The 213,852-nt window shown below is 44.7% G+C and overlaps 8 protein-coding genes and 3 non-coding genes across 15 annotated transcripts in view; 9 read left to right on the top strand and 2 right to left on the bottom strand.

Annotated features, from left to right (window-relative positions):
- Positions 1-27,740: 27,740 nt before the first annotated feature.
- Nicn1 (nicolin 1) lies at positions 27,741-32,905 on the top strand. Of its 2 annotated transcripts, none has more exons than XM_004664237.2 (6): positions 27,741-27,952; positions 30,089-30,265; positions 30,495-30,608; positions 31,026-31,097; positions 31,668-31,772; positions 31,851-32,905. In XM_004664237.2, the coding sequence occupies exons 1-6, from the start codon at positions 27,821-27,823 to the stop codon at positions 31,890-31,892; spliced, it is 642 nt and encodes a 213-aa protein (XP_004664294.2). In that variant the 5' UTR covers positions 27,741-27,820; the 3' UTR covers positions 31,893-32,905. The 2 variants fall into 2 exon arrangements, with proteins under 2 accessions (XP_004664294.2, XP_044992729.1); XM_045136794.1 differs by having other exon boundaries at positions 30,495-30,611.
- Positions 32,906-33,531: 626 nt separating this feature from the next.
- Amt (aminomethyltransferase) lies at positions 33,532-39,202 on the top strand. Its single transcript, XM_004664233.2, has 9 exons — positions 33,532-33,814; positions 33,907-34,074; positions 34,541-34,621; positions 35,569-35,700; positions 36,241-36,319; positions 36,628-36,773; positions 37,631-37,811; positions 38,163-38,318; positions 38,426-39,202. Exons 1-9 carry the CDS (start codon positions 33,725-33,727, stop codon positions 38,602-38,604), a joined length of 1,212 nt encoding a protein of 403 aa, XP_004664290.1. The 5' UTR covers positions 33,532-33,724; the 3' UTR covers positions 38,605-39,202.
- Positions 39,203-40,404: 1,202 nt separating this feature from the next.
- Positions 40,405-44,750, bottom strand: Tcta (T cell leukemia translocation altered). Of its 2 annotated transcripts, XM_045137062.1 has the most exons (4): positions 44,184-44,750; positions 43,817-43,871; positions 42,750-42,920; positions 40,405-41,800 (listed from the first exon to the last, which is right to left on the bottom strand). In XM_045137062.1, exons 1-4 carry the CDS (start codon positions 44,404-44,406, stop codon positions 41,758-41,760), a joined length of 492 nt encoding a protein of 163 aa, XP_044992997.1. In that variant the 5' UTR covers positions 44,407-44,750; the 3' UTR covers positions 40,405-41,757. The 2 variants fall into 2 exon arrangements, with proteins under 2 accessions (XP_044992997.1, XP_004664289.1); XM_004664232.2 differs by lacking the exon at positions 42,750-42,920 and having other exon boundaries at positions 44,184-44,736.
- Positions 44,751-44,884: 134 nt separating this feature from the next.
- Rhoa (ras homolog family member A) lies at positions 44,885-97,899 on the top strand. Its single transcript, XM_045136675.1, has 6 exons — positions 44,885-45,045; positions 55,595-55,670; positions 79,465-79,622; positions 85,552-85,672; positions 95,106-95,236; positions 96,638-97,899. The coding sequence occupies exons 3-6, from the start codon at positions 79,467-79,469 to the stop codon at positions 96,809-96,811; spliced, it is 582 nt and encodes a 193-aa protein (XP_044992610.1). The 5' UTR covers positions 44,885-45,045; positions 55,595-55,670; positions 79,465-79,466; the 3' UTR covers positions 96,812-97,899.
- On the top strand, positions 73,414-73,543 carry LOC123455677. The gene has a single exon (XR_006634060.1). It is a non-coding gene; the product is annotated as a small nucleolar RNA SNORA3/SNORA45 family (small nucleolar RNA).
- Positions 97,900-98,771: 872 nt separating the features above from the next.
- Positions 98,772-99,952, top strand: Gpx1 (glutathione peroxidase 1). The gene is made up of 2 exons (XM_004664231.2): positions 98,772-99,131; positions 99,383-99,952. Exons 1-2 carry the CDS (start codon positions 98,883-98,885, stop codon positions 99,740-99,742), a joined length of 609 nt encoding a protein of 202 aa, XP_004664288.2. The 5' UTR covers positions 98,772-98,882; the 3' UTR covers positions 99,743-99,952.
- Positions 99,953-119,283: 19,331 nt separating this feature from the next.
- Usp4 (ubiquitin specific peptidase 4) lies at positions 119,284-175,148 on the top strand. Of its 3 annotated transcripts, none has more exons than XM_045136607.1 (22): positions 119,284-119,436; positions 126,071-126,198; positions 130,460-130,590; positions 134,652-134,778; positions 137,668-137,813; positions 137,940-138,001; positions 141,549-141,689; positions 142,467-142,584; positions 145,328-145,501; positions 148,139-148,297; positions 149,419-149,643; positions 153,280-153,363; positions 153,884-153,978; positions 159,824-160,015; positions 161,232-161,320; positions 164,317-164,535; positions 166,766-166,836; positions 167,053-167,171; positions 167,422-167,571; positions 171,249-171,352; positions 173,603-173,691; positions 174,571-175,148. In XM_045136607.1, exons 1-22 carry the CDS (start codon positions 119,336-119,338, stop codon positions 174,715-174,717), a joined length of 2,871 nt encoding a protein of 956 aa, XP_044992542.1. In that variant the 5' UTR covers positions 119,284-119,335; the 3' UTR covers positions 174,718-175,148. The 3 variants fall into 3 exon arrangements, with proteins under 3 accessions (XP_044992542.1, XP_044992541.1, XP_044992543.1); XM_045136606.1 differs by having other exon boundaries at positions 164,314-164,535; XM_045136608.1 differs by lacking the exon at positions 141,549-141,689 and having other exon boundaries at positions 164,314-164,535.
- Positions 121,255-121,388, top strand: LOC123455681. The gene has a single exon (XR_006634064.1). It is a non-coding gene; the product is annotated as a small nucleolar RNA SNORA13 (small nucleolar RNA).
- A 1,758-nt stretch (positions 175,149-176,906) lies between the features above and the next one.
- C17H3orf62 (chromosome 17 C3orf62 homolog) lies at positions 176,907-181,466 on the top strand. The gene is made up of 3 exons (XM_004664230.3): positions 176,907-177,298; positions 180,501-180,592; positions 181,201-181,466. Exons 1-3 carry the CDS (start codon positions 176,916-176,918, stop codon positions 181,464-181,466), a joined length of 741 nt encoding a protein of 246 aa, XP_004664287.1. The 5' UTR covers positions 176,907-176,915.
- A 9,945-nt stretch (positions 181,467-191,411) lies between these two features.
- LOC123455670 lies at positions 191,412-191,536 on the top strand. The gene has a single exon (XR_006634054.1). It is a non-coding gene; the product is annotated as a small nucleolar RNA SNORA63 (small nucleolar RNA).
- A 6,592-nt stretch (positions 191,537-198,128) lies between these two features.
- Iho1 (interactor of HORMAD1 1) overlaps positions 198,129-213,852 on the bottom strand; it is a 19,046-nt gene continuing 3,322 nt past the window's right edge. The window contains exons 2-6 of the mRNA XM_045136983.1: positions 213,196-213,359; positions 211,000-211,048; positions 210,213-210,300; positions 201,091-201,194; positions 198,129-199,247 (exon numbers count right to left, since the gene is read on the bottom strand). Coding sequence (XP_044992918.1) covers positions 198,129-199,247; positions 201,091-201,194; positions 210,213-210,300; positions 211,000-211,048; positions 213,196-213,359 — 1,524 coding nt within the window. The remainder of the gene's footprint in view (positions 199,248-201,090; positions 201,195-210,212; positions 210,301-210,999; positions 211,049-213,195; positions 213,360-213,852) is intronic.

Raw genomic sequence — 213,852 nt, 5'->3', positions numbered from 1 at the left:
CAAACCCCATGCTCTTTCAGGCTTTTTTCAAAGACTGGAAGCCTGGCTGACAGAAGTTAAACCAACCCCGTGGGCCCTTACCAGCCATCACTGAAACCTATACCAAAGTAGAGAGGTAAACAGCTGTTTTCATGATTCTCTAGGTGGGTTAAAGCCTAGTTACTCAGCATTTTATTTTTTGACTATTTTTATTTATTTGCAAGCAGAGAGAGAGAGACAGACAGAAATGAGCATGCTGGGCCTTCAGCCACTGCAAATGAACTCCAGATGCATGAGCCCCTTTGTGTATCTGGCTTTACATGGGTATTAGGGAATTGAACTCAGGTCACCAGGCTTTGCAAGCAAGTGCTTTAACCACTGAGCAATTTCTCCAACCCCTCTTTCTTTCTTTCTTTCTTTCCTTCTTTTCTTTTCTTTTCTTTTTTTTTTTTGTTAAAATATTTTACTTATTTGAGAAAGAGAGAGAGACAATGGGTGTGCCAGGGCCTCTAGCCACTGCAAACAAACTCCAGATGCATGTGCCACCTTGTGCATCTGGTTTACATGGGTACTGGGGAATCAAACCTGGTCCTAAGGCTTTGCAGGCGAGCGCCTTAACCACAAAGCCATCTCTGAAGCCCCCCTTCCCATTTCTTTTTTGTTGTTGTTTTATTTTGCTTTTTCAAAATAGGGTCTCACTTTAGCTCAGGCTGACCTGGAACTCACTCTGTAGTTACAAGCTGGCCTTGAACTCACAACTGTCCTCCTATCTCTGTTTCCACAGTGCTGAGATGAAAGGCAATGTGCCACCATGCCTGGCTTACCCAACATATTTCTGAGAGTAAAGGCATTTCCCCTCCCTGGGAACTGCACAGCTCACTCTGGGACTCAGCCCAAGGTCCCTTGAAACCCCAGCAGGGTCTAGGCCCTTGTGGCTTGGAGCTCACAACCAGGGGGAGGGTACAGAAAAGAGTAAGACCCTGGAGCATGCTCAGAAGCTGCTGCTCAGTGTCCTCAGGACCTGAGAGACTGATGAACAGACTGAGGTTGAGTGTCTTCAAACCTGACAACCTGCCCTCAGGTCGCCTAAACCTTCGGCTCCTGCTTCCTTTCCCTTAGGCTCCTGCTTCCTTTCCCTTAGAAGCACAGCCAGCCTAACAGCTCCAGAAAAACTATTTTGTACGATTTTTCTCTTGTACTTAGGTGTGAGCTCTTGAGCCCTTGACACCAGAGACCAAGTTGCTCGGCCTTACAATGCAACCATCATCTAGTAGCTGGTATACAGTAGACATTCCTAGTGGGGCATGGTGACACATATCTGTAACCCAAACATTTAAGAGGCTAAGGCCATACATAATGATAACTGTCTCCACGGTGGAAAAAAAAGCCCAGGGAAATGGCTCAGGGGTGAAAACTGCTTCCAAAGCCTGCTAACTCAAGTTTGATTCCCCAGTACCCATGTAAAGCCTGATGCACAAAGTGGCACATGTGTCTGGAGTTTGTGGGCAGTGGCAAGAGGTCCTGCAGTTCACATGCGCCACCATGTGCATCTGGCTTACATAGGTACTGGGGAAATCGAACTTGTGTCCTTAGGCTTCACAGGCAAGTGCCTTAACTGCTGAGCCATCTTTCTATCCCAATAAATACTTTTTTTTTTTTTTTTTTTTTTAGCCTGGCAGGCATGGTAGAACACACCTCCCAGTATTTGTGAGGCTGAGGTAGGAAAATTGATGTGTGTTCAAGGCCAGCTTGGACTACAGAGTAAATTCCAGGTCAGCTGGGGGTAGAGTAAGACTCTGCCTTGGGAAAAAAAAAAAAAAAAAAAAGCTGGGCATGGTGATGCACACCTTTAATCCCAGAACTTGGGAGACAGAGATAGGAGGATCCAGAGTTCAAGGCCACCTTGAGAGACTACGTAGTGATTTCTAGGTCAGCCTGGGATAGAATGAGACCCAACCTCAGGGGGGAAAAAAAAGTAGATTCAGTTTACAGTTTTTTATTTGTTTTGGTTTTTAGAGGTAGGGTTTCACTCTAGTCCAGGCTGACGTGGAATTCACTATATAGTCTCAAAGTGGCCTCAAACTCATGGCATTCCTCCTATCTCTGCCTCCCGAGTGCTGGGATTAGAGGTGTGTGCCACCATGCCCAGCTAGTTTTCAGTGTTTTTATTTATTTATTTTTAATTAATTTATTTGATAGAGAAAGAAGGTGAAAAACAGAATGTGCACACCAGGTCCTCCAGCCACTACAAAAAAAAAAAAAAAAAAAGGCCGGGCGTGGTGGCGCACGCCTTTAATCCCAGCACTCGGGAGGCAGAGGTAGGAGGATCGCCATGAGTTCAAGGCCACCCTGAGATGACAGAGTTAATTCCAGGTCAGCCTGGACCAGAGTGAGACCCTACCTCGAAAAACCAAAAAAAAAAAAAAAAAAAAACACTCCAGATGCATGTGCCCCCTTGTGCATCTGGCTTACGTGGGCACCGGGGGATCAAACCTTGGTCCTTTGGCCTTGCAGGCAAGCACCTTGCACCTTAACCACTAAACCATCCCTGCAGACTTAGTTTTCAGTTTTTTGTTTGAAAAGGAAGGAGTTGGGTTTGCTGCTTACCTTACCTCCTGGTTGGCAGGCACTTATTCCCAAAAGTCCAATTGCTGCACAGGGACCAAGTCAAATGTCCCTCTGTTTGCTTAGAACTAAGATTTATTTCTTTGTATATATATTTTTGTTGTTGTTGTTGTTTGTTTGTTTGTTTGTTTTGATTTTTCAAGGTAGGGTCTCGCTGTACTTAAGGCTGACCTAGAATTCACTATGTAGTTTCAGGGTGGCCTCGAACTAACTGCAATCCTCCTACCTCTGCCTCCCCAGTACTGGGATTAAAGGCATGCCCCAAGCACCACACCTGGCTTTATATATATATATTTTTTATTTATTTATTTATTTTTTTTCTTTGAGAGAGAGAGAGAGAGAGAAAGAGAAAGTATATATAGAGAGAATGGGTGTACCATGACCTCTAGCCACTACAAATCCAGAACCATGTACCACCTTGTGCATCTGGTTTATATGAATTCTGGGGATCTAACCTGAGTTCCTTAGGCTTCCCAGGCAAGTGCCTTAACCACTTAACTATCTTTCCAGCCCCTAAGATTTATTTCATCTAAAACCTTGGTTTCTAACTCAGATCGAATCCAGTAAACACTCCACTGGAACAAACATACATTCCTTTGATCTAAAGATTCTTGGGGCAGGGGGAAGAAATTACGATGGTTTGTTGTCTATAATTATGGAAGTTTTCAATAACAAAAATAAATAAATAAAATATTTTTGTGCCTTTTGTTTTGTTTTGTTTTGTTTTGTTTTGAAATAGGGTCTTACTCCAGCCCAGCCTGACCTGGAATTCACTATGTAGTTTCAGAGTGGCCTTGAACTCATGAACTCAAGGCAATCATCCTACCTCTGCCTCCCAAGTGCTGGGATTAAAGATGGATGCCACCACACCTGGCTCAAATAAAATATTTTTAGTTTATTTATTTTTATTTTTTCTAATATTTTATGTATTTGAGAGAGAGAGACAAAGGCAAACAGAGAAAGAGAAAGAGAAAAATAGGCATGCCAGGGCCTCCAGCACTGCAAACTCCAGATGCATGCACCACCTTGTATATCTGGTTTATGTGAATCCTGGGGAGTTGGACCAAAGTCCTTCAGCTTTGCAGGCAAATGCCTTAACTGCAAAATCATCTCTCCAGCCCTTTAATTTATTTTAATTTTAATTTATTTATTAGAGAGAGAGACAGGGAGAATGGGAACACCAGAGCCTCTAGCTGCTGCAAACAAATTCCAGATGCATGCATCCACCACCTTGTGCATCTGGCTTGTGTGGGTTCTAGAGAGTTGAATCTGGGTCCTTAGGCTTCACAAGCAAGTACTTTAAATGCTAAGCAGTCTCATCATGTATATATGTATATATATATATAGTTTGTTTTTTGTTTTTTCCAGGTAGGGTTTTACTCTAGCCCAAGATGACCTAGAATTCACTATGTAGTCTCAGAGTGGCCTCGAACTCATGGCAATCCTCCTGCCTCTGCCTCCCCAGTGCTGGGACTAAAGGTGTGCACACCACACCTGACCCCAATAAAATATTTTTAAAGACAAAACAAACTAACAAGCCGGGCGTGGTAGCACACACCTTTAATTCCAGTACTTGGGAGGCAGAGATAGGAGGATCATCATGAGTTTGAGGCCACCCTGAGACTACATAGTAAATTCCAGGTCAGTTTAGACTAGAATGAAACCCTAACCTGGAAAAAATATATATATTCCAGGACTTTTTGAAGCTAACTGCCAGCAGTCCTTAGCCTCTTCCCAAGAGACGCTTGCTCCTACTGCAGATGCTTCCTTCTACCAGGCCTTTAGAACAGGACACGGCCTGGTAATGGCCAAGGGCAGACTCATGACCCAAATGTCAGGCCTGCAGTGAGCTGGCAAACAGGCCTAGCCAAGTCAAGCAAGGGAAGGGTCCCTTTTGTTTGGATTTCACAGAGGGCACATTGTCTTGCAGCTGTGGCAGAAAGTAAAGGCTAATTAAGTTTATCTGGGAGAAATTACCAGTAGTCATGGTTTAGGGTCACTACCAAATTTCCCTGAAGACCCAGTTCCTTCCTTCTCTTGCAAGAGTTTTCTATTCTAGCAATTCCAATGTCCCCCATCTTTTTATTTTATTTTAATTTATTGGTTTTTCAAGGTAGGGTCTCACTCTAGCCCAGGCTGACCTGGAATTCACTATGTAGTCTCAGGGTGGCCTCGAACTCACGGCAATCCTCCTAGCTCTGCTTCCAGAGTGCTGGGATTAAAGGCGTGCACCAGCACACCCTGCTCCTTTTTTATTTTATTTTTTTTTTGAGAGAGAGTGAGAAAGAGGCAGAAAGAGAGAATGGTCACACCAGGACCTCCAACCACTGCAAACGAACTCCAGCTGCATGAGCCATCTTGAGCATCCAGCTTACATGGGTACTGGGAAATTGAACCTAGGTCCTTATACTTCACAGGCAAGAGCCTTAACTGCTAAGCCATCTCTCCATTCCTTTTTTTTTTTTTGAGACAGGTCTCTATAAACCAGGCTGTCCTGGAACTCTCTGACCTTGAACTTGTGGCAATCCTTCTGCCTCAGCTTCCCAAGTGTATACAGGTGTGAGCCACTAAACCTGGTCACCAGGCTTCTACTAATTGGCTGGCACAAGGCCTTCCTCCAGTGAGCTGAGCCATAGCATCCCACAGCTGTACCTGTAGGAACACAAACTCCTTGTAGAATGGTAACCCAATAGCAAGGGTGAATGTTAGTTGAATGAATAAGATTCATCATGCTGGAGCTGGGGAATAGCTGAGAGATACAGTTCTTGCCTAGCATTCACAAGGCATTAGGTTGTATCCCTAGAATCCTCAAAATAAATCACCATCTCCCACTAGATGACCACACATATCCACTGCCCCCTCCTTCAGTTGCATTCCACTCTCTACTGTCTCCAGGATAAGATAACACCCAAGGCCAACACGGGGTAGCTATAACCAAAATACTGAACCTGTGGCCTTGAACATTGGACTAAACACCAGATGAATTCTAGACTGGCCAGGCAGCCAGTAGAAGCAAACAAAACTGAAGAACCTTACATTGATTCTCTTTATTCACTGACCACTTAGCCCCTAAACTCAGAGTCTTGGGAAACTACATTTATCTCGTTCATCCAGGTTGAAACCTGGGATTAAAGACGTGTGCCACCACACCTGGCATGTTTCTTTTTTTTTTTTATTTCAATTAATTAATTGAGACAGATAAAGAGAAAGGGGCAGAGAATGAGTAATGAGTATGGGTGTGTCACGGCCTCCTGCCATTGCTAACACACTCTAGACACATGTGCCACTTTTGTGCATCTGCCTTTTACATGTGTGTTGGGGTTTTGAACCTGGGCCACCAGACTTTGCAAGCAAGCGCCTTTAAACATCAAACTATCTCTCCAGCCCCCATGTTTATTTAATACCAAAACCTCACCTTGAACCAATCCCTGAGTGACCCAGACAGTAGAAAATACAGAGAAGCCGGGTGTGGTGGCGCAAGCCTTTAATCCCAGCACTTGTTAAGCAGAGGTAGGAGGATCACTGTGAGTTCGAGGCCACCCTGAGACTACATAGTGAATTCCAGGTCAGCCTGAGCTAGAAACCTCCCCCCGCAAAAAAAAAAAAAAAAAAAAAATTAAGGAGAAGTTTGAGCAGAAGGGGGATGTGAAGCCAATCTTGCTCCCTCACAGTGTGGGAGGTGCAGGTGCTGGGTCTGGGTCTGAGACCCAGAATATTCCTTTAGGTTCAATCTCCCCCACTGTCCCAGGTCTTCATCTTTGCATTATACCAACTGCTATATATCCTCAGGTGCCCTGAGGCACGGAAATGATGAAATGCTTCTTTTCACCTTTTCTGGAAAATCCCTCCATCCATCATGAATAGGTCTTTATATATCTCGGGAGACATGTCAACACTTCTGCAGAAAGTTGCCACCATGATGCTTGGAGAAGACATGCCCAGTCCCAGAGCCCTGGTAAGCTGGCATGAAACCCAGCCCCTAGTCCTTCCCATATAGGCCTTCCTCCTCTCTGGGGACCCTTGCCAGGTCTAGTCTAGTGAACCAATCTGATGGAAATACACACTGTTCTGGGAGTCACATGCATTCATAGTGACCCTAGCCAGGACTTTGGTATAGTTTGTGTAGCGGCAGCTGCTTGGAACATTTGACCCTCACTCGCCTAAGCACTGAGCAGGGCAGGAGGAAGATGAGATGGGACAGCTGACTGAGGCCTCATGCCTGCCAGGTGACCCTGCACCTGTCCTGAGGGCCTCCTTAATGTTTGTTTCTGTCAGCAGTTCTGGTGGAGTCAGGAGGTGAGGGTGCCCTGGAACCCATCTTGGGGCAAGACCCCCCACACACATACACTACCCCTCATCCTGTCCCCCGATCTGCTGTTGGCGTTATACACACCCCCAGCTCCATTTGTAAAGGATCTAGCCTGGCAGGATTTCACCTGAAGCCTTTAGTTAACAATACATATCCTCCAGGCCACCAGAGTTCAAGGCCACCCTGAGACTATGTAGTGAATTTCAGGTTAGCCTGGACTAGAGTGAGACCCTACCTCGAAACGCCCCCCCCAAAAAAAAAAAAAACAAAAAAACAGAACATATTAGGAGTTGGCCAAGCCCAGGGGTGCACTAACTCCTATTACAGCGATATCCCTTCCCCCTCAACAGTTCCTCCCCTCCTCACCTCCCCACTCCCCACACACACTGGAAGGAGGAGAGCAACCACTCCACATTCCAGTGAAGGTTGAAGAAGGGAAAGTGAGACCTTTCTTTTCTAAAGGCTTGTTCTGACTTGACTTCTAAAGTGCCTTGTGGCCCGCCTCCATATGACCCCCCATCTTGGCCTCCTCCACCCCCAACTCTCCTGTATTCTCTCACCTGTCTTCCCACCTACGAAGAGAAGGCGGGGCTGAAGAGCTGGAGCCTAGTTGCTGGCCCCTCACCCTGCTGCATTCCTTTCTGGAAGCCTGAGGGCACCTTCCCTCCCCCATGCCCCTTGCTCCGGGATCCTAACCCTTCCATAAAACCCAGCTGCAGCCCTGCTTTCTCATCACCTGTTCTTCCCTTTTTCACTGTGTTCCTTTCACTGCTCAGGCCTTAGTGATTTCTTTTCTTTCTTTTTTTTTTTTTGGTGTGTGTGTGTGTGTGTGTGTGTGTGTGTGTGTGTGTGTGTGTGTGTTTGTTTGGTTTTTCAAGTAGGGTCTCACCCATGCTAACCTGGAATTCACTATGTCATCTTATGTTGGCCTTCAACTCATGGCTATTCTCCTACCTCTGCCTCCTGAGTACTGGGATAAAAGGCGTGCACTACCACGTCTGATATATATTTGTTAATAAATGTATTAATATTAACAATATTAATTAAAATTAATGCATAATAGATAAATAATATTAATAAATATATATTTGAGAGAGGCAAATATATAGAGGGATGGGGAGGGAGAATGGGCATGCTGCCAGGGCCTCAAGCCACTGCAAACAAACTGCAGATGCATGTGCCACCTTGTGCAACTGGCTTTGCATAGGTTCTGGGGAATTGAACCCCAGTCCTTACGCAAGCACCTTAACTGCTGAGCCACCTCTCCAGCCCTAGGTCTTGGTGATAAGGGATCTCAGGTCTGCCCTTTATTGTGGTCATTCCCTAAGTTTGTTTCACTCCTTCCCTAAAAAATTCCAGTGTTCTCCTCTTGCAGGATCTATCTTCAAAGATGGGTCTTCTCAGGCTGGAGAGAGGGATTAGCAGTTAATGCACATGCTTGTGAAGCCTAAGGATCCAGGTTCGGTTTTCCAGTTCCCACGTAAGCCAGATGCCCGTGATGGTGCATGTATCTGGAGTTCATTTACACTGGCTAAGAGGCCCTGATGTGCCCATTCTCAATCGCTCTCTCTCTCTCTCTCTCTCAAATAAATAAATGAATAAAATATTTTTAACATTAGAGAAAAGGGAATTCAGGCTTCTTCACTATACCTACAACCAGTAAGAACCAGTAGAAGAGTGTACAGTAGTATAGGATCTCAGAGCATGGGGCATGGAGGAGGGAAAGGTGCCCTCACTTCAGTGAGTTCCCTAGGAGGCAAACTCTAGAGAAGACCCCCTGCCCACTTGTTCTTAGAGCCATGGGAGGGTGGCAGACTCCGCACCTCAGGTGCCAAAGGCTAAGTATGCATAAGCAGCGGCCTTGGTGCCTGCCTCTGAATAACTGTGGCCTTGAGCAAAAAAACTCTTTCAGCATCCAGACCCTCTTCTTCTCTCACCCTTATGGACCAGAGTTTTTTAAAGGATCTTAGGAATCCTGAGTTCTGTTTGCTTCCCTTCCTGGGAGACGGGTACAGGAGTGGATAATGAACAAAGAAGGATGGGTGAGGGGGAAAACAACCCAACTGTGGGAGGAGGTTCAGGCAGTATCCCCCTCCCCAGAGGGATTCTGGGATGGCATTGCTATCCAAGAGGATGGTCTTTGGGAGACCCCTTGGAAAGGAAAGAAAAATACCTGGCTCCCTTCCTAGGAGCCTGCCTCCTGATCTTAGCTTTTCCCTCCCTAAAGAATTCTAGCTGCATTTGAAAGGAGACTCTGTAGACACCCCCCAGTTACTTATTATTATTATTTATTTATTTATTTGCAAGCAGAGACAGAGAGAGAAGAGAGAGAGAATGGGTGTGCCAGGGCCTTTAGCGACTGCACATGTACTCCAGATGAACATGCTATTTTTGCATCTGGCTTTATGTGGTTACTGCGGAATCAAACCTGGGGTTGTTATACTTTGCAGGCAAGCGCCTTAACCACTGAGCCATCATCTGTAGACTTTTTTTTTTTTTGAGGTAGGATCTCACTCTAGCTCAGGCTGACCTGGAATTCACTATGTAGTCTCAGGATGGCCTTGAACTTGTGGTGATATTCCTACCTCTGCCACTCGAGTGCTGAGATTAAAGGTGTGCATCATCATGCCCAGCTTTTTAAAAAAAATATTTTTTTAATTTATTTATAAGAGAAAGAGACAGAGAGAGAGAGAAAATGGGCACACCAGGGCCCCCTGCCACTGTAAACAAGCTCCAGACACATGCACCCCCTTGTACATCTGGTTTATGTGGGTCCTGGAGACTTGAACCGGGATCCTTTCTTTGTAGGCAAACACCTTAACTGCCAAACCATCTCTCCAGCCCATACCACACCCAGCTTTGTAGACCCTTTTTATTGTTTTTGCAAGTTCTCACTATGTACCCAGTTGTTCTGGAATTCATTCTGTAGGGTTAGAGAGATAGATCAGTGGTTAGTTAAGGCGCTTGCCTGCAAAGTCTAAGGACCCAGGTTTGATTCCCCAGTACATACGTATGGAGTTCATTTGCAGTGGCTAGAGACTCGGGCATGCCCAGTCTCTCTCTACCTGCCTCTCCCTCTCTCTCTTTCAAATAAATAAAATTCATTTTGTAGACCAGGCTGGCCTCTAATTTAGAACAGTTCTCCTGCCTCTGTTTCTTCAGTGCTGGATTACAAGCACAGGCCACAACTGCTGTGTAAATACTTCCATACTTGTTCCTACAAGGCCTCTCCAGATTACCTCCTCCAGCCCTGCTTCTCCTTTCCCACACTCCCCAGCCAGAATGCTCCCTCACCTGCTACTGGCCCCTCCCTTCCCCTTCTGTGCAGCTGTTCCTGGACAGCTGGATCTCGGACGCTGCCCCCGGCTGAACTGCCATGACTTCCTCCTCCCTTGCCTTGATGGCTCTGCTGCCCACCCACAGCCCTGCCTTTTCAGATGTCCTTGGCCTCATATCCTGGAGACCGTGGCACCCATGGGCCACCACAGCTGTGATCTGCCTGTATCCTCGCCAGGAGCAACAGCTGCCACTGTTCCCAGGCTCTTCAAGAGCCAAGATTACCCTGTCTTTTATCAACATGAGAGTAAGGTGCCAGCTCGACCCTCTTGTTTCCTTGGGCCTTAGTCTTTTGAACACCTTCTCACATAGAAGAGCAGTGGATCAAGAACAGAGAGGCAGGCTGGAGAGATGGCTTAGCAGTTAAGGCACTTGCCTGCAAGGCCCAAGGACCCAGGTTTGATTCCCCAGGACCCAAGTAAGCCAGATGCTCAAGGTGGAGCATGCATCTGGAATTTCTTTTCAGCGGCTGGAGGCCCTGGTGTGCCCATTCTCTCTCTCTCTCTCTCCCTCTTTCTCTCTTTCAAATAAATATAAATATTAGAAAGGAGAGGCTACAGAGCCTTCTCTGCTTTAAGTAGCAGCCCCAGTACAGTAGCATCCAACCCCAAATTTCCCTGTGATCCTTCCCTGTTTATGTTCTTACTACCCTTAAACTGCCAGAGGACAAAGATCTCTGACCATCCTCTAGCCTGCTTGGCTGGTCCTGTTCTCTCTACTTTTCCTTAGCACCCCCTTGTACATCTTCCCATACACCTTTACTCTACTCTTTCTTCATTTGACTGAGACAAGGTCTCACTCTAGTCCAGGCTGACCTGGAGCTCACTATATTCCAGGCTAGCCTTGCACTAATGGTGATCCTCTTACTTCAGCTTCCCAAATGCTGGGGTTAAATGTGTGAGCCACCACACCAGGCTCTACTCTATATACTCTACTTATTAGTTTTTTTTATTATAATTATTATTATTATTTTTTGGGGGGGTTTACGAGGTAGAGTTTTGCTCTAGTTCAGGCTGACCTAGAAATCACTATGGAGTCTCAGGGTGGCCTCGAACTCTTGGTGATCCTCCTACCTCAGCCTCCCGAGTGCTGGGATTAAAGGTGTGCGCTACCACGCCCGGCTGCTTTTTATTTATTTTTTTTTTTAAGAGAACAAATTTTATTCTAAAAATAGAACTCAGTAACAATGAAATACCAAAATCTAGTCATTAGAATAGAAAAAAATAAAAGGCTAACAGGACTTTGGGTTTTTTTTTTTGTTTGTTTGTTTTCCCTGAAGATACACAATTATGCACAATATATTTTCACTCTATACACTTTTTTTTATAATGGTTTTTCAAAGTAGGGTCTCATTTAGCTCAGGCTGACCTGGAATTCACTATATAGTCTCAGGGTGGCCTCGAACTCACAGCGATCCTCCTATCTCTGCCTCCCAAGTGCTGGGATTAAAGGCATGTGTCACCATGCCTGGCTAATTCTTTCATTTATTTGTTTGTAAGGAGAAAGAGAAAATGGGCATACCAGGGCCTCTAGCCACTGTAAGCAAACTCCAGATGGATGCACCACTTTGTGCATCTGGCTTTACGTGGGTACTGGGGAATGAAGCCCACGCTGTCAGGCTTTGCAGGCAAGTGCCTTAAATGCGGAGCTATCTCTCCATCCCTTCTCTACTCTTCCACCCTCACCTCTCTACTTCACTTTTCTTTGTACATCACACCAACCACATAGATTCCCAAAGACTCCAGCCACCCAGCCACAAGGAACCTCTTTAAGTTCCTACAAGTATGCCAAGCATCTGCCAGCTTCCAAGCCTTCCCACATGCTGACACTTCTTCCGACAACATTCTTTTCTCACTTGACCTTCTTCACTCCCTGTCTCAGCTCCTGACCCAGACCTGCTGTGTACCAACATTTAGGACACTGTACTACGATATGTAATTTAAGATTTATTTCTAGGATAGATTGGCGACCTTGTGTCTGTTTCCTTCCCACATCCTGGGAATCTCTAGTATCTGAAGCAGGGCCTGTCACTTAAGACACCACAGTAAAAATTCAAATAGGGGAACTGGCTGGATATAGCTCAGTAGTAGAGCAGGTTCTCAGAATGCATGAGGAGGCTCTGGGTTCAATCCCCAGACCAGATAAATAAATAATAAATGAACATTTGGTTGAATGAGGCCTCCCAAAACTTAAGTCTGTCCTGGGGACTTGTGTAAGCTTCTAGAACGATCTCTGTGATTGAGAGGTCTGAATGGCATGTTGGAGCCCAAACCTGATAACCTACAATTGTTCTGTGACTTCTAGCCACCCACAGAATAAATTTAAGCTCTTGCCTCACCCTACCCTGGGCAATAGGGATTTGCCCTAGATCTATCAATACTTATCATTCGAAAAGAGGGAGTGGTGATGGCTCACACCTGTAATGTCAGCACTAGGAAGACAGACACAGGAGGATTACCAAGAGTTTGGCTAGCCAATAGGGCTACATAGCAAGACTTTTCTTCAAAAAGGGGGAAAGGGGACTGGAGAGATGGCTTAGTGGTTAAGCGTTTGCCTGTGAAGCCTAAGGACCCCAGTTCAAAGCTTGATTTCCCAGGACCCACATTAGCCAGATGCACAAGGGAGTGCACACATCTGGAGTTCCTTTGCATTGGCTGGAGGCCCTGGCACGCCCATTCTTTCCCTCTCCCTCTTTCTTTCTCTGTCTGTTGCTCTCAAATAAATAAGAAGGGGGTGAGGCTGGAGGGATGGTTAAGGCACTTGCCTACAAAGCCTAACAATGCAAGTTCGATTCCCCAGTACCTACGTAAAGCCAGATGCACAATGGCACATGCATCTAGAGTTTGTTTCCATCAGCTGGAGGGGCCCTGATGCACCTATTCTGTCTCACTCTGTCTCTCTTTGCCCTATCTCTCTCCACTTGCAAATAAAGAACAATTTTTTTTTTTTTTTTTTTTTTGGTTTTTCGAGGTAAGGTTTCACTCTAGCCCAGGCTAACCTGGAGTTACTATGTAATCTCAGGGTGGCCTCAAGCTCATGGTGATCCTCCCAGAGTGCTGTGATTAAAGGTGTGCACAACCACGCCCGGCTAAGAAAAATATTTCTTATAAAGGGTGGGAAGCCGGCCGTTATGGCACATGCCTTTAATCCCAAGCACTTAGGAGGCAAAGGTAGGAAGATTGCTGTGAGTTCAAGGCCACCCTAAAATTACATAGTGATTTCCATTCCAGGTCAGCCTGGGCTAGAGTGAGACCCTACCTCGAAAAACCAAAAAAAAAAAAAAAAAAAAAAAAAGAAGAGGAGGAAAAAGACTGAAGAAAAAAAGGGTAAGGAACTAGTACAAGGAAGTAGACAAATGAAATCCTAAAATACTTCACTGCCCTTTATTCTCAGACATGCAAGAAGGTCAAAGGCAAAGGAATGAAAACTTCACAGCTAGGAAGCATGTGAGTATGTGTTTGCGCTCCTGGGTAGGGAAACCTAGACCAGAAAACCAGGAGACAGATGAGGCCATCTGGAGGAGAGGTCACTGCAGCTGGGTCTTTGGGGAGAAGACATGTTGAGTTTCCTGCTGGTTTGGTGAATTCCCATGAGGAATTCAACAGAGCAGGACATGTCCAGGCCTGGCCAGATGGACATAATGGGGCAGAGAAGACGGCCGAAGCAGGCCTCAACCAGGCATCCCCAACTTGCTGAAACTTGCTTGGCTAAGAGTGGGAACCAAGAACTGGGGAAGTTCGTGGAAAGGAATAGAACTGGAAAAAAAAAAAAAAAAAAAGATCCCACTGCATCGTCCATCGTCCCACGCTGAAGTCATCTCACTTTAGATTCCTTTTATGAGGGGTTAAAATGTGCGAATCATGACGCTCAGGCAGGGGCTGGTGGGGTGCCATGACTTCAGCGGCAGGACGTGGGTCCCAGGAAAGCCAGGGAAACACACGCATTCTTTTCGCTTCCTGTTCCCAGCAGCTGCAGGAAACTGTTTAAGGCCCTTAGCTCTCCCAGCCGACCCCAACGCCTGGAGAAAATCTTGTTTCCTGTCCTTTCCAATTAGACACACAAGAGTCCAGGACGGGAACAGCTGAGTATTCCATAGCAAGCCCCAGGGAGATGGTGGGGCTGTCGGCCAACATGTAGGAAGGCAGTGCACTGCCTGTTTGGAGACAGAGCCTGGGAGGGGATTTCATGTCTTGGGGCAGTGTCAGCAGACTCCATAATCTGAAAAGATTATTGGTAATTTTCACAGAAACACCGTTTGTACACACTATCTTGCCTACAGGGCTGGCTGACTTGTAGGGACTCCAGTTTAGGAGCTCCTGTAATGTATCGAAGGTCAAGGAAGTTTCTGTTTGGTTCTGCCCCAACTGGATACAGTCATGAACCTCCTCCTGGCCGCCTTGACTTGCGCTATCTTCTAGAGCCTGTGGGGTTGCAGTAGGAGAGCCTCAAGGTGGTCCACATACTTGTCTTACCTCCTTGATGCTACCCTACTTCAAAGAGGAAGGGGTTCTTGGATTTGATCCCTAGCACTGCAAAATATGAATGAATAAATAGACCCGGTTATGGTGGCCCACTCCTTTAATCCCAGCACTTAGGAGACAGAGGTAGGAGGATCACTTTAAGTTCAAGGCCACCCTTGAATGGTGAAGGTTAGCCTGGCCTACAGAAAGACCCTACCTTAAAAAAAAAAAAAGGCTTAGCAGTTAAGGTGTTTGCCTGCAAACCCTAAGGACCCAGGTTTGATTCTTCAGGTCCCATGTAAGCCAGATGCACAAGGTGGTCCATGAGGCTGGAGTTCGTTTGCAGTGGCTGGAGGCCATGGCGCGTGCATTCTCTCTCTCTCTTTCTGTCTGTCTGTCTGCCTCTCTTTCTCTCTCACTGTCAAATAAAAAATAAACCATATATATGTGTGTGTGTGTGTGTGTGTGTGTGTGTGTTTGTGTGTGTCGCTGAGAGTTTAAGGCCACCCTAAGATTATTCTGAGGCCATTCTTTCAGGACTGTTTCCAGAATTCATGACACAAGCTCATTTTTTTCCCCCTTTGGTTTTTTTTGAAGTAGTGTCTCATTCTAGCCCAGGCTGACCTGGTATTCACTCTGTAGTCTGAGGGTAGCCTTGAACTCACAGCACCCCCTCCCCAACTCTGCCTTCTGATCATTGGGATTAAAATGAAAGGCATGTGCCACCACAGCCAGCTTCTTCTTTTTTGTTTGTTTTGTTTTGTTTTTTTCAAGGTATGGTCTTGCTGTAGCCCAGGCTGATCTGGAATTCACTATGTAGTCTCAGGGTAGCCTCAAACTCACAGTAACACTACCTCTGCCTCCCGAGTTCTGGGGTTACAGGCATGCTCCACCACATCCGGCTAATATTTTATTTTTATTGATTAGAGAGAGAAAGCATGCGGCACCAGGATCTCCAGCCACTGCAAATGAACTCCATAAGCATGTGCCACCTTGTGCATGTGGCTTACATGGGTCTTAGGTAATCAAACCTAGTCCTTTGACTTTGCAGGTAAGTGCCTTAACCTCTAAGCCATCCCTCCAGTCCCCGCATTTTGTTGTTGTTGTTTTGTTTTGTTTTTTGAGGCAGGGTCTCACTCTAGCTCAGGCTGACGTGAAATTCACTATGTAGTCTCAGGGTGGCCTCGAACTCATGACAGTCCTCCTACCACTGCCTCCAGAGGGCTAGGATTAAAGGCATGCGCCTCCACCCCCAGCTCCCACATTGTTTTTGATCATTGTTGAGATACTCAGTTGGATGGTTGACTTGGTAATATTAGAAAGTAAAGGCTGAGACAGATCTTTGGGAAACTGAGGATTTAAGGCTCAGGTAAGGAGTATCACTCTAGGTGACCAGAATTGACCTTTTTGCCTAAACCAATTAGATCTTAACAGCCTTGGAGAATGTTTCTCTAAGGTGGGTGACTAACTTTCAACCAGCAGGTGGCACCAACTGTCCAGTTTATGTCTTGAAGATAGAGTGCTAACTCTATTCACAAAAGTTGGGAAATGGAACCAGCCTAGATGTCCCTCAACTGATGAGTGGATAATGAAGACGTGGCACATTTACACAATGGAGTTCTACTCAGCGGTAAAGAAAAATGAAGTTATAAAATTTGCAGGAAAATGGATGGATCTATACTAAGTAAGGTAACCCAGGCCCAGAAAGCCAAATGTTGCATGTTCTCTCTCATATATGAATCCTACCTACAGATGATTGGACTTCCCTGTGAATAGGAAGAAAACAAAATAGCAAAATAGCAAAGGCCAATAAGCTAGAAAAGAGATAAAAAGGGAATAGAAAGGAAGGGAGGGGGTACTTAATAGGATGGTATTGCACATATCTAAGCAGAAGAACAGATTAATGGGGGTGAAAAGGCCTAAGTGAGCTAAAGGGAAGAGATTGACTAAAGGAAAGGTAGAGGGAGGGCTAATCAAAATCTCAGAGGATAAACTGGGTGTGGTGGCACACACCTTTAATCCCAGCACTCAGGAGGCAGAATTAGGAGGATTGCCTTGAGTTTGAGGCCACCCTGAAAATTCATAGTGAATTCCAGGTCAGCCTGAGCCAGAGTGAGACCCTACCTCGGAAAACAAAACAAAAAAACCTGAGAGGATATAAATAAATCATATGAAAACCTACTTTTTTGGACAATGGAACACTCAGGAGCCATAGATTGTTGCTAGAAAATTTTCAGGGCCAGGGATGGGATACCTTCCAGTGAGTTGTTGGCCAGGGAGGTCCCTGATTGATGCCCACAAAACATTATAGGCCATTGCCAAGGCCCTTGGTTTCCCACCAGGAATACATGTAAGACCCTATTGCTGAAGACTCCACATACTTGGGCTGCAAGGCCACTGAGAAATCCTGCTGGAACTGAGCTGATAACCTCCTCCATGATAACCTCTTCCAGCTGACAGAAAGCTTGAAGAAGCCATTCTGCATGCAATTCAATGGGAGAGAGAGAAATCACTAGTGAAGATACTCCACAGTGGACACTACAAGCCTTATATTTTGCCAGCCAGGCCAAATGAGCCAATGGGTGCAATAGTGGCACATCTGTCATGGTGGAAACCAACTGCCCTCTAATTGGACTGAAGGCCCACTCCATGGGAGGGAATACATCCCTGATACTGAAAACCTACAACAGGAGTATATATAAACCCTAGGGGTGTAACGTTTGCTGCTATCTGGCTAAAAGTATATACTGTACTTATCAAACTGCCCAGTGAGCACTTCTCTTAATGTTCATACCCATATATTAATGCTGCTCTCACTTCTGGTAGAGAACCTTCTCTTTTCAGATGGCAGTGACCTTGAGATGATGCAGAAGACACCATGGTGCTGGGAAGAAGTGACTGAGGAGTGCTCAGCACTACAATATCTCTATCACATCTTCCAAGGCTCAGGGCCCATTGCAGAAGAGGTGGTAGAAAGAATTTAAGAGCCAAAGAAAGGGTTGGACTCCTTAAACATGCTCCTCCAGACACAAAATGGCCTGGATATCCATGACCTCACAATGCCTGACACTACCTACACAAGACCATCATAATAGGAGGAAAAGATCATGACATTAAAATAAAAGAGAGACTGATTGAGAGGAGGGAGGGGATATAATGGAGAATGGAGTTTTAATTTTCTTTCTTTTCTTTTCTTTTTTTTTTTTCTTCGAGAATGGAGTTTTAAAGGGGAAAGTGGGCAGAGGGAGGGCATTACGATGGGATATTGTTTAAAATAAAGCAAGTTGTTAATAAAAAAATAAATTTTACAAAAAAGAATAACTGACTTGGAGACTGGAGAGATGGCTTAGAGGTTAAGGCACTTGCCTGCAAAGCCTAAGGACCCAGGTTGGACTCTCCAGGTCACAGGTAAGCCAAATGCACATGGTAGTGCATGCATTTGAAGTTCGTCTGCTGTGGCTAGAGGTCCTGGCATGCTCATATTCTCTGTCTCTCTCCCTCTCTCTGTCTTAAATAAATAAATAAGAAAAAAGATGGAGCACTAAGGGGATGGTTCTTAGTAAGAAAGAGAACCTGTCCCAGCCAATGGCATCAAATGTCACTAGAAACGCAAAGCCACTAGATGGCTATATTGTGCCCATCTTATCCTCTAAATATTTATGTCCATTTATTAGTGCTACTTTCACTTTTTTTTTTTTTTTTTTGAGGTAGGGTCTCATTCTAGCCCAGACTAATCTGGAATTGACTATGTAAGTCTCAGGGTGACCTAGAACTCATGGCAATCCTCCTACCTCTGCCTCATGAGTTCCGGGATTAAAGGTGTGTACCACCATACCTAGCTAAGAAAAATATTTTAAAAAAAATTAAAGCCAGGTGTGGTGGTGGTGAGGTAGGAGGATCACCATGAGTTTGAAGCCAGCCTCAGACTACATAGTGAAATCCAGGTTAATATGTGCTAAAGCAAGACCCTACCTCGAAAAACAAAACAAACAAAAAATATATATATTTAGGGCTGGAGAGATGGCTTAGTGGTTAAGGTGCTTGCCTGTGAAGCCAAAGGACCCACGTTTGATTTCCCAGTACCTACATAGGCCACATGCACAAGAGGGTGCATGCGTCTGGAGTTCATTGACAGTGGCTAGAGTCCCTGGAGTGCCCATTCTCTCTCTCTCTGTCTCCTCTCAGTGTGTCTCTCTTTCTGCTTGCAAAAAGTTTTTTAAAAAGTAAAAATAAATAGGGCTGGAGAGATGGCTTAGCTGTTAAGCGCTTGCCTGTGAAGCCTATGGTTCGAGGCTCAATTCCCCAGGACCCACGTTGGCCAGATACACAAGGGGGCACACGCATCTAGAGTTCGTTTGCAGTGGCTGGAATCCCTGGCGTGCCCATTCTCTGTCTCTCTAACTGGCTCTTTCTCTCTCTGTCATTTTCAAATAAATAAATAAAAATAAACAAAAAAAGTAAAAATAAATAAATAAAATTATTTATTTGCAAACAGTGAGACACACACACAGAGAATGGGCCCACCAAGGTCTCTAGCCCCTGCAAACAAACTCCAGCTCTTGTGCCACTTTGTGCATCTTGCTTTATGAGGGCACTGAGAATTGAATTTAGATGGTTAGGTTTTGCAGGCAAGCACCTTAACCACTGAACCATCTCTCTAGCCCTGCTTTCATTTCTGGTTGGAGAAGCTTCTCTTTTCAGATAGAGGTGGCTTCTATTAAGATTCAAAACTCATCAATGAACTGGGTGTGGTGGGGCACACCTGATTTTTCTTTGTTTTTCGAGGTAGGGTTTCACTCTAGGCCAGGCTGACCTGGAATTCACTATGTTGTCTCAGGGTGGCCTCAAACTCAATTGCCATCCTCCTACCTCTGCCTCCCAAGTGCTGGGATTAAAGGCATGCACCACCATGCCCAGCTATACCTTTGATCACAGCACTTGTGAGGCACATGTAAAAGGATTGCTGGTCTAGTTCGAGACCACCCTGAGATGACATAGTGAATTCCAGATCAACCTGTGCTAGAGTGAGACCCTACCTTGAACCCTCCCCCACCCCTTCCCTGGAAAAAAAAAAAAACAACAAAAAACCAGGAACTCATCAATGGGGCATGGTGGCTCATATATTTAATCTTGGGACTGTGGAGGTAGAGGTATGAGGATTGCCTTGAGTTCAAGGCCACACTAAGACTATATAATGAATTCCAGGTCAGCCTGGGCCAAATTGAGACCCTACCTCGGAAAAAAAAAAAAAAAAAAAAAAAAAAGGCAGTCTGAAAGCCAGGCACACCTTTAATCCCAGCACTTGGAAGGCAAAGGTAGGAGGATTGCGGTGAGTTCGAGGCCAACCTGAGACTCCATAGGGAATTCCAGGTCAGCCTGGGCTAGAGTGAGACCCTACCTGGAAAATCCAACAAAACAAAAACAAAAACAAAAACAAAAAAAAGGCAGTCTGTTAGCCTTGCCTCAAAAAACATTTTTTAAAGCTGAGCATGGTAGTGCACCCCTTTATTCCCAGCACTTGGGAGGCAGAGGTAGGTGGATCACTGTGAGTTTAAGGCTACCCTGAGACTACATAGTGAATTCCAGGTCAGCCTGAGCTAGAGAGTGAGAACCCACCTCCAAAAAACAAAACAAAAAACAAAACAACAACAACAAAAGGGCTGGAGAGATGGCTTAATAGTTAAGCGTTTGCCTATGAAGCCAAAGGTTTGAGGCTCGATTCCCCAGGACCCACGTAAGCCAGATGCACAAGGAGGCACATGCGTCTGGAATTTGTTTGCAGTGGCTGGAAGGCCTGGCGCGCCCATTCTCTCTCTCTGCCTCTTTCCTTCTGTGTCTGTCACTCTCAAATAAATAAATAAAAACAAAACAAATATATTTATGAAAACTGGAGTGATTATATTATAGTATGGCAAAACATTTAAAATGCGTGGTGGTGCACGTCTTTAATCTCAGCACTGGGGAGGCAAAGGTAGGAGGGTTGCTGTGAGTTCAAGGCCACCCTGAGAACACAGAGTGAATTTCAGATCAGCCTGGACTAGAGTGAAAAGCTACCTCGAAAAACCAAAATAAACAGAAACAAACCAAAACAACAAAAAACATAAAATTCTAAGTGTGGTAGCATATGTCTGCAATCTCAGCACTTACAAGGCAGAGGCAAGAGAATCATGAGTTTGAGGCAAGCTTGGCTATATAGAGAAATTCTGTCTCAAAAACAAAACAAAACATAAAATGTGTGTTCCAAGGAGCAAAAGAAGTTGGCGTTATAGACAGAAAAGGATTAAAGAGAGAAGAAATAGAACAAAATAAAAAGCAGATGTGTCATTTCAAAGGTACTTTCCTAAGAGAGTGGTTAGAGGGAAGCAAAACAAAAGAAAAAAATAACTGTTTACTTAATCTCAGGTTACCATTTTTGGGTAAGGATTAAGGCAGATGGAACTTGATTATCATGCCAATTGAAACTGTACTGTTTGGAAACTTTGGCTGCTATTTCTCTAATCCTGACTTCTTGGAAATTCAGATAACTAGCTTAGTTTCAGCTTGGTGATGTGAATTTTTAGTATGAGTGATCCCATTTTTATTTTTAGCTTAGTCTGCTGGGAATTAGTACAGGAATCTAGTCCAAAAACAATCACTTATTGCAATTTTATATAGGTGTGGTTTCGTTTGCATTTACTATGCTGCCATTTCTTTCTTTTCTTTTTTTTTTTTAGGTTTTTATTTATTTATTTGGGAGTGACAGACAAAGAGAGTAAGAGACAGATAGATAATGAGCACTCCAGGGCCTCCAGCCACTGCAAAGGAACTCCAGATGCATATGCCACCTTGTGCATTTGGCTTTCGTGGGTCCTGGGGAATTTGAGACTCAAACCGGGGTCCTTAGGCTTCACAGGCAAGTGCTTAACCACTGAACCATCTCTCCAGCCACCACCACCCCCCCTTTTCAATTAGAGACAGGGAGAAAGAGAGAAAAAAAGAGAGTGAGAATGGGCACACCAGGGCCTCTAGCCACTGAAAACAAACTCCAGATGCATGTGCCACAATATGCATCTGGCTTATGTGGGGCCTGGAGAAGAGTCATCCCTCTAGCCCATACAATGAAATGTTTTTGTTTTGTTTTGTTTTTTTTTGTTTGTTTTTAAGGTAGGGTCTTGCTCTAGCACAGGCTGACCTGGAATTTACTATGTTGTCTCAGGTGGTCTTGAACTCATGGTGAGCCTCCTAATTCTGCCTCCTGAATGCTGGGACCAAAGGCATGCAGCACCATGACCAGCCCATGCTGCCATTTCTTCTTTTATTTATTTTGGTTTTACACTAGCTCAGGCTGACCTGAAATTCACTATGTAGTCTCAGGGTGACCTCAAACTTGTGGCTATCTTCCTACCCCTGCCCTCAAGTGCTGAGATTAAAGGCATGTGCCACCATGCCTTGCCTTCTTTTATTTTTATTCTATTTATTTATTTATTTGATTTTTTTTTTTTTCGAGGTAGGGTTTTACTCTAGTCCAGGATGACCTGGAATTCACTGTGTAGTTTCAGGGTGGCCTTGAACTCATGGCGATCCTCCTATCTCTGCCTCCTGAGTGCTGGGATTAAAGGTGTGCACCACCACACCCCACTTTTTTTAATTAAAAAAAATTTTTTTGTATTTAATTTATTTATTTTTGGTTTTTCAAGGTAGGGTCTCGCTCTAGCCCAGGCTGACATAGAATTCACTATGTAGTCTCAGGGTGGCCTTGAACTCACAGCTATCCTCCTACCTCTGCCTCCCTAGTGCTGGGATTAAAGGCAGGCACCATCACACTCAGCTTTTTTTTTTTTTTTTTAAGAAATATTTAGGGATGGAGAGATAGTTCACTAGGTAAGGCACTTGCCTGAAAAGCTTGTGCCACCATGCCTGGCTCTTATTATTATTATTTTTTTTTTCGAGGTAGAGTCTCACTCTGGCCCAGGCTGACCTAGAATTAACTATGTAATCTCAGGGTGGCCTCAAACTCACAGTGATCCTCCTACCTCTGCCTCTGCAGTGCTGAGATTAGAGGCATGTGCACCACACCTGGCTCTTAAACTTTATTTATTGGCAAGAGAGATGGGGGGGGAGGGGAGAGAAAGAATGGGTGCTCCAGGGCGTACCAGAGTCCTTTATTTATTTTTCCCTTAAAAAATTTGGGGGCTTCCCAAAACATTACAGGCCATTGTCAAGGCCCTTAGTTTCCCACCAGAAATAGATGGCAAGACCCTATTGCTGAAGACTCCACATACTTGGCCTGCAAGGTCAATGAGAAACTCTCCTGGAGCTGAGCTGAAAACCTCCTCCATGTAGACCAAGTGACAGAAAGCTGGAAAAGCTATGCTGCATGCAATTCAATGGGGGAGAGAGAAATCAGTGAAGATACCCAGCAGTGGACACTGCAAGCCTTATATTTGGCCAGCCAGGCCAAATGAGCCAACTGATGCAATAGTTGCACATCTGTCATGGAGGAAATCAACTGCCCTCTAATTTTTATTAATTTTTTTTTGGTTTTTCGAAGTAGGGTCTCACTCTAGCTCAGGCTGACCTGGAATTCACTACAGAGTCTCAGGGTGGCCTCAGACCCACAGTGATCCTATTACCTCTGCCTCCCAAGTGCTGGAATTAAAGGCGTGCACCACCTTGCCCGGCTTTAATTTTTTTTTCTTTTCAATTTTTTTTATTAACAACTTCCATGATTATAAAAAATATTCCATAGTAATGCCTTCCCTCCCCCCACTTTCCCCTTTGAAACTCCATTCTTCATCATATACCCTTCCCCTCTCAATCATTCTGTGTTTTATTTTGATGTCATGATCTTTTTCTCTTATTATGATGGTCTTGTGTAGGTAGTGTCAGGCACTGTAAGGTCATGGATATCCAGGCCATTTTGTGTCTGGGGGTGGGGAGCATGTTGTAAGGAGTCCTACCCTCCCTTTGGCTTTTACAGTCTTTTTTTTTTTTTTTTTGAGGTAGTGTCTCACTTTAGCCCAGACCTGGAATTCACTATGTAGTCTCAGGGTGGCCTCGAACTCGTGGCGATCCTCCTACCTCTGCCTCCCGAGTGCTGGGATTAAAGGTGTGTGCCACCATGCCCAGACTCTTCCATTCTTTTTGCCACCTCTTCTGCAATAGACCCTGAGCCTTGGAATGTGTGATAGAGATATTACAATGCTAACACTCCTCTGTCATTTCTTTCCATCACCATGATGCCTTCTGAGACATCCCAAGGTCACTGCCATCTGAAAAGAGAAGATTCTCTTCTGAAAGTGAGAGTACTATTAATATAAGGATATGAACATTAACAGAAGTGCTAACTGGGCAGTTTGATGAGCATAGTAAATACATTTAGCCAGGCAGCAGCAGACATTACACCCCTACGGCTCATGACTACCCGTTTTAAGTTTTCAGTATCAGGGATGTATTCCCTCCCATGGAGCAGGCCTCCAGTCCAATTAGAGAGCAGTTGGTTTCCACCATGACAGACGTGCCATTATTGCACCCATTGGCTCATTTGGCCTGGCTGGCCAAATATAAGGCTCGCAGTGTCCACTGTTGGGTATCTTCACTGGTGATTTCTTTCTCTCCCATTGAACTGCATGCAGAATGGCTTCTTCCAGCTTTCTGTCAGCTGGTCTACATGGAGGTGGTTTTCAGCTCAGCTCCAGCAGGATTTCTCAGTGGCCTTGAAGCCCAAGTATGTGGAGTCTTCAACAATAGGGTCTTACCACCTATTCCTGGTGGGAAACCAAGGGCCTTGGCAACGGCCTGTAATGTTTTGGGGGCATCAGGGACCTCCCTGACCAACAACTCACTGGAAGGTATCCCATCCCTCTGCCCTCTAATACATCCCTGATACTAAAAGCCTACAACAGGGGTAGTAATGAGCCTAAGGGGTGTAACGTCTCCTGCTGTCTGGCTAAAAGTATATACTATGCTCATTAAACTTCCCAGTGAGCACTTCTCTTAATGCTCATACCCATATATTAATGCTACTCTCACTTTTGGTTAAAGAACCTTCTCTTTTCAGATGGCAGTGTCCTTGGGATGACTCAGGAGGCATCATGGTGCTGAGAAGAAGTGATAGAGGAGTGCTCAGCACTGAAATATCTCAGTCACACCTTCCATGACTCAGAATCCATTGCAGAAGAGGTAGCGGAAAGAATGTAAGAGCCAAAGGAAGGGTAGGACTCCTTAGAATGTGCTCCTCGAGACACAAAATGGCCTGGATATCCATGACCTCACAATGCCTGACACTACCTACAGAAGGCCATCATAATAGGAAGAAAAGATTATGACATCAAAATAAGAGACTGAGCCGGGCGTGGTGGCGCACGCCTTTAATCCCAGCACTTGGGAGGCAGAGATAGGAGGATCGCCATGAGTTCAAGGCTACCCTGAGACTACAGAGTTAATTCCAGGTCAGCCTGGACCAGAGTGAGACCCTATCTCGAAAAACCAAAAAAATAAAAAATAAATAAAAAAAAATAAGAGACTGATTGAGAGGGGGAAGGGATATGATGGAGAGTGGAGTTTCAAAGGGGAAAGTGGGGGAAGGGATGGAATTACCATGGGATATTGTTTACAATTATGGAAGTTGTCAATAAAATAAATCTTAAAAATTGGGGGCTAGAGAGATAGCTTAGCAGTTAAGATGCTTGCTTGCAAGCCTAAGGACCCAGGTTTGATTCACCAGTACCCACATAAACCAGATGCACAAGGTGGCACATGTGTCTGGAGTTCTTTGCAGTGGCTGAAGGCTCTGGCACACCCATTCTATCTACCTCCTCTCTCTCAAATAAATAAAATATATTTAAACAATTTGGAGCTGAAGAGATGGCTTAATGCTTAAGGCACTTGCCTGCAAAGCCAGAGGACCCAGGTTTGATTCCCCAGAACCCACATAAACCGGATGCACATGGTGGCACATATGTCTGGAGTTTGTTCACAGTGGCTAGAGGCCCTGACACAGCTATTCTCTCTTTCTCTCTCCCTATGTCCCTCATTCTCTCTCTCTCAAATAAATAAATAAATAATAAATAAAATATATCCAAAAAAAATTGAGCCAGGCGTGGTGGTGCACACCTTTAATCCCAGCATCAGGAGGCAGAGGTAAGAGGACCACCGTGAATTTGAGACCACCCTGAGACTAAAGAGTGAATTCCAGGTCAGCCTGGGTTAGAGTGAGACCCTACCTTTAAAAAAAAAGGAAAAAAACTTGGCTGGGCATGGTAGTCTACTCCTTTAAACCTACCACTTGGGAGGCAAAGGTTGGAGGATTGCTGTGAGTTTGAGGCCAATCTGAGACTACATAGGGAATTCCAGGTCAGCCTGGTCTAGAGTGAGACTCTACTTTCAAAAACAACGACAAAAAATGTACATATATTTTATTTGCAAATAGGGAGAGATAGAAAGAAGAGAAACAGATAAAGAGAATGGGTACACCATGGTCTCCAGCCACTGCAAAGGTATTCCACATGCATGTACCACTTTGTGCATCTGGCTTTAAGTGGGTACTGAGGAATGGAACTTGGGTAGCTAGGCTTTGCAGGCAAGGGCCTTAACCTCTGAGCTATCTTTCCAGCCTCTTATTTCTCCTTATTTATTTATTTATTTACTTATTTTTGAGGTAGGGTTTCACTCTAGTCCAGGCTGACCTGTAATTGACTATATAGTCTCAAGGTGGCCTTGAACTCATGGCGAGCCTCTTACCTCTGCTCCCAAATGCTGATATTAAAGGCATGTGCCATCACATCCAGCATTTTTTTTTTTTTTTCAGATAGGGTCTCGCTGTAGCCCAGGCTGATATTGAACTCAATCCTTCTACCACTCAATCCCTAGTGCTGGGATTTAAAGTGTGTGCCACCATGCCAAGCGCCACATCTATTAAAAAAAAATTTTTCTTTTAAGGGAGACTCTTGGGTGTGGTGGCACTTGCCTTTAATCCCAGCACAGGTAATAGGACTGCTGTGAGTTCAAGGCCACCCTGAGACTACAGAGTGAATCCCAGGTCAAGCTGGGCTAGAGTGAGAACCTACCGTGGCAAAACAAAAAGAAAGAGAAAGGAAATTGCACCACTAGCCACTGCAATTGAACTCCAGATATGTGAGCCACCTTGTGTGTCTGGGGAATTGAACCTGGGTTCTTAGGCTTCACCAGCAAACGCCTTAACCGCTAAGCAATCTCTCCATCCCCACAATATCTAGTTTATTTATTTATTATTTTTATTTGAGAGCGACAGAGAGAGAAAGAGGGAGAGGGAGAGAGAGAGAGAATGGGCACACTAGGGCTTACTGCAAAGGACCTCCAGACGCACGCGCCCCTTGTGCATCTGGCTAACTTGGGGAATCGAGCCTCGAACCGGGGTCCTTAGGCTTCACAGGCAAGTGCTTAACCGCTCAGCCATCTCTCTAGCCTCACCATATCTATTTTTAAATTTGTATTGTATTTTATTTGTTTGAGAGAAAGAGAGAATGGGTGTGCCAGGGCTTTTAGCCACTAAATGAATTCCAGATGCATGTGCCACCTTGTGCATCTGGCTTACGTAGGTCCTGGGGAAATGAACCTGGGTCCTTTGGCTTCACAGGCCATCTCTCCACCCCCACAATATCTTTTTTTTTGGAGGGGGTGGTTTTGGAGGTAGGGTCTCACTCTAGCCCAGCCTGACCTAGAATTAACTATGTAGTCTCAGGGTGGCCTCGAACTCATGGCAATCCACCTACCTCTGCCTTCCGAGTGCTGGGATTAAAGGCATGTGGTACCACTCCCTGCCAATATCTATGTTTCATTCCTGTTGGCTAGTCACTATGTTCATGGCTTATGCCTCCAGTAACAATCGCTGGATGGCTCAAGACAGCAGCGTTAGGGATCGTTTGACGGTTGCCGGGCGCGGTCCGCAGTCAGCTCTAAAGCGGGTGGTGATTGGCTGAAGAAGAACTTCCGCAGACACTTCCGATAGCCTGGGCATCGATGATTGGCTGGCCCAAGCGAGCGCGAGGGCTCCCGGGTGTTGTAGTTCTTCGGGCTCGGCTGGGGAAGCGAGTGAGGATTAGTGGTGGGAGGTTGCAAGCTGTGATTGCGCTTGTTCGCAGCCGCTGGTGTCATGTCCCGGGTGTTAGTGCCCTGTCATGTGAAAAGCACCGTAGCCCTTCAAGTAGGCGACGTGCGGACCTCCCAGGGTCGGCCCGGCGTGCTGGTCATCGATGTCACCTTCCCCGGCGTCGCGCCTTTCGAGGTGAGAGATTTGAACCCCCCGTGGGCGGGACCAGTGCTCTTGGGCAGGGAAGGTTGGGCACTTGGGCGTTTCCCAGTTTTTTTTTTTTTTTTTTTTTTTTGCTTGTTTGTTTGTTTATTTTTACCCAAAGCTTCTGCTATGCCTCTGGCTCTTGCGATTTAATCATTTGCTTATTTCACCAGAAACCTTGTACAATCCTTGCTAGAGTAGAGCTTCCTGTCTTGTTCTCTTCAACATCGCTTTCCCAAATCCAAGGTATTGCTGAAAATACGATTATGAACCAAGAGGGGCATTTTGTTTCCGGCCATATAGCAGGGTATACTGAAGCCTATATCTTTGCTATTACTATTGGCCTGGCATTCAGGACCAATCTCCCTCTCTGTGCTCCACTTGCCCTACAGGCCAAATGTGTGTGTGTTTTTTTTTTTTTAATTATTTATTTATTTATTTGAGAGCGACAGACACAGAGAGAAAGACAGATAGAGGGAGAGAGAGAGAATGGGCGCGCCAGGGCTTCCAGCCTCTGCAGACGAACTCCAGACGCGTGCGCCCCCTTGTGCATCTGGCTAACGTGGGACCTGGGGAACCAAGCCTCGAACTGGGGTCCTTAGGCTTCAAAGGCAAGCGCTTAACCGCTAAGCCATCTCTCCAGCCCCCAAATGTGTTTTGTGGTACAGTGTGGCTATACAACCGTCCCCCTTCCTCCCTCCCCCAAGTTGTTTCTTAGCATCTGTTGGGAAAGTTAAAGGAATCTACCCTGGAAAACCTGAGTCAGTAGGCTTGAGATAGATCCTTGATATCTGTATTTTATTTTGGGGTGTGGAATGGGGGAAGGGTTCAAGGTAGGGTCTTAGTTTAACCCAGGCTGGCCTCAAACTCATTGTAATACTCCTACTCAGCCTTTCTGAGTGCTGGGATTAAAGGCATGTGCCACCACTCCCAGCTGGCTTTAACTTTTTTTTTTTTTTTTTGAGGCATGTTCTCACTCTGGTCCAGGCTGACCTGGAACTCTCTGTAGTTCCAGGTTGGCCTTGAACTCACAGCACTCCTCCTACTGTTGCCTCCCTAGTGCTGGGATTAAACGTGTACACTACCATTCCTACTACACACTAGACTTTGCATATGCTACTTTTACATTACCTACCTTTGTTGGTCCACTTAAGTGTACTCATCCTCTTTTGGGCTCCATACGTACATATTCTTTCTGCTTCCTCTAGGGTTAGAATTCTGACTTATTTTATATTTTTTTGGGGGGGTTTTGGTTGGTTGGTTTTTCGAGGCAGGCTCTCACTCTAGTCCAGGCTGACCTGGAATTTACTCTGTATTCTCAGGGTGGCCTTGAACTAATGGCGATCCTCCTACCTCTGCCTCCCGAGTGCTGGGATTAAAGGCATGTGCCACCACGCCCGGCTGTTTTAATTTTCAAAAAAATTTTTTGTTTATTTATTTGAGAGCTACAGAGAGAGAGAGAGAAAGAGGGGGAGAGAGAGAGAGAGAGAGAGAGAGGGAAGGAGGGAGAGAATGGGCGCGCCTGGGCTTCCAGCCACTGCAAATGAACTCCAGATGCGTGCGCCCCCTTGTGCATCTGGCTAACATGGTCCTGGGGAATCGAGCCTCGAACCGGGGTCCTTAGGCTTCACAGGCAAGCGCTTAACCGCTAAGCCATCTCTCCATCCCTGTTTTCTAAATTTTTTTATTTACTTATTTGAGAAAGAGAGATAAAGAGAAAGATACACACACACACACAGCAATAGAATAGGGGTGCCAGGGCCTCCTGCCCCTGCAAACAAACTGCAGACACATGGGCCACTTTGTGCATCTGGCTCTATGTGGGTACTGAGGAATTAAGCCCAGGCAATCAGGTTTTACAAGCAAGCACCTTTAACCGCTAATCCATGTCTCCAGCCCAGGAGTGTGACTTCTGATGGCATTTTGGATATGTGGTAAGATCTCCTGTCATGGTTTGTGTGTATGACTTGCTAGACTGTAAGCACCTGTAGGATAGCAAAACTGTGTTTGTGCCTTAGTTGTGCTTATTGAATTGTTTTAGCAGAAACACAGAATTCCCAGTGAAAGGATGAGATGGTATCATTGGGCTTGGGTCTGATTTATCATGGTGGGTTGTGTGTGCTCTAGTTGCAGGAGATCACATTTAAGAATTACTACACAGCCTTTTTAAGCATCCGTGTCCGCCAGCAGTCTTCAATGCTCACACCGGGCAAGTGGGTAACCTGCCTGCGGGACTACTGTCTGATGCCTGATCCACACAGTGAAGAGGGAGCCCAGGAGTATGTATCTCTGTTCAAGCACCAGGTCAGCTGGACCTCCACATAACCAGGTTTGGGGACTGCACCAGAACAGTGGGAGAAGAAGGCAGCAAGCCTGGATCGGGCTGGGGCTTCCAGGCAGGTGCCTTGGAAGGACAGCTGTTGTTTCCTTCTCAAAGGCTTGGGGAGGTAGCATCTTGGGTTAATGCTGGTTGGGAGGTTCTTAGGCAGTGAGTTGGGTCTTTGCTGGGTTCTTGTGCATGTGTCTATGTCAGATGCTGTGTGACATGGCCAGAGTACTGGAGCTGCGCCTGATTCTGAGGCAACCATCACCTCTATGGGTATCTTTCACCTTGGAGGAGCTGCAGATCTACCAGCAGGGACCAAAGGTAATGAGTATCCGAGAGGCAGTGCCTGGTCTTTTCCCTAAGAGGCTTCTGGATGTAGCTGGGAGAGCTGAGGCATTTGGGTGGGTGATGGGTAAAGTTGGTGAGACCCAGAAGGAAGTCTTCCTGGAAGTTAACTGGGTGTGAATGTGGAATTTCATAATTAGAGGTGAGGTTCTGTCTGCTGTCTACCCCGACCTCAAATCACTTTCAGAGATTGAACTTTCAGGTGTTGAGAGACACTTTATTTCTTATGTTCTTGGGTTCTCCTGCTGCATAACAGGAAAACTTAGTAATCTTACTGTCTCCTCGGGCTTGTATGGGCCTGAGCAGGGTTTTCCCATAGTCTAGGTTGAGGGATCTTTTTCTCTGCTCTCAGGTGTCAGGGCTCACTTAGGACATTGTGCCTTTGCTTTGCAGAGCCCTGCTGTGAACTTCCCCAAGTGGCTTTCCCACCCAGTACCCAGTGAACAGCCTGCACCCCTCCATGAGGTAAGCTCTCACCATGGGTAAGAACTACAAATAAGGCTGCATGGTGGCGCACGCCTTTAATCCCAGCACTCGGGAGGTTGAGGTAGGAGGATTGCCATGAGTTCGAGGCCACCCTGAGACTACACAGTGAATTCCAGGTCAGAGCTAGAGTGAAACCCTACCTCAAAAAAAAAAAAAACAAAAAAAAAACTACAAATAAATGGCTGTGATATCCTGCACATGTATACACGTAGACCTTTGTAGGAATTTGGGGCTGCCTGAGGATGCAGCTCAGTGATTGAGCACTTGCCTAGCATACACAAGGCTCTGAATTAATTTCTCAGCACCACAAGAATCTGGGAATAGACCCAGCGCCACTGATTTACTTTGTCTCATTTTCTTGGGTGGTCTGTGGGATTTGGGACATCTCCAGTGTGGGCCGGATTGCTTACTGGACACATGACCTTAACCTCATGTTCCATAAGTTATTCAGTTACTCTTCTCAGATAGAGGGCCTCATAGCCTAGCTTGGCCTCTATAGGTCACTGCTGGGCAAAGACTCATGGCCACTGACCCCTCCTTTTGGAGCAGGGTCTCCCAGACCCCAGCAGAGTATCCTCTGAGGTGCAGCAGATGTGGGCGCTGACAGAGATGATTCGGGCCAGTCACACCTCCACAAGGATCGGCCGCTTTGATGTGAGTGAGTGATTGTGTCCCTCTGTTTGGCTTGCATTGCTTTGAGAAGGTCAGAACTGATGGTCTCTTGTATTGCAGGTGGATGGCTGCTATGACCTGAACTTGCTCTCCTACACTTGAGTGACAGCTATTTCCCGACACATTGGTCTCCTGTGCCCGCCCAGACATGGTTTGGGCCACCAGAGGCTGAAGCTTGTTCCCTGTGCATCCAAGTTCTATGTGGGTCACATTGACAAATTCAGAATTCTTAGGGCTCACCCAGTTGCTTCAGCATGAGTTCCTGGCAGGGGTACGCACTCTTATCTTTCTCTGTCTGCAATGCAAATTCCGTCTCTTAACCTAAAAACACTCTGGTTCTACTTGTTAAGAATCCTTGAGCATCCTCCACCCATTTTGCCAACATGCACACCCACCCCTGTTGGCTACGGGTTCAGTTCCCCTACTAAGTCCTACTGAGTACAGTGGGCTGGAATAAAACTGCTGTATCTAGCCCTGGAAGGCACCTCTGCCCTGTCAAGGTCTTAGCCTGAGGAATATATGCCCCATTCCTTCTGCTTCCCCTAGTGCCCCCCCATACCCCATGTTCTAACCACAAAAAGAAATTTCCTGCTTAAACTCTATGTAACCTGCCTTGGAGACAAAGCTGGAGATTTGAAGACCCTGAGTCTGAGGTCCCTAAACTGGCTCCTGAGTGTGTTTTCTATTGAGTCTGAGAACCAAACCTGTAGACTGTCTGCCATCTGACATAGCCCAGAGCACAGGATGCATGCCCCTCTTCTAGTTGCTTCTTTCTAGTCATGATGAGAGAACAACCTTGCCTTGAGGGAAATGGGGGAACATTCCAAGTGAGGGTCTCACTGGTCCCTTTTGAGAGGCTAAGGTTCTCTGTTACCTTAGGCCAACTACTGAATCATGCAGGCTACCTGCATTTCCTGTGCTAAAATTCTGCTTCCTGATGGGTGCAGTGGAGCACATCTTAAATCCAGCATTTGAGAGGCAGAGGTAGGAGGATCGCTGTGAGTTAGAGGCCACTCTGAGTACATAGTGAATTCCAGGTCAGCCTCAGCTAGAGGGTGACCCTACTGAGAAAACAGAAACCAACCAAAAAAAAAAAAAAAAAAAAAAAAAAATTCTGCTTCCCTCTGGTTCCTGCTTCTGGGAGCTATTATGAAGTAATGTTACAAGGTGCCTCACACCTGGAAAATGAGACATGTGTATGATCAACAGCTCTTTGGAGAAGTTCAGCCACCCCCTGTTTGAAAGTGGGGGCTTCACTTGCAGGATCACTTATTTAGCACCACCCAGTTTCTCCTAGAAGGGTGATGGCCACGGTCTTGGGAACAATGGTCCTAAGTTCATATGACCAAAGAGGGCCCTGGGATAGCAGAGACCATACTTCATTCACAGCTGTGTCCCCCAAGCTTCCAGCACTGGGTCTGATGGGCAAGATCAATAAATACTTGTTGAATGCATAACTAAGAGCTGGCTGCCTGTGTCTGCTTAATGGGAGAGCCGGAAATACTGCATGAGGCCAGACTACAAGGGTACTGTGCCTGTAAATCTGGCTTCACCCTCTTGTGACCTCTTCATCTCCCCCACCCCTATTTGACATGAATGTGTAATTCAGGTCTTTCAGCCATTTGCAGAACTTTGACCTTCTGGAGGCTGGACAGTTCACAGGGAGGGTCTAACACCCAGCTCTGCTTCTGGACAGTCTAACCAGCTCATATCTGCCTTACTTGCTTTGGTTAGCCAGAAGGAAGAGCCTGAGGCTGGAGTGCTTCACAGTACTCCCAGCTTTAAACTCAGCCTGCCCTCTGGGCTTCCCACCCCCCTCTGGTCCCTCTCGCGCTGCAAAGACCTGCCCCGGTGGGGGTTTGGACTACATCTCCCGGCGTGCCTGGCAGAGTGGTGGACTGTGTGTGCGTCGTCTGCACCAGTTGCCAGTGACAATGCAGAGAGCTGTGCGCATGGGGGCCTCTCTGGGCTTTCGCCTGCAGGCACTCCCTTTGGCCCTGGGTCGCTCTTTCAGTTGTTCACAGGTGGGATAAAGGGAACTGCTGACTTTGGAGGGCGGGGGAGGGAGGCTGCTGGGTCCTGGGGACCTGGTGGCATTAAGCCTGGCTGCCCACAGGACGTGCTCCACAGAACTCCACTCTATGACTTCCACTTGGCCCATGGAGGGAAAATGGTGGCCTTTGCGGGGTGGAGTCTGCCTGTGCAGTACCGAGACAGTCACGTTGAGTCGCACATGCATACACGCCGCCACTGCTCGCTCTTTGACGTGTCCCACATGCTGCAGGTGAGCCAGAGAAGTACCAGCTGCTGGATCAGGCCCTAGTCCACTTGCACAATGCTGTGCTAAGGTGTCTTATGCAGAAACTATGAATGTTAAGAAAAGCAGATGGCTGACTAACTCAGAGAGTCTTCAGATCATTTCCTCTAATCTTTCCTCCTTGCTCCCATTGTGTAGTTTTAACAGCCTGGGTTTGCTAGAGCTCACACCTACTGTGCTGGGAACTGGAAATTGGTTCATTATCTCAGTCAGATGCTGCGTCCTATTAAGTTTCCTTGCCCCTTAGTCATACCTAGGCTGGGAGATGTGGAGGGATAAGGGGGTAAGGCCTCTGCCACCTCCAGAACCAAAAGACTAGTCAGTCACTTCTGAGCTTGACTGCTCTGTGGATGGATGGAGGATGCTTCTCTGTTTAGTGGCTTTTCAGGTTGCAGCTGTTGCAGTGACCTAAGGCTTTTGATATCTTCTCCAGACTAAAATATTTGGCTGTGACCGGGTGAAGCTGTTGGAGAGTCTAGTGGTTGGAGACATTGCTGAATTAAGGCCAAATCAGGTGGGCCCTTTTATTTACTTCTGCTCAATGGCTGTTTTGAGTCATGACCCAGGCAAGCAGGTTAAGTATCCACTTCAAGTTTGAGACACACAAAGTTGGGTAAGATGTGTCTTTGCAGGGCTTGCTATCTTGAGGGATGGGGTCATTTCCAGACACCCAGCCAAACTTGGAATGGAGGCCATCCCAGCCTTATTACACCAGGCTATGAAGCCAGAAACCAAGGTTTATGTGCAGTTTTCTGTTCTCTCATGCTGTAAGTCCCCTTGCTATTAAAAGTGTGGCCCCTAAAGTAAGCTCACCACCTTCTAGGAACTTGAATTTTCAGGATCCCCAGGTGATTCGTGTGACTTCTCAGCTGCAGGCTCTTTATTTATTTACTTATCTTTTGTTTTTTTGAGGTAGGGTCTCACTCTAGCCCAGGCTGACCTGGAATTCACTATGGAGTCTCAGGGTAGTCTCGAACTCAGGGCGATCCTCCTACCTCTGCCTCCCGAGTGGTGGGATTAAAGGCGTGCACTGCCACGCCCGGCTTAGGTTCTTTATTTATCAAACGTGGAGGTTATGGCCAGCTTCACAAAATGTTTTGGGAATACTGTGAAAGAATGCCATGGGAGCATATGGGATAGTCTTTGAAGCTTTTAACCTAGGAGTTGAGGGATGGGTGGAGTTATCTGGGTAGGACAAGCAGTGGCTCCTAGGGATCAATTCATGTGTGAGATGAGGATCTCAGTATTGAGTAGGAAAGGATACAGAGGTTCCACTAGACTGGAGAGGCCCTCTAAAGGTGGGGTGGGGTGAAAATTTACTTGGCACATGAGGATCCAAGACTCTGGATTTGAATTTTGCATCTTTTACCCTGCTCATGAGTTTGTGGTAGCTGAGTGGTGTGTCTAGCTCCCCGTTGGTCGCTTGGTTTAAGAGGTAAAGACTCTTTACTTTGATGCTAGGGAACACTGTCACTCTTTACCAACGAAGCTGGAGGTATCTTAGATGACTTGATTGTGACCAATACTTCTGAGGGACACCTATATGTAGTGTCCAACGCTGGCTGCTGGGACAAGGACTTGGCACTCATGCAGGTACGGTTGCTTTTTTTTTTTTTTTCTTTTGGTTTTTCAAGGTTAGGTCTCACTCTAGCCCAGGCTGACCTGAGATTCACTATGTCCTCTCAGGGTGGCCTTGAATTCAAAGTGATCCTCCTCCCTAGTGCTGGGATTAAAGGTGTGTGCCACCATGCCTGCTCAGTTGCTTTTTGTTCTAAGAACTACCTTCCTTGTTCATAAAGCAGCACCCTAAAATAGACCTGGTGTAGCCAAGGGGCTCAGAAAATGGCTGAGTAAATGAGCAGGCCTTCCATAGACCATGCCAGGGTTTGGTGGTGGAGACTAAGGGAGGTGAGGAGATAATGCTGATTCTGTCCCCTAAGTGAGTATCTTCTGGTGAGGGTAAAAAATGTGACAGAGCTGGACTTAGGTCATTCCTATCATCCACTAGCCATGTGACCTTGTAAGCTGGGAACTAGCCCATTCTCATTGCCCACCTCTACATTATCCAGCTAATGGTAGGTGCTCTGTAAGTGACCTCAGACATTGATGTGCTGTTTCTGTCTCTTATTTCAGGACAAGGTCAAGGAGTTTCAGAACAGGGGCAGTGATGTGGGCCTGGAGGTGATAGATAATGCTCTATTAGCCCTGCAAGGTAAGAGGACTGGGCTGAGTCTAGAACTAGCCTGTCTTCCTGGCCTCATTTATGGCTTAGCACGGAGGCCTTGCCATATGAAGATGTGGACATCATCATACTTGTGTGCCGTAATTCTAAAGTTAGGTATCTTTTCTCTCCCCTCACCAACTGTACAAGCTCCATGGGCTAGGGACAAGGACCACTTCTCCTAACTTGGAGAGTAAGACAGGCTCAGGGTGGGTTGTGCTTCCTCAGAGCTATAGTCCTGCTGTGGCTTTGAGGGGTGCTGGGCTCAGGATCCTTGGTTATTGGCTCTTTGGGCCCAGGACCCACTGCAGCCCAAGTACTGCAGGCTGGTGTAGCAGATGACTTGAGGAAACTGCCCTTCATGACCAGTGCTGTGATGGAGGTGTTTGGTGTGTCTGGCTGTCGTGTGACCCGCTGTGGATACACAGGAGAGGATGGTGTGGAGGTATGTATGGTAAGCTGGGTGTGGTGGCGCATGCCTTTAATCCCAGCACTTGGGAGGCAGAAGTAGGATGATCACCATGAGTTCGAGTCAAGGCCACTCTGAGACTACATAGTGAATTCCAGGTCATCTTGAGCTACAGGGAGACCCTACCTTTAAAAAAAACAAGGGGGGAGGGAAGGCGCTAGAAAGATGGATTAATGGCCGGGCGTGGTGGCGCACGCCTTTAATCCCAGCACTCGGGAGGCAGAGGTAGGAGGATCACCGTGAGTTCGAGGCCACCATGAAACTCCATAGTGAATTCCAGGTCAGCCTGGGTTAGAGTGAGACCCTACCTCGAAAAACCAAAAAAAAAAAAAAAAAAAAAAAAAAAAGGATTAATGGTTACGACACTTTCCACTTTCCTGTGAAGCCTAAGGACCTAGGTTCAATTCCCCAGTACCCATGTAAGTCAGATGCACAAAGTGGTGCATGTATCTGGAGTTCTTTAAAAAAAAAGAAACAATGGGGAGCTGGCTGGGCATGGTGGCTCACACCTTTAATTCCAGCACTTGGGACACAAAGGTAGGAGGATTGCCATGACTTTGAGGTCACCCTGAGACTACATAGTGAATTCCAGGTCAGCCTGGATCTAAGTGAGACTCCACCTTGAAAAACCAAAGCAAAATAAAACAGCAACAAAAAATGGAATGGCTGGGATATAACTTAGTGATAACTTAAAGTGGCAGTGTTTGTTTAGCATGAACAGTGTCCTAGGCTCAATCTCCAGCACTTCAAAAAGTACTGGGGGGGGGGGGCAGTGGTTGCAGGACTCAAGACAGAGAGAAACTGCCCACCTTGCTCTCTGGTCCTCTGTACAGATCTCAGTGCCAACTTCTGAGGCAGTCCACCTGGCAACTGCTCTGCTGGAAAACCCTGAGGTGAAGCTGGCAGGGTTGGCAGCCCGGGACAGCCTGCGCCTCGAGGCAGGACTCTGCTTATATGGGAATGACATTGACGAGCACACCACACCCGTGGAGGGCAGCCTTGGCTGGACACTGGGTGAGTTGTGCTAGCATTCAAGGGTTCCTGGAGGTTCAGGTGACCTGTAATGAAACCAGCCTGTCCATCCCTGCGTCTAAATTAGTTATATATGCCGGAGCAAGTGAGTCAGCCTTCTGAGCTTCCATTTCTTTTAAGGTTACCACTATGGGTTTCCCTATTACAAACTGAGGACCCTTAGCATGGCTTCCAAGGATATGAGGTGGTTGGCTAATTGCAGTGCAGGGGAGGAATACAGCCTGAAGGAGCCCAAGTGAAGCTTGATGGATGCCATTTGGGGTCCTTACAGTAAGCACCTCATGGACAGAACTTCTACAGAGTGCAGCGTAGGTCTGTTGTGTTATGTTATAGGAAAGCGCCGCCGAGCTATTATGGACTTCCCAGGAGCCAAAGTCATTGTTCCACAGCTGAAGGGCGAGGTGCAGCGAAGACGTGTAGGGTTGATATGTGAGGGGGCCCCAATGCGGGCACACAGTCCCATCCTGAGCATGGAAGGCACCATGATTGGTAGGTAGATCGTGGGGGTGGGTGGGGGGGAGCCCTTGCCACTTTTCCAAGAGGGTGAGGGCCTGACCTGGAAGGGTGATGTGGACCCATGGCCTATGCCTGGACAGGTACTGTGACCAGTGGCTGCCCTTCGCCCTGCCTGAAGAAGAATGTGGCAATGGGTTATGTGCCATCCAAGTACAGCCGGCCAGGGACACAGCTGCTGGTGGAGGTGCGCAAAAAGCAGCAGATGACTATGGTTAGCAAAATGCCCTTTGTGCCCACAAACTATTATACTCTCAAGTGAGGATGGCCTGTGGCCCCCAGAAGTCTCACCTTTAATGCTGTTCTATAGATTTTAGTCAGAACAGTGAAACAGAACCGGTGATGGAGAGCTAATTGGACCTTTGCACTGAGCTGGTTGAGGGGCCAGCTTGTCTATCCTTTGCCCAACACATTCCAACTTCAGGACCCCACTTCCCAATGACAGATTAGCTTATCCAGTGTGCTGTTTAGTCCACAATCTCACTGACCCACTCTGCTAGGTGCTGGCTTGGAGCAAAGGCTTCATCTTTGTGGGGAAGGTAACAACTGTCCAGGCTATCGTAGCACAGTTTCCCAAAGGGTTGTTACTATGGGCAGGGTGGGCCTAGGCCACCTCCTCTGCTTTGCTCCCCACGAGTTCATACTGTTACCTTTCCCTGGGCAGTTTATTCTTTAACTTGAGGGTGGCTGAGCAGACATGGGTTCACACTTCCACATTCCCCAGCCAATTCAGCCTGTTGCCCAGTAGTGTTGTCCATGGCACACTCACTACCTGGGCTCACCTTTTCTGTTGCTGCCTATAACTGGAATTTACTGACTCCAGAAAAACAATTAAAGGAACTTTTTTCCTTTTCACTTGCCATGGTCTGCTTCATTGTGTTTTGTTCACAGGGGTCCTGAGGTCCAATATGATAATTACTTTCCTGGCCTCCAAGATAGGCTTAGATTCCTTTGAAAAGGGCCAGGTCTATAAGAACCAACAGGGCTGTAGACACCTGAAGTCCCTTCTTGTGGAAGCAGAAGGATGAGGACTTTAAGGCCAGCCTTGGCTACATAGTAATTTGGCTTGGATATATAGTAAGTTGGAGGCCAGCCTGGGCAACACAAAATCCTATCACAAAACAAAACAATAAAAAAGCAGGGTATGGTGGCTCACAGTTTTAATCCTCACATTTAGAAGGCTGAGGTAGGAGGGCTGGAGAGATGGATCAGCAGTTAAAGTGCTTGCCTGCAAAGCCTTAAGGACAGGGGTATGATTCCCCAGTACCCACATAAGGCCACATGCACAGTGGCACATGCACACATGCATTTGGAGTTCACTTGGAGTGGCAAGTGGCCCGGCCATGTCCATTCTCTCTGTCTCTCTTCTATTTCTCTCTGTTTGCAAATAAATAAGTCCCCTATCCCGAGGTAGGGTCTCACTCTAGCTCAGGCTGGCTTGGAATTCACTCTGTAGTCTCAAGATGGCCTCAAATTCACGGCGATCCTTCTACCTCTGCCTTCCAAGTTCTGGGATTAAAGGCGTGTGCCACTCTGCCCAGCTAGGCTATTTTTTTTTTTTTTTTTTTTTTTTTAAGGAAGGCTGAGGTATGAGTATCCTTATGCGTTCATGGCTAGCTTGGGCTACAGAGTACATTCTAAGTCAACCTGGGCTAGTGTGAGACCCTACCATGAAAAAGAAAAAGATAGCCAGGTATGGTGGTTCATGCCTTTAATCCCAGCACTTGAGAGGTAGAGGTAGGAGGATCGCCATGAGTTGGAGGCCAGCCTGAGAATACATAGTGAATTCCAGGTCAGCCTGGGCTAGAGTGAAACCGTACCTGGAAAAACCAAAAAAAAAAAAAAAAACAAAAACAAAAACAAAAAACCCAAAAACAAAACAACTAACTGGGAAGTTACCATCCCCCCTCATCTTGGGTAACCACCACTAGTTCTCCAGGGAGCTGATATAACCTCTGCATTTTGTTCATGCTTGATGCTCCAGACAACAGCCCCAATATGTTCCCTCACCAGTTGCTCCTGTGCATGCACACTTGTCCTGCTTGAATAACCACACAACTGATGCACTTCTGTGTTTAATATGCCACATCTTCAGTTGAGCCTGGGGTGGAATGTGAGACCCTGATTCTATGTAGTGATGTTAAGGGGTGGGCCTGAGGCTGTGAAGAGTATCTTCCTGCTGTCCAGATGACATTGCTGGAGTAGGTACATGTACATGAATTCAGCATAGTCTCATTTACAGTGCACCTGCCACAAAAATCTGTCTAGGCAACAGCTGCCAGATGGCTATGTAATATTTAACAGAAGCAGGCAGTGGGACACTGAGGTAGCTAGTGGCCCAACAGAGACAGGCAGAAGTACAATCATTAGGCAAGGAGGCAAACTGAGGACCACAATACTTTCAAGAGCCATAGTGACCCCAGCAAGTGGTATTCCTATAGAGTCATTTGCCACCCCCGCCTTTGGAACTTCTCCATCATAACCCACTGAGACCCTGGCATGTGGTTCTTTCTTGTTGAGGGTCCCTAGGGTGATGGAATACCAGTGGGTTCTCAGGACAAGGCCCTATTTATGCCAGTTCATTATGAAAAATGATGAGGCTTTGTGACATTATGAAGTCAATGTAGTAACTGCTTAGTGCCTTCTTCTAAGGGTTTTGGCAGACCCAAGACCTTTTGGGCACTTAAACAGTGGAAATGGAAGTCCACCAGAGGGACTCAATTACTGAATCCTGTCTCTCAGGCATCTAGCTTCTTCCCCAAGAATGAGGACAGTTGGGAAATAATTTCCAATGCCTGCCTTAGACCTAGAAAGCTCTAATTGGGACAGGGAGGTTGGTGTTTGGTGCCTCCATCAGGATGGTGCCAAAAAAGACATGTTGCCTTGCTTATACCTGAGTGGCCAGCTTAGTAACCATAGAATAGGAGGCCTGGTGCAGGCCAGAATTACCTGGCTCCCTGCCAACAAAGCAAAACCAAGGAAACTGGAAATTCAGGGGAAAAGATTTTCCTTACAAAACCCAGAACTTGTCAACCTCAGGATTCCTCTCAGAGGGGCAAATCTCTGTAGGGTCACATCCCAAGGGGATAAAAAGGACAGGAAAAAAGCCAAGACAAGGGGCTACTTGCCTCTCTAACCCAAAGGCTTCTCCTGAGCTCTGATCCTTGTGAGAGGTCTTCTCTCCTTAAGGCACCCATACCAGGGTAGAGGCAAGCTCTTCTCTTGCCCAGTACCTGGGGCTGTTTGAGGCAAGGCTGAAGGTAATGAAAGCTTGCCCTAGAAGTACTGGGGTACTCCTGTGCCCCAACCCCATAACCCTTGCAGTCGTTCAAGGGGTCTGGGAAGCAGCAGGATCCAGTGTAGGAGCCAGCAGACCCAGTGATGCCTCTGAAGACCCTTCTGCTGCTGTCTTCCCTTATTCTCGGTGGGTCTTGAGAGATTCATTTGCTGCCATTTCCCTGAAAAAAAAAAAAAATGGCAGAGAGGTTATTTCATGGGTAGCAGAAGAGTCCCTGACACTGGCTCTCCCTAGCCCCTTCCTAGGGGTTAAACTGGCCTTAATGAGGCCACATTCTAGACTTATCTGCTCATTTCCATAGTTCATTTTGGGTCTACCATTTTCCTCTTGCATACCTGTTCTTCCTGGTTCCCTACCTTGTGGTGCTGTCATTTTACCTTGTTCCTAAGACAGAAAACTAGGTAGGGTTAGCCTTTCCTGTATGGTACCTGGTCTCTTTCTCTCTTCATTTTTCAAGGTAGGGTCTCACTCTAGCCCAAGCTGACCTGGAATTCACTATGTAGTCTCAGGGTAGCCTTGAACTCTCAGTCAGCCTCTTACCTCTGCCTCCTGAGTTCTAGGATTACAGGTGTGTGCCACCACACCCAGATTGTTCTCTCTTGGACACATTTATATTTTCAACATTAAACAGAAAATTATAAAGAAAAATTAGATCAATTCATGTCCTTGCTGAGTCAGTTCTTCAATGCCTTCATGTTCATACTCCACCATCACAGCCTAATCTATTCTCCCAATATGTCACCTTTGTCCTTGACTGTGGGCCTTATTCTGTCCATTCTTTTAATTAATTAATTTATTTATTTGAGAGCGACAGACGCAGAGAGAAAGACAGATAGAGGGAGAGAGAGAGAATGGGCGCGCCAGGGCTTCCAGCCTCTGCAAACGAACTCCAGATGCGTGCGCCCCCTTGTGCATCTGGCTAACGTGGGACCTGGGGAACCGAGCCTCGAACTGGGGTCCATAGATTCACAGGCAAGTGCTTAACCGCTAAGCCATCTCTCCAGCCCTGTCCATTCTTGGCCAGAATCCTGTATTGCCCTCTGGCCTTTGCCATCAATTTACGTGCCTTGGGAAAAGCCTTCCCTGACCGCCTTTGTCTTTGTACTCACGTCTCTTGCAAATCTCTTGCTTTCTCTTTGAGCAGAGCCTGGGTTGCCCTTGTTTTCTGGGCCAAGTTTGACCTCTGCCATCTGGTAGAAGTTGAGATAAGCTGAATGCCCTGATTAGTGAGCTCTTGTCTTACAGCAGAGGAGGCTGACCTGATATGATCAGTCAGTGTGCTAAGTGAAGAACAGAGGCTGTCAGTGCTGGGGTTACAACTCAGTAGTATAGTACCTGCCTTCAATAGAGGCCCTTGCTTTCCCAACAGACAGACTTCCCAACTGAGGGTCTTGCTCCCAAGTGACCTGCCACTTCATCTTTCTGAAATTATGACAGTACCACCACTCAAGCAGTTAAGGTGCTTGCCTGCAAAGCCAAAGGACCCAGGTTCAATTCCCCAGGCCCCATATAAGCCAGACATACAAGGTAACACATGTATATGGAGTTCATCTACAGTGGCTGAGTGACCTAGTGCACCCATTCTCTCTCTCTAAATTTTAAAAAATTTAAATTTTTGTTTATTTATTTGAGAGAGAGAAAAGCATAGAGAGAAAGGGGCAGAGAGAGAATGGGCAAGCCAGGGTCTCCAGACACTGCAAATGAACTCCAGACGCATGCGCCCCCTTGTGCGTCTGACTTACGATGGCCCTGGGAATTTGCAGGCAAATGCCTTAACTGCTAAGCCATCTCTCCACCCCAATAAATAATTTTTTCTTTTCAATTTTTTTTATTAACAACTTCCATGATTATAAAAAATATCCCATGGTAATACCCTCCCTCCCCCCACTTTCCCCTTTGAAACTCCATTCTCCATCATATCTCCTCCCCATCTCAATCACTCTCTCTTTTTTAAGTTTTAAAAAAGATTACTAAACTGCATGCTGATGAGGGGGCTCTCCAGGTATTAGTATCCCCCTAACTGGAAGCCTGAGGTCTACCCGCAGACTTGAAGGATGTCTGCAAATGGCCAGTAAGGTGGTGCACGTATATCCTGATAATTCCCTTCCCTACCACCAGCAAAGGAGGGTCCTGTGCATGCAAAGCATAGGGTTGTGGTAGGGACAGATTTACTCACCATGAAGGGAAATGCGTGGAGCCATCAGGTGTGGATCCATTCTGGCCACCCAAACCTGGAAGCAGGAACACAGAGTTGCAGCAGACTGCGGATGGGGATCTGAGCAGGCATCAGCCCAGGTTAGGGGTCACCAGTATTGTTTAATTTAGACTAGGGCTGGGGTGCTAGGGACTGTATTGTCTGGTGAAGGTTCTGAGGAAGTTACAATGACAGTGGATTGGCGGTTCTGGCACTAAACGGAATGGTCGCCTAAGTCTAGGTATAATGAGACTCTTGGGGGGGAGGTGACAGTGGCAGTCTTACTGGGACAGTTAGGCTTGGTGGTAGTGGTAACAGCCACACCACCGAGGTTCGTAGGGCGCCTCACCTGGGCGGTGATACAGCCCGGTCACCGTGTTCCCGTAGAACCCCCACGCCAGCTGGATGCCCAGGAGACTTAACACCAACCACAGCAACAGCAGCTTGAAGAGGGTCACGCGCATGTCCTGTGTCTCCCACTCCCGCAGAAACTCGCTGCCCAGGGCGCCCAGCGCTCCGAGCACTGTAGCGGGCAGAGCCTGCAAGGATTGTCCAGACCACGGCTCCGCCATGACTGGCCGGGGCTCCCCGCCGGGTGTACTGTCACCGTAAATGCCCTCCGCGCAGGCGTCCGGTCTTCCGGGGTCAGGCCCGTCACTACGCACGCGCAGCCACACCAGGCAAAGGAGGACCTACTTGGCTTGCGCGAAAGAGTTGGCAGTACGGAGGGGGTGGGTGGTGGAAGGAGGAGTAATTAAAACGGCGCACGCGCACCCGGCCCCACCCAGCTTACTTAAAAGGCTGAGTGACTCGGGGAGTATAAAATAGCAACTCGGTCTTTTATAGCCCCCGGAGTTTCCCGTGATGCCCCACGCGGCTGCAATGATTGGTTAAGCGTCTTGCTTTTCGGGCGTGGACGCGCTCTTGAGCAATCGTGGCTGAGGCGTCCGTGTGCGCGCGCGCGCGGGGTCGCGACAGGCTCCGGCTCGAGCCCGTTGGGCCGGTCGGGGGCGCGCACGTCGCTCCCCGCCCTCCCGCCACCGCCCGCCCTCGCTCGCTGGCTCGCTGGCTCGCGCTCCCCGCCCGCCGCCCGTCGTCTGTCGGTTCTCTCTCGTTAGTCTACCGTCTCCTCTTGATCTGTCGCTCCTCGTCTCCGAGCTTTGTTCCTGGCGGACAAGCGTCCACGGCGGACTTGGGAGTCGTCGCCCGAGGTGAGCGGGAGCTTTCCCTTCAAGCCACCGTGGTGTGTCCCCCCCCAGCCCCAAATCCTTCCTTCCCTCCACCCCCCCCATCTCCGGGCCCGCCCGTCCGCCCGCCCGCCCGGCACTTTTCCGGCCCACCCGCTCGGTCGCCCTGCCGCGGCCGCCGCCCCACCTGCTGCACTCGGGCTGGCCGGCCGGCCGGCATGCGGGGCATGCAAGCAAGGCAGCCCCCTTGGCCGACCCCTCTCCGGGTTCTGACCCCCTGACTCCCGGCTGGGGCCCCGCGCCTAAGGCGGCGGCCCCGCCCGCGCAGTCCCCGGAAGCGCGCCCCGCCGCCTCCAGTGCCCCTTCCCCCGCCCGGCCCGGCCTGCTTGGAGCCCTAGCCGCCCGCCCGCCCGCCCTCTCGGCGCTTCCTCTCTCTCGGCCGCGCCGTGCTGGGCCGGGCCGGGCCGGGCCGGGCTTGGGCTGGGGCGGGGGTTCTCGACCGGCCCGGGATCGACCGCGTTCTGGGAGAGTCTGCCACCACGAAGCGCGCGTGGCTATCCGAGTTGAAATAAGCTTTAAAAAAAAAAAAGCAAAAAACTCTTCCCAACACCATTTTGCCTCTTTAGCATTTTCACATAAAATATGGATCACCGTTTCAAGACAGTTATGCTTTGGAGAGATTTCCTTTTTTTCTTTTTTTGGGTGTTGCGATATTCTTGAAGGTTGTGTAAGTAAAAAGATTGTTTTGAAATCTTCAAAAGGTTAGGACTGTCTGTATTTTGGAGGGGAGCAGGGGAAGAAAGGTATTTTCTTTTTTTGTACAGTTGAAATTTTGAAAAAGAAAAAAAAAAACAACTTGAGCGGTGTTGCAACAAAATAGATGCGGCTCTAACTCAGTATTACTACCTTAGTTAGGAATCAAACATCTGCCTCCAGTTATTGATTGGATTCAGTTTACATATTTTCATGATATTGCACTATTTGCACCCAGGTCGACTTTATTTTTTTTTAATACCATTTATTAGCTTATGATGGAAAGTTGGTATTTTTTCCCCCCAAAGATTGTACTTGTATTGTGTTGTTTTTTAATAGTCCTCACTAGAAACCTACTTCTGTTGGTGACTGATTTGGTTCGTTTTGCTTTTTGACAGTCCTTTGAAAGAAGCATTTCTTGCAGGTGTGTAATCAGTTTATATTCCTCTGCCAAATATGTAGGGAGGAAAAAAACCCTCATACTTGCTTGAGGTTGTTGCATGTGGTGAGGATTTTCGACCACTTACTGTCGCACACCCAGTTCTGACGGTGTGCTGTGTGAATGACTTCACCTTTCACATGGTTAGTCTGTTGTAGATACTGTTTTGAGCATTTGACACAAATAACATTGTTTGGACTAAGAATACAAGAAGGATCTCTTTGAGAAGTTATTTTGAGGGCTTGTCTACTTATAGAGGTAATGCCTATTAGGGATATAAAATCTACAGAAGTTGGTTTTCCTGGGTGCAGGAATGGAAAACTGGGGTTGGAACAAGCTGAGCTGGACCACTGAGTTACATTCCAGCACTGCCACTTTGCTTTAAGTCAGAAATCTAGTACTAGGGCTGAAGAGATGCCTTAGTGGTTAAGGCACTTGGCTGTGAAGCCTAAGGACCCAGGTTGAGTTCTCCAGTACTTAATGTAAGCCAGAGGTACAAGGTGGTGCACATGTCTGGAGTTCCTTTGCAGTGCCTCGAGGCCCTAACACACCCATTCTCTATCTGCCTCTTTCTCTCTCTCCCTCTCTAAAATAAATAAAATATTTAAAAAAATATCTAGTGCTAGACTTACATAGCCTGTAGCCAATAATCTACTGGAAAGAAGAAAATAGAAGTATATCTAATCAATCAGTTTCTCATAGATGAAGGATTTTAGACTCATAAAGAATTTTCAGGACTAGTAGACCAGCTCTATTTGTAGGTGTGGAAAATAAGTCTTAGAAACTTAATTGTATACATTATTTCTATTAAAAAAAAGTTTATTAAGTACCATGCAGAGAGAGCAGTGGGTATGACCGTAGCACAAAACCACCTGCCTAAGACTTAACCATTAATTTTACTGCTTTTGGCTTAAAAAAATTTTTTTTTTAATCATTTATTTGCAAGCAGAGAGAGATAGAGAGGAAAAATGGACAGAGAGAATGAGCATACTAGGGCCTCCAGCAACTGCAAACGAATTCCAGATCATGTACTACTTTGTGCATCTAGCTTTACATGGGTACTGGGGAATAGAACTCCAGTCTTTAGCATTTGCAGGTAAATGCCTTAACCACTAAGCCATCTCTCCAGCCCTGCTTTTGGCTTAAAAAAAAAAAAAATTGAGAGAGAGAAAGGCAGAGAAAAAGAGAATGGGCATGTCAGGGCCTTCAGCCACTGCAAAGGAACTCCAGATGCATGCGACCCCTTGTGCATCTGGCTTAGATGGGTTCTAGAGAGTGGAACCAGGATCCTTTGGCTTTGCAGGCTAGCACCTTAACTGCTAAGCCATCTCTTCAGCCTGGCTTTTGACTTTTTTGAGGCAGCGTGTGAATCTGTAGCCCTGACTGGCCTGGCATTTGCTATATGAATAATAGGCCAAGTTTGCTTAGATCCTCCTGCCTCTTGTCTCCCAGGTGTTGAGATTACTAGACATCCAACACTATGCCTGGGGTGACTTAACATTTGTAAAGGTCAGCTGGGAAGATTGCTCAGCCTTTAAAGGGGGCCTTCTTTCAAAGCCTGCCAACTTGGGTTTAATTCCCAAGCCACTCATGTAAGTGAGACAGAAAAAGTAGCAGAGGCATCTAGTGTTCCTTTGCAGCAGCAAGAATGCCTTATGTGTTCATATATACACAAGTGCAAATAAAAAATTAACAGTAAACCCCAAGTCACAGTGTCCTGAACACTGATCATAATGCTGCCAGAAACTGTAGGCTCTGCTTCATGGAACCAGAACAGCCTGGTTATGCCTGGGCTCCCACCCTCCAGCCACTCCTGCCTCAAGGAAAACTCATCCTTGGTGACCTATGAGGCCACATTCAGTTATATTACCCAGTAGAATGGACTCCCCAGTGGGGCAGTGGGTTTTGGAAAGAATGACTTTGTTCACATTCTATTTTGGCAAGTTCAAGGTGCTAGATCAGCAGCATCTGTCACAACCCATTGGTGACAGGGACGCAACCATTTTTTTTTTTTTTTTTAATTTTAGAGTGAGAATGACAGAGAAAATAGTAATACAACTTGTGTTCATATATCTAGTTAGAGGACTAAAATGATGTTTTTTCTGTAAGATATTTTCCATGTGCTCCCCCAAACACCTAGGATCAGGTAAAATTCAGGGATTCTAATTTACTCTAGTGTGTGTGTGTTTATTTAATTTATTTATTTTGAGGTTGGGTCTCATTATAGTCCATGCTGACCTACAGCTCACTCTAGTCCCAGGCTGGTGTTGAATTCACAGTGATCCTCTCCTACTTCTGCTTCCCAAGTGCTGGGATTAAAGGTGTGCACCACCACACCTAGCTCATATATATACGTGTGTGCGTGTGTGTGTGTGTCTGTACACACATACACACACGTTTTTATTTTTTGGTTTTTTTTTGAGGTAGTGACCCACTGCAGTCCAGGCTGACCTGGAATTCACTGTGTAGTCTCATGGTGGCCTGGAACTCATGGCGATTCTCCTACCTCTGCCTCCCAAGTGCTGGGATTAAAGGCGTTTGCCACCACGACTGGCTCTATATTTTATTATTCATTTGCAAGCAGAAAGAGAAAGAGAAAGAGAGACAGATGGGCATGCCAGGGCTTCTAGCTGCTGCAAATGCACTCTAGATGCATGCTTCACTTTGTGCATCTGGCTTTATATGAGTACTGGGGAATTGAACCTGGGCCATTAGGCTTTGCAGGCAAATGCCTTAACCGCAGAGCCATTTTCCCAGCCCTTTTTTCAGGTGTTTTTTTTTTTTTTTTTTTGGCTTTTATGATTTTTTTGAGGTAGGGTCTCTGTCTAGCTCAAGCTGACCTGGGATTTACTACGTAGTCTCAGGGTGGCCTTGAACTCAGAGAGATCCTCCTACCTCTGCCTCCTGAGTGCTGGAACTAAAGGCATGTACCACCACACCTGGCTGTTTTCAAATTTTAAAAATACTTTATTTAGAGAACGAGTGTGTGTGCAAGTGAGCATGGGCATGCCAGGGCCTCTTTCCCCTGCAGACAGAGTCCAGACACATGTGCTACTGTGTCTCTAGCTTTATGTCATCACTGGGGAATTGAACCCTGGCTAGTAGGCTTTGCAAGCAAGTACCTTTAACTGCTGACCCACTTCTCCAGCCTAGCTGTACTGTTTTTATACTCGTAAAAATTGAGCATACTTAGGGAAAATATGAAAATTCGTTTTGCCAAACATAGTATTTCAGTTTCTCAGTTTCTGTATCACACTTTGCACCTGGATAGGAAATAGGTGAATGTACATGGTCCTTTGCTGGTTTAGTCCTGCTTGTAGGTGTCTGGATCTTCTTGAGAGCTGTACTTCCAGAGGAAGGCCTAGACTTACCTGCTGCAAAGAAATGAGAATGGCGTGCTAGGCCCTCTAGCCATGACAAACAACTCCAGATGTATATGCCACTTTGTTGGTCTGGCTTTAGATGGCCACTGAGGGAGCAAACTCAGGTCGTCAGGCTTAGCAGGCAAGCATCTTAACCTCTGAGCCAGCTCTCCAGCCGTTTTTCATTTTGAGAGTTTGTTGTGTGGCCTGGTCCTAACTATATGTAGTTCTGGCTGGCCTCACACACGAGACAGTCTTACTGCGTCAATATCCCTAGTGTTACAGGTGTGAACAACCACACCTGGCACAAACGATTCATTTTTAATCTGTGAAACTGTAGTATTAAGTGAAGACCTGTGTACTCATAATTATTATAGTCATATGACTAAAAACCAAATAGGCAGTAAAGCTACTCATTCTGCTTGTTGATTTCAGCTTACTCTACATGATTCTGAGTGTGCTTAAAATTAAAAAAATATTTATGTTTAAATTTTTTTTTTTGAGGTAGGGTCTCACTCTAGCCCAGGTTAATTTTTTTTCCTTTTTCCTCAATTTTTATTAACATTTTCCATGATTATAAAAAATATCACATGGTAATACCCTCTTCCCCCCCCTCCACTTTCCCCTTTGAAATTCTATTCTCCATTATATCCCCTCCCCATCTCAACCAGTCTCTCTCTTATTTTGATGTTGTGGTCTTTTCCTCCTCTTATGATGGTCTTGTGTAGGTAGTGTCAGGCACTGTGAGGTCATGGATATCCAGGCCATTTTGTGTCTGGAGGGAGCATGTTGTAAGGAGTCCTACCCTTCCTTTGGCCCTTACATTCTTTCCACTACCTCATCCGCATTAGACCCTGAGCCTTGGAAGGTGTGATCAAGATGTTACTCAGAAGCTGGGTGTGGCGGCGCATGCCTTTAATCCCAGCACTCGGGAGGCAGAGGTAGGAGGATCACCGTGAGTTCAAGGCCACCCTGAGAATGCAGAGTAAATTCCAGGTCAGCCTGAGCTAGAGTGAGACCCTACCTCAAAAAACCAAAAAAAAAAAAAAAAAAAGATAAATAAATTAAAAAAATAAAATAAAAAATAAAAGATGTTACTCAGTACTCCAGTCACTTCTTTCCAGCACTATGATACCTTCTGAGTCGTCCCAAGGTCACTGTCATTTGAAAAGAGAAGATTCTGTACTCAAAGTGAGAGTAGCAGTAACATAAGGGTATGAATATTAAGAGAAGTACTTACTGGGCAGTTTGATAAGCATAGTATACACATTTATCCAGACATCAGCAGATGTTACACCCCTAGGGCTCATGACTACCCCTGTTTTAAGTTTTCAGTATCAGGGATGTATTCCCTCCCATGAGCAGGCCTCCAGTCCAATTGGAGGACAGTTGGTTTCCACCATGATAGACATGCCATTTTTGCACCTGTTGGCTCATTTGGCCTGGCTGGCCAATTATAAGGCTTACAGTGTCCACTGTTGAGTATCTTCACTGGTTGTATCTCTGTTTCCCATTAAACTACATGTAGAATGGCTTCTTCCAGCTTTCTGTCAGCTGGTCTACATGGAGGAGGTTATCAGCTCAGTTCCAGCAGGATTTCTCATTGGCTTTGCAGCCCAAGTATATGGAGTCTCCAGAAATAGGGTCTTACCATCTCTTCCTGGTGGGAAACCAGGGACCTCCCTGGCCAACAACTCACTGGAAAGTATCCCATCCCTGGCACTGAAAATTTTCTAGCAACGATCTACGGCTCCTGAGTGTTCCATTGTCCAAAACTGGAGGATTCCATATGATTTGTTTATATCCTGTTAGGTTTTGATTAGCCCTCCCTCCACCTTTCCTTTACTCAATCTCTTCCCCTGACCTCACTTTGGGCCTTTTCACCCCCGTTAATCGATTCTACTTACACATAAAGTATTTTTCATTTTTATTTATTTACGGGGGTGGGGGTGAGGAATGGGTGTACTAGAGGCCTCCAGCCTCTGCAGACAAACTCCAGATGCATGTGCCACTTTGTGCATCTGGTTTATGTGGGTCCTGTTGGTCACTTAAAATTTTATTTTTATTCTTCCAATGTGTGTATAAATGTTCATATGTATGTGGCCACACTTATGTGCATGTTTGGAATCCAGATGTGAATATGACTGTTCTTCTATCACTCTCTACCGTACTTACTTATTTATTTTGTATTTTCAAGGTAGAGTCTTGCTCTAGCTCAGGCTGACCTGGAATTCACTATGTAATCTCAGGGTGGCCTTGAACTCAGCGATTCACCTACCTCTGCCTCCCAAGTGCTGGGATTAAAGGCTGTGCTATCTCCCCTGGCTTTCCACCTTATTTATCTCCACAACCTGAACTAGGTGATTTCGGTAGCCAGCTAGCCTCTTGAGTACTGCTTAGAGGTTGACGTCAGGTGTCTTTCTTAATCACTGTCCACCTTTTGTTTTGTTTCGAGACAAGGTTTTTCACTGAACCTGGAGCTCAGTAATTCAGCTAGACTAGCTAGGTAACAAACCTTGGAGATTGCCTCTCCACCTCCCCAGGGCTGGATTACAGGTATGCCAGCCACCATGCCTAGCTTTTATGTCAGTGCTGGGTATCTGAGTTCATATTATCATGTTCACATGCAAGTATGGACTGAACTCTTTATTTAGCCCCATGGACTACAACTACAACTAACATTTTGTTGAAATGTCTGTGTTTAGGAATGCATTTGTCAGGGTCTCTTGTCATAGAAACTAAATGCCCATCCAGCTTTATGTGGGTGGCTGTGGAATTGATCCCTGGTTGACAGGCTTTACAACCATGTGTCTTTAAGCTCTGAGCCATCTCTTCTGCCCAACAATATTAAAAAGTAATAATAAAATGAAATAAAAACTAAACTGAGGGCTGGAGAGATGGCGTAAGCAGTTAAGGCATTTGTCGGCAAAGCCACTGGATAGAGATTCGATTCCCTAGTACTCACATAAAGCCAGATGCACAAGGAGGTGAATGCATCTGGAGTTAGTTTGCAGTGGCTGTAGGCCCTCGTGTGCCCATTCTCCCATCTGCCTCTTTCTCTCTTTCAAATAAATAAGTAAAATTTAAGAAAGAAGAGCTAATCTGAATATGGTGGTACACATAGAACTCAGGAGGATGAGGCAGGAGAGTTGCCACAAATTTGAGGCCAACCTGGGCTACTTACTAATACCTTGTCTCAGAAAATGAACTAGGGACTGGAGAGATGGCTCAGCAGTCAAGGCATTTGCCTGCGAAACCTAAGAACCCAGGTTTGATTCCCTAGTCCCCATATAAACCAGATGCACAAGGTGGCATGTGAGTCTGGAGTTTGTTTGCAGTGGCTGGAGGCCCTGGCACACCCATTTTTTTTTTTCCTGTATGTGCCTCTTTCTCCTCAATAAATAAAATATTTTTAAAAGATTGTAAATTAAAAAAAAAAAAACTCAACTTGGCATGGTGGCCCACGCCTTTAATCCCAGCAGGCAGAGAGAGGTAGGATTGCCCTGAGTTCAAGGCCACCCTGAGACTACAGAGTGAATTCCAGGTCAGCCTGGGCTAGAGTGAAACTCCACCTTGAAAAATAAAACAAACAAAAAAAAACTCAAATGCTTCAAAAATTAAAAAAAAAGTTTTAACTTAAAAAAAAAAAAAAAGAATGGAGCCAGGTGTTAAGCCATTTCTCCAGCCCCATATTTGGGAAATTTTAATATAGCATTCCTTTCAAATTTTGTTGTTGTTGTTTTCTGTTTTTTAGGGGGAGGGGATTGTGGTAGGGTCTCGCTCTAGCCTAGGCTGACCTGGAATTCACTATGGAGTCTTAGGGTGGCCTCGAACTCACGGTGATCCTCCTACCTCTGCCTCCCAAGTGCTGGAATTAAAGGCGTGTGCCACCACGCCTGGCTATTACTGTTTTTTGAGTCAGGGTCTTCCTTTAGCTCAGGCTGACCTGGAATTCACTATGGAGTCTCAGGGTGGCCTCAAACTCTCGGAGATCCTCCTACCTCTGCCTCCCGAGTGCTAGGATTAAAGGTGTGTGCCACCACACCTGACTTCCTTACAATTTTTTATCTTTGAGTATGTATGTATTTGTGTGTCAGGACACATATGCCACCCCACCTGTGTGAAGGTAAGAGGACAATTTGGTCTTCGCCTTCCACCTTGAGTGAGGCAGTTTGTGTCAATGTTCTTTGCAAAGTGGGCCAGACTAGTTGGACTTGAAGCTTTTAAGAATTTGCCTGGCACCATCTTGTTCTAGGCATGCTGGGATTATAGGTGACTCATGCTACATGCCCACTGTACAAACGTTCTGGAGGTCCAAATGCTCTGGCTTGTAAAACAAATGCTTTACCCACTGAGCAGTCTCCCCAAGCTCCAGAAATTTGGGGATGGAGAGATGGCCCTCCCATTAAGTGTGCATGAAGGCCTGAGGGGTCTTGAGACTGCCATTGTTCAGTTGCCCTAGCACTCATGTAAAAAGCTGGGTGTGGGGCTGGAGAGATGGCTTAGCGGTTAAGCGCTTGCCTGTGAAGCCTAAGTACCCTGGTTCGAGGCTTGATTTCCCCAGGACCCACATTAGCCAGATGCACAAGGGGGCACATGAGTCTGGAGTACGTTTGCAGCGGCTGGATGCCCTGGCCCGCCCATTCTCTCTATGTGCCTCTTTCTCTGTCACTTTCGAGTAAATAAAAAAAAAAAAAAAAAAAATTAAAAAATATTAAAAAAAAAAAAAAAAAAAAAAAAGCTGGGTGTGTCTGTAACCTAGTCCTGTGGGGAGCAGAGACCTGAGAATCACTGCACTGGGGTTAGGGAATTAGAAACACCTAATGAAGTTCTCCTTTGGCCTCTGCAGGCTCTTGTAGGGGGACTGCCTCAGCACATACAAGTGCATGCACCACATACACCATACCACGCAACATACGTGCACCAAGAAAAAGGGTTACAAGCTGGGTGTGGTGATGCACACCTTTAATCCCAGCACCTAGGAGGCAGAGGTAGGAGGATTGCTGTAAATTTTAGGCCACCCTGAGACTACATAATGAAGCCCAGGTCAGCCTGGGCTAGAGTGAGACCCTACTTGGAAAAACAACATTAAAAAATTAGGGCTGGGCTGGAGAGATGGTTTAGCAGTTAAGTGCTTGCCTATGAAGCCTAAGGACCCTGGTTTGAGGCTTGGTTCTCCAGGACCCACGTTAGCCAGATGCACAAGGGGTCGCATGCATCTGGAGTTCCTTTGCAGGTGTTCTCTCTCTCTCCCTCTCTCTCCCTCCCCCTCTCCCACCCTCCCTCCCTCCCTCCCCTCTGTCTGTCACTCTCAAATGAATAAAAATAAGCAAAATTTAAAAAAAATTGGGCTGGAGCGAGGGCTTAGTGCTTAAGGTGCTTGCCTACAAAGCCAAAGGACTCAGGTTTGATTCCCCAGGACCCACAGATGCACAAGGGGCGCATACATCTGGGGTTATTTTACAGTGGCTGGTGGCCCTGGCCTGCCCATTTTATCACCCACCCTTCCCCCCGTACCTGCCTATTTCTCTCCCTCTCTCAAATAAATAAATAAAATACATTAAAAAATTTAGTAACCCTTTTGTTCTTTTGTTTTTATTTATTTATTTGAGACCGGAAGGGGCAGATATAGAGAGAGAGACTTCAGGTGTGGTGGCCTATGACTTTAATCCCAGCATTTGGGAGGCAGAGGTAGGAGGATCACTGTGAGTTCAAGGACACCCTGAGACTACATAGTGTATTGAATTCCAGGTCAGCCTGGGCTAGAGCGAGACTCTACATTGGAAAAAAAAAGAGGAAGAAAGAATGGATGTGCCAGGGCCTTCAGCTGCTGCAAATAAATTCCAGATGCATGTGCCCCCTTGTGCATCTGGCTTACGTGGGTCCTGAGGAATTGAACCTGGGTCCTTTGACTTTGTAGGCAAGATCCTTAACTGCTGAGCCATCTCTCCAGCCTGACCCTTTTGTTTTTATTATAAAATGAATAGATATAATTCCTATATTTCTTATGTTTTTATAGCTTTCCATCCGAGAAGTTCTAAGTACTGTGTTCAACTTGTATCACAGGAGCTGTGTGTTTTGCAGCACATTTTAAGGTATGTAAATAGAAGTCTCTTACTCCATTTCCTTTCCTCATAGATGAGAGATTATTAATGCAAATTCCAAGGAAATGTCAGTACATGGTCAGTATTGATTTCTCTTGTCCTTTGATCTTCTAGGCTTTTTTTTTTTTTTGAGATAGGGTCTGCCCAGGGTGACTTGAAATTCACTATTTAGTCTCAGGGTGGTTGAACTCACAGCTATACTCTTGCCTCTGCCTCCCGGGTGCTGAGATTAAAGGTCTGTGCTATCATGCCCAGCTTGAAGGCATTTTTGTTTTCTTTCAGTGCTGAGAATTGATTCCATGCATGGTCTTCTGAATGCTAAGAGTGTTGTCTGCCACTGATACCATATGCATCAGGGTCTCTTCCCCATTGTAAATGAGTGGCAGGTGTTTGCTCCACTTTCTGCATGTGCCTTTGTATCAGTGGTTGAGGAATTTGAACCTGGGCCAATAGGCTTTGCAAGTCTTCAGCCCTCCTCTCCTTCCCCCCTGTTTTAGGAACATCTTGGGCTGGCTGGCAATTTGCTGTGTAGAGGAGAGTGGCCTTGAGCTGCTACTCCTGTTCCCCAGCCCATGGTATGGTTTATGGTTTCTTTTTTTTTTTTTTGGCTTTTTGAGGTAGGGTCTCACTCTGGTCCAGGCTGACCTGGAATTAACTCTGTAGTCTCAGGGTGGCCTTGAACTCACGGCGATCCTCCTACCTCTGCCTCCCGAGTGCTGGGATTAAAGGCGTGCGCCACCATGCCCGGCTTATGGTATGGTTTCTTTTGAGCCCAGGCTGACCTGGAATTCACTTTGTAGTCTCATGCTTAAAGGCATGCACCACCACACTGGCCTGTTCCTGGTATTATATAGTTTTGGGGATGGAACCCAGGACTTCAAGTGTGATGGGCAAAGGTGGTACCAACTGAGCCATGTCTACCAGAACTGCCCCTCCCCTCCCTCTTAACATAGGATGATCTGGAACTCACTCTATAGACCAAATTGCCTTGAACTCAGAAATTACTGCAGTGCTGGGATTATAGGTGTGAGCCAAGGCACCTAGCTACTTTAAGGATATATATTTTTCTGACAGGCTATCAGAACATTTGTTGTGTTTATTTATTTTTAGTTTTCTGAGGTAGGGTCTTCTTCTAGCTCAGGCTGACCTGGAGTTTACTATTCAGTCTCAGGATGGTCTCTGCCTCAAACCAGCAGCAATCCTCCTATCTCTGCCTCCTAAGTGCTGGGATTAAAGGTGTGTACCACTATGCTCAACGTTGCTGTTTTTGAAAAATATTTTAATTAATTTATTTATGTGAGAGAGATAGAGAAGAGGACAATGGGCACGCCAGGACCTCCAGCCACTGCAAACGAACTCCAGACACATGTGCCAGTATGTGATAGGGTCTTGCTCTAGCCCAGGCTAACCTGGAATTCAGTATGTAGTGTCAGGCAGGCTTTTCACCCACCAAGATCTTCCTCCTACTTCTGCCTCCTGAGTGCTGGGATTAAAGTCATGAGCCACCAGGTCTGGCTTTTTGTTTTGTTTTTTAAATTATTTGCATGGTCGTGTATGAGTATGCATGCATGCCATAGTCTCTTGCCACTGCCAACAAATATCAAATGTATAATCTACTGTTGTGTCCAGCTCTACATGCGTACTGGAGAATTGAACCGTTGGCTTTTAGAAGCAATTGCCTGTGACCACTAGACCATCTTCCCAGCCCATTTGTTTTTTTATATAGTGATTATTTCACTTGGGTTCCAAAGATGGATTTTTATTGTTGATGTTACTCAGGGCCTGGTGTGCAAGCATTTCTATTGAGCTATGCATTTGGCCAAAGATAGCAAACTGCAAGTTGATAATAAAATGTTTACTGCTATCCAACTGAATTAGGGTTTTCATTTTCTTATTTTCATTATAAAAGTATGTAAAAGGACCAGGTATGTTAAAATTTAAATATATATGTATTTATTTATTTGAGAGAGAAAAGGAGAGAGAAAGAGGCAGGTAGAGAGAGAGAATGGGTACTCCAGGTCCTCTAGCCACTGCAAATGAACTCCAGATGCGTGCACTTCCATGTGCCTCTGGCCTATGTGGGTTTTGTGGAATTGAACCTGGAGTCTTAGGCTTTGTAGTCAAGCACCTTAACTGCTGAGCCATGTCTCCAGCCCTATATTAGAATTTTGTTACATACATTTTTGCTTGCTTGTTTATTTGTTGTTTTAAGACAGTATCTCCATAATATGTAGTAAGGTTATAGGCCCCTTAAACTCATAATCCTTCTCATCCTTCTACTTTAGTGTCTTTGTTAGTGTTGAGATTACAGGCTTGTTTGAGCAATGTAGGGTCTCACACTAGACCTGGCTGACCTTGAATTCACTAAATAGTCTCAGGGTGGCCTTGAACTCACAGCGATCCTTCTACCTCTGTCTCCCAGTGCTGGTATTAAAGGTGTGCCCCAGCTTGCCCGGCAATCACAGGCTATACCTGAACTCAGAGTGATCCTCCTACCACTGATGAGGTTAGAGTGTGTGCCACTTTGTGCATCTTGCTTTATGTGGTTACTGGGGAATCAAACTTGTATTGTTAGGCTTTGCACGCAAGCACCTTAACTGCCGAGCCATCTTTCCAGCCCTTGAAAAGGTGTTTTTGTTTTTTTAAACTATTTTTTGCCAATTTTTAAAATTTTACTTTCATTTATTTACAAGACACTCTCTCTCTCTCTCTCTCTCTCTCTCTCTCTCTCTCTCTCTCTCTGGGTGCCCCAGGGCCTCTAGCCACTGCAAACAAATTCTAGATGCATGACCCATCCTGTGCATCTGGCTGACATGGGTTCTGGGAAATCAAACTTGGGTTCCAATGATTTGTAGGCAAGTGTCTTAACCACTAAGCCATCTCTCCAGTCCTGTGCCAAATGCTATGCTGTTCACTGGGAGTCTTGCTTGCCTTTCAAGTGCTAGAAGTATGTACAAGTTTGACCTACTATATCCAGCTAGTATGATCCCTTTATGCCTCAGTTTTCTGTAGAAGGAAAGAAATGATCTTGGAATACTGAGAGTTCAGAGAGTGTTAGTATCAGATGTACAGCCTTTCAACTTCCACAATATAAGTTACAGTTTGTAGTTTTGTGTTTATGTGCTGAGTGCACCCATGCAGCACCCCATGTGCTTGCCTATGGCAGGGTGTGCTTACCTGAGGTAGCCAAAAAGGACTAGTGTCCTACTCTTCTGTCCATTCTTTTTATTTTTATTTTTATTTTGTTTTATTTATTTGTTTGTTTTTAAATATTTTTTTTCTCAATTTTTAAAAATATTTTTTATTTTGTTTTATTTATTTGAGGGTGACAGACAGAGAGAAAGAGGCAGATAGAGAGAATAGGTACCCCAGGGCCTCCAGCCACTGCAAACGAACTCCAGATGTGTGGGCCCCCTGTGCATCTGGTAAACATGGGTCCTGGGGAATTGAGCCTCGAACCAGGGTCCTTAGGCTTCACAGGCAAGCGCTTAATCATTAAGCCATCTCTCCAGCCCTGTTTGTTTTATTTTTATTTAAACATGACAGAGAGAGAAAGAGGCAGCTAGAGAGAATGGGCGCACTAGGGCCTCCAGCCATTGCAGATGAACTCCAGACGCGTGCAACCCCTTGTGCATCTGGCTAATGTGGGTCCTGGGGAATTGAGACTCGAACTGGGGTCCTTAGGTTTCACAGGCAATCACTTAAGTGTTAGGCCATCTCACCAGCCCCCCATTATTTTTTGTTTGTTTTGCTTTTCGAGGTAGAATCTAGCCCATGCTGTCCTAGAATTCACTACGTCATCTCAAGGTGGCCTTGAACTCAAGGCAGTTCTCCTGCTTTTGCCTTCATTGTGCTCAGTTTAAATCTCACGGTGGCCTCGAACTCACGGTGATCCTCTTACCTCTGCCTCCCAACTGCTAGGATTAAAGGCGTGTGCCACCATGCCCGGCTGTTTATTATTTAAGCCAGAGTCCTACTGATCGTAGAGCTTGCTGTTTTTCCATGAGCCATACCATTTTTCCAGTCTCTGCTCTCCACAGGACTGGTATCCATACCCAGCTGTATATGTGAGTCCTAGGGATATAACTTGAGCAGTATTGGGCCTCAGGCCCTCATGCTTGCACAGGAAATGTTCTTAGCCAGATAGTAATCTCTCCAGCCCTGGTTTGTAGTAGTTAATAATCATTTCTATTTTTGTGGAGGATGAGGCTTTAAAAAGCCATAACCCAGTGCTGAGTTGTATTTGTCTGCAGGAAAACAAAAAATACACTTTGTTAGAAAATGAAATCTTAGCTGGGTGTGGAGCCCCATGCCTATAATCCCAGCATTCGGGAGGCAAAGGTAAGAGGATCACTGTGAGTTTGAAGCCACCCTGAGTCTACATAGTAAATTCCAGGTCAGCCTGTGCTAGAGGGAGATGCTACTTTGAAAAAAGGGAAACAAAAAATCTTGAGGCATTACAAAACTTTATTTATTTATTTTAATTATTTATTTATTTGAGAGAGAGGAAGAGGCAGAGAGAAAGAGAGAATGTGCATCTGGCTTACATGGGTTCTGGGGAATCAAACATGAATCCTTTGGCTTTGCAGGCAAGCACATAAACTTCTAAGCCATCTCTCTAGCCCTTTAATTTTGTTTTGTATCATTTAATCAAGAGAAAAAAAACTGTCATCTCAGGCTGTTGTCAAATTCACAGCAATCCTCCTGCCTTTGCCTCCCAAGTGCTGGGATTAAAGGCATGCACCATCACGCCTGGCTTGATTTTTTTTTTTTTTTTTTTTCTGTGTGTGTGCATTTGTGTGTACTTGGGTCACTTGTCATTGCAAGCAAATGCCAGATGCTTGTGCCACTGTTTGCATCTAGCTTTCCATGAATGCTGGGGAATCTAGCTAGGGATACTTTGCAAGCAAGTACCTTTTAACTGCTGAGCTATCTCCCCAGACTACTTACCTGACTTTTTTTTTTTTTATGTTTTAAATTTTCCTTTAAAATTCAGATTTAGTGAGCTGGAGAGATGGCTTAGTGGTTAAGGCGTTATCCTGCAAAGCCAAAGGATACAGGTTTAATTCCCCAGGACTGGACACATAAGCCAGATGCACAAGGTGGCACATGTGTCTGGAGTTTGCAGTGGCTGGAGGACCTGGCACGCCCATTCTCTGTCTCTCTTTTTCTCAAATACGTAACATATGTTTAAAAATAAATAAATATTTTACCAGGCATGGTGGCACACACCTTTAATTCTAGAACTTGGGAGGCAGAGGTAGGAGGATCTCCGTGAGTTCAAGGCCAGACTGAGACTAGTGAATTCCAGGTCAGTCTGGGCTAGAGGGAGACCTACCTTGAGAAACATTAAATAAATAAGTAATAAGTAAAATTCAGATTTAGTTCCTAGAAGAGCATACAACTTCTGATTATTTCTTTCAAAGTAATCATCAGTATGGTACAGTGTTATGATTAAGATTTAGAGAACTAAAAGACACATAACGCTGGGCATGGTGGTGCACACATTTAATCCCAGCATTCGGGAGACAGATGTAGGAGGATTGTTGTGGATTCAGAGCCAGCCTGGGAGTACAGAGTGAGTTCTTGGTCAGCCTGGGCTAGATAGAATGACATATATTTATGTTTGAGGCCACCCTGAGACTCCACAGCTCAGCCTGAGATAGAGTGAGACCTTACCTTGAAAAACAAACAAAAAAAGTTTCAGCTTACTTATTTGTTATGCATGCTCAAAATTATTAATAGAGGCTGAGGAGATAGTTGAACAGGTACTAGAGCTTGCCACACAGGTGTGAGGGCCAGGGACTCCTTTGTTCAACTCCCAGTACCCGTGGTAAGATGTGGTTGTAGCCAGGCATGCCTGTAAGCCCTGTCCTGCTCTGGTGGAGGCTGAAGAATCACTGATGCTCACTGACAAAAATGACACTTCCATATTTAGTGTGCAGCTACCAGGGATACAGACAGGTAAGCAAAAGAGAGAAGGAACCCCTATGTCCTCTAGCCTCCACATACTCTGCATATGTGTATATGCCAAAACAGTTACATAATTGTGATACATAATGTCAACAAGATAAGTATTATAAATTCAACTTGTAATATGTTACTGGCTCTGTTTAATTTTCTTCCCCCCCTTTTGGTGCTAAGTATCAAGGTTTTATGTATATGCTAGGGAAGTCCTCTATTACTGAGCTATACAGCACCCCAAAAGTGAGCCCCCCAAAGTGAAATTCTTCTCTATGTCATGCTGTGTACAAATGTCTAGAAACGGTAGAGTTTGCTATAGTCATATCTATTTCTTTTGCATAATTAGCCTTTTGAAAAGATATAAGGTAAAAATATAAGTATGTTAGATCAATCTTTTTTTTTTGAGGGAGGGAGGGGAGCATGGGTGCGCCAGGGCCTCCAACCATTGCAAACGAACTCCAGATGCTTGGGGAATCGAACCTGGGTCCTTTGGCTTTGCAGGCAAGCACCTTACTCACTAAGCCACCCCTTCAGCTCAGATTAGTGTTTCTTGTTTTTTTTTTAAATTTTTTTAAATTATTTATTTATTTGAGAGCGACAGACACAGAGAGAAAGACAGATAGAGGGAGAGAGAATGGGCGTGCCAGGGCTTCCAGCCTCTGCAAACGAACTCCAGACGCGTGTGCCCCCTTGTGCATCTGGCTAACATGGGACCTGGGGAACCGAGCCTCGAACCGGGGTCCTTAGGCTTCATAGGCAAGCGCTTAACCGCTAAGCCATCTCTCCAGCCCTTGTTTTTTTGCTTTTCACTCAAGCTCAGGCTACCCTGGAATGGAATTAACTATGTAGGTTCACGGTGGCCTTGAGCTCAGCTGAGATTAAAGGCACTGCCACCACACCCAGCCAGATTAGTCATTTTTAAAGCCATGACTATTTTTTTTTAAATTTTTTTGTTCATTTTTATTTATTTATTTGAGAGTGCTGGGGGGGGAGGGAGAGAATGGGCACGCCAGGGCCACCAGCCCCTGCAAACGAACTCCACATGCATGTGCCCTCTTGTGCATCTGGCTAACGTGGGTCCTGGAGAATTGAGCCTCGAATCGGGGTCCTTAGGCTTCATAGGCAAGCGCTTAACCACTAGGCCATCTCTCCAGCCCAAGCCATGACTTTTATCTGCATGGAAATTTATCTTTCTGGTATATAAACATCTTGATCCAGCAGATAGTATAGTTATTCAAATGAATTATTTCCACTTCTGTTTCTTGGCTGAAGTATTTTGTGCCTGCTTATAAAAGGATGCTTGGCTAGTATTTTCATAATGCATTCATTACAAATTAGTAGCACTATCTTAGATGCTTTTGGTGTTTTATATGCCAAAAGTAAGCTAAAAGTTGTACAAGTGGTAGATTTGCTGTGTTAGGAAGTATTATAAATTATGTGGTTCCTAATAATGTTACCAAAATCAGTCAGCCAATTAGATTTTCATATTTTACTTTTATTTATTTATTTGAGAGAGAGAGATACAGAGTAGGCAGGTAGAGAGAAGGAGAATGGGGAGTTGAACCTGGGTCCTTTGGCTTTGCAGGCAAGTGCCTTAACGGCTAAGCCATCTCTCCAGCCCCCAATTAGATTTTAGGTTGTAAAAAACCAGGTGTGGTATTGTATGCCACAATTTCCAGTACTTGGGAAGTTGAGGCAAGAGAATCAAAAGTTGAAGGCCTGGGGGCTGGAGAGATGGCTTAGTGGTTAAGCGCTTGCCTGTGAAGCCTAAGGACCCCGGTTCAAGGCTTGATTACCCAGGACCCACGTTAGCCAGATACACAAGGGGGCAACGCGTCTGGAGTTCGTTTGCAGTGGCTGAAAGCCCTGGCGTGCCCATTCTCTCTTTCTCTCTGCCTCTTTCTTGGTGTCTGTTGTTATTCTCTCAAATAAATAAATAAAATAAACCAAAAAAAAATTAAAAAGTTGAAGGCCAGAGCTGGAGACATGGCTTAGCAGTTAAGGTGTTTGCCTGCAAAGCCCAAGGATCCAGGTTCGCTTCTCCAGGTCCCACGTAAGCCAGATGCACCGGGTGGCATATGCATCTGGACTTCGTTTGTTTCAGCTAGAGGTCCTGGTGCACCCATATATTCTCATGCACATACTCTCTCGCGTGCTCGCTCGCTCTCTTTCTCTGTCTCTTAATAAATAAATAGGGGCTGGAGAGATGGCTTAATGGTGAAGTGCTTGCCTGTGAAGCCTAAGGACTCCAGTTTGAGGCTTGATTCTCCAGTATCCACTGTAAGCCTGATGTACCCATTCTCTCTCTCTGCCTCTTTCTCTCTCTGTTGCTCTCATATTAATAAATGGGCTGGAGAGATGGCTTAGTGGTTAAGCACTTGGCTGTGAAGCCTAAGGACCCCAGTTCAAGGCCCAATTCCTCAGGACCCACGTTAGCCAGATGCAAAAAGTTGCCCATGCATGTGGAGTTCATTTGCAGTGGCTGGAGGCCCTGGCACGCCCATTTTCTCCCTCCCTCCCTCCCTCCCCATGTCTCTCTCTCTCTCTCTCTCTCTCTCTCTCTCTCTCTCTCTCTTCCTTTGCCTTGTTCTCTCTCTCAAATAACTATAAATAAAAATAAATAAATAAGCCGGCTGTGGTGGCTCACACCTCTAATCCCAGCATGTGGGAGGCAGAGGTAAGAGGATCTCTGTGCTTTTGAGGCCAGCCTGAGACTACATAGTGCATTCCTGGTCAGCCTGAGCTAGAGTGAGACCCTACCTCGGAAAAGTAGCAAATAAATAAATAAATAAAATATATTTTTTTAATTAATTTATTTATTTGAGAGTGACAGACACAGAGAGAAGGACAGATAGAGGGAGAGAGAGAGAATGGGCACGCCAGGGCCTCCAGCCTCTGCAAACGAACTCCAGACGCGTGCGCCCCCTTGTGCATCTGGCTAACGTAGGACCTGGGGAACCGAGCCTCGAACCGGGGTCCTTAGGCTTCACAGGCAAGCATTTAACCGCTAAGCCATCTCTCCAGCCCAAAAATATTTTTTTAGAAAGTTGGAGGCCAAGCTGGAGAGATGGCTTAGTGGTTAAAGCACTTGCAAGTGGCTTGAAGGCCCTGGTGTGTGTGTGCACACTCCCGCGCACTCACTCTCTTGCGCGTTCGCTCTCTGTCTCTCTCTCTCAAATAAATAATTTAAAAGAAAAGTTGAGGACTGCTTGGGCTAAGCTTGCTCCCCTACCAAATTACAGAATTCAGATTATTGTCAGGCCTGTTCATTAGGTTAAGCATAGGTATCACATCCAATTCCCAGCACACTTCTCTGTTTTAAAGCCTGCTTTGTTTAATTTCTCAAGAGACTAACAGGAGGTCTACTTGTAATGGCATGGTTATCAATCAGGAAAAAAATCAAGACTTAAGGGTAATAGTAAAGTATCTTAAATGTATTGATGGCCTTCAGGGATGGCTTAGCGGTTGCGGCGGTTGTCTGCAAGGCCAAAAGACCCAGGTTCGATTCCCTAGGGCCCACATTAGCCAGATGCATAAGGTGGCACATGCATTTGGAGTTTGTTTGTAGTGGCTGGAGCCCCTTGCACACCCATTCTTTCTCTCTCTTTGCTCCCCCTTTCTCTCTGTCAAATAAATAAAAATAAAGTATTAAAAATTAAACTGGGCTGGAGAGATGGCTTAGCAGTTAAGCGCTTGCCTGTGAAGCCTAAGGACCCCAGTTCGAGGCTCGATTCCCCAGGACCCACGTTAGCCAGATGCACAAGGGGGCGCACGCGTCTGGAGATCGTTTGCAGTGGCTGGAAGCCCTGGCACGCCCATTTTCTCCCTCCCCCCCCTCTCTCTCTGTCATTTTCAAATAAATATATAAAAATAAAAAATTTTTAAAAGTTAAACTATTGAGAGGAGAACCGGTATGGTGGCCCATGCCTTTAATCCCAGCACTTGGGAGAGGTAGGAGGATTGTTGTGAATTTGGTAGCCTGGGGACTAGAGTGAGACTCTTACTAGGGGGTAGGTATTGAGAGGAGTATTTTAAAATTTGTAATTTGTTTGAGTTTTGGCTTTAGGTTTTTTGATACACATTTTTATGTAAAACACTGCCTCATGGGATAGATAAGGATTTTCATAACTTCAGTTCAAGGACTTGTGAAAAACCATTCACTTACTTGATGACAGAACCTGACCTGAACTTTTGAGAGCTTGTTTATTTATTTATTTTGTTTTTTTTTTTCGAGGTAGGGTCTCACTCTAGCCCAGGCTGACCTGGAATTCACTATGGAGTCTCAGGGTGGCCTCGAACTCACAGTGATCCTCCTACCTCTGCCTACCAGTGCTGGAATTAAAGGCATGCGCCACCATGCCCGGCTGCTTGTTGATTCTTTATCCTACTTTGTGAGAATATTCATTTATTTTACTGAAGAACTATCAATCCACTGGGTATTATATTACATAATATTTGACATTTGCTAAAACTTAAAAAAAAATACTAAGTTTAGATTCATCTCATTCCAAGGCTTTTAGGTGAAGTATAGATCTGTAGCTCTGAAGATTTTTAAAAATTTTACTTTTCAGATAGAATCTCAATATGTAGGCCAGGGCGGCTTTAAACTCGACTCTCTTTCTTTGGTTCCTGCTTGAGATAGGGTTTTGTATGGTAACTCATGCTGGCCTCAAATTTGTGGCAGTTCTGCCTAAGCCTGGAATTATAGGTTTGAGCACCACACCTGGTTCTGTTCTGGTCTAGAACTTTCCTTTTAAAAAAAAAAAGTTGGGCGAGGTGATGCTTGCCTTTAATCCCAGCACTCTCAAGGCAGAGGTAGGAAGATCGCCTTGAGTTTGAGGCCACCCTGAGATAGATTACAGAGTGAATTCCAGGTCACCTTGGGCTAGAGTGTGACCTGTCTTTGAAAGTATTTTTTCAAAAGCTAAAAAGTTAGCTTAGTGTGGTGGCTCTCACCGACAATCCCAACACTTGGGAAGTTTAAGGTCAGCCTGGGCTACATACAGGGAGACTGTCTTTGAAAAAAAAACAACAGTTAAAAGTTATGCCATATGTGCAATACATATCTGTAATCCCAGCAAGCAGTGGGAAAGTTGAGACAGGAAGCTTCATCTTGAGTTCCAAGCCAGCCTGGACTACGTAGGAAGGCCATGTTTCAAAAAATAAAAATTTGAGCTGGGCATGGTGCCACACACCTTTGATGCCACTATCCCAGAGGCAGAGGTAGGATTATGGCTGTGAGTTTGAGGCCAGCCTGGGCTAATGTGAGACTCTACCTTAAAGAAAAAAAGAAAAAGAGAGGAAGGAAAGGGGAAAGGAAAGGAAAAGGAACCCAGAAGTATAAAAAAAAAAAATTAAAAACCTAAGGGCTGGGGATTAACCTCAGTGGTAGAGCTCTTTGCTTGTGGGAGGCCGTTGGTTTGATTCTCAGTTCTGTATTAAGCTCTTGCAGCACTACTCTCAAGTAACTGAGAGTGGATGTCCAGTTACCATGTAAAAATCAGAATCTGTGGGGTTTTTTTTTTTTTGTTTGTTTGTTTTTGAGACTGAGAGAAAGAAAGAGAGAGAGAGAGGGAGAATGGGTGCATCAGGGCCATCCACTGCTGCAAAGAAACTTCAGACGCATGCACCACCTTGTGCACCTGGCTTACATGGGTTCTGGGGAATTGAATTTATGACCTTTGGCTTTGCAGGCAGGTGCCTTAGCTGCTAAGCCATTTCTTCAGTCCTGTGTTGTGTTTTAATCCTGGTGGGTTTAAAAGAAGTGGGGGGAGGGGGCAGAGGCAGAAGAATTTGTCTGAAACTCACAAAGGGCAGTGAATAAGAGATCCTGTCTTAAATGAGGTAGAACTGGAGGATCCATCCAAAAGTTGTTCCGACTTCTACGGGTATGCCATGGCATGAGTACGCCTGCACATATAACACAGTACTAATTTTAAAAAAATAAAACAAAAAGCTTCATAAACCATCACACTTGGATCTGTTTGGAAAGGCTAGGTTTATTATCCTTCAGTTAATGAGCTTGCATGTCTATTCAGTGTTACTTTTTTCTTTCTTTCTTTCTTTTTTTTTTTTTAGGTAGTGTTTCACCCTAGCCCTTGCTGACGTGGAATTCATTATGTAGTCTCAGGGTGGCCTCGAATTCATGGCGATCCTCCCACCTCTGTCTCCCAAGTGCTGGGATTAAAGGCATATGCCAACACACCTGGCTCTTCAGTGTTACTTTTGACAGTGCTCAATATTGTAAGGAACAAAAAATGAAGCACTATCTATCTGTTTTAAACTTTGTTGATGGCTGGAGAGATGGCTTAGTGATTAAGGTGTTGGCCTGCAAAGCCAAATGACCCCGGTTTGATTCTCCAGGACCCATAGAAGCCAGATATAAAAAGGGCACATGCATCTAGAGTTTGTTTGCAGTGGCTGGGGGCCCTGCTGTGCTCATTTTCTCTCTCTTTCTCCCCCACTTTCTCTGTCAAATAAATACATTACTATCTAGAACTTTATCGATAGTTCTAGCAGGTAAATATTAGGTGTTAGATGCTAGACTCTTACATATTCTAAATGCCTCCCTTTAAAATTTTGTTGTTGTTGTTGTTTATTTGAGAGAGAAAGGCAGAGAATGGGCACACCAGGGCCTCCAGCTGTTGCAAATGAACTCCAAATATATGTGCCAGATGCACAAGGGGCAGTGCATGCATCTGAAGTTTGTTTGCAGTGGTTGGAGATAGCTTAGCTGTTAAGGCGCTTGCCTGCAAAGCCAAAGAACCTAGGTTTGACTCCATAGGACCCACACAAGCCAGATGCACAAGGGGTGGATGCATCTGGAGTTCATTTGTAGTGGCTGGAGGCCCTGGTGTGCCCATTCTCTCCCTCCCTTCCTCTCTCAAATAAACAAATAAAAATATTTTAAAAATATTTTTTAAAAAGAAGGCAGGCATGGTGGCACACAACTTTGATCCCAGCAACCAGGAGGCAGTGGTAGGAAGATTGCCATGAGTTTGAGGCCACCCAGAGACTACATAGTGAGTTCCAGGTCAGCCTGGGTATCCATTCTTATCTGTCCACCCAACCCCAGTAAATAAAATTTTTTAAAAAGTAAGGGGCTGGACAGATGGCTTAGGAGTTAAGACACTTGCCTCCAAAGCCGAAGGATTCCGGTTCGACTCTCCAGGGCCCATTTAAGCCAGATGCACAAGGGAGTGCATCCATCTGGAGTTGGTTTACAGTGACTGGAAGCCCTGCTGTGCCCATGTTCATTCTCTCTCTGGCCTTCTTTTCCTGAAATAAGTAAATAAATAATATATATTTTAAAAAGGCAGGGCTGGGGAGATGGTTTAGCATTTAAACGCTTGCCTATGAAGCCTAAGGACCCCAGATTGAGGCTCAATTCCCCAGGACTCAACTCATGTTAGCCAGGTGCACAATGGGGCACACACATCTGGAGTTCGTTTGCAGTGGTTGGAGGCCCTGGAGCGCCCATTCTCTCTCTGTCTCTCCCCCCCTCCCCCCGTCACTCAAATAAATAAAATTGTGGCGCATGCTTTTAATCCTAGCACTAGGGAGGCAGAGGTAGGAGGATTGCTTTAGAGTTCGAGGCCACCCTGAAGGTGATCCTGGGCTCAAATAATATCCTACCTTGAAAAACCACACCCAAAATAAAAAAGTATAGTAAAATAAAATAAAATTCTATTTCAAGCTATGAGTAAATACATATTACAAAATGGATAAACTCTGCCAATATTTTGTATATGAAAGCAGCTAGTCATAAAAGACAAAACATTTTATGATTCTATTTATATGAAACGTACAGAATAGACAAATCGAGAGATGAAAAGTATGCCAGTGATTGCATAAGGTTTGAAATGGTACACAAGAGTACAAGGTTTGGTCTGAAGAGATGGTTCAGCAGTTAAAGTCACTTAAGCCTGATGGCCTGGGTTTGATCCCCCAGTAACTCACCTAAAACCAGATGCACAAAGTGGTACATGTGTCTGGAGTTCATTTGCAGTGGCTGGAGGCCTTAGCAAGCCTATACTCTTGCTTTCTCTCCCTCCCTCCCTCTCTCTCTCTCTCACACACACCTTTTTTTTTATTTTTAAAGGTAGGGTTTCACTATAGCCCAGGCTGACCTGAAACTCACTATGTAGTCTCAGGCTCAGGTGATCCTCCTACCTTGGCCTCCCAAGTTCTGGGTATTAAAGGCATATGCCACGATACTCGGCTTCACTACCCCATTTGCTAGCTTCCAAGCAATTCTCTCCTTCCCATAGGTGTGCTGGAAACCTGCTACAATTTCTTCCTTTTATGTGAGGTCTGAGGATTTGAACTCCGTACGCAGAGTTGCATGACAAGTGCTTTTTCACCTGAGTCATCTCCCCTCCCTCACTCCATTCCATCCATTCGTCCATCCTTTGATCGTTCGGTTCTAGGGTTTCACTCTACCAAGGCTGACCTAGAATTCACCATGTGGTCTCAGGGTGGCCTCAAACTCATAGGGATCCTCCTTCCTCTGCCTCCCACATACTGGGACTAAAGGTGTATGCCACCACACCCAGCCACTCATGATATTTTCATATATAGTAATTGGTAAGCATTTATTTTAAATTCCCATCCAGTTTAATCTAGAACGATCCTAGGTTTTATAACAAACTCTAGGTGAAATGAACATCTTCAGTGAATAACTCAAGGAGGACTTCAGGAAGCTCTTCAGACAAATGTGAGTCAGAATCATAGTCATACAAATATGAGGAAGTCAACATAGACTGCTGAGTGCAATGGAGAGAACTACACATTAATGTGTGGTTGTGGCCTAACCATCTTGCTCTATGGAACATCTGATGAGGAGATGGCTCTCACACTATGCAGCTCGCTAAACAAGACAGGCAGCAGGAGTGCAAGTGGGCTGTCTAGTCCCTTCTGTAGATTAGTTAGACTTGTAACAAGTGTGAAAAGGGTTGGTTACCACATAGCAATCTTTCTGTAGCAGTGTTTCCTGAAGCTCAGAAAGCCATAGCCCATAATTAGCATCTGTACCCTAGAAAAGAGCAGGCAGACACTTAGAGCACATTAGAACCAAGAGTTAATGACTTTATAACTACTTTCACATATCTGATATTTCTCTACTGATATGTAAATGAAATTATAAAAGTAATATATGCAAAAGCATAACAAAATATTTATGAGAAAGAAAATGGATATGGGTGTGCTATTACAAATAAACTACAGATGCATGTGTCTCACTGTACATAGGGCTGGCTTTATGTGTGTACTAGGGAATTTAACCCAGGCCTGCGGGCTTTGCAAGCAAGTGTCTTTAACCACTGACCCTTTCCCCAGCCCCCAAAACATAATAGGATACAATTATAACATAGTTTTTCAAAACCCATATTCTTTTGACTAGTATAGTACACCGTTAGGGTGATTTCCAGTGTGTAGAAGGCCCTGGGTTTGGTCTCCAAGAGTCACAAGCAAGCAAAAGAGTAGTCTGTATATTTGTATTGAATGTAAACAAATGTGACCTGGTGGTACACAAACCTTGAAATATCAAATCAGTAGTCTTACATAATCAAAACCCAGTGATAGTGGTTCCTGTGGAGGCTTTAAAATTTATGTGTGTGTGTGTATGTATGTATGTATGTATATATATGTGTATGTATATATGTATATATTTGGGAGAGAGAGAGAGAAAGAGGTAGATAGAATGGCTCTAATTTTTATTTATTTGTAAGGGAGGGAGAAGAATGAGAGAGAGGAGAGGAAATTAAAAATGAATTGGTATGCCAGGGTTTACTGCCACTACAGATGAACTCTAGACACATTGCCATTTTTAAGTATTTATTTACTTATTTTGAGAGGGAGGCAGGCAGATAGAGTGGATGTGCCAAGGACCTTTAGCCACTACAGACGAACTCCAGACATGTGCACCACCCTGTGCATCTGGTTTACACATGGATATTGGGGAATCGAACTCCAGTCTCTAGTCTTCATGGGCAAGAACTCTAATTGCTGAGCTCTCTCTCTCCAGCCCCACATATGGCTTTACATGGATACTGGGGAATCAAACCTGGGCCATCAAGCTTTTCATGCAAGCATCTACTGAGCCCTCTCCGGCCCTATTCCCATGTTTGAGTTCCTCTACACTGCCAGTTAGTTAGGGGCACATGTTTTTCATTGGGAGTCATTAAATACAAAGTTTCCATGACATGTTTGCTGAGTAGAGTTGGCTTCATTTATGGTTTTTCCCAGAATAGTTTAGGTTTGTAGAGTTTGAGTATAATTAATTTTTCTACCTCTTTGGCAGAGAATATTCTATGTTTCCTTAAACAAATTACATGTTAGCAATTCTAAAGACATGTAAAATCTGTGTACACGTTTTGTCAGAATGCATTTTCACTAACAAAATTAATGTATACTATAGAAGTTTTTAAGAAAAATTTATTTATTTGAGAGAGAATGGGCATGCCAGGGCCTCCAGCTACTACAAACTCCAGACACATGGGCCACCTTGTGCATCTGGCTTATGTGGGTACTGGGGAATTGAACCTAGATTTTTAGGCTTCACAGGTAATTCCCTTAACCACTAAGCCATATATCTGCAGCCCAGATCTTTTGTTTTTAAGCTTTGATTAAATATATATATATATATATATTTCTACTTAACCCAGGTGTGGTGGCACACGCCTTTAATCCCAGCACTCAGAAGGCAAAGGTAGGAGAATTGCCATGAGTTCAAGGCCACCCTGAGACCAATTCCAGGTCAGCCTTGGCTAGAGCGAAACCCTACCCTGCACGAAAATTTTTTTTATTTATTTGGGAGAGAGAGATGGGCAGAGTATGGGGCATGCCAGGTCCTCTTGCCACTGAAGATGCACTATAGATACATGTGCTGTTGTGCATCTGTCTATACATGGGTACTGAGGATTTGAACCTGGGCCAAACTTTGGCTAGTGGGTATTACAAACAAGCACCTTTAACCATTGAGCCATCTGCCTGGCCATAGTTTTGATTTTTTAAAAATATGTTTTATTTATTTATGTATTTGAGAGAGAAAGGGGGTCCGGGAGAGAGAGAGAATGGGCATGCCAGGGCTTCCAGCCACTGCAAATGAACTCCAGATGCATGTGCCCCCTTGTGCATCTGGCTTACGTGGGTCCTGGAGAATCCATTTGGGATCCTTTTGTCTTTGCAGGCAAATGCCTTAACCTCTAAGCCATCTTTCCAGCCCCATATCTTTGTTTTTTCGAGATAGGGTTTCACTCTACTCCAGGCTGACCTGGAATTCAATATGTAATCTCAGGGTGGCCTGGAACTCACAGTGATCCTCCTACCTCTGCCTCCCAAGTGCTGGGATTAAAGGTATGCACCACCACGCCCAGCTTAGCTTTGATTTTTTGATATAGGGTATTACTCTGTAGCCCAGTCTGTACTGGAATTTGTGGTAACCTTCATACCCTACAGCCTTCTCAGTACTGGGATTATCAGAGCCACCATGTCCAGTCACATATAGGTTTTACTAAAATGTAGTGACTGAACTTTTTTGGGTTTTCAAGGTAAGGTCTCACTCTAGCTCAGGCTGACCTGGAATTCACTATGAAGTCTCAGGGTGGCCTCAAACTCATAGCGATCCTCCACCTCTGCCTCCCAAGTGCTGGGATTAAGAATGGAATTTCAAAGGGGAAAGTGGTAGGGGGGAGGGAGAGGGGTATTACCATGGGATATTTTTTATAATCATGGGAAATGTTAATAAAAATTGAGAAAAAAGCGTGCAACAATGGAGGCTAGAGTTACACTTGGGTACTAGTGATTGCCTTAGTGTGCTAGAGTCCCCGAAGAATAACAACTGACCTTACTCACTGGCTGTGGACCTTGTGGCGCAGTCAGTCACCAGGTTAGTGACATGCTTCAGATGAACTGATAAAGGGGGTTTGCTAATTTAGCTATTATGGCCTTCAAGTTTAAATCTGATTCCTGCTGTGTTGGCCACCATTTTTATAGCGGCGATAACTTCACATTGCAGTGGGGGGGGGGAGGAAATCGCTGCAAAACTGAGAAGCCACTTGATTAGAGTGAGGTTGTGAAAGACACTTGCCTGCTTTTCCCAGAAAAAAAAAAAAAGCCCTCTGTCTCCCGAGTGCCGGGATTAAAGGTGTGTACCACCATGCCTGGCTAAATATTAAATTTTTTTAAATGATTTAACAGCCAAATCATTGAATTTCAGCCACCTTATTGCTATATTTAAAGCATTCTGTCACAGTTACAAGTTGTTTTTGTGGATTTTTGAGTCAGGTCCTCACTGTACATCATGGTAGCCTTAATTCCCTGTTTAGCCCAGGCTAGTGTCAAGTTTACAGAAATATTGTTCTCTCAGCCGCTGAATTACTAGTTGTACTTAGTTACAAGTGCACACCAAGTTATGAACACCTTACTCAGTTTTTATTTTCTCTTGTAGTTTGATTTAATTTGATTTGCAAGTTTTCAAAATTATTATTATTAAAATATTAGCAAGTTTTCAAAATTTTAAAATATTAAACAGTTGTTTCAAAAACATTAAGTACTAGTCAGTTTTTATTACAGCTGTGTGATGTGGCAGCCTCTGTTATTGCATGTGCTCTCTTCCAAGTAATTTTTAAAAATATTTTATGTTTATTTATTTGACATAGAAAGGGAGAGAGAGACAATGAGTATACCAGTGCCTCCAGCCACTGCAAACACACTCCAGATGTGTGTGCCCCCTTGTGGATCTGGCTAACGTGGGTCATGGAGAATCAAACCTGGGTCCTTTGGCTTTGCTAGCAAATGCCTTAACCACTAAGCCATCCCTCCAGCCCTGATATATATAATATATTATAATCTTTTTTCAACTAAAAAAATTCTTTTATGGTAGATGGCTGGCATATACACACATACAGTGTATCTACTGTTCCCTATGAACGATAAGCACTAAGGGTATATCCGGATATCAGGGCGGAAGAGATAGCTTAGCAGTTAAGGTACTTACCTGCAAAGCCAAAGGACCCAGGTTTAATTCCCCAGATCCCACATAAACCAGATGCACAAGGTGGCACATATGTCTGGAGTTTGTTTACAGTGGCTTGAGGCCCTGGTGTGCCCATTCTCTCTTCCTCTCTCTACTTGCCTTTCTCTAAAATATTTTTAAAATATATTTATTTTTTGTTTTGTTTGGGGGGGGGTTTGAGGTAGGGTCTCATTCTAGCCCAGGCTGACCTGGAATTCACTATGGAGTCTCAGGGTGGCCTCAAACTCATGGCAATCCTCCTACCTCTGCCTCCTGAGTGCTGGGATTAAAGGTGTGCGCTACCACACTGGCTCTAAAATATTTTAAAATATTTACTTATTTTAAAAGAGAGAGAGAATAGGCACACCTGGGCCTCTAGCCATTGCAAACAAACTCCAGATGCTTGCACCCCCTTGTGCATCTAGCTTATGTGGGTCCTGGGGAATTGAACATGAGTCCTTTGGCTTTTCAGGCAAGCACCTTAACTGCTTAGTCATCTCTCCAATCTCCAAATAAATAAAATACTTTTTAAGGGAGGGGCTGAGCTTACACATCTGGATTTATGATGCAGTACTTTTTTAAAATATTTATTTGAGAGAGAAAGAAGTAAAGTAAAAGAGAGAGAGAATGGGCATGCCAGGGCTTCCAGCCACTGCAAACGAACTCCAGACACATGTGCCCCTTGTGCATCTGCCTTATGTGGGTCCTGGGTTATCGACCAGGATCCTTCGGCTTTGCAGGCAAGTGCCTTAACTACTAAGCCATCTTCTCCAGCCCAGTGCAGTGCTTTCTTAAGATGCTAGACAGTAGTGATCTGAAACTCCCAGTTGGCCACTGGATCACAAGTGTGAACCATTGATACTCGACAGTGTACTGTGTTGCTAAGCTACAGTATTTAGTAGGTTAGGTATATTAAATGCATTAAATTTTTTTTATTTCTGTGTGGGGCCATGTGTATAGGTCCAAGGACAACCTTGTGGTGTTGGTCTGCTCCTGTCTTGAGACAGAGTTGATCTCTGTCTGTCTCAGAATTGCTGTCTCATTGCTGGTAAGGCCAGTCTGGCTGGCCTGTGATCTTTAGCATTCTCCTCGCTCTGCGTCCTATTGTTGTAGGAGTGTTGGGATTACAGCCCCCTGTGCCATCTTCCACACAGCTTTACATAGATGATGGGTATCTAAACTCTGTTTAGCTGGATTGCAGAGCAAGCAGCAAATACCCTTAACCACTAAGCCCTTTAAATGCATTTTTCTTTCTTTTCCCCCTTTTTCTCTAGGTAAGGTCTCATTCTAGCCCAGGCTGACTTGGAATTCATTCTCCAGCCTGGAAGAGTTTATTTATTTATTTTTGGGTTTTCAAGGTAGGGTCTCACTCTACTCAGGCTAACCTGGAATTCACTATGTAGTCTCAGGTTGGCCTTTATCTCACGGCGATCCTCCTACCTCTGCCTCTTGAGTACTGGGATTAAAGGTGTGCACCACCACACTCAACAGGTTGGGGATTTTTATGTTGACCAGGAAGGCAGTACTAAGAACTTGAACTAGAAGAATAGTGATTATGGGAATGCATAGAGGCAGTGGTAGAAATGGGACCCTTAATGGTAAAGAATTCTCAGAACCTGATGGTAGTCATGAAATACAGAACAAAGGAGCAAGAGAATCATTGACTCCACAGTTTCTGAGTGGGTCTACTATTTTAGGATTTTAATTTTATTTTTATCACTAAGAGGAACTGAAAAGATAGGACTAGGGATGGGATAATGTCTTAAAGATTAATTTTCGGACAAAGTTGAGGTATGACAGGAGTTAGAGAGCAGTGACTACTTCAGAGATAGAGGGTTTTCAGTCACATACACAAAGGTGATATGTGAACTGAAATCCCAGAGGTGGATTGTCTAATTTAAATAAAAAATTTTTGCTGAGCATGGTGGCACACACACCTTTAATCCAAGCACTCAGGAGGTAAAGGTAGGAGAACTGCTATGAGTTCGAAGACAGCCTGAAACTACATAGTGAATTCCAGGTCAGCTCAGGCTATATGTAGCAAGACCTTACCGCAAAAAAACAAAAGAAAGGGGCTAAAGAAATGGCTTAGCAGTTAAGGCACTTGCCTGCGAAGCCAAAGGACCCAGGTTCAGTTCCCCAGGAACCATGTAAGCCAGATGCACAAAATGGTGCGTACGTCTGAAGATCTTTTACAGTGGCTGAAGGCCTTGGCACACCCATTCTCTCTCTCTCTGCCAGTTTCTCTCTCTGTCAAATAAATAAAATAATTTTTTTTGTTTTATTTTTGTGCATCTAGCTAGCTAAAGCCATCTCTCCAGCCCATAAAATTAAATTTAAAAAAAGTTTAAAAAATAATAATTTTTTTCTTTTAAATTTTTTGAGATGGAGGGGTGTTATTGTAGCCACAGGCTGGCCTTGAACTCATAGCAATCCTGTCTCTGTGCCATGCGCTGCTACTTGTATGTAGAGGTCTGAAGGCAACCTCGGGGTGTTTGTCCTCGACAGGATCCCATTTGTTACTTTGTTTTGCTGGTTTACTTATGTGCATCTGTCTGTTGTAGCCTGTAAGCTTCTGATTCTTCTGGGTCAGCCTCCCATGGCCATAGGACTTTGGGATAACAAACAAGTGTGCCACTTTGTGTCCAGCTTTATATGATGCTAGGGAGTTGAACTCAGGTTGGTAGGATTACAAACCTTTAACTGCTGAGCTATCTCTCCCCTGTTCCTACAATATGGATTTTATGTTGTTTGTTTGTTTCTAGTTAGGGTTTCACACTAGCCCAAGCTGTACTCAAAACTCACAGTGATAATCTACCTGTCTCTCAAGTACTGGGATTCAAGGCATTCATCACCATGCCTGGCTTCATCATCATCATTTATTTGTCTTTTTTTTTTTTTTTTGGTTTTTCAAGGTTAGGATCTCACTCTAGCCCAGGCTGACCTGCAATTCACTATGGAGTCTTAGGGTGGCCCCTCGAACTCAAGGCAGTCCTCCTACCTCTGCCTCCCTAGTGCTGGGATTAAAGGCATGCACCATTTTCATTTTTAAAAATTTTTGTTTATTTAGTTGAGAGTCAGAGAGAGAGAATGGTGCATTTGACTTATGTGGGTACTGGGGAATCGAGCCTCGAACTGGGGTATCGAGCCTCAAACTGGGGTCCTTAAGCTTCACAGGTAAGCACTTAACCACCAAGAAGCCATCTCTTCACCGCCCCACCCCCCCTTTTTTTTCAAAATTTTATTAACAACTTCCATGATTATAAAAAAAATACCCCATGGTAATATCCTCCTTCCCCTCATTTTTCGCTTTGAAACTCCATTCTCTATCATGTCCCTTCCCCATCTCAATCAGTCTCTGTTATTTTGATGTCATGATTTTTTCTTCTTCTTATGATGGTCTTGTGTAGGTAGTGTCAGGCACTGTGAGATCATGGATATCTAGGCCATTTTCTGTCTGAGGGAAATATGTTGTAAGGAGTCCTACCCTTCCTTTGGCTCTTACATTCTTTTTGCCACCTTTCCGCGTTAGATCCTGAGCCTTGGAAGGTGTGATAAAGATATTACAGTACTTAGCACTCTGGTCACTTCTTTCCACCACTGTGATGCCTTCTGAGTCATCCCAAGGTCACTGCCATCTGAAAAGAGATGATTCTCTAGCAAAAGTGAGAATAGCATTAATATAAGTGTATGAACATTAAGAGAAGTGCTCCCTGGGCAGTTTGATGAGCATAGTATATACATTTAGCCAGACAGCAATAGACGTTACACCCCTACGGCTCATGACTACCAGTATTTTATGTTTTCAGTATCAGGGATGTATTCCCTCTCATGGAGCAGGCCTCCAGTCCAATTAGAGAGCAGTTGGTTTCCACCATGACAGATGTGCCATTATTGCACCCATTGGCTCATTTGGCCTTGCTGGCCAAATATAAGGCTCGCAGTGTCCACTGTTGAGTATCTTCACTGGTGATTTCTCTCTCTCCCATTGAACTGCATGCAGAATGGCTTCTTCCAGCTTTCTGTCAGCTGGTCTACATGGAGAAGATTATCAGCTCAGTTCCAGCAGGATTTCTCAGCCCAAGTATGTGGAGTCTTCAGCAATAGGGTTTTACCATCTATTCCTGGTGGGAAGCCAAGGGCCACGGCAATGGCTTATAATGTTTTGGAGGCATCAGGGACCTCCCTGACCATTAACTCACTGGAAGGTATCCCATCCCAGGCACTGAAAATTTTCTAGCAACAATATATAGCTCCTGAGTATTCTGTTGTTGTTGTTATTGGTTTTTGAGGTAGGGTCTCACTCTAGCCCTGGCTGACTTGGAATTCACTATAGATTTTTTTTTTTTAATTAAGTAGGAACTTTGTATGAACACATCATGTGTTGGTACCGTCCGTTTCCTCCTTCCTGCGCCCATTGCTGGTAGTCACTATGGGGTTATGGTTATGAATTGTGATAGCAGTAGTCAATCATTGTGGGGAGAGGGCAGTTCCTCTGGATAGTCCCTCCCACTCTTGCTCTCATAGTCATTTTGCCCCCTCTCCCACAAAATTCTCTGAGCCATGGTGGGGGAGTTTTTGAATCTATTTTAGTGTTCCTGATCTACAGGTAAGGCTGTTAATCTTAATCCTTAAATATTGCGTTTGGTGTATATAGCCTTTTGGTGCCAAGTAGAATACTATACAAGGTTTTGAATTTAATTATGCTCATAGAGGCTTCCTTGCCTCCTCCCCCGCCCCCAATCATCCCAAAAATGTGTGATAGCTAAAGGTACTAACCATAACACCTTTTGTTTTACGTTTAAGCAATGGCTGCCATCCGGAAGAAACTGGTGATTGTTGGTGATGGAGCCTGTGGAAAGACATGCTTACTCATAGTCTTCAGCAAGGACCAGTTCCCAGAGGTGTATGTGCCCACAGTGTTTGAGAACTATGTAGCAGATATTGAAGTGGATGGAAAGCAGGTGAGTACAATTTTCATAATTACTGGTGCCATTTTATATATCTCGTTATGCCATCTTAGAACACTGGGCCTTTTGGTCTCTCTTTGGTTTTTACAGGTAGGGTCTTGATCTTGTGTAGGCTGACCTGGAATTCTATATAGTCTCAGAAAGGCCTGAAACCCATGGCTATCCTCCTACCTCTGCCTACTGAATGCTGGGAGTAAAGGCAGGCACCACCACACCCAGCATTACTTCTACCTCTAAAGTGCTAGGATTAAAGATGTGCATCACCATGTGGGCCTTTTTTGTTTCTTCATTACACAATATAACAAATACTAGAAACAATAATCTCTTCTCATCCTGCCATCTTAGTTCAGTTGTGTTCTTGTTGGTTTCTGAAACAGGCTCCCATACCTCAGGCTGACCTTGAACATGTTGGTTCCATTTATTTATTTTTGGAACTTTGTGCGCACACACAGAGGGTCTCTTTGTCTCCGTGCATTGTGTGTTGGCTTTCAATTCCTAACACTTTGAACTCCATCTGTTTGTTGTTTGGTGTTTTCCAGACAGGGTATATCACTCTAGCCCAGTTTGACCAACTCACTCTAGGCTGCCCTTTAGCTCATGGCAAACCACCTCTTTCAGGGCAGCAGTCAGTGTGTTGTACCTAATAGATGCATTCAACAGCAGGCATAAATCCCCTAGTCCTCATGGCCACCCCCACCATAGGCTTTTGACTAGGTTTTCAGTACCAGGCATGTCTTCCCTCCTATGGAGCTGACCTCTAGTCCAATGAGAGAGCAATTGGTTTCCCCCATAACAGCAATGCCACTATTACACCACTTGTTACATTTGGCCAGGTTGGCCAATCTTAAGGCTTGCAGGATCCACTGTTGTTTAACACCATTAATGATTTCTCTCTCCTAAAGGACTGCATGCTTCCGGCTTGCCTTTTTTTTTTTTTTTTTTTCCCCTCGGCTTGCTTCTCCCCATCCAACCCCCATTTTACTTACTTATTTTTTTGGTTTTTTGAGATAGGGTCTCACTATAGCTCAGCTTGACCTAGAATTCACTATGTAGTCTCAGGGTGGCCTAGAACTCATGGCAATCCTCCTACTTTTGCCTCCCTAGTGCTGGGATTAAAGGCATGCACCACCACATCTGGCTAGTTTTTTTGTTTTTTGTTTTTTTTTTTTAAGTAGTACTTCTGTTTATTTGAGAGTGAGAAAGGCAGAGAATAGGTAAGTCAGCGCCTCTAGCTAGTGCAGATGAACTCCAGATACATTCAATATCTTGTGCATCTGATTTTACATGGGTACTGAGAAATGAAACCTGGGTCCTTTGGCTTTGCCAGCAAGTGCCTTAAAACTGCTAAGCCATTTCTCCAGCCCCCATGCCAGTTTGTTCATTTTTAAGTGTTATTATTCAGATTTTGTCCCCATTAATATGTATCTACCTGTGGGAATCCTTAGAATATTTGCTTTATTCCAAGTTTTTGTATTTTTTTTTAATTTTACTTTTAGAGAGAGACAGAATTGGCACACCAGGGCTTCATCCAATGCAACTAAACTCCAGACACTTGTGCCACCTGGTGGGCATATGCGACCTTGTGCTTGTCTCACTTTTGTGCATTTGATTTACGTGGGATTTGGAGTCGAGCATGGGTCCTTAACTGCTAAGCCATCTCTCTAGCCCTCAAATGAACTTTTTGTGTGAATGGCCTTTTATTTTAATCCTGTCAATGTATTACATCAAGTGGTCAAGGGTGTGAGATTACTGGTTCAAGAGGTTGGTATTGGTTTTTCAAGATAGGGTTTCAGTTTTGGCCAGGGTGGCCTCAAACTCATGGTGATCCTCCTACCTCTCCCTCCCACATACTGGGATTAAAGGCATGCTACCATGTCTGAAAAGAAAGAAGGGATGGAGGAATGGGAAGGAAAGGAAGGAAGAAAGACAATATCTGTCCTGATATGGTTTGTACCCAGTTGCCAAGTCTATTGCTATCCACCTCAAAAGGTTCTGTTTAAATTAAACAGTGTGCTACTTTTTTGTTGTTTATTTTTATGTATTTATTTTTTATTTATTATTTATTTTGGTTGTTTGAGGTAGGGTCTCACTCTAGCCCAGGCTGACCTGGAATTCACTATGTAGTCTCAGGGTGGCCTTGAACTCACAGCGATCCTCCTACCTCTGCCTTCCAAGTACTGGGATTAAAGGCGTGCGCCACCACGCCTGGCTTATGTATTTATTTGATAGTGACAGACAGAGAGAAAGAGGCAGAGAGAGAGAGAGAATGGGCGCGCCAGGGCCTCCAGCCACTGCAAACAAACTCCAGACGTGTGTGCAGCCTTGTGCATCTGACTAACATGGGTCCTGGGGAATTGAGCCTCGAACTGGGGTCCTTAGGCTTCACAGGCAAGTGCTTAACCGCTAAGCCATCTCTCCAGCCACAGCGTGCTACTCTTACTCCAATTTTCTGTCATTCATAGCTTCCTGTTGCTATTCTAAAAACCTTATGGCAAGAGTAGGATAAAGGTCTTGTGAAAATTTTTCTATACCCTTTTGTCCAGTGCCTTATCTGACCCCCTGTACCTCTGTACTTTTTCCAGTTCTAAATGGGTTAGTTGGGTAAGAACAAAAGTAAAATGGGCAAGGCTTGGTGACACACACCTTTAATCATAGCACTCAGGAGTTAGAGGTAGGAGGATCACTGTATAAGTGTTTGTACTGTGCCTCATAGGAATATTGATGTCAGGAGGCTTCATGCAGACATAACCCATCTGTGACAAACTAGATGAGATATTTGGTGCTGCTGTCACATAACAACCCTCTTGTGGGGCTGGAGAGATGGCTTAGTGGTTCAGCACTTGCCTGTGAAGCCTAAGGACCCTGGTTCAAGGCTCAATTCCCCAGAACCCACGTTAGCCAGATGCACAAGGTGGCACATGAATCTGGAGTTTGTTTACAGTGGCTGGAGGCCCTGGTGCATCCATTCTGTATCTGCCTTTTCCCTGTCACTCTCAAATAAATTTAAAAAATAAGAGGTAAAAAAAAAAAAAAAAACCTCTTGTGTAAGGTTTCTATACTCTGTATACCTCCACATAGATTCACTGACTTTAGGGGAAGTAAGGTTAGATATTTTTATAGCTGATTTCTTAAAAGCTTTATGAACACATATTGATAATTTTGTTCTGGCATTCCCTCCTTAGATACTGTCAGTTGTTCATTTCCTTTTTAAAAATATATTTTATTTTTTTATTTGAGATAGAGAAAGAGGGAGGGGGAGGGAGGGAATGGGGCATGCTAAGCCCTCTCTCCATCCCAGTTGTTTCATTTCTAAGTAAGCATTTTGGGCTGGAGAAATGGCTTTAGCAGTTAAGGCACTTGCCTGCGAAGCCTAAGGAACCAGGCTCAATCCCCTAGTACCCACGTAATCCAGATGCACAAGGTAGTGCATATGTCTATAGAGTTTGTTTGCAGTAGCTAAAAATCCTGGTGTGCCCATTCTCTATCTGCCCCCCCCCCAAAAAAAAAAAAAAGAAAAGAAAAGAAAAGAAGAAAGCCGGGCTTGGTGGCACATGCCTTTAATCCCAGCACTCGGGAGGCAGAGGTAGGAGAATCGCCATGAGTTCAAGGCCACCCTGAGACTACATAGTGAATTCCAGGTCAGTCTGAACTACAGTGAGACCCTACCCCGGGGGGGGGGGGGTGGAGAAAAGGAAGAAAAAGAAAATAAGAGCTAGAGAGATGGCTTAGCAGTTAAGGTACCTGCCTCTGAAGCCTAAGGACTCATGTTGGACTCTCCAGATCCCATATAAGGCAGATGCACAAAAGTGAGGCAAGTGCAAGGTTGCATATGCCCATTAGGTAGCACAAGCATGTGGAGTTTGATTGTACTGGCTGAGGCCCTGGGTGCAGCAATTGTCTCTTGCGCATGCACTCCCTCTCTAAAATTAAAACAAAAAAAATGCAAAAGAAATTAAAAACATATTTAAAAAACAAGTAGGCACATTACTATTTTCTCAAACCCTTAATTATTTGTTTGTTTATTTAAGAGTTGGGGGAGAATGAATATATCAGGCCCTCCTGCTGATACAAACTCCACATGCATGCCTCACTTTGCGTCTGGTTTTTCATGTGTACTGGGGAATTGAACCTGGACTGTCAGGTTTTATTGTACTCAAGTGCCTTTAACCACCAAGCTACCTATCCAGCCCTGCTGCATTTAACTATCATTTGGAAAGTTCTTTACATAATTTTTGGGGCCATCAGTATGTCTTGTTTGAATTGTAGTATTATGTGTCTGAGTATTTTGGGTCATTTAGGATCTTTTTCTGTGTGTGTGTGTGTGTGTGTGTGTGTGTGTGTGTGTGCGCGCGCGCGCGCGCTTTGTGAAGAGAATGGATTGACATGCCAGGGCCTATAGCCATTGCAATTGAACTCCAGATGTGTGTACCATCTTTTGCACATGTACAACCTTCTGTGCTTGTGTCATCTTGCGTATCTGGCTTATGTGGGACCTGGAGAGTCAAAAACAAGTCCTTAAGCTTCACAGGCAACTGCCTTAACAACTAAGTCATTGCCCCAGTCCTCAATTAGGATCTTATCCATAGGAAATCTAAGAACCAGGCTGGGATATAGTTCAATTGGTAGAGTGCATACAGAAAGCCCTAGATTTGATTCTTGACAACTCATAAAACTGAACCTGGTGTTGCATGCCTACCATCCTAGTAATAGTGAGGTAGAGGCACAGGATCAGGAGTTCATACCAGCTTGAGGGAAAGGAAAGGAGGGGAGAGAAAACGAAGCCTGATTATTTTGCTGCTGGACCTTACTAATGTACTTGGTAGAATGTTAAAGTTTGACCTCCCTTCTTGTGTATCCATTTTCTTTTTCTAACAAGATGTTATCTTTATAAGGTATTTTGCTATTTTATAAGGTATTGCTATTTTGAGCTGGCTGTGGTGGCATATGCACTAGGAGACAAAGGTAGGGAGATCACTGGGAGTTCCAAGCCAGCCTGAACTATATTTGACACTTTCAGAAATCTTTGCACAATCTTAAACATACCTTCTACATTTATAGCTTATTCTCATAAAAATGAAATCTTGAATAGCCGGGCGTGGTGGCGCACACCTTTAATCCCAGCACTTGGGAGGCAGAGGTAGGAGGATCGCTATGAGTTGGAGGCCACCCTGAGACTACATAGTGAATTCCAGGTTATCCTGGACTAGAGTGAGACCCTACCTAAAAAAAGAAGAAGAAGAAGAAATGAAATCTTGAGGGCTAGAGAGATGGCTTAGTGGTTTAAGTGCTTGCCTGTGAAGCCTCAGGACCCCGGTTCAAGGCTTGATTCCCCAGGACCCATGTTAGCCAGGTGCACAAGGGGCGCACATGCATCTGGAGTTTGTTTGCAGTGGCTGGGGGCCCTGGTGCGCCCACTCTCCTCTCTCTGTGCCTCTTTTTCCTCTGTGTCTGTTGCTCTCAAATAAATAAAAATAAACAAAAATTTTTTTTAAATGAAATTTTGTTTTTTACTATTTGGGACAGTGCTTTTCTGTATATGTGGTGTTTTTATGTTGTTGTTTCTGTATGTAGTCCAAGATGATGTGGAATGAACTAGGTAGTCTCAGGGTGGCTTTGAACATGATTAAGGGCTGGAGGGATGGTTTAAGCAGTTAAAGTGCTTGCCTGAAAAACCAAAGGATCCAGGTTCAGTTCCCCAGGACCCACGTTAGCCAGATGTACAAGGGAGCTCACGTGTTTGGAGTTCATCCCCAGTGGGTGGAGACATGCCCATTCTCTCCCCTCCCCCCACCCCCATGTTCTTTCTCTGTCAAGTAAGTAAATAAAATCTTTAAAATGATTAATAGGACACCATGGCATTTCTGCACATGAAAAAGGATTAATAGGATTAGCATTTTATTTATGGTGGTTTTTCTTATCACAGGTAGAGTTGGCTTTATGGGACACAGCTGGACAGGAAGATTATGATCGCCTGAGGCCCCTCTCCTATCCAGACACTGATGTTATATTGATGTGTTTCTCCATCGACAGCCCTGATAGTTTAGGTGAGTAATACTGAACATTGGTTGTTTATGGCTGCTTATTTACGTGGTGGACATCTAATTTCTCAACTTTGAGTAACTGCAAAACAGAATTCTAAAGCCTAATGGTTGGAAAAGCGTCAACCTGTGGGACCAATTTTAACCTAGGTTTTTCATAGCTATTGTGTTTTATTTCTGTATTTTCTATTTTTCCAAAAATATTTTTATCTTTTTATATTTATTTCATGGATAAAGAAGGGGAGAAAATGGATAGGCGCGCCAGGGCCTCCAGCCACTGTAAAGAACTCCAGATGCATGTGCGTGCCCTCTTGTGCATCTGGTTAACATGGGTCCTGGGGAATTGAACCTGGGTCCTTTCACTTTGCAGGTAAATGCCCTAGTGTCTAAGCCATCCCACCAGCCCTTTATTTTGTTTTTTAATTTTTATTTATTTGAGAGAGCAAAGGAGGCAGATAGAGAGTGCCAGGGCTTCTAGCCACAGCATATAAACTCCAGATGCATGCATCACCTTGTGCATCTGGCTTATGTGGGTACTGGGGAATCGAACCTGAGTCCTTTGACTTTGCAGGCAAGTGACTTAATCATTAAGCCATCTTCTGGCCTCATTTTCTATAATTTTTTAGAAAGCATTCATCTTTTTGTTTATTTATTTGAGAGAGAGAAAGAGGCAAAGAGAGGCAGAGAGAATGGGCACACCAGGGCCTCCAGCCGCTGCAAACAAACTCCAGATGCATGTGCCCCGTTGTGCATCTGACTTACATGGGTTTTGGAGAGTTGAATCATGATCCTCTGGCTTTGCAGGCAAGTGCCTTAACTTTCCAGCCCTCATTTTCTTTTCTTTCTTTCCTTTTTTTTTTTTTTTCAATTGTTGTTGTTGTTTATTTATGAGAGCAGCCGACAGAAAAAGAGGCAGAGAGAGAGAATGGGCATGCCATGGCCTCCAGCCACTGCAAACGAACTCCAGACATGTGTGCCTCCCTTGTGCATCTGGCTAACGTGGGTCCTGGAGAATCGAGCTTCAAACCAGGGTCCTTAGGCTTCACAGGCAAGCACTTAACTGCTAAGCCATTTCTCCAGCCCCATTTTCTAATTTTTAAAATTAATGCACTACCGAGCTGTACCCTTTCTAACTCTACTATTATGGTTTATTAAATTTTTGTTTTGTTTTTTGAGGTAGGGTCTCATTCAAGCCCAGGCTGACCTGGAATTCACTATGGAATGTCAGACTGGGCTCAAACTCAAGGTGACTAAAGGTGTGTATCCCCACACCTACCTTCTAATTATGTATCTTAGACTAAGATATAAGGCAGGGTTTTTTTTTTTGTTTATTTTTTTATAATTTATTTTTTTATTGACAACTTCCATGATTGTAAACAATAACCCATACTAACTCCCTCCCCCACTGACTTTTCCCTTTGAAACTCTACTCTCCATCATATCCGTTCCTCCGCTCAGTCTTTTTTGTTGTTGTTTTGTTTTGTTTTGAGGTAGGGTCTCCCTCTAGCCCAGGCTGACCTGGATTTCACTATGGAGTCTCAGGGTGGCCTCAAACTCATGGCAGTACTCCTACCTCTGCCTCCCAAGTGCTGGGATTAAAGGCATGTGCCACCATGCCCGGCTTTCTCTCTTATTTTGATATCATGTTCTTTTCCTCCTATTATGATGGTCTTGTGTAGGTAGTGTCAGGTACTGTTAGGTCATAGATATCCAGGCCATTTTGTGTCTGGAGGAGCACGTTGTAAGGATTCTTACCCTTCCTTTGGCGCTTACATTCTTTCCACCACCTTTTCTGCAATGGACCGTAAACCTTGAAAGATGTGATAGAGATATTTGATGCCTTCTGAGTCATCCCAAGGTCACTGTAAGGCAGATTCTTTATTTCCCACATTTCTTTTTTTTTTTTTTTTTAACTTTTTGTTTATTTTTATTTGAGAGTGAAAGAAAGAGGAAGAGGCAGAGAGAGAGAATGGGTGCACCAGGGCTTCAAGCCACTGCAAACAAACTCCAGACTCGTGCGCCCCCTTGTGCATCTGGCTAAAGTAGGTCCTGGGGAATCGAGCCTTGACTTCACAGGCAAGCACTTAACTGCTAAGCCATCTCCAGCCCTCCCACATTTCTTTACATCTTTCTATTTAGCCAGTTGACTCCCAACATCTATAACCAATAGGCTGTTTCTCACTGGTTTTTTTTTTGTTTGTTTGTTTGTTTTTCAAGGTAGGGTTTCATTCTAGCCCAGGCTGACCTGGAATTCACTGTGTAATCTTAGGGTGATCTTGAACTCACAGCAGTCCTACTTTCCCTCTGCCTCCTAAAAGCTGGGATTAAAGGTGTGCACCACCTGGCCCAGCTCACTAGTATTTTGCTTTGTTTTGTTTTAAATGACAGAGAGAAAAAGAGAATTGGCATTCCAGGGCCTTTAGGCAGTACTGTCTAACTCCACACATATGCATCACTGGCATACATGGGTTCTGGGGAGTACAATCTGGTTGCAATCAAATTGTAGGGCTCACATGTAAGTGTCTTAACTGCTAAGCCAACTCTCCAGTCCTTGTTTTTATTTTTCTTTTACTTTCTTTCATTCATTCAGTTTTCTTCTTTTTTTTAGAGGCAAGCCCAACAGTCTGGCTTGTTTTTGTTCATGTGGGTTTTTTTTTTGCTGTGTGTTAAAGAGAGCACAAGAGACAGAGAGATGAGAGAATTGATGCACCAGGGTCTCTGGCCACTGCAATCAAATTCTAGGCACATGCATCATCTCGTGCAACTGGCTTGTGTGGGACCTGGAGAGTTGAACATGGGTCCTTAGGCTTTGCAGGCAAGCTCACTCTAGCGCCCCCCCCTTTTTTTGAGGAAGGGCTTCACTCTATCCTTGGTGATGTGGAATTCACTCTGTAGTCTCAGGGTGGCCTTTAATTCATGGCAATCCTCCTTCCTCTGCCTCCTGAGCGCTGGGATTAAAGGCATGCCACCACTATGCCAGGCTTAAATATTTTTGTTTTCACTTTTTTTTTTTTTCGCCCTATATATTCATTTGAGAGAGAGAGAGAATGGGCCTACCAAGGTCTATCTATAGCCATTGCAAGCAAACTCCAGACGAATGTGCCACCTTGTTCATCTGGCTTACATGGACACAGGGGAATCAAACTTAGGTCCTTAGGTGTCACAGGCAAGTGCCTTAATAGCTAATCCATGTCCAGTTCTCACTAGCGTGTGTTTTTTCTGTTTGTTTTAATTTTTGTTTATTTGAGAGTGACAGATAGAGAAAGAGGCAGAGAGAGAATAGTCACATCAGGGCCTCCAGCCACTGCAAACGAACTCCACACGCATGCGCCACCTTGTGCATCTGGCTTACATGGGTCCTGGAGAGATCAAGCCTCAAACTAGGATCCTTAGGCTTCTCAAGCAAGTGCTTAACCACTAAGCCATCTCTCCAGCCCTCTCACTAGTATTTTTGCTAATGTGTGTAGGTGTGTGCACTTGTATATGTCCATTTGATGCCTTGCTTGATTGCCTGTGCTGGCTCAGATTGACCATGTGGCCAGCTCCATTGCACTTCTACCTGTTCCTATTTGAGCCAGGTAGGGGTTTTTTTTGTTTGTTTGTTTGTTTGTTTTTTTCAAGGTAAGATCTCACTCTAGCCCAGGCTTACCTGGAATTCACTCTACTTCCAGGCTGGCTTTGACCTCACAGAGATCCTTCTGCCTGTCTGCCTCCCAAGTGGTGAGATTAAAGGCTTGTGCTGTCACTTCTGGCTTTGAGCCAATATTTTACTGATCTTGGAGGTTGCCATTTTCCATTATCTCTGGTGATCCTGGGGTCTCTATTTTCTGCTTCCGTATGGGATTCCACACCCAGCTGTTTATGTGGATCTTGGTTACTGAACTCAAGCAGTCTCTCGGGCCCTCATGCTTGCAAACCTCCTCCCCTCCAAAAAGAGATTCTATTTAATTGTAAGCAGAAAGAGAATAAGAATGAATATGAGAATGGGTATGATAGGAACACTGGAAACTGCAACCAGATAGAGACACCACTTTGTGTATGTGGCTTTTATGTGGTACTGGGGAATTGAACCCCAGCTGTTGGGCTTTGCTAGCAAGCACCTTTAACCACAGTGCCATTTCGTTAGCCCTTTTTTGGTTTTTTGAAGCAGAATCTAACTCTGTCCAAGGTTAACCTGACTTTGTAGCTGAAACTGGCTTCAAACTCATAGCAGTTGGGCACTCAGAAGGCAAATAGGATTTGGTTTTTGATTGCTGTGAGTTCAAGGCCACCCTGAGACCACTTAGTGATTTCCAGATCAGCCTGGGCTACAGTGAGATCCTACCTCAAAGGGAAAAAAAGAAAAACTTTCAACAATTCTACTTCAGTTCTAGTGCTGAGATTATAGACATGAGGCCACCCTTCCCAACTTGTTTTTGCTTTTTATTCTGTTTTGGTTTTGGGTTTTTGAGGTAAGGTTTCATTCTAGCCCAAGCTGACCTGGAATTCACTATGTAGTCTTTGGGTGGCTTCAGATTGACAATGATCCACCTACCTCTGCCTCCCCAGTGTTAGGATATTGGGCATGTTCCACTACACTCGACTTTTAATTTATTTGTTTATTGGTTTTTCAAGGTAGGGTCTCACTGTAGTCCAGGCTGACCAGGAATTCACTATGTAGTTTATGAGAGAGAGAGAACAAATTGGCATGCCAGGGCTTCTAGCCAATGCAGTTAAGTCCAGACAGGTGTGCCTACCTTGTGTCTGCCTATAAGCCCATATAATGGGTTCTGGGGAGCACAGATGGGTTCATAGGCTTCACAGGCAAGTGCCTTAATCCCTAAGCCATCTCTCCAACCTTTTAAAAAATATATTATTTATTTATTTATTTATTTATTTATTTATTTATTTATTTATTTATTTATTTATTTGAGAAATAGAGGGAGAGGATGGGTGCACCAGGGCCTCCAGCCGCTACAAACGGACTCCAGATGCATGTGTCCCCTTGTGCGTCTGAAGAATCGAACCAGGCTCCTTTGGCTTTGCAGGCAAACACCTTAACTGCTAAGCCATTTCTCCAGCCTTGTTTTGCTTTTTTTTTTTTTTTTTTTAAATTTGGCTTTTCAAGGTAGGGTGTCATCTCGCCCAGGCTGACCTGGAATTCACTATGGAGTCTCAGGGTGGCCTCGAACTCACGGCAATCCTCCTACCTCTGCCTCCCAAGTGCTGGGATTAAAGGCGTACGCCACCATGCCCGGCTGTTTTTGCTTTTTAAAAGGTCTCCTTATGATACCCTGACTAGTCTTCATTTTGGTTTTTTCAAGGTACAGAGCTCTAACATAGGTTTACCTGGAATTTATTATTTAATCTCAGGGTGGCCTCGAACTCACAGTGATCCTCTTACCTCTGCCTCCCAAGTGCAGTTAAAGCATGCACCAAGGGCTGGAAAGATGGCTTAGCAGTTAAGGTGTTTGCCTGTGAAGCCAAAGGACCCAGGTTTGATTCCCCAGGACCCACCTTAGCCAGATGCACAAGGGGGCGCACGCATCTGGAGTTAATAAAAATATTTTTTAAAAAGGCATGCACCAGTACAGTTGGCATTATTCTTTATATGTAGCCTGGGCATCCTTTAACCTTATGGTGCTGCCCCTGCTTCAGCCTCTTACATTGCCGAGATAACAGGTGTGTGACTATCACATTATTATTATTATTATTATTATTATTTTATATATTTTTTTCTTTCTTTGGTTTCATTGTGGTATAAGGTCTCACTGTACCCCAGACTGACCTGAAACTCACTTTACAGTCCCCAGCTGGTCTGGAATTCACAACGACCCTCTTACCTCTGCTTCCTGAGTGCTGGGATTAAAGATATGTGCCACCATACCCAGCTAAAAAACATTTTTTAAATTTATTTACTTGAGAGAGATGAGAAATGGGTTCAACAAGGCCTATTGCCACTACAAATGAATTCCAAACACATACATGACTTTGTGCATCTGGCTGTACTTTGGAGTACTGAACCCAGGCTATCAGCTTTACCAAGCATGCTGAGCCATCTCTCCAGCCTCTGAATCACAATTTTTTTGTAGGTGTAGGGATGTTTGTTGCTTGCTTTTTTATTTATTTATTTAAATTCCAGTTCAGCCAGGGCTAGAGCCAGACCCTACCCCCAAATAAATAAATAAGTTAATTAATTAAAAAAATAATAGTAACATTTATAGAGGTAAGCCATAGTAGTATGTTATATTAGAAACTGACAAGTAGGGCTGGTGAGTTGGCTCAGCAGCTAAAAGCACCTGCTTTCAAAACCTCTCACCTTGGATTTGATTCACAAGTGCCTGTATAAAGCTGATGCACTCATCAAGAGACCCTGGCATACCTGTATGGTCAGTGTGAACCGTAGAGCAAGGAAGAGCTTGCCTCCAAATAAAGGGGCTAGAGAGATACCTCAACAGTTTGCTTGCAAAGCCTAATGACCTAGGCTCTATTCTCCAGTATACACGTAATAACAGGTGCTCAGAGTGGTGCATGCATTTAGAGTTTGCAGTAGCAAAAAAATTCAGGGGCCTGGAGAGATGGCTTAATAAATAAGGTGTGCTTGCCTACAAAGCCGAAGGACCCAGGTTTGATTTCCACAGGACCCCCATAAAGCCAAATGTACAAAGTGGTGCATGCATCTGGAGCTTGTTTGCAGTGGCTAGAGGCCCTGTCTATCTGCCCCTTTCTCTCTCTCTCTCTCACAAGTAATTAAAAAATCAGGTGTTGTAGCTCACAACAGTGATCCCAGCTCTTGAAAGATCTCGAGTGAGAGCCGGGCATGGTGGCACACACCTTTAATCCCAGCCCTCAGGAGGCAGAGGTAGGAGGATCACCATTATACATACTGAGTTCCAGGTTAGCCTGGACTAGAGTAACACCCTGTGTTTAAAAAAAAATAATCTCAAATCAGCAGTTCAAGGTTTCCTCACCTTCACAGTGAGTTTGAGACCAGCCTCAACTATGTGAGACCTTGTTCTCCCCGCCCTTCCCTTCTCACTCCTGCCGGAAAAAGGAGTAAGAGCTTTGGGAGTGTTTATTTTTTATTTTTGTTTTTATTTACTTACTTATATTTATATTTTTATTATATATATGTGTGTACATATATTTTTTTCTTTTTCTTTTTTTTTTTTGCGAGAGAGACAAGACGCACACACTAGGGGAAGGCCAAAGCTTCCTGCTGCTATACAGAAGAGGTGCTCCTAGGCCAGCCGGCTTTGCAAGCAAGCACTTTTACTTGCCTAACCATCTCCCAGCCCTGTGTGTATGTTTCCAGCTGGCCATGTCCACCCTGTATAACTTGAGTATGAACTTGAATATATGATTCTCCTGTCTTCACCTCCCCAAAGCTGTTTGGTTTTCCATTCAGATGTACTTGACCTTTTCTCATGTTCGGGACCAGGGCATCACTCTTTTTGGGAACCTTTTTTTAGAATAATTTTAAAACCTTCATATCCCCATTCCTCTCACCTTCCCCTCCCTGGCCAAAAAAAAGGAAGAGAGAGAGAAGAAAAGTTTCTATTACTGAGCTAAGTGAGAAAAGATTAAACTTGGGCACCTTATCCATCATAATGTATATACAATCTTAACATGTGTGTTACAGTACAATGTTGGCATGAAATTTCAACCAACTGGTTACACACACACTTCTCCCCCTTCAGCAGGGTCTCACTCTAGCCCAGGCTGATCTCAAAGTGATCCTACCTCAACCTCCCGAGTGCTGGTACTAAAGATATGAGCCACTATATCTGGCTGAAGTCATTCTTAAGCTATTTGTAAGGTCCACAGAATGGAGGTTATGTTGTTATCCCATGAATAAGGTAGAAAGAGAACATGTGATTTGTCCTGGCCAGTGGTGAACCTTTATTTATATATTTATATATATATAATATTTTATTTCTATTTATTTATTTGACAGAGAGAATGGGCACACCAGGGCTTCCAGCCATTGCAGAACTCCAGACGCATGTGCCCCCTTGTGCGTCTGGCTAACGTGGGTCCTGGGGAATCGGACCTTGATCCTTTGGCTTTGCAGGCAAACACCTTAACCACTAAGCCATCCCTCCAGCCCCTATATATTTTTCTAATTTTATTTATTGGGGGGGGGCAGGTAGAGAGAGAAAATAGGTATGCCAGGAACTCTAGATGTGTGTACCACCTTGTGCATCTGGCTTACATGGGTCCTGGGGAATCGAACCTGGGTCCTTTGGCTTACAGGTAAGTGCTTTAACTGCTAAGCCATCTCTACAGCCCCAGGTGTTTTTTTTTTCTATTTGTTGTTGTTGTTGTTTATTTATTTGAGAACAACAGATAAAGAGGCAGAGAGAGAGAGAGAGGATGGGCGCACCAGGGCCTCCAGCACTGCAAAGGCCTCCAGATGTGTCCGCCCCCTTGTGCATCTGGCTAATCTGGGTCCTGGGGAATTGAGCCTTGAATCAGGGTCATTAGGCTTCACAGGCAAGTGCTTAGCCACTAAACAGTCTCTCCAGCCCCCAGGATATTTTTTTTTGATTCTTTGTTTCTTCTGAGCCTGCCCTTAACGCCCCAGAGCAACATAGTTGCTGATACTGAGAATAGCTGGTACTTTTCAGTGTTTATGGGAGGGGAATTAGATTTATTTCTTCACTTATTGGAGGAGGAAAGGACAGAGGTGCCAGGGCCTCTTGCCACTACAAAGAGCTCCAGTGGCATGCTGGAGAGATGGTTTAGCAGTTAAGTCGCATGCCTATGAAGCCTAAGGACCCAGGTTTGATTCTCCAGGTCCCACGTAAGCCAGATGCACAAGGTGGCACATGAGTCTGGAGTTTATTTGCAGTGGCTGGAGGCCCTAGTGTGCCCATTCTCTGTCTTTTACTCAGATACATAAAATATATGGGCTGGAGAGATGGCTTAGCGGTTAAGCGCTTGCCTGTGAAACCTAAAGACCCCGGTTCAAGGCTCGATTCCCCAGGACCCATGTTAGTCAGTTGCACAATGGGGTACACGCATCTGTAGTTCGTTTGCAGTGGCTGGAAGCCCTGGCACGCCCATTCTCTCTCAATCTCTCTGCCTCTTTCTCTCTGTCTGTTGCTCTCAAATAAATAAATAAAAATAAACAAAAAAAATTAAAAAAAATATATAAAGTACAAAAAAAGTAACTAAATAAGTAAAATATTTGTTAAAAATTAAAAAAAAAACCTCCAGTGGAACTCCAATCATATAAGCCACTTTGTGCATCTGGCTGGCTGTACATGGTACTGGGAAATCAAACCCAAGCTGGCAGGCTTTTGCAAGCAAGCATGTGTAACCTCTGAGAATCTCCCCAGCCCTGGTCCAGCATACCAACAAACAAAGGAGAAGGTAATGCTTTTGCAGATAGTGTTTTTTTAGATCCAAGATGGAATTATAATGTCCTCTCAATTTCTATGCATTTTTCTTTCAGAAAATATCCCAGAAAAATGGACTCCCGAAGTCAAGCACTTCTGTCCTAATGTACCCATTATCCTGGTTGGGAATAAGAAGGATCTTCGAAATGATGAGCACACAAGACGGGAGTTAGCCAAGATGAAGCAGGCATGATGTGGGGGCGGGGAATATTGGGGGTTTCTGTTTTCCTATATCTTTCTCTTATTTCTTTCTTCTTTTTCTTTGTGTCTTTGTTTTGTTTTTCTGAGGTAAGGTCTCACTCTGGTCCAGGCTGGCCTTAAAGTCACAGCAATCCGGATACCTCTGCCTCCACCATGCTAGGAAGTTCTAGAAGTCCTTATTGCCTGATCCTATTTGACTGGGATCTACCATAGGCTCCTTAACCTTCAAGGTAGAGTCTCTCCTAGGAGGTAGCTTTGCTCCCAAAGAATGTCTGCCTAAGAAGAAACCATCCCAGCAGTAGTCATTGTTGGAATGCAAAAATACTATCAGACTTAATTTCTCTCTCCAGTTAATATCTAAGTGGCAAAACTAATTATTGCAACTAAAGGACTGGGAAATCTTAAAGGTAATGAATCCAGATAGAAAATCCTAGTGTCTTTATAATAAAGTGATGGTGGAGATGATATCATGGCTTCTCAGATGCCAAGTGGTCTAATGGCAAGTCTTCCCCAGTCCAGGAGAATGTTCAGGTCTTCAACCCAGTGAAACTCAGGTTTCTCTGCCTCCATGTTTAAAGAGCAGGCTTAATTGCCTTTCATTGTACTCAGTCCTCTGTAAAGCTAGCTGTAGGAGATGGCAGGCAGTATTTTAGTTACTCCACAGACTAGACTACTGCCCCTTTGCAGTGTCCTCAGTCACATTTTGGGCTGGGAATAATACAACTCAGCTGTAGTGCTTGCCTAACGGTTTTACCCCCGACACCTCCTCTTCTAAAAAATAAATGCCCTAGATTCCTTCTAGGGTTCCTGTGACCTGTTTTTACTTACAAGAGATGAATGAATATGTTTAAATAGCAATTTTCCTTTTTTTATTTTTTTTTAGAGGCAGGGTCTGATTTTATCCCAGGCTGGCATCTAACTCACAGAAGTCCTATCTCAGCCACCCAAGTGTTGAACTCACAGATGGGAGCCACCACACCCCACTTAGTAGAAGTTAATTGTTGAGGGTGTGAAATACGGGTGATAATTGCATATCAGTTTCATAATTTAATGAAACAGCTCAAATTTAGGAAGTTTTGCATCTTTAAAAAAAATGGAGCTGGGTGTGATGGTACATGACTTTAATCCCAGCACTCAGGAGGCAGGGATGGAATTACATAGAGGTTTCCAGATAAGCCTGGGCTAGTGTGGAAAAAGCGGAGAAAAGGCCTTTTAATCTAAAAGTGGTGGCATCTGCTATTCTGGAGTTTAGGGCAGAGAATCATTTGAAGCCAGCTAAGGCAACATAGACCCTGTCTCAGATAAAAGGGGAGGTGGTATTTAGCTGACTTTAAATACCCCACACCTACTTATGTATTAGCTCAAACTATTCTTTTTCTTTACTTAGGAGCCAGTAAAACCCGAAGAAGGCAGAGATATGGCAAACCGGATTGGCGCTTTTGGGTACATGGAGTGTTCAGCAAAGACCAAAGATGGAGTGAGGGAGGTTTTTGAAATGGCCACGAGAGCTGCTCTGCAAGCCAGACGTGGGAAGAAAAAATCTGGGTGCCTTGTCTTGTGAAACCTTGCTGCAAGCACAACCCTCATGCGGTTAATTTTGAAGTGCTGTTTATTAATCTTAGTGTATGATTACTGGCCTTTTTCATTTATCTATAATTTACCTAAGATTACAAATCAGAAGTCATCTTGCTACCAGTATTTAGAAGCCAACCATGATTATTAATGATGTCCAACCTGTCTGACCCACCAGGGTCCTTTTGACACTGCTCTAACAGCCCTCTCTGCACTCCACCTGACACACCTGGCGCTAATTCAAAGAATTTCTTACTTCTTGCTTCTTTCTAGAAAGAGAAACAGTTGGTAACTTTTGTGAATTAGGCTGTAACTACTTTATAACTAACATGTCCTGCCAACCTGTCAGCTGCGAGGAAGTCTGGTGAGTCACTACTTCAGAGCTTTACTCCTTAACAAATTTGATTGGCACAGCTCTGGGGTAGGATCCAGTTTTTTAAAAAAAAACATGCTCAACCAGAAAAGGCCCAAGACCTTGCAGCTGTGGCAGAGTTACAGTTTTGTGGTTTCATGTTAGTTACCTTATAGTTACTGTGTAATTAGTGCCACTTAATGTATGTTACCAAAAATAAATATATCTACCCCAGACTAGATGTAGTATTTTTTGTAAAATTGGATTTCCTAATACTGATATTTGTCATTCCCACAGAAAGTGTATTGGTTTTTTAAAAAAAGAAAAAGAAAAAAGAAAGTGTATTTGGAAATAAAGTCAGATGGAAAATTGATTTTTAAAATTCCCGTTTTGTCACTTTCTCTGATAAAATATGGCCATATCCCCCTTTCAGCCCTACATATCCAGGTACCCCTCTCCAGAGCTGGGCTAAGTAGATAGGAATTTGGTTTCATGTCTGAGGCAATTAGACACTTGGAGGTTGACATAGCCTTTTTCACCTGGACTGCAGGGTCTGGCTCATTCTCAGTGTTCCTCTCTGCACACTGTACCCAGATTCCCTCCCAGTGGAGCCACCAGTTCTTATGGGTGGCGCTTGGGTTTTTCCTCTTCTCTCCAGCTGACTAAACTTTTTTTCTGTACCAGTTAATTTTTTCCAACTAATAGAATAAAGGCAGTTTTCTAAACTTCCTGTATTCTGTTGTTTGTTTTCCTTTCTCCAAGTCTAGGGACAAGATGGAAGGACTCACCCCTCCTAGCCTAGCTCACACTGGAGAGGTTCCTTCAAGGGAGCAGGGTACCAGTATGTCTGCTCTCCCTGCCTCCACCTTTCACGAATGTGGAAATGTGCCATATTCAAATCCAGAGGGGAAGTGGGATGGGAATGAAGTGAGATGAAAGCTGTATTTCCTAGACCCTGGCAAGCCACCAGGCTCTGTTTAGTAGCAGGGAGGCAGGTCTGTGCAGCACTACAGTGGTACTGTACCACTGGTCGCACACCGTTTCTGAGAGCAGACTTTGATGTTAGCGTGCCCCTGCCACCCCAGAACGCAGGGTCCTGAGAGCCTGCTTTGACGCCTGCAGCCAACGCAGGTTTGAGTTCGAGACTATCCTTAGACTACATAGTGAATTCTAGGTCAGCCTGGGCTAGAGCCAGAGTCAAGAGAATTCGCCTTTAATAGCTGCTGTCCCCTGCGCCATCACTGCAAGTGGAAGCTATACTTGTGCACCTCACATGCCTAGGGTACCCTGAGACATTATAAGGGGATAGTTTGTGTCTGCGGTGCCTGCCCCGCACTCTTAGGAAAAACAGTTGGGAGAGAACTCTGAGCCCTTGGGGATACTGGCCTTGGCGGGAACTCAGGGTGGCTGCCTCTGAGCCAGAGCTTGGCAGCCCGGGCTGGGCCAGACCGGACGCGCCCGGGGCCCCGCCCCAGCTGGGGAGAAAAGCGTTCGCGCCTGGCCGCACCCTTCGCCTGCCTAAAGCTTAACAGTGCGAGGAGAGCGTCTGCCGGAGGAGGCGGGACCCTGGGGCCGGAAAAGAACGGGCGTCATGTGACCCCGCCACCTTCCAGCTAGATAAAAAGCGACAGCCCCGGCGGGCGCCGTCGTACGGCTGGTCCCGGTGCAGAGTTACGCTCCGAAGTCGCCGACAATCCCCGCGTCCGTCATGTGTGCCGCCCGGCTGGCGGGGGCTGCGGCCCCGGCCACCGTCTACTCCTTCTCTGCGCGCCTGCTGACCGGCGGGGAGCCCATGAGCCTGGGCTCGCTGCGGGGCAAGGTGCTGCTCATCGAGAACGTGGCTTCCCTCTGAGGCACCACCACTCGGGACTACACCGAGATGAACGATCTGCAGAGGCGCCTCGGACCCCGAGGGCTGGTCGTGCTCGGCTTTCCGTGCAACCAGTTCGGACATCAGGTGCGCTTGGGCGCGCGGGTCGATAGTGCGGGGGGGGGGAACGGAGAGGGGTGCCGCTGCCACCGGGGTTCCCGCGCGCTCCCGTGTCGGTACCGCGGGCGGCTGGAACCCCGGCCAGCCCTGGGGTTGTGCAAGAAGGCCAACGTTCCCGTGACTCATGGTGATTTGAAGGTTTCCCTACCACTGCCTCCACCGTCCTTGCTCAAATGCCTTTCTCTCTTTCCCACCACCCCCCACCCCCTCCCCCGCAGGAGAATGCCAAGAACGAAGAGATTCTCAATTCCCTCAAGTACATCCGACCTGGGGGTGGGTTCGAGCCCAACTTCACACTCTTCGAAAAGTGTGAGGTCAATGGGGAGAAGGCTCACCCGCTCTTCACCTTCCTGCGGGAGGCCCTGCCAGCGCCCAGCGACGAGCCCACTGCGCTCATGACCGACCCCAAGTTCATCATTTGGTCTCCAGTGTGCCGGAACGACATCGCCTGGAACTTTGAGAAGTTCCTGGTGGGCCCTGACGGTGTCCCGGTGCGCAGGTACAGCCGCCGCTTTCCGACCATCAACATCGAACCCGACATAGAAGTCTTGCTGGCCCAGCGGTCCAGCAGCCCCTAAGGAGCTCCTCCTAGCTGACCGGGGTTGACTGTGGCTGGCTGCACTCCGAGGGGTTTTATCCATGACGGTGTTTCCTCTAAACCTGCATGGGGGAACGCCCGATTTCCGTGAAAATCCCTCAGATGGGCACTGGCCCTGTCTATCCTCGAGGCTTTTCTGCCTGAACAAAGGCGATTTCTATCCACTAATAAAGTGTTAAGTATCATAGAACTCTGTGTGTGTGTGTGCGCGCGCGCGCGCGCGCGTTTTCTGTCCCTAATCCCCAAATCTGAACTTGCCCTTTTGATTGCATTTTATGAAATCCACTGGCTTTTCTTGACTCCCTCTCCCAGGACATGCTTACAAGACCATTTGAGGTCTTGTTACAGCAGGTAAAAAGCAAGGAATTGCAGGGTGTGGTGACCCAAGCCTCTAATCCCAGCACTCTGAAGGCAGAGGTAGGAGGATGGCTGTGAGACTACATAGTGAATTCCAGGCCAGTCTGAGCTACACAGAAACCATAGCAAAAAAGGGGGGAAGGGGAAAAAAAAGGCAAGGGTGACTGCCCAAATTCTTTGGGAATTTGCTGGATGCTGAAATGAGTGTTGCCCCTACTCACTGACTCCGGGCCCTTTCCCAAGTGTTGGGCCTACCCAAGCCTGTTAGACACAGTTGCAGAAGGTTAATGGAGTGTTTCCTGTTGTTTTGCTAGATTTTCCTATACTGCTATCCAGCGGTTGTTTTTTTAATATTTTATTTTTTGCTGGGCCTGGTGGCACACACCTTTAATCCTAGCACTTGGGAGGGAGAGATAGGAGCGCCATGAGTTTGAGGTCACCCTAAGACGACATAGTGAATTCCAGGTCAGCCTGGACTAGAATGAGACCTTACCTTGAAAAACAACAAAAAAAAATTATTTAAAAAAATTTTATTTTTATTTATTTATTTGAAAGAGAAAGAGGCAGAATGAGAGAGAATGGGCGCGCCAGGGCCTCCAGCCACTGCAAATGGACTCTAGCTGCATGTGCCCCCAGCGTCCTTAGGCTTCACAGGCAAGCACTTAACTGCTAAGCCATCTCTCCAGCCCCCCCCCCAAATTATTTGTATACATTTGAGAGAGAAAAGAGAATGGGAGTACCAGAACTCCATGTGCTGCAAACCAATTCCAGATGCATGCACTACCTTGTGCATCTGGCTTATGTGGGTACTGGGGAATTGAACCTGGGTCCTTACAACACCTTACTTAACCACTAAGCCATCTATCAGTTCTTTTTTTTTTTTTGAGGTAGGGTCTCACTGTAGCCCAGGCTGACCTGAAATTCACCATGTAGTCTCAGGGTGGCCTCAAATTCACAGTGATCTTCCTACCTCTGCCTCCCGAGTGCTGGGATTAAAGGAGTGGACCACCGTGCCAGACTTCCCAATGTTTTTATCCATTATCCTGTCCTCACTATGAATTCAGGCCACCATGAACTCAGTAAAAAGATGGTGGGAACATCTATAATGCAAGGTACTGGGGAGGCTAAGAGCATCATGGTAAATTCCAGGTCAGCTGGGCTAGAGTGAGACCCTACCTTGAAAAAGAAAAAAAGAAAGAAAAACCAAACAAACAAAAACTGCTAAGTTTCCACAGAGTGAGAAGCATATATACATATAACACCTTTCTGAAAATCAGCAATGGCACGTTCAGGCCAAAGATAGGGCATATCTTTGAGGCCAGCAGTTGCTGCTTGTGTCCCACTCCTTGATCCGTTGACCTTGCTATCAATTATCTCAAGACACACCTGGAGCCACTTCCTATAGTGGCTCTGCAGCACCTGGGTGTAGTTTTCTTGGGCAAACAAGAGCCATAGATAGGCTGGCAGTATCAGTTCAAAGTGTGGGCCAGGATTCTAGGCTCCTAGCATTGAAAGTCCTAAATGTAAACCACCTTAAAACCTTCCCCGGGCTGGAGAGACTGCTTAGCAGTTACTTGCTTGCCTATGAGTCCTAAGGACTCCAGTTTGAGGCCCCATTCTCTTAAAACCCATGTAAACCAGATACACAAGGTGACACTGCATCTTTAATGGCTGGAGGCCCTGGTGCACCCATTCTCTATCCCCCCCCCCTCCTTTCTCTCTGTCTGTCTCTCTCAAATAAATAAAAATAAAACAAAAAAGAAAGACACCACAAAGATCTTCGGTGCAGAAAACATTAAAAAACAAAACACCTTCTTCCCTGGTCTTGAAGAAGGACTTGGTTGTGCTACCCCTTAGCTCACTGAAGGGAGCTGGCCACCTGCTCTGTTTCCCTTTCCCTTCACCCTCCCTCATCAGAATCCCTATGTTAGCAGAACTCCTGACTACAAAAACTCTTCCCCTCTGGTTTTGTTTGTTGAGACAGAGACAGGGTTTCATATAGCCCAGGCAGGGTGTAGTATGTCTGTGTCTGTCTGTCTTTCTCACTCCACCCTTCCTCCCTTGGTTTTGTGTTTTGAACTTTTTTTTCTTTTTATTTTTTTGAGAGTGGCAGACAGAGAGAGAGAGAGTAGGCACACCAGGGCCTCCAGCTACTGCAAACAAACTACAGATGCATGCACCACCTTGTGCATCTGCCTAACATGGATACTAGAGAATTGAGCCTTGAACCAGGGTCCTTAGGTTTCAAAGGGAAGTGTTTAACCACTAAGCCATCTCTCCAGCCTCTTTATATTTTTTGGTTTGTTTGTTTTTTTCAAGGTAGGGGGTCTCACTCTAACCCAGGCTGACCTGGAATTCACTATGTAGCCTCAGGATGGCCTTGAACTCACTGCAATCTTCCTACCTCTGTTTCCTGAGTGTTAGGGTTATAGGCATGTGCACCACCATGAGTGGTTTGAACATTTTTTTATTTATGTTTTTCTGTGTATGGTATGTGTGGGTGTGCTGTACGCATGTGTGTAGATGCCACAGGAGGGGGAAGCTCTGCCATTGCTGAGATTGGCTGATCAGCCAGCCATAGTGATCTTCCTGTCCCCATTGCCCTGTGTGCTGGGATTACAGGCAATGCCTGGTTTTATGTGGGTTCTGGGGATTTAACTCAGGTTATCATAGTCACTCAGCAAGCATTCTCACCTGATAGTTCTTCCCTGAACTATTTCTCTAACCACACACACACACACACCTTTTAAAAATTTTTTAATATTTATTTATTTGATAGATTCCAAGAGAGATAGAGATAATGGGTGCTCCAGGACCTCCAGCCACTGCAAACTCCAGATGCACGGGCCACCTTGTGCATCTAGTTTATGTGGGACCTGGGGAATCAAACCTGGGTCCTTTAGCTTTGCAGGCAAGCATCTTCACTGCTAAGCCATCCCTCCAGCCCCACACCAGTTTGTTTGTTTTCCATTTTGAGGCAGTCTCATACTTGCCACCCGCTCTGTAGCTCGGACTGGCTTGAACCCCTTGAAATCCTCCTATCTCAGCCCTACAAGTGCTGCAATTAAAGAATGAGCCACTGGACTTCAGAAATGGCTCAGCAGTTAAAGTGCTTGACTGTGAAACCAAAGGACCCAGGTTCAATTCCCCAGGACCCATGTAAGCCAGATGCACAAGGTGGCACATACGTCTGGAGTCTGTTTGCAGTGGCTGGAGGCCCTGGTGCACCTACACTCTCTCTGTCTCTATCTGCCTTTTTCTCTTTCCATCTCAAATAAATAAATAATATATTTTTTTAAAAAGGTATGCGCCATCACACCTGGCTGACATAAGGTCCTGATATATAATCCTGGCTGATCCAGAACTCTGCACCCCAAGGTGGCCTCCAACTCACACTAATCCTCCTAGTTCAACCTCCTGAGTATTAGGATTGCAGGTGTGCACTAAAGGACTGGCTAGCCTCATGCTGTAAAGCTGAGGCTGGCTCTGAATTACTGATCCTCCTTCCTCTACCTCCAAGGTGCTTGTGAGCCACCACATCTGACTCTTCAGAACTTTTTTCATCAGTTTTATTTTTTCAATATTTTTATTTATTTATTTATTTGAGATAGGGAGAAATAGAGAGAATAGGTGCACCAGGGCCTTCAGCCACTATAAATGAACTTTAGATGCATGTGCCACCTTGTGCATCTGGCTTACATGGGTACTGGGGAATTGAACTTTGGTCCTTAGGCTTTGCAGGCAAGTGTCTTAATTGTTAAGCCATCCCTTCAACTCTCATCCATTTTTATTTTGCGGGGAAGGGGCAGGGAGGGGGTTCAATGTCAGGTGCTGGGATTAAAGGCTTATGACACCATGCTTCATCCTGTTTTTGGTGTTTTGGAGGCAGGGTTTCACTTTCTACCTCAAGATGTCATGGAATTCACTATGTAGTCTCAGGGTGGCCTTGAACTCATGGCAATCCTCCTACCTCTGCCTCCCTGGTGTTGGGATTAAAAGCGTGCACCACCATGCCAGGCTCCAAATAATATATTTGAAAGAGAAGAGAAAAAAAAAAGTGAGATTCTACCTCAAAAAAACAAAACAACTCTCTCTCGCTCTGTCAATCTCCTTCTCCCTCTCCCCCTCTCCCCCTCTTCCCCCTCCTCTCTCTCTATATGTGTGTGTGTGTGTGTGTGTGTGTATGTGAAGAGATTCTCTTTTTTTAATTTTTATTAGCATTTTCCATGATTATAAAAAAAAATCCCATGTTAATTCCCTCCCTCCCCCCACACTTTCCCCTTTGAAATAAGAGATTCTTTTGTGCTGGAACGATGGTTTAATAGTTAAAGTGCTTGCCTGTGAAGCCTAAGAACCTAGGTTTGACTCCCCAGAAGGAATGTACTACCATGCCATTCCATTCTTTCATTTTCTTTCTTTTTTTGTCTTGTTTTTGACAGCCCAGGTTGACCTGGAATTCACTGGCTTCAAGTTTAAAGCAATCCTCCTACCTCTGCTTTCCAGGTGCTGTAATTAAAGGCATGTGCCACCACATCCAGCTACACCTTATATATGTATAGTTTATTTCTTTATGTATTTGACAGAGAAAGAGGGAGGGAGGGAAAAGAGTGAATGGGCATGCCAGAGCCTCCAGCCACTGCAAAAGAACTCCAGGACCCACATAAACCAGATGCAGAAGGTGGCACAGGCATCTAGAGTTAATTTGCAGTGGCTGGAGGCCCTGGAGCACCCATTCCCTCTCTCTCTCTTTTTCCCCTCTCTCACCCCCTTCCTCCCCACCTCTTCTTTCTCTTTCTCTCTCTCTCTCTCTCTCAAATAGATAAATAAATAATAGTTTTTTTTCTTTAAAGCCTGGTGTGGTAGTGCACGTCTTTAATCCCAGCACTTGGGAGGCAAAGGTCAGAGGATCACCATGAGTTCGAGGCCAGCCTGGTACTACAGAGTGAATTACAGGTTGAAGAATATATTACTCCGGACAAGTTCAAATACTGGGAAAAAGGAGGAAATGAACTTGGATTTCATTGTACTATAAGTGGCCCTTTGGAATCCTCTTCATATGAAGCAGGTGAATTTTTCTTGAGAAATTTGGTGGCTAAAAGAAAAACAAAACACTGTAAAATTTAGACAAGACCTTCAAGATAACAGATTTTTTAAAAATTTTTTTTGCTGAGTGTGGTTTCACCTTTAAGCCCAGCACTTGGGAAGAAGAGGAAGGAGGAAGGAAGATCAGTATGAGGTTGAGGCCAGACCCTACCATGGGTGGAGAGGGAGAAAAAGAAACCTTATCTCAAAAGTTGCTTTCAGCCGGGCGTGGTGGTGCATGCCTTTAATCCCAGCACTTGGGAGGCAGAGGTAGGAGGATCACTGTGAGTTCGAGGCCACCCTGAGACTACATAGTTAATTCCAGGTTAGCCTGGGCCAGAGTGAGACCCTATCTCAAAAAACTAAACAAAGGGCTGGAGAGATGGCTTAGCGGTTAAGCTCTTGCCTGTGAAGCCTAAGGACCCCGGTTCAAGGCTCGGTTCCCCAGGTCCCACGTTAGCCAGATGCACAAGGGGGCGCACGCGTCTGGAGTTCATTTGCAGAGGCTGGAAGCCCTGGCGCGCCCATTCTCTCTCTCCCTCTATCTGTCTTTCTCTCTGTGTCTGTCGCTCTCAAATAAATAAAAATTTAAAAAAAAAAAAGTTAAAAAAAAAAACACTTTGATAAAAAAAAAAAAAAGTTGCTTCTTACTCTTACCAAGGTAATGTCAGCATGCTGACTTCAGTGGATACACACTGACTTTTTTTTAATTGTCTGATCCAGGCATGGTGGCACATGCCTATAAACCCAGCTCTTGTACTGCAGAGCTATAAGGATCACCATAAATTTGAGACCAGCCTAGTCTACATAGTGAATCTCTGGCTATCCTAGTAGCTGACACTACAGTGTAAGACTCTGTTGCAAAAAAAAAAAAAAAAAAAAAAAAAAAAGGAAAGGAAAGGAAAGAAAAATATTTGTAAGTTATACACATTTTTTTTTTTTTTTGAGGTAGGGTCTCACTCTATCCCAGGCTGACCTGGAATTCACTATGGCGTCTCAGGGTGGTCTCGAACTCATGGTGATCCCCTTACCTCTGCCAAGTGCTAGGATTAAAGGCGTGCGCCACCACACCCGGCTAAGTTATACACATTTAATTATAGTGATTCATTTGACTTTTTATCTTACCTTCTTTGTCTTAACAATTGCTTGCTATGATGTAATCATAGAACTTCTTTGAATAGTTTCCTATTAATATTACAATTTAGCCAGGTGCACGCCTACCTCCAGAGCTACTCTATTGGAAGATCCCGTGCTATAGGATCTTCCCTAGTGATCTTCCATTCAGACTTGAGAGGATCCCTACTCCCTTTTTTTTTCCCCCCTGAGGTAGGGTCTCACTCTGGTCCAGGTTGACCTGGAATTCATTATTTCGTCTCAGGGTGGACTTGAACTCATGGCGATCCTCCTACCTCTGCCTCTGGGGGGCTGGGATTAAAGGCATGAGACACCAAGACTGGCTTCGCCCACTCTTTTCTTACCCATACAGGATCAGTACATCCTGAGCTGTTCTCTGGTTAGGCCTAAAAACCCCAAGATCTTACAAACTGACTCTAACCTCTTCCCCTCAGGCTGTGTGGTGACTCACCCTTCCTGGCCCACTTATTTTTTTCCTCTTTAGTTTATGCCTCCGGCTTAAATTTACCGAAGGGAACTTCTGAACTCCTAATATGGCTGATGTTGGGTGGGGAACATTCCTCCTCAGACTCTAAGCAGCTGCTTCATTCAATAGAAAGCCTTTTCCAACTCTCTTTTTCAGTAACACTCAGAATAAGGCAATAATTATCACTTCAATATTTTCCCAAAACACTAGACATCCCCCTCAATTTTATACACACTTACACATGATTTTTTTTTTTTTTCAAGATAAGGTCTCACTCTGGTCCAAGTTGACCTGGAATTTGCTCTGTAGTCCAGGCTGGCCTTCAACTCACATAGCTCCTCCAACCTCTGCCTCCTGAGTAGGAGCTACCACACCCTGCCTATATGAACTTTTCTTTTTTTAATCATTCAACCTTATAACTACTTTGGGCTGTGACCTGTGCCTGCCACACCTCCTGAGTCAGCAGTTCAAACCAAGTGAAAAACTAGCAGTCACATTCAGCCAGAGGAGGGCTTGCCCTCTGACAGAAATGGTTGCCAGGCATTGTTTGTTCTGGGAACTTGTAGCAACATTTAGGCCACAGACCTTCTGAGAAGGGAATTGTCTCTAGTGTTACTCAACTAGTTCACAAACTCATTTTAACAGTTCTAGCAGAAATGCTGTTTTGTGGCTTTTTAAAACATTAAATCAGATAAATTACATCAGACATCTCTTGCACAATTTGACTTTGATCAAACGACTTCCCTTTTCTGTCTCAATGTAGTTCCGCAAATATTTTTAATACCTTATTTTTTTATTTATTTATTTATTTATTTGAGAGCAACAGACAGAGAACGAGGCAGAGAGAGAGAGAGAATGGGCGCGCCAGGGCTACCAGCCACTGCAAACGAATTCCAGATGCGTGCGCCCCCTTGTGCATCTGGCTAACGTGGGACCTGGGGAACCGAGCCTCGAACCGGGGTCCTTAGGCTTCACAGGCAAGCGCTTAACCGCTAAGCCATCTCTCCAGCCCCTAATACCTTATTTTTATTTATTTATTTATTAGAGAGAGAGAAAGGGCACCGCAAGGCCTCCAGCAACTGCAAATGAACTTCAGAGGCGTGCATTCCCTTATGCATCTAGTTTACTTGGGTCCTGGGAAATCGAACCCCGGTCCTTTGGCTTTGCAGGTAAATGCCTTAACCGATAAGCCATTTTTCCAGCCCTTTTAAAATTACTTAGTTTATTTATTTATTTGAGAGAGAATAGGTGTGTCAGGGCCTTCTAGCCACTGCAAATGAAATCCAGAAGCATGCACCACCTTGTGCTTCTGGCTTAAATGACACCTGGAGAACCAAACCTGGGTGTTTGGCTTCTCAGGCAAGTGACTTAACTGCTAAGCCATCTCTCCACCCCTATTTTTTTTAAAGATTTATTTTTATTTATTAGACAGAGAGAAGGGGAGAGAGAAACAAAGGGAAAGTGAGAAAGAGCGCACCAGGGCCTCTACCCACGGCAAACGAACTCTAGCGCATAAACCACCATGTGCATTTGGCCTATGTAGGACCTGGAGAATCAAACTAGGGTTCTTAGGCTTCACAGGCATGCCCCTTAGCCGCTCAGCCATCATTTTAGCCATATATACAATTTTTGTTTTTGTTTTTTTCGAGGTAAGTTCTTACTCTATCCTGGGCTGACCTGGAATTCACTATGTACTTTCAGGGTGGCCTTGAACTCATGGTGATCCTCCTACCTCTGCCTCCTGAGGGCTGGGATTAAAGGCGTGCACATGGCATGCCTCTGGCTGAATGTGACTGCTAGTTTTTCACTTGGTTTGAACTGCTGACTCAGGAGGTGTGGTAGGCACAGGTCAGAGCCCAAAGCAGTTATAGTGTTGAAAGATTTAAAAAAAAAAGTTCACACAGGCCGGGTGTGGTAGCTCCCACTCAGGAGGCAGAGGTAGGAGGAGCTATGTGAGTTGGACGCCAGCCTGGGACTACAGAGCAAATTCCAGGTCAACTTGGACCAGAGTGAGACCCTGTCACGCCCATTCTCTTTCTCTTTTTCTCTTTCTCTCTCTCTCTCTCTCTGCCTCTTTCTCTCCCTCAAATAAATAGATAAATAAAATATATTTTTAAAAAATCCAAGCCGGGTGTGGTGGCGCATGCCTTTAAGACCAGCACTTGGGAGGCACAGGTAGAAGGATCACCAAGCAAGCATTTGAGGTCACCTTGAGACTGCATAGTGAATTCCCGTTCAACCTGAGCTAGACCGAGAACCTACCTTGAAAAAAAAAAAAAAAAAGTATGAGCCACCTTGCTCAGCTACAATTTTGTTTGTTTGTTTGTTTTGTGTGTTTTTTCCAGGTAGGGTCTCACTCTGGCCCAGGCTGACCTGGATTTAACTATGTAGTCTCAGAGTGGTCTGGTGATTCTACTACCTCTGCATCCTGAGAGCTGGGATCAAAGGCATGCACCACCACACTGAGCAGAGAGAGAGAGAAAGAGAAAGAGAATGAGCATGCCAGGGCCTCTAACCACTGCAAAGGAACGCCAAACGCATGCACCCCCTGTGCATCTGGCTTATGTGAATCCGGGAAAATTAAACCAGGATCCTTTGGCTTTGCAGGCAAATGCCTTAACCGCTAAGCCATCTCGCCATCCCTTTTTTTGGATTTTTTGAGGTAGGTTTTCTCTCTAGCCCAGGCTGACCTGGAATTCACTATATACTTTCAGGGTGGCCTCAAACTCATGGCTATCCTACTTCTGCTTTCTGAGTGCTGGATTAGAGGTATATGTCACAACACTTGGCAATTTTCACCTTCATAATTAGGATTTTTTTTCATGTTTGGTTCATTTTAATTATTTTTATTCATTTATTTGCAAGCAGAGAGAGAGAGGAGAGAGAGAGAGAGAGAGAGAGAGAGAGAGAGAGAGAGAGAGAGAGAGAGAATGGGCACACCATGGCCTATAACCACTGCAAACAAACTCGAGATGCATGTGCCCCTTGTGCATCTGGCTTACATGCCCCAGCCAGCGGGGAGTCGAAAAGGAAACGAGGGGAAATTTAACCTGAATGAAAGAAGGCAAACAGACACAAGAAGGAGACCATGCTAGATGTTTGTCACAGCCTCGAGAGTTTATTCTTACATGTAGGTTTATATAGGGTTGTAGGGGGAAGGGGACGTGGCTAGGGCAAGGAGTTGTCAGGAAACCTACAGGGGATGTAATTAGGCGTTCATCTAATCTTGCCTCACTGGCTTAACATCCTGACTGCACCAGGCTTCACATCTGGACCATAAACTGGCCTTTTGCAAATGATAAGATGCTGTAAGCAGTCTGCTGACCGGTTCCAGAAGTAACTAACAGAAAGCTGGATGGACCAGCTTTCTGAGTAATGAGTCAGTTTATGAGCAGGCCCAGGCAATATGGAGAGGCTTTTGCTCTATGGCTCCTGACACTTACGTGGGTCCTGGGGAACCAAACCTGGGTCCTTAGGCTTTGCAGGCATACACCTTAACTGCTAAGCCATCTCTCCAGCCCCATAATTAGTTTTTTTCCCCTTTCTGTTGATGCTGTAGATTTGTCCTACTTCCTTAAAACTGCCATAAATGGTGTAGAGGAAACCGCTAAAAAAAAAAAAAAAAAGAAAAAGGGAAGTTGTCATTCTCTAATGTAGTTCTGAACTAATGTCAGTAACAACTTTCTGTTTCCATAAATAACAGGATTGATACTGTTCTATGTCTGCTAACGTTCTTTTTTGTTTGTTTTTTGTTTTTCGAGGTAGGGTCTCACTCTAGCCCAGGATGGCCTGGAATTCAGAATATATTCTCAGGGTGGCCTCAAACTCAAGGCCATCCTCCTATCTGCCTCATGAGTGTTGGGATTAAAGGTGTGTACCGCCACGCCCGCCCCTCCTATATATATATATATATTGTTTTTGTTTTTCTAGGTAGGGTATCACTCTAGCTCAGGCTGACCTGGAATTCATTATTTAGGCCCAGGGTGGTCTCAAACTCACAGTGCTCCTCCTTCCTCTGCCTCTTGAGTGCCGGTATTAAAGGCTGCACCACCATGCCTGACTCCAAACTATTTTTTAAAAAAACTTTTTTGGACAATGGAACAACCAGAAGCCATAGATTGTTATTAGAAAATTTTCAGTGACAAGGATGGAATACATTCCAGTGAGTTGTTGGCCAGGGAGGCTCCTGATACCCCCAAAACATTAAAGGCCATGGCCAAGGCCCTTGGTTTCCCACCAGAAATAGATGGCAAGAACCTATTGCTGAAGACTCCACATACTTGGGCTGCAAGGCCACTGAGAAATCCTGCTGGAACTGAGCTGAAAACCTCCTCCATGTAGACCAGCTGACAGAAAGCTGGAAAAAGCCATACTGCATGCAGTTCAATGGGAGAGAGAGAAATTGCCAGTGAAAATACTCAACAATAGACACTGAAAGCCTTATATTTGGCCAGCCAGGCCAAATGAGCCAACAGGTACAACAGTGGCACGTCTGTTATGGGGGAAACCAACCACCCTCTAATTTCACTGGAGGCCTGCTCCATGGGAGTAAATACATGCCTGATATTGAAAGACTATGAAGGGATAGTCATGAGCCCAAGGGGTGTAATGTCTGCTGCTGTCTGTCTAAATGTATATATTATGTTCATCAAACTGCCCAGTAAGCACTTCTCTTAATGTTCATACCCATATATGAATGCTACTCTCACTTTTGGTTAGAGAAGCTTCTCTTTTCAGATGGCAGTGACTTGGGATGATTTGGAAGGCATCATGGTGCTGAGAAGTGACAGGAGTGCTCAGCACTGAAATATCTCTATCATACCTTCCAAGACTCAAGATCCATTGCAGAAGAGGTGGCAGAAAGAATGTAAGAGTCAAAGGAAGGGTAGTACTCCTTACAGTGTGCTCCTCCAGACACAAAATGGCCTGGATATCCATGACCTCACAGTGCTTGACACTACCTACACAAGACCATCATAATAGGAGGAAAAGATCATGACATCAAAATAAAAGGGAGACTGATTGAGAGGGGGAGGGAATATGATGGAGAGTGGAGTTTCAAAGGGGAAAGTGGAGGGAGGGAATTACCCTAAGATATTGTTTACAATCATTGAAGTTGTCAATAAAAAATAAAATTAAATGCTTAGCCAAAGCCAAAATAATAATAATAATAAATAAACATTTTATTTATTTAAGTTGGGCTGGGTGGTGCACACTTATTTATTTGTTTGTATGTTTGTTTGTTTTCAAGGTAGAGTCTTGCTCTAGCCCAGGCTGACCTGGAATTCACTATGTAGTCTCAGGGTGGCCTCAAATTTACAGTGATCCTCCTATCTCTGCCTCCTGAATGCTGGGAATAAAGACGTACACTACCATGCCCAGCTTTTTTGGATTGCCTTCTTTTTTTTTTTTTTTATTTATTTATTTGAGAGCGACAGACACAGAGAGAAAGACAGATAGAGGGAGAGAGAGAGAATGGGCGCGCCAGGGCTTCCAGCCTCTGCAAACGAACTCCAGATGCGTGCGCCCCCTTGTGCATCTGGCTAACGTGGGACCTGGGGAACCGAGCCTCGAACCGGGGTCCTTAGGCTTCACAGGCAAGCGCTTAACCGCTAAGCCATCTCTCCAGCCCCCCAGATTGCCTTCTTAAAAACTATATATATAGACATATATTTGAGGAAGAGGCAGATAGAGTGCTAGTGCCTCAAGGCACTGCAAAGGAATTCTATAAAGCTTTCATCCATGTGCATATCTGGCTTACATGGGTACTGGGGAATCAAACCTGGGTCCTTAGGCTTCACAGGCAAGCATCTTAACTGCTATGTCATCATTCCAATCATTCCAGCTCCCCCATTTTCTCTTTTGTTTTCAAGATAGGGCTTCTCACTCTAACCCAGGCTGACCTGTAATTCATTTGGTGATATCAGGATAGCCTTGAACTCATAGCAATCCTCCTACCTCCCAAGTGCTTGGATTAAAGCACGCACCACCCCTCCTGGTTCAGTCCCCCCTTTTCTTTCTTTCTTATTTTTTCAAATTTTTATTTATTTATTTATTTTGTTTATTTTTACGTATTTATTTGAGAGTGACAGAGAAAAAGAGGGAGAGAAAGAGAGAGAGAGAGAATGGGCACACCAGGGCCTCCAGCCACTGCAAATGAACTCCAGATACGTGCGCCCCCTTGTGCATCTGGCTAACGTGGGTCCTGGGGAATCGAGCCTCCAACTGGGGTCCTTAGGCTTCACAGGCAAGCACTTAACCACTAAGCCATCTTTCCAGCCCTCAATTTTTTTTTTATTCACAACTTCCATGATTATAAAAATATCCCATGCCTTTAATCCCAGCATTCGGGAGGCAGAGGTAGGAGGATTGCCATGAGTTCAAGGCCACCCTGAGATGACAGACTTAATTCCAGGTCAGCCTGGACCAGAGTGAGACCCTACCTTGAAAAACAAAAACAAAAACAAAACAAAACAAAACAAAATCCCATGGCAATACCCTCCCTTCCCCCACTTTCCCTTTGAAACTCCATTCTCCATCATATCCCCTCCCCCTCTCAATCAGTCTCTTATTTTGATGTCATGATCTTTTCCTCCTGTTATGATGGTCTTATGTAGGTAGTGTCAGGCACCCCCTCCCCTTTTTCTTCTGTGGTAGTATCTCACTGTAGCCCAGACTGACAAAGAATTCACTATGAGTTGCAGGCTGGGCTTGAACTCACAACGAACCACCTCCTACCTTTTTCTCTGGAGTGCTGGGATTAAAGGTGTGTGCCACCAGGCCTGGCTATTTTTTTTATTTTATTTTTAAAATTAATTAATTTATTTATTTATTTATTTATTTTGTGTGTGTGTGTGCTTTTTCTAGGTAGGGTCTCACTGTAGCTCAGGCTGACCTGGAAATCACTCTGTAGCCTCAGGGTAGCCTCAAGCCCTTGGTGATCCTCCTACCTCTGCCTCCTGAGTGCTGGGATTAAAGGCGTGTGCAACCATGCCCTGCATGGCTATTGTTTTTTATTTTTATTTTTTGAAGCAGAAGCTCTCTGTAACCCAGGCTGACCTGAAACTCACTTTGTAGCACAGGCTAGCCTCAAATTCATGGCTATCCTCTTACCTTAGCCCCCAAGTACTAATATTTAAAGGCATGCGCTACCATGCCTAGCCTGTTTTTACTTGAAAAAATACCTTATAATTTATTTGCACATATGTGTGTATGTGTATGTGTTTGTATGAGTGTGACAGAGCCTCTTGCCTCTGCACAGGAATGTTAGATGCTTGTGCTACTTTTTGTATCTGGCTTGCATGGGCATCTTGGGAATTGAATCCATGTCAGTAGGGTTTGCAAGCAAGTGCCTTTAACTACTGAGCAATTTTCCCATTCCTCCTTTTTGTTTGTTTGTTTGTTTATTTATTTATTTGAGAATGACAGAACAGAGAGAGAAAGAGGCAGATGGAGAGAGAGAGAGAATGGGCGCACCAGGGCCTCCAGCCACTGCAAACGAACTTCAGATGCGTGTGCCCCCTTGTGCATCTGACTAACGTGGGTCCTGGGGAGTCAAGCCTCGAAGTGGGGTCCTTAGGCTTCACAGGCAAGTGCTTAACCACTAAGCCATCTCTCCAGCACCCCTTTTTTTTGAGGTAGAGTCTCACACTAGCTCAGGCTGACCTGGAACTCACTATGTGGTCTCAGAGTGGCCTCAAACTCATGGCAATCCTCCTACCTCTGCCTCCCAAGTGCTGGGATTAAAGGCGTGTGCCAACATGCCCAGCTTCTCTCTCTCTTTTAATATATTTAATTCATTTATTTATTTGAGAGAGAAAATGACAGAAAGAGAGAGAGAGAATGGGTGCCTTTGGGATCCCTTGGCTTTGTAAGCAAATGCCTTAATTGCTAAACTATTTTTCCAGCCATGCCCCCCCCCTTTTTTCCCCTCCTTTTATTTCCCTTGGTTTTTCAAAGTATGGTCTTGCTCTAACCCAAATTGACCTGGAATTCACTATGTAGTCTCAGGGTGGCCTATGAACTCTTGGAGATCCTCCTACCTCTGCCTCCTGAGTGCTGGAATTAAAGGTATATGCTACCATGCCCACCTTTCAGCCTTGTTTGTTTTAATTCCACTATTACTTTCCCCTTCTGTCTACTGATTCCTTTCTTTCTTTCTTTTTCCTTTCCTTTCCTTTTTTTTTTTTTCTCTTGGTTTTTCAAGGTAGGTAGGGTCTCACTCTGGCCCAGGCTGACCTGGAATTCACTATGTAGTCTCAGGGTGGCCTTGAACCCATGGCAATCCTCCTACCTCTGCCTCCCTAGTGCTCGAATTAAAGGTGTGCACCACCATGCCTGTCTTCTCCTTCTTTCTTTCTTAGATTGAGAGAGAAAGAGAGAAAGAAAATTGGTACATCAGGGCCTCAGTCACTGCAAATGAACTCCAGACTCTTGCATCACCCGAATCCTTAGGTATCGTGGGCAAGTGTCTTAACTGCTAAGCCTTCTCTGCAGCCCCCTTTAGACTCCTTTCTGACTGGAGATCCCTTTCAGCGTTCAGTAGTCTGTGCTCAGCTCACCTGGCCTAATCTCCATTCTTTGATGCTGGGCTGCATATTTCAGAAATTCTCTTCCGCTCCCTACTGTAACATACAACCTCATCTCTATGCTTCCAACAGTTCCTTCAAGACCACACTCAAATGCTACTCAAGTCAAAGACTTTCAAAAGCTTCCTTTTGGACTGGAGAGATGGCTTAGCCTGCAAAACCAAAGCATCCAGGTTCGATTTCCCCAGTACCCAAGTAAAGCCAGATGCACAAGGTGGTTCATGTGTCTGGAGTTTGTTTACAGTGGCTAGAGGCCCTGGTGCGCTTATTCTGTCTTTCTGCCCCGTTCTCTCTCTCAAATAAATTAAAAAAAAATGGCTGGAGTGATGTTTTAGCGGTTATTAAGACACTTGCCTTCAAGGTATAAGGACCCAGGCTTAATTAGCCATGTGAGCCAGATGTACAAAGTGGCATATGTGTCTGGAGTTTGCAGTGGCTAGAGGTCTAGGTGCACCCATTATCTCTATCTGCCTCACTCTCTCTCTCTCAAATAAACAAATAAATAAAATGTGTAAAGAAACAAAAATAAAAAAATAATTAAAATTTTTGGGAGGTTGAAGAGATAGCTTAGTGGTTACAGTGCTTGCCTGTAAAGTCAAAGGACGCAGAATCTATTCCTCAGGACCCATGTAATCCACATGCAAAAGGTGGCACGTGTGTCTAGAGTTCGTTTGCAGTGGCTTGAGGCCCTGGCAAACCCATTACTCTCTGTTTCAAATAAATAAAAAAAATATTTTTTAAAAATAAAGGAACTGGGCTGAAGAGATGGCTTAGTGGTTAAGTGCTTACCTGTGAAGCCTAAGGACCCCGGTTCGAGGCTCGATTCCCCAGGACCCACGTTAGCCAGATGCACAAGGGGGAACATGCGTCTGGAGTTTGTTTGCAGTGGCTGGAGGCCCTGGCATGCCCATTCTCTCTCTCTCTCTGTCACTCTCAAATAATAAAATAAAATAAAAATTAAAAAAAAAGGAATTGGGGCTGGAGAGATGGCTTAGCGGTTAAGCGCTTGCCTGTGAAACCTAAGGACCCCGGTTCGAGGCTCAGTTCCCCAGGTCCCACGTTAGCCAGATGCACAAGGGGGCGCACGCGTCTGGAGTTCGTCTGCAGAGGCTGGAAGCCCTGGCGCGCCCATTCTCTCTCTCCCCCTCTATCTGTCTTTCTCTCTGTGTCTGTCGCTCTCAAATAAATAAATAAAAAAAAAAACATTTTTAAAAAAAGGAATTGTTAAAAACCCCATAAAATCATATAACAGCCCTGCTCTTATACCTTTTGAGAGTTAGGGCAAGGTCTCACTCTAGTCCAGGCTGACATGAAGGTCACTCTGTAGCCGTGATTGGCCTTGAACTCACTCTGCCCCTCCTATTTCATCCTCCTTAATATGGAGATTATGGAATTATCTGTTCTCTCTCCTTTTTCCTTTTGTTTTTTTGTTTGTGTGTGTATGTGTGTGTATACTCCCTTGTACCACCTCAGGCACTTGCCTGCTATGGGGTACTCACCTGTGGTGGTCAGCACAGAATGTCAACTGTCCCAATGCTCTTCTTCTCTGCCACTGTTTCTATATGAGCCCAAATCTTTTACTGACAGAGTTTGCTGTTTTGTTTTGTTTTTTTTTAATGAGCCATGGCGAATCCCTGGTCTCTTTTCCTTTCTTTCTTTTTTTTTTTTTCCTTCTTTTTTTTTGAGGTAGGGTCTCACTCTAGCTTAGGCTGATAAGGAATTAACTATGTAGTCTCAGGTTGGCCTCAAACTCATGGTGGCCTGCCTACCTCTGCCTCCTGAGTGCTGGGTTTAAATGCCATCACGCCAGACTCTTCTCCTTTCTTTTGCCCTGGGGTTACAGGTGTACAGGGCCACATTCAGCTATATATTTTAGTTTTTTGAGGCCTGACTCCAGCTGTTTATACGATGCTATAGTTATCTCTCTGTTGTTGGGAGAAAACACCTGACCAAAAGCAGCTTATGGGAAGAAAATATTTATTTTGGTTTAGTTATTTTTTTAATTCAATTTATCATTTATTTATTTATTTGAGAGTGTCAGACAGAGAGAGAGAGAGAGAGAGAGAGAGAGAGAGAGAGAGAGAGAGAGAGAATGGGCGGGGCAGGGCCTCTAGCCACTGCAAAGGAACTCCAGATGCATGCTCCTCTTGTGCATCTGGTTTATGTGGGTCCTGGGGAATCCCGCCTCGAACTGGGGTCCTTAGGCTTCACAGACAAGTGCTTAACTGCTAAGCCATCTCTCCAACCCTTATTTATTTATTTATTTATTTATTATTTTTAAGGTAGGGACTCTAGCCCAGGCTGACCTGGAATTCACTATGTAGTCTCAGGCTGGCCTCGAACTCTTGGTGATCCTCCTACCTCTGTCTCCCAAGTTCTGGGGTTAAAGGTTGGTTTAGTTTTGAGGGGACGTTCCATGATTTCTGGGTTAAGCATGGCAGAAACATCGGCTGGACATCACAATCTGCCACAGCAGATGGAAAATAGCAGCCAGAGAGGGAACCTAGCTCTGACAAGAGAGAGCTGGCTATAATCCTGCCTCCAATAAAACACCTCCTCCAGCAAGGCTTCACCTCCCAAATTACCTCCACCTGGGAACAAGCAGTTGGATCACATCAGCTTATGGGAGACATCTGTTTCAGAGCACCACACATAGGATCTAGAGGTTCAATCTCAGGCAGTTTACAGCTTCCTCCACCTCATACTTAAGCTTAGTTTGTCATGATGGTGCATGCCTTTAATCCCAGTGTTTGGGAGGGAGGCAGAGGTAGGATGATGGCTGTGAGTTTGAGGCCAGCCTGAGACTACATAGTGAATTCCAGGTTAGCCTGAACTAGAGTGAGACCCTCCCTAGAAAAACAAAAACAAAGCAAAAGAAAACAAAAAAAATAATATATATTTTGTAAATACTTTTCAAAAACATCAGCTAGGCAGGTTACAGCAAAGTGGGAAATCCCTGCTACTGGTTTCAGATGTTATCTGATGACAGTCTTATCTTTCAGGCTGGTGGAATGTAGGGGAACTGCTTATACATTTCACTGAGATTTATCTGGTCACAGGGTGTTAGGTCAGACAGAAAGGTGAACACCAAGTACACCTTTTAGAGGTTAAGACAACCCTCTCTCTCCACAATGAAATTCTACTCAGTGGCATAATCTTGCAGGGTAGGCACAGCCTTCTCCTCTCCAGGAAATTCAGTTCCCATTAGTCTCCCAGACACAGTGGGTTGAGACGATGGTACCACATTGTCCTGTCCTGGTCCCAGTGTTTGTGTACCTAGCTATAGATCTGCGAGTTAGGAACCCCCGTCTCAAATCTGTGTAGTCTTTTTATTTATTGAGAGAAAGGCCGAGAGAGAGAATGGGCGCGCCAGGGCACCCAACCACTGCAGACAACTTCGGACACATGAGCCACCTTGTGCGTCTGGCTAATGTGGGTCCTGGGGAATCGAACCTGAGTCCTTTGGGTAAAGTCTTGATTGGTGAGAAGACCTAGTGTCAGGCTTCTCCCACTTGGGCCTGCAGTTATTTAGGAGGAGAATGGAGTGCCTGAAGTTCGTGGGACTGGACACAGCCTCGTAGATCTCAGCTGTCACCGTCCTGAGCAGAGGACGCAGCGCCGCACCGCGCCCCGCAGCTGGGGAGCCGGCGGAAGGCGCGGCTCGCAAGGCGAGAAGATGTGGTCATGGTTTGGGTTGCGCCCATCCGGCTTCCGTACTCCCCTCTACCAATCGCGGACGCCCGACGGACAGCGAATGGGGAGGGGGGGCGGGGAGGGGGGGGGAAAGGGGAGAAAAGGCGGTGCTGGAGGGCCGAGGCGCGAGGCGGTGGGGTTGGGCGCGCGCACGTACGTACGTACGGGCGTGCGTGCGTGAGTGGGCGCGGCCCACAAGCACGCAGTGCGCGAGGCGGATGTCCGGGCCGGCTGGGCCGGGGCGGCGGACGAGATGGCGGAAGGCCGAGGCTGCCGTGAGCGACCGGATGTGGAGACCCAGAAGTCGGAGCTCGGAGCCTTGATGAGCACCACGCTGCAACGCGGGGCGCAGTGGTGAGCGCCGAGGCCGCCCTTGGGCCGGGCCGAGACCAAGGAGGCTTGGGGCTCCGGCCCCTGAGGCCGGGCTCCCCTTTTCTCTGCCGGGCTTGGGGCCGGCCCGGGCTGAGGGGGGCGGTGTCTGGTGACCCCTGCCGGGAGTTGGGTGTGACACGCGCCCCCGCCGAGGGGAGACCCTGCGACCAGCTGAAGTGTGTGTATGTGTGTGTGTGGGTGTCGGGGGGCCCAGCGCGGCGGGGCTGGGAGTGGTCCCATTTCGGATTCCCCGGGAGCCCTGGGCTGGCCGGACCTAAGACATGTAGCATGTGCAGCTGGAGAGTACTACGCGGGGACCCTGGGAAGGTGGGAGAGCCTTTTACCACCCCGTGTCTCGCCTTGTGACCTTGGGCGGAGGTGTCCCTGCCTTACAGACCTCCCGTTCCCAACCCTGAAAGCCACGGTAAGCTGTTTGCGGCTCCACCGCCTTCAGATAACTTTGTAACTTGTTCACTGCCAAGGTCAGAAGCTGAACCGAATGTCTCGGAGCCAAGATTGTTTTTGACACCAGATGAAAAAAATAATAATAGTAATTGTGTCAGTAGTACCTAAGAATAGGAGAGAAGGAACCTGGAGCAAGTTTAAAAAAAAAATTCAAGAAAAAAGTGCCAAGATTTTTGCCCAGCATGGTGACACACTCCTTACCGAGCCACTGACGAGACAGGCTGGAGGCTTTCTGCACGTTTGATGCTAGATTGGTTTACATAAGTGAGGGCTCCCCCCAAAAAACAACGGCCCCACGATTTATAAAGCAGTGCTCAAACAAGCTTCCTAATAAGCTTAATAAAAGGGATAAAACTTTACAGTAATGGGGAAGTTCCTGGGTGGTGGTACCCTTACAGGAGTCAAAAAGTAAGCCAGATGTGGTGGCGCACGCCTTTAATCCCAGCACTTGGGAGGCAGAGGTAGGAGAATCACCGTGAGTTCGAGGCCACCCCAAGAGTACATAGTGAACTCCAGGTCAGCCTGAACTAGAGTGAGACCCTACCTCGAAAAAACAACACAAAACCCCAGCTAGGTTAAGTTTTGCATTGATTGTTACCATTGTGGTGTTGATTGGCAGATGAATTGAAGCTGAGAATACAATCGTGATTAGTAATTAGTGGTGGTTGACTATAGCATTCTGGTATTTACCTTGAGTTAGTCAAGTTGTGAACTGGAAAGCAGAGGTACTTTATTATTTGAGAGCGACAGAGAAAGAGGCAGAGAGAGAGAAAGAGAGAGAGAGAATGGGTGCGCCAGGGCCTCTAGCCACTGCAAATGAACTCCAGACACGTGCGCCCCCTTGTGCATCTGGCTAACATGGGTCTTGGGGAACCGAGCCTCTAACCGGTGTCCTTAGGCTTCACAGGCAAGCGCTTAACTGCTAAGCCATCTCTCCAGCCCCAGAGGTACTTTAGAAATGACCTGCGAGAAGGTAATACATAAAGAACAGGTTGCAGCTGGGCATGGCACTCGCAGAGGGGGGAGGTCACCATGAGTTCGAAGCCACCCAGAGACTATATAATGAATTCCAGGTTAGCCTGGGCTGCAGTGAGACCCTACCTCACCCCCTCTCTCCCACAAAGAAAGCATATTTGCCTGTTCTGGTGGTGTGCCCTCCTGATCCCAGCACTGGTGGCTGAGACAGAAACACTTTTGTGACCTCAAGGCCAGCCTGGACTGCTTATCATAGTGAGATCCTGTCTTAAAACAATCTGAGAATCAAACAAGAACAACAGATACAGTTGAAGTGAAAAAAGTTTTAGGAAAAATCAGACAGTAAAAGTAAATGGTGGTAGCCTTTGTGTTGCCCATTCACTTTTGGAAACTAGTGAATGTGGTGTCAAAAAAGGCATAAATAAATGCTTCTGCAGCTGTTTCCGATCCTTAAATTTTGTATCTTTGGTATAGGAGCTGCTTAAGTAACAATTCATACAATTTTTTAAGTGTATGGAGGTATTGCTAAAGGAGTTTGGAAAGAAAACAACATTTTAGAGATACGGGGTTATACTTTTCGGGTTCCTTTGACTTCTGGGACACTGTTTGATCTGACTTCTGTTATTTATAAAATTTGAAGGAGTTGCCAAAAATGCCCCACATTGGTTGCTCCATTCTTGTTTTAAAATATTTTATTTATTAGAGCGAGAGAAAGAGAACACAGGTGCACCAGGGCCTCTAGCCACTGCAAATGAACTCCAGATGCATGTGCCACTTTGTACATCTGGCTCATGTGGGTACTGGGGAATTGAACCTGGGTCCTTAGGTTTTGCAGGCAAGTGCCATAACCACTAAACCACCTCTCCAACCCCCCATTCTTGCTTTAATAAATCTGCACAGTAAAGGCTGAGTTAGGTGGTGCATACAATCTCAGCACTCTAGAGGCAGGAGGTAGCACTGCAGATGTGAGGCTATCCTAGTCTACACACTGAGTTCCAGACCAGCCAAGTCTGCGTAACAAGAGCCTGTTTCAGAGGAAAAAAAAAGAAAAAGGAAAAAAAAACACAAACAGGCTTTAACATATAGCTAAGGGGTAGAATGTGTACCTGAACTGTGTGAGGCCTTGAGTTTGAGCTCTACCACCTTAAAACAAATCTCATATGGTGGTGTAACTCGGCATTCAGGAGGTGGATTGTTGCAAGGCCAGTTTGAGCTACACAGTGAGACCTTGTCTCAAAAAAAAAAAAAAAAAATGCCAGAGTCTGGGCATGGTGGCATGTGTCTTTAATCCCAGCACTTGAGAGGAAGAGGTAGGAGGATTGCTGTGAGTTCGAGGCCGCCCTGAGACTACATAGTGAATTCCAGTCAACCTTAAATATTTGGCTTTAAATATTTTCCAGTCCATCACCCTTTTTTTCTTTTGTTTTTTTTTTTTTTTTTTTTTGTGTGTGTGTGTGTGTGTGTGTATAATATAATACATACACATATATACGTTATTTATGTGAGAGTGACAGAGAGAAAGAGGCAGAGAGAGAGAGAGAATGGGTGCGCCAGGGCCTCTAGCCACTGCAAAGGAACTCCAGGTACATGCACCTCCTTGTGCATCTGGCTAATGTGGGTCCCGGGGAGTCGAGCCTCGACCCGGGGTCCTTAGGCTTCACAGGCAAGCACTTAACCGCTCAGCCATCTCTCCAGCCTCTTGGTTTTTCAAGGTAGGGTTTCGCTGTAGTAGTTCAGGCTTACCTGGAATTCAGTCCTTCTACCTCTACCTTGAGTGCCTCACCATGCCTTTTTTTTTTTTTTTTTTTGAGACTGTCTCATTGTAGCCCTTATTGGAACTTGATTTGGCTATGCAGACCAGGCTGGCTTTGAACTTGCAGTAATCCTCTTACCTATTATTGTTTTAATTATTTTTTAATTTATTTCAAAGAGAAAGAGAATATGAATGGCCATACCAGGGCCGCCAGCTTACGGCTTTGCAGGCAAGCACTTTAACCACTAAGTTATGTCTCCAGTCAGTTTTTTTATTTTTTCAGTTAGGGTTTCACTCTTGTGGCCTTGAACTCACAGCAATCCTCATACCTGTGCTTCTGGAATGCTGGGATTAAAGGTGTGCATAACCATGCTCAGCTGTTCTGTTCTTAAGCTTGAAAGTACTTTTTGGCTGGGAATTGCACCTGGCTTCCCCCCCCCCCCCAAAGTAGGATTTACTCTAGCCCAGGCTGACCTGGAATTCATGATGTAGTCTCAGGGTGGCCTTGAACTCAGGGCAATCCTCCTACCTCTACCTCTCAAGTGCTGGTATTAAAGGTATGCACCCCATGCCTGGATTTTTAAAAATTTATTTTTTTTTGAATTTATTTTTTTTCCGTAATTATAGACAATAACCTGTGGTAATTCCCTCCCTCCCCCAATTTTCCCCTTTGAAACTCCAATCTCCGTATTTCTTCCCCCTCTCCATCAGTCTGTCTTTTATTTTGATGTCATGATCTTTTCCTCCTATGAATATGGTCTTGTGTAGGTAGTGTCAGGCACTGTGAGGTTATGGATATTCAGGCCATTTTGTGTCTGGAGGAGCACGTTTTAAGGAGTCCTACCCTTCCTTTGGCCCTTACATTCTTTCCGCCACCTCTTCTACAATGGATCCTGAGCCTTGGAAGGTGTGATAGAGATGTTTCAGTGCTTAGCACTCCTCTGTCACTTCTCAGCACCATGGTGCCTTCTGAGTCTTCCCAAGGTCATTGCCATCTGAAAAGAAAGATTCTCTAACCAAAAGTGTGAGTAGCATTAATATATAGGTATGAACATTAAGAGAAGTGCTTACTGGGCAGTTTGATGAGCATAGTATATGCATTTAGCCAGACAGCAGCACACATTACACCCCTAGGGCTCATGACTACTTGCTTGTAGGTTTTCAGTATCAGGGATGTATTCCTTCCCATGGAGCGGGTTTTCAGTCAAATTAGAGGGCAGTTTGTTTCCCCATAACAGATGTGCCACTATTGCACCTGTTGGCTCATTTGGCCTGACTGGCCAAATATAAGGCTTGCAATGTCCAGTGTTCATTACTGGTGATTTCTCTCTCTCTCTCTCTCATTGAACTGCATGCAGTGTGGCTTTTTCCAGCTTTCTGTCAGCTGGTCTATGTGGAAGAGGTTTTCATCTCCGCTCCAGCAGGATTTCTCAGTGACCTTGCAGCCCAAGTATATGGAATTCCTCAGGAATAGGGTCTTACAATCTATTCCTGGAGGGAAACCAAGAGCCTTGGCAATGGTCTGTAATGTTTTGGGGGTAGCAGGGGCCTCCCTGGCTAACAACTCATTGGAAGGTATCCCATCACTGGCACTGAAAATTTTCTAATAACAATCTATGGCTTCTGGGTGTTCCATTGTCCAAAAAAGTAGTTTTTTTTTTTTTTTTAAGGTACAGTTTCATTCTAGCCCAGGCTGACATGAAATTTGCTACAGACTCTTTTTTTTTTTTTAATTTTTATTTATTTATTTGAGAGCAACAGACACAGAGAGAAAGACAGAGAGAGGGAGAGAGAGAGAATGGGCGCACCAGGGCTTCCAGCCTCTGCAAACGAACTCCAGACGCGTGCGCCCCCTTGTGCATCTGGCTAACGTGGGACTTGGGGAACCGAGCCTCAAACCGGGGTCCTTAGGCTTCACAGGCAAGCGCTTAACCGCTAAGCCATCTCTCCAGCCTTTACTACAGACTCTTAAGGGTGACCTCAAATGCACTCATAGTGACCTTCCTATTTCTGCCTACCAAGTTTAAAGGTGTAAGCCACTATTCTCAGCTAGTAGTTTTTTTGTTTTGTTTTAGGTAGGGTCTCAGTCTAGCTCAGGCTGACCTGTAATTCACTACGTAGTCTCAGAGTGGTCTCGAATTCAAGGTGATCCTCCTGCCTCTGCTTCCTGAGTGCTGGGATTAAAGGTGTGCATCACCACTACTGGCTTCTAGTAGGTTTTTTTTTTTTTTTAAAGTCATTTTTATTTATTTGAGAGAGGAAGAAGCGCGGGGGGAGAGTGAGAGGGAGGGAGAGAATGAATGGGTACACAAATGAACTCTAGACGAATGTGCCAGCATGTGCATCTGGTTTATGTGGGTACTGGCAAATTGAAGCTGGGTCCAGCCTGACCTGGAATTTACTATGTACTCTCATGGTGGTCTCAAACTCAAGGCTAGCCTCATACCTCTGCTTCTGGAGTGCTGGGATTAAAGGCATGCACAGCCATGATCTGCTGCCATTTATTTATTTATGTATTTATTTGGGTTTTTTGAGGTAGGGTTTTACTCTAGCCCATGCTGACCAGGAATTCACTAAGTAGTCTCAGGGTGCCCTCAAACTCATAGTGATTCTCCTGCCTCTGCCTCCTGAGTGCTCAGATTGAAGGCGTGCTCCACCATGCCCTGATATGCCCTCTATTCTTGAAAGTATTTTTTGGTAAGAATTGCATATTACCCAAGTGGAAAGGACCAGGTGTGGTGTTACATGCCTTGAATCTCAGCCCTCAGAAGGCAGACAGAGGTAGGATTACTGTGAGTTCCAGAGTGAGATTACATAGTGAATTCCAGGTCAGCCTAAATTCCAGGACCCTACCCCTCAAAAAAAAAAAAAAAAAAAAAAGAGGAAAGGGGCTGGGGAGATGGCTCAGTGGATAAAGCACTTGCTGCATAAGTGTGCAAACCTGAACCCAAATCTCTAGGACTGATATAAATGCCAGGCAAGTGTGCAGACTACCAGTAATCCCAATTCTGGGAGGGAGAAACAGGGCCTTTGGAACAAGCTGCTGAACTGATCTCTGGGTTCAGAGTTAGAGGCCTTGTTTCAATAAATAATAGCAGTTGCCTAGTATATGGTAAGTCAAGAGTTCCATCTTGAAGCTGGGTGTGGTGGCGCACACCTTTAATCCCAGCACTTGGGAGGCAGAGGTAGCAGGATCACTGTGAGTTCGAGGCCACCCTGAGACTACATAGTGAATTCCAGGTCAGCCTGGACCAGTGCGAGACCCTATCTTGAAAAAACAAAAACAAACAAAAAAAAAAAGAGTTCCATCTACAGTCCAGAAGGGTAAATGGGGGAAAAAGAACCCAAATTAGGGAGAGTTGCAGAAACTTGTATCTTTAGCTTTTTTTTTTTTTGCTATATTTAACTGTTATCTCTCTCTAGGTACCTTATTGACAGCCGGTGGTTCAAGCAATGGAAGAAGTATGTGGGCTTTGATAGCTGGGATATGTACAATGTGGGTGAACATAACTTGTTTCCTGGACCGATAGACAACTCTGGACTCTTTTCAGGTGCAGTATTCTGTTGCTTTTCTAGTTAAATGTTCACACAGGGAGTGGCCTGAGGTTGTGTGTATTGATAAATGAATGTTGTGAGTGTAACTTTTCTAATGTCAAGAGAGTTTATTATTATTTTTTGGTTTTCTGAGGTAGGGTCTCACTCTAGCTCAGGCTAACCTGGAATTCATTATGTAGTCTCAGGGTGACCTCGAACTCACAGCCATCTTCCTACCCCTGCAGATAGAGAGAAGGACGCACCAGGGCCTCTAGCTCCTGTAAATAAACTTGAGATGCATGTGCCTCTCTCTTCTTTTTCTTTAATTATTTGTCTTTGGAAGAATCGATAAGTGATTGCACAATTGGGGTTATATTCATGGCTTCACTAGTCTGAGAGCAGTAGCTTCTATGGTTCTTAGAGTGTGTGTGTAGTGTTAATTAGCACAGACATGGCAGGGATCGCCCTTGGGAGGTGGTGATGAGCATTGCTTGGGTCCTCCCTTATGAATGTGTGTTTCAGATCTTGAATGTCCAGTTCCACGCTCTGTAATGTGTCTCTATGATGCATGTAAAGTGAATGTTTAGTTTGTTAAATAACATTTACTTTCCATTTCACAAAGCAGTGTTCATTTGAGCGTTTGAAACTTAAGAATGTTTAGGGGAGGGCTGGAGAGATGGCTTAGCGGTTAAGCGCTTGCCTGTGAAGCCTAAGGACCCCGGTTCGAGGCTCGGTTCCCCAGGTCCCACGTTAGCCAGATGCACAAGGGGGCGCACGCGTCTGGAGTTCGTTTGCAGAGGCTGGAAGCCCTGGCGCGCCCATTCTCTCTCTCTCCCTCTATCTGTCTTTCTCTCTGTGTCTGTCACTCTCAAATAAATAAATAAATAAATTTAAAAAAAAAAAGAATGTTTAGGGGTTGGAAGTGTAGTTCACTGATACAGAACTTGATTTATAGCACTGCAAAGGTTGGATGTGGTTACGCACGCTTTTCTTTTAAAACATTTTATTTTTATTTATTTATTTGACAGAGAAAGTGGGAGAGAAAGTGAGAGAATGGGCACACAAGGGCCTCCAGCCATTGCAAATGAACTCCAGACACGAGCGCTCCCTTGTGCATGTGGCTAACGTGGGTCCTGGTGAATTGAACCTGGGTCCTTTGGCCTTCCAGGCAAATGCTTTTACCACTTAGCCATCCCTCCAGCTCTATTCCCCCCCCCCCCCCCCCCCCCCCGAGGTAGGGTCTCACTCTAGTGCAGGCTGACCTGGAACTCAATATGTAGTCTCAGGTTGCCTTGAACTCACTGTGATCCTCCTCCCTCTGCCTCCTGAGTGTTGGCATTAAAGGTGTACACCACCACACCTGGCTAATTTGTTAGTTATAAATATATATATATTATTTGAGAGAGAGGAAGAGAGAGAGAGAGAATGGGCACACCAGGGCATCCAGCCTCAGCAAATGAACTCCAGATGCATGTGTATCTGGCTTATGTGGGTCCTGGAGAATCGAACCGGGGTCCTTTGGCTTCATAGGCAAACGCCTTAACCGCCAAGCCATCTCTCCAGCCTGCTCATGCTTTTAATCCTAGCATTCTGCTGACTGAGAGGATCACCATGAGTTAGAGGTGAGCCTGTGCTAGAGTGAGAAATCCTGTTTCATAAAAACAAGAAACAGGACTGGGCATGGTGTTATTTGCCTTTAACCCCAGCACTTGGGAGGCAGAGGTAGGAGGATAGCTCTGAGTTTGAGGCCACCCTTAGACTACATAGTGAATTCCAGGTCAGCCTGGTAGAGTGAAACCCTACCTTGAAAAAACAAAACAAAAGAAACTACAGGATATTGGCATACACCTTTAATCTAGCACTTGGAAGAAAGAGGTAGGAGGATTCTTGTGAGTTTGAGACTAGACTGGAACTACAGAAGGAGTTCTGGTCAGCCTGGCTAGAGTAAGATTCTACCTCTAAAAAGCAGCAACAACAAAAAACCAACCAAACAACAAAAAGACCACCCAAACAAGGGGCTGGGAAGATGGCTCAGTAATTAAGGGGTTTGCTTGCAAAGCCTCTTGACCTGGGACTCAATTCCCAAGCTGCCCACATAAGCCAGATGCAAAAATGTTACACAAGTGTCTCACATTTGATTGTAGAGTCTACAAGAGGACTTGGCACACCCCTGCACTTAAACAGACTCACACAAATACTTAAGATAAAACAAAAACCCAGACAACTAAATAAGGCTGAAGATGTTGCTCAGTGGTAGAGTGCTTTCCTGAAATGTCTTGGGCTCTATGTTGATCCCCAAAACTGCAAACCAAAAGTCAATAAATAAAACTAAGAATGAATCCCAGTGTGGTGGTACAGGTAAGACTAGTAAGACCCTACCTGGGGGGTGGGGGCTAATAAAGGGCGGGCTAAAGGGATGGCTTAGCTGTTAAGGTGTTTGCCTGTAAAGCCAGAGGATCCTGGTTCAATTCTCCAAGATCCATGTAAGCCAGATGCACAAAGGGGCGCATGCATCTGGAGTTAGTTTGCAGTGGCTGGCGGCCCCCTCTCTCTCTCTCTCTCTCTCTCTCTCTCTCTCTCTCTCTCTCTCTCTCTCTCTCTCTGCCTCTTTCTCTCTCTCTCAAATAAATAAATATTTTTTAAAATGCTTCTTTAAAAAAAATAAAAAGAAAAGTGCTTATAGAGCAGTTTGATGAGCATAATATATGCATTTTGCCAGATGCCAGCAGGCGCCTTGAAGTGTGGATCCATTTCCCCCGCCCACCTTTCTCTTTTGGAGATAGGACCTATCTGTGCTGGCCTTGAGCTTCTGAGCTCAAACAGTCCTGCCTCAGTTTCCTTTGTATCTGAGATTACAGGCTTGTGCCACAGTATCTAGTTTTCTTTCCCTATAGAAGTACAAGCTTTTTTTGGTGGCGCACGCCTTTAATCCCAGCACTCGGGAGGCAGAGGTAGGAGGATTGCCTTGAGTTCAAGGCCACCCTGAGACTACAGAGTTAATTCCAGGTCAGCCTGGACCAGAGTGAGACCCTACCTCGAAAAAACAAACAAAAAAAAAAAAATTGAAAAAAAAAAAAAAACATTTGGGAAATATGGCTAAGGACGAGAGTAGTTAGGTCTGTTCTATATTATGGCTAGTGGCAGAATTAAAAAAAAAAAATGATGACAGAGAATGAATGAGGCAGGTGAGTGAGAATGGGCATACCAGGACCTTTAGATACTGCAAATGAATTCTAGACATATACACCATCTTATATATTTGGCTTTACCTGGGTACTGGGGAATTGTACCCAGGTCCTTAGGTTTTGCAGGCAGTCGCTTTAACCATTGAGCTATCTCTTCAGCCCTAGTGACAGCATTTTGTGCTTGCTTGTTCCTGTTGAAACTTCTCTTGAGAAATACATAATATAGGTGGGCATACTGGTGCATGCCTTTAATCTCAACACTCAGGAGGCAGATCTAGGAGGCTCACTGTGAGTTCAAGCCCAGTCTGGGACTGTAGAGTGATTTCCAGGTCAGGTTGGGCTACAGTAATACTGTACCTTGCAAACAAACAAACAAAATCCCACACAGCTGGGTGTGGTGGCATACACCTTTAATCCCAGCACTTGGGAGGCAGAGGTAGGAGGATAGCCATGAGTTTGAGGCCACCCTGAGACTCCATAGTGAATTCCAGGTCACCCTGAGCTAGAGTGAGAACCTACCTCAAAAATCCAAAAAAATAATTAAAAGAAGGCAGTTGGTACATGCCTTTAGTGTTTGTTTTCGAGGTAGGGTCTTGCTGTAGCACAAGCTGACCTGGAATCCAGTATGTAGTCTCAGAGTGGCCTTAAAGTCAGTAATTCTCCTACCTCTGCCTCCCGAGTGCTGAGATTAAAGGCATGCACCAAAGCCAGGCGTGGTAGGACATGCCTTTAATCTCAGCACTCAGGAGGCAGAGGTAGGAGAATCACTGTGAGAATGAGGCCAGCCTGAGACTATATAGTGAATTCCAGGTTAGCCTGGACTAGAGAGAGATCCTAACTTGAAAATGCAAAAAAATACATATTTTAAAACCACAAAAATGCAAATTAGCTGGGTGTGGTTGGCTCATGCCTTTACTCTCAGCTCTTAGGAGTCAGAGGTAGGACAATTGCTATGAGTTCAAGACCAGCCTGGAAGTACAAAGTGAATTCCAGATTTGTCTGTGGTAGAATAAGACTGTACCTTTAAAACAAAAATTAAAAGCAATATTGTTAGGGATAGAACAGTAAGATACGTGTTAATTTCCTCTTTCAGATCCTGAGAGTCAGACCTTGAAGGAACACTTGATTGATGAACTGGATTATGTGTTGGTCCCCACTGAGGCCTGGAATAAATTACTAAATTGGTATGGCTGTGTGGAAGGCCAGCAACCCATTGTCAGAAAAGTGAGTATGTGAATTATTAGAATTACTAATTGGTATCTGCGGGTATACTGACTTGATTTCCTAGAAAATGAACGTAATTAAGTGGTTGAATATAGGAAGTTGAGGCCTTGTTTCTATTATTTATTTATTTATTTTGTTTTTTTGAGGTAGGGTCTCACTCTAGGCTGACTTGGACTTTACTATGTAGTCTTAGGGTGGCCTCGAACTCAGTGATCCTCCTACCTCTGCCTCCCAAGTGCTGGGATTAAAGGTGTGCGCCACCACACCTGGCCTGTTTTATTTTTTTATTTTAATTTTTTCCTGAAGTAGGGTCTCATTGAAGCCCACGTTGACCTAGAACTATTTTAGTCCCATGCTGGCTACAAACTCACAGGAAGGGCCAAGTGCTGGGATGAAAGGCATGCACCACCATGGCTGACCTTTTCTTTCTTTCTTTTTTTTTTTTAAGTCATTTATTTGTAGGCAAAGAGATACAGAGAGTGTGTGGGTGCACTATGGTTTTAGCCACTGCAAACAAGCTCCAGATGCATGGGCCACCTTGTATATCTGGCTAAAGCCAGCTTTTACTTGGGTACTAGAGAATCAAACCCAGATCACTAGTGTTTTCAGGCAAGTGCCTTAACTGCTGGCCCATCTCTCCAGCCTCCTGTTTTGTTTCTTTTTTCTGTTTTGGTTTTTTGAGGTTAGGATGTTGTTCTAGCCCATACTGATCTAGAATTCACTGTGCACTCTCAGGGTGGCCTCCAACTCACTGTGGTCCTTTTACCTCTGCCTCTCCAATGCTGGGATTAAAGGAATGTGTCACCATGCCCAGCTCAAATGTGTGTGTGCTGGTGTGTGTGGGTGCTTGTGAAGTAGGGTCTCACTCTAGTCCAGGCTGACCTGGAATTCACTATGTAGTCTCAGGGTGGCCTCGAACTCATAGTGATCCTCCTGCCTATGCCTTCCAAGTGCTGGGTTTAAAGGTGTGTGCCACCACGCCTGGCCTTAAAAACTTTTTTATTGGGTTAGAGAAATGGCTTAGCGGCTAAGCGCTTGCCTGTGACGCCTAGGGACCCCAGTTCGAGGCTTGATTTCCCCAGGACCCATGGTAGCCAGATGCACAAGGGAGTGCATGCATCTGGAATTCGTTTGCAGTGGCTGGAAGCCCTGGCGTGCCCATTCTCCCTCCCTCTCTCTTCCTCAATCTCTTTCTCGCTCTTGTTCTCAAATAAGTTTAAAAAAAAAACAAACCAAAAACTTTTTTATTGATAGTTTCCTTAGTTATAGGCAATAACTCCCCCCCCCACTTTCCCCTTACAAATCCACCCTCTATCATATTTCCTCACAATTATTCTCCATTTAAGTTATTATTTTTTTTTTTTCGAGGTAGGGTTTCACTCTAGTCCAGGCTGACCTGGAATTCACTGTGTAGTTTCAGGGCGGCCTTGAACTCATGGTGATCCTCCTACCTCTGCCTCTCTAGTGCTGGGATTAAAGGCATGCACCACCACGCCCGGCTTCCTTTTAATTTTGATGTCATCATCTTTGCCACCTATTATAAGGGTCTTGTGTAGATAATGTTAGGCACTGCAAGGTCATGGTTAACCAGGCTATTTTGTGTCTGGAAGATTGCATTGTAAGCAGTCTTACTTGCCCTTCCTTTGTCTTTTACATTCTTTCTGCCAACTCTTCCACAATGGACCCTGAGCCTTGGAAGGTTTGATAGAGATGTCTCAATGCTGAACATTCCTCTGTCACTTCTTATCAGCACTATGGTGCCTTTTGAGTCACCCTGGTGGTCACTGCCATTCGAAAAAGAGAAGCTTCTCTAACCAAAAGTGAGAGTAGCAGTAATGTATGGGTATGAGCCTGACATAGTGGTGCATGTCTTAAATCCTAGTACTTGGGAGGCAGGGGTAGGAGGATTGCTACGAGTTTGAGGCCACCCTGAGACTACATAGTAAATTATTCCAGGTCAGCCTGGGCTAGAGTGAGAGACCCTACCTCAAAAAAAAAACACAAAAAACCCAAAACATTACATATATATGACATATATGTGGGTATGAGGGTATAAACGTTAACAAAAGTACTTAGAGGGCATTATGGTGGGCATAATATATGCATTTAGCCAGATAACAGCAGGCATTATTCCTCTAGGGCTCATTATCTTCCTCGCCATAGGCTTTTTAAAAACTATTTTTCGTTTAGTTTTTTGGTTTTCCGAGGTAGGGTTCCACTCTAGCCAGGCTGACCTGGACTTCACTCTGTAGTCTCAGGGTGGCCTTGAACATACAGTGATCCTCCTACCTCTGCCTCCCGAGTGCTGGGATTAAAGGAGTGTGCCACCACGCCTGGCTTCGTTTACTTTTTATTTATTTATTTGAGAGCAGTAGAGAGAAAGAGGCAGATAGGTAGAGAGAGAATGGGCACACCAGGGTCTTCAGCCACTGCAAATGATCTCCAGATGCATGTGCCACCTTGTACATTTAGCTTACATGGGTCCTGGGGAATCGAGCTTTGAACCAGTGTCCTTAGGGTTCACAGGCAAGTGCCTAACCGCTAAGCCATCTCTCCAGTCCTTTTCTTTTTTGTTTGGGTTTTTAAGGTAGTATCTCACTCTAGCCCAGGCTGACCTGGAATTCACAATGTGATCTCAGAGTGGCTCCAAACTCATGGTGATCCTCCTACCTCTGCCTCCCAAGTGCTGGGATTAAAGGCATGCACCACCATGCTCTCCTCTATTTTATTTATTTTTTATGTGTGTACGTATTAAGAGAAGCAGCTAGAGGAAGAGAATGGGCACACATACAAATCTAAACATTTGTAGCTAGGACTCACATATGGGAAAGAACATACAGTGTTTGGCTTTCTGGGCCTGGGTTACCTCACTTAGTATAATCCTTTCCAGATCCATCCATTTTCCTACAAATTTCATAACTTAATTTTTCTTTACAATGGAGTTCTATTCAGCGGTATAAATGAACCACATTTGTATTATCCACTTACCAGTTGAGGGGCATCCAGGCTGGTTCCATTTCCTAGCTATTGTGAATAGAGTGACAATAAACATGGTTGTGCAAATATCTCTAAGGTAGTGAGATGAGTCTTTAGGATATATTCCCAGGTGTGGTATAGCTGGGTCATATGGTAAATCTATTTTTAGCTCTCTCAGGAACCTGCATACTGATACCTACAATGGCTGTACAAGTTTACATTCCAACCAACAGTGTAGAAGAAATTCCTCTTTTCACATCCTCACTAACATTTATTGTCATTTGTTTTCTGGGTGATAGCCATGATAAGAGTCAGATGGAATCTCAAAGTAGTTTTAATTTGCATTTCCCTGATAGTTAAGGTTGTAGAACATGTTATTAGATGTTTGTAGGCCATCTATATTTCTTCTTTTGAGAACTCTATTTAGTTCCACAGTCCTTTTTTTTTTTCTTTTTTTTGTTTTTGAGGTAGGGTCTTCCTTTAGCCCAGGCTGACCTGGAATTCATGATGTAGTCTCAGGGTAGCCTTGAACTCACAGTGATCCTCCTACCTGTGCCTCCCCAAGTGCTGGGACTAAAGGTGTGTGCCACCATGCTAGGACCTCCAGGCACTGCAGTCAAACTCCAGACATGTTGCTTCCTTGTGTGCGTGTGCAGCATTGCATGCTTGCGTCACTCTGTGTCTGGCTACCATGGGACCTGGATAGTTCTTAGGCTTCAAAGGCAAGCACCTTAACTGCTAAGCCATCTTTCCAGCCCTCAACTTTTTTTTTTTTAAGACATGGTTTCTTACTGAACCTGAAACATACCAATTAGGGTAGACTAAGTGACCAGAATGCACCAGGGATCTTCCCTGTACTTCCTCAGGCATGGGATAGTAAGTGCTTCTGTGCCTGGATCTTACATGGACCATGGGGTTTCCATATTCAGATCTCCATGTTTGTGGGTCAGTCACTTTACCAATTGAGCCATCCATCTTCCCAGCCCTGGTTTTAGCCTTTTCCAATTGTTGGGTTATGTTGTTTCCAAGACTGCTCAGATATTCAGTTGCTCCATTGCTGCTTCACACCTGTCTCTTGTTTACAGGTTGTGGAGCATGGCCTGTTTGTCAAACACTGTAAAGTGGAAGTGTATTTGCTGGAATTGAAGCTCTGTGAGAACAGTAACCCCACCAATGTGCTGAGTTGCCATTTCAGCAAGGCAGACACCATTGGTAAGCAGCTGACATATGGTTCCAGGCATCTGGTGAGAGACTGCTGGACATTGTGGATGATGATGGGAAGCTAGGATGTTCTTTTAAGACATGTTATCCAGATCATCTCCTGATGGGATTGCCAGTCCTGACCTAAAAGCCTGTTGCCAGGGAAATCTTGAGTGTCAATTCTGAGGCTCATGCTTGAAGGAAAAAGGGCTTCTTATACTTTTTCTACTCCTAATGACTTTTTTTGTTTTGTTGTGTTTTCCGAGGTAGGGTCTCCCTCTAGCTCAGGTTAACCTGGAATTCACTGTGTCGTCTCAGGGTGGTCTTGAACTCATGGCGATTTTCTACCTCTGCCTCATGAGTGCTTGGATTAAAGGTGTATGCCACCATGCCCAGCTTAAAAAAAAAAAAAAAGAAAGAAAGAAAAGAAATTATATATATAGAGAGAGAGGGAGGGGGAGGGAGGGAGGGAGGAAGGAAGAACTGGTATGCCAAGGCCTCAGCCACTGCAATCAAACTTCAGATGCTTGCACCACCTATTGGGCATATGTGTGACTTTGCTCTTGCCTCACCTTTGTGCATGTGGTTCATGTGGGATCTGCAGAGTCAAACATGTTTGCCTAGGCTTTGTAGGCAAGTGCCTTGACCACTAAGCCATCTCTCCAGCCTTGTATTTTATTTATTTTGTGGTGGGGGGGTCAAGGCAGGATCTCACTTTAGCCCAGGCTGACCTGGAATTCACTCAGTAGTCTCAGGGTGGCCTTGAACTCATGCAATCCTCCTACCTCTGCCTTGCGAGTGCTGGGATTAAAGGTGTGCACTACCACATCCAGCTGTGGTTTTGATTTTTTTGAGGTAGGGTTTTGCTCTTGCTCAGGTTGACCTAGAATTCACTATGTAGTCTCTGGGTACACTTGAGCTCATGGCAATTCTCCTCCTCTGCCTTCCAAGTGCTAGGATTAAAGGCATGTGCCATCATGCCCAGCTGTAATGCCTCTTTCCTCTCTTCTCTCCTCTCCCTCTCCTCTCCTCTTCGTAGGGTCTCACTCTAGCCCAGGCTGACCTGGAATTCACAGTGTAGTTTCATGGTTGCGTCGAACTCACAGTGGCCCTCCTACCTCTGCCTCCAGAGTTCTGGGATTAAAGGCATGCACCACTACGCCCAGCCTGTAATGCCTTTTTAACTCAGAAACTTTTACATGCTATCAGATATATATGTATATAAAATAAGGATAATATTCCTTACCCAATTGCTCATATAATTCATTGGATTGCTTAAAAAACAAAAAACAAAACAAAAAAAAAACAAAAAAACAGGCACTGTGGTACACACCTGGCAAGAAGTTTTTCTTTTGGCTTTCAAGGTAGGGTTTTACTCTAGCTCAGGCTTCCGTGGAATTCAAACTCACTGTGATCCTCCTATCTCTGCCTCCCAAGTGCTGGTTTAAAGGGGGGCACCACCACGCCCAGCCTTTTTATTTTTTTAAGCCCCAAATAGGGTTGGAGAGATAGCCTAGTTGCTAAAATGCTACCTGGCAAAGCCAAAGGACCCAGGTTTGATTCCCTAGTACCTACATAAAGCCAGGTGCACCAGGTATCACAAATAATTAAACAAAAAATATTTTCTTTATATTTTATTTTTATTTAATTGAGAGTGTGTCAGACAGTAATAGGCAAACAAGAGAGAGGGTGAACGGGCATGCTAGGGCTTCCAGCCACTGCAAATGAACTCCACATGCATGCGCCACCTTATGCATCTGGTGTATGTGGGTATTGGGGAATTGAACCTGAGTCCTTTGGCTTCACAGGCAAGTGCCTTAATTGCTAAATGATCTCTGCAGCCCCCCCAATTTTTTTTTAAGCCCAAAATATACACCACCACCATAGCAAGCTGGACTTGGTGTCAGTGCCTGTAATCCTGGCAGCAGTCTGTGGGTAGAGGCAAGCAGGATGATCAGGAGTTAAGTTCATCCTTGATGACATAGTGAATTTGAGGCCAGCCTGGCCTACATGAACTCCAGTCTCAAAAATTTAAAAGGTGCTGGTCATGGTGGTACACACCTTTTGATTCTAGCACTTGGGAGGCAGAGGTAGGAGGATTGCTATTAATTTGAGGCCACCCTGAGACTACATAGTGAATCTCAGGTCAGCCTGGGATAAAGTGAGACCCTGACTTGAAAAACTTAAAAGAAAAATTCAAAAGGCTAGATAGATGGATTAGCAGTTCAGGCACTTGCCTGTGAAACCTAAGGACCCAGGTTTGATTCTCTAGGAACCATATAAGCCAGATGCACAAGGTGGCACATGCTTTTAGTGTTTGCATTGGCTAGAGGCCCTGGCATTCTCATTCTTCCTCCCCCTCCCTCCCTCCCTCCCTCCGTCCCTCCCTCTCTGGACTTCTTTCTGTACCTCTCTCAAATTTAAAAATATTCAAAAGTAAATGGAGAGTCAGGGCTAGGGAGATGGCTTAGTGGTTAAGAGATCTTGCTGTTTATAAGAGAGGGCTCAAGATTCTTGAGTTTGATTCCATAGCATTCATGTAAATAGCTGGTTGTGACCATACATGCCTATAACCCCCGACCTTTAGGAAGCAGGGAGAGAATTCTTGGGGCTCAACTCTAGATTCAGAGCGAGGAGACTATCCCAAAGAAATACATGGGTTAGTGATAAAGAAGACATCCTAAATTCTCTGGTTTCCATTTGTGTGTGCCTGGGGCACTTTCATCTGTACACACATATGTACACATGCACATCACATACATGACTCATGCACAAGTCAGAACTTTGATTCTGGACCTCTTGTGAACGTCTGAAAAGGGTAGGTGAACATTGCTTTGTCTTAGCTGTCTTTAACCTTGCATCTGAAGCAGACTCTGAGTGATATTTTTTTGCCTGTTTCAGCAACCATCGAGAAGGAGATGCGGAAGCTGTTCAACATCCCTGCAGAGCGTGAAACACGGCTCTGGAACAAATACATGAGCAACACCTATGAGCAGTTGAGCAAGCTAGACAACACGATCCAGGATGCTGGGCTCTACCAGGGTCAGGTAGGAGGGCCTAGTCCATGCCCAGACAAATAGCATTGCCCAGGTTGTATGTCAGCCTACCTCCTGGCACTAAGTAAGAGATAGGGTGGGTTGCACTTTCCTCATTTGATTTCCCCTTTCACTCAGGTGCTAGTAATTGAGCCCAAAAATGAAGATGGTACATGGCCCAGGCAGACCCTTCAGTCAAAGTAAGTAAACCTTTTCTCCCATGAGGCTGGGCTCATGGATAGAGCAGTGAAACTTTCCTTACATAGTTACTTGTAGTTAAATAAATTGTTCTGAATTAGGTGGAAATACTAGTTTCTCAGCCAGAGTGGAAAGTCATGGGTGAAGCCTGTCCCCTCCTTTGGTGAGCAGTCATGTAAGAGACACCTGTTAGAGTGTCTCAGGAAGGTTATGAGCCTCCATTTGAGAAGGAGGAAGAGAGAGCCTTAGGATGCATCATTGCTGCTTTGTCAAGAAATGACTTTATTTTTGCCAGTCTCCTTTACTTTTTGCCTATAGTTGAAAGGTTTTGGGGAAAAAAGAGGGTCACTTAGGCATGAGGTCTTCTTGCATGACTTGAAGGTAATAGATCAATCCCATCCCCTCCACCCAGGCCTGTTATGCATTGTTTTTCTTGGAGAATGCAAGGGGAATTGTTCAGTTACTAAACTTGGACTCTAGGCAGTTACCTCAGGAGATAATCATGTGATGTGTGAAATTGTGTATGTCCTTAGAAAGGGGCAGGAAGTGATTTTTTTTCTTATGCTGTAAAATGGGAAATTGTGTGTCTGCTTCAGTATGAGGACAGTCAGGTCTTGATGGGCTCATAACCTACTGGAAAACTGAATTCTGTGAGCCATCTATGCAAACATAAAACATTTGGCACATATTCAAGGGTTTATCAGACCCCTTGAATCTCAGCCATAAACTCCAGTTGTAATCCTGGTTGCTTATTCATAACAAGATGATGAAGTAGAGCAAAGTGTGGTAGCATATACTTGTAATCCCAGGAAGGTGACGAGTTCAAAGCCATCCTCTGCTACTTACCAAATTTGAGGCCAGCCTGAGTTACAGGAGGCTGGAGAGTCAGAGTGGGAGAGAGCCAGAAGCAGAGTCAAGGTGATGAAAGGTGAGAAAACCTCCACTGGTTATGTGTTGGGGATATAAGCAACCTCTAGAAGTGCCTCCCCCAGAGAATACAGCCTGACCACAACCTTGATTTTTTTTTTTTTTTTTGGTTTTCTAAATAGTTATTTGGGAATAGAGAAGAGAAAGTATGCATGTATCCTATTGTACTGCAAGTGAGTTCCAGATGCACGTGCCATTTTGTACATCTGGCTTCATGTGGATACTGGGGAACTGAATCTAGGCTGGCAGGCTTTGCAAGCAATATCCTTTAATCACTGAGCTATCTCCCCAGCCCTGTTTTTCTCTTTCTTCCCTCCCCTCTCCTCTCTTCTAACTCTCTGCCTGTTTTGCTCTCTGAAATAAAAAATAAAATAATAAATAAATAAATGACAAAAAAATGAAAAATATTGAAGTACAAGGTTATTGCTAACTAGTTTGTTTATGGAGCTTTGCTGGGCAGCTCAGGGTGGGCTGGATAGTCCCATAATCCCATCTTCCTTTGGTCTCCCAAGTGCTAGTATTACAGGTGTGCACATTCAGAGAAGCTTAGAGTTCATGTATGAAACTAAGATACCCTGTGTTAGATTGTGGGGGCAGGATAGAGGCACCAAGATAAACCATTTCTTCTGTTAATTACTTTTTTTTTTTTTTTTTTGAGGTAAGGTCTCACTCTAGCTCAGGGTGGCCTGGAACTCACAATGATCCACCTACCTCTGCTTCTCAAGTGTGGGCATTAAAGGTGTGTGCCTCCATGCCCTGTTTGTTTAAATCTTTATTATAATGGGTAAGAGAGGATGAGAAAGAGGGAGATAGAGAAGGCTAGAATAATGAGGCCGGATAGAAAACCTTTAAAGGTGTTTGGTGTGGTGGCACATGCCTTTAATTGTCATGCTTGAGAGGCTGACGTAGGAAGATGACCTTGAGTTCAAGGCCACCCTGCCACTATAGAGTGGAATCCAGGGGTCAGCCTAGCTAGAACAAGACCCTACCTTGGGGCAGAGGGGAAGTTGCTTGCTTGCAGAGCCTCACAGCCTGGGTTTGATTCCCCATTATTCACATAAAGCCAGATGTACAAAGTGGCTTATGTGTCTGGAGTTTGTTTACAGTGGCAGGAGGCCCTGGTGAGCTCATTTTCTTCTCATTCTTTGTCTCTCTGCTTGCAAATAAATATTTTTAAAATAGAGAGAGGGCTGCCAAGATGACTTACAAGTTAAAGTGCTTGCTGGCAAAATCAAAGGACCCAGGTAGGATTCCCTAGTACCCACATACAGCCAGATGTACAAGGTAGAGCATGAATCTGGAGATGTTTGCAGTGGCTAAATGCCCTGGCTTGTCCATTCTCTTTTTTTCCTCTCTTTGCCTCTGCTTCTTTATCCCTCTCTCAAATAAATAAATAAATATTTAAAAAATGGCGGTGAGCCAGGTGTGGTGGCACACACCTTTAATCCCAGCACTTGGGAGGCAGAGGTAGGTAGATCACTGGGAGTTCCAGGCCACCCTGAGAGTACATAGTGAATTCCAGGCCAGCCTGAACTAAAGTGAAACTCTACCTCCTAACAACAACAATAAAAATAGGGGCTGGGGAGATGGCTTAGTGGTTAAGGTGCTTACCTGTAAAGCCACAGGACCTAGGTTCAATTCCCCACATAAGTCAGATGCACAAGGTGATGCATGCATCTGGAGTTTGTTTGCAGCAGCTGGAGGCCCTGGCACACCCATTCTATCTCTGTCAACCCCCCCCAAATAAATAAAAGTAAAAATATTTAAATATTAAAAATATAGCCCAGCTGAGTGTGGTGGTGCATAGCTTTAATCCCAACATTCAGAAGGCAGAGGTAAGAGGATGGCCATGAGTTCATGGCCACCCTGAGACTCCATAGTGAATTCCAGGTCAGCCTGGGCTAGAGTGAGACCCTACCTCGAAAATCAAAACAACAACAAAAGAAAGAAAAACATCAACAAAAATAATAAAGTGAAAGAGAAGTGTTGTGTTTGTATAAGGAAGGGGAGGGGGAGATGCTTGCACCTGGGAGCAGAAAGGCCAAAAAAAGCAAGAGGGGCAGAGGGAGCATTTTATGAGGTAAAGAAGGAAACTGCCCTGGGAGGGAGGGGCCTTGTGTTGGATGGTGTGCTGAGTTAGATATTGGGGAAAGGAGGTGATGGCATTTCCTCTTCTCAGCCCAGAGGTACCACCTCAGTTGCCCTAACAGGAGGTTGGTCCAGAATCCAGACGTAGTCTAGGCATGATGGCCAAGTGGGAGAAAGGTGTGGGTCATGAGTTCTTGGACTCTTAGGTCCTGAATATTGCCCTTGTGGTTTATTGCACCAAGGTTCCGTAGCGATCATGTGGACTAATGAGACAGAAAGACCAATTTTGAGACTCAAAGAAAATTTATTTCGCAGTTTGAAAAGATTTTTGCAGTTTAAGTAACTGAGTACAGCGAATTCTTCCTTCCTTTTCTCTTCTGTGATTATCAGGCTAGCCTCAAACTTTGCCTCACAGTGCCTCTGTCTTCTTAGTACTGAGATTGCAGACATGAGCTTGAGAAAAGATTTAAGGCATTACATGGAGCCTGCACTTTGCAAAAAGTCAGTAGCATTGTTTCTGCTTCTCTTTCTCAGATCAAGCACTGCGCCTAGCAGAAATTTTACTACCTCTCCAAAATCATCAGCAAGTCCCTATTCCTCAGTGTCTGCCTCTCCTATTGCAAATGGTGATAGCACTAACACCTCTGGGATGCACAGTTCCGGTGTCAGCAGGGGGTAAGAGCAGGCCCTTTGAGTTGGCTTTCCTTCCCTGAGTCCTTCTCAGCATTGCCTGGATGCTCATCCCGGTGGAAACACGCTGCATGTGGCTTCTCACTCATTTTCCTACCCACAGTAAAGTAAGCTTCCTCCTTGTTCTGTCTTACCTTGCTTATCTCCTGCTAGCTAATGTTTTATGTGCAGCCTAATTCATTGATGGTTTTGGAGGAGGGGAGAGGGTGTTTGACAGTATTTGTGCAGGGGTGGGCTGACCATATAGCAGCTATAAGGTAACAGTTTTCAACTGTGGGAGAGCCCTGTCTTTTCCCCCTCTGGTGGCTATGTTCTTTCTTCAAGTATTTTAAGGTTATATGCCACAAAATATAGGCAGGGCAGAAGAAAGTGAGGAGGGAAAGTGTAGTATGAACCTCAAACCCAGGGAAATCTGGGTGTGGCCTGGTGGGTGGCAGATTTAAGCTCTTGATCTTGGTACCCAGAATGTTCTTCCCCAAAATCTCTGGCAGTCACTCTTAAAGAAGAATATAAGATTAGCATTTGCAAGACCTAAAAGAGGAAAATTCAAGTAGCATTTCTCCCTTTGAGGCTGTGCTTACCACCTGCTGCTGACCAGTCAGGTTGAGGGAGGGGCAGGTGTGGAGGGCCAGAGCAGGGGAAGAATTCACGTGATGCGGGTATGGCCAGACTCATGTTAAAGGTCCCAGCAGAGCGTCTAGAGGCATCCTGTGGACGTGTGTAGCACTTGCTTTCATTGCTGATGTGGGTTGTGTTTTTCAGTGCATCTGGCTTCTCTGCTTCGTATAATTGTCAGGATCCTCCATCGTCGCATATACAGCCTGGCCTCTGTGGACTCGGAAACCTGGGAAACACCTGCTTCATGAACTCTGCTTTGCAGGTAGACAGCACTTTTGCCAACTGCTGAAGTTGGTTGGGAGTTAACTGCTAAGTGGATCTTCTCCTAGGTCTGCCGCCTTTATGTGCTTCAGAGCTCCTACCAGGATACTTCCCACTGCTATGTGGCTTATCAGTGTTTAGTCTCCAGCATATCTTTGTATGCTTAGCTTTACTTTTTTCAAAATATGTATTGGGCTGGGAAGATGGCTTAATAGTTAAGACACTTGCCTACAAAGCCAAAGGACCCATGTGCGATTCTCCAGGACCCACCTAAACCAGTTGCAAAGGGTGGTGCATGTATCTGGCCTCAAACTGGCAGGCAATTTTAAAACTTGCAGACAGTCCTCTTTAAGTGTTGGGATTATAGGCATGAGTAACCGTTACCTGGTTCTGGCTAGAATTTTTCCTAGTTTTGTTACATAGATAACATTGATTGGTTGTCCAGGTGAACTGATGACCATGTTACCCAGAGCACTAGCTTGAGTCATTTTGTTGGTTTTTCCAGAGTGATTAGCTTTTGTCCTATTACTATATATATGTATGAGCTCTCCACACTACAAAATCATATTGCTTGATAGATACTCTTTTTAAAAAAAAAAAAAAAAATTTAAGAGAGAAAGAGGCAGAGAATGGGCATGCCAGGGCCTTTAGCCACTGCAAACGCACTCCAGAGGCATGTGCCATCTTGTGCATCTGGCTTTATATATGGGTACTGGGGAATCGAACCTGGGTCCTTAGGCATCACAGGCCAGTGCCTTAACTGCTAAGCCATCTCTTGAGGCTTTTTTTAATAACTTTTTTTTTTTTAATGAGAGAAAGAATTGACACGACAGGGCCTGTAGCCACTGCAATCAAACTCCAAAAACATGTGCATGTGCAACCTTGCACACCTGTCTTACCTTGTGCATCTGGCTTACATGGGACCTGGAAAGTTGAGCATGTGTCCTTAGGCTTCTCAGGCAACTGCCTTGACACTAAACCATCTCTCCAGCCTGAGATTTTTTTTTTTTTTCGTACTGTTTTTCTTTCTTTTTGGCGTGTGTGTGTGTGTGTGTCTGTCTCTCCCTCCGTGTGTCTGTCTGTCTGTCTCTCTCTCTCTCTCTCTCTCTCTCTCTCTCTCAAGGCCTGTGCATGTTACAGTGTGCATGTGGAGGTCAGAGAATAGTGTTAGCTGCCTGTCCTCAACTTCTACCTTGTTTAAGGCAGAGTCTCTCTTTTTTTTTTTTTTTTAGCCCCCAAGCCTATTATTTTACTTTTTTCTCAATTTCTATTAACATTTTCCATGATTATAAAAAGTATTCCATGGTAATACCCTCCCCCCCACACCTTCCCCCTTGAAATTCCATTCTCCATCATATCCCCTCCCCATCTCAGTCAGTCTCTTATTTTGATGTCATGGTCTTTTCCTCCTCTTATGATGGTCTTGTGTAGGTAGTGTCAGGCACTGTGAGGTCATGGATATCCAGGCCATTTTGTGTCTGGAGGGAGCACCTTGTAAGGAGTCCTACTCTTCTTTGGCTCTTACATTCTTTGCGCCACCTCTGACCCTGAGTCTTGGAAGGTGTGATCAAGATGTTACTCAGTAGTCCAGTCACTTCTTTCCAGCACTATGATACCTTATGAGTCGTCCCAAAGTCACTGTCATCTGAAAAGAGAAGATTCTCTACCCAAAGTGAGAGGAATGTTAATATAAGGGTATAAATATTAAGAGAAGTGCTTACTGGGCAGTTTGATAAACATACACATTTTTCCAGACATCAGCAGATGTTACACCCCTAGGGCTCATGACTACCCCTGTTTTAAGTTTTCAGTATCAGGGATGTGTTTCCCCCCATGGAGTGGGCCTCCAGTCCAATTGGAGGGCAGTTTGTTTCCACCATGACAGACATGCCACTATTGCACCCGTTGGCTCATTTGGCCTGGCTGGCCAATTATAAGGCTTGCAGTGTCCACTGTTGAGTATCTTCACTGGTGGTATCTCTGTTTCCCATTGAACTACACGTAGAATGGCTTCTTCCAGCTTTTTGTCAGCTGGTCTACATGGAGGAGGTTATCAACTCAGTTCCAGCAGGATTTCTCAGTGGCCTTGCAACCCAAGTATGTGGAGTCTTGAGCAATAGGGTCTTACCACCTATTCCTGGTGGGAAACCAAGGAAGGCAAAGTCTCTTGTTTACCATTGCATTTGCCAGGCTAGTTAGGTGGTAGTTTTTGGGGAGTTCACCTGTCTCCACCTCCCTTCGAATGTTGACCTTCAGATGTCCTCTGGAACATGGTTTATCTTAGCTGGGTATAGTGGCTCATGCCTGTAATCTTAGCACATGAGAGTCTAAGGCAGGAGGATTGCCTAGAGTTTGAGGTCAGCTTGGGCTGCATACTGAGTTACAGATTAGCTTTGGCTAAGAGTTAAGAACATGTCTCAAACAAAAAAAAAAAAAATTGATTTTTGGGTTGGAGAGATGGCTTAGTGGTTAAGGTGCTTGCTTGCAAAGCCTAAGGACCCATGTTCAACTCTACAGATCCCATGTTAGCCATATGCACAAAGGTGAGGCAAGCTCAAGGTCACACATGCCCACTAGGTTGCACAAGTGTCTGGAGTTTGATTTCAGTGGCTGAGGCCCTGGTGTGCCAATTCTCTCTTTTAAGAAAGAATAATAAAAACAAAAAAAAAAAAGAATTTGGTTTTCTTTTTCTTTTTTATTGTGCTGATTAGAGGGTTATAAGTTTTGACTGTGTTCTGTTTCAGTGCCTGAGCAACACTGCACCATTGACCGAGTACTTTCTCAAGGATGAATATGAGGCTGAAATCAACAGAGACAACCCTCTGGGAATGAAAGGGGAGATTGCAGAGGCCTATGCAGAACTGATTAAGCAGATGTGGTCTGGAAGGGACTCTCATGTGGCACCTCGCATGTTCAAAGTAGGTTAAGATGTTTCCTTTTTTCCTCTTGGAGAATGGTTTGGTGTAGTATTATGTTAAGGCATTCTTTTGCTTTCATTTTGGGATTAAGATAGGATCTGGGCTTCAGAGTATAACATCAACTGACCCTTTTCTACCACTGAGTGCTGTGTTCTGTGGTGGTGATATATGTATGTATGTATGTATTTGGAGGGGAGGAAAGAGAAAGAAAGAGAAAATAGGTACACCAGTCCCTCTAGCCACTGCAGACGAATTCCAGACACATATGCCACCTTGTGCATTGGGCATATGTGGGTACTGGGGAATTGAACCTGGGTCCTTGGGCTTTTCCATCAAGTACCTTTAACTGCGAAGCCATCTCTCCAGCCCATATGGTGAGTGTCCTAATCCAGACCATAAACATTTAGTTTTTAACTTCCATGATGATCTAAAGGTTACATCCAGGTTCTCTAAGCCTAATTCTACATCACTATGTAGTAGTCTGAGCTAGGACCTCTTAAGTTACAGGTAGGTTCACATTCTCAGAAGGTGATGTGAAGGATAGTTCTCATTTAGGTCCCTTAGCCAGGAGATTTGAGTAGGAGATTGTTGAACTTCAGTAGGCCTTGGAGCAACTTAGAGTTTTTGTTTGTTTGGTTTTTGGTTTTTCAAGGCAGGGTCTCACTCTCATCCAGGCTGGTCTGGAATTCACTATGTAGTCTCAGGGTGGCCTTGAGCTCACAGCAATCCTCCTACCCTCTGCCTCTCGAGTGCTGGGATTAAAGGCCTGCGCCACCAGCCATGCCCGGCTTAACTTGGACTTTTTAATTGCACTAAATGTTTTTCCTGCTGAGTAGATATACATACTGAAATCTGAGAAATCCTCTTTTCCTCTCATTGTTGGGGTTCAGAGAACCTTCTAGAAGCACATAGTAAGTAAACATAGAAGCTGTGGCTGGGCTTGGTGGCATATAACTTATTCTCAGCACTTGGGGGTTGGGGGTTGGGGGTTGAGGTAGGAGGAGCACTGTTAATTCAAGGCCAGCCTGGGGCTCAAACTTCAGTTTCAGGTCAGCCTGGGCTAGTGTGAGACCCTGTCTTGAAACATACAAAAAGATTTTTTTTTTCATCCCCTTTGTCACATTATATCCCTTGTAAATGTAAGGTAATTACTGTTGATATGCTAAGTCATAAACTAGAACTCGGTGCCAGCACACTGGGCTCAAGCCCATATCCACAAATAATTGGCAGAAGGTATGTGTTGGTGTTAGGGGTAGATAACACTTCTCACTGACGGACATGCTTTATATGTGTACTGTCTGATAGCTACCAGCTCAAGTGCCATGCCTGAGATGTTTAATATGACCAAGAATCCGAATTTTTGTTTTGTTTTGTTTTTCGAGGTAGGTAGCTTAGGCTGACCTGGAATTCACTCTAGTCTCAGGGTGGCCTCGAACTCATGGTGATACTCCTACCTTGTCCATCTGGCTTACGTTGGTCCTGGGGAATCACATTTGGCTTTGTAGGCAAGTGCCTTAACTGCATTGTATTTAACTTTTTCTTGGTGCTGGAGATTAAACCCATTGCCTTGTGCATGCTGGGCAAGCACTCTACCACTAAGCTTCATGTCCCAGCTCCTGTCAGTTTTAATTAATTTAAATATAAACAACCTTACATGGTAAGTGGTTAGATGAGACAGGTGTAGAGCAGTGTTTCTCCAGTTTTAGTAGCACGCAACACAGTCTTTGAGAAGGTTTATTACAGAGACTACAGAGCCCATTCCTGGAGTTTCTGATTGAGCCTGGGTGGAGCATTTCTACTCAGCTCCCAGGGGACACTGCAGCTGCTGGTTGGAGTTTATACTCCAGGGATGGCTGGAGAAAACAGTACTGTATAGTCGGTTATCTAGGGATAGGAGAGCTCTTTAGTGCAGGGCACAAATCTTATTTCTATATTATGGGATTTTAATTCTGAGCCAGAGAAAGATGTTGGAGAGTCATACATGTATCATCTCAGTGTCACCTTTCCCTCTGCTAGGATAGTAGTATAGATTGCAAGGCTATGGTTGTATGGCTCTCTGATCTGAGCCTTTACTACAGTGGGCCCACTGCCCTCTGCATGTCTATTCAGGAGCAATTGGGGCTACTTGCCCAGGTGCTCTTCTTCCTCATGTCTCAACTGACTGCAAAGCTATTGTTGATGAGCACTGCTCTTTGACTTTACTGGTTCTTTTTTTTTTTCTTTTAAAAATATTTTATATTTAAGCCGGGCGTGGTGGCGCACGCCTTTAATCCCAGCACTCGGGAGGCAGAGGTAGGAGGATCGCTGTGAGTTCGAGGCCACCCTGAGACTACATAGTGAATTCCAGGTAAGCCTGAGCTAGAGTGAGACCCTACCTCAAAAGAAAATAATAATTTATATTTATTTGACAGAGAAGGAAGGAGGGAGGGGGAGAGAGAGAGAGAGAAATTAGGCATGCCAGGGCCTGCAGCCACTGCAAACAAACTCCAGACACATGTGCCCCCTTGTGTAGCTGGCTAACGTGGGTCCTGGGGAATTGAACCTGGTTCCTTTGGCTTTGCAGGCAAACACCTTAACTATAAACCATCCCTTACTGGTTCTTTATTATGGCTTCTGATGTAGTTGCTTTTGTTGTAGACCCAAGTGGGACGTTTTGCCCCTCAGTTTTCTGGCTATCAGCAACAAGACTCTCAGGAGCTGTTAGCCTTCATTCTAGATGGATTGCATGAAGACCTGAACCGGGTAAAGAAGAAACCCTACTTGGAGCCAAAGGATGCCAGTGGGCGGCCGCATGAGGTATGCCATTGAAACTGTCTACATAACACCTTCCAGAGAGGCTGCCTTCTGGCAGCATGGGGACAGCCTTCTGGTTGGTGGGTAATTAGTTCCAGGGTGCTGGTTGCCTTATGAAAGGAATGTGGACTCTGGTAGAGAAGTCAGAGAGGATCTAACTATGGCTACTGCCTTTTTTCTCTTTTTCAGTGTTCTAGTTCAAACTTGGAACCCATTTAGACTTGTCCGAAAATCAGCTAGGCAGGCAGTCTACTGTGGAACTATATCCCAGTCCATCTGTCATGGGTATACAGGCCATTTTGTGTCTGGAAGAGCAGACTGTAAGAAGTCCTACCCTTCCTTTGGCTCATGCATTCTTTCAGCTCCCTCTACTGCAGTGGACCCTGAGCCTTGGAAGGTGTGATAGAGATGTTTCAGTTGCTGAGCATGCCTTTGTCACTTCTCAGTATTATGGTGCCTTTTTTTTTGGGGGGGGGGTTGTCTCACTCTAGCCCAGGCTGACCTTGAATTCACTATGTAGTATCAGGTGGCCTTGAACTAATGGAGGTCCTCCTATCTCTGCCTCCCGAGTGCTGGGAGTAAAGGCGTGAGCCACTGTGTCCTTTATTATGGTACCTTTCAAGTCATCCCAGAGATCACTGCTATCTGAAAAGAGAAGATTCTCTAACCAGAAGTGAGAGTATTGTTAATATATGGGTATGAGCATTAAGTGAAGTGCTTAGCAGGCAGTTTGGTGAACATAATATATGCATTTAGCTAGACACCAGCAGGTGTTACACCGTTAGGGCTCATGATCTTCCCCATCATAGGTTTTCAGTATCAGGTATGTATGCCCTCACGTGGAGCAGGCCTCCAGTCCAATTAGAGTGGTTGGTTTCCCCATAATAGTCATGCGCCCATTGGCTTATTTGGCCTGGCTGGCCAAATTTAAGACCTGTAATGTCCACTGTGGAGTATTGTTAAGCATGATTGTGAGGGTAGAGCTGGCCTGTGGTATGAGTAGAGTGGCTGCTTCTAGCTTACCTCTCACTCCATCTCAGCATTTGCTGTGAGTCATACTAGGTACAGACATGAAGCACTGAGATTCTGAGACTGTCCTCCTTACCCTGCCTTCTTTCCTCCAGGTGGTGGCAAAGGAAGCCTGGGAGAATCACAGGTTGAGGAATGATTCTGTGATTGTGGACACTTTCCATGGCCTCTTCAGATCTACTTTGGTTTGTCCAGAATGTACCAAAGTTTCTGTGACTTTTGACCCATTTTGCTATCTAACTCTCCCACTGCCCTTGAAGAAGGATCGAATCATGGAGGTCTTCCTGGTTCCTGCTGATCCTCAGTGCAGACCTACCCAGGTATCAGAATATTTACCTTCATGGCATTCCTTGTGGACTAGAGGCCCTGCTGGGATTGCTTTCATCTGCTACTTTGCAAACTCTGTTGACTGCCAGTGGATCCCCTTAGTCTTAGTCTGTGTGTCCTTGTCCTCTAGTGACCTGCTGTGAGGGTCCTTGGTGTCACTTCTCTATGCTACATTCATGCCACTGTAGCAAACCTTTTTCTTTCTTCTTATTTTTCCTAAATGAACTCCAGATACAGCATGCCATCTTGTGCATCTGGCTTAGGTGGGTCCTGGGGAATTGAACCTAGGTCCTTTGGCTTTTGTAGGCAAGCACCTTAACCAGCAATCCATCTCTATAGCACATGTTTGTTTTTTTTTTTTTTTTTTCCAATCTTTTTTTCTTGATGAATGGTTCCTGAAATGAATATTATTTTCTTTTTTATTGCCTTTAGCTTTTGTAGACAGGGTCTCATATAGCCCAGGTTAGCCTCAAATTTGCCAGGTAACCAAGTATGACTTTGAATTTATCATTCACTTGTTTCCAACTTGTAAATTTGGGAATTACAAGTGTAAGGCGCCATGCCTGGATTGGGTTTGTTGAGAACAAGCCAAATGCAAAACATGACTAGTAGATCTGTGTCCATTTTGGCTGATGGCTCACAGAATGATTGATTGACTAGTTTTCTGGCATTGCCTTTTGTTTGTTTGTTTGTTTTGTTCTTTTTTTTTTTTTTTTAGTTTTTCAAGGTAGGGTCTCACTTTAGTTGAGGCTGACCTGGAATTCACTCTGTAGTCTCAGGGTGTCCTCAAACTCATGGCGCTCCTACCTCTGCCTCTGCTGGGATTAAAGGCATGCACCACTAGACCCAGCTGTTGTTGTTGATTTAATCTCTAAAGAAAGGTAAGGAGATACATGTGATGGTTTACACATGTATTCCTAGCACTTGTGAGCCTAAGTTTCTTTTTGTTTTTTCGAGGTAGGGTTTGCTCTAGCCCAGGCTGGCTTGGAATGTACTATGTAGTTTCAGGATGGCCTCAAACTCACAGTGGTCCTCCTACCTCTGCTTCCTGAGTGCTGGGATTGGAGGCATGTGTCATTGTGTGACTGGTTAATTTTTTTTCTTTCTTAAAATATTTATCTATTAGAATGAGTGCACCAGATGGACCTCCTGCTACAAGCAAATTAATTCCATATGCAGGCACATATGGCTTTATGTGGATACTGGGGAATAGAACCCGGATGTGCCAGGCATTGGAAGCAAGTGCCTTTAACCACTCAGCCATTTCTCTAGCCCATTTTATTTTTTTCATGAGGTAGGGTCTCACTGTAGCCCAGGCTGACCTGGAATTCACTATGTAGTTTCAGGGTGGCCTTGAACTCACAGCGATCTTCCTACCTCTGCCTCCCAAGTGCTGGGATTAAAGGCATGCACTACCACACCCGGCTTCTCTAGCTCATTTTTAACAATTAAAAAAAAAAACAAAAAAAAAAAACCTGATTGATTTATTTGAGAGACAGACAGGCAGACAGACACAGGAAGAGGCAGATGGAGAGACAATGGGGTGTGCTAGCGCTTCCAGCCATTGCAAACAAACTCCAAACACATGCTCTACCTTGTGCATCTGGCTTATGTGGCTACTGGGGAATTGAACCTAGGTCCTTAGGCTTTGCTAGCAAGCACCTTAACTGCTAAGCCATCTCTCCGGCCCCAATTTTTAAAAATATTTTATTATTTATTTCACAGAGGCAGATAGAGAGTGAGTGAGTACACCAGGGCCTCTAGCTGTTGCAAACAAAATCCAGATGTATTTGCCACCTTATGCACCTGTCTTGCATGAGTCCCGAGGAATAGAACCTGGGTCCTTTGGCTTGTAGGCAAGCTCTTTATTCACTAAGCCAGCCTACCTCCAGCCTCAATTTTAATGATTAAAAAAAAATGTGATTTAAAATTTTTTTAATTTAATTAATTTATTTGAAAGGAGAGAAAGAGTATGAGAATGATAGAATAGGCCTCCAGCCACTGCAAATGAACTCTAGACACACATGCCACCGTGTGCAGCTGGCTTACATGGGTCCTGGGGAATCGAACCTGGTTCATTTGGCTTTGTAGGCAAGCACCTTAACCTCTAAGCCTTCTTTCGAGCCCTTATTTGATTTATTTGAGAGAAGAAGAGGGAGGGAGGGAGGGAGGGAGGGAGGGGGAAAGAGACAATGGGTGTACCAGAGCCTCCATCTGTAGCGGATGAAATCCAGATGAATGTGTCACCTTGTGCATCTGGCTTACATGTTTCCTGGGGAATTGAACCTGAGTCCTTTGGCTTTGTAGGCAAACACCTTAACTGCTAAGCCACCTCTCCAACCCAGTAATTCTCCCCCCCCCCCCCCCCAGTGTCTTGCTCTAGCCCAGGCTGACTGGGAATTCACTATGTAGTCTCAGATTGGCCTTCAACTCACAGTGATCCTGTTGACCTCTTGACTCCTAAGTGCTGGGATTAAAGGTGTGCGCCATCACATCCAACCATTTTTAACAATTTTCATTTTTATTTATTTATTTTTGGGTTTTCAAGGTAGGGTCTCAGTCTAGCCCAGGCTGATCTGGAATTCACTCTATTCTCAGGATGGCCTCAAATTCATGGCGACCCTCCTACTTCTGCCTTCCAAGTGCTGGGATTAAATGCATGTGCCACCATGCTGGGCTAAAATTTTATTTTTTATTTATTTTAGAAAGAGAGGGGAGAAAGAGGTAGAGAGAATGGGGATGTCAGGGCTTTCAGCCCCTGCAAATGAACTCCAGATGCATACGCCACTGGTTTCTTTGACTTCAAAGGCAAAAGCCTTATCTCCAGCCCCCTTTAACAATTTTTCTTTTTTTCGAGGTAGGGTTTCACTTTGTCCCAGGATGACCTGAAATTCACTATGTAGTCTCAAGGTGGCCTTGAACTCAAGATCATCATCTACTACCTTTGCCTCCTAAATGCTGAGATTAAAGACTTGTGCCACCATGCCTGTCCCTTTAACAATTTTTTAAAGGATGTAATGAACTACTCCAAATAGTGAAGTTTGGGCTGGAGAGAGGGTTCAGCAGTTACCGTACTTGGCCTGTGAAGCCTAACAACCGGAGTTTGGTTTTCTAATAGCCACATAATTCCAGAGGTGGCACCTGTGTCTTGAGTTAGTTTGCAATGGCTGGAGGCCCTGGCACACCCATTGTCTTTCAATCTGCCTCTTTGTCTCTCTCAAATAAATAACAAATATATATATAATAAAAGTGAAGCTGCCATGTGTGTTGGCTCACACCTTTAATCCCAGACCTTGGGAGGCAGAAGTAGGAGGATCACCATGAGTTTGAGGACAGTCTGGAACTACAGAGTGAGTTCCAGATCAGTCTGGACTAGAGTGAGACCCTACCTGGGGGCAGGGACAGGGGCGTGGGCGGTGTGGAAGCTTGACTAAACAGTGCTTGGGTGGGAAAGATGGCCCAGCTTCCATGCCAGTGTCTGAACACAGCAGTGGTGCTCCTCCTATTGGCTCTGCTGCTTTGCTGTGGATCTGAGCTGAGCACTGCCTCTGGAGAGGCTGCTCTGCCCTTTCCACGTCATCCCACCCCTTTCGAGCACTCCTGACACACTGACTGTTTCTTCCTTGCAGTACCGTGTGACTGTGCCACTGATGGGAGCAGTGTCTGACCTGTGCGAGGCTCTTTCCAGGCTGTCTGGTGTTGCTGCAGAAAACGTAAGATGGGGGAGTGATCAGTGGTTTTTATCTATTAGGCCATTTTATGGTCCTTTGAAATTTACTTTCAACCTGGTAGCGACGTTTTGGGGCCCAGCACAAAGTGATGACTGGTGTGTGTTTTGGATACCTCGCATAGCTGTGCACGCCGTAGCTAGGCTGTCCCTTCCAGTTTGGAGAAACATGACCTTTGCTCAATTGGGGTCACACCACTTATGGTCAGAGGGCCAGGAATAGGACCCCGTTCCCAGCATTGTGTGCTGTGGGTGTCATGGATATTTCAGCCCTGCACAAAGTCCCAGAGGTTTCTGCATGGTGACCACTTGATGGAAGACAGTGTCAGTGTGGGCAGTGCTGCTGACAGCCATGTTGCTCCCCTTCACTTCTTGGCCCTCAGCTTTGGGGCTGGTCACATGGTGGTTTCTCTGGAGGCAGCATTTTTTTTCCATCTGTTTCTGAGTCTTAGTGAGTAGGTGCTCTCTGAGCCATCCTATAATCTTTCTGTACTGTTGATTCTTAGATGGTGGTCACAAATGTGTATAATCATCGGTTCCACAAAATTTTCCAAATGGATGAAGGTTTAAGTCACATCATGCCTCGGGATGACATTTTTGTGTGAGTACTTAGTTTCTGGTGCAGGATCAGAGGAAACGTAAGGCTTTGCCTTGTTTGTGTTTCCAGAGCAGAGGCTCTGACATGTGTATTTGTCCCAACCCCTGGCTATAACAGATGGGTGTTGAGAGAATCATGGGTAGCTGTCAGTGCTAAGAAGCTTCTAGCCCCACAGAACTACATGGACAGTGTTTTGGTCAGTATGTTCTACCTGCTAAGAGGTAGCCCATTCAGTGGTCCTGCAGATGGTTCTATTGTCATGATCTCTACCTCAGAAATAAACAGCTGTTGGCATTTCATTCTGCAAGCTCAGATTCAGTTTTCTCATCCCTGCGGGGACAGTACAGTGGTCTCCTCACTCCCAAGTGCTGTTTCATGGCCACTGGGCAATTACTTTGAGACATGAATTTTCCTATAGCTGCTAGGGCATGGGAAAGATAGCTTTCATATTCATTAGTTTTTTTTATTTTACTTTGATATTTTTGATTTTGAGGTAGAGTCTTGATCTAGCCCAGGCTGATCTCTAATTCACTATGTAGTCTGAGGTTGGCCTTGAACTCATGGTGATCCTCCTACCACTGCCTCCAGAATGCTGGAATTGAAATCATGTGCCACGATGCCCAGGATATTCATTATTCTTTTTTTGTTGTTGTATTTATGGGATTGAGACAGGGTCTTAAACTTGGTGTATAACCCATGCTGGCCTCAGACATGTGAGCCTCATGCCCAAACCTCCCAAGTGCTGGATTGCAGGGGTATGCTACCAAAACTTCACAACTGCTGCTTCTCTCCTTTTTTTTTTTTTGGAAATAGCTTCTCACTAGACCAGACTGATAATGGAACTCACTGTGTAGCTCCAGGCTGGCTCAAACTCACAGTAATCCTCTTACCTTTGCCTCCTGGGTGCTGGGATCAAAGGTGTACGCCACCATGTCCAGCTTCTTTATATCTCTTTCTGTCTCCAGCCCTTTAACATGGTCTCTCAATTCTAGTAACTGGTGTTTGCATTACCTGGACTAAGAGGAAGTAGTGCATCTCCCTGGGTAGTGCTTTGCAGATTACCATCAACACAAATTTTCAGAGAAATTAAGGAAAAGAAATTTTCTTTTTTCTTCAAGGTAGGATCTCTAGCTCAGGCTGATCTGGAATTCACTATGTCATTTCAGGGTGGCCTCTGCTTCCCAGTGCTGTGACTAAAGGCATGTACCACCACACCTAGCCAACTAGGAAAAGAAATTCTTGTAAAGAAAATTAATCTTGAGGAAAAAATAAAAGATAAAGCCAGCCATGGTGGTTAATGCCACTTTTAATCCCAGCACTATGGAGGCCCAGGTGGAAGGATCACTGTGAGGCCAGCCTGGGCTTGGGTGAGACCCTACCTCAAAAAACAACAGAAAAAACAAACAAATTGTGTGTGTGTGTGTGTGGTGTGTGTGTGTGTGTATACATGTATATATATAAATAAAATTATAAAAACAGTAATATCAAGGCCGGGCGTGGGGACTCACACTTTTAATCCCAGCACTTGGGAGGCAGAGGTAGGAGGATTGCCATGAGTTCAAGGCCACCCTGAGACTACATAGTGAATTCCACCTTAGCCTGAGCTAAAGTGAAACCCTACCTCAGGAAAAAAACCCAGTAATATCAGCCAGGTGTGATGGCACACACCTTTAATCCCATCACTCGGGGCAGAGGTAATAGAATTGCCTTGAGTTCAAGGACAGCCTGAGAGTACAGAGTATGTTATAGGTCAGTCTGAACTAGAATGAGAATGTACCTTGATTACCACCCTCCCCTTGAAAAAAATTTTTTTTGTTTTTCAAAGTAGCGTCTCAGTCTGACCCAGGCTGACTTGGAATTCACTCTATAGTCTCAGGGTGGCCTTAAGCTCAGTGATCCTCCTGAGTGCTGGGATTGAAGATGTGCGCCACCACACCCAGCTACATCTAATATTTTTTCAGCATGCCTCATTCTGTGCTATTAGGTAACTTCTTACAACACCCTGAAGGTGAGTAATTCCACTCAGTAAACAGACCTAGATGTCAGTATGCTTCATTAGATTGCTGCAAACAAAAGGGCAACAAGTGTGTGTGTGTGTGTGTGTGTGTGTGTGTGTGTGTGGTGGTATATGCCTTTAATCCCAGCACTGGGGAGGCTAATGTCAGAATGGCCATGAGCTGAAGTCATCCTGGGGCTACAGAGTGAGCTCCAGGTTAGCCTGGGTTAGGGTGAGACTGTACCTAAAAAACAAAACAAAACAAAAAAAAAACTGAAGAGTTAAGGTGCTTGCCTGTGAAGCCTGAGGACCCATATTTGACTCACTCTCCAGATCCCACATAAGCCAGATGATATACAAGGTCACACATGTGTACAAGAAACATGCATCTAGAGTTGAATTACAGTGGCCAGGGGTCATGGCACGCCAATTCTCTCACTCTCGCTCTGTCTCATTAATAAAATAAAGCCAGACATGGTGGCACACACCTTTAATCCCAACACTCAGGAGGCAGAGGTAAGAGGATTGCCATGAGCTCAAAGCCACCTTGAGACTACACAGTGAATTCCAGGTCAGCCTAAACTAGAGTGAAACCCTATCTTGGAAAAAACAACAACAATAAAAAAGTAAGAAAAGGAAACAAAAAGGGCAGTAATGAACCTGGAATATAAGCCATCCTCCTTCAAGGCCCAGTTCCTAACCATTATGAACTGCAGAGTCTTTAATGAGTATATTTGTGAGTGGTCCTTAGAAATTTCTCCTGCATAAACTCTAGTCAGGACAGTTTGTCAGGCATTTGAGAAGGGGGGTGTGTATGCAGACACTTTGAATAAATAAGCTTCTGGCTCCCCCTACAGGAAGGAAGACTCCAGTCAGTTGCCAGCAATTTGCACTTTTGGTTCTGTGGTAATAGCTGTAACTCCTAAACCTCATCAGTCCATGTATTCATTACTTAAAGATGTAGTTTCCAAAATCATTGATTTGTACCTAGTAATTTATTGGTTTTCTGTCATTTAAAAAAAAGGGGGGGCTGGAGAGATGGCTCAGTGATTAAGGCATTTTCCTGCAAAGCCTAAAGACCCAGGTTTGATTCCTCAGCACTCAGGCAAAGCTGGATGTACTAGGTGGTACATCCATCTGTAGTTCATGTGCAGTGGCTAGAGGACCTGGCATGCCCATTCTCTGCATCTGCCGCTTTCTCTCAAATGAATAAAATATTTAAAATTTTTTGGAGCTGGGTGTTGTGGCACACACCTTTAATCCCAGCACTCGGGAGGCAGAGGTAGGAGGATCACCATGAGTTTGAGGCCACCCTGAGATTACATAGTGAATTGCAGGTCACCCTGCGCTAGAGTGAAATCCTACCTCAAAAAAAAAAAAAAAAAAATTGGGGGTCCCTGGAGACATGGTTTAGTGCTTAAGGCACTTGCCTGCAAAGCCAAAGGACCTCGGTTTGATTCCCCAGTACTCACATAAGCCAGATGCACAAGGTGACGCAAGCTTCTGGAGTTTGTTTGCAGTGGCTAGAGGCCCTGGCACGCCCATTCTCTCCCTCACCCTCCGCCCGCCTCTTCTTCTCTCTCACAAATAAGTAAATTTTAAAAAAAAATTAAAAAAATATTTTTAGCCAGGCATGGTGGCACATGCCTTTAATCCCAGCACTCGGGAGGCAGAGGTAGGAGGAACACAGTGAGTTCGAGGCCACCCTGAGACTACATAGTGAATCCCAGGTCAGCGTGGGCTATAGTGAAACCCTACTTCGAAAATTTTTGGCTTCAGTGTTTTTGAACACAGGACAGATTTTCGTGTGTGTGTGTGTGTGTGTGTGTGTGTGCACGTATATCTTTTATATATCCATTTTGAGAGAGGGGCACAGATCTAGAAAGAATGGACACAGCAGGACTTCCATCCACATGCATCCCCCCTTGTGCATGTGGCTTGTGTGGGTACTCGGAATCGAACCTGGGTCCTTAGGTTTTGCAGGCACAAACACCTTAACTGATAAGCCATCTCTCCAGCCCCAACAATTTTTTTAAACTTAAAGAGAAAAGAGGGGAAAAAATACAGATCCTGCTGTTTGGAAGGCAGTGGTGGGGAGGGGGGGCAGTAGAGAGCACACGTGGGAGTCAGGTTCTCCCCATCTCAGCTAAGCAGGCTTACCTGAACAGGGACTTTGAAGTTCAGAAGAGGTGAAAAGCCCAAAAGTAGAGCTCTTAAACTGGTTATAGGCTCACACTTTTAATCCCACAACTGAGGAGGATGGGGTAGTAGGATTGTTGTGCATTCCAGATCAGCCTGGGCTATATTAGAACCCTGCCTTAAAGAAATAAGTTGAGCTGGGTTTTGTGGCACACACCTTTAATCCCAGTACCTGGGAGGCAGAGGTAGGATTATAACTGTTGAGTTTGAGACCCTGAGACTACATAGGGAATTCCAGATCAGCCTGAGTGAAATCCTGCCTGGAAATAAATAAATAAATAAATAAATAAATAAATAAATAAATAAATAAATAAATAAATATGTTGAGGGGAAGAGAGATGGCTTAGTGGTTAAGGCATTTGTCTACAAAGCCAAAGGACTCTGGTTTGATTCCTCAGGACCCACATAAGCCAGAAGCACAAGGTGGTGCATGTGTCTGGAGTTTATTTGCAGTTGCTGGATGCCCTGGTGTGCCCAATTCTGTCCACCACCACCTCTCCAGGAAAACAGATAAAAATAAGTTGAGCTTCGTAGTAAGGTATGATGACACACACCTGTAATTCTAGCACTCAGGAAAATATCAGGCAGGATAATTGCAAGTTTAAGGTCAGACTATCTCTGGTTATCCAGGTATTCATACCTGTGATCCTAGCTCGTAGAAGGCTTCGGCAGGAGCATTGCTTCAAGTTCAAGGCCAGTTTGAACTACATGTGAGTTCCATGACCATGTGGGCACATAGCAAGACCTTGCCTCAGACAAAGGAAAAAAAATGCTGGGAATGTGTCTCAAATGGTAGAGTATTTGTCTAGCATGCAGGACACCCTGGGTTTAATTCTCAGCACCACAAAAATGACGCATGGTGACTCATCTGTTTTCCCAGCATTGGGAGGTGGAGGCAAGAGGATGAGAAATTGATGAACATCCTTGCCTATATAGTGAGTTTGAGGCCTACTTAGGATACATGAAACCCTGTTTTAACACACACACAGAGCAGGTGTGGTGGCACACACCTTTAGTCCCAGCACTTGGAAGATAGAGGTAGGAGGATCGCTATGATTTGGAGGCCAGCCTGAGACTACATAGTGAATTTCAGGTCAACCTGGACTAGATCGAGACCCTGCCTCGAAACACCCCCCCCCCCCAAAAAAAAAAAACAAAAGGAAAAGTGAATTTAAAAAAGTTAACCCCTTGGTGACAAAAGGTGAATATGGTGGACAAGACTCCCCAAGGTGGTTCAGCTGACAGCCATCTGCTGTGTAAGGTTTCAGGCCATCATTTAAGGCCTTGCTTGGGGCAGATCATCATAGTCTGAGTTGTATAGTTTCACAGTGTGTTGACTATGGTCCTTCATGGGGTGGTTGACCCAGCCTCTGTAATCACCTCAAAAATGGTTTCTTGCCAGGCATGGTGGCGCATGCCTTTAATCCCAGCACTTGGGAGGCAGAGGTAGGTGGATTGCTGTGAGTTCAAGGCCACCCTGAGACTACATAGTGAGAGTGACACCCTGCCTCGGGGGGGAAAAAAAGGCTTCTCCTCCTCCTCTAAGGATGCTCTGTCCTCATAATCTTAGTTCTTGCCGCCATATTGCAGCTCACAGTCCTGTTGCTAATAAGGACTTCCTGCTAAAAGCACCCTCTTGTATCATTGACACAGGTATGAGGTCTGCGGTACTTCCATGGACGGCTCAGAGTGTATCACTCTTCCAGTCTACTTCAGGGAGAGGAAGTCCAGGTCACCAAGTACTTCTTCCGGGGCAGTGCTCTATGGACAGCCACTTCTGGTTTCTGTCCCTAAGCACAAGCTAACCCTCGAGTCTTTGTACCAGGCTGTTTGTGATCGTATCAGGTTGGTGGCAGGAATTCATTTGGGTATTTTCTGATCTGATAGGTCTAGCAACAATAATAATTCTTGCCTGCTTCTTTGAGAAATAGAGCTAAACCAGTCCCTGGGACGGGAGGGAAGGGGCCTTTGGCCTGGAGTATTTGGCACATCTAGGTACCATGACTTTGTCTAATCCTTTGGTCCCTAGAATCATGTCAGTCACTTGTGTTAGGAAAGCAGGTTCTTGAATGGTATTTTTAAAAATAGGAATACTATTGGTGAAGTGTCCCTTTATCATTTTGAAGCTGGTAATTAGTATAACTTAGATGGTGCCAGGGCTGGGAATAGAGCTCATTGGTAGAGTGCTTGCCTAGCATGTACCAAACCCTGGGTTTGATTTCTACCACTGCATAAACCCAGGGTGGTGGCACATGCCTGTAATCCCAGCACATGGGAGGTTAGAGGCAGGAGGGTTAGATGTGCAAGTTAATCTTTGGCTATATAGAAAGTTTAAGGCTGGCCTGGTCTACATGAGACCTTGTCTCAAAAAAAATGTGCCACAACATTCATAGAAGACTTAAAACAACTTTTATTACCAGACATGGTGGCACACTTATTTAATCCCAGCACTTGGGAGGCAGAGGTGGGAGGATCACGGGGAGTTCAAGGCCACCCTGAGACTACATAGTGAATTCCAGGTCAGCTTGGACTAGAGTGAGACCCTACCTGGACAAACCGAAAAAAGAAAAAAGAAAAAAGAAAAAAAAAAAAAGCTTTAATTGCAACCTTCATTGACTGGAAAGATTTAACAGGGAATTTCTTGTGTTCCTCATTTTTAAGTTTATTAAAATCTTTATCTTACCTATCCATATCTATCATCTATCATTTATCTACTTACTTATCTACCTGTATGAGAGAGAATGAGTGTGCCATGGCCTCTAACCACTGCAAATGAACTCCAGATGCATGTGCTATCCTGTGCATCTGGCTTATATGGGTACTGGGGAATGGATCCTGGGTCCTTAGGCTTTACAGGTAAACACCTTAATGGCTCAGCTATTACTCCCACTCTCCTGGGTTTCTCTTAATCGCTTAAGCTATTACATTATTTTCAGCACTTTTCTAGTTATATAAATTAGTTTATGAATAGCTGAATATATAAATTATGAACTGATTAGCTGCATAGTGGAGAAGAAAAGTTAAATGTTACATAAAACTAACAATCTTTTATTTTTTGAAGCCGCTATATAAAACAGCCTTTGCCTGACAAGTTTCTCAGCTCGCCCTTGGAGCCGGGGGCCTGCAATGGCTCCAGGGGCAGCTATGAAGGTGAGCACTCCCAGGGGTGGGGCTGTGGGGCTGTGATGACCACATCCCTCCTGATTTCCCTCTTCCAAAGTGCTGTACACACGGGAGAGGTAAGCTTTGAGGCTGGTCCAAGGGAGGGAATGCTAGTTGCCATTGCTCATTGCTGTACTTTGTGGAATCTTCTTAGATGCTTCTTAGGCATCATGAAATGGATTTGAATTCTCTTCTGTTGGCATTGCCAAGTGGTTACATATACCTTTCTGCCTCAGTGACCTGTACATACCATTCAGCTTGTCTGGTCAGCCTTTTATCAGGAGGACAGATGTTGTGGCCAGCTAACCAGAATGTTGAGAGGCTCTCAGAGTGTCTTCTGACTCCTGAGGGAGCCATAGACAATGGCTGACTCTAGGCTGTAGGAAGGAAAGAAATCACACTTGGAAAGACACTCCAGTGAACTCATTGCAAAAGCCAATAACTTATCCTCTATGATCAGGTACTGAAGAGTCCATCTTTACCAAAGTGCTCTGTCAGTCCAACAGTGTAGTTGTTACTTTTTTGGTGGGAATTTTAGTGAACTTGTACCTTTACTCCTATAAGCCCATAACCCATAAATGGCTTTCTAGTTTTGTTTTTTGATACTTTGATTTGGTTTTTTGACACAGGGTATTAGTCTGTAGTTGACTGGAACTCACCGTGTAGTCCAGGCTAGCTTCAAATTTCTGACCCTGCAGCCTCACAGTCCTGACTATTGAAATTACAAGCATGTGCCACCACATCCAGCTTTGGTTTTGGTTTTCTTGAAGCAAGTTCTTCCTGTATAGCCCAGGCAATACTGTAATTGTCAAGTGCAACTCCAAATGCCTAGATTTCTCCAAAGCATACATAGCCCTAGGAAATGAATATTAGCGTTAAAAATAATGACCACAAAGCTCTGCCCTGAACACTAAGTATGTGTTTTCTAGAGGAACTGAGTACTCTTACCTAATACTTACGTTCATTATAACTGTAATTGAAAGTGGACCTTTTAAAAATATTTATTTGATAGAGACAGAGAGAAAGGGAAGAAGAATGAGCATGCCAAGTCTTCATGCCACTGCAAACAAACTCCAGATGCTGCATCACTTTGTGCATCTGGCTTTATGTGGGTAATGGGGGATTGAACCCAGGCCATCAAGTTTTATGAACAAGTGCCTTTTAACTGCTGAGCCATCTCTAGAGCCCTGACTTTTTCTCCTTAAAATTACTTATTTTATTTTTATTTTTATTTTTTTTTTGAGGTAGGGTCTCACTCTAGCCCCGGCTGACCTGGAATTTACTATATAGTCTCAGGGTGGCCTTGAACTCATGGCAATTCCCCCACCTCTACCTCCCAAGTGCTGGGATTAAAGGTGTGCGCCACCATGCCAGGCTTAATCTTAATTATTTAAAAATGTTTGTTTATTTATTTGAGAGAAAAGGCAGAGAGAGACAGAATGGGCACAGCAGGGCTCTAGTCACTGCCAACAAACTCCAGACACATGCACCAACTTGTGCATCTGGCTTACGTGGCTACTGAGGAATTGAATCTTTTTAGACTTTGCAGGCAAGCGGCTTAACTGCTAAACCATCTCTCCAACCCCTTAAAGTTATTTTTGTTGTTTTGAAACACTCGCTTTGTTGCACAGGCTGTCCTGAATTTGCTATGTAGACCAAGCTGGCCTTGAACTCAGGGTGACCCACCTGTGTTAACCTTCTAAATGCTAGGAGCTTTGGGTGTGAGCACTATGCCCGGTTTTATGCCCCCCCCCCCAAACAGTCTCATGGCCTAGGCTGCCCTTACAAACTTGCTATGTAGGCTGAGGATGACCTTGAACTCCTGATCCTCTTATCTCTACTTCCCAAGTGCTGGGATTACAGGGATTACTACCACACTTGATACTGAAAATTAACTTTTTTTGTTGTTTTTTTGAGGTAGGTTTCATTCTAGCTCTGGCTGACCTGGAATTCACTATGTAGTCTCAGGGTGGCCTCGAATTTATGATGATCCACCTACCTGTGCCTTCCAAGTGCTGGGATTAAAGGTGTGCGCCACCATGCCCTGCTGAAAATTAACTTTTAAGTTATTTTGCTTACCAAACTATTTCCTTCCTTTCTTTTTTGATTTTTCAAGGTCGGGTCTCACTGTAGCCCAGGCTGACCTGGAATTCACTCTGTAGTCTCAGGGTGGCCTTGATCTGATAGGGATCCTCCTACCTCTGCCACCTCCCAAGTGCTGGGATTAAAGGTGTGTCACTATGTCTGACACAAAGTTTTTTTTCCCCCAAAGTACGGTCTCAGTGTAGCCAAGGCTGACCTGGAATTCACTATGTAGTCTCAGGGTGGCCTCAAACTTACGCAATTCACCTACCTCTGCCTCCTGAGTACTGGAATTAAAGGCGTGCGCCACCATGCCTGGCTACAAACTGTTTTCTTAAGTGTTGAATATATGTCTCTCTTTTTAGTCTTTCTTTTGGTGGACCTATGGGTGAAGTCAAGGTTAAGACCATGTTGGTGTGAGGTCCAGTAGAATACCAGCTGGCTTCATTTAGGATGGCAGCACTGTTGGGTCAGCCTCCAGGAGTCTCAGGGTCTATATTTCATCTTGGCATAGCAGTGCCCCTTTCACCTTGTCTAGTCTTCCCCTTGAGAAAGATCGCACATGAACTCAAATGCCTAATAAATGCTGAGGTATGCATGTGTGTATGTACTTTCACATACACTACCAAATCTGCAAGGAAATAATGTTGATATTAAATAAATGTTTTATAGTGTTTTGGTTGGTTTGGGTTTTTGAAACAGGGTCATGCTTAATAGCCCAGTCTGGCCTTACACTCAGTATCTTCCTGTTCAAGTACACAGTTTTAATCCCAGCACTTTGGAGGCTGAGGCCAGCTTTAGGCTACAGAGTGAGTTCTTGGTCAGCCTGGGCTAGAGCAAGACCTTGCCTCCAAAAACAAGGCAAAAAAGTTAAGTAGATTGTTTTTCCTGTGTGCCAGGAGATGAGGAAGAAATGGAGCATCAGGAAGAAGGCAGAGAACAGCTTTCAGAAACAGAAGGCAGTGCTGAGGACGAGCAGGGCGATGACCTTAATGAGACCACCCGAAAGGTCAAAGGCCAGACAAGCCGAAAAAGGCTTTTTTCCTTCAGTCTTGTGAACTCATATGGAACTGCTGATATAAATTCACTTGCTACTGATGGGAAACTACTCAAACTCACCTGTAAGTACTTTTAAAATTTTTTAATTTATTTTGTTTTTTTGAAGTAGGGTCTCCCTCTAGCCAAGGCTGACCTGGAATTCACTGTGTAGCCTCAGGATGGCCTTGAACTCAACGGCAGTCCTTCTACTTCTGCCTCCCGAGTGCTGAGACTAAAGACTTGGGCCACAACGCCCAGCCCTTTAATCCCCTTCTGAGTTTTGAAGCTGGGCTTTGTGCTTGACAGTCACTGCATCAGGCTTTAATTTTCATAATCTGTGGCTCTAGGACCAGACATTTAAATTATCTATTTATTTGAGAGAGAGAGAATAGGTGCACCAGGGTCTCTAGCCACTGCGAACGAACTCCAGACGCATGCACCACCTTGTATATCTGGTTTACGTGGGTCCTGGGGATTTGAACTGGGGCCTATGGCTTTGCAGGCAAGTGCCTTAACTGCTAAGCCATCTCTCCAGCCCTAGGACCAGGCATTAGGATCCCATAAGACTGTTTGAAAATCCTCCCCCTATCCTACTTAACTCTTTCAAAAGGTTTTCATCTTACCTCTTTCCATTTTTTTTCTTTCTCTTTTTTTGAGGTAAGAGTCTCATTCTAGTCCAGGCTAACCTGGAATTCACTATGTAATCTCAGGGCAGCCTTGAACTCATGGCAATCCTCTTACCTCTGCCTCCCAGAGTGCTGGGACTAAAGGCATGCGCCACCACTCCCAGCTTGCTTTTTTCAATTTAGGATCTCACTCTAGCCCAGCCTGACCTGGAATTCACTATGTAGTCACAGGATAGCCATGAACTCACGGCAGTCCTCTTAATCTCTGCCTCCCAGAGTGCTGGGATTAAAGGCGTATGCCATCACAAGCAACTTTTTAAAAAATTTATTTAAAAAAATATTTTATTTATTTGAGGCAGAAAGAGGCAGAGAGAGGAGGAGAATGGGCACACCAGGGCCTCCAGCCACTGCAAACAAACTGTAGAAGTATGTGACACTTTGTGCATCTGGCCAGACATGGGTACTGGTGAATTACTTGTTTTTACTGATTTTTACTTACATATTTTTTGTTTTTGTTTTTTGAAGTAGGGTTTCACTCTAGCCTGGTCTTATCTGGCATTCACTATATAGTCGAAGGCTGGCCTACATACTGACTACATAGTGAATTCTAGCAGTCTGAGCAAGAGCAAGACCCTATCTCAAAACAAACAAAAACCCTAGTGTTATTGAGGTAATTTTGAATCTTTCTCTCCATCTAGTTCTCTGCAGTTCGGATTTTTTTTCCCCCAAGCTCTCTTCTTCTTTCAGCTTTCTTCTCTCTAGGTTTGTCTTAAATTCTAATTTATTGTGCCAGGCGTGGTGGTGGACGCCTTTAACCCCAGCACTTGGGAGGCAGAGGTAGGAGGATTGCCATGAGTTTGAGCCTCCCTGAGACTACAGAATGAATTCCAGGTCAGCCTGGGCTAGAGGGAGACCCTACCTCGAAAAAGCCAAAAAAAAAAAAAAAAAAATCTAAGTGCCACAAACTGGTTTTTGTTTATTCCCCTTATTAGGTCTTACTCTAGTCCAGGCTGACAGGACCTTGTGTCACTAGGCTGGCCTTGAACTCACTGTATAGTTGAGGATGACGTTGAACTCCTGATTCTAACTTCTCCACCAGGCTCCTGTGTGCTGAGATTAAAGGAGTGTGCCACCATGCTTGGCTGTCTCTACCTTCTAAGGGTTGAAATTATAGGCATGGGCCAACCCAGCTCCCAGACCCATCTTTGTTTTCTCAATTCAGTTTCAAATCCTGTCTGTCTCCCACAGTTAATGACCTGGAAACTGCCTGCTGACAGGAACCTGGGGCAATGGAGGAAACACTTTGTGTTTTGTCTTCCACAGATCTCATTCCTGTTCTGCCTACTACTTACCATATGTTTTATTTATGTGGTTTGTCAGGCTTTATTGTGATTGAAGGCAAGAGGCTGTGTCTGGTCCCTGTCATTTTGACCCTGTGTGTAGCCTGTCAGATTTTGGGGTAGATTGGAATTTACCTCTAGCATGGAGGAAGTCTTTGCCAAAAGCTTTGGGAGGTTGGGTTTCCAAAGTGCTGGCCTAAGACCAAGCATTGCTCTCCTCAGCGGCTGGTGGTGGGTGAGTAGGTGTGGTGGTGCTGCCTAAGTGTGGCCCTTCTCATTCTGGTCACTTGGAGAGCCTCTCGTGGCTGGTCATTCCATAATGAGTGACACTATGGTCCCCTCCACAGCTCGATCCACACTGGCCATTGACTGGGACAGTGAGACCCGGAGCCTTTACTATGATGAGCAAGAATCTGAGGTAGGTCATTTGGGATTTTTGGACAGAGCTATGTGCTGGTCTCTGCTCCGGCCATTTGTTAACACCACTGTCACCTTTTGGATAGCAGTCGAACAAGTGAAGACTTGGCCATTCTATATTCAGTTGCTCCTGAGAGTCTAGTATACCCCAAGCAGAGGGCCTTCCTGCTTGAGCCAGTGCGTTGCTTCTCCCGGAGCTCGGCCCTTCTTTCTCCAGGCCTGCGAGAAGCACGTGAGCATGCTGCAGCCACAGAAGAAGAAGAAAACCGCGGTGGCCCTGAGAGAGTGCATCGAGCTCTTCACCACCATGGAGACGCTTGGGGAGCACGACCCCTGGTATGTAGCTGCCTAGTTTCTCAGCAGTGGGACCCTGTGTGTCCACCAAAGCCCCTTGTACTTGTGCATGCCACATTTCGCATGACCGGCCCTGCTTCCAGACTAGGCAGCTCCCTGTCGGGAAGGCAGCCCCCTTCCCGGAAGCAGCAGTGTTGAGTGCTCCCTGAAAGGACAGCAGCCTCTGACTGGAGCTGGCCGCAGGTATCGCTGCTCCAGGGGTGCTAAGTGCGGACTGCTTCCTCGTCTTCAGGTATTGTCCCAATTGTAAGAAGCACCAGCAGGCAACAAAGAAGTTTGACCTGTGGTCCTTGCCCAAGATCCTGGTGGTCCACCTCAAACGCTTCTCCTACAACAGATACTGGAGAGATAAGCTTGACACAGTCGTAGAATTCCCAATCAGGTGAGTCCTTGTGAATGCAGGATAGGAAACTTTGGTACTAATTGGCTTGTCACTAAGAACATCTGAATTAGGACATGTATTACTGGGCGCTGGATGGTAGGCTTTGGCTGCAGCAACCTCTCCTTTACCCACCATGGGTAAGGAAAAGGCGCCAATAGAAGCCACCCGGGAAGAGCCTGCTCTGCATCTCTGCTACTGTTGGTCCCCTCCCGAGTCCCTCATGCCAGCCACGTGAGCTGCCTCCCTGTTCTCTCAGTGGTCTCAGGAAGCCTGACCTCAGCCAGGGCAGTCTAGCTGACAGAAGTGGATTTCGCAGACTTAGAAGGTGGAGTAGTGAGCAGGACTGGCTGTCTGGTCTGGTCTCCTTGAGGCCCTGGATATGGAATGTAACTGATAGAGGAAAGTAAACCAGCCAGATAGAATTGCCCCCAATATGCAGAGCTCTCTCTTTTTTTGGGGGGGGGTTGTTGTTTGGTTTTTTGATGTAGGGTCTCATTCTAGGTCAGGCTGACCTGGAATTCACCGTGTAGTCTCAGGGTGGCCTTGAACTCAGGCGATCCTCCTACCTCTGCCTCCCGAGTGCTGGGATTAAAGGCATGCGCCACCATGCCAGCTCAGTGCAGGACTTACTGCCTTCCTTCCTTCCTTCCTTCCTTCCTTCCTTCCTTCCTTCCTTCCTTCCTTCCTTCCTTCCTTCCTTCCTCTCCCTTTCCCTCTCTCCCTCCTTGCCTCCCTCCCTCCCTCTTTCTTGGCAGCGTCTGCCTGTAGCCCGGGCTAGTCTCAAACTAGGGGTGATCCTCCTACTTCAGTCTCCTTCTCAGTGATGAATTTAAAGGTATGTGCAGCTAAAAGTGCAGGGTTTTTTGTTTATATATTTTTGTTTCCTTTGCAAGGTAGTATCTCACTGTAGCTCAAGCTGACCTGAAATTTCACTGTGTAGTTTCAGGGTGGCGTCAAACTCAGCAATCCTAATTCTGCCTCACGAGTGCCAGGATTAAAAGCATGCACCACCATGCCCAACCTAAAGTACAGGTTTTAAAGTGCTTTTTTTTTTTGGTGGGGGGGCTCAGCTGGAGAGATGGCTTAGCAGTTCAGGCTCTTGCCTGAGAAGCCTAAGGACCCATGTTTGACCCTCCAGATTCCATCTAAGCCAGATGCATAAAGGTGAAGCAAGCATAAGGTCACACTTGCCCACTAGGTGGTGCAAGCATCTAGAGTTTAATTGTAGTGGCTGAGGCCCTGGCACAGTTCTCTCTCTCTCCCCCCAAAAATTTAAAGAAATACTTAAAATGCATTTTGGGGCTGGAGACATGAATTATCACTTAAGGCACTTGCCTGCAAAGCCAAAGAACTCAGGGGTCAGTTCCCCAGGATCTATTTAAGCCAGATGCACAAGTTAGCACATGTGTCTGGAGTTAATTTGCAATGGCCGAAGACCCTGGTGCACCCATTCTCTTCTCTCTCCCTCTTTTTCTTTCTTTACTTTCTTTTTCTCTTTTTTTTTTTCTTGCTTTTGTTTTTTCAAGGGAGGTTCTCACTGTAGCTCAGGCTATCTTGGAATTCACTGTGTAGTCTCACTCAAGGTGGCCTTGAACTCAGAGATACTCTTACCTCTGCCTTCCAAGGGCTGGGATTAAAGGCATGCACCACCAGGCCCTGCTCCCTCTCGTTCTTTTCTCTCCTCTCCTCTTCTCCTCCTCTCTTCTCCCCTCCTCTCCTCTTTTTTCTCCTCTCCTCTTTCTTCTCCTCTTTCTTGTTTTGTTTTTTTTTTTTAATTTTTATTAACATTTTCCATGATTGTTTGGTTTTTTGAGGTAGGGTTTCACTCTAGCTCAGGCTGACCTGAAATTCACTATGTAATATTGTGTTGTCCTTGAACTCACAGTGATCCTAAGTACTAGGATTAAAGGCATGTGCCACTACACCGGGCCTGGCTTCCTCTCTTTCTTAAGTAAATAAAAATATTAAAATTCTTCCTGAGGGAGAATGAGTGGAATTTTAAATTTTTTTGTTTTTCTATGAATAGATATTTGAAGTATAACAATATCAACGGGAGAACTAGTGTTCTGCCATAAAAGCTGTGTTTTTTTTTTTTTGGTTTGTTTGTTTCTTTGTTTTTTTTTTTTTTTGAGGTAGGGCCTTGAATACACTCTGTAGTCTCAGGGTGGCCTCGAACTTACAGCAATCCTCCTTCCTCTGCCTCCTGAGTCTGAGGATTAAAACCATGTGCCATCATACCTGGGACATGATGATGGTAATTTTTAATTTTTTTTTTTTTTTTGATGTTGTTTTTTGAGGTAGGGTCTCGCTCTAGCTCAGGCTGACCTGGAATTCACTATGGAGTCTCAGGGTGGCCTCGAACTCATGGCAATCCTCTTGCCTCTGCCTCCCAAGTGCTGGGATTAAAGTCATGTACCACCATGCCCGGCCACAATAAAAATTACTTTAAAAAATTAACTACCTTGGGAACAAAAAAAATTGTGTATGAGAGAGGAGAGAGAGAGAGTGCGTGCACGTGCACATGTATATGTGTATGGACATTTCAGGGCCTCTTGCCACTGCATACAAACTCCAAATGCTTTCACCACTTTTCATCTGGCTTTTATGTGGATACTGGAGAGTTGAATCTGGGGCAGCAGACTTTACAAGCATGTACCTTTTTGTTATTTTTTTAATTATTTATTTATTTGAGAGTGACAGACACAGAAAGACAGATAGAGGGAGAGAGAGAGAATGGGCGCGCCAGGGCTTCCAGCCTCTGCAAACGAACTCCAGACGCGTGTGCCCCCTTGTGCATCTGGCTAATGTGGGACCTGGGGAACCGAGCCTCGAACTGGGGTCCTTAGGCTTCACAGGCAAGCGCCTAACCGCTAAGCCATCTCTCCAGCCCTTTGTTATTATTTTAATTTTTATTTTTCAAGGTAGGGCCTCACTCTAGCTCAGGTTGACCTGGAATTCACTCTATAGTCTCAGGGTGGCTTTGAACTCATGGCTATCCTCCCATCCCTGCCTCCAGAGGGCTGGGGCTAAAGGTGTGCTCCACTACACCCAGCTTAAGCATGCACCTTTAATCAGCTTTCCAGCCCTGGAAAAACTCTTTATTGTGGGTGCAGTGGTTCTTGTCTGCAATCTCAGCCCATAGGAGGCTCAGGCAGGAGAAATGCCATTAGTTCCAGGCAAGCCTGGTTTATAAAGTAAGAGCTTGTCTCAAAATCAAAACAGAAACTCTTTTGCCTTTTCTATATGTTTAAAATTTTGAAGAGGTAGTCAAAAAAAGCTTTCTGGAGCTGGATATGGCAGTACATGCCTTGGTAGAAGGATTGCCATGAGTTCGAGGCCAGTCTAAGATTATATAGTGAATTCCGGTCAGCCTAGGCTAGAGCAAGACCCTACCTTGGAAGGAAAGGGAAAAAAAAGCTTTCTGGAACTGTTTTGACATTTAAAATACAGTGACACCAGCTGTTATTTTGTTAGTAACAGCTATTCTTACTCATCTGTCCTTGTCATCTCTCAACCCTTACCTCCCAGTTATCTGGTCTGGGCATTTGTCTCTTCTCTCAGAAAATTTTCTCAGTTCCTCCTGTTCTTTGGCTGCTTGAGTGAGAAAGGGCTTGCTGGGCTGCTCACACTTCTTTGAGTGTAAAATATTTAAGGGCTATTTTGTCTTTTGTGCTCAGAGGTCTGAACATGTCCGAGTTTGTCTGTGACCCGTCAGCAAGGCCTTACGTTTACGACCTCATTGCCGTGTCCAATCACTACGGAGCCATGGGGGTTGGCCATTGTAAGTATTGTTATCTGCTGTTTTCTCCCTGGACGCTGGGCATATGATCATTGCACTTGCATAGTTGTATGGTCTCAGGCTGCAGGCTTTTTCAGTACCCTCCCTCCTTCCCTGTTCTGTTCTAAATGTTCTTTTTCTTTCTTCCTTTCTTTTTTTTGGTTTTGCGTTTTTCAAAGTAGGGTCTCATTCTAGTCCAGGCTGATCTGGAATTCACTATGTAGTCTCAGGGTGGCCTGGAACTCACAGTGATCCTCCTACCTCTGCCTCCCAAGTGCTGGGATTAAAGGTGAACATCCCACGCCTGGCTTTGTTTCTTTTTGGGAGGGTGTCATTCATTAGCCAAGAGTAATCTGTTAAGGTTATAGGTATCAGCCACCATGCCTAAGGCCATGAATTGATGTTGGAAAAAACTTTATATACATAGTACGTAGTCTCAGGCTGGCCTCAAGACTCATGGTGATCTTTCTACTTCTGCCTCCCAGAGTGCTATGATTGAAGAAATGCACCATCACACCCAATTTTTTTAAATATTTTATTCATTTTTACCGTTTTTTTAAAAACATTGTTTTATTTGAGGGATTGAGAGAATGGGTGCACCAGGGCTTCCAGCAACTATAAATGAATTCCAAGTGCATGCACCATCTTGTGCATCTGTCTTACGTGGTGGGTCCTGGGGAATCGGACCGAGATCCTTTGGCTTTCCAGGCAAGTGCCTTCACCACTAAGCCATCTTTCCAGCCCTTTTGTTTTGTTTTGTTTTGTTTTCGAGGTAGGGTCTTATTTTAGCCCAGGGTGGCCTTGAGCGGTGATCCTCCTACCCGTCTCCCTCCAGTATGCGCCTCCATGCCCAATGAGTTTTTTTTTGTTCCTCTTGGGTTATTTTTTCCTTCCTTTCTTTTCTTCCTTTGCATGGTCTCACTTTAGCCCAGAGTGAACAAGAACTCACTGTATAGCATAGGTTGGCCTTGAACAACTTTTACAATAGCCTCCCAAGTGCTGGAGCTAAATGTATGGCCACCACACCCAGGCAGAAGTTGGGTTTTTACCATTTCCTTTACTGTATCTGTATTGGACCAGGTGCTGCCACAACCCTTTATTTGGATCCATAGAGTTGATGCCCTGGGAGAGGTTGGTTCCAGTTGTGCAGTAGGTTGTAGACCTGCCCTAACCTCCAGTTTTCATCTCTGCACTGACAAGGTTCTTCTGTGGGTTTCACGCTCTGCTCTCGCCCCTCCTTCCTTTAGCGCCTTTTGTGGTTCCAGGTGGCTGCTCAGTCTCTAGGCTTTATGTTTGCAGTCTGCCCCACAAGAAGAAAGGGAAGAAAGGCAGGCCTCCAGTAGTCCCCTTCAGCTTCTTGACCGTATCTCATTGACTACAACCGTGTCACGTGGGCACATCTAGCTGTATGAGTGGCCAAGGAAATACAGTTGTGCTGCCTGTTTCAAAAGTGAGCCAGGTGTGGTGGCGCACACCTTTAATCCCAGCACCTGGAAGGCAGAGATCTCTCCAGCCCCACCTTTAGAGCTTTTTGAGAAGTTGCAGATTAGACAAGATGACTGAGCTGAAGAGATGGCAAAGCCAAAGGATCCTGGTCGACTCTCCAGGACCCATGTTAGCCAGATACACAGGGGGTCGCATGCATCTGGAGTTCGTTTGCAGTGACTGGAGGCCCTGGTGTGTCCACTCATTCTCTCTCTCTCTCTCTGTCAAATAAATAAAATATTTTTTAAAAAAGAAAGGATAAAAAGATGACTTAAGTTTATTTTTGCTTTTTTTTCCCTAATATTTGAGAGGGAGAGAGAGTGTGAGTATGGGTATGCCAGGCCTCCTGCTGCTACAGATGAATTCCAGACACATGGGCCCCTTTTGTGAGTCTGGCTTTATGTGGGTACTGGAGAATTGAACCTGCACAGTCAGATTTGCAAGCAAGCATATTTAACTGTTGAGCCATCTTTTCAGCCCTATAAATTATTTTTATTTTTGTCTTTTTTGGGACAGAGTCTTGCTATGTAGCCCTAGCTAATGTGGACTGGGTCGTCCCCAAACTCAGGGCATTCAACCTGAGTGTTGGGGTTACAGGTGGTTATAGAACTGCCCTAACCATACCTGGCTATAGATTACTTTAGCTGTCAGGGTTTTTTTATTTTGTGTGTGTGTCTGGGGATAGGGGTGTTGGTGTGGTTAGTACTAGCCTGGTGCAGGAGCTGGTGCTTTGGTGGCTGCTAGAGCATTTTGTTTGTTGCTTTACAGACACGGCGTATGCAAAGAACAGACTTAATGGGAAGTGGTATTACTTTGATGACAGCAGTGTGTCCCTGGCCTCTGAGGATCAGATAGTGGTGAGTACGCTGTCCTGGAGCCTGCTCCTTCCTGTGGTTTTATGGATTAACGCTGAGGAGGTTCTCATAGGCATGTTGGTTAGTTACTTCATTGTCCTGAGGGAAGCTGGGTATAGTAGAATTAACTGCCATATCCTCTAGGGTCTTTCCTAATAAGAGAAGCTCAGTTTTCTTCAAGGTGTTCTGTCACAGCACACCTGCCTTTTTCCAGGGCATGGGCAGCAAGACGCAGTCAGGGGGAAGAGTTGTTTCTGGATGTGAACATGAAGGGCAAGATGGCAGGCAGATCCTTAAGAGAGAGGGAGAGTGTGTGTGTTTTAAATTTAGTTTATTTCTTAATTTTCATATTTCATATGTAGTTAGTTCTCTATATGTAGCTCTGGCTGACGTGGAGCTCACTTGTAGCCCAGGCTGGTCTCAAACTCATGGGCAATACTCCTGATTACTCCTGATTGCTGGGATTGCACATGTACACTGCCATTCCCAGATCTAGTGGGTGCTTTGTTTTTTTGAGGTAAGGTCTCACTGTAGAACAGGCTGACCTGGAATTCACTATGTAGTTTCAGGGTAGCCTCAAAGTCTCAGTGATCCTCCTACCTCTCTCTGCCTCCTGGGTGCTGGGATTAAAGGTGATTACCACCACGACCAGTTTCTAGTGTATTTTAAGATAAGGGTTACTCTGAAGTCCAGGCTAGCCTAGAATTTGATATGTAGCTATTGCAGGCTGATCTTGAACTTGAAACAATCCTCCTGCCTCAGTTCCCTCCCCTTCTCCCACATAGTGCTTGGATTATATGTAAGACCTCCCATGATCCCCTCGAGAGCGTGGGAAATTGGAGAAAACAGATAACCAATTTTTTTCTCATTTTTGTCGTTTAGACGAAAGCGGCTTATGTGTTGTTTTACCAGCGCCGGGATGAGGAGTATTACAAGGCCCCTCCAGAGTCTCCAGACAGAGGGACGAGGCCGAGCAGCTCACAGCAGGCCTTGGGTGATGGTGAGGCTTGCAGCATGGACACTAACTGACGCTGACTCTGTGACCCTGCTACCCCACAGCACCGGTGTCATCCCCCCACCCCCCTGGAGAATGTCTTTGGCACCCAGCAGACTGCTCATGTTCATTCTAAAACCAGATGAGGAGATCCTTTCTCTTAAGAGAAGAGAAAAAAAAAGACCATTTTCTCATTAGGGTTATGTCAAGAGGCTGAATTATTTTTCTTTGTAAACAGGTGGTGAGAATAAAGCCTGTGGAGCTGACTGGGGTGGGGGGTGTTGGGTGAAGTGTGATGCACAATGGAGTATGTGGATTCCCAAGAATAAAGAGGAACACCCTGTGATTGAGTACCACGACACCACAGACCCACCTGCAGGGCTGGGCTGAACTCCTGGGGGTTTGTTTTGGTGCCCATACTGGTTACCCCAATAGTCTGGCCACAGTAAAATGAGCCTCAAGTAAACTGATGTTGTTCTCTTGTCCTTTGCTGGTCACTGAGATGGCTTAATACTCTCCTAAAAATTAGCTGCTGAAGCCTGGTTCTGCTTCTCCTGAGTCCTCCTCCACTCTTTTTCCCCATTAGGTGTTACTTAGCATTGGAAAGTTGTGGAACCTAGAAGTTATGTCTGGCACTATCTTTGTTGAACTGAGACTGATTTTAATATTTTTTATTTTTAAATTTTATTTATTTGCAAGCAGATAGAGACAGAGAATGGGTGCACCAGGTCCTCCAGCCACTGCAAATGAACTCAACACATGTGCCCCTTGTGCATCTGTCTTACATGGGTCCTGGGGAATTGAACCTTGGTCCTTTGGCTTTGCAGGCAAATGCCTTAACCACTAGGTCATCTCTCCAGCCCTGAGACTGATTTTTATTTACCATGTTTTAACACTCTTAAAAAAATGTTTAGCCAAGCATGGTGTCGAATGCCTTTAATCCCAGCATTGGGGAGATAAGAGGATCACCATGAGCTCAAAGCCACCTTGAAACTACATAGTGAATTCCAGGTCAGCCTGAGTTAGAGTGAGACCCTACCTTGGGGTGGGGGGGCGGTGGAGGAAATGTTTTAAGCTGGGCATGATGGCACATGCCTTTAATTCCAGCAGGTGGGGCCACCCTGAGATTATATACTGAATTCTAGGCTAGCCTGAGCTAGAGAGAAACCCTACCTCAAAAGACCAAAACAAAAGTTTGATTTGAGAGGGAGGGTGGTGTGTGTATGGGGGATTGCTCCAAGGTCCGAAGTCCAGACGCATATGCCACTTTGCATCTGGCTTTACAGGTGCTGGGCAAGTGAGCCCAGACCCTCAGGCTTTGCAAGCAAGCTCCCGTAACAGGTGAGCCAACTCCCCAACTCCACCATCCTTTAACTTCGGTTAGACATCCCTTGAAAGAAAACTTGGTTGGGTGTGGTAGTGCGGACCTTTAATCCCAGCACTTGGGAGGCAGAAGAATGATCACCGTGAGTTCAAGACCACCCTGAAACTAGTAAATTACAGGCCAACCTGAGCTAGAGTGAAACCCTGCCTCAAAAACAAAACAAAAACTGGGTCAGTGTCACATCCAGTTTACACGTTGGCTTCAGAAGAATCACGATGAGAGTTATTGAGGTCTGGGAAGTTATGATGAGGGCTGGGGTAACAATCCCCTCCAACCCCGGTTTTCTCCCTAACCTTGTCCCCCTTCTCTGCCCCAGTCCTGGTGCCCCCACATCATTGGACCCCGTCTTTCTGCGCATGAGCCTGTACAGTCACTTCGGGCCGTGAGGGTGTAAGGAACCGAGGCCAGGGCACTTACCTGACCTTTAACCCTGTACGCGGGGCTGGGGTCCGACCTCGGGCACGTGACGCCAGGTTGTGCTCAGTGACCGTTGGGTGTGGTGGCGCCGCCACTGCTGGGTGAGGACACCTGGGGGCCCCCAGCAGCCTGGGCTGGCCTCAGAGTGTGGGGACCTGGGGGAGGGGCGGGGCTCAGCAGAGAAGGCCCTGGGCCTGGGAAACCTCGGGAGGCGGGGCGGGATCCCGCTAGGATCCACAGGGCCGGCGATAATGGAGAATGGCAGGCGACACTGCCCACACACAGGGGGAAAGCACTGCGCATGTGGGTCTTCGGACTCCATGAAGCCTTGGGGACATCCCATCCAGACCTGGGTCTCATGTCTGTCCCATTCTCAGGTTACTCTGCGTGTCCCATTATTTCATATTAAAGGACAGGTCACTTTCAGGAGAAATGTCTGAAAAGCTACGGAGATGCAGGAAGGAGCTGACTGCAGCCATTGACCGTGCCCTTGAAGGAGTCGGGCATTCCCACGAGTGCCCAGGCCAGCCAAGGCTGGACGCCCCGCCGCTCTCTTCCCAGCCACTGCACAGCTTCCTCCGCAGAAGGCCGCTGCCAGCCTGCCCCTCTGCTGCTAGTGCTTGCGCTCCCCAGAATGAGAACCTTGCCTTTGCGCCCCACGTCCCAGTTAATGTAAAACCACATGCTTTCTACCCCAAAAGAAAACCTCTGGCCAGCAAAGAAAATATATTGATGCAGTCTTCCATTTTGGCACGTGAAAGGCAGTTTTGGAGAACTGCGGGAGATGGAGAAAACTGGAGAAAAGAAAGCTTAAGGTGATTCTAATTGGATAGTTTAATATCTACAATTAAGCAGTCTTTAAAAAATTATTTTTATTTTTTGTTTTTTTTCGAGGAAGAGTCTCACTCTAGCCCAGGCTGACCTGAAATTCACTATGGAGTCTCAGGGTGGCCTCGAACTCACAGCAATCCTCCTACCTCTGCCTCCCGAGTGCTGGGATTAAAGGCGTGCGCCACCACGCCCGACTTTATTTTTACTTATTTGTGACACACAGAGAATGGGCACACCACAGTCTCTAGCCACTGCAGACGAACTCCAGACATATGTTCTACCTTGTGCATCTGGCTTACGTTGTAACTGGAGAATTGAACCTGGGTCCTTAGGCTTCACAAGTATGTGCCTTAACTGCTAAACCATCTCTCCAGCCCAAGATTCTCGGTTTCAGAGTTGAAGATCCCAAATTTGATTCATAATTGCACTTGCCTCTTTTTAGAAGCTGTAAGACTATTGGGGTAGTTCACAAGTTTTGCAGAATCTGGCTCAGAAAAGTTATATTTTGTGTATGTGTTTGGGTTGAAGGCCTGGATATCAAAATCAACCATGGAAACTTTTTTTTTGTTGTTTATTTATTTGAGAATGACACAGAGAGAAACAGGCAGAAAGAACCCCTGCAAACGAACTCCACATGCATGTGACCTCTTGTGCATCTGGCTTACGTGGGTCCTGGGGAATCGAGCCTTGAACCGAGGTCCTTAGGCTTCACAGACAAGCACTTAACCGCTAAGCCATCTCTCCAGCCCATCGTGGAAACTATTTTGTAGTACCCAAAAGTAGTGAGTTAAATAATGTGATTTTAGTTTATTATGATTATTATTTTGTTTTTCGAGGTAGGGTCTTGCTCTAACCTAGGCTGACCTGGAATTCACTATGTAGTCTTAGGGTGGCCTAGAACTCACAGCAGTCCTCCTACCTCTGCCTCCCGAGTACTGGGATTAAAGGTGTGGGCCAACATGCCCAGCTATTGTTTTTTATTATTTATTAGGGGTAGAGAGAATGAAACCAGGGCCTCTAGCCACTGCAAATGAACTCCAGGTTCATATGCCACCACGTGCATGTGACTTAAAATATGTAGCCCAGGCTGGCCTTGAACTCCTGATCTGCTTACTTCTGTCTCTTCAGCAATATCCTACTGGGGTGTACCACCACAACTGGCTTTTTTTTTTTTTTTTTTGGTGGTAGAGTCTTACTGTAGCTCAGACTGACCTGGAATCACTCTGTAGTCTCAGGTTGACCTCGAACTCATTCCAATCCAGGTGCTGGGATTAAAGACATGTACCACCACACCAGCCTCCCCCTCCCCCACAACCTACCCAGGTAAGGTCTCTGTTTAGTCCAGGCCAACCTGGCATTCACTATGTAGTCTCAGGGTGGCCCCAAACTCTCAACTCTCATGGATTCTCCTACCTCTCTGCCTCCTGAATACAAGGATTAAAGGCGTGTGCTACCACATCTGGCTCGCTTTATTTATTTAGACAGAGGCTCATGTAGCCCAGTTGCTTTAATCTTCCTTCCCTATGCTTGGCTCTAGTGAACTAGTGATTTTTTTGTTTGTTTGTTTTTTTGAAGTAGGGTTTCACCCTAGCCCAGGCTGACCTGGAATTCACTATGTAGTGTCAGGTTGGCCTTGAACTCATGAATCCTCCCTTTGCCTCCCATTGCTAGGATTAAAGGCGTGCGCCACCACTCCGGGCTCTGATTGTTTTTTGTTTATTAATTTATTTATTTGAGACTGAAAATGGGAGACACAGAGGGAGAATCTTTTGACAATATAAACAGACACATGTGTCACTTTGTTAATCTGGCTTTACGAGGGTGCTGGAGAATTGAACCCAGGTGCCAGGTCTGCAAGCAAGCATCTTTACCACTGAGCCATCTCTCCAGCCTGTGACCTGATTGTTTTAAAAATAACTTTGAGGGCTGGAGAGATGGCCTAGTGGTTAAGTGCTTGCCTGTGAAGCCTAAGGACCCCAGTTCGAGGCTTGGTTCCCCAGGTCCCACGTTAGCCAGATGCACAAGGGGGCGCACGCGTCTGGAGTTCGTTTGCAGAGGCTGGAAGCCCTGGCGTGCCCATTCTCTCTCTCTCCTTCTGTCTGTCTCTCTGTGTCTGTCACTCTCAAATAAAAAAAATAAAAATAAAAAAAAAAAAAAACAACTTTGAGCCGGTATGGTAGCACATGCCTTTAATCCCAGCACATAGGAGGCAGAAGTAGTTCAAGGCCAGTCTGAGACTACACAGTGAGTTCCAGGTCAGCCTGAGCTAGAGTGAGACCCTACCTCCAAAAACAACAACAACAAAACTTTGACTGGCATGATGGCACACTCCTTTTATCCCAGCACTCAGGAGGTAGAGATAGGAGGATTGCTATGAGTTTGAGGATAGCCTGGAACTACAGAGTGAGTTTCAGGTAAGTCTGGACTAGAGTGAAACCTACCTTGATAGCAACAACAGCAAAAAAAAAAAAAAAAGTTCATGCTGTGAAAACAAAAATCTTAATTCCATTTTTCCCTTCTATGTTTGAACCTGGTCACTGGGCCTTTGATGCCCTCATTTGCCCCACTGGGGAGAGGCTAAGTCCACTACTGGGTCCTACCTTTTTGGCTTTATTTTTACCTCTATTCCCCTCCCCTGTCCTAAAACCTGGGGCTGGACAGATGGCTTAGCAGTTAAGGCACTTGCTTGCAAAGCCTGAGGACCCAGGTTTGGTTCTCCAGGTCCCATGTAAGCCAGATGGTGGTGCACACATCTGGAGATCATTTGCAGTGGCTGGAGGCCCTGGTGCACCCATTCTCTCTCTCTCATAAGTAAATAAAAATAATAACTAGCACCTGGTTAGCTCCCCTAGGCATCATAGTCTCAAAACACCTCATCCACACAAGCACGAGTATGTGATGCAGCTACAATGTCTGCCATCCTGGTTGTCCCAAAGTGAGGTCTAGAGAAGCCATTTAACTGCCCAAGTATACATGCTGCTCTCATCAGCATAAATGCAGCGTATGATAGGGGCCTTATGATGATAATCTGTCAGTTTCTTCACTGATTTAGCAGTTTCTAATTATTCTTACAGCATAGATGACAATTTATAGTCCACTTAAATGATTGTGAGTTCTTAATTTTCTTGAAAGAGAACCTAATTCCTTACCTCTTCCCTGCCACCCACCCCCATTTGGAGACTGCAGGAGAGAGATGGCAAGAGAGTTAAAGGTTGATTCAAACATGCCACTCAGCAGTTCTAGCCAAGAGGTCACAAAGGATCTGCTTGATATGATTGGTAAGTAGAGAGTGAAGCTGTTCCCTCTTAGGGAGGATGGGCTTTCCCCACAGGCCTGGAGTCCGAAAGAATCCCATTCCTGGGAAATGGACAGATAAGCTGGGGCTGGATAAGTACCCTGAAAGGACAGCACACAGGCTACCTTACTTTGGCGTTTACTGTAGTAGCCTGTCTGTTCCATGGCAGCAATTCCAGCCCTGCACAGTCCCAGGAGAATGGCTACCCTTTTATGGTGTTGTGCTTGCTTGCTTATTTGCTGGTGGTGCTAAGGACTGGGCCCAGAGCTTCATATCTACTACAGAAGAGTTCTGTATCAGTTTTGTGGAGTTAAATTTTTTTTTTTAATTCTTTTTTGAGAGAGAGAGAGAGAAAAGGTGCACCAGGGCCTGTAGCCATTGCAAATGAACTCCAGACACTTGTGCCCCCTTGTGCAGCTGGCTTATGTGGATACTGGGGAATTAAACCCTGGGTCCTTAAGATTCCCAGGCAAATGCCTTAACTGCTAGGCCATCTCTCCAGCCCCAGTTTTGCAGGTTTTTCTGTCTTATACCTGAATTCTTTAGAAACCTGTGATTGGATTTGTAAAGTGGAATGTTCTTATCTTTAAGACCATACAAGCATCCGAACTATTGAAGAACTGGCAGGAAAGCTAGAATTTGAAAATGAATTGAACCAAGCGTGTGGTCCCTGCCAAGATTCACCCTTCAAGGAGGAAGCCTGGGCCCTGCTTGTGGATGAGAGCCCTCACAAGGCTCTAGACATTGACCCTGGCAGCCTCAAGCAGGCCTTTGATGATCAGAATATTGTTGAGACTGTTCTGGACTTGGAAGAAGACTACAACTTGATGACCTCTTTTAAATACCAAATTGAGTAAGGAAAGTTGATTTTGTCTTGGATTCTTTAAAGCAGGAGGCTTCCATCAAGCAGCCTGTGTAGAAGCAGCCACAGAGATGCCAGAAGCTAAATTACCACATCCTTTTTAATTTCAACTATATATCTCATTTTGAGAGCCCAGTTTTTATATTCTGTTACTTTGAAATGTTTAATATAAGGATTTTTTTACTTGATATTTTAAAAAGTGTTTTGTTGTTGATGATGATGTTCAGTACACACTACACCCAAAGTAGGGTTATTAGTTGTGCCTTTGCTGCCTTTCTTAGTACTTGTTTTCTTTTTCAAGGTAGTGTCTTGCTCTATCACAGGCTGGCCTGAAATTTACTATGTAGTCTCAGGGTGGCCTCTAATTCACAACAATCCCCCTACCTCTGCCTGTCAAGTGCTGGGATTAAAGATATGTGCCACCACAGCTGGCTTAGTAAGCTTTTACATGGGCCCATGAAAATGTGTGGGAGGACTGGAGACGTGACACCTGCTTGTAAAGCCTGGTAGCACCGGGTTCAGTTCCCTAGCATTCAAGTAAAGTTTGCAGTGGTAAGAGGCCCTAGTGTTCCAATTCCCTCTCTCTCTCATTCTTTCTCTAGTTGCAAATAAATAAATAAAATATTAAAAAGGAAAGAAAATGGGCTTAGTGGCTAAGGCACTTGCTTAAGAAGCCTAAGGAGCCAGGTTTGATTCCCTAGTACCCACATAAGCCAGATAGATGCACAAGGTGGCACATGCATCTAGAGTTTGTTTGCAATGGCTGGAGGGTCTGGCATACTCATTCTCTGCCTCCCCCAGTAATAAATTTTTTAAAAATTTATTTTAGCTGGGCATGGGTGGTGCACGCTTTTAATCCTAGCACTTGGGAGGCAGAGGTAAGAGGATCACTGTGAGTTCAAGGCCAGCCTGAGACTACATAATGAATTCCAGGTCAGCCTGGAGTGAGACCCTACCTTGAAAAAAAAAAAGTTAAAAAAAGTAAAAAAAGAAAATGTATGGGAACCACAAAAAGTTGGGCTTTGAGTACCTCCTGCCTGGGGGTGGGGGGGCTACCCCATGCCAGATCAGCTCAATCTACTCAGAACAAGGATCACACGGAAGCTTGGCTTGGGTCCTCTTCTCACACTGTATACAAAGGGTTCCTTATTCCCTAGATGTGTTCCATCCTCTCCTCATACAGCTTTGCTTCCCCTCAGTTCCTCCATGCCTATTCAGCCTAGCTCAAAGGCCTGTATAGAGGTCTGCTTGAGCCAGCTGCTGCTTGAATCAGGATCCCTGGCCTCCTCCTGACAGGACGTTTCCATGAGGCCCCTTACCATAACACCCCCACAGCCATCTGGGCCCCAGCTGAAGGGAGGGAAGGGAATGGGAAGTAGAGGTTTGCCCATCCACTTATACCTGAACCTCGTCCACCAGCCATAGATGTGGTAGCCATGGGTGGTTCCATGGCAATGTCCCTGCCCAAGAAAAGAAAGGACAGAAAATAAAGGACCAGGTCCTTTTTTGGTGGGGGGGCACATGTGTATGGTATATGTGGTGTGGTGTGTCATGTATGCTCACATGTGTATAGAACTAGCACCCTGGGTGCACATGTGCAGAGGCTAGAAGAGAACATTGGGTGTCCTTTTATAGCTCTTCTAGTTTCCTTGAGATGGAGTCTCTCATTGAACCTGGAGTTGCCATGTTCAGTCAGACTAGGTGACCAGTGAGCCCCATCCAGTCTATGCTCCACATAGGACCAAGATTACAGGTATAATAATTTATAACTTTAAAAAAAGAATAGATCATGGGCTGCAGAGATGGGTTAGCAGTTAAGGCATATACCTGCAAAGCTAAAGGATCCAGGTTCTTCAATTACCTAGGACACACAAAAGCCAGATGCACAAGGTGGCACATGCATCTGAAGCTTATTTCTAGTGGATGGAGGGGCTGGTGTGCCCATTCTCTTTCTCTCAAATAAATGCATAAAAATAAAATATTAAAAAAAGAATGAAGCCGGGTATAGTGGCACATGCCTTTAGAGGTAGGAGGATCACTGAGAGTTCGAGGCCACCCTGAGACTACATAGTTAATTCCAGGTCAGCCTGGACTAGAGTGAAACCCTACCTCGGAAAAAAAAAAAAAAAAAAAGGCTGGGAAAATGATGGCTTAGTGGTTTTGGCATTTGCCTGTGAAGCCTAAGGACCCTAGTTTGATTCCCCAGGACCCACATAAGCCAGATGTACAAGAGGACATGTGCCTGGGGTTCGTTTGCAGTGGCTGGAGGCCATGGAGTGTCCATTCTCTCTTTCTCTCTGCTGACTCTCAAATAAACAAATAAATTATATACGTACATAAAACAATGAGAGCAGGGCGTGATGGTGCATGTCTTTAATCCCAGCACTTGGGAGGCAGAGATAGGATTATGTGAGTTTGAGGTCACCTGAGACTACATAGTGAATTCATGTCAGCCTGGGCTAGAGCACCACCCTACCTCAGGAAAAAAAAAAAAAAAAAAAAAAAAAAAAAAACATATCCAAACATTAAAGACAGAAAAAAATTCATAAATTTAAAAGCACTCAGGAGACAGAGGTAGGAGGAGGCTCTGCATGAATTTGAGAGCAGCTTGGGACTACATGGTGAACTCCAGATCAGCCTGAACTACAGTGAGACCCTACCTTGAAGAAAAACAGTCTGATAAACTTACAATGGAGAAACCTGCACAGATAACCTTAGGCAAGTAATTAAAATTAACATCACCAGAGGCTAAGGAGCTAGCTCAGCAGTTAAAGGTGCTTGCTTGCAAAGCCTGATGGCCCAGGTTCAATTCCCCATGTAAAGCCAGATGCACAAAGTGACTCAAGCATCTGGAGTTTGCAGTGGCAAAAAGCCCTGGTATCTCCCATACTTCCCCCATCCCCCGGCCACTACTTGCAAATAAATAAAAGTATCTTTAAAAAATTAGCCGGGCGTGGTGGTGCATGCCTTTAATCCCAGTACTTGGGAGGCAGAGGTAGGAGGATCACCGTGAGTTTGAGACCACCCTGAGACTACTTAGTGAATTTCAGGTCAGCCTGGACTAGAGTGGAACCCTACCTTGAAAAACAAAAAAAAAAAATAACATCACCAGTGATGTCATGTATATGTTATATACCCTGACAAGGTGCAGTAAGAAGGATGCTTCAAAGACAGGTGTGATGCATATCTGCAATATTCACTCTGGAAGCTGAGGCAGGAGGGTGGGGAATTAGAAGCTAGTCTTGGTGAGGTCCAGTCTCAAGAGTTCAGTGTGGTGGCAAATGCCTCTAATTTTTGAACTTGAAAAATGTGAGTCAAAAGCACATGCCTTTAATCCCAGCACTTGGGAGGCAGAGGTAGGAGGATCGTTGTGAGTTCGAGGCCACCCTGAGACTCCATAGTGAACTCCAGGTCAGCCTGGGCTAGAGTGAGACCCTACCTCGAAAAAAAAAAAAAAAGTGAGTCAAGAGGATTAGGAGTTCAAGATCAGCCTTGGCTACATAGATTTTAGGCTATTGTGGAGCAGGATAGGGGAGAAAAATAAAATAAAATCACTCTGTGGTATTACTAAAATCCATATTCTTATTCTATAACCATGACCGTGAGGCAAATGTCTGACAAACCCAGACTAGAATACATTCTATGGGGTCTCTGGTCAGAACCTTAAGGTGTCAAGATCACAAGAAAACCAAGGCTTCAAAACTTCTTGCCACTAGGGACTAAGAACAAACAATGACTAAACAAGTATGTAAGTCCTAGGCTGCATTCTAGAAAATCAAGAGAACATTAATGAAAAAACTAGCAAAATCCAAATAAAGGGTGATGTTAAATGTATTGATATCAGTTTCCTAGTTTGATAAATATGTTATAGTTATATGTTAATACTGGAAAATCTGGGTGAAGAATATCAGCTGTCTTTGCAATTTTTCTATAAATCTATTTTTTTTTTCAAAATTTAAAATGTATTCACTAAATGCAATAAATCCCAAATTTTTGAAAATTTGAGAAAAAAATCAAGGAAAATGACAAGGGTAATTATAGTCTGTATATCACTTCTGTTAAAAAAAAATTAGGGGCTGGAGAGATGGCTTAGTGGTTAAGCACTTGCCTGTGAAGCCTGAGGATCCTGGTTCAAGGCTCAATTCCCCAGGACCCAACTAAGCCAGATGCACAGGTGGTGCATGCATCTGGACTTCATTTGCAGTGGCTGGAGATCCTGGCATGCCCATTTTCTATCTATCTGCCTCTTTCTCTCTCAAATAAATAAAAACAAACAACAAAAAAATTAAGCTGGGTGTGGTGATGCACATCTTCAATCCTAGCACTCAGGAGGCAAAGTTAGGAGGATGGCCATGAGTTCAAGGCCACACATAGTAAATTTCAGATCAGCCTGGGCTAGAGCAAGAGCCTACCTCAAAAATAAATAAATAAATAAATAAATAAATAAATAAATAAATAAATAAATAAAAAAGCAGGGCGTGGTGGTACATGCCTTTAATTCCAGCACTCAGGAGGCAGAAGTAAGAGGATCAGCATGAGTTCAAGGCCACCCTGAGACTACATAGTGAATTCCAGGTCAGCCTGAGCTAGAGTGAGAGTTTTCCTCAAAAAACCAATAACAAAAAATTAGGGCTGGAGAAATTGTTTAGTGGTTAGGGTATTTGCCTGCAAAGCCAAAGGACCTTGGTTTGACTCCACAGGACCCATATAAGCCAGATGCACAAGGTAACACTACGTCTGGAGTTCACTTGCAGTGGCTGGAGACCCTGGCGTGCCCATTCTCTCTCTTGTCTCTACCTGCCTCTCTCTCTCAAATCAAATTAAATATTTTTAAAAATTTAAAATAACTTGTATGGAGGTAGTGATGTTGAGGATCTAGCTCAGAACCTCACACATGCTAGGCAAATAGCCTACCACTGAAATGCACAACCAACCCTAAAACTGATTTAAAACAATTTTTTTTGTGGCCTGGCATGGTGGCACACACCTTTAATCCCAGTAGCCAGGAGGCAGAGGTAGGAGGATTGCTGTGAGGCTCTAGGCCACCCTGAGACTACATAGTGAATTCCAGGTCAGCCTGGGCTACAGTGAGACCCTACCTTGAAAAACAAAACAACAACAAACAAAAAATAAATAAATAAATAAAAATAGGATTTTTGTTTGTTTGTTTGTTTTTTTCACAGTAGGGTCACTCTCTAGGCCAGCCTGACCCAGAACTCACTCTGTAGTCCCAGTCTGGGCTGCAACTCATAGCAATCCTCCTAACCTCTTCCTTCTAAGTACTGGAATTAAAGGCATGTACCACCATATCTGGCTCTCTTTGTTTTAAATCCTCCTCTCCATCAAGTAGCCAAGGACAATCACCACTAAATACTTGCCCATCTTCGACTGTCACCATTTCTGGGACTAGGGTGGATGAATTCCAGGAGCTACAGAGGATATCATCATAAGACCCAACTTGACAACGGGGTTCCGCTTCCCTGAGGGTCCACAAAGGGTCCCTTAGGTCTCAAAAAGCCACCTCTGGGTTCATTTCACTGGACAAAGTTCAGGCCCTCCTCAGGCAGAGCTTTGCAGAGGAAGTGGTTATTGGGATTTCAGATGGAACTCTGGAGGACTGAATGACAGGGGTGGATTTTGCCTGGCCCTTGAAAATAGGGGACTAAAACATGGACGAGATAGACTAGAAAGGAGAGTCCAGGCTCTTCCTGGCCATATATCTTGGTTTTATTTTAGTAAAGGCTTTATATGGAAATTCAGATTTACCAAACACGGAATCTCTAAATGGAATCAAATGGAGGATTTTTTTTTCCTCACAAGAAACAGCTGTTCAGCAAAGCAGGTGAGCCCTGAGTCTCTGGCATGCCAGTCCCAGATTAGTAAGAGTGGGCACATGGAGACCACTTCACTGCTTGCTGACATCTACTCTTCCTTCCATCCTGGTTCCCAGAGGTGTCCCTGAAACCTTCCTGCTCAGGGCAGAACATGGGGGATTGTCCTTCAGAAGTATAGAACCAAGAATTTAATAAAATTAATAAACTCAGATGTGCAGGGAACTGGGTCCAAAGCAGTCATGATACATAATTGACCTTGGTCATGTCTGAGAAATTTTAAAATGTTTTACGTCATTCAGTTCTCTCCCCCGCAGTTCATCTTGGCAAGTCAAACAATCACTGAATTGTTTCCGTGGAAACACCAAACTGCAATTTGGATTACTAGAATCAAAATAGAAACAAAGCAGATACAAGAATAAATAGGAACCTGCTAGTTGCCAACTGCAAATTCAAATCACCACACAAGGCACCCCGTGAGGTCGTACAGCTACATCACACCAGTGTTCATACTGCAGCCACAGCTTTCTAAGCAGACTGGGAGACCGTGAGGATACTTAAAGCAAGAGCCTATAGTCTATAGATGCTCCTAGAACAAAAGGCTGGAAAGCTGGGCGTAGTGGTGTGTGTCTTTAATCCCAGCATTTGGGAGGCAGAGGTAGGAGGATCACTGAGTTCGAGGCCACCCTGAGACTCCATAGTGAATTCCAGGTCAGCCTGGGCTAGAGCGAGACCCTACCTTGAAAAACCAAAAAAATTAAAAATAAAATAAAATAAAAGGACTGGAGAGAGTGCTGAGTGCTTAAGGCGCATGCTTGCAAATCTGACTGTCCAGGTTCCATTCCCACGCACAAAGTGGCACATGTGTCTGAAGTTTGTTTGCAGCAGCTAGAGGGTCTGGTGTACCCATATTCATTCCCTCTCTCTCTCCGCTTGCAAACACATTTAAATTAAAAACAAAAGGGGGCTGGAGAGATGACTTAGCCATTAAGTTCTTGCCTGTGAAGCCTAAGGATCCCCGTTCAAGGCTCAATTCCTCAGACCCACGTTAGCTAGATGCACAAGGGGGCGCACGCATCTGGAGTTTGCAGTGGCTGGAAGCCCTGGCACGCCCATTCTCTCTCTCTCCCTCTCCCTCTCTCTCTTTCTGCCTCTTTCTCTCTGTGTCATTCTCAAATAAATAAATAAATAAAAGTGAACAACAACAACAAAAAAATAAAAACAAAAGGGCTGGAGAGCTACAGAAGAGAGCTGAGGAGGAAAGAAGTAGGTCCTGGGAAAGGAATAAGCCAATGGCAACACGCAGGAAACAGCAGTAGCTCTTTTCAAGGGATCATTCAGGGAGGCATGGCAGAGTTGCAAATGGTGACTTTGCCCTCAGCCCAGCCAGATGGCAGTGTTCTCCACACTTGCAAGCACGGTTGTCTGGCTAGCCACATAGGTCTAGGTCTAGAATTGCCAGGTGAATGGAGGGCCTTCCGTGCCGGAAGGAGCTCCACCAGGCACTGGAATTTACTTTCATCTCCGGGTCTCAAGCATCCCCACCCCTAACCTCTAACTCTCTTCAAGGGACCAGGGATGTACCTGGCTTCTTGGCATTTCTTGGACTTTACCCTTTTCCATCACAGAGTAAATTTCAAAGGGGTCAAGAGAATAGCAGGGATGGTGAAGGAGGGTTTGGAGCGGGGGCACTCAACAATAAAGCATTAACACCATCCTGCCACAGGTGGCGTTGTGAGCTGTTAATGTTCAAGGAAGACCGAGGAAGAGATTCTGCAGAAGCAGCCTGGGGCCAGTTTACCTTCTGCAATAGCCAGGTCAGAGCTCATCTGGTACCTGAAGTGGCACTGCCCTGGCTGAGGCACAAGTTATGGCAGCAAGAAACTGTGAAAGTCACCTGATTGTTGATGATTACTGAAAAGGCTGTGGGGTTCTGGCAATTTGGTTTCTCCTTAAAGATAAATTAATGTGGGAGAATATTAATATTTTAGGTTCCAACTAAATATTTACAAAGGAAAAAAGTTTCATTCAGGAAATCTATTTGACAATCAATCCCAGCTCTATTATGTGTGGAAAGAATCTCTGCTTTTGGCTGTCTGGAAAATGTGTGCTATTTGCTGGGCGTGGTGGTACATGCCTTTAATCCCAGCACTCTGGAGGAGGATCCCCGGAGTTTGAGGCCAACCTGAGACTACATAGTGAATTTCAGGTCAGCTTGAGCTAGAGTGAGACTCTACCACGAAAAACCACACACACACACACAAAAAAAGTTTCAGCTGTGATCTGGCATAAAAAAGTTTAAAACTGGGGCTAAGGAGATGACTCAACAGCTAAAGACACTTGCAAATGCTGCTGGCCCTGGGTTCAGTTCTCCAGCACTCATGAAAAATTCCAGATGCAAACTGAAGTATGTGCCTAGTGTTCATTTGTAGTGGCAAGACTCTGCTGTGCATACATGTGAAATATTTTAAAGTGTGGGCACACATGTACCATGATGCACATGTGGAGGTCAGAGGAAAACTTTTGGGTCAGTCCTCACCAGTCTAGGTTTCTCTTGCTCTGCTGTTATTCTTTATTTTTATTTTTCAAGGCAGGGTCTCACTCTAGCTCAGGCTGACTTGGTATTCAATAAGTAGTCTCAGCGTGGCCTTGAACTCACAGGGATCCTCTTACCTCTGCCTCCAAAGTGTGGGATTAAAGATATGCGCCACCATACCTGGCTATGTTGTTCTTTTTTTTTTTTTTTTTCTGCTTTATTTATTTGAGAGAAAGAGGGGGAGAAAGAGACAGGTAGAGAAAATAGGCACACCAGGGTTTCAAGCCACTGCCAACAAACTCCAGATGCATGCACCACTTTGTGCATCTGGCTCATGTAGGTACTGAGGAATCAAACCTGGGTCTTTCGGCTTCACAGGTAATCACCTTAACTATTAAGCCATCTTTCTACTAGCCCCCCTTTTTGTTCCTTTTAATGTGCTTGCTGACAGCTTCTGGAAAAGTTTCCTATTTCAGCCTCCCATCTCTCCATTAGAATTCTGGGATAATAGAAGCCCACTGTGACTTTTGGCCTTTTACTTGGGGGTCTCAGGATTCAATTAACCTACTCAGACTTGAGTGGTGAGCACTTACTTTGTCCACTGAGCCCGAGACCCCATTTACTATCTTTCTTTTCTTTTCTTTCTTTCTTATTTTATTTTATTTTTTGTTTTGTTTTGTTTTTGGAGGTAGGGTCTCATTCTAGCCCAGGCTGACCTGGAATCAACTATGTAGTCTCAGGGTGGCCTCGAACTGACGGTGATCCTCCTACCTCTGCCTCCCGAGTGCTGGGATTAAAGGCGTGGGCCACCACTCCCAGCTCCATTTACTATCTTTCTTGAAGGAAGGCTTCCTTGAGCAAGGATGTTGTTTTATGGACATTCTATGTGAGGCAAGAGTTCCTAGGAAGTGGTCTGCTGGAAGAAGCAGGTATCATCTGGAGCCCTTTGGAGCTTCTGAAGCAAAACACAAAATAAGAGAAACTGAAAAAGGGTAATATAGAGCAATCCAAACACATGAACATCTTCACAGAGATGTTTACCTAGAAATGCCTAAAAGTCCCTCAATAAGTATGTAGGAGTGTGTCAGATACCCTCCTGCATGCTGGGAAACAGCAAGGGCAAGGCAGATGCTGCTCTGGTTTCTGAAGTTCGTGTTCCTGGACAAGGCAAGTGAAAGAAGTACGCAAATTAATTCAGAACTTTAAATCAGTGTGAGATAAAACAGGGCAAGGGGATGGGTGGTGAGTAGGTGAGCAGGAAGGTCAGGAAAGGTATTTTGCTGGTAATGTTTAAATTAATACTGAAATATCAAGCAATTAGATCCTGCAGTCAGTTTCATTTTCATCCTTAGCTGTAGTTGGAGTAACAGAGGGAGGAGCCCGCAGAAGGTTCTCATCCTCCCCAAACGTAGACCTCCCACCATATCCGCCCCTGTGTAGCTACATACAGCTCCAGGAGCATCTGAGGAGCCAAAAACTTGCATGTTCCAGAGACGTGCTTAAGACTGTGTCACGCTTACCAAGTCTGGCAGGAATGCGGTAGTTAATTAAGAAAGAAAGAAAGAAAAAGCTTAGGCAGGATTTAACTATAATATAGATGACACGGATTGTATTGTTATTCCCCCTGCTCAAAACAATGTTGTTTCTTAACTATACCTGACTGCTATGTAGCAGCCAGGTATGTTTAGTCTCATACATGTTAAAGAAAAAGAAAAGGGGGGGGAAGCCTTAGGAATAAAATATAAAGTTTTTTTTTTTTTTTTAAACAGTCATGGTGGCGCACGCCTTTATTTATTTATTTTTTTTAATTTGAGAGCGACAGACACAGAGAGAAAGACAGATAGAGGGAGAGAGAGAATGGGAGCGCCAGGGCTTCCAGCCTCTGCAAACGAACTCCAGACGTGTGCGCCCCCTTGTGCATCTGGCTAACGTGGGACCTGGGGAACTGAGCCTCGAACCAGGGTCCTTAGGCTTCACAGGCAAGCGCTTAACCGCTAAGCCATCTCTCCAGCCCAAAATATAAAGTTTAATATCCTTTCTTGATTATTGCCAGAGACAGGCAATGTAATTTTAATTAACTTAGCCTTGTTAGGAGATAAACTTACTAGTCATTCTACAAAAACACCTAATTCATGGAACTCTGAGTCATTCTGAACTTTGGCTTCACTACCCAAAATGAAATAATTCTAAATAGAACATAGAACAGGGAATCAAACTACACACTGTCTGTTTTTAAAAAACTTTTTAAACTATATTTTTATTTATTTATTTGAGAGTGACAGACAGAGAGAGAAAGAGGCAGAGAGAGAGAGAGAGAGAAAATGGGCATGCCAGAGCCTCCAGCCACTGCAAACGAGCTCCAGAGGCATGCGCCCCCTTGTGCATCTGGCTAATGTGGGTCCTGGGGAATTGAGCCTCGAACCAGGGTTCTTAGGCTTCTCAGGCAAGCGCTTAACCACTAAGCCATCTCTCCAGCCCCACACTGTCTGTTTTAAAGTTAGACCCTTGAGGCTGGAGGAATGGCTAAGTGGTTAAAGAATTTGCCTGCAAAGCCAAAGGACCAGGTTCGATTCCCCAGGACCCATGTAAGCCAGATGCACAAGGGGTACATGCGTCTGGAGTTCATTTGCAGTGGCTAGAGGCCCTGGTGTGCCCATTTTCTCTCTGTCTCTCTTCTCTCTGTCTCTCTTTCTCTGCTTGCAAACAAATAAATAAAATTTAAAGTTAAATCCCTTAATAACAAAGACTTGGTCATAAATATTGAACTCTCCCTCACAGAATCTCAACTTTGAATTAAAATGCCTAATTATCACATTGTTCAATTTAGAATAGTAAAGCATTTCCAAAGCCAGGTATGGTGGTACACGCCTTTAATCCCAGCACTTGGGAGGCAGAAGTGGGGGGACCCAGAGACTACAGAGTGAATTACAGGTCAGCCTGGGCTACAGCAAGACTCTACCTCGAAAAACCAAAAAAAAAAAGAAAGAAAAGAAAAACATTTCTAGATACAAGACCCTCTGGTCTCCTGCCAACAGCTCATTAGCATCTATAGTGAGATTTGGAAGGGCTGAAAGGAATGCTTTGTATGGCTGGGCTCTTCCTTAGACCTCTCTTGCATAAAGCAATGAAGACCAACAGAGGTATAATGGAGGCTGTGGAGCAAAGGAAGGGCAAGCAGATTCCAAGTCAGAAGGAGAAGCCAAGGCAGCGTGAGTGGGCAGAACGCAGACCTAACCTTCCTTGGCTTCACAGTCAGTTGCTGTGACTGCTCATGAAAGTGACAGGACAGCTACAGGACACTGGAGGCCCTTGGCTGGGAAGTGAGAGGGAAAGCAGCTTCGATTGGTGTCTGGCACACTTGCCAAGGGTGTCATAGGCAAACTCAATTCCTCCAGACTTTTATGTGATACACATCCCTGAAAATAAAGAAAAAGAAATCAAGAACCACTGCTTTCTATGACAATCCAGTGAACCCAATATCATTTACTGTGCTGGATTGGAAATGGACAGACTCTGGAAATCATCCCTTCCATGAGGATTTTCTCTCTACCTCCCTCTTTCTTTCTTTCTTTCTTTCTTTCTTTCTTTCTTTCTTTCTTTCTTTCTTTCTTACTTCTTCATCTTTTTGAGGTGGGAGGGAAGAAAGGACACATCAGGGCCTCTTTTATCACTGAACTCTATTTTTTTTTTTTTTTTTTTATGAGGTAGGGTCTTGCTGTACTTCAGGCTGACCTGAAATTTACTATGTATTCTCAGGGTGGCCTCAAACTCAAAGTAATCCTCCTACCTCTGCCTCCCAAGTGCTGGGATTAAAGGCATGCACCACCATATCCAGTTTATCACTGAACTCTAGATGCATGAACCATTTTGTGCATCTGGCCATTAGGTTTTATAAGCAGATGTCTTTAACCACTGAGCCCTCACTTTTTTTCCCCCCAAGGTAGGGTCTCACTCTAACCCAAGCTGTTAACCCAACACAGTTAATGAAATAAAACATTCTGTAGAAAATCTCACCAGTAGAATGGATGAAGGAGAGGACAGAATATCTAAACTATAAGACCAGGTAGCAGATCTAATATAGTCAAAGAGAAAGACAAATTAATAGGAAAGTATGAATGGGAATTTCAAGATATTTGTGATACTATGAAAAGATCAAACATAAGAAATCAGAGTATAGTAGAAGGAGAAGAATTTCACTCTAAAGGCATAGTAGGCATTTTCAACAAAATCATAGAAAAAAACTTCCCCCAAATTGGGAAAGAGATGCCAGTGCAGATTCAGGAAGCCTTTAGAACACCAAAGAGACAAACCCTGGAAAAAACCTCTCCTTGCCATATTATAATTAAACTACCAAACATATAAACCAAAGAAAAAATATTAAAAGCAGTTAGAGAGGAAAATCAAGTCACATACAAAGCAAACCCATCAGGATCACAGCAGATTACTCAACACAAAATTTAAAAGCCAGAAGGGCCTGGAATGGTGTATTCCAAATTCTGAAAGATAACAACTGTCAACAAAGGTTACTTTATCCTGAAAAGCTATCCATTCAAAAAAATGGAGAAATAAAGACATTCCACAACAAAAGCAGGCTAAAGGAATATTTGAAGACAAAACCAGCTCTAGAGAAAATACTTGAAAGGCTCCTCTATGCTGAAGAGAAAGAAAAATATACATATAAGGAACCTAGTAAAAACAAACCATACTCAAATACTAGTTAATACAGGAAAGCAAAGGTAAAACTGGAAGAACTACAAAACAAGAAAATGGCAAAAATAAATACACACCTTTCAATAATAACTCTTTATATCAATGGCCCAATGCTCCAAACAAAAGACATAGGTTTGCAGACTGGGTTAAAAAACAGCCTCAAAGAAGCTCACCTTTCTACAAAGGATGGACACTATTTTGGGATGAAAGGTTGGAAAAGTATTTCAAGCAAATGGGCCTAGAAAACAAGCAGGGGTTGCTATGCTAATATCTGACAAGGTAGACTCCAATCCAACACTAGTAAGGAAAGATAAGGAAGGTCACTTTATATTGATTAAAGGCATACTCCAACAGGAGGACATTACAATCCTAAACATATATGCACCTAACATGGGGCTCCCAACTTTATCAAACAAATGCTATTATAACTAAGGTCACAGATAATATCAAACGCAGTTGTAGTGGGTGACTTCAACAGCCCACCCTCATGAATTGACAGGTCATCTGGGCAAAAAATAAACAGAGATACATCTGGATTAAATGAGATCATAGAAGAAATGGACCTAACAGATATACATAGGACATTTCCTCCAAATGCTGCAGAATATACATTCTTTTCAGCAGCACATGGAACATTCTCTAAAATAGACCATATATTAGGACACAAAGCAAATCTTAACAAATACAGGAAAACTGAAATAATTCCTTACATTCTATCTGATCACAATGGGATCAAACTACACATCAATAGCAAGAAAATCTACAGAGCATACACAAAATCATGAAAACTAAACAATATACTACTAAATGATGAGTGGGTTAATGAAGAAATCAAGAAGGAAATCAAAAATTCATACAGTCAAATGATAATGAGACACAACATAGAACCTTCTCTTTTCAGATGGCAGTGACCTTGGCATGACCCAGAAGGCATCATTGTGCTGGAAAGAAGTGACGGGAGTGCTCATCACTGAAATATCTCTATCACATCTTCCAAGGGTCAGTGTTCATTGTGGAAGAGGTGGTGGAAAGAACGTAAGAGCCAAAGGAAGAGTAGGACTCCTTACAATGTGCTCCCTCAGACACAAAGTGGCCTGAAAATTCATGACCTCAGAGTGCCGACACTACCTACACAAGACCATCATAATAGGAGGAAAAGATTATGACAACAAAATAAAAGAGAGACTGATTGAGAGGGGGAGAGGATATGATGGAGAATGGAGTTTCAAAGGGGAAAGTGGGGGGGGGAGGAAGGGTATTACCATGGGATATTGTTTATAATCATGGAAGTTGCTAATAAAAAAAATCAATAAAAAAAAGAAAACAGAAAAAGTATTGTACTTTTTAAAAAAAAAAAAAAAGGTCTATAGAGATGGCTTAGAGGTTCAGGCACTTGCCTGTGAAGCCTAAGGACCCAGGTTCAATTCTCCAGGTCCCATGTAAGCAAGACACACAAGGTGGTGCATGTGTCTGCAGTTTGACTGTAGTGGCTGGAGGCCCTGGTGTGCCAATTCTCTCTCTCTCTCATAAAGAAAATTATAAATGCCAGGTGTGGAGGCACATGCCTTTAATCCCAGCACTCAAGAGGCAGAGGTAAGAGTATCACTGTGAGTTCAAGGCCAGCCTGAGACTACATAGTGAATTTCAGGTCATCCTGAGCTAGTGAGACCTTACCTCAAAAAAAAAAAAAAATTAGAAAACAAAACAAAACAAAATTATGAAGTGTCTAGTAATAGGCTCACTGATTATAAAAAACAAACTCTGAGGCCAGGTGTGGAGGCACATGCCTTTAATCCCAGCACTTGGGAGGCATTCAAGATGGGGTTAGCCTAGAACTCCAGAATGAGTTCCAGGTCAGCCTGGGGTAGAGTAAAATCCTATCAAATAAAATAAAATATAAAATTAAATAATATTAAAAAATAGCCAGTCATGGTGGTGCATGCCTTTAATCCCAGCACTCAGGAGGCAGAGGTAGGTGGAATGCTGTGAGTTTGAGGCCATCCTGAGATTACATAGTGAATTCCAGGTCAGCCTGGGCTAGAAAGTGAAACTCTACCTAGAAAAATAAGAACAAAAATGAATAAATAAATAAAATTAAAATTATTTAAAAACTTTACTTTTTCAAGGTTGAGTCTCACTCTAGCTCAGGCTGACCTGGAATTCACTCTGTAGTCTCAGGGTGGCCTTGAACTCTCAGTGATCCTCTTACCTCTGCCTCCTGAGTGCTGGGATTAAAGGCGTGTATCACTATGCCCGGCTTAAAAATATTTTATTTATTTCTTCATTTATGTGAGAGAGACAGAGAGAGAGAGAGAGACAGAGAAGTAGAGAGAGAGGCAGATAAAGAGAATAGGTGTGCCAGGGCCTTTAGCCACTGCAAATGTACTCCAGATACATGTGCCCTCTTGTGCATCTGGCTTATGTGGGTCCTGGGGAATCAAACTGGGGTCCTTAGGCTTCACAGGTAAACACTTAACTGCTAAGCCATTTAACCAACCCATAAATAAGTAAAAATTTAAAAACTTGCTGGGTGTGTTGGCACATGCCTTTAATCCCAGCACTCGGGAGGCAGGGGTAATAGGATTGCCATGAGTTCAAGGCCACCCTGATACTGATAGTGAATTCCAGGTCAGCCTGTGCTAGTCTGAGACCCTACCTCAAAAAAACAAAAAACAAGAACAACAAAAAAACCACCTCAGGGTCTGGAGGGATGGCTTAGTGGTTAAGGCATTTGCCTACAAAGCCAAAGGACCCAGATCCAATTCCCCAGGACCCATGTTAACCAGATGCACAAGGGGAGCACACGTCTGGAGTTCATTTGCAGTGGCTGGTGGCCCTGACATGCCCATTCTCTCACTCCCTCTTTCTCTGTCAAATAAATAAATAAAAATAATTTTAGGGCTAGACAGATGGCTCAGTGGTTAAAAGCACTGATTACAAAGCCTGACAGCCCAGGTTTGATTCCCCAGTACCCACGGTAAGCCAGAAACACAAAGTGGTGCATGCACCTAGAGTTTATTTGCAGTGGCAAGTGGTGTGTCCATTGTCGTTCTTTCTCATAAATAAATAAATAAATTAATTAATTAATACAAATTAATTGGTTGTATAACTGGATTAAGATCAGCAAATAAAATTCTGAGGCCCAGAAAGGTATTGATTATGTGTAGGTTATATTTTGGGGGCCAAATATATTGTTTGCTAGTTACACTTCCATAACAAGTTTTGTAAAACTTTTTTCTACACAATATTTCATAAGGAAGCCAACTCCCCTTTCACCAACCACATACAGTTTACCTTCTTAATGCCCTGCCACCAGGCTGATGTCTCTTGCCACACATTTCATTCCAATAAAATAAAAGATGTACTTATCCCTACACCCTTCTCACAGGCAGGCACCAACTGATACCTAGACACTGGACCTTCTCCCACTTCCTACTAAACCCAACCTGGCAGAATTTCTGACCCTTAGAGTCTGCAAGAAAGTTTTAGGTACTATCTGTTATTGCCCAGTCCAAATGTTCTACAATTTGTCTTTCTAGCTGAGGTTAATAGACCATTAGCTAAAGTCATTTGTGGCATGTCAGAAGTCATCATCGCTGCTATCAAAAACCAGATCACAGAGAAAGTTCTTCCCAGCCTTCTTAAGCACAGAAGACTCTGAATTTTCAAATCCGAGGTTATTGAACCAGCTTATATTCTGGTCACCCTGGGAACTGCTTGAGGACTGCTCATCGTCTTTGGACGAGTACCTGTTAGACTGCAAGAGGCTCTTTTGAACTGCCCTTCTTATCTGACTGGTCTTGACTGTCTCTCCCAAAACTGGGTTGGTAGAGCTTTTAGGATCCTGCAAATGTAGAGGCTGAGAAAGAGGTTCCTGCTGCTGAATGAAGGGTTCTTGTGGACCAGAAACTGGACACTGGGGATTCTGATATCTGGAATTGAAAGCATGGGTCTTGGGAGGAGTTTGCTCTTGCTGCCTAGCTCGACACCGGCTTCTGTGGGATTTCCTGGGTTGCTTCTTGCCTTTTCTCCCTCTTCCTATAGTCTTGCCTTTCTGTTTAGTCATTAGCTGTTTATATGGGTCATAAGAAAATAGTCTTTGGGATAGATATATTGGACAGACATTTTTAATGCTGGTTGTGACGTCTAGCTGAGAATATTCTTGAGAAATTAGGTCTTTGTCACCACAAATCTTGTGGTCTGGAATGCTAGAGCTGTGGTTTTGGGGACTTGTTTTGGAAATCATCCAATTCCTGCAGTTAGTTTCCATGCTCTTGTCCTTTACATGGCCATTTCTTTTAGGGGGCCCACCTGCTGGCAGTGAGGCCTCTTGGAGAATATCACTCTGTGTTCCTTCATCCCAGATGCCAAACAACCCAGTCTTCTGGGAACCCATACTGGGATTCCCTGCATCAGGAGGGATCTGGACCTGCCAACTAACTGGCTCCTCAGTGGTGGATTTTTCCTGCCTCATGAAATTGAGGTTCTGGGCCAGAAATGGTGAGGTCTGAGAAGTGTTTTCTTTCACATGCCTAGGTACTTGAGGCACGGAGATTAATCTCTTCAGCTCTTCTAGGAAACCAGACATATTCAGCTGGCCTACTTGCTCAGAAAGTTGCTGGAAGTCCTTACTCTGCTGGAAAACTAAAACTTCAAGGTTCTTCAGGAAGGACTTCATTTCTATAAACTCTGCTTGTCTCTGGGGAAAGGCAGTAAGAAAGAGGAGAGGAGCAGATAGTGCAGGTCAGAAGGTACAATAGTACATGAGAACCAAACTGGGTATGGTAGCTCACACCTGTAATCCCAGCTTGGGAGGCTAAGACTTACTATGAATTTGAGGCCAACTTAGGCTACATAGTGAGACTTTGTCTTGAAAACAAAAACAAAAAATGTGGACAAAGGCTTATCCCTCACAGAGTAAGCATGGCTATACTGTGGAGTGGAAATCACATCCTGCCAGGGAGCCTTGGACAAAGGCTGTACTCAGGCTCATTGCCAAAGGACCTGTGCTGACCTCTGGTCTTAGCTGAAAAGTCATAACATTAAAGAATCTTGGTGAAGCCCAGTGTGGTGGCTCACATTTTTTTTTTTTTCCGAGGTAGGGTCTCACTCTAGTCCAGACTGACGTGGATTTCACTATGTAATCTCAGGGTGGCCTCAAACGCATGGTGATCCTCCTACTTCTGCCTCCCAAGTGCTGGGATTAAAGGTGTGTGCCATCATGCCTGACAATGGCTCACACTTTTAAAAAAAATTTATATATTTTATTTATTTATTTGAGAGAGAGAGAGGATGGGCGTGCCAGGGCTTCCAGCCACTGCAAACTCCAGACGCATGCATCACTTTGTGCATCTGGCTTATGTGAGTCCTGGGGAATCAAACCAGGGTCCTTTGGCTTTGCAGGCAAACACCTTAACCACTAAGCCATTTCTCTAGCCCTGGCTCACACTTTTAAACCCAGCATTTGGGGGGCTGAAGTAGGAAGGTCATTGTAAGTTCAAGGCCAGCCTGAAACTATACAGTGAATTCCAGGTCACCCTAGGTTAGAGCAAGACCCTACCTTGAAATAAATACAAAACAAAACAAAAAGAGAATCTTAGTGACAAAGCCAAAAACACACTTGCATAGTGACATGCACTAGAATATCTCAAGTCTTCTGGAAGCTGCAGCAGGATAGTCATTTGAGTCTAGGAGTTCAAGACAAGCTTAGACAACAAAGCAAAACAAAACAAAAGCAAAAAATAAAAGGCAGAGAATGGTGTTGCATGCCTTTGAGCCCAGCACTCCAGAGGCAGAGGTAGGAGGATCACCTTGAGTTGAGGCCTGAGACTACATAGTGAACTCTAGGTCAACCTGGGCAACAGTGGGACCCATCCTGGAATAATAATAATAAAAAAAACCACAACAACAACAATTAAAATAAATAAATAAAAGCTTGGGTTCTAAGCCTTGAAAGATGGCTTAGCAGTGAAGGCGCTTGGCTGAGAAGCCTAAGGGCACACGTTAGATTATCCAGTACCCACACAAACCAGAGGCACAAAGGGGCACATGTGTCTGGAGTTCATTTTCAGTGGCTGGAGGCCCTGGTGCACTCTCTCCTGTTTCTTTTATCTTTATTTATTTATTTTCTTTGTTTTTTTGAGGTAGGGTCTCATTCTATGTAGTGTCAGGGTAGCCTTGAACTCACAGCAATCCTCTTACCTCTACCTCCCGAGTGCTGGAATGAAGGCATGTACCACCATGCCCTTTTTATTTTTATTTATTTATTTGAGAGAGAGAGAGAGATACAGAAATAGGCAGGTAAAGAGAGAGAGAAAAAATGGGCACTGCAGGGCCTCCAGCTACTGAAAACGAACTCTACATGAGTGCGCCCCCTTGTGCATCTGTCTTACGTGGGTCCTGGGGAGTCAAACCTGGGTCCTTTGGCTTTGCAGGCAAGTGCCTTAACCGCTAAGCCATCTCTCCAGTTTTCTCTTCCCCTTTCTCTCCCTCCCTCCTTCCCTCTCTCAGATAAATAAATAAAACTTGGGGTCTATACTTACAGCCTCTGATTCCTTCTGTATCTCAAGGACAACCTGCTCCATGTTGCCTTTCTCTTGCACTGCCTCAAGTATCAGGTTACTCTGGTTTTGTGAAGTCTCTTGAACTAAATACAAAACAAAGACAATTCTTCTTGAGGACTGAGGTGTGCCATACCTACTCAGACCACATGGTAGAAAAGGAGGAGCTAGATATTAGTATGGCCCACTAAAGTCTTCTCTGCTAACACCCAGGAACTCTGTCCTGACCAGAACGGTTTCTCTTTCTCTCCCTCTCTAAAGAAGAGTTTAGTCAGGATCAATATCAACCCAGCCAAGATGACAGCACCAACTTCTTATCCTCCCTTCTAAGCCCTGTCACTTTGTACAATACAGTACTATCACCCTGGTCCCTGTGACACCTTCACTACTGGTTGAATGGTACACAAAAATCCTTTTTTTTTTTTTTTTTTTTTGGTTTTTCAAGGGAGGGTCTCACTCTAGCTCAGGCTGACATAGAATTTACTACGTAGTCTCAGGGTGGCCTCAAACTCACAGGGACCCTCTTATTTCTGCCTCCCAAGTATGGGATTAAAGGTGTGAGCCACCATGCCCAGCTTAGGTTTTTCTTTTCTTAAAATTTCTATAACTTCTGCTTTCAACATCCACTTCCTCAGAAAACATCAATTTCTGCCTGGTTTAAGTGTTTCTTCCCTCTGCTATTGGCACGTGGTGTGTTCCACCAACATTTTTCTCTGTTTACTTATTTATTGTATATTTCCACTGGGATAGTAATAGACTTGGTGACTGGGTGCTAACTATATCAGGACTGATATTATATATCTATCTTTTATTGTTTTTTTTGCATGGGAAGAATCAACACAAGCCAGGCATGATAGTGCACGCCTTAATCCCAGGACTCAGGAGGCAGAGGTAGAAGGCTTGTGTGAGTTCAGAGATAGCCTGAGACTACATAGTGAATTCCAGGTCAACCTGGGCTACAGACCTTACCTCAAAAAAACAAACAATAATAAAAAATAAATAAGTAGAGTGAATCTCTTTCATATAGTCCCTAGCCTGACTCCTTGGATCAATTTCTGCCTTAGCAAGAATATGTGAGAGCCGGGTGTGGTGGTACATGCATTTAATCCCAGCACTAGAGAGGCAGAGGTAGGAGGATCACCATGAGTTCGAGGCTACCCTGAGATGACTTAGTGAATTCCAGGCCAGCCTGGGCTAGAGTGAGACCCTACCTCAAAAAAACAAACAAAAAGAATATGTGTGCTTATCTGTTTACAAATTATAGATCCTGTGTGAGCATGCATATGTTCACCAGAAGACTCATTTCATTTCTCTTTGACTATAAACATTAGATATTTTTAGCTTTTGTATAAAAATGTCATCTAAAATCCATTTCCATATTCTGGACAATATCTCTTTTTCTGTTCAAATTAAAAAAAAAAACTTGATTCTGTTTTAATACTTTGGCAGAGGCTCAATTGAGAGGAAATAGGATTCTGATGCAACTCAGAAAGAAATGTATTTCCACTGACCAGTGATTTTCTTTTCACTTTGCAGTTTTGTTCTTGCTATACTGCTAAGAGAATGTGGAAAGATCTGGATGTAAGTGTGTACTTACAGAAGACCTTTCCCCTTTTTCAATTTTTTAAATATTTTATTTATTTATCTGAGAGAGAGAGAAAGAAAGAAGAGGCAGATATATAGAGAGAATGGGTGCACCAGGTCTCCCAGCCACTGCAAGCGAACTCCAGAAGCTTGTGCAAATGGCTTACATGGGTACTGGGGAGTCAAACCTGGGTCCTTAGGTTTTGTAGGCAAATGCCTTAACCACTAAGCCATGTCTCTAACCCCCTCTTTTTTTTTTTTAATTTTTTTTTATTTTTTCCGTATTTGTTTCATTTTTTTTAAAATTTTTATTAACATTTTCCATGATTATAAAATATATCCCATGGTAATTCCCTCCCTCCCCACCCCCACACTTTCCCATTTGAAATTCCATTCTCCATCATATTACCTCCCCATTACAATCATTGTAATTACATATATACAGTATCAACCTATTAAGTAGCCTCCTCCCTTCCTTTCTCCACCCTTTATGTCTCCTTTTCAACTTACTGGCCTCTGCTACTAAGTATTTTCATTCTCACGCAGAAGCCCAGTCATCTGTAGCTAGGATCCACATATGAGAGAGAACATGTGGCGCTTGGCTTTCTGGGCCTGTAACCCCCTCTTTTTTAAAGAAGTGCCTTTCCCTTTTTACAGGCACCCTTCCTAATTTTCACTAGCTGGTCACACCCTCCCACAAAATGTGTCCCAGAACAAAATTTGTGAGTATGACTAGCACCTTCCTGTTTTAACAATGAACAGATATTTCTGTTCTGTTTTTTTTTTTTTTTTTTTTTTTTTTTTTTTTTGAGGTAGGGTTTCACTCTAGTCCAGGCTGACCTGGAATTCACTATGTAGTCTCAGGGTGACCTCGAACTCAAGGGATCCTCCTACCTCTGCCTCCTGAGAGCTGCGATTAAAGGCGTGTGCCACCATGCTCGGCTCCTGTTCTGTATTTGAATAGATGGGTCTCATTACTCTAGGCTGTTTAGTCATTTATTTGGACATCACAATTCCTCACAATTGTGCTCTGGGCTACAGATGTAGCTCAGAGGCTCAGTGCTTGACTAGCATGTGTTCAACCCCAAGCATCACAAGAAAGAACAATAATAAAATATCAAAATAGAACAGTCTTATGTGTTTTGTTTAGAAAGGCTTTTTTCATTATAAAATGTTGCCTATGTTTTTTTCTACTTCTCTTTATGAGTCAATCACCACATTTAATATGTTGATTCTTATGGAATATATTTGCATGAAAAGATTTATCTGTTTTCCAGAAGAGGTACTTTTCAGATTTTGATAATGGCTAGTTCTTTTTATTTTCCTAATGAAAGCAGCAAATTATAGGCTTAGGGATATAGCTCAGTTGGTAGAATGCTTGCCTAGCATGTACAAATCCCTGGGTTCATTTCTTAGTGCTATATAAGAACCATGCACAAGGGCTGGGGAGATGACTCTGTGGTAAACAGCACTGGCTCCACAAGCCTGCCAACTGGAGTTTGGATTCCCGGTCAGTCTCCATGTAAAGCAGGATATGAACTGGCACAAGTGCCTGTAAACTCAATGCACCGATGGCAATAGGAAGAAGTGTCAGGAGAATTCCAAAGCTAGCAGGCCAGATTGGTCTTCACAGCAGCAAACAACAAAAAAGACTCTGTTTCAAACAAGGTGGAAGAATAGGATCAACACCAAGGTTGTCCTCTGATCTTCATATGTGTGTCATGGAATCTGCTTGCCTACATACACACAGATGTCTCATATATAGGTTTTACTTTTTTTGGTTTTTTGAAGTAGAGTCTCACTCTAGCCCAGGCTGACCTAGAATTAACTATGTAGTCTTGAGGTGGCCTCAAGTTCACAGTGATCCTCCTACCTCTTCTTCCCATGTGCTAGGATTAAAGGTGTGCGCTTCCATACCTGGCTCCAGCTTTTTTTTTTTTTTTTTCAAGGTAGGGTTGCACTCTAGCTCAGGCTGACATAGAATTCACTATGTAGTCTCAGGTGGCCTTGAACTCTAGGCAATCCTCTTTCCTCTGCCTCCCAAGTGTTGAGATTAAACGTGTGAGCCACCATGCACAGCATAACAATATTTTTTTAAAAGCATATATGGTGGGCTGAAGAGATGGCTTAGCAGTTAAGGCACTAGCCTGAAAAGCCAAAGGACTCAGGTTCTATTCCCCAGGACCCATGTATGCCAGATGCACAAGGTGATGCACACATCTGGAGTACATCTGCAGAGCAAGAGGCTGTACCCATTCCCACCTCTGTCTCAAATAAATAAATAATAAATTTTTAAAATATTTTTTAAAAGACTGTCAGATACTTTAAATTTTTTTTGTTTTATTTTTATTTATTTATTTGAGAGAGACAGATACAGAGAGAAAGAGGCAGAGAGAGAGAGAGAGAGAGAATGGGCATATCAGGGCCTTCAGCCACTGCAGAACTCCAGATGCGTGCACCCCCTTGTGCATCTGACTAACGTGGGTCCTGAGGAATTGAGCCTCAAGCCGGGGTTTTTAGGCTTCACAGGCAAGCACTGAACTGCTAAGCCATCTCTCCAGCCCAAAAAATTTAAAAATATTTTTAAAAAGCATGCATGCCTATAATTTCATCATTTGGTAGGTAAAGGCAGGAGGATCAGTTGTTCAAGGTCATTCTGAACCACAAAGAGAATTTGAGGCTAGCCTGGGATCTGTGAGACCCTGTCTCAAAAAGAAAGGGGCATGGGCGGACATGGTGGCACACGCCTTTAATCCCAGTGCTTGGGAGGCAGAGGCAAGAGGATCACCACAAATTCGAGGCCACCCTGAGGCTACATAGTGAATTCCAAGTCAGCCTGACCTAGAGTGAAACCCTACCTCGAAAAACCAAAAAAAAAAAAAAGGGGGGGGGCCATGGGAGATAGCTCAGTCAGTAAAACACTTACTTGCCTTATAAGCATGAGGAACTGAGCTCTACCTACAGCACTCACATAAACACCAGCAATGGTGATACATGATGTAATTCTAGCACTATTTCTAGTAGAAGCAAGCAGACTCGGGCTCACTGGCCTGCCCGACTAGCCTAATTGACAAATTCCAGGCCAATGAGAAAACCTGTCTCAAGCTGGGCATGGTGGTGCACACCTTTAATTACAGCACTCAAGAGGCAGAGGTAGAAGGATCGCTGTGAGTTCAAGGCCAGCCTGGAACTACATAGTGAATTTCAAGTCAGCCAGGCCTAGAGTGAGACCCTACCTCAAAAAACCAATAATAATAATAATAACAACAACAACAATAGTATACTCAGGAGCCATAGATTGTTGCTAGAAAATTTTCAGTGCCAGCGATGGTATACTTCCAGTGAGTTGTTGGTCAAGGAGGTCCCTGATGCCCCCAAAACATTATAGGCCATCCCCAAGGCCCTTGGTTTCCCACCAGGAATAGATGGTAAGACCCTATTGCTGAAGATTCCACATACTTGGGCTGCAAGGCCACTGAGAAATCCTGCTGGAACTGAGCTGATAACCTCCTCCATGTAGACCAGCTGACAGAAAGCTGGAAGAAGCCATTCTGCATGCAGTTCAATAGGAGAAAGAAAAATCACTAATGAAGATACTCAACAGTGGACACTGCAAGCCTTATATTTGGCCAACTAGGCCAAATGAGCCAACAGGTGCAATAATGGCACATCTGTCATGGTGGAAACCAACTTTCCTCTAATTGGACCGGAGGCCCGCTCCATGGGAGAGAATACATCCCTGATACTGAAAACTTAAAACATGGGTAGTCATGAGCCCTAGGGGTGTAACATCTGTTGCTATCTGGCTAAATGTACATACTATGCTTATCAAACTGACCAGCAAGCACTTCTCTTAATGTTCATACCCTTATATTAATGCTATTCTCACTTTTGGTAGAGAATCATCTCTTTTCAGATGGCAGTGACCTTGGGATGACTCAGAAGGCACCATGGTGCTGCAAAGAAGTGACCAGAGTGCTCAGCACTGAAATATCTCTATCACACCTTCCAAGGCTCAGGGTCCAATGCAGAAGAGGTGGCAGAAAGAATGTAAGAGCCAAAGGAAGGGTAGGACTCCTTACAACGTGCTCCCCCCAGACACAATATGGCCTGGATATCCATGACCTCACAGTGCCTGATACTACCTACACAAGACCATCATAAGAGGAGGAAAAGATCATGACATCAAAATAAAAGAGAGACTGATTAAGATGGGGAGGGGATATGATGGAGAATGGAGTTTCAAAGCGGAAAGTGGAGGGAGGGAGGATAATACCATGGGATATATATATTTTTTTAAACATTTTTTAAATTGTTTTTTGGTTTATTTTTATTTATTTATTTGAGAGTGACAAAGAAAGAGGGAGAGACAGACAGAGAGGGACAGAGAGAGAGAGCGTGCGCGAGCCAGCACGCCAGGACCTCCAGCCACTGCAAGCAAACTCCAGATGCATGCGCCCCCTTGTACATCTGGCTTATGTGGGTCCTGGAGAATCGAGCCTTGAACCAGGGTCCTTAGGCTTCACAGGCAAGTGTTTAACCGCTAAACCATCACTCCAGCTCCCATGGGATATTTTTTATATTTATGGAAGTTGTTAATAAAATTTTGAAAAAAAAAAAAAAAGAAGCCAGGAGTGGTGACACATACCTTTAATCCAAGTACTTGGGAGGCAGAGGTCGGAGGATCACCATGAGTTCAAGGCCATCCTGAGTTACATAGTGAATTCCAGATCAGCCTGGGCTACAGTGAAACCCTACCTTAAAAAAAAGGGGGGGGGAAACTCCTGGAAAAGATAGTTTAGCAGTTAAGGCATTTGCCTGCAAAGCCAAAGGACCTTAGTTTGATTCCCCAGGAACCACATAAGCCACATGCACAAAGAGGCACACACATCTGAAGTTTGTTTGCAGTGACTGGAGGTCCTGGCATGCCTATTCTCTCTTTACCTCTTTCTCTCCTCTCTCAAATAAATAAATAAATAAATTTTTTTTAAAGGCCTGGATTTTTTTTTTTTTCTTAAGTAAATACTCTAACTCAGGCTGACCTGGCATTGATTCTGTAGTCCCAGACTGACCTCAAAGTCACAGCTATTCTACCTCTGCCTCCCAAGTGCTGGGATTAAAGGTGTGTACTATCACCTTTTTTTTTTGTTTCAGTGCTCAGTTCAAACCTATGTTGTACGCACGGTAAGCAAATGCTCTATCATTAAGCTATATCTCAACCCCCTGATCTTCAAAGGAACACAATGCTACCATCTTTGTTACTATTTGCCCCTTCAGAATGGCTCCTTTTCCTAAGACTTATTCTCTGAAAGTTAAGGAACCGTCAGAGATTAAAGATCAGGATCCATGTTCTGTGTTCTTTGTGCCTACCATAAGCCAGGTTCAATTGTAGCTATCTATTTATTTGCCTTGATTTGTGAGTCTTTGGTATTTTCATCCCTTTTCTGGTCTAACACCTAGCTCTTTTCTGGGATATAAATGCTATACTTTTCGCTAGGTATGGTAGGTAGCACATGCCTAAATTTCCATCACTTTGGAGGTAGAAGCAAGGAAGGTCAGGCATTTAAGGCCATCCTTGTCTACATAGGAAGTTCAAGACCCACCTCTGCTACAAAGTGAAACCTTTTCTAAACATACACACAAAAAACAAAAGCTACAGTTTTGTTACTAAGTTTTTGTTTGGTTTGGTTTGGTTTGGTTTTGTCTTTTAGTTTTTCCAGGTAGGTTTTCACTGTAGCTCAGGCTGGCCTGTAATTTACTATGTAGTCTCAGAGTGGCCGTGAACTCATGGCAATCCTCCTACCTCTGTCTCCCGAATGCTGGGTAGTAGTAGAATTGGAAATGTAGTAGAATCTACAGGAGGAGGTAGCGCCTAGTGGAAAGAAGTCAGTTCATTGGGGTTGTTCCCTTACACATGTGGGAAATTGGGACCATAGTATTTTCCTACCATTCTCTATTTCCCAGCCAGTGAGGTAAATAGACCTTTTCTACCATGGGCTCTTACCATAATGTAGCCACAGCTCAAGCAACAGGAACAACCAACTATGGGCTAAAGCCTCTGAAACTATAAGTCAAAATAAACTTTTGCTTCTTTTTTGTTGGTTTTTTGCTTTTTGAGGTAGGGTCTTGCTCTAGTCCAGGCTGATCTGGATGGAATTCACTATTTAGTCTCAGGGTGACCTTGAACTCACAATGATCCTCCCATCTGTGCCTCCCAAGTGCAGGGATTAAAGGCATTCATCATGCCCGGCAACTTTTGCTTTATAAGTTCATTATTTCAGATATTTTGTCATAGAAATGGGAAGCTAACAGAGTATGTGACTTGGACAGTTACAAATGAGTTATTCTATCACATCACACAAGGAAACATTCCTGATTTGCTTCTATTCTCAGTGTTGCTATTTCTTATGAGGGTAACGATCCTAGGTTTCCACATCCAATTTCTAAACAGATGCACAGTTGCCCTGTGTGTGGGATACCCAAATCGGAAGCCAACAGACAGACAGTACAGTGCTTCTTTGTAGACAGATGGGGCTTAATTTCTAAACCACACATTGTAAATCATGAGCAATTCATCCCATGGCATTTGAATAAGTTGACTTCAATTTGTTTAAAATAAAAAAATAAACACACTGGGAAAGGAAAACAAGTACAGATGAACAGTCACCAGCTTTCTATTTTGCTTAGAAATTAGTGGTTCTAGAGAGGTATCTGGCTAAGGAGAATTGTGTGTTGGCTCTCCTCTGTTTATAAAGACCAGGGAAATGGTTACCCACATGTAAACTACTACATAGTGTCTGGTATTTTATAAACAATTTTAAGCTATAAGAGAAATTAAGAACCATGCTGTGATTTGCCACAAAATAACTCTCACTGAAACCAAGGCAACAATAAGAACAGCAGATAACTGGAGTATCCCTAACTCCTGATGGGGCAGTGCCTCTATCTGGCAAATCATTTGAGACTCAGGGCTGATACTTCAGTCAATGAAATAAGAAAGCTGGCCTCAGGGCTGAGAAGATGGCTCAGTAGTTAAAAGTGCCTGCCTGCAGGTCCAGGTTCAATTCCCAAGCCTCCTACATAAGCTGGGTGCAAAACATGGCACTAATATCTGGTGTTGTCTGTAGCCATGGGAGGGCCTGGTGTGAACATGCACAAATAAATACTTTTTAAAGCTAGGTGTGATGGCACACACCTTTAATCCCAGCATTCAGGAGGCAGAGGTAGGAGGATTGCCATGAGTTCGGGGCCACCCTGAGACTCCATAGTGAATTCCAGGTCAGCCTGGGCTACAAGACAACCCTACCTTGGAACAAAAAAAAAAAAAAAAAAAAAACCTTAAAGAAAAAAAAAGGTACCACGGGACCAAAATATTGTCAAACAGGGAGATTCCACTAATCAGATGCAACACCCTCTCAGTTGAAACACTATATGTTACTATTCCCCCTGGAAACCTGTGTAGGGTCAGAAAGTTGATTGTCAGTACCTTTTGCCAATAACCTCAAATAGGCGACACTCACATGTCTTAATCCCAGTCTCTAAAGAATCCAAAATAGACTGACTTCTTGAACTGAGATGCTCCTCAGACTTCTCCACAGATGTCTGCAACTAAGAAACACAAAAATAAAACATTCAAAAATAAAAATTAAAAAAAAACATTCATAGATTGTTGCCTTATTTACTGACTTAGAGAACTTTCATTAGTGAAAATATTGCTATTCTACATTAACTAAGACAACATAACGATTAAACTTGGGGGGCGTCAGTTAAAGGCTCTTACTTGCAAAGCCTGCCAGCATAGGGCTAAATTCCCCAGGACCCACATGAAGCCAGATAAATAAAGTGGTACAAACATCTGTAATTCCTTTGCAACAGCAAGAAGACTTGGTTCAGCCATTCTCTCTCTCTCCCTACCTCCCTTTCCCACTTTCTCTCCATCCCTCTCTCAGCTTGCAAATAAATAAATAAAAATAGCTAAAATAAGCTGGGCATGGTGGCATATGCCTTTAATCCCAGGAGGCTGAGGTAGGAAGATCATTGTGAGTTCAAGGCCAGTCTGAGACTACATAGTGAATTCCAGGTCAGCCTGGACCAGAGTGAAACCCTACCTTGAAAAAAAATAATGGCTAAAATAAAGAAACTTGTAAAATAAGCATTCTCACCACATGTAGTGGCACATGCTTTTAGTCCCAGCACTCGGGAGGTTGAGGTAGGAGGATCACTGTGACTTCCAGGACAGCCTGGGCTAGAGTGAGACCCTGCCTCGAAAAACAGAGACAAAAATCCACAAAATGTAGATATACTTACCTTCTGTATGCTTTTTCCAAAATGAGAAAAAAAGTTGTATAGATTCTCGCTAGAGTAAGATAAAAAATAAATAAGAATAAATCTTTGTAACATATTGAAGCAGCTGTCCATCTAGTATTGCATCAAAATACTGCTGGAGGGGCTCGAGAGATGGATCAGCAGTTAAAGGCACTTCCTTTCAAAGCCTGATAGCCTAGGTTTGATTACCCAGTACCCATGCAAAGCCAGATGCACAAGTGATGAATGTGTGGAGTTTACTTGGTAGGATGCCCAGATGTTCCCATATTCATTTTCTCTCTCTCTCTCTCTCTCTCTCTCTCTCTCTGACTCTTAAATAAATAAATACATTTTCAAATACTTCTTGGGCTGGAGAGATTGCTCAGTGGTTAAGGCACTTGCCTGCAAAGCCTAATGACCTGAGTTTGATTTTCAAGTACCCACATAAAGCCAGATGCACAAAGTAGTACATATGTCTGGAGTTTGTTTGCAGAGATTAAAGGCCCTAGTGTGCTCATTCTCTCTCTATCTTTCTCTCTTTGTCTTCCTCTGTTGCAAATAAATAAAAATAAAAATAGCTGGGCATGGTGGCACATGCCTTTAATCCCAGCACTTGGGAGACAGAGGTAGGAGAATCGCCCTGAGTTTGAGGCCACCCTGAGACATTACCTTAAAAAATCAAAAAAAAAAATGAAAAATAATAAAATAAGCCAGGTGTGGTGACAGATACCTTTAATCCCAGCACTTGGGAGGCAGAAGTAGGAGGATCGCCATGAGTTTGAGACCCTGGCTTGATTCTCCAGATCCCACGTAAGCCAGGTGCCACTTGTTTGCAGTGGCTAGAGGTCCCGGCATGCCCATTCACTCTCTCTCAATCTCTCTCTCTCTCTCTCTCTCTCTGTGTCTCTAATAAATAAAAAAAAATTTAAATAAACAAAATAAAATAAAACTTAAAAACAAAAATAAATAATAATATATTATAAAAAGATTTTAACAAATGTTTTAAACATTCTATTTATCTACTTTATTTATTTATTTATTTGAGACAGAGAAAGGGAGAAATAGAGAGTGAGAATGGGTGCACCAGGGCCTCCAGCCACTGCAAATGATCTCCAGACGGATACATCACCATGAGCATCTGGCTTACGTGGGACTGAGAGAACTGAACCTGGGTCCTTAGGCTTCACAGGCATGTGCCTTAACCACTAAGCCATCTCTCCAGCCCTTAAAAAGATTATTAAAATACTGCTTGACAGCTGAGTATGGTGGCACACACCCTTAATCCCAGCATTCAGGAGGTGGAGATAGGAAGATTGCCATGAGTACAAGGCTACCCTGAGACTACATAGTGAACTCCAGGTCAGCCTGGACTAGAGTAAGAGCCTACCTTGAAAAACCAAAAAAAAAAAAAAATCAAACGGGATGGTGACACACACCTTTAATTCTATTACTTGGGAGGCTGAGGTAGGAGGATCACTGTGAGATGGAGGCTAGCATGAGACCATATAGTGAATTCCAGGTGAACCTGGGCTAGAGCGAGACCCTACCTCAAAAACAAAACAAAAAGCATAATTTTTCCTTCTTTCCCATTTCTGTAGTCTCAGGGTGGTCTTGAACTCATGGCAATCCTCCTACCTCTGCCTCCTGAGTGCTGGGATTAAAGGCGTGTGCCACCACGCTGGCTCCACTCTCTTCTTTGAATATCAACAGAAATCTTAAGTTTGCTTGCCCTGACACTTAGGGGCTTTTCCCCTATATATTCACAGTGCACCACAAAATATGGCTTTTTTTACATAGGTACTAGAGATCAAACTCAGGTCCTCATGCTTTCAAGGCAAATACTTCAGCCTACTGATTACCCTCCTGACTCCCCAGAATATTTACTTACTAATAGTACATTTTGTTTCCCTCAGAAAATATGAGCTGTGGGCTGGAGAGATGGCTTAGCGGTTAAGCGCATGCCTATGAAGCCTAAGGACCCCAGTTCAAGGCTCAATTCCCCAGGACCCACGTTAGCCAGATGTACAAGGGGGACACACATCTGGAGTTCATCTGCAGTAGCTGGGACCTGGAGCACTCATTCTCTCTCTCTATCTGCGTCTTTCTCTCTGTCTGCTGCTCTCAAATAAATGAATAAAAATAAACAAAAAAATCTTTAAAAAACATGAGTTGTGTCATCCACTCAAAAGTTTTATGTACCTGTCACATTTGTCTGCTGCTCTTTTTTTTTTCTCTTCAAACTGTTTCAAGAGTCCTTTGGAATTTCCAGTAGGCAAAGGAAGAGTAAATAGGCCTTCATTCTTTGTATCTCCTCCAAACAACTGGGGTTTTGTCTGGTACTTTGTGAAAATACTAGGTTCGCTCTGTTAAATGGAAAAGAAAAATAACACCAATTAAGATAGGATTGGGGCTGGAGAGATGGCTTAGCAGTTAAGGAGTTTGCCTGCAAAGCCAAAGGACCCAGGTTCAACTCCCCAGGACCCACGTAAGCCAGATATACAAGGGAGTGCACATTTCTGGAGTTTGTAGTGGCTGATGGCCCTGGTGCACCCCATTCTCTCTCTCTCTCTCCCTGCCTACTTCTGTATCTCTCTGTGTCAAATAAATAAATACATTAAAAAAAAAATAGCCGGGCGTGGTGGCACACGCCTTTAATCTCAGCACTCGGGAGGCAGCAGTAGGAGGATCGCCGTGAGTTCAAGGCCACCCTGAGACTACAGAGTTAATTCCAGGTCAGCCTGGACCAGAGTGAGACCCTACCTCGAAAAACCAAAAAAAAAATATATATATATATATATAAATACTTAGGAGCTGGTTGTGGTGGTGCATGCCTTTAATTTCAGCACTTGGGAGGCA

The sequence above is a fragment of the Jaculus jaculus genome, chromosome 17 (genome assembly GCF_020740685.1).
Source record: "Jaculus jaculus isolate mJacJac1 chromosome 17, mJacJac1.mat.Y.cur, whole genome shotgun sequence".
In the NCBI taxonomy this organism is placed as follows: domain Eukaryota; kingdom Metazoa; phylum Chordata; class Mammalia; order Rodentia; family Dipodidae; genus Jaculus; species Jaculus jaculus.
The sequence above is the reverse complement of the archived record's forward strand: the minus strand, read 5'-3'. Positions and strand labels throughout refer to the sequence as shown.

Excerpts from the sequence above, each read along its gene's own strand:
- Nicn1 (XM_045136794.1), top strand. The coding sequence starts at position 27,821 with ATGTCCCGGGTGTTAGTGCCCTGTCATGTGAAAAGCACCGTAGCCCTT. Across the intron at positions 27,953-30,088 it reads CCGGCGTCGCGCCTTTCGAG|TTGCAGGAGATCACATTTAA; the intron begins GTGAGAGATTTG and ends TGTGTGCTCTAG. Across the intron at positions 30,612-31,025 it reads ACCAGCAGGGACCAAAGGTA|AGCCCTGCTGTGAACTTCCC; the intron begins ATGAGTATCCGA and ends TTTGCTTTGCAG.
- Amt (XM_004664233.2), top strand. The coding sequence starts at position 33,725 with ATGCAGAGAGCTGTGCGCATGGGGGCCTCTCTGGGCTTTCGCCTGCAG. Across the intron at positions 34,622-35,568 it reads CTGAATTAAGGCCAAATCAG|GGAACACTGTCACTCTTTAC; the intron begins GTGGGCCCTTTT and ends CTTTGATGCTAG. Across the intron at positions 37,812-38,162 it reads CAGCCTTGGCTGGACACTGG|GAAAGCGCCGCCGAGCTATT; the intron begins GTGAGTTGTGCT and ends GTTATGTTATAG.
- Tcta (XM_045137062.1), bottom strand. The coding sequence starts at position 44,406 with ATGGCGGAGCCGTGGTCTGGACAATCCTTGCAGGCTCTGCCCGCTACA. Across the intron at positions 43,872-44,183 it reads CGGGCTGTATCACCGCCCAG|GTTTGGGTGGCCAGAATGGA; the intron begins GTGAGGCGCCCT and ends TCCTGCTTCCAG. Across the intron at positions 41,801-42,749 it reads GCAAGAGATTTGCAAGAGAC|GGAAATGGCAGCAAATGAAT; the intron begins GTGAGTACAAAG and ends TTTTTTTTTCAG.
- Rhoa (XM_045136675.1), top strand. The coding sequence starts at position 79,467 with ATGGCTGCCATCCGGAAGAAACTGGTGATTGTTGGTGATGGAGCCTGT. Across the intron at positions 85,673-95,105 it reads CGACAGCCCTGATAGTTTAG|AAAATATCCCAGAAAAATGG; the intron begins GTGAGTAATACT and ends TTTTTCTTTCAG. Across the intron at positions 95,237-96,637 it reads AGTTAGCCAAGATGAAGCAG|GAGCCAGTAAAACCCGAAGA; the intron begins GCATGATGTGGG and ends TTCTTTACTTAG.
- Usp4 (XM_045136606.1), top strand. The coding sequence starts at position 119,336 with ATGGCGGAAGGCCGAGGCTGCCGTGAGCGACCGGATGTGGAGACCCAG. Across the intron at positions 119,437-126,070 it reads CTGCAACGCGGGGCGCAGTG|GTACCTTATTGACAGCCGGT; the intron begins GTGAGCGCCGAG and ends ATCTCTCTCTAG. Across the intron at positions 167,172-167,421 it reads CTTGGGGAGCACGACCCCTG|GTATTGTCCCAATTGTAAGA; the intron begins GTATGTAGCTGC and ends CCTCGTCTTCAG.
- C17H3orf62 (XM_004664230.3), top strand. The coding sequence starts at position 176,916 with ATGTCTGAAAAGCTACGGAGATGCAGGAAGGAGCTGACTGCAGCCATT. Across the intron at positions 177,299-180,500 it reads TGGAGAAAAGAAAGCTTAAG|GAGAGAGATGGCAAGAGAGT; the intron begins GTGATTCTAATT and ends TGGAGACTGCAG. Across the intron at positions 180,593-181,200 it reads GGATCTGCTTGATATGATTG|ACCATACAAGCATCCGAACT; the intron begins GTAAGTAGAGAG and ends CTTATCTTTAAG.